The sequence below is a fragment of the Antechinus flavipes genome, chromosome 5, assembly GCF_016432865.1.
Source record: "Antechinus flavipes isolate AdamAnt ecotype Samford, QLD, Australia chromosome 5, AdamAnt_v2, whole genome shotgun sequence".
Lineage (NCBI taxonomy): Eukaryota > Metazoa > Chordata > Mammalia > Dasyuromorphia > Dasyuridae > Antechinus > Antechinus flavipes.
In genome coordinates, this window is record NC_067402.1 from 142,213,103 (window position 1) to 142,432,117 (window position 219,015).

The 219,015-nt window shown below is 34.2% G+C and overlaps 1 protein-coding gene across 1 annotated transcript; it reads right to left on the bottom strand.

Moving 5' to 3' along the window:
• Window positions 1–661: 661 nt before the first annotated feature.
• PRKAR2B (protein kinase cAMP-dependent type II regulatory subunit beta) lies at window positions 662–135,496 on the bottom strand. The gene is made up of 11 exons (XM_051962644.1): window positions 135,023–135,496; window positions 98,734–98,769; window positions 46,705–46,757; window positions 40,516–40,599; window positions 19,052–19,158; window positions 15,630–15,783; window positions 10,831–10,932; window positions 7,433–7,507; window positions 5,543–5,608; window positions 5,275–5,413; window positions 662–3,288 (listed from the first exon to the last, which is right to left on the bottom strand). Exons 1-11 carry the CDS (start codon window positions 135,315–135,317, stop codon window positions 3,155–3,157), a joined length of 1,245 nt encoding a protein of 414 aa, XP_051818604.1. The 5' UTR covers window positions 135,318–135,496; the 3' UTR covers window positions 662–3,154.
• Window positions 135,497–219,015: the final 83,519 nt, after the last annotated feature.

The following is a 219,015-nucleotide window of genomic DNA, read 5'->3' on the forward strand; positions in this document are numbered from 1 at the left end:
AAGGTTTGCTGAATAGTAATTGAATGAGAATGTGACGTCTACCAATCCAAACTACAGGGAGGGATGTGTGTGTGTGTGTGTGTGTGTATGTAACTTTTCACATATACTAGTCAGGTCAGTTAAACCTCCTTCTGAGCATTCTTAATGGCCAAGTTGCATCTGCCAAAAATATAAGATTATTTCTCATGAGCGATAGTAACATAAGAAAGTGCAACCCAGCCATACCTTGTGCTTCATCATATGCAGTACTTTGATTCTTTCTTTAAAAAGACTGGATTGCTCCATCTTGCTCAGGCTGGAAGTGCAAGAGCTACTTAAGTACCCCATCCCAATATTGATCAACATGGGGATTCTGGTCTGCTCCATTTCTCTCCTGGATCAAATTGCCTTTCTTTAGGCAATTTGTTGAACTCTTACTCTCAAGGACCCATTTTACTGACACCAAACTTAATACCAACACCTGATCTGGTGTTGCTATAACTCCTAGCTCAAGAGGTCTCCTAGATTTAGCTTCGTTGGTAGCTAAGATTTTAGGCACACCCCCTCACTGCCAATAATGTGACCTTTTAATAAAACTCTCCAACTCTGTTCTGCTTCATGAATCATATTCAAGGACAATGATGGGAAAAATCATCGCTGTAAATTAAAAGCAACAATTAAATAATTTATTATAAAAGTGATTTATTATAAGGAAACTTTAAATATAACCAACAATACTGAAAATATTGTGACTGGCATTTACAACCTTGATCAGAATTCTTTGTTGTACATGTATTTTTAAAATTATTCTATGAATAATTAACAATAAACTAGTGCAAGAGAACTGATAACTTATTTGGAAGTAAGCATACAGAATGAGGAACTGAAAATTCTGGTTAATTAGTGTTTTTTTCCTTATATAAGACACAGCATTTTAAAATAAAATCTGAAATACAAAGGCTAACAAATTGTCATCATGTAACATTTTTTTCCCCTACAAGGTAGCATGTATAAAAAAAGTTAATACATTTAAAATTTGGCTGAAGTTATACTTTAATTATGTTTTATATACAACTTCAGATAGGTACATTGTTTTCTAACCAGTTTCATATTCAAATGGGGATGAAAAAATTTTCCAAACAGAACATGGCAAATAAAGAATATTTAACCTCATCTACATCGAAGTTAAAAACTTGTTTCCAGGAAAAAAAAAAAAAACATTCATTTATTTTTAATCTTAGTGCAAACACATGGCTTGTTAAGATGAATATTGTTAATGAATGATACGACAAAGACATTTCTTACTAAAGTGAAGAGGGCACATTTTGTGAAGTAGATCAAGTTCTGGTCAAAGAATCTGAATTTTTTTTTTTTTTTTTTTTTTTGGCTGAGGCAGTTGGAGTCAAATAACTTGCCCAGGGTCACACTGCTAGGAAGTATTAAGCCTCTGATGCTGGATATGAACTCAGGTCCTCCTGACTTCAGAGTCAGCACTCTATCCACTGCACTCTCTAGCTGCTCCAAAGAATCTGAATTTGAATGCTACCTTTGTCAGTTAACAACTTATGAGACTTTGGCAAATCACTTGACCTCTCTAAGGCTTACTTTCCCTCTTTGTGTGATCTTTAAATCCCTTTCAACTCTAAACCTAATATCCTACAAACTAACTTCTTTCCAAATTAGAACAGTAGAAACATTAAACAAGAATAATATTCCTTTACTTTTGGTAATAAATTAATGATTTATATTTAGCTCATTGTTTAAGTAAGTGCCCTTACCAAAACAAAATAAAGTGGTGGCATAATGATATATATGGAGAGCTGGGGCTAAGCTTACAAACCAGTTTCACACATTTAATGTTTTTGTTCTCATTCTTACTCCTTTGTTGTTGTTTTTCATAATTTTAATTCTGCCATCCTGATGTTAGTTTTTTCTGACAAGAACCTTGTGACTAGCTATTAATTGATAAAGTTCTTCTCTGTCATATTACATTATAGACAGAAACCATAGTTAATCTAAGAGAAGAAAGAATCATTTTGGTTTATATGTTGGAAAGATTCATCTTAGGTAAACCTAGCCTAAGGATATAGAAATAATAATTCTTTATTAGAGTAGACTGACCTCAGATTAATTTTGCTATAGGAAATATTTTACAGTGACTAAAAGATTACTGGGATCTAGAACACAAAATGTTACTTTTAATATATAAGTTTAAAGTTCAAGAGAGTTTTCTTCTCTTTTACCAATAGGTCTCAAACTGTGACTTTATTTAGTATTTATTTATTACTATGGATCATACCAATAGTTATTTTGTGATCTAGAAATTTGGAATTATTTGATTAGAAATTTGATAGAAATAAAAAATGACCAAAATCTGCTGTGAAAAGCTGGACATTAAAGTCTAAAACAAGACTTAAATTTTTTTAAAAAGTGAAAAATAGTAGGAATTGTAAATTATAAAACAAAAAGGAAGGAAGAAAAAGATTGCTTAGAAAAAATGTGACAATTACTTGTCATCTAAAAAAGGCTTTTTTTTTCCTTACTAAAAAATGTTTGGATTACCAGTTCTTAAACCAGTGGAATGTTATTGACACTATGCCAAATTAGGCAAAATGTAATTTATTGCAAAAATATATTAGGCCTTAACACTGCATGTGAAGTTTTATGCTGCATCAAGCCAGAAAATAAAAAGGATGAAAACAGACACATCATACATAGGCTTTTTAAAAAGAATGTAATGTCATGCTTTATAAGTATTTCAGCTTCCAAGTTTCTTTTTGACTTAGGCATAATAATTTGAATCCACCAGAATGAACCCATTTTTATATCCCCAGAACTATGAATATTTTACTAACTTTGTATGCACTAATATTTCTAAGATGCCACTATCATTATAACAAACTTTTCAGCAAATCTTAATAATTTTGTAGAAACTAATTTAACCAACATAATGATTTCTTAAAATCCATTCTTTCTGAATTGTAGATAAAATCTATTATCTATGAAATCACTATTTTGTTTACTGATACATTATAGTGTTATGTAAAAAAAGCAAAATAAAATTTGAAATCATAGGAAATGCTCGGCATCTACAACAAATATAGACATGTTTTCAGTGGACAACCACTACTGTGCTGTTCTGTGATATTAGCTCTTGTCAAATGATATTTATCCTTCATGCTGTGGAATCAACAATGTCCATATTTGTTCCAAATAAAGCAACTAACTGTTCTTCATAGTTTGCAATGTTCCTTTTCATAATTTCCATGCAGGGTCCCAAAAGCCTTTCAAATGCTTGTACGTCCATGGCTAGGATTGATCAGGGCAAGAGGAAGAAGAAGAAAAAAAGGAAACTATTATTTGCAAATTTGTAATACTAGCAGAAAATTCATGACTGCATAGCCAACATATACAAAAACATACATTATACAATCATTTATGTAATATGATAAACCAGTTAACAACTATTTATTACAGTAAGGAAGAATTTAAGTGTATTCCTAAATTCACTTATGTAAATATAAGTAACCAATTTTGGACATAAAAATAAAAAAAAATAAAATCTTTGTTCAAAATGGTATTTGCTGAGTTACTAATTGATACAGGAAATTAAAAAGAAGATAATAAAGTCAATAATTAATGCCTAAGAATATGCAAATATAACATATATATATACACACACGTATATGTATATATATTACATATACATTTTGACAAATCTAAAACTTTTCTTTCTGACACTGTAGTCATAATTCTTAGATTTATGCTTTCATCACTAATGACCAAATCTTGCTACTTTTAGCTCCACATTTTCCATATCTAATCCTTGCTCTCTACTCTCATAGTTACCCCTTTAGTTTGGGTCTCATCACCTCTCCCAGAGATTATTTGCAGTGGCCTCCTAATTGGTCTCACTGACTTAAGTCTCCTCACTCCAGTCTATTCTCTACATAGCTGCCAAAGTGATTTTTCTTAAGCAGAGATCTGACTGTGTCATATACTCTCTTTCCTGTCAATAAATGCCAGTAATGGCACTTTAGGATTATATTTAATCCTTTCATTTTTAAAGCCTCTTCACAGCCTGCCCCAATCTATCTTTCCAGATTCATGGGACTTACCCTCCTGCACTCTGTGATTCTGCCAAACTGGCATCTCTATGAGCCTCCCACATGGCACTCCATCTCCTGTTTCAAACCTTTGTACTGGCTGTCCTCTGCAACACATTCCCTCCTCATCTTTGTCTTGCTGAAAGCCTCTCCTCCATAAGCACTTTTTACATGCAGCTTTTACTGATCTAACTGCTAGTGTATTTACTCACCAATCACTCCTGTTTATATTTAATCTATCTCTAAGATATCTATTTGCTATTTCCTCATTAGAATATAAGTTCTTTGTGAGAAGTTTTTCATTTTTTATTCCCATCACTTAGTATATGTGCTTGGCATATAATAGGTACTTAACATGAATTGCTGATGCAGAAGAGGAGCTTCAGTTATTAAAGATACAGAAAAAAAAGTTCTGCATCAGAAAATTGATCCCCCTTTTTATCAGGGGAAAGGACATTAAAAGTGAGACATATGTTGCTGCTCTCAAAGAACTCTAGGATTTTTCCATCTGACTTCTACTTGAAACATGCCAGATGTAATGAAATCATTAGAATGGGAGCTCCTGGAAAGCAGGGGAGATCTTCCTTTTCTGTTTGTATCCCTAGTGATAACACCCAGTAAGCACCCAATAAGTGATTCATTAATTCATAAATGATTATTCTTTGGTCACAGAATCTCAAAGCAATTTACAAGTAATGATTTAGTTCCCTTTACAATTCTATAAGATCTGGAGTAGATATCCATAAAAAAAATGAACTGTTGATTAAAGACCAAAAATGGAATTCTATGCTATACTGATATTCTAATCACTAAAATATATTCATTTCTTCATGCTTTAGAGCAAGTCCTTTTTTAGATTTTTCCACTTGAGATCCCTTTTTACCCAGCAAATTTTTATGAGATTCCAGGTATTAGGTATGCAAATAAAACATTTGTTGATTACAGATCATAATTTTGTGATTCCTATATTCAGTTATGATACTCTACATGGGGTTGCAAATCATAGTTTAAGAAGCTGGGCTTTAGACTATGTAATGCAGAAAAGGTCAAGTTGATATAACTTATTTGAATAAAAAAGAAACTAGAGCTTTCAATGGCAAACATACAACTTATGAGTATAACAAAATTATCTGTAGCAAACGATAGATATGATCATTTGAACCAATTGAATTATATTCTAATTAAATACCTAAACATTTGACAGTTCCAATGGCATGAGCTGAAGCTGCTCGGGGCTTGTTTGTTACCAGGGCGAGCTCTCCAAAATACTGCCCTCTGGAATATCGGGCAATTTCAATGGCACCATTCTCTTCGACTTCCTGTTTATTCTGGAAATGCATTAAATATTTATTTAATTGCTTTAAAATAATTTAAACTCTAACATAAATATGAAAAGAAATTCTAGACCAGTGTTCTGTATGTTGTTATATTGATTTCAGTAGATTAAGGAATCTTACCTTCCTTTTCATAGATATTTTCACTTCTCCAGATTCTATAATGAAAAAAGAATCAGCTGAATCTCCCTATTGGGGAAAAAAAACCCAGAAAAAATTCAAGCTCTGTTCTAACCAATTGCCTGTTTTAGCCTTTAAACAATCTATGAATATGAAATCACCTTCCTGAAAAAGAAGAAGAAGAAGAAGAAACAACAATAAAAGAGCAACCTTTTTTTCTTGGCAAGAGAAGCAATGTCAAGTACATTCTAAAATATTGGCATAATTTTTTGAACTGTTCTATGTTTTGTCCCCAACATATTACACTAATATACCTCTATCTCTTTCTATATGTATATCTATGTACATATTTTCTCCATTTACATTCATTAACTTATTTATTCTATTCTACATATATATGTGCATATGAATGTGCATACATGTGTGTATGTGTATTATAGATCATGACTTCACTGTTGTAGGAAATTTCTGGTATGGAATCTCTCTCCATTGATGAAGCTCAGCAACCCAGCCTTCCTTTATAGTTCTAGAGCACAGCCTGGGCCACTGAATGACTAAATGTCATGACTAAAGTCATGAAATCAGTACATGCCTCAAAAATAAGATTTGCACTCTAGCCATTCTTGGCTCCAAGGTAGATCCTTATTCACTATATGTCAAGCCTCTGAATATATGTGGTGCAATAATTTTGTCTAAATTTTAGCCTGGGCAAAACCTATTTGAAATTTAAAACCTGGCAATATTACTTTGGGTCGTAAGCAGAAGTGTTCTGGAATCAGCTCAAACTGGCTCAGAAGCAGCAATTGTTAAATTTTGAATGTAAGCATTTAACACCTCAGAAATGAGCAAATGCTATAAATCAGGGCTTTGATTACTATTACGTTGTTTGCCTAGATCTAAGAAAACAATCGAGAAAATGTTAATAGGCTTTTTTCAGATTTTTCCATTTTATTTTAATGTAAATAAATAGCTATCATAGGTATTCCTATTTGCTTTACAATAAAGTTAATAATAAATCATGTCACAAAATAACCTAAACACTTTGGTTTAAAATTTATATGAAATAAAACTTACAAACATGTCGTATGACCAAGAAATCAAACACCTGTCTAAAGACAAGCCAGAAACAGAAGTAGAACCTCTTATTTTTATTATGTAGGAGATAAGGTTTGCATGGGAATTTCTATGTTGAAGTTTCAAGTGTTGGAGGAAAAAAGAAAGAAGTTTAACCCATAGCCATGTAAATCACTGGTTTCTTAAACTCTTCTCTAATTTATCAGTTTCGTGGGAATAAACCAGCCATCATCTCTACTCCCTCAAACAAATATGACATTCCTTCTAGTCAATTTCAAGTACCCATATACAAACAAAATCTGGAAATTTGCATCTTTAAAGGTCACTTAAAACAATTAGACCACCTGATATATGGATGCCGTCAGGAAGATGAGACAATTTGGTATGCCCTTAAACAATTTATGAGATTCAAAACAGTATCTTCTTTTCTCTTAATCCAGTGGAAAATAGTTTTAAAAGTTTGAATAGCTAAATGTAATTTAGAATGACTCCTTAAAGGTAAAAAAAAGTTCACCAAAAGTGCTAAAAGTTGTTAATAATTTTGGAGGAATTTTTCAATTCATTCAATGATATTTATAAAAAATATTTTAAAAATGATATTTATTAAAAAAAATATAGAACTATTATTGTTTGTTTTGGTAAGGCAATTTGGGGTTAAATGACTTGCTCATGGTCACATAGCTGATAAGTGTCTGAGGCTGGATTTGAACAGATCCTCCTGTCTACAGGGCCAGTGCTCTATCCGCTGCTCCATTTAGCTTCCCCAACTATTGTTGTTTGAATGTCATATATGATTAAAATACATGATAAATGCTATACCTGAGCAATAATCTGTTCTCCATCTTTGTATACTTTGGTGCCTATCACATCAACCACTTTCAGACGTTCTGCGACCTGCATGAATGAAAAAGGTGTTATTAATTATTAGGAATACTCAATCTGCACATTATATTTTTGATGTATCCATTTTTACTGAAAAACATAGTAATGGTTATTTCAATTACTATACTTATCATAAAAAATAAATTGGTCTGTATGAATGTACTTTACTTTGTAATAAAAAATTATTAAAAATCCTGCATAACTTGAAAAGGGAGAAGCATTAAAACCTAGTATTATTAGCTTTACTAGAATATAATATACACAAAGATGTCCTTCTAGCTTACAGCCAGTTGACCATGTGCATATGACTCAGCACCAAAACTCTGAGATAAGAAGATAATCAATCCCCCAAATGGCTGAAGTTGATAATCCAGTGGACTTTAAAGGTATTTGCCTTGTCCTCTAAAATATCAACACACACACACACACACACACACACACACACACACACGGAGTCAGTAATAATGATTATACTTTGATTTCCTTCCAAGTTCATAATAAATAAAAAAGCAGTTGTCAAAGCCTAATTATATAATAGTCAATGTTATAAGTACTGGAGATATAAAAAGAAATAAGCAAGACAATCCTTGTTCTTAAGGGGATTATGCTCTAATAGGAAAAGACAATATATAAAAAGAAACCAGAGTTGGAAGGAAAAAGGAAGAGACAAGGGTTTGGAAATGACTGGGAAATTTCATAGTAGCCTTGTTTTGAGGTTCATTTATCAAAACCCAAGATACCAGGGGCCAAGTTTGAGTTCCGGTGGGAAGAAAAGGAGGGCCAGAATAACAGTTTTAACAATGGAAAATGGGAAATAAAATATTTGTGGGTGAGGGTGGAAAGAGGAGAGAGAATTATTATATAGCAACTTACTTGATCTTCTTCAATGCCTCTGCTACTGGCTTTCATTGATCAGAACCATATTAAGTACATTAAGATATCCATTTAGCTCATTTACATGGCATCATGAGTTCCATCAATAGCTAAGGGGTATTATCCTTTTTTTAAAATAGTTTTTTATTTTTCCAAATACATGCAAAAATAGTTTTCAACCATTCACCTTTGCAAAACCTCATGTTCCAAATTTTTCTCTCTCCCCATCTCCCTTTCCCCAAGAAAACAAGCAATCTGATACAGGTTAAATATGTGCAATTCTTCTAAACATATTTCCATATTCATCATGCTGTATAAGAAAAATCAGATCAAGAAGGGAAAAAATAACTCAAGAAAAGAAAAAAAAACACAATCAAGCAAATAATAGCAACAAAAAGATGAAAACACTATGCTTTGATCCATATTCAGTCTCCATAGTTCTCTCTCTGGATGCAGATGGCACTTTCCACCCCAAGTCTATTAGAATTGCAGTGAATCACCTAGTGGAAAAGAGCGAAGTCCAACACAGTTGATCATCACAAATAAGTTGTTTCTGTATACATTGTTCTCTTGATTCTGCTCACTTAAATTAACATAAGTTCATGTAAGTCTTTCTAGGCTTTTCTGAAATTAGCTTGCTCACCATTTCTTATAAAATAATATTCCATTACATTCATATGCTAATAGTTTATTCAGCCATTCCCCAATTGATGGACATCCATTCAATTTCCAATTCCTAGTCACTATAAAAAGGTTGCCACAAATATTTTTGTACTTGTGGGACTCTTTCCCTTCTTTAGTATCTCTTTGGGGTATAAGCCCAATAGAAGCACTGCTTGGATCAAAGAAAGGGTATGCACAGTTTTAGAGCCCTTTAGGCATAGTTCCAAATTGCTCTCCAGAATGGTTGGATCATTAGTGTCCCAGTTTTCCCATATCCTCCCCAACATTTATCATTATCTTTTTGGTTTGTTTTGTTTTTGCTGAGGTAATTGGGGTTAAGTGACTTGCCCAGGGTCACATAGCTAGGAAGTGTTAAGTGTCTGAGGCCAGATTTGAACTCAAGTCCTACTGACTTCAGGGCTGATGTATCATTATCTTTAAAAAGTCTTTAAAAAAAATTTCAGCTAGACCATAATGTGAATAAAGCCAAAGTTTGTCAAGACCAATCCTTTGCTCTTTGCTAATTTCAGAAAAGCCTAGAAAGACTTACATGAACTGATGCTTTAAGTGAAGTGAGCAGAACCAAGAGAACACTGTACATAATAACAACTAGACTATATGATGATCAACTGTGATGGACTTGGTTCTTTTCAACTAGGTTCAATGCAATTTTAAGGTTCAAGGTATAATTTATATCTTTTACATATCACGGATCCTAAAAGAATCCAAAGAAAAAGAATCAATACAGTCCTAATAGCAATCTAAAAAAAAAAAAAACAACCCAACTCAAATTTCATACAGTACTTACTCATTTTTTTTTTTTTATACAAAGGACAGTATATGATGAAGCATCCATTGAGTTACAAGAAGCACTTATATTATTGGGATAGAAGGAGTTTCTGTGAGAAATTCTAAATTCCTATAAGACAGAGACTGTTTCTTTCACCCCTTTGTATCTTCAGGATTTAGTATAGTACTTGCACAAAAGTAGATGTTGATGGCTATTTATCAAATTCAACTAAACTAGACCAAGAAAAAATCACCCTGTAAGGATTGGGAAGAAGTGAGAATAAGGCTATTCAAAAGTTGAAGAAAACAAAACTTTAGCTGGGACAAAAATGGGTCTTCCCAAAATACCGTATGGAGAAGAAATCATTAAGATCACACATTTTTAAGGGTAAACATTTTTATGTGGAAAACAGAGAGATCTGTATAGCAAGGTCAAGTCCCTTGAATAACAAAACTATACTACAGAACAATTACAGTCATTATGGCATGTATTTTAGGTCATTTGCTTATAGTTTGAGAAAGAAAATGGTATCCTTTTACATTATACTTCTGCAGAAATAGAAATTCTAAAGGGATACTTTAAGGGACCCCAGAACACCTGGGCTTCTACCCCAGGTGACAATGCTTTATTTACATGAAGCTCTGTAAACAGCAACCTGAGAACTCTGTATTTTTGTAACTTTTAGTGTAATTTTTTGTTTGTTTTCTTTTAGATAATGAATTTCCTGAAAGAACAGTTCAATTAAAAATTTATTATAGATCTGCTCCAAGATTTTGTGGGCATTTAAAATAACAACAAATAATTGTAGACAATAATGGCAATTGTAAGTAAGTTTAAGAATAAAGTCATCAGTGTAATTTATACTTAGAGTTCTGATCCTTTGGAATTAAAAATGTTACAAGCATTGGTCGTCTTCTACAAGAAATCTTAAGCACACATAGGTCCAATTTCTATATTAAACAAGTTAAAAATAAATCTTAAAATACTATTAATAGAAACAAACACTTACTTCTAGAGATTTAAGAAATGGGAGTGACTCGATAAAACTTTCATACATTTTTCTTTTTTTGGCATTGTTTTTTACAATTATCCTCCGGAAGGTTACCCTGTCCTAAAAGCAAATTATGAGACAGAACAATGGAAAAGGTGAGTGACAAAAGACAAAAATAGATAGTTTAATCTACTTAAATATATAACATTAGTTTCTTTCCAATATACAGCAGATCACACTCTAAAATGAACCCAGTTTCTCTGAGTTATAAGACAAAGATATTATGTATCTAGATAATGTAATACAACTAATTCAGTTTGTTATCTTATATTGAAATGAATAATACATAGCAAATTCATAGATAAAACATTCTGATGTTCTGAAGAGCATACTTTACTGATAAAAAGAAAAATGCCAATTAGCTTTTATTTCTAGACGCACATAGGTACATTAGAATTTTATTGAAAATATTAATTTACCACTAGAGGGCGTTGTCAAACTTCAAATAAAATTTACATTGGCCACAGACAGCTGGAGTTGGATTCATAAGGCATTTAGAAGTCTTCTGTTCCAGTTCCCTGCCTTTATTCGAAGTAAAGCCTAAGACAAATGGTTATTTTCTTTTCTTTAAGACTTATAGGGCACAGAAACTACAGCCTTTCAGGACAGGGCCTTCCAGTATTTCACCACAAGATCACAGCTCTCAGAGGTAGAAGAGCCAGAGTTCTTTCTTATTTACCTCATAAAATCCTCAAACTGTAGAACCAAACATAAAATAAATGTTGGGGGAAAACCAACAATAATTAAAAACAACTCTTCAAAAATATTTTGCTATGAATTTTACTTGCTATGAACAAATTTCTCAAAGTGTTACTTAAATTTTAAAATAAAACGAAGTATTTGTTAGTTATTTAAATAAGCAATGAATTTGAAGTTGGGTTCTGAATGTTTGTGACTCATAGAAGCTGGGTCCAAGAACTTAACCCTCCTTGGGTCTCACTGCTCATTTATGAAAGAAAGCAGGGAGTTGGACAAAATGGCTTCCATGAATGCTTTACTACCTTAGATATGCATTAATTCAACTAATAAATAAATTATTGTTATGGCACAAAAACTATACCAAAGATGTATCTGGCTCCTTTGAATCTCAGGAGATACTTGATACCAGTGACCCACAGCTTGCAGAAAATATTCATCATATTTCCCCAAAAATCCTTAGCTAGATGCTGTGGATTCTAGTCATTTACAAATTAACTCTCTCTATAAAATAGTATATTAGCATTTGGGATCAGTTAATGAATTGCCTCGAATAATAATAATGAACTGCTGTGTTTATTGCACAGGGCATTTTTTTTCTACGCAGGTTCTCCTTGATGGAATTGCCATAATTTCTGTTCTAGTCTGACTCTCAATTTTAAATGAAAAATTCTACTTTTTAAATATGAATTTCTTGAGAAAATAGCATCCAATACTTGTAATCCCTCACTTTCCCTGAATTATTATGCCCTGAATAAAATTATTATAGCCCCCACTCCTTTATTCCTTGCCATTAGGACTAGAGGCCCTGAAATACCATAGAGTCATAAAACTGCAGGATTATTTCAAATGCCTGCTAGGATGATTCCCCTTCCTTTTGGGTACTGCCTCTCGCCTTGCTGTCTCCTGCCCTCGACCTTCTTATCTTGACCACACATCCTGTCAAGACTAAGTTATGATCCTTCCCTGGAATTCCACCCAGTATCCTTGCCCTCGCCTTATATGCCTTACTCGGGCCATATATCCTGTGTAACTAGGGGTTGAACATCTTTTGGACACCTATTTGATCAGCTAGCCCAAATTCTCTACTATTAAAATATTAAAAACTAATTTCTGCCTTGCCTCAGTTTCTCCAGCATTACATACTGATTACTTTTGGTTATTTAAAAAGATTTAATGCTTTGTACACTGCACACTGAGGTAGTTATTATAAATGGTTTATAACTGACATAAAAATACATGTCTATACCCATAAAAGCACATATTTTACATATATGGCTATGAGTTGCCTAAATGATATTGTAGGGGCTGGAAAAAGTGCTTCTCTGGAAATGCCTAGCACATAGAACAGGAAATGATTAGCCTTAATAGTCAAAGTTTCCTTTAAAAAATTCCTTTAAAAAGGAGCACAGATGACACAGTAGAACACCAGTGCAGAAGTCAGGAGAACCTGAGTTCAAATTTGATCTCAGACACTTATTAACACTTCCTAGCTGTGTGACCCTGGGCAAATCACTTAACCCCAACTGCCTCCCTTCCCCCCCCAAAAAAAAGCCCTTTAAAAATTGAGTTCTAAATTCTGTTTCTCCAGCCTCTCCCCCAAATTGGGAAAGTAAGCAATATGATATCCATTATACATGTGTAGATATGCAAAAATATTTATAAATTTGCTATTCAATTAAAGTTTCCAATAGAGTTGAAAATTTTCCCCTGAGGAGAAAACTTAGCTTCAAAACAAATCTGGTCTCATTGATTAAATGAAAGAGGTTTCCTTGTCTCTGTTTTCATATTTGACCCAATGATTAGACTTCTTAGACTATTAGCATTATTTTCTCCAGATTATTTTACCAGCTTGAAAACAAATGAAAACTATCTGCCTCAATTTTCTTTTAAAATCTATTTAATATTTAAAGCAGGTTTGAGATTATAATGTCCTTCCTCCCATTAAGTAGGCTCAATTTTTCTTCTATAATTTAAAATAAAGGTTCTAATTTCAAGAAATCATTTAAGAATTGTGATCAATTGTGTCCTAGTAGGGATAGAACATATACATTCCTCAAAAATAAGAATTTTTAGAAATTACCAGAGAAGTATTCCTTTATAACTTCATCTAAATTTCAAGAAACATGTAAATATTGCCTTCAAAATATATACTGTTCAGAAGCAGGCCTGAAATGCAGGGAGAACTGCCTTCCAGGTAGGATTTGAAAAGCATAGATGAGGGATCTTTCCCTAGAAATATTTCCTTAACCCAGTGTTCCACAACCTAAATTGCCATTCAAAAGTCTTCTCTAAGACCTATTTCTTTTCAGATATTAACACTTTGAACAGCATTTTGAATTCTTTTGACCAACTTTCTTATATCATTAAGGGATGGAGGAAATGGGAAGCATTGGGTGGGGGAAGGACATGAAGGTTAGAGGGAAGCAGTTATTTTGGAGCATGGAATGTTGTCCAAAGAGGGTGTGTCCAGATGGATCCCAATTGTAAATGTGGGGATAAGTAAGGAGAATATAAAGAAAGGGGAGAGGTTAAAGTCAATAATTTATCTTACCAACATAGGTAGATAGATTTAGAGTTGAGAGAAGACCCCCCCTGCACACTCAGAAGAAATCAGAGACAGAAAGGCTAAATGCCCTTGCTGTGGCTCACACAATTAATAAATTTCTATGAAAGGGTTTCTACTTAATAGTACATATCTACTGCATTACCTAGCCTGATATCTAATGATGCTATAGCTTATTGATCAGGTGATCAATAAGTATTATTAAGTGATTAATATATAGATTCAAAATAAAGGGGCAATTAGCACATTGTGTGATAGAATCAGAATCCCAAGGTTTGTAAAGGCTAGACTATTATACCACATTTACTGAAATGACACTGAAAAGTAATACATGTAAAGTAGTTTTTTTGTGTCCAAAAAAGCTTTCAAGTACCAGATCAGATTTAGAGATATATAAGAATATAGATTTAGAGTTGGAAAAGACTTGAAAGATAATCTGGTCCAACTCCCTTAAAGGTGAGAAACCTAGATCTACAACAGCAAGTGACTCAGGTAGCAGAGCTGATGAGGCAAGGAAAGTTAGAAATTAATGATAAAGACCTAAGGATTTTAGTGGATTGGAAACTCAGTATGAATTGATAGCATGATGAGCCAATCAAAAATGTTAATACATTCTTAAACTTCATTAATCACGGAATCCTGTGAAGAATGATGGTGGGAAGTTTTGCTGAATTTGAACTCTGGTCAGACCCTATCTGGAATTCTCAGTTGAGTTCAGGGTACTACATTTTAGGAAGGACATTAATAAAGTCCACAGATGGACAAGGAAGGTGATGAGGGGCTTAGAATTCATGGGCCATGAGAGTACTAAAAATATTTAGGCGAAACCAAATAAGATTTGACAGAAGTGAATTTGTATATTAGGGTGCTTTGTGCAGTCTACAATCTATATTTATATAAAATACATTTTGTGTGTGTGTATGTCTTCCCACACATCCGTATTCTATTGGAGAATACGCTGTTTTAGGACCTACTTGAGCATATGTAAATGAAAGTATGAGAGGATTTCTTTTGCTAAAATCTATCTGCTTCCTAAAGAAAATAAAGATCCCAGAGATACCTGAAAAATAAAAGCCAGGAAAAATGGATGAGAAAAAGGGAAGTTGGAAAGAAAAGTGAATAATATTTGTTTTCATAACTTATTGGCAACTGAGCTTTTCAGTTAAAACTGAATAATTATTCATACTATCCCCTGCCCCACCAAACTGCCCAAATAATATTTATCTGATAAGTTGAGGCAGGAGAAAACTATAACTTTGTTATTGTCAGTTATGTCTGATTTATTGTGACCCCATTTAGGGTTACCTGGAGTGATTTGCTATTTCCTTCTCCCCCTCATTTTATAGATGAGGAAATAGGCAAACAAGTCCTCCTGACTCCAAGCCCTGAGTATTATCCATTGTACCACCTAAACTACCCTAAAATTTATCTATTATTCATGGATAATGATGATTAAACACATTTTCAAATAATAGCCACAATAAATATCACTCACCAAACCCCAAAGAGCACCAGGAGAGGTAGCAGTGATTGTAGCTGCTCTGGGTGTATTGTACATTAAGGCCAATTCACCAAAGCTTCCACGATTATCATAGTTACCAACACATCTTCCAACACCATCACATTTTACATAAATATCATAGGTGCCCCTGTTAGATAAAAATTAAAGTTAAAGTGATATAAGCAAAATCTCATCACAATAAATAAGAATTTGCTCTGTTGAACAAATTTTCATCTTTCTAAAATTAAATGCTGTTTATAACTGGCTAACGGGGTACCAAGTGAATAGAGATTATTCTGCATGTAAACATTTACCCATTATGGACTAGACAGTGCAAGGGTATTTCCTCACACTTTTTAGAAGATGCACAAATTGACTAACCAAAGATGATAGGGATATCTGGTGGGCACAATGAGCCAGATATTGAATACTATTTTTAGGGAACAAAATTAACAACAAAAAGAAGCCAAATCTGATCATGGACATAACTGTAACCTTATGGCTAGAAGATGTCACAAAAGTATGAGTTGTTGGAGAGGCTACTTATCATCCAAGGTTCCTTAAAGTAAAAAGGGCTAGAAATGAAGATTAAGCTTGAATTAAAAAAAAAAAAAAAAAACTTGCTTAATCTATTGTAAGATTTATGATGTTGTTTATGTTATAGGTCTTCTGTTTGTGCCTGTCTTCTAATTTGTCTTCCTTTTCTATACAAATAAGATTCAACAGAAGTGAATTTGCATCTTAGGGTACTGTGTGCAGTCTACAATCTGTATTTATATAAATAACATTTTGTGTGTGTGAGAGTCTTCCCACACATCCGTATTCTATTGGAGAGTACACTGTTTCAGGACCTACTCGAGCATATGTAAATGCAGGTGTGAGAGGATTTCTTTTGCTAAAATGTATCTATTCCCTAAAGAATATAAAAATCTCAGGGATAGCTGAAAAATAAAAGGCAGGGAAATGTGGATTAGAGCTGAGAAAGGATTAGAAAGAGAAGGGAACATGTAAGAAGCAAAAGGGTGGTAGGAAAGAGAACCGAATAATATTTATTTTTATAATTTATTGGCATAGATATTAGAAAACTGAATAATTATTCCTACTACCTGATTTGTTTAAATCTAATCACATTCTTCTCTTTTGAAGTAAAACAAAGTTTTTTGTATTTTGAGTAGAGTAGCATATACCAATGTAATGACTACCAGAAGACAAGTAATTGAGTTAAAACATCTGGAACAATATTATACTCTGATACTGGTGATCCATAAAGCATAGTGTCATCAAAATAACTAGAATAAGAACTCCAGAGAATTGATTCTCATCTCAGCTGTGAATCATTAATAGGCAATGTGAATGTAACAAAATGAATCTCTCTACTTCAGTTTTTTTTTAATTGTCAAAATGAACACTTCCTTAATAAGATGTTTTGAAGATCAAAAAGAAATTAAAAACACACTGGAAAGTAAACAGTGTTATATAAATAAAAGGCTGTTCTTGTTATTATTACTTACTCCATAAAAATAGTCATATACTATTTGCCCATTGCTACCACCATAAATCTCAGACGTTGCCTGAGGCCGAGTATATTAGTGCATGTTACTAATGAGTGTAAGATCATTGGGTTGATCCAAAAATGGATCAGACAGCTTGGAAATATATACTACTGGTCAAATGAATAAACGTGTGTGTGTGTGTGTGTGTGTGTGTGTGTGTGTGTGTGAAACCATGCAAATTCTTGATTTTTACAGGAGCTGTAAACTAAAGGGTATATAATATCAGATGATGATCATTTGTTTATATGACTTACTACCCTTACCTACATATTATATCAATATATAAATCATATATATATCAAGAAACAAAATTACCGGAAACATGGACATGAGGTGTAATAGGCACATTTCTGCATAGTTATTGTTATTGTTTGTCTTTCTTTCTCAAAGAGGACCATGACATCATGGAGGTGATACCTTAATATGCAAATGAATTGGATTAATTGAAGGAGGATTGTGCAAAGTCACCAGCTTCATTTTCTCTTCCAGAGACATCTGGTTCCAGTGTTATGACACAGATCAGGAAGACTAGAGATGGCCCTGGATAAAGTGGGACATCTTGGGCTTTTTAAGCTTAGGTCTTTAGCAGTTCTCAATTGGACTGAGATAATCCGATCAGTGATTAAGGCTAGGTAAAAAATGAGGCAGAGTACCAAAAAAAATCAATCTGGGAGGGGAAGACCCTGAGGGTTTCTGACCAAAAGAGAAATAATTGCTTCAATTCACTTGGAGACAATCAGGGCCCAAATAATGACCAATTGGGACTTGACCTGGAACCTAAAGTCAATGAGAGTGATTTGGTCCTTAAGAAAGAAAAAAAAAAGAAAGGGGGGAGAGGGAGGAAGTGAGGAAGAAGGGAAGGGAGGGAAGGAGTTGAGAATAATGAGTAAGTCAGAAGCTCACAGCTTCACTGCCAGCTTTGTTATTAACTTAGCTGGGTTACCTTAAGCACATCACAACTTTATGGACACCTCACTTCCTCACCACTAGGAAAGTGTAATACTTAAAAGATCTATTTCACAGAAATATCTGAAAGGAAAAAATATGATAATGTATGTTAAGCATATGACAAACTAGAAAGTGCAATGAAAATGTAAATTGCCAGTTAAATAATAAATTTAAAATGTACCACTACAATAATCATAAAGCACAGGATTGACTATGGCACTGAACAATTCCCGTGGTTCTCTACTGTTCTAGAACAACAAAAAAAAATTCTTATGGTTGGTAGAATTCTAGGTTTATTGCATATCATTTTACTTTACATATTTTATGTTCCATTCAGGCTGGCCTATATGCAATTCCCTGTACACAATAGTCTAGCTTTTGCTTCACTCCTGCTTAGAATGCATTCTCTCCTCAGACTTCTGAGTTTCTTTCAAAACTCAGTTTAAGGTGCACTTCCCATATGGTTCATTCCTCATTTTCAAATCTACTAAGGCCCTTTGGAATTTCTTTGTATTTGCCTATATATTTTGTTTTCATACACACACATACACTTTTTTGACCCAATATAACATATTTCTTGAGTGGAAGGATTTATGTTTATAGATATAGATACCTAGATAGATCTATATCTATATGTAAATAGATAGATAGATAGACTTGTGGGTTGACTGATAATTGAGAGTTTTTTGATAACCTGCAAATAAATATATAATAAATTGATTCTATCTCAAAAGTATATTTTATATATTTATGTAGAATAAGTATGATTTTCTTTAATGACTGTTTGCTTGTACCATAAGGTAATAAAGAAGTATTAGCAACTACTACAGACCAGCTCACCAATGACCTTTAAAAATGAGATTTCACACAGAGGATTTAAAAAAAAATAATGGTAATGCCAGAGCTATAACTTACCTGTCAATTACATAAAAGTTGTCACCATCATCCCCTTGATCAATTACATGCTCTCCTTCTTTTACCAGCTTTTCAAACATGGCATCTAGTACTTGAGACATCTGCTCCTGTTTTTTTTAAATGTAAAAATTTACAATATATAATCTTTATAAAATTACTTTGCATATATATGTAAACTTGTGAAATTACAGGTTTGGCAAAACCCATTACAAAATAAGCCATTGAAAGATTTATATTTATATATCAGGAGTGTACAAAACAAAGAAAAATAGCAAGAGAGCATTATTGTTATTTTTTGCAGTATTAGATAAAAAATACGTTAAATCCTAAAAGTAGCTAGTAAAATAATTTTTTTTACAATTTATTTACTGTCTTTGGACAGTTAATATCAAAATAAACATAAAAATATAGGCTTATATTCAGAATGATCATCATACACAGGTCTGACTGTGCCATTCTCTTGCTGAAGAAACTTTAGTGGCTCTTTAACCCTACTTCCTCTACCATCAATTATGAGCTCATTTATTTAGGACTTTTAATGCTTTACCGTCTGGCCCTATCTTGTCTTCTAAGGCTGACTACACATTACTCTTTACATAATCTTTACATTCTAGTCAAAAGGCCCACTTTCTATAATCTCTATGGGTCACTACATTTCCTAATACCTAAAATCTTTTAATCTTGAAGATACCTTGAAAATTTTGCTTCTCTGCCACTAATTTTTCTTGATCTTTCCTGGTGTTGGTTCTCCCTTCTTCAAAAATGATTTTGTATTTTGAATATATCATTTATTTATTTATAGTGTATATGTTGTTCCCTTCCATAGAACATAAGCTTTTTGAGAGAAAAGACAATGCCTGGCACATAGTTAAGTGCTTAATAAATTCTTGTTAAATTGAATGCTTCCCCCTTTCTTATTTTAAATATAATAAGATACCAATTCCAAAACTATCACATACTTTATAGAATGACAATTAACACCTAAATGTATGAGCCCATGTAACAAGAAATTACCTGCTTATTTACAAAATAATATTCCTATTTGCCAATATGGGAGACCATTAAAAAATTTTCCTGTTATACTTAGAAATTTACCTAGGAAGTTGCATGTTTGCTTAATGAATTCATTTATTGATCTTAAACAATATCATTTCTGTATGTGTATGTACACAAGGTTTCCTAGCCCCAACTTATATAGACATATATACATATCCACCATGATAGATGTAATTCAAATACTGGTTATTATATCTATCCATCCATCTATAATCACATATATATATACACAAACATGTTTGTGCATGTATAAAATCTCTTTAACTAATAACTCTCCCTATCTAAAGCAGATTTATTATGACTAGAAGCTAGAAACATTCTTCCTTGCATACTTAAAATATGAAATTATTTCTCCAGTACTAATTGTTAATAAGGCTTGGAGATAAGTACTAATACTTTACTAATCTTTCTTTTTAAATTAAAAAATATTAGCTTGATCTGCTTCAGACACACAATTTTTACTATACAAGGAGCAAACAAATACACATTTCTAGCAGATGATGCTATCTGGAAAGTTTTGGAGATTTAGGATAGAAAACAAAAATGAAAAAAAGAGATACTTCCATAAAAAATACAAAAGCCATAAGAATGGCCCCTTCTTCCCATCTAGATAAATTAGAAGATGAAATTCTTTGCAGATCATACTTTTCTCTTACCACTAGTCTGGCCAGGAAAAATAACCATTTATTGGTTTACTCCTCGATTCCAACTTTTGATAAGAAGACTGCCATTTCTAAACCAGCTATATCTGGCTCACCCATGACTCCACAGACGAGGTATCATTGGCCCCCAGTCAAGTGGTTTGTCTATCTTTACTATTTAGGACTTGTAAAGATATTAATAAAACAAAACAAATAAAACAACAACAAAAAAACAAAACAACAAAATAAAACAAAACAAAAGATCTTCTCTCAGTTGATTCATCCCTCAGTGGGGAATGGGAGGAGTAGTGAAATAGAAAGGAGGAAAGAATGTCTTTCCTTGCTTCTCTCCCCTTCACAGACATAAGGTTGATCTATGATATTACAAGCCCTTTAATAGCTTCCTCCAATGCAATATCTATGAACAGTGGTATCACAAAGGGAAGTCATTACACTTCATATAAGGCCCCTAGAGACTTCATATTAATTTAGTTTTAAACATGATGTTATGTATGTTGTGCTGTATTTTTATTTATCTAAAAACTTTTCCCAATTATGTTTTAATCTGATTTGAGAGTGCTGGGAACCATATGTACCAGCTGTGTATTTGACACCTCTGATGTATAACACAATTAACAGACATGAAAGACAAAAGATATCATAACTTATCATAGTTTTAAATGAAATAAGTCAAGAATTAGAATAAGCTTAAAGAAATAGAAGAAAAATCATTTATAAAGTGTTTACCCTTAACAGGCATCAAGGAAAGTCAAGAATTAAATTAAAACTTCAAGGTCATTTTCATGATTTTAAAGTAATGTCAAGTCAGTCAACAAGCATTTGTTTAAAATTTTTGGTGAGTTTTATAAGTGTGTATTGTAAAAGAAGATAAATTTCTATGTGGCCATGTTTTAAAAAAGATCTAATTCTGCTGAGTCTTTCAGCTATCAGCTATGGGTAGCACGTTTCATGATCAGTCCTCTGGAATCATAGTTGGGTATTATGCTGATCAGAGTTCCCAAGACTTTCAAAGTTGTTTGTCTTCACAATTTTGCTGCAATTGTATAAATCGTTTCCCTAGTTCTGTTAATTTTCCTCTGTATCAATTTATACAAGTCTTCCTAGCTTTCTCTGAAATCATTTCTTCATTTCTTACCACACAATGCCTTACCATCACATTTTATACCATAATTTGTACTTTATTGCCCAGTTTATGGGCATTCCTTCATATTCCCATTCTTCACCATCTCTTTCAAAAAACTATAAATATTTTTGTACATCCTAAATTAGGTTTTTGTTTTCTTGTTTCTTTGCTCAGGACTAATTCTTTACTTAATCTATCCTCTCTCTCATTTCCCATTCTTCTTTTTCCTCTTTTTCTACTATTTCCCTGTTGAGTGAAATCTCAATCTCCCTCCTTCTTTCTCTCTGTTTCTGTCTCTGTCTCTCTTTTTCTTTTCTCTGCTCCCCTCCTTCCATCTCTTTTCTGCTTTGGACCAGGTTAGATGAGACTAATGTTCAGATATCAGCTTCTCCTTCTCCTCACCCTTTCTTTTTGTATAGTTTCCCCTAAATTTCCTTTCACTACCACTTTCTCTCTGCCTCCAGTGTATCCCTTTCCATTCTTCTCTTAAGATCATCAAGATATAACAGCACCACTCCCAGGCTTTGTCTAATTACCCTGATCACAATATGGTCTAAAGAGGACATAAATAGTATCTTCCCATATCTAATTAAGTAGCTGGTGGTGTGTGTGGAGTCCAATCCAGGGGTTTTATTCAGCTTTGCCTGTGCCATTTACGTTTCTTCTATGTACACATATGAGTTTATCATACTATAATCTAAATGTGGTGGCTCTGGTTGCTTTTAAGGTAAAAAGTTCATTACCAAAATGTTTGCAGATCTTTTCTGTTCATTTTCCTCCTAGTCTGAAGGAATACAAAAAAAAAAAAGTTAAGGAATACAAAAAAAAAAGTTCCAGACATCAAGCTAAACAGTGAGAAACCAAAATAGTCCTAGCACTCAACACACCCACACCCATGCACTCAATACAACACACACACACAACACACACACACACACACACACACACACACACACACACACACAAAGGTGATGATCATAGAGGAATGATCTGGATGAAGAAGTAAGAGAGAATGGCAACTTTAGCTCATGAAGTCTTTTAGCTATGTAAGCTCCATTCTTTAAAGAACTAGGAAGCCTTTCTTAGGGCCATTAATTTTGTACTTTAGAAATGTCTAAAGATTCTATCTTATGGTAAATGTAGTGCAATGATGTCAGTTTTTAAATAGCAAATACATAAACTGTTTTGAAATAATGATTCAAGATGTTCCAACTCAGATTTCTTTTTCAGATATATGAAGTTTTAGAATGTACTGTAAATGCCAATGTTTTAAATCAAAGACATCTGAAATATTTAGTGACAGTAAACAAAAGTTACTTTTAAAAGAATGATGAAAACCTCAGCTACAAAAAATTAGAGGAACTCTAAGCCTTATTTATTTTTACTGTGATTTGGAAAAAATATCAAGCATATGTAATATCTTTTACTAATGTAATAACAGTTTCAACAAATAACTTTTCTTATATAATACAGATACAGTTGTGTTTTTAAGAGGCTTTTGAATCTTGAACATTGACAATTTAACAGTCATTACTAGAGGATTCTGGGAAGAAATGGAGAGTTTTAGCTATCATCTGTAAGGAGAATAATCCTTAACTGTCATCTGTAAAGAAAATGAATTTTAATTGTATCGGTGAAGAGATACTTTGATTGTCATTCTATGTAGTCTGTGGATACACTTGAACTTAAATGTTGTTTGGGAAAACTGCTCATGGATCAAGAAAAGCTATCAGAGAACACAATAAAAGAACTTATTCCCTGAGAGAATTAAATTATATTGAACACATAAGAAGAGAACTTTTGGCTGCTATCTTGAATGCTGAAAAATGGGATTATATTCCAGAACTGAGAAGTCAAAAGGGAGCTGTGATGATTAGGGATAATTCTGGCTGTTATCTTTCAAAGCTGAAACTTTGTTTTATTGCTTTTCATTCTGATAATGCTTCAACAGTAAAATTTATACTGATTTAAAAAGAAATGGAGAAAAAGGAGAGGGAAAAGAAAGGAAGAATGAAAGGAAAGGAGAGAGAGAAAAAAGGAGAAAGGATGGGTAGGAGAAAGGGAATGAGAGACACAGAAATTAGAGTACAGCTGCTTATGGAAAAAATATTTCCTTAAATTATTAAATGATGGATTTATTAAAATTAAAATTAAAAATTGGCTTTATTTTAAATAAGTAAAATTTAATAAATTGGGGTGGGGGAATCAGATCTTGATCAATTAATGAAAGATTGTAATTTTGGTAATAAAGAAATAATCAATATACCACATGACTGCCTTCTAATTCAGGATGACAAAATTAATATGGTAACAAGTAGCAGGCTGATAGGTGACCATCTTTAGGCTACATATAAATGTGATGAATTGAAATCTTCCTATTCATGGAGCTCCATTAAGGTTCATAGAAATTCATGTACCTTTGACAAGACAACATTTCAAAGGGTATAAGCTGGATATAAAAATAGAAGGCTGCCTATATAGGGTGGTTTGAGGAGTGTTAAAATTAATTATGCACAAAAGTATATCTTTCTACTTCTTCCATTTATTGAGATGCTTGCCACATTATCTGAAATGATAAGATCACTGGATTTATAGCTATGGGGGACCTTAGAGATAACTCTAGACTAACTTCTTCATTTATAAGACATGGCAAGTGAGATTCAAAGAAAATAAATAAGTTGTCTAAGAATTTTCAATTTTCAATTAATAGTGTTCTTTCTACTATATAACCTGCTTCCTACCTAGAAACATATTAGGTTTATTATTAGACTATATTAGATTATGTTCCTTATTGGGAAATCATAACTAGTGATTTAGCAACAAGACATATAAACAGGGAACCAAATGGAGTAAAAAAAAAAGATACTAAAGATAAACTTATGCTACTTAATATTTTTGTCCTCTGTGGGCCCAGTTTAAGGGATAATCTCATATTAGAGTCATTAAGGGATCCCCATATTAGTTCCATCTAAGGAGTTAGGATGATATTTAGTCTTTAAATTGAGCAGTTTAGACATTGAAATAAATTCCTAAGTATATCCTAAAAGCTTTCCATTCTGTGTTATGATCTTCCTTGCCCTTAGCTTAATTCATGCAAAATAATTTTCATCTCTTTTGTCTTCATGATCACAAGATACAATAATATCATTTCCTTTTGGTCAAAACTTTCTCAGTTATACTGAAGTTGTGTTACTAACTTAAACAACATTATGAGTAATCACTAACAGAGACAGAAAAAGAATCAGTTTTCTTAACTCCCAAATATAGAATTTTATAAAAAAAGTTTACTTATCTATTAAATTACCCATTCCATAAATACATTGTTTATGTCATGATCACTTTTTATCCATCACAATGTCTTTTTGATTTCATAAACAGTGAAACAGAGAAACAGAGAGAAATAGAGTTGAAACACATTGCCTCTGGTAGTTTAAACACACATAATCTTTTTAAAAAAGCAATAAACAAGATAGGTATGGCTTGACTAAAATTTTATATCTCCTCTCAATAAAAGCTCTCTTACTAATGAAACAGCAAGCTAGCAGTTATATAACCAAATTCAGGAGGAGAGGGAAAATACAAAAGGGGTATAACAATCCTTTACTGAAGAAAAAGTTTACTTTAACAATGGGCTATTATTTTTAAGTTTTTTTCTTTGCATAGTATTCATTAACATAAGCCTAATCATGATATTTACTTCTTTTTCTAACAAGGGAAATAGATTTATGTCAAGCCATTGTCATTCTCACTTTATTCCTCATCTAAGCAGGGCACATATCTGTAAAAATGGTTTATTTTAGCTATGGATGTTGTCTATGTGGCTATCAAACATTTTTCTCCTCTTTTATGAAGCTAATTTGGCCCATAGCCATGTTTTAACCACGTGAGCTAATTAACTCGGACATTAAATTAACATCATCTTCATTATCACCATCTCAGTCTTCTCTTGCTTGACAGAGTTTAGATATAAAAAGTGCTGGAATTAGTTACTATTTTGTATATTCTTTTATATAGTTAATTAAAAAACCCTGTTTTTTTGTAATTGAATAAAAGTAATAGGTTATAAACTCATATTCTGTAGGCTCAGCAAAAGTATCCTTGGTAAACTTGAGCAGCAGACAAAATAACAGAGATAATTTCCCCACATGATTTTGGTTAAATCTGGTTTTTCATAAGTGCTAATTATTTTAAATGTGTTCTTTACTATCAGCTTTGATTTCAAGATACCATTAAGTTTCTTAATGTATTTAGCTATAGCCTTCATAGTGATAGCTTTAGGCTTAACGTGTCTTGCTTCGTGGAACACATTAGTCTATGTTACCTTCATCTGTTGGCTCAATGTGACTTTCAGATTCAAGTCTAAAGCTTTAACTCATTATCTTTCCTTTGTATTCATTGAGAGCTTATGCTTTTTAGATCCAAATGACATAGCAATATTATTGAAGAAAAATTCCAAGATGAAGAGCTATTCAATGATTTTTTTTTAGTTTTCATGTGTTTTTCATATAATTTGATATTGTATAGGTACATCAAGTAACTTAAGATGTTTTGATTTGATTCCTTTTTTAAATCTGGAAACTACTTAATTCTGTTTAGGACAGATAATAAGGAAACTATGATAAATTGAAAGAGAACATGATGTAATTAACAGAATTTTGAAGTGTAGTCAGAACTTAGACTTTAGTAGACTTTAGTCTTTAGTGCTTTAAACACTTAGTAGCTGTATGATCTTAATTAAGTTATTTAACCTCTGTGAGCCTCAGTTTTCTCTTCTGTAAAATGAGCAGCTAGAACTATGTATCTCTATTATGCCTTTCACTTTAAATCTATGATTATGGTTTGTAATATATATATATATATATAATTAGAATTATACTTGGATTTTGTTTTATATATTTGCAGTATATAAGTCTTGTGTGCAGAACCGAGTTTAAGGTTTTGTGATAATCAACCAAGGCAATATTAATGTCATGATGCTTTTTAATGGCTTATTCAATTGTCACCAAATAGTAAGTCACCTTTTATCACCTGGGGACTTGTTGCCTTTCACCCAATATATTGTTTTCTAATCGGTGTTCACAGATTTTGTTAGTGATATATCTTTGTATTCTTTATATATATAAAGTGCATCAAGATGTGTATATTCAGTGAAGTCACTAGCAATCCCAGCTACTAATACTACATATGAAATATGTTCTGTTCGAGGTGGGATCAGGCTTTTGATTTCTGTATCATTGTGTAAGAGTATTGGATCTTATGCCACTAATTCTTTCAGATTGCAGAGAAACTAGAATTTCAGGCTCTCAGATTGCCTATTCTTCTGGTCATTATGGTACAGTACAAGCTTTCTGTTTCTTGTTGATCCAAAGTTCTTTTTCATCATCTTGGACTTCTTGCAAATACATAAATAACCTGAAATTTCCCACATCTTCCTTCTATGGGTTTACTTATCTCTCTCTCTCTTTTTTTTTTTTTTTACTTTTAAAGTGTTTATAGTAAAGATTTTTAACATTGAATTGTTCATTTTCTTATTAATGCTTCTTCAAGTCCTTATACTTTAACCTTCTGATTTTTGTTTTTAATTGTTGAGCGAAGAAATCTTCCCAATGCCTTCAATTATAAAGGGCAGAAACTGAAATCTCAGCTCATTCCATTTTTCATCTGATGCCCTGCCTGGTTTTGACCCCCAAGAATAACATGGCCCTCCTGGGGGAAGCTCATCCCTTCTAATTTCATCACCATATTGCTATTTCATGTCTTGAATGACATCACTTCCCTTAGGCTCCTCTCCCTTCTAATTGGAGGGGATGGAAGGTAGAGTACAAATTTCCTCCCTTTCATGATGGTTGTAACAGATACTATGGATGTAACAGATAGCTTTTTTGAATTATTCTTTGTTGGGATAGTCAATCAGATTGATTTGTGCCATCAAACACAAAGTAGGTTTTCCAGGTTTCTAGTCTTAAGTGTATCCATATCCTTTTCTGAATCATTTGAAATACTATTTTTGATATACAGTTCATTATTAAGCAATTACGGAATTTGCAATAAGTAATAGTTTTTAAAGAGTTTTCTCTCTTCAGGTTTTAGTAGTTTAAAATTTTTATTTCTTATTTTGTCTAATTTAGTATTAAGAATGAAGTATTTTTATATGATTGCCTGATGACCAAAAGGATTATGAAGTTCTTGATTGATAACATCAGTTTCCAGTTTTGTTAGGATATAGTACTGCCAAATAATGAAAGTATTTACATTTTCAGTTCTTTCCATGCACATTCAGAGTTAGCTTTCTTTTCTTAGTGCATTCTGCACTGAAGCAATTCTAGGGGGTAGGATATTGGCATTTTTGTTTTGTTCCAACCTATCTTTCTTTCTTTCAGTATCAGAACATAAAGGAATACTGATGGTTCCAAGCCCTCTATGTAAGACTGATCAGATTGAGATGAAATAAGTATAGCTTTTTGCAACTTTAAGTGTACTATAAATGCAAGTTATTATTATTATGATTATTATAATAATCATAGTAGGGACAGGCTGTAATCTTATATCAGCCTTGTTTATTTCTTAGATTCATTACACTAGCTTGGATGTGATTTCAGAATCAGCAAAATTCAAATGGCCAGCATTTCTGGGTTCTTGCCAGGCCTTCAAAAGAATCATAGCAATTTCAGGTCATACAGAGTTTCTATTGTATATCACCCTAGCCCAATGGTTCTCAAACTTTTGTTTTCAGTATCTTTATCCTATTAAAAATTATTGAGGATCTCTCTAACGCGTTTGTGTTTATCTGGATTATATTTATAGACATTTACCATATTGGAAATAAAAACTATTTTTGAATTTGTAGACCTTCTAAAAGGGTTTCAGAGATCTCCAGGATTCTCTAGAACATACTTTGAGAACCACTGCCCTAGCCTTTATTCCCTCAGTTTATCATTGTTTCTTTCAACACACTGATGATGAGTTGGGCTTTTTGTTATAATTAGTCTAGATATTCTGATTTCACTGGAATGGTCAAAACTCTCAGGGTCAAAACTCCTTTCGAGGCAGATCTCTAATTTGTAGTTGTACAGATTTGTATGGGGCACAGAGATTAAATGGCTTAGTCACAGTCTGAGTATATAGACTTGTTAGAATGTATTAGAGGGAGGACGTGAACCTAGTTGTGTCTTTTTGACTCCAAGACTGGTCTTGACTCACTTATTACATAGATTCTCAATTTAAATTAGATGAGAGGAAAAACATTTTTTGTGGATCAATATATTCTTCCTCTTTATCCCTTCTTTAAAGTTGGTGTGAAATCAGTTATTTGTGTTAATTAGCACTGCCTGTAAATGTCAGTATTAGAAGTGGTCCAATCTGTGGATCTTAAGGTATTTGTGGATTTACTTAGTTACAACATGTCTCTTAGCTGTATCTGTTAAGCTGAATACAATAATCTGGAGAGTTCATGCTTGGTACCTGAAAAAGCAATTCCAGAAAAGTAAAATGCTAAACAATCATTTCTTTCCTAGTGTTTCTCTTTAGTTTCTTAATATATGACATATGTCTTTACAGTCAATCAAAATCTAATTTCCCCATAATTATGAATATAGTACAGAGAACTTAGGAAACATCTAATATACTGGGGTTTATCATAATGACTGACAACTACTTTAGGAAATTCACAGTGTCTTCTTAGTTCCTTGTTCCCACAGTATGCAAATTGAACAGAACTAAGTAAAAGGGTTCTTTGACTCATCTGAAAACAATTTACTCTACTTTTAACACAAAGAATCTATCTTATGTAGTATAGAAAAATTATTTCAGTATGCCTCAAATTTAAAATGTTTCAAAAAGAAAAATTGCCTACTGCGTCCAGCAATGAAATATTCATGAGAAAAAAAATCTTCAAAGAGATTAATTTCAGAATGCTGTGCTCTAATATATGAATGCACAGCACTCTAAGGAAATAATGTTTTGAAGCATAGTCTGACAAGGGTTTTTAAAATGAAGAATTACTTCAGAAAGTCCAATGAAATCATAAATACAAATGAGTAGCATTCTTTTTTTCTAATTAGTAAGGACAATAAGAAAAACCAAGCATATAAATTGAAGAAACTTTATAAAATGCACTCCATAATATTCAGTGGGAGGAGAGAAGAGCTATGTCCTAATAAGAAGATAATCAAAGTATTAAAAACTATTTATTGTCTTAATGCATGATTAAACTGCAGGGCAACACTGCTTTAAAAAAGGTTAGCATAAAACCTTCACTTCCTTGGTTTGGGGATGAATTATTTTAGTTAAGAAAAAAAGGTGTTTTTCCTTTGAATTTGGGGGGAATCAGTTGATTCTCTTTCCTGACACAAAGATTAAAAAATAAAAGGATGTTCTCAAAAATTCTTTTTCTTTGAAAGGATTCATAAAAATAACTAAAAATCTAATTTCTATGCTTGTGGTGGAAGACAGTATTCAGGAAGACTTTTGTAGTTCCATGAAAGCTTCTCAATTTCATGATGAAAGAGACCTTAAATATCTTTTTTGTATTACTTCAAATGTTCGAAAACCTTTCCCTTTTAAAACATATAAAATAGTTAAAATTATAATGGCAAGGAAGATTCAATTAATTTAACAGCTGGAACAGAACAAGCTGCATATCAGAAAAGTCACACCGACATTCAACTCTGCCTGATGTTGCTGATGGGGACAATACCACAGCATTTATAATGGGTACAGTATCTGATTGTACCATAGATTAGTTACTAAAAAAAGATTTTAATTAACAATTTCAATCGAGTGGGAATCAAAGGAAATTATAAAAATGAAGTTCAACATGCCATCAAAATATTAAATAAGAAAGAATACTTTAAACATCTGGATCCAATAAAGCATTCTCTCTTGCTGTGCTCTTCCTGAACTTTTGGACTTTTTTTCCTGGGAAAAGTTCCACTGATTTACTGAGTATAATAATTTAGTATACTATATTACTCCATAAGACCCAAGAGAGAATACTTATGAGATGACTGCCTTATTACTGCATTTGTAACTAACTATATAACCATACTCATCATTTAAAAGGATGAAAATTATCATGTTAATCAAAATTACTATTATTATTTTTGATTAAAATGATTTATTATCTTTACACTTTAAGTAGGTCTTTGGAATTCCTAGGAGTAGGAGGAAATCTTTAATACTTTTTAGTCAAACTCAGCTCCCCCATTCTTTCATGTAGTCTCATTCATCCTTTAAGCAAAATCGTTACTACCATGCTAAAAAAATGAGATTTTATCCTATTTTTCTGTCAATGTGAGGTAACTGTACAACTCTTCTATAATGAATTTTTCCATTTTTTCTTAATGTAACAAAAGAAAGTCTTTTTTATATAATTTGGATTTCTTCATTCTCCAATATAAACTTATTTCTTATAGTTCTAAACTTGGAAGAAATGCAGAATAGCCAATTATTATTCTTTTTATTTTCTCTTCTGACTGGCTTTGGTATTATTTGGGGGCAAGAAAGGAGAAATAAAAATAGAAATAATATACATCTCCATTCAAAGTTGTAGCATCAGTCTAATAACTGAAAGTTCTTCCATGCCAAGGATAACTATACCCACTCCCAACACAATCAATCCAGTCTTTTACTTCCTAGAACTAAGATGGCTTTAGGGTTTTGGTTATACAGTATTCACATGAGTCTTTTAGAAATGTAAGTAAGCTTTTTTGTACCTTGAGATTAAAAAAAGGAAACTTTTCTTTCAGAAGAAACATCATTTAATTAAAAATAAATAGTAAAACATATGGATAATGCAAGATATTCTTTAATTTAGCTTTATTCTTGACTCATTTTAGAAAGGTTATAAGGATGATTATCCATCACTAAGTTAAGCCTTAGTTCCTTACAACTCTGTCATTCATTCATTAAGCCAATCATTCATTCAACAGGCAAAGATATACAACATAGTCCCTGCACGCAGAAACTTACAATTGTGGTAACTGCTAGTTTGAATCAGAAACCTGGGATTGAGTTTTGGCTCTGTTACAAAATTTGGGGCCTCTGGCAAATAAAATTTTGGGGCCTTGGTTTTATCATTTGTAAAAGGACTTTTAAGGTTCCTTTCAGCATTAAATCTGTGATTCTGGAATCTAATAAGTATTATGGAAATCTGGATTTTTTCTTCATCTAGATCTTGTTCCCTCAAGTTCCATTACTCTCCTCCATCCCTGTGATGCTAATTAACAGAACAACAAAGCCTCTTTCCATCTCCACTGCCTATTTTCTCATCTCTCTCCATATTAAGTCTATGGCCCCTTCATATCTTCCTTTTTCTTCTACTCTATCCTATATAATTGCAAACTTCCATTAATTTTAGATTTCTTCCTCTCATATTCCCTGTCATGGCTTTCTATGAAATTAGGTAACATCCTTGGCCTTTTTTCTAGAGTTATTTGTACCTTCTCTCTCATCCTCTGACTTGTAAGGCCCAGAGATGCTCCCACTATCAGATTCTCTATGGCCTTCACTCAGAAATATCTTCTTCACTGCAATTCACTCTACCCGGCATTTTCACCCATCCTGATTCTGATGGCCATCATCTATTGACACTCCATGACATTCTCCATTCTTTCTCAATAACATCTGTGCCTACTTCACAGTCTCCCTCTCCACAACAATTCCTGTCCTTGTCCTAGAAAACATAAATATATGTATTGATACTCCCTCATCTACATTATGTTAATGATTCTCAGAAACCCTAACTTGTTATGAATTCAAATGTTGGAGTTCTTGTTCTTCTCAAAGCACAGCCGGTTTAGAGGCTTAGAGCCCTTCGGATGTCTCCAAATCCAAAGGTTCTGTCCTTCAGCCTCTGCCTTTGCGTTCTTCAGCCTCCAACCAACACAGAGATGGAATGTCCAACCCTTCGTCTGCCACCAGAGTCGCTCCTCTCGAGTCCAGCTGAGCTCTCTTCTGGGACCAGCCAGCCAAGAGGAAAAAATGTATTCTGCCATAGATCCCTCATCGCTGGCCTTTTATCTGACTCTTCTGAGAGAATGGGATTATGGGTTTTCTCCCATAGTGCTCTCTGGCCCAACGAGCTTTAAGGGAGGTGTGGACTCCCTTGAAGTTAGAAAGTGTACTTTGTGAAGCTAGCATACTTGTGGACTCCAATGAGTAAAGGTGTGAACACAAGCCTTGTATTAATTAGTTCTACTTAGTACCTTGTTTCAGGTTCTGGCCAAAATCTTCTTGTAAGATTAGATCAACTCTAATTAGTTAGCAGTTAGTAAGGATTCCAACACTAACTGACCAGTTTTTTAATCTATTCAAATGACTCCTCAATTTTTCCTCAGATATTCATAGGATGGTCAAAAACTTTGACCCAGTCAAAACCTATGTTTTCCACTTTCATGATCAAGAACATGGAATTTTATCTAATTACAATCACCTTTCATTTTATTTTCTCCTATATATTATTCCTTTCCCCCTCCCCCAAAACTGTTCTTTGTTCCCTTCTTGAACTAAAATCTCTTACTATTTTGCTACTCTGGCTACTCTCTCCTTTCTTCCCAAGGAATTGAAGGAATTCATGCAATTCACTAACTGAATCCACTAAAAATTTAAATTATCTAATGTCAACTGGGCTCCTACTTCAACAAAGCCATCCTTTGATGTATTTCTAAGTGATTACTGACACCACTCTATGGCTGTTCTAACTTCTTTCTTTGCTTTTTCAGGTTAGGACCTTGCTTCATTCTTTGCTGGAAAGCAAAACACTTTAGGCTAACTCTTTAGAACTCCCTATTCTCCTTTCTAATCCATATGACATATGACCCATATAACAGTCATTCCCCTTATGTCACTATCCCTTTACATCATCACCTATTATTTCCTCTTTTCCTGAAGTGTCTGATGAAGAAGCAGTTCTCTTCACCAAGTTCAATGGCAAATCCATGAACTTTTCATCCTTTACTCTCCCATCTTCTCTATCAGATTGCTCCCGCTTTAATCTTCAGCACCTTCTCTAAGTTTTGGTTGTCTTCTGCCTACAAACATATCTAAGTTTTCTTTATCTTAAAGCAATCGTCACTACCTTCCACCATTCCTGCTGGCTATATCTTGCCTTCTTTTCAGGGCTAAATTATTTGAGAAGGTCATCTACAACTGGTGCTTCTTCTTTTCTTCTCAATCTCTTTATTTTTTGGAGTTCTGGCTTCGGATCTCAACATTCATCTGAAAGTGCTCTCTCTCCAAAGTTACCAATGGTCTTTTCAATGTCTATCTAATGGTTTTTTCCTCAGTCATCGGTACTCATAATCTGCAGCTTTTCACACTATTGACCACCCTCTCCTACTAAATTGTCACTTCCAAGCTTCACTATTATTGTCAGGATTCTATTCCTAGTTACTAGCTTCACAAATCTCAATATTATCCCTGGCTCACTTCACATTCACTTCATATGCTGTCAAATCTAATTGTTACTATCTTCACAACATCTTTAGAATATGTCCCTGTAGAGGGCCACAGACAGTGGGGGAACTGTGGATTACATATAAGACTCTTCAGCCCTAGAGAACATAAATATATGTATTGATATTCCCTCATCTACATTATGTTGATGATTCTCATAAACCCTAACCAACCAGTTTTTCAATCTATTCAAATGACGTGATTTACTCTGACAATGTCTGGTTCGGTTCCCCATCTCCCTTATGGGCTCTCGGCCTTCCTGAGGAGTCAGGGGGTGGTGACAACCTGTGTTGAGATCGAAGCAGAGTGATATCAGGTAGAAGAGTGATACCAGGTGGCAACAGACATAGTAAGTTGCTTATGCGGTCCTACGTGCTCAGAGTTGTTTTTGTTACATTATAAAAAGAGGAAATCCCTTGAATTAAAGGGACTCTATTTTCCCACCATCCTCGGGAGTCCCGCCTCATCATCATCAATAGTATGTTTTGTCACTCCAGTTGGAGGGCTCTAGAAAGCAGGACACAACATTTGGTGCCCAAACATGGAGCTCTAGGTGAGGTCCTACACAAGTCAGCTCTACTGACGTGATCGGCCGAGTTCAGTGGAGAAGTCCCCGTGACCTGGAAGGGGAAGTACAGAAACCGGCAAGGGGGAGGAATTGGTAAGGGCTAGTCTAGTCACTTTTGTTTTTCAACAGAAATGAGGCAAATACTAAGAAATGACCTAGGGAAGTAAGAAGCAGGCTTAGTTAGATTAGAAGAAGCAAGATTTGGTGGTAACTCGGAAGCAGATCACTGAGTTCTCAGATGCTCTGGAGTGCATGTCTCTGTGACTTTGTAATTAGAGTTTGGAGCCAGAGACCTAGAAGTTAATGGGAGAACAACTAACTGAATATAATGGAGTAAAATTGGTTTTAATGAATCCTACAAGTTTTAAAAAAGGAAGATTTTAACTTGGATGGTCAAATCAAGAAGTATGAGGAGAAAAACAAGCAGTGGATTGGTGCCTGTTGCTGTGGAAGGTGGGACAGAGGTAAGGAAGTCTTTTTTTTTTTTTTTTTAAATCATTTTACTGATTCATATTGCTTGTTACTGCTCTAGGAGATTTGCAGGGCTGGGCCATTTGGAGGAAAAGAAAGTTAAGTATCTTAAGTACCATTGCCTGTTGGGCAGAAAGGGAATTAAATACCTTAAGTACCTTGCTGAGGCACTTGCTTTTTACCTTCAAAGCTCATTTTCAATTCTGCCTATACCTGAGCATGCTCCTCTTCCCTCAATTCCACCTTCATGGAAGGGAGGAGGAGTGGGAGGGGCAATGACACCATAAGCACCAGCCCTTGAACTTGGTGCTGCCCATTTGGGGTGGAGGTTTGGGGATGGAGCAGGGGATTTGCTCCTTTTTTTGGTGTATTAAAAAAAAGTTCCCCAGCGATCTGTGGCGAAGAGACATCTTGCCAACAGTTAGGAAACAATTAAGTACTTAAGCTTTTTAGGCAGTGCTGCTGTAGAAGGCCTGCCAGCACTCACCTGTTCCCATTCAATGTAAAATTAATACACCAGCATGGATGGAACAGTGTTGTCTAATCAGTGAAAAAATTCAGGCCTACAGATATACCCCTTAAATGAAATTTAGTGATATCTATCCAGATTTTGACTGCCAACAACAGAATTCAGGATCAAGATGCTCCCCCCCAAAAAAAAATAAGAGGGGGAGCCACAGATAACCCTAGAGAACTTAAAAATTTAACTTTATGTATTAAAATTTTGGTTTTTGATGGAGAAGCAATGGCTCCGGCAGACAGGCTTTATAATCTGCTGGAGGGGAAATGTTCAATATGAGCAGCTCCCCCATCTTTAAATAATCACCAAGTGAAGTGGAAAGATGTGGAAAGTGGTGAATGGAAGGGACCAAATAGGTTTAACTGCTTGGGGGATAGGGTTTGCTTGTATCTCAACAGATGGAGAAGGAACACGAAAGATGCCGTATTTGCCTTCTGTGAGAGAGAGTGAGAGAGAGATTATGATATGTATGATATTACAACTTGCCTGTGTGATCCTCCCATCGTAATGGATTTAACCACAGGTATATATCTGTTTCAATTAAAACAAAAGAAAGGGTGAGATGAAGAGGTTACAGTCAGTGGGGAAACTCTGGATGAGGTATAAGACCCTTAGGTCAGAAGGAACCTGCTAATAATGTCTGGTTCAGCTCCCCATCTCCCCTAAGGGCTCTCAGCCTTCCTGAGAAGTCCGAGGTAGTGACAATCTGTGTTGAGATTGAAGCAGAGTGACACCAGGTGGCAAACTACATAGCAAGTTGTTTATGTGGTCGTCCGTGCTTGGTTGTTTTTGTTACATTATAAAAAGGGGAAAGCCCTTGAAATAAAGGGACTTTATTTTCCCACCCATCCTCAGGAGTCCTGCCTCATCTCTTCTCCACTAGGAAGGTATATTTTAATCACCCGATGTAGGGGTTCTAGAAAGCAATGATACGTTTTGTCACCCCAACTTGGAGCTCTAGAAAACAGGACACAACATGTCCCCTTTTCTCTGTCTACTCAGCAACTACCCTCATTCAATCCACATTATCTTTTTTTTTTTGAAATAATAACAGCTAACATTTATATAGCACTTATTGTATACTTAATAATAGCTAACATTTATATAGCACTTATTGTATACTTAACAAATAATCTCATATTGTCCTCACAACAACCCTGGAAAGTAGTTATTTTTTTTGATTCCAGTTTTATAGCTGAGGAAACTGAGGCAAACAGAGGTGAAAGGACTTGCCTAAGTTCATACAGCTAGTAAATATTTCAGGTCTTTCTGACTCCAGAGTGTTGAGCCTGACTACCTAATGAGTGGAATTATTCCAACAGATCTCCTTCAATCCTCTCTGCAATCTATTCTCTACAAGCTGACAGTGATTTTTTTTTTCTGAATCAAATGCCAATCAATCTATAAGCCAATAACTGCAACTTGTCATGAATGCACTGTGCTGGGCACTGAAGAGTTAAAGTAAATTATGAAACAATTCCCACTCAATAGGCTTACTTTGTAACAAGGGAGACAATAGTTACGTAAACATTCACAGAACAAATCTAAAGAAAATAAATTCAAAGCAATATGAAATGGTTAGAGAAAGAAGGTACTAATAATGGAAGGTCTCAGCAAAGACTTCAAGTAGCATTTGATGCTTGGGCTACATTTAAAGGGAAATAGGGATTCTCTGGGGAGGCAGTGAATTCCAAGTACGGAGCTAATGTAAGAGTAACAAAAGTGTTATGGTGAGAAACAGAAGGACAATTTAGCTGGACCATAGAGAGTGTGATGAGAGTAATATATAAACGAGGGTGGAAAGACTGATTGGGAGCAAGTTTTTAAGGACTCTTCTCAATAGGCACCAGTGGCTCTCTATTTCCTCTATACTCAAATAGATACACCTTTGCTTGATAGAAAGGTATCCACAAATTAGACCCTTCTGACCTTTCTTTCTCTTATTTATTTTTTAATCTTTTATTATTTTATTCTGAACTTAAACACTAAAAAAAAAAATTCCATTTTGAAGAACATAAAAATGAGGATTATGTATGGTACCCTGAATCTCCATTTCATATGTAAACTTTTCCCAAAAAATATATAATCCAGCAAATTATTTTTTAAAATGTCCTTGCTTTTCCATCCTTCCTTTTGAACCCCTCTCTATCTTTCTAACTTACTTACCTATTATTCCCTGGCATTATCTTTTCAGATCTGTTCATATTGGACTACTTGCTGTTTCAAGTAGCCTCAATAGCCCATCTCCCAATGTCTATGACTTTGCACAGGCTGTTCCCTGCATCACCTTATTTCCACCTCTCAGAATCCCTGGTTATATCAAGACTCACCACAAGTACCAGGTTCTTCCTAACTCCTTTTTTAACTTCCTCCAATTGCTAGTGCAATTCCTCTCAAAATTATTCTGTATTTTCTCTTCCATCAGAATATAACATTCCAGAAGCCAGGACTATTTCCATTTTATTTTTGTATGTGTAGCACTTAGCACATTGCTCCTGGGTCTAATCATAATGTTTACGTTACCCCCTTATGAATCTACAAATTCTACCTGTTTTAAACTGAAATCTAGCTCAGGAGTCACTTCCATCATAAGCAGTCTATAAAGTAGATCAGAGACAGAGAGTTGGACAGGACCTTATAGGTTGTCTAGCACTACCATCTCAGTCACCCAGGCTTGAAATATTGATATTTTTATTCAACCTCTCAACTTGCAGTTACCCCATATAAAGCTTCTCTTATCCTTATTAATTTTATATCTTTCTCTCTGTTAATTATTTTCTATGTATTCTGTATATATCTTGCTATGTATTTGTTTTCATGTTATCTTCCTCATTAGACTGTAAACTCTTGAAGATAGAGATTATCTTTGGCTTCTTTCTGTAACCCCAAGCACTTAGCACAGTGCCTGGCACAGAACAGGTGTTTAAGAAATGTTTATTGATTAACTGATATTGAATCTGTTTTCAAGTTCTCATTTCTACTTTCATAACAGCTGTCATATATTTTCCCCTCTCTCCATTCAAAAAGATGCCAGCCTGGTGACCTCCTCATCTCAGACCAGGATTATCTCAGCAGTCTTCTAGTTGATCCCTTATTCAGATAGCTCTCTATTCCAATCCATCCTCCAATAATTTTCCTAAAGTGCAAGTCTGACTATGATACCCCTCCCCTTCAATATCTCATGTGGCCCTCTATTATTGCCTGGTTCAAATATAAAAAATATTTCTGTTAGGCATTTACAACCTGGGCCCTACCTCTCTTAGCAGTTTTCTAATACTTTAACTTCCCTTTACAATCTAGTAACACTGATCTCCCTATTACTACTTAAACATGACCTTCAGTTTTTGACTTGGAACTTAGTCACTGGCCAAGAATGTTCACTCTTTTGACTTCCTTGACGTCTTGCAAGAATCAGATCAAATCCCAGCAGGAAGCCTTTCCCAATCTTTCCCTCTGAGAACAACTTCCATTAATACAGTACCTTTCTGGTATGTACACATTGTTTCTTCCTTTGTTAAGTGAGCTCCTTGTGGGCAGGGACTATTTTTTTTGCCTTTCTATCTCCAGTGTTTAACATATTTCCTGGCACATGGTAATTACTTAATGTCATGGACCAATAACAAGCCTGAGGCAAACATTATGATAAGCTGAAAATATTTTTTTGGTTCTTCTATGATCATGGCATATAATCAAACAACGTTAAAAAAAGAAAATAAACAGAGACAAACAAAACCCCCAACTAAACAGCAAGAGTAAAGATGAGAGTATTAATTCAACATAATTCAGTATTGAATGGCAGAAGACACTTTTGTGCTCCTTAATGCCTCTGTAATGTATTTATTGTAATCAATATTTAAGTATGGTTATCTGTCCTTTGGTCATATCTACTTACTAAGCTCTAAGCTCCTTTGGAAAAGGACTACATTTTTCTAAATTTTGTGTTCCTCTCTGTTATTCAGACAGTGTATTACACAGGAAATATCTTAGAAATAAATTAAATTGTAATAGCAAAGGGGATGGTAAAAGTAAAAACAAAGGGAACATTAAAATGAAGACAAACTAAAACTTGATCCAACATAGAGTGGTTTCTCTTCTGTCCATACAATCAATCTGATCAATGTTCACAAGATACTTAGTGTCATAACCTTTGCCATTCATATTACAGGACACACAGGTCTGAAACAAATATCTGGATAAGCAATTCTAAGGACTTTATTAAGTCCCACATTTAAAAAATGCATATTTATATCAATAAAGAGCAATTCTTTCCTTCTGAAAATGTATGTCTGCTCCTGTTGTAGGCAAAGTTTATGACTTAGGAAGTTGAAATAATCTAATCAAATTCTAGGTCTAAAGAGACTTTTTCATATACCCACATGTTTCTTACATTTAATAATTTTTTAGTACATAAGGCCAAATAGTTGGTACTTAATGCATAGTGTGAGTGTTAAGAAAATCCTCTATAAGTAAACAATTGATCCTCATATTTAAAGTCAATTACCCCATTATTTTTGCAGATGGCTATCTTTTGCAAAGCAGCAATGTATAATTATGACATAATTATTGTTATCAGCATTAAAAAATCATGTTGATTATGAAGATTTCTCCTACCGGATCTAGGTTCTTAAAAAGAAGGATGTCTTTGCAAGCCTCCTGCAACCTATTTCTTTGATCATCTGTCTTCGGGTGTATAATCTAAAAAAACAACAAAAATATCAAATATGTAAAAGATTTTTTTCTTATTGACCTCTAAAAATAGAATTGTGTCAAAAATATGGAAAATTTGAAAGATTTAATGGACTGCAAAGTTTGTATAGATGATTCAATTCTTCACCTTGTTCACACTTTCTGATGCCACTATTAGGCTCAAATTGCCTATCAGAAAATCAACAATGCTGAGTGTTGTGCAGGAACAGAGAATTAGAAACATTTTAAGGTATATATTCAGATAAAAACCAAATTATTAAATAAAGCCTTCTCTTTCAGATGATTAATAAGTAAAAAGTAACAGTAAGGTTAACTTTATATTGCTAAATAAAAGAACAATTTCCATTTTTATTTCTACATTGAGCTTGGTAAATTCATTATAATTTAAATCTGCTTCATTTAGAGATCTTGGTAAAGTAGAAAAACACGGAAGAGAAGATCTATTTTTGACAACAATATTGTACTTCTAGAGAATGTATGCTTACATTCCTCCAAGGAGCTTACCTTCTCAAGAATTTGTTTTTTGACAAATTTTTTCCAATTAAAAACTAAGATAATTCTTTTTCTTTGGAGTTAAACAAATTTTCTAGAGAAAATGCTAGCCAGGTTATGCTTCAAGATTGATTATATTTTTTAATGATATAAATTTAAACTATTCCTTAAATAGGAGAAGCCCACGCCAGTAACATTCCTACAATGAAATAGAATCCTGAATATTTCTCACTCCCCACTTAGCCAACAGAACTCAGCTCAATGGAAAAAAAAAATTAAACTCTCCTTGTGGAACTAAAGACTTGATTGAATACCTTAATTTCAGAATAATACAAGGAAAAGCAGGGAACCAACAACTATTGAGATTTTTTTTTTCATTTGACAGGTGGTTAAGGAAAGGCAGAGTGTCCATCATGTATGCTGACTCATGTCAACTAGTAACCCATATGTCAATCACAAGTTTCCAATGATTCAGACCAAAGGATTTCAGTCTTCTCCCCATTCTGATAAAGTATAAAACTATAGGATATATTGGCAAACAACATTCAGTGCAATCACATTTACAGGTCAATTTTTTTTAAATAACTTTTTATTGATAGAACCCATACCAGAATAATTTTTTACAGCATTATCCCTTGCATTCACTTCTGTTCCGATTTTTCCCCTCCCTCCCTCCACCCCCTCCCCCAAATGGCAAGCAGTCCTTTACATGTTGAATAGGTTACAGTATATCCTAGATACAATATATGTGTGCAGAACTGAACAGTTCTCTTGTTGCACAGGGAGAATTGAATTCAGAAGGTATAAATAACCTGGGAAGAAAAACAAAAATGCAAGCAGTTTATATTCATTTCCCAGTGTTCTTTCTTGGCGTGTAGCTGCTTCTGTCCATCTTTGATCAATTAAAGCTCTCTTTATTGAAGAGATCCACTTCCATTAGAATACATCCTCAAACAGTATCGTTGTTGAGGTATATAATGACCTCCTGGTTCTGCTCATTTCACTTAGCATCAGTTCATGTAAGTCTCGCCAGTCCTCTCTGTATTCATCCCACTGGTCATTCCTTACAGAACAATAATATTCCATAACATTCATATTACAGGTCAATTTTTTGAGTGACATAGAAACACTATCTTTTCTTATCCAATCATTAACTCACAGATTAAGAAAAATCCCCAAACTGTAAATAAAGGTAATGATGGGTTTTTTTTTTTGACTTCATTTAACATGCCATATATTCTAAACAATCAAAAACAGGCTATATAAAATTACATATTAATAAGGATTACTTAATGATATACATATAGACAAATTAATTAATCAGATTTATAACTCTGCATAGATTCTACTTCCTGAGAGTTAAAACAAGTCCTTATCTTAACTGGTAAAACTGACCAACATCATAAGCAGTGATGATGTTGAATCATCTAGGATATTTTAGGATATAGATATAGCTTTTAAATACTGTATTTGAGAGAATATCAGGCATTGAAAGTTTAATGTGACTCTATTTTTGAAATGATTTAAGTATTTGTGATCTTTCCCCCTCTTATTTGGAAAAATTAAACTGCCTTTTACCTAATATTTTTCTTCTTAGTCAAACTATATACTGAATATTCAAGACCATTAGTGTAAGTATATAGTAAAATGTATTTTCAATTAGTTACTCATTGATTAAAACATCCTATATAGTTTGAGAAGTAATAACTAAACTATGTAAATTAAAATTCACTTCTATTCCAAATTCAATAAAAAAGGGCTCCTCACTTAAATTTCTCTTCCTCTTCTTCCTCCTCCTTCTCCCTTCTTCTCCCCTTTCCCTTCTCCCTTCTTCTCCCTTTTCCCTTCTCCCTTCTTCTCCCTTTTCCCTTCTCCCTTCTTCTCCCTTTTACCTTCTCCCTCCTTCTCCCTTCTTCTCCCTTTTCCCTTCTCCCTTCTCCCTTCTTCTCCCTTTTCCCTTCTCCCTCCTTTTTCCTTCTCCTCCTCTTTCTTCTTCCTTTTTTTTTTTTCTTTTCCTCCTCCTTTTCCTCCTCTTTCTTATTCTACCATATCAAACATGATTACTTTGGACCAGTGTTAGTGCCTTTTTAACTTTGTTAAATGACTAAACTCTATATAAACTATATAAACTCAGTTTATATATATAAGAAACGTTATCACTGACTCCAGATACCCATTTTTATGTATTAATAGCTCTTAATGAGGCCACCGGACTTCAGATAAAACATGAAACTAAATAGCTGAAATAAGTTTAAAAGAAGCATGATTTATTTGCTAATCATCATCAGTTATTTCTGTTGGTCTGACAATGGTTATCCTAGTTCTAGAAAGCTACATATATCTCAGCAGACAGAATCGTTCATAGGAAGCTTAGGATAAAACATTGTTGGTTCCACTTATTTTTGTACAATTAAAACACAATGAGTATATACTCTTAAATGGGAAAAGAATTTATAATACATGAGGTTAACAATTGAAATGCTAAAGCTATAGGGAAAATAAATACCATATTTTATGTATGTTAGATTTATTCTGAGTATACTATTATTATTCATGCATGATCAGAAATGTATTATTTTTCTTTAAATGCAATAAAACCTTAATTATCTGATATCACTGAAAATTCTAAATAACTAATTTTCTAGAAAACTAAATGTAATCTGATTTTTGTTCTAAGGTTATTCTATTAAAAAAAACTAAAATCTTCATGAAATGACTTCTAAAAATGAAAAAAAATGAACATTTCTTGATGATTCTGAAACATTAGAATTGTAGTGCAGATGAAGATGAAATAAGGTTGATGGTATTAACCTCAAAAATTACCTTAGAAGGTGTTTTCTTTGAAGGATATTTTGATTTAATTATATATTGGGGTTATTTGCTGTATTTATAAGAAAATAGGCACAGAGGATATACAATTACATAGACATCCTGAGCAGTAAGACAGAGGCACTTTTTGAAAAATTAACTATTGAAGACCAAAACAGTTTCTCTCAAATGATTATTTTTTGATTTGAGAAAACTTCTTTGTTTGTGCTAGGAGTACTTTTTTCTTAACATCAGTTTTCAAAACACATCTAACTACATTACTGGTGGAGTAGGTCATAGACAGATACTTCCTTGTCAGGTTGTAGGACTATTTATTGATAGAGTTTATTAGCATTTCAGAAATTCATGCTAGAGCATTTTGTATGATCTTACAAATATTTCATTATCCCTGCAGACATAAATCATTAGGTCACAATTTTCCCCAAGTCCCCTTTAAAAGTTAACAATATCTCACATAACAAAATTATAAGCACATATCAATCAACATATAACATTTAATGTTTAAAGGGTAATAACTTTACTTTCATGATATATTAATTTCTCTCATAAACTCTATTGTAATAACATAACAAGTTTCTGCCTTCTCAGCTATTTTTTCTTAATCACTGATTCAGGGACTACTTCTTTCCTTTCAGAACAGTGGCTTTGATGAGGACTTTTTCACAGTTTGGGGCTGATTCAGTGTTATTGCAGATTTCTGCAATTACCAGATGTCTGACCTCTAAGTAAATTAACTTTATTTTTAGTTGTGAATCTATTATAGTCAGAGGCTAATTATCTATTAAATGCTTTTCTGATTTCATATTTTAAATTGATGGAAAATTGTTGTGATCAATAGAAATTTGCTTTAAAAAAACTTTACAATGATTCTATTAACAAGAAAATGACTGCTAAAGATTGTTGCACGTGATATCATTTTTTTATTGTCACATAGACTCCACTCTTAATTTTACCAGTTCTTCCATATTGCATTGTTATGAATTAGAGATGTTTAGCCTTTAAAAACTGAATTTTAGAGGGACTACACTTTTGAATATATGTCATGTCAGGATAGCTCAGAAATACTTTGGGTTTAAAAGGGGAAAAAAAAAAACACCTTGATATCTCTGAGAGGAAGCTAGTGGTTAAATGAGCTTTCCAAAGATAAAATGAAAAAAGGAAATACAATTTAATCTAAGTAATGTAATATCTAGAAAGAATGCCCAAATGAAGTATTTTAGTTTGTCAAAATAGACACATTACTTTTTCTTCACACAGTACTTTCTACTAGTACAAAAAAATCATTTCCTCATGTGGTATTTTTTTTTTTTTCTTCTTTAAAATAATGGTGGATGATGGTTCTCTCTAGGGGAGAGAGCAGGTTTCTCAGGGGAGGTTTTCTTGGAGGCAGCCTTAGTATCAGTTCAGATCAATAATTACCCCAAAACGCAGCCAGGTGATAAAAGTTCAAATCTTTTATTGTCTCCAATATAGCCCAGTTAGCTGAGAGGCCTCTCTCTCTGCTTGGTTCCAAGAGCTCCCTCCAAATGTCTCCAAATCCAAAGGTTTTGTCCTTCAGCCTCTGCCTCTGCTTTCTTCAGCCTCCAGCCAGCACAAAGATGGAATGAATCTCTTGTCTCCTTCACTTGGGGCTCGGCTAGCTTTCTGGCGAGTCTTTCAGACCAGCTTGGTCTCAGTCGGGGAAGTGCAGGAGTCCAGCCACCACAGAGAGCCTTCTCAATCTTCCGTTGAGCTCTCGATGCATAGCTTCTTCCTCTGCAAACTCTTCTTCTGCCACCAGCCAGCCAAGTGGAAAATAGTCTCGAATGAATCACTCTTCACTGACTTACATATGACTCTTCTGAGAGAATGGGATTATGTGTTTTCTCCCATAGTGCTCTCTGGCCCTAAGAGCTTCAAGGGAGGTGTGAATTCAGATATCTCATACTAAACCCTTAAATTTCCCAAATGTGTGAATTCCAATGAGTAAAGGTGCAAACATAAGCATTGTATTAATTAGTTCTACTTAGTACCTTGTTTCAGGTTCTGGCCCAAAACATCTTCTTGCAAGATCAGATCAATAATCTATCAACTCTAATGAGTTAGCAGTTTGTAAAGATTCCAACATCCTCAGATAATACTAATTTGGAATTTATAAGATTTATGAGTATTTGGGCTAAAATATACTTGTAATCTATTTTTGAAAAAAATGTTTGCCAAACAAATATAATTTATTTTGGCTAGAATATATGAAGAACATAAGATGAAGTACTTGATCACTATTACTTGCATATAATTATTACATTATAAAAACAAGTAATCTATGAACTAAAACAGCTCTATCAGAGTCTTTGAGAACAACACTGTTATCAGTCAGAGTTCGCGGAAAACAGTTCATATGAAGGAAAGGAGGACTTTTAAAAAACAGCCTTTCATACTTTTCACTAATTCAGAGTAGATTTTCCCCAATGAAGGTTAGTAACTAGTCGATATTGACAAGGTGTTAAAATATGAGTCTATGCATTGTGCCAGATGACCCTTAAATGGGGCCTTTTAATTTTATACTAGATCCATAATCTAAAAGAATTAAGACGAGCCTAAATATTTTAATTATACTTAACTAAAATTCTCTACTAAATACATTTTAGTAAAATTACCAGACTAGAAAAGAAAGTTGCTTGGAGAAAAAAGTCAGAATTGTCCATTATACATTCTCTTCTACCTATTCTTTATTTGTACTGCTATTATTATTATTATCTTCAAATTTATAAAAGGTTTAAGTAAATTACATACCCTGGATTCTGCATCATCTTCTTCTTCATCTGGATTGTAAGCTTCTGCACATACTAGGAACAGAAAAAAAGAACCCAAAATACAATAAATATAAAGAGATTTAACAAAAAGCAATCTTTTAGTAACTCAAGCCAGAGCAAAGTACTATACTTCTTAAAACCAAAATGTTCTCCAATGTGAAAAGAAATTATTTTAAAAGTTGCATTAAAAATCAGTGTAATAAGAAAAGTAGTATATCAAGTTAGAATTTTTGCAGTCAATTTTTTTTCCTAGTGACTTAAATTAATTTAAGAAGCTCATCAATTAGGAAATGACTGAATAAGTTGTGGCATAATAATGGAACATTATTTTTCTTAAGAAGTAATGGGCATTATTTCAGAATTATAATTTCAGGCTTATTTCAGGAAATCCTGGAAAGATTTATATGAATTGATGCTGAGTAAAGTGAGCAGAACCAGGAGAACATTGTACACATTGTGTGTTTTCACACACAAATTGTGTGTGGTGATCAACTATGATAAGCTTAACTCTTCTCAGCAATACAGTGATCCAAGACAGTGATCTAAGACAATAGACTTGGGATAGAAAATGTCATTTGCATACAGAGAAAGAATTATGGAGACTGATGCAGATTGAAGCATATTATTTGCACTCTTTTTTTCTTTTTCTCATGGTTTTTGCCTTTTGATTTTTCTTTCATAACATGACTAACATGGAAATAGGTTTTAAATGACTGTAAATATATAACCTGTATCAGATTGCTTGCTGTCATGAAGAAGTAGAAGGTAATGGGGGTGGGGGGGAGAGAAAAAAATTGAAACTGAAAATTTTACAAAAGTGAAGGCTGAAAACTTTATTTACATGTAATTGGAAAAACAAAATACTCTTAAGTGGAAAAGAAGAAATATTCTTGAAAAATATTGGTCACAATACTGGTTGGATTTGTAAATAACAGCTATATATATTCCCTTAATTACACAAGGTAAATCTAGATGAAGAATGAAAGAATAATCAGACAAGGACTTTGACTACTGAAGATTCTTCTGAAAGTTCAAAAGTTTACACAGTGAGATTTTCAGAGAGGTGTGTATACATGTGTATACATGTAAATCTTTCATAGATCCAAGATATTTTGGGATGCATGCAGGGGAAATAGTTGCCTATCAGTGCTTTCTCAGTATCCCAAGTTCAGATTTTCATATAAGGTGGCTCCTGTTCAATCATTTTAGTCATGTCTTTATGATCCTACTTGGGGTTTTCATGCCAAAAATGCTGGAAAGGCTTGCCATTTCCTTCTGCAGTTCATTTTACAGATGAGGAAACTGAGGCAAACATGGTTAAATGATTTGCCTGGAGTCACACAACTAGTATGTGTCTGAGGCCAGATTTGAATTCAGGTCTTCCTAACTCCAGAACTAGTTTGTATTTTACCTATGATAGGAGCTTAATAATGTTTATTGAATTATGGAAAATGGGAGAGGAAATATGGGACTAAAGAAAGGAATATACCACTCTGACTTTCCAAAAAAGAAAAGACCACAGAGTTTGCTAAATATAAGCCAGAATGTTCCTGGCAAAATTCTAGAAGAGAATGTGTTAGGCAGAGTTAAGGAGAACTACATGTATTATTTTATTTCTCATGATTGTTGTGGTCTAGAAAGGTCTACTATATATGCTGTGCTAAACCAAGGGAAGAGCTAGAAATGAAGGTGTGTAAATAAGAAAAAGACAGTTCCTGTCTTCAGGAAGTTTACAATCTAATGGAGGAAGGCAATACAAAAAAGCATTAAGCATTCCATTATGTATAGGAAATCAATAGCTGTCCTATAACTGATTCTACACTTCACATAGAATACTTTCTATTTCTTCCTTTAGGGGAACCCTAGATTAAATCTAAAATTTAACTAATTGATTCCAGGGCACATTGGTAGAGGTATAAAGGGCTGAAGTATGTGAAAAACAGCATAACTTTCTTATTTGAAGTTGAGATAGTTAAGAACTAAATTTGGTTCCTGTATATGAATCCAGCGCCGAGAGAATCCTCTTTTTGAAGAGGGAGAGGGCATAACACTCTATCCTCTTAGTTCTATACAGCCTTTTGGGAAATGTAGTTCAAGCACTAGGGTTCTCTGAGCTCTAAGTATTGGGGGAAGTGTTTTTCATCCATATTCATAATATCAACATATAAAAAAGGAAATGGTAAGGAGTAACAACAAATATGTTTTCATCAAGAATAGGCTACAACAAATTAATTTAATTTCATTTAAAAAAATTTGGGTAACTAGGTGGATAGTTGAAGAGAACATTATACATATTGTTTGCCGAGATTTTAGGAAAAAATGAACAGTATGTCTTATATCATCCTTGTGGATGATACAAGCTACAGAAGCTGTTAATGTAGATTCAAAACTGGCTGAAAGCCAGTAAAGTAATCATTAATACATCCATCTCAACATTAAAAAAGATTGCTAGGGGAGATTTCCACAGGTTCTAGATATTGCTATTAGATTGGATATCAAATCTGAAACTGTTTTCCCACAAAGCTAGAAAAGACAGCTAATACTAATTTTCATTATCCTGGTTAGCCTTCTCTAGACATTTCAGTATCTCTCTTAAAATCTGGTAGCTTTCCTTAAAGCTTGCTAAAAGCATTTCTAAAATCCACAAAACCGAGAAAGTCAACTCATATCCTGGATGACAGAATGAGATCTAACAAAGATCTCAAAATATTCAAGCATTGGGTCAAGTGTAAAGTCTCACAATTGAGTTAAAAAATAAAAAAAATCTAGTAAAAGATTAAGGAGAAATAGAGAACAATTCTGAAAGGAAAAATAATCTGATAATTTTAGTGAGTTGTTCAATTATGAGACAATAATATGACCCAACAGTCTCAACAACTAATAAAGTCTGAGGCAAAATGAAAAAAAAAATTTCAGAAAAAAAGGGAAATCATAGGTCTGTTGTATTCTTCTATTCTGATTACATTTAGAGAGGACTTTGGAGAGTTTTGGATACTTTAGAAAGATATTGAAATATCTAGAAAAGGATGACAAGGATAATAAAGACCATGCAATAGATCTTTATTAGGAGAACTGAAAATATTTAGAAGGAAGAGTAAAAAGTAGAAGTCACACAGGATTGCTGTCTTCAAACTTATGAAAGCCTGTTATGAGGAAAGGGAGAAGACTTTCTTTTTGGCTGTAGCAAGCATCCAGGAGAAATAGTAGAGAGACAGATTTCATTCAATGCAAGGATAACTTTTCTTACAATTTGAGTTATTTAAAAAATGGAATGAGTAGCCATAGCAGTTGGTTTCCCTTTCATAAGAAGTCTTTAAATACAAGTTAGGTGACTACTTGTTAACACAATGTTATAGAAGTTTTTTTTTTTTTTTAAATTCATATATGGTTAGTCTCTGAGGTCTTTTCCAACTTTAAAATTCTGTGATTCTTTATGGGTCTTCCTAAAGATTAGTGGTGTTTTTGATTAGAATAGAGTCCAAAAGAATGCCAGATCTGTCTGCTGCCTGTATTAACACTGCCTAGTGAAACTCTCTACAAAAGTGGTAGTCTATGCATGTGGTAATGCATATGCATTATGCCCATATAGTATGATGCTGTTATAAACAAATATATTTGGATGTCAAAGTTTCCTCCATGTCTCCAATGCCATTACTGCCCCTTATAAATTATAGTAAATATTTTAAAATAGGGGTAGTTTTACATTCTTTGAGATCAGGAATTATTATTGGTTGGCTCTTCTTTGTATCATTCAGCACTTAGCAGAGTGTCTGGCACATAGCTTAAATGCTTGTTGACATGATCAATAAGCATTAAACCGGAATAAATCATGGTAATGTGATTAACCCATAATCAAACCTCAAAATTCCTTACTGAGTAACAAACCTACATTTCTTTTCTTAAAATTACTGAACCAGAGCAATAAAAATATTACTAACATTGGATTAATTTTATTTCAGTTTATATTTAACAAATGCCTAAAGTCTTAGATTTTCAGGAAACTTAATTATAAAAATCTTAAAGTATAATTTGCAAAACTAAGATAACAAAATTTAATAAAGGAAAAGATTTCTGCATGCAAACAAAATTTTTTATATTCCTTTCCTTCATTAAACTAAAAGCCTGAATTTCATAAGCAGATTTCATTCTTTTAAGAAATAACTTTATATAAAAAGAAACTTGTTTTTGTTACTCTTTCTAAAGAAAATGCAGATATGTTCCAATATAAATACTGCAGTCACAGAAAAAAAAATTACACATTTTAGATAACAACCTGTAGAAATTATTTGAAACAAGTAAAATAGGTCCAACAATCTAATGTTTTCTGGCAATAAACAAAATTTCGCACAAAAACATTTTGGCCTCAATCTTTGATTTCATTGGTATTGGTAACTCGAAGGAAAGAATTTCCCCTACCCATACAAATTAGTTCTGCAATCTGCTTTTAAACTTAAATGTTAGAACAAAACTCTAATTGGAGGAATTCTGTAAAATGAGACAAAGAAGAACATCTATCTCATTGGGTGGTTATGAGGACAAATGAGTTAATTTGAAGAGTGCTTTGCAAATTTTAAAGCACTAAATAAATAGTGGTTATTATGGTAATAAAATTATTAGATTATACAAAGAACATAAAGAGAAAAGAGTAACATTTGCTAAACACCAGCAACGAACCATACATTCTCCTAAACTAATCTTCTTAAAGTATATTTATACTGTAGATTATAATCTAAATAAAGTAATGGCAAGTGAGACTCTTATTATTAGATATACAAGTGTTTATCTATTTCCACATATTAGCTGAAGAGCTTTTACAAAGTCAAGTGGACATTTAGTAATTAACAGGTCTATAGGGTTGCATCATTATTTCAATTTCCATTGATTGCAACCAAGTTAAGTATAACTGAAGTGTTTGAAAATAATTTGATATTTATTTTTAAGATTTCTAGGTACTTTTACATGTTATCTTTAAATATAAATTTCAATAACTCTGATCTCAGCAGTCTTTGGGTAACGTTTCATAAAAAAAGTGAATTGTGAAAAAGTCTTTTAAAAGGAAAAAAAACACCAATACATATCTCCCATACCCTCAAAATTCTTGAATTCATGGAAATATTCACATTTTCTTAGAATCTAATAGTTTTTCAAGCTAATAATTCTTTTTTTTATAGTATTACAAAATACAACTCTTTACAATGTGCTTTCTTGCCACATATCACTCTATCTGATCTGATTCCTTTTGTTGTTTGGTCATGTTCAACTCCTTGTTACCCCATTTGGGTTTTTCTTGGCAAAGATACTGAACTGATTTACCATTTTCTTTTCCAGCTCATTTTATAGTTAAAGAAATTGAGGCAAACAGGATTAAATGATATGCCCAAGGTCACACAACTCGTATCTAAAGTCAGATTTGAACTCAAAAAGAAAAGTCTTCTTGACTCCAGGCTCAACATTCTATCTCCTGCACCATCTAGCTGCCCTGACCTGATATTTAACATTAAATAAAGTCATCTCAATCAAGTCCACAGTCCCCAACACTATATGCAGCTAACTCAGCCTAGTCTTAATGTGGTTTAAAAGTTGGGGATAGAGGATAATCAGTTGCTCAGGGACTGCTGTTCTGAAGACACATTTAGCTCTAAGCTCTGATTATTTTTGCTATATATAGTAGGTCTTCAAGAGCATGCTAAACTTTGTGGTGACTTTCAATTGTAGTAGTAATAGAAATGAGATGATTTCTTTTTTGGGGGAAAGGACAAAAGTGGGATAGTCTTTTACTTTTAAACTGCTATTATCCTTCTCTATTCAAGTCCACTAAACAGTGAAACTCAAGACTTCATTTATTTAAACAATATCCTTGTAGTCACCATTACCAAAGATTCTCTCTCCTTCTAATCAACTGAAGGAATCCCCATTTGAAAGACCACTGATGCAGATATTTTTAATTCAAAATTCAATTTGGAGGCCAATTCACTGCATAAGCTTCTAAGTACTTGTAGTGCTTGGTACTTTCCCCTTACCATGGCTAGCAAATTCCAATCTTCTGTGTCATCCAGGCTTGTCCAATTTAGTCTACATAAAACTAAGTACACATTAGAATATTAACAAATCTAAGTGCCAAAAAATCACTTTGTCCTCTGGAATTATATTCTATTATTTCACTTCATTCTAAGATCTCTTCCTGTTATACTCTCTAACTTCTGACATTTAAATTTTCTTCTAAAGATGTTTTATCCCTTTCCTTCCATGTTAGAGACTCCTTTTCTCATGTTCCTCTAAGACAGGGGGCAGGAAGAAGAACTGGGATATTCTATTTATTCTCTCTCTCTTTGTCGCATGTTTCTCATCCTGCCCAAATCTTTGTTTCTGCCATCTACTAACCTCCAGGTTACTTTCTTTTCCTTCTCTTTCTCCAGGATAGCTGGGAGTAAGTGACTTGCTCAGGCTCACATAGCTAGTTAAGTATTTTAGGCCAGATTTGAACTCAGGGCCTCCTTCCTCTGGAACCACTGTTCTATTTTACTGTGCTATCTATCTTCCTTGTCTCCTTCCGTTCTCAACAAATTAAATGTCTGGCTTATAGTATTATCATTCCATTCCTCACCCTTATCCTTGGTGACTTTAATTTCATTTTGATACCTCTTTGAAAATGTTAGTCCCTCAATTCATTAACTTTCTAAACTATCATGTACTATTCTATTCTAGGAATGGCCCCAATTCAGAACTCACCATTACCCCAAATTATCCTTCTTCCATGATCTTAAAAACTGACAGTCTATCTTCAATCTTGTTCCTTCTACCCCAACTTCTTCTACTATGCCATTCCTCCTTATTTCATTCTTTCTTCTCAACTTAGCCTTTTCAGATCTTTGTCTGTTGTCTGAACATTGTCTGTTCAGATCCTTTGATTAATCTTTTGGGAACTCTTGTCTTCATGTATCTGTACCCATGCCTTATCTTTCTGTGTTTCTTTTGATCAATCTTAGAAAGCAGATATTTATCAGAGAAATTTCCTGCAATAACTGTTTTCCAGTTAACTTTTCCCCTCTAATTTTATCTGCTTTGCTTCTGCATAAAACCTTTATAATTTTATGTAATCATAACTGTTTTATGAATGAATGAATGAATGAATAAAGCTTTTATTAAGTGTTTACCACATCCAATGCACTGTGCTAAATGTTGGTATTACAAACCAAAAAGTAATGTAGTCCTGCTTTCAAAGCATTCACATTCTAATAGGAGAGATAACACCTGTGGAAAGTTTCAGTCAGAATTCAGATGGAAAGATCTCATGGCTTTTAAGGTTCAGTGACAAAGCAGGTGTCTCTTCTTTAATGTCAATTCCACTGGGTAATATTATTTTTGGTGTTGAGCCATTTGCCAATATCAAGGATTTGATGATAAGAACTTTCTTTTAGGGTTTTTTAATAGATATGATTGTGGCACTTATATAACTGCAATAACCAAGTTGCATCTCTACAGAGATTGCTTCCCAGCATAGTGGTTGTGGAAACTGACTGGAAGCATTGCTATTATCAAGTATTCTGGATTCAGTCTTGGGCTGCCTCCTCATTTTATTTCCAGGGATCTTCTTTATCCCTTGTTTGTTCAGATTCCTCCCCTGTTCACAGTTATGAAAGACATCTCCTTTCACTTCTCCTCTAATTTGTTTATATGACCTTTTGGTCAAAGTTACATATCAATTTGTTGATTTAAACCTAGTTTCTCCCAGAGTTTCTATTTTTTTTTTTCCTGCGAGTCTGTGTTGAATCATGAATTCTTTGGTTCATTGAACATTGTGTTACTATATTCAATTGCTTCTGGATTCTATATACCTAATCTGCACCACTGATTGATTCTTCTATTTTTTTTAAATTAACACCAAAATAATTTTTATGATTAATGTTTTATAATATAGTTTGAAATGTGGTACCATTGAATCTAACCTTTCCTTGCCTCTTTTCTCCACCATTTTCCCTAGGATTATTGACTTTTTGTTTCTATAGATGAATTGTCTAATTCGATCTGGTACCATGAGCTTGAATGACATAGCAGTTAATCTATTATTTAATGTATGTAACTGTCATTTTAGAACCCAACTATGAGTAATTAATATCTCTTTCATTATTTAGGTCTTCTTTTATTTTTATAAAGAATGCTTTGTTTTTGTGTTTATAGAACTGTATTGGTATGTAGACTTATAGATTGTCTTTCTATTGTATTTTCTACTTATCTTGAACTTAAGCACCAAATAAAAGAAGCATTTGCATATATAAAATATAAAGAAAGGATGAATATGATAGAAATCAATAAAATAATTTAAATATGAAAAACCAACAAGGTATATGGTGAATATCTATCATGAAGAAATTTGCTTTTCTTTTCAAATGTAAAATAAATTAAAAATGAAACTTTCAAAATGATGTTGCTGATCTTTATCCTTTCTGGCCTTAGTTCAAGCTTTTTCTCATGGGAATTGGAGATCTTATTCCTAATCCCGTTTTCCACATCTTCCCACTCTCCTTTGAAAAAAAAGAAAGACAAAACTCTTATAATGGATGTGTACAGTTAAACAAATTTTCATATTGACCATATCCAAAAATGAATGTTGCATTCTATATCTAGATTCCTTCAAATTTTTTGTCCCCAAAAAGGTGAACAGAACTTCAACATCAGTGTTCTGAGATTGTGGTTCTTCATTGCATTGATTAGAATTCTTATGCTCTTAAGATTTTACAAGCTGTTGTATTATGTAACTTATTTGCCTGGAACTGCCTACTCCATTCTGTATCTGGTTATATGTCTCTCCATGTTTCTTGGAAAACTTCTTTTTTACAATTTCTTTTGGCATATTAATATTGTATTATATTCATAAACAATAATTTGTTTAGCCATTCTCCAAATGAAAGACACTTTGTTTCCAATTCTTTGATACTACAAAAAGAGCTGTTATAAATACTTTTGTACATGCATGTCCTTTACCTTTTTCCTGATGTCTTTGGGGTACAAGCCTACAGTGGTAATGCTGGATCAAAGAGTATGCTACACATCTTATGATTTTTTTTTGGTGGGGGATAGATTTGCACTGTTTTCCAGATTAATTGATCCAATTCACACATCCAACAGCACAGCATTAGTGTGTTTGTTTTCCCTGCAGCTCTTTTAACATAGGCCATTTTCCTTTTGTCAGTCTGCCAATTTAATGGGCCTGAAGCAAAATTTCAAAGTTGCTTTAATTTGACTTTCTGTAAATATTAGAGATTGGGAGCATTTTTTTTATAGTTTTGTTGAAAGTTTGTATTTCTTCCTTTGAAAAGTGCTTGTTTATATTCTCTGACTATCATTTAGAGAATAGGTCTTCTTGGGAATTTGACTCAGAAACCTGCACAAAGATTTTTCCCCAGTTAACTGTTTCTCTTCTAATTTCAACTATGTTTGTTTTGTTTGTAGAAAACTTTAAATTTTATGTAAATAAAATTATTTGTTTTTCTTCCATGATTTTTTCTTGTTGAGTCCTGATCCCTTCTTCTGTACAAAAGTCTGGAAGGAAATTTCTTCCCTATTCTTCTAATTTTTTTTTTAATGTTGTGACTTTTAATCTCTAAGTTTTATATCCCTTTGAAGCTTATACTTGGAATGAGACATTGGTCTGTTAAACCTAATCTTTCCCAATTGCTTTTCAGCTTTCTCAGAAGTTTCTAGAAAATAGTATATTCTTATTCCAGTAGCGGGATTTTATCAAACATCATGCCTCTGTGCTCATTTCTTTCTATACGTTGAATACCTAAACCATTTCATTGACTGACCTCAATCAGTCAATAAAGATTTATTAAATACTCACTATGTACCAGGCATGGTGTTAAGCATCTCTACAAAGTGTTATGAAAACAAAGCACTTAGGAAATATGCTTGTTTTCTGTCATGGATTAAGAATTTATGGGTCAGGTAGGATTTCAAAAATATACTTTCTCTAGGGCTGAAGTGAGGCACTTATTACAGATAGTAGGGGTGGAAAGAGAGGGAGTTTTTCTGATCCTGTCTTCTCTGCAGCCTGGTCCAATCATCATTGTAAATGCAACACAAAAAATGAAATCCTTTGATGAGCAGTGAGTAGAGAGGGTCTAGGACTGTTTGCTAGAAGTACTATGTATCAAATTATTGATGCATTTATATAAATATTCAAAACAATTCTGCATTAATTAAATTAATCATGCGTACATTGCTATTTTTGGTATAGAAGAATTAGAAAAGGAGTATGACAAGACTATATATTGTTACCTTATTTATTTTGCTTATATGCAGGGTAGGTCTTGAGAACTACAAGGCTGGATGAATCAAAAGTCAAAGGCTGACAGGAGAAATATAAAAATCTCAGATACTATAGAGCAGTACTTAAACTTTTTTCTACTCACGATCCCTTTTCTTCTGATAAATTTTCATTTGATTGTGGGTATAATTGGTATATGAAATAGATATACAAATCAAATATTTGCTGATAATAAATCATAACTTGCAACAATCCCCCTATTTAGTTATGAGACATCCTATAAGATCATGACCCACAGTTTAGGAAGCTGGGCTGTAGATTATACCACTTTGATGGCAGAAAGTAAAGAGGTTTAAGAAGCCTTTTGATAAAAGTAGGAGTGTATAAAAGCTGGCTTAATATAAAAAAAAATTAAAGTCTTGGCAACTGACACCATAACTTCTTGGCAAATAGAGGGAGAAAAAAATGAAAGCTGTGTGTCAGATTTTAGATTCTTGAGCTCAAAGACCACTATAGACAGTGACTGCACCCATAAAATTAAAAGATATTTGTTTTTTTGTAAGGAACTAACAAGCAGAAACATCATCTTATTCACTAAGTTCTATATAGTCAAAGCTATGGTTTTTCCAAGAGTAATGTATGGCTGTGAGAATTGGACTATAAGGAAAACTGAGCATCACAGAATCAATGCTTTCAAATTGTGGTGCTGAAGACTTTTGAGCGTCCCTTGGAGAGCAAGGACATCAAATCAGTGAATATTTAAGGAAAATAACTCAGATTGTACTCTGGAAATTCAAATACTGAATGAGAAAATGAGACTCACTGGAAAAGACCTGATGTTGTGAAAGACTGAAGGCAAAAAGGGATAGCAGAGTATGTGATAAATAGATGGATAAATGAGATGGAAATAATGAACATGAATTTGGATCGATTTCAGAAGTTAATGAAGGACCAAAAGGCCTGGAATGCTATGGTTTATGGGGCCACAAAGTCAGACACAACTAGAAACTGAACAACAACAGCAACACTGAAGGATTAGTTTCAAAAATGAGAACTATGTCATACTGTGTAGTTGTGTTAACCTCAATACAGAAACAATGCTTTTTATATATTAGAACAGACCCTTAGTTTTCCAATGTTTTAATTATTAACATTTTTAGCTTATTCATTTAAATAATAATAAGCTTTAAAACAGAGCTTGTTACAAAAGCACAGGTGTATCTGACAGCAGCTTTCATTATATCACTGAGATTAAATTTAGAGCAACATGAAAATGAAATGTCACCCACATTAATGAAAAAAATTATCTATTTTAGCTAAAGTAAATTATTTTATAGTTTAATGAGATAATATCTGTTATTAGTTATGTGTAGCAAAGGAGAGGTATGTAGCTAGTGGTTGAGTTTTTCCTATATACAAATTTCGAGTATTTAATGAAAGCCCTTCGCTCAAACAAGAGAGGAGCTATTCCACTCATGAATAAGGAGCTAGAAAAACAGACTTGTCCTTATTTCTAGTTCAATGTAACTGATTTATGCCTCTTTTCCCCTTTCTGTGCAGAAGAAAGCATTGAAAATAATAGAATTATCAAGTATATAATGAAAATTGGAATATTAAAAGCAGAGATTGAATGAAATCTATAGAATAATTGTATTTCATAAACCCAGTAGTACTATTATATTCAATTAGAGAGTCTCTTTCCAGTTTCATTTCTTCATTTTGTCAAGATACTCTCTATTATTAAAACTACTATCATGTTTGACCCTGTACTAATTATATTTCTGAGACAGAAAAAAAGTTACATAAAGGTATCCTTTATGTGGCAGAGCTTTGTTTGTATAAAGAACTTTCTACTGAACATACTCCCTCCACCAATGTGAAGTAATTGTCCAGCTAATAGATGAGCAGCTGCTCTGATAAGTTACAGTGTTAGAAAGCTGCCTAGGGCACTGAAAGGTTAAATGACTTGCCCAGAGTCTCACAGCCAAGTATGTATGGTAGGATTTGAAACTAGGTCTTCCTGATTTATAAACTGGATCTTTATCCATAGGGCAGTTGCCTTTATTCATATTGCAGAAATTGTAGAATGATTTATTAGTAAATACTAAAATGAATATTCAAGTCTAGGATGTATCTTCTAAAAATTAAAAACTTACCTTCTTAGTTTAAATAAGTTTTTATTGAAAAGATATAAGATTTGAGTGCATATTACTGTACCACTGAAGAGATATAAAACTGCCTTTTAATCTACGTGGGATGTTTTTCCTTTGCTGAGTGCTGGCAAAAAAATATTGGGGACTGCCCAGTTCATTAATGACTGGCATTCAACTCTCCCCTTTTTTTCTTTCATATTTATCTTTGTAGAATTAAAGACAGGGTCTTGGGCCTTCAAAAAGTTGGTTGCTAAAACATCCTAAGTACATGATTAGTTATCCTTTCCTTAAAAAAACTCTAACAGTAGAAAATTTCATAGTTTCCACTATAAAAATAAGAAAGTGATTAATAGCCCATATCAAAAGCAAGTTATTTTTACCTAAACTAGATTTCTCTGCTATAACCTGTGCCTATTTTTTCCCCATTCTTCATATCCCCCAAATGGAACTACTACCATATCACTCTGATAATGCCAAATTTCAGATGTTTCTACATTAACAATAAAGAAGCTGTATACACATCAGTATAGGATTGATAATGATGACAGTCAGCAGGTCATAGCAAAAAAAAAAATCTACTAGATATGGAGTTAGGAAGACTCTTATTCTCCTCCACTTACATGCTGGATAACAATGGGCGGTCACTTAGCCTTTCTGAACCCCAATTTCCACATTTCTAAAACAAGTCAATAACATCTAATAGTACTTGTAGTACTATAGTATGTAGTACATTATGGTACAATAATCTCTAAGTAATGTCACACAGTTGTAAGGCTCTGTAATGGGCTAAGGCTTGAGATGATGCACTGAGGTCCCAAAGCACATGAGGCTAAATAGTAATTGGACCATACTCTATTAATATATAAGCTTGGAGAAAGCATGGCCCCCACCCACTCTTTGTGCAAGTATGTATAGGAAATGACGATTTTGGTGAGTGGAGGCAGGGGAGTGGAAAAGGAAGGGGAGGAGAGACTGCTTGCTTTTGCCATGAGCACCAGCCCTGAAGTCAGGAGGACCTGAGTTCAAATCCAGCCTCAGACACTTAACAATTCCTGGTTGTGTGACCATGGGCAAGTCACTTAACCCCAACTGCCTCAGCAAAAAGCAAAAAGAAGAAGAGAAACAAACAGAAAGGTCGTCGCAATGGCAAAAGCAAGCAGTCTCTCCTCCCCTTCCTTTTCCATTCCCCTGCCTCCATCCACCAAAATCGTCATTTCCTATACAATACATCAGGACTTGCATAAGGCCATTCTTTCTCCAAGCTTATATATTAATAGAGTATGGTCCAATTACTATTTAGCCTCATGTGCTTTGGACCTCAGTGCATCATCTCAAGCCTCAGCCCATTACATCTCCCGCTTTCTTTTGTTTTAGAACACAGGAGATCATGCCATCCCTGACTCCTCAGGGAGGTCAGAGCCCCCACGGGGAGGTGATCACACCCTCCCTGACTTCTCAGGAAAGGAGGTGAAAGCACCGAAAAGGAGGTGATCATGACCCCCCTGACTTCTCAGGAAGGGAGGTGAAAGCACTAAAAAGGAGATAATCACGCCCTCCCTGACATCTCAGGAAGGGAGATAAAAAGCACCAAAGGGAAGTGGGGGCTGCTAGCGGGTTTCTGGACTGAAGAGTCTTATTATGCACAAACCCCTCAGCATAGGAGGTATTATACAAGCACATAGCAATAATGCAGAGGCTATTAGTGATGACTCTCCCCACAGTCAGTGCAAGCTTGATGTGGTGTAACAAACATGAATTATAACCCCAAGTAACTGTATAACAAACAATATAAATCAACATTGTGTTGTAAAGGATTGCCAGAAGTCCTAGAAGGAGAGTATGTAAACAGCAGTCACACATACACCTTCTTCAGCAGCCAAGAGATAGTCCAAAACCAATCTATTGTCCATTGCTTCACATATCAGGGAATCCAATGATCCCCCCAAGTTTTTGAAGTCCAGCAAACAGAAAGGTCGTCGCAATGGCAAAAGCAAGCAGTCTCTCCTCCCCTTCCTTTTCCACTCCCCTGCCTCCACTCACCAAAATCGTCATTTCCTATACAACACATCAGGACTTGCACAAAGAGTGGGCGGGGGCCATTCTTTCTCCAAGCTTATATATTAATAGAGTATGGTCCAATTACTACTTAGCCTCATGTACTTGGGACCTCAGTGCATCATCTCAAGCCTCAGCCCATTACAAGACTCAAAGGAGATAATGTGAATACCTCACACACATTAGAGTACTACATATATGTCCAGTCTTATGTTGATGATTATGCTGCTGCTGCTGATATTAGATCAAAATCATAAAACAAATAGTCAAGAGATTGCAACACAGGAAGGTTAAATGTCCAAATCATTAAGAATTATAGATGCTCTAGCTTAAAACCTAGAATTGCTTCCTATATAAGAAATGATTTACAACTCTTGATACTAATTCAAGCTACAAACACAAAAGCTTAGTAAAATCACAAAATTAGCACAAAGAAGGCGATACTCCCTAAAGTATTTTGCCAAGTATCAATATAATTTGACTTTGAACATTTAGTTTTTTAAAAAATTTAAATCTATTTGCACCTCCTTATAAAGGTTCAAAAAGAGATGAAATGATATAAAGCTTTATAAATTATATAAGATTGCTAGCAATAAATTAAGCTTAGTCATTTTGAAGAAAATATATTGATATTTGAACTCTAGTTTGCTGCCTATAACTTCTTTATCATTTACAGTAAGGAATATACAAAAAACAAATAATTTGTCAACCACAATCGGACAAATGTTGGATGTTAATTCTTACTTACCTTGTCACTTTTATGTCTTGGGAATTGTAGTTATCAAATATACAATAATAACAAGAAAAACTCACAGAATAAAAAGGCATTAACATTCTAAAAATGGTTGTAGCTTAAATTATCAATAATTTCAATGTCATAATATTCTTCTTTAGTTATGACTAATGTTGACACTAAAAGGAGTGGAAGCTAACAGATAATTCTAGCAAGGGAGGTTGTTAATGTTCAAATTATAAAAACTTCAATATTATTATATGTCTAACTCCTTTCACATAAATATTATGATTCCTCTTCCCTTTAGCAATGCTAAGGATTTGCTTAGAAATAGATTATTAGGACACAAGTTAGAAAATTACATGGAAATGTCAACAGAACAGATTGTTTTCCATTTCACAATACATAAATTTATTCAGGTTTCTCAAAAGACAAGTATGCTTGCTCTTTCTATCTCTCATTCATATACTAGCAAATTTTCAATATTGTCAATACTGAGATTATACGAAAACTTTTTAAAAGAATTTTAAGGAGACTATAAACTGTTTCAAAAAATTTTAATCCTTAAAAAAAATCTTTCACTTAATTGTTGAACCTTAAACATGAATTGTATTCAACATGACAAATATGAATATTGAATGTAAAGTGAATAGTAAAATCACATCACTGGGTTCCCTGTAACAGCCATTACATTTAAAATATTTTTTAAAGCATTCTATTTTCTCTGGCAAAGACAGTATCTAGCTCATAAATAGGTGCTTAACAAATGCTTACTTGATTGCCTGATTAAGCATCTTCAGGAAAGATGATAGAAATATGGTTATAAAGTTCCCCAGTTTTATCAGAAGATTCCTGCCTCCTATCTAATATACCACTGAATACTATTTATTTAATTATTTAACCATGGCAACAATAAAACAGAGAATAATACAAAATGTTCCTCAGGCTTGTAGCCCCTCCCATACTGTCAGCAATAGTATAAGAAGATAGGGTAGACAGTATTAGGAATTTCAGTTTTTAAGCAATTTAGAAAACCTCAACTTAGCTGTGACTTTACTAAAATTAATATACTGGTCAAAAACTATTAAAGGGGATATATTACTGAAGAAATGCAATCATATGAAACTCGACATTCTTAGAGTAAATTAAATTAGAGGACAATTGGCACTAAATGGAAGAATGACTCATGGGTTCTCCTTGAAAAGGCAAAGAATGGAATTGGAACAAAAAATTCATGTGTTTATCTTGTATTTAGCATTCATAATAGGTATATTCAAAAAGACCATTATGATCAATAAATTATATTCACACATTTTAAAGATCACTATGAAAATCTATTTCATTTTATGCTCCAACATCTGTTGTAGAAGATAAGTAAGTAAAAAAATTCTATGACGAATTCAAGAAAACCTTCCAAAGTAAAGCAACATATAATTTAATTTTGTCATCAACACAAAAGTGTAAACAGGTAAAGTTAGGTGAAATATGCTGGAAATTATGAATCAAAAATAAAGAATGAGAGGTCAAAGACTTGGAGACTTCACAGGAACTTCATGCCTGTGTAAATATTTTCTTCAAGAAAAGAATCTGAAGGTTCAAGACATGGAAGATTAGTTTCTAATAGCCTCAAAAAGTGAAACACATTATAACTTAAAAGGCATGAAATGACTTGCTGCTGATGAGAAATTCATTCCCAGATCACCAACTTTTTAGAATAAAGATTAAAATTAATTTGAAAATAGAATAATTAAAATGTGAAAAGTATATGGAGTATAATTAAAACAAATCTACCCTAATCTATTTTTAAAAAGAGAGATGAAAAAGGCTGGTGAGAGACTTAGCTAAGAAAATAATCCTGAAGACACTTAAAGATGAAACTGGAAGAACAACAAAAAGAAAAAAAAATTAGAAATGGCTAACACTGATTCTTTTTAATTTCAAACTTTGTTTTCACCATTAAAGACAATGAATACTAAAACTAGCTGTGTGTCCCTGAGCAGTCACTTAACCAGGTGTAAAGAATGTCATCAAAGAACCATAAAATGGAAGGTGTATTGTCACAGAAAGAGAACTAGAGGTTTCCAATGGACAGATTGCATATTACAATATTAAGAGAAAAGGAAAAAAGGCTCCTGGCACATTGGGTAGGACCTCCCATGGAATACCATGTCAAATAATATGGATAAGTGCCACAAAGGACAGATAAGATGTGGAGTTGGGTTCCACATCATTTGAAGGAATACTCACATCAATGAAAACATAAATGAGTGTGAGTATTTTAGTTTTAGCTTCTTTTCCTCAATGAAGAAAGACAGTAGCTGGTTAGCTTCTTCCATATAAAAACCTATCAGAGATTTTAAAAATGTTTATCCTTTAGTGTGTTCTTTTCCAAGTAACACGAATTTCAGCAACCTTTTCTATATATATATATGTAAAGATATATTATGAAGTTTTATATATATATATATATATATATATATATATATATATACACATACATATCTTCTAATTTTCCTTTTTTATATCCTTCTTTTGAATGCTAAATTCTCCATATTTTTTCTGCCTCCTCTTTAATTGAGGTTTCCCAAATTTCTTTATACTATAGTTTGTTTCTTTTCCTACTCACCCCACTAGCTTTTCCAAACCCCTTCCTTCATCCACAAACCTCCTATAGCTTCATCTTTCTTCAGTCTTACAGATGAGGCTTTTTATTTCACTTAAAAAAATGAGGCACATTGGGCCTGGATAGGAAGACCTACTAGCTGTATGATGCTGGGCATGTCACTTAAATCTGTCTCATCTGTAATAAGAGCTGGAGAAGAAATCTGCAAAACTCTCCTTTGTCAGGAAAAGTCCAAATGGGGTCATGAAGAGTCAGACATACTTAAAATGACTAAATGACAACAACTCAATTTGTTGAGAGAGCCCTCTTCTCCCTTCTTCACCATACCTCATTGAGATACCTTTCATCATCTCTTCTTTCAGTCCTGTATCATATGCAAAGGCAGACCTTGTCGCCAAGGTAAGTTGCTCTACATGCACAAGTAATCTCATTCTCTCCCATCTTCTTTAGCAAATTATTCCCTCTATATTATATACTTTAACTTATCTTCGGTTTTTCTCTGCCTACTGGCTGCTTTTTTAATTGCAAAAAACAGACCTGTGTCTCCCCATCCTTAAAAACCCCTCATTTGATCCATTCATCCTTACTTTCTATTCCTCCATCTCTCTTCTCATACTCTACTATTTTCACTGAAAAAGGCTTCTTTTATGAATCCTCTCCTAGCTTTTCAGTCTCCTATCTCATTCCTTCCACATATTTATTCTATAATCCTTTCCAGAGCTCCTTGCTAAACAGCAACTGACTCCACTTCCTAATTCCAGGCATTTGCTCTAGCTGTCTCCCATCTCCCGAAGGAGAAATGATCTCTTTATGTTTCTCCCAGTTTCCCTTGCTTTCTTAACATTTTAGCTACTGTCCCACTTTCGGCAGGAATGTTTTTTTGACCCCTATCCCCACCAGGGCTAGTGTCTTCCTTCTGAGGGTATCTTCAATTTATCCAGTATAGATCTTGCTTTCATCTGTTTGCTCTCCCCCATTAAGATTATGTGAACTCCTTATTTTTTCTCTTTCCACCTTTGAGAAGCAGCATGATGTGGTAAATAGTGTGCTAGACTTGGAATCAAGAAGATCTAAGTTGAAGTTCTTCCTCAGACACTAGCTGTGTGTCCCCGAGCAGTCACTTAACCTGTGGACTTCAGTTTCTTCATCTTTGGAGAGGATTGAATCTGATAATCTCTCAGGGTGCTTCTAGTTCTTAATCCACAATTCTAAAATCTTATTTTGCCTTTTCTACTACTTTAAAAAATAAATACGCAATTACAAAATTCAGAGATTTCATTTATTCCAATACAACTATTAACTGGATTGAATATGTCTTTGACCTGTGATTGGCTGGTCCAAATGGGGGAGTCCAGGAGAGTCAGCAATCAAAACAAAAGTTTAATTTCAAAGTGAGGGGAAATGGCTTGTAAGCAAGAACACATGTGCTGGAGTCCCATTTCTCATAGGGAGGGGAGGGACTGAAGCAGTGTGTGGGGAAATCTCAATATTTATACCCCCAACAAGGAGGGGTGACAGCAATAATATGACAAGTTTGATTCACAGCAGGGCTTTATGACCAGAAACAATTCTGGGGTTTTGTTGTGGCTGAGATCATCCAGAAGTGCAAAGTATTGTTATGTCAAGCTTAGAGCACAGCCTGCTCACTGAGCCTTAGCTCTGTAAAACAGAAGTCTCATAATATCTTGACATACTATTAAAACAAATTTTCTCAAATTGGTGGCGTAAGGAGGAAAGAGAAAACACATTTATATAGCATCTACCATGTGTCATGCCCTATGGTCCTCTATTTTAAAATTGAGAGAACTGAGACAAACAGCAATTAATAAACTTGCCTAGGATCACACAACTAGGAAGTATCTGAGATTGGATTGGAACTGTGGTCTTCCTGACTCCAGGCCCAGCATTCTATCCATTGTGCTATACTTTAAAAAAATAATGCTGCTGAATGGAGAAAGAGAAAATTCCATCCCAATCCAACAAACATTTAGTGAGAGGCTATGCTTGGAATACAAAAACAAAATGAAAAATGTCTCAAGTCACCAAACTGACAAGTCTCATTGCCAGTAGGGTGACTTGAGACATTTCCACCTCCTTCTCCTTCCCCATCCCTCCCCCCGCCCCGACTCTTCTGCCAGAAGTATGTTTATCCATTTTTAAAGCTACGTAGGAAATTCTCCAAGGATGCTGTATTTCAATTATAATTACTGGCCATGACAACAGAAAAATTAGCTCAATGGTTAACTTAAAAAAAGTATCATTCTGAACAAAATTTTAGAAAACATGAACAAAGTAAGATAATTTGGTAGCCATAAAATCAGAGCAGTTTAGTCATTTAACAGGAAATGCATTGACCATAAATACAGACAAAATTGTTTTAAAACAGATTTTGGACCTAGGATTCCAAAGTTATCTAAAAACAAGATATTAGTCATTTTGAATAAAGTGATTAATTATCTTGGATGACATCAATAAATCTGCTTTTCTTAGAACATAATTAAATACAAAATATGGCTTGGGTTTACAGAATAAAATTTGAGAGACAAGCAAGCACTGATATTCACATGATTTCTATTACTCCAATAATTCTTAATTTTTAAAAAATCTATGGAACATTTTCATGGACAAAAACCATTCAGACTATGTACTTCATTTCTTTCTACTTGCCACGAAAAGGAAAAAAAAATCCTTAAGTTGTACTATTATTGTAAGAATGAAATTTTTTTGATTAATAAGTCTTGTTAGTGGTATTTAAATATTATTCATTTCAGAATCACATTTCGAAGATCACTGTTTTGATCTGCACAAGGTTAAGATTTAATGTACAAAAAGATTGGTTCCCAATCTGTCACCTGTGAGTATCCAGTGTAATACAACAATATAATAAGACTTTGGAAACATTATAATGGCCCCTAAAGTCCTAGTTCCTATCTCTTAATAGCTCCAATTAGTTAAATTCTTAACATTTGGGCAAAAATTGGGCTTGCTGCCTAATTTTGCATATATAATCTCTAGTTAGCATCTAGCCTCTTTCTGGTTGAAGCAAAGTTTACTTTGTTGAAATTGTTTGGGTAATGGAACAGGAAGTTTAAGAAATAATTATCTTTTCCTGGGACTTTATTCAGCCTAGACTTGCTCTGAAATGCCTATAAAGCTGATAATTTTCCTTGCATCTTTCTTATTTTCCATAGATGAGTCTTTGGATCCTAATAGGTATACTGGGATTCATGCATACTCATAATCTCTTCACTTTTAGACCCTCAGAATTTCTTTCTATTTCAGAGATAGAGCCTCTGCTTTAGGCAAATTTCTTAGGAGGACCAAGTCTCTTACACAATGGCTTTGACTGATTCAAAAAAGGTGTACAGTCCCTGTTCACAATAAGTTCTGATTTAATTATAAGTATTACCAAAAAAGATAATTTCTTTTAAGTAGAGGGGATAATCACTGGAGTCCCATCTTTTCACTAAGAAATGTACATACATGCACCAAACATCTTCATTCTGCTCTTAATCTAGTTCCAACAAAATATACAGTATTTTTTTGTGTTGATTTTAAAATGATTTATATTCATTTGTGCATAATGGGAAGAGAGGCTTTAAAACTAATTTTCATTCAAATATTTGTGACTGATTTGCAACTACGTGTTTATTCTGGATACCCAGGACCACCTGAAAAAATTCTGAATGGATTTTCTGCCACTTTTTACACTGAAATCTAAATATCTCAATAAATCATGTTTGAACTCTGATGTCATTAGACTTTAGGTTTCTTGAAAGCTTCATGATACCAGCCAAGTCATTAAATGACATAGAAAAATAAAGTATATCTTTTACAAACTATAGTCTTAAAATTATTTTTAAATGTTAATAATTTTGTGATTAATGAAATACAAGTTCATCTAATAGCATTACTAAATTCATAGTGACTGTCATCATGCATTTGCTTCCATTAAAAGGTAGTTTATATGGGATCCATTAATTCTTTTGACACTAAAAAAATCTCTCAACAAATTTAGATTAACATTTAACTAAAGCATCAAGTGTTAGAAGCTTTATTTAATAATTACTTTCAGGAATGTGCCTCTGCGAGACTTACATGAACTGATGCTAAGTGAAATGAGCAGAATCAGGAGATCATTATATACCTCAACAATGATACTGTTTGAGGATGTATTCAGATGGAAGTGGATCTCTTCGATAAAGAGAGCTAATTCAGTTTCAATTGATCAAAGATGGGCAGAAGCAGCTACACCTAAAGAAAGAACACTGGGAGATGAATATAAACTGCTTGCATTCTTGTTTTTCTTCCCGGATTATTTATACCTTCTGAATTCAATTCTCCCTGTGCAACAAGAAAACTGTTCGGTTCTGCACATATTGTATCCAGGATATACTGTAACCTATTCAACATGTAAAGGATTGCTTGCCATCTGGGGGAGGGGGTGGAGGGAGGGAGGGAAAAAATTGGAACAGAAGTGAATGCAAGGGATAATGTTGTAAAAAATTACCCTGGTATGAGTTCTATCAATAATAAAAAAAAAAGGAATGTGCCTCTGCTAAAAAACAAAAAAATAACAAAACAACTTTAGTGTTTTCTTATTGCTTACTAAACAATATTCCAACTCTTTGGCCTGATATTCAAGATCCTTTGTACTAGAGCCCTAGCTACATTTCATCTCGTTTACCTGAACATAAGGTATTATTTTCTGCCTTTGAAACTTTACTTAAGTTTTTCCTAAGGTGGAATTCCCTTTTTTTGTCTTTATTTGCTTGATAACTTCCTATCCATCTCTTAGAACTTAAATGCCACTGCCTCCATTGCACCTTTTCTGATTTCTGTTCCCCGACATCAACAAAGAATTTCCCCAATCATCTCCCTTCTATTCCTTATGTCACACAGACTTTCATGTTGGTCCACTTAAATGGTTAATTCTTTTACAGCTTATCTAACTTTCGCAAACTTAGAAAAGCACACTTCTCATGAGAAGTACACTTTCAATGTGCTTTCTCTATTGAGATAGCAACTATTTTCTATGTGGTAGATGCCTACCTCTTCCAGTTTGGCTCAATGTGCCCACTTCTGTCAGCAACAGTAGAACTATGTGTCTTCACATAAGAGTTTTTATATTAACAGAGCAGGTTTTTTTTTTTTTTATCAACTACCACAGCATTCATAGGAGATGTCCAAAAATCCTAACACAATTTTATAAATGAATAAATTAAGAATATAAAATCTGACCATTCATTCAAGACTCTTGGCATCCATTTCAATTCTCCCCTGCCAGACCAATGATAGACCAAACAATGTACTGATATATACCAATAATTAAAGAAGACATAACTATTAAATAAAGATTTTACTTCAGATCAGGCTCTCTCTCTGCACAAACTGGCACTCTTATCAGTGTGTCCTTACTTCCTTTTCACTTAAACTGAAACACTGTTCAACACTGTTTTAAGAACAAGTAGTTTGGACAACTAATCTCAAATCCTTTCTGGCAGCTAAAGGTCCAATTTTGCTCTTCTGCATTCAATTTTTTAGTCAGATTCTTTTAGAGACTTATCGCAAGGGCCTCTATCCTTTCTTCTGATTTTCATCATGTTTAATGGTATGTCAACCCCAAAAATGATTAATTAATTAATTAGCTTCCCATGAAATGAAAAGGGTATTGAGCATCATTCTGGTTTAATTTTTGAAATATCATCTTTTTAATTGGAACTCAAGAATAACAAAGACTATTTCTCCAATTACTTTGCTCTGTTACAATCTTCCTGTATGAATGAAATTTTCTTCCTTATGGTCATGAACTGTAATTCCTTGGTTACAGAACTCCTCAAAAGAAAACTCTTTCTATCAGATTCAGGTTAGGGCCTGGGACCCTAAGAAGTTAAGTGACCTGGGCAGAATCATACTGTTGATATTTGTGGCAAGTAGCAAGGCTTAAACCCAGATCTTTCTTATTCTGAAGCCAGGCTCTCTATCCCCTATGCCACATTACTTTTCTTCCTCATGATAGCTTTTTCTTGTAACACAAACACATTCTTTATTTGTACCTTCCACAGTGAAAACAGCCACAGATCTACTGATGGAAATAGATTTGACCTGCCTTCATTTTTTATTTTCTCAATATCAATGTCACTGTGGTTTTTAAAAAATGAAATAAATTTAAATTTTACAATTCTAAGAAATTTGATCATTGAATTCTTATTCTAATCTGGGTTATCAAACCAGATATTTCGGAACTTTGTAGTTATAAGGATTTCCCCCTAATACCAATGAATATCATGCTGTCCTAACCATTCTCAGTCCTTAATTTTTTTCATAAAATTTTAAAGTATGGCAAAATTAAGACTTTAAAAAAGATTAAACAGGTGTATGCAATTAATTCACATTCTCAAATTGAGAATTTTTTTGGGTTCCAGAAATTGGGGAGATACACTATATACAGAGCCTCCATTCCCTCACAGAAGTGCATTTGTCCCCCAGAGTTCCCAGACATTTTCTCAAATCTGAAAGGATATGATATAAAATGGGTAATATGCAAGATCCAAGAGAGAATTGATGCATGTAGTTGGAGAGTCTTTTCCTAAACACTCGCAAAATACTCTGATCTTCAGCTCACCACTATGTAAACTAGAACCAAATAAAATTTTTCCTTTAAGAGAAAGTACAAACCAATAGAATACCAGTTTTAAAAAGAAGAGAAATACAAAGAAGTAGCCAAAAGAATGTTTGTGATGGGAATGTCAGAATACAAAAATTCAAACTCTTTTATGTTCTAGGAAGTTAGTATTGGTCTTCATAATCCTTCAGTGATTTTCCTTCTGAGTTAAAGGGAAGGCAATTAATACTTCAATTTTTGTTTTATTGGGTGGCATTATGTAGTACTATTTTATTATAAATGCTTCTATTATCAGATGGAGATTTTAAAGAAGCACATGAAAACTAATAAAGGTTCTGAGAAACTAGAACTAAAAAGGAAAAGTAAATTAGAGTACTTATCAAGAAACAACTCTGATTTTAGGATAAAAAAACCCTGAACATTGTTTCACTATGAGACCAAAGGTTTAAGAGATACAATTCTTTTTTGATACCTTTTTAAATTTCTAATTTAATTTTTCAGACAAATTTGAGCCCCAGTTGGATTTTTATTTACAACTGTTGTGACTTTGTAACTCAGTGAGATGATATGATAAGATAAAAAATGTTAAAGGTTACAGACATCAGGAAAATCAAAATTTTCCTTGATTAAGCATTGTCTCTTCTCAAAGGGTGAATATATTTCAGATTATAATTCTCAGAAGGTTTTCATAAACAGAATTAATATTACATCATCCTTCTTTTCCTCTTGAGTCAATATTTTTTGCAGTTCTTGCTATCCACAATTCACATATAAAATCTTAGAGATATAGGTATTGTATGGGTTTCTACAACTTTCATATTTGATATGAATCTTGTATGACAATTATAATTAAAAGAAATAGCAATCTCTTTAAATAACAAACCAACTGTGGTTCAAATTTGTCTGAAAAATTAAATTATTTTTATTTAAATAACTTAGGAATAATATAACTTCTGCTTCAAGTGCCTATCTTCTTTTGTAGGCTAATCATGCTCTAGTTATCTGAATAAATGGCATTACAATAAAAGTGCTAATAAAAGTATTTTTTGCTTGCCTGTACAAATAAATGTATAATTAAAATGGAGTTCTGAAACAGGTTCTGAAAAGCATGTGATAACAAAGGTACTTATTTTAAAACAAAGTACAGTAATAGAGTACTTTTTTTACAGCCCAAAGTAACTAAATAATTAGATGAAATAGTTTCATTTCACAGATTCAAAAGCAGTAACAGAGATTTTATGTAAAGCAAAGACTAAGAAAAATCCCTTATATTTGACTAGGCAGTCACTCAAAAATTATCTAATAGTATTTATGCTTTGGGATGGAAACATGAATTAAAAAGACTTTCATTTTAAGGTTCTTTTCAGTTCTAAGCATCTCTACTACACTGTGTAATACAAAATATTCATAAGTATCTAAATATTAAATTTGGAGGAAAAATGCACCTCTCAATGGTGTGTGTGTGTGTGTGTGTGTGTGTGTGTGTGTGTAAAATGTTAAAGCAGCATTTAAACCTAGGTTCTCTGACTCTTCTTTCTATTGACTCTTTTCAGTACTGGTTATGTAGCTTTTAAAATACCATTTATTTGACCTCTTTGGGCTTGTTTCTTCAACTAGTTCTATGACTATATTTGACTATGTCGTAACTATACTCCTTATACAGTGCCTTCTCTTAGCTAACTAAACTGTTAGGTTACTCAGAAAAGTGACATTTTTTCATTCTAATACCTATATTTCTATATATTCTCTGTGATTCAGTAGTACAAAAAATAGCTTATTAACCTTTCCTTTAGAGAAATCACCTACAAAACACAAAAATAAAACTTTTACAAGCATAGAATTTTTATAACTGCCTTATTTATTTTACAAATACAGTACAAACCACCCAAATATATCACAATTATCTTTTTGCTTCTATACAGCATACTGATTTTAATGGTCTGGTTAATAGATATTTAGAGAAAACTAAGAATTTAGTTGACATTTCAAATGAAATAAAAATTTATGTATTCAAGAAAAAATGCAAGTTTTTTCCTTTCAGAGAAACCTTAAACAGTATTGGAATCTGCCTAAATCCAATGCATTTCATTTCTAAATATATAGTTATTGATTCCACTAATATAGTAAGAGCATGTAATTTACTAACATTTCTGGGTATTCTATTAATATCATTTAAAATATGCTATTATTCAAGATTCTTAGCTTTAAAATAACATGCTCATTTTATTTAAACCTCAAAATTAAAATTACATTTAGATAAATGAATGCTAAAAAATTGAAGTATAAATTATTTTGCATCAAAGCACATATATTTGGATGATGAATTAATTAAAATTATGAAGAATGTTAGTAACATAAACAAGAACACATTTTGATGCTTTCTTTAGAACAATGAATCTAGAATAATAATACAAATCCTGGGAATCATTTTCAAAGATAATTTCTCTATTTTTTCCAGAATGGAATTTGAAAAGAATTCACAAAATTATTGAATTCATGAAGAAGGTTAGAACAATGAAAACAAACAACTACATGTAACTGTTTTTTGTATCCAAGGCACATCTTTTTTGTTAAGAGAAGCATTTTGACTTTGGCATAAGGACTTGTATGAGTTGGTTTCATATAGGTCTTTATGCCAAAATCAAAATACTTTTCAATAGTCAGAAGGCCTTAAACATTTCCCCCCTCTTTTTTTATGAACTTAACAATGACAGCAACAAGAACTTAACAACCATTTTAACAAAAAGAGGATTGTATATGAAGCCATGACTCTGATTCTGAGACTATTTATTTTTCAAACACAGGGATACATTAAACTTCCCCAGGTAGAAACAAAATTGTCTTGTGTCTCTTCTCTTCAATCTTTTTCCTTCTGTTTATTTTTTATTTTTAAATTTCCATCAGTAACCATTAAACTCACCCTCAAAAAGAAAACGTTTCCTTTCAAGTGTAATCTAGTATGCTAATATTCCATTATCTGGTGTGTAAATTGTCAAAAATTTCCTATTTTCATTAATTCACAACTTCTAATTAAGAAAACAATGAAATGAAAGTTAAAATTACAACATCCAACTTAACTTTGTGATACCTAATTGTATAAACTAGATTTTGTACTGCTTAGACTGAAGAGAAAGATAAATTATAAGTTACCAAGCCACTACTTTTAGAAATGAGTGCAAAGTGCTGTAGGCAGAACAATAAACTTTAGTTCAAATAGTCACTCTAGTCTTCAACTGAAAGTGCCTTCTTTAAGGAAAAAAACAACAACAAAATATAAAAGAGCTAAGTGATCAGAGAGGTAGCATCGAGGATTCAGATCAGTTCTAAACCCCATAATAAATTTTGTCTCACAAAGGTACAATGTATTGTACCTATATTAATAAGTACAAGTGAGCTATACAAAAATACCAAAAATACCCCATGTATTGAGAAATCCTTAAAAAAAGGTAATCAATTTCCAGATATATTACCATACCAATCAAGGTATCAAGGGGCAGAAGATAAACAAAAACAATGATAAAATCCTTTTGCAGAAACAAAAGATCTAGAATCTTAACAAAAATTATGAAGAGGGTAAAAATGAATAGAAAAGAATACTTTCAGACCTCAAATTATGTTATAAAGCAATGCTCATCAAAAACTATGTGGTGTTTATTAAAAAAAACCAGAAAAGTGGATAAATAGGACAAATTAGATAAGGAAGAAATAGAAACAATTCAAATATTCAGCAGGTAACAAACCCACAAACAAATTATTCAAGGAGAAATTCCCTATTTGTTTGACAGTTGCTGGGAAAATTGAAAAGCAATTTGGTAGATTAGTGATAAAACAACACTTTAAAACATATATTACAATAATCTCCAAATGAATAAATAACCTGAATTTAAAGATTATACTATTAAAAAAAATGAGAACAGTTAGGTCAGCCATTTTCCATAGTTATAATTAAGGGAAAATTACTAATCAACACAAGAGATAAAAATAACCACAAAAGGGAAGACTTCATTCTAATTACTAAAAATGGAAAAGTTTTTGCCCTAACAAAAATAATATGAGAATAAGAAGGGGAGTTGTGAAATAGGATAAATTTGACATCAAGTAATCATCTGTGAAAATGGGACTAATATGCAAGATGTAAAAGGAATTAACACAACCTATATAAAACCTATAATTAAGTGGTTAAAGGATATGAATTAATTTTTTTTATATGCTTTATTTTTTAATCTTTATTTTAAAATTTTATTTTATTTGAAAAAAAAACAAGAAAAACAGAAAAGGAATACAAAACAAACTATAGCAAAATAAAAGAGTGCACAGCAGAACATCAGAGAGGATTCAAAATATGTAATAACAAATTACCAGATCAAGAAAGTATATATATATATATGAATATATTAGTAGAAGAAATTATATTCATGAATGCCCATTTTTTCTTTACTCCTTATAAATTGTTCTTTGGTTCTTTGTTGTGCACCTTACTTAATTTTTTTCCCTTTCATCCCAACCCCTACTCCCAAACAAGCTACAGTTAAGAAAATACATTTATGTGTATATATATATATATATATACACACACACACACACACATATATATGTGTGTGTGTGTGCGTGTGTGTGTGTGTTTGTGTATGTATGTGTGTGATACACACATTCATACACATACACATACCATACATACATACACACTCATACACATACACACACCACACACACACATCTTTCCTATTCCTACTACCTCTTTAATTAAATTTTGCTCCATAACTTATATTGCCATTATTTAATCTTCCCCCACCCACTGATCCATCCCTTATCTTCTCTCACCCATTACTTCCCCATCTGACCATCCCTCTTCCCTTATTTTTTATAGATTTTGGAGGGTGCTATACCCTTCATGGTATATATTTAATGTTGCCTCCTGAACCCATTCCATGTGAGTAGGTTTTCAGAAATCCAATCCCTCCTCCCTCCTCTAACAACTCTGTGTTTATTCTTTCTCTTCACCTCATTCATATAACCTGATTACTACTTTTTACCTTGACTAGGCCAATCTTTCTTTTGAGCTACCCTATTGCTGAAATGAATTTTATGCATCTAGTATACATTTTCCTATGTAAAAAATTAAATAATTGTCCATGTTTAAACAGTTTGTCCAATGTCGAGTTCCTCAAAACTGACCTTTCATATTGACTCGTATATGTTAAATTTTTTCTTAAGTTCAGGTTTGGTTGATAGAAAGTACTGAAAATCTCCAAGTTCCCTTTCCCAGTAAGATCTGGAGTGAAGCAAGGTTGCCCACTATCACCATTATTATTCAATATTGTATTAGAAACACTAGCCTCTGCAATAAGAGTCAAGAAAGAGATTAAAGGAATTAGAGTAGGCAATGAGGAAACCAAACTATCACTCTTTGCAGATGATATGATGGTATACCTAGAGAACCCCAGAGATTCTACTAAAAAGCTATTAAAATAATTCATAACTTTAGCAAAGTAGCAGGATACAAAATAAATCCCCATAAATCCTCAGCATTTTTATACATCACCAACAAAATCCAACAGCAAGAGATACAAAGAGAAATTCCATTCAAAATAACTGTTGACAGCATAAAATATTTGGGAATCTATCTACCAAAGGAAAGTCAGGAATTATATGAGCAAAATTACAAAAAAACTTTCCACACAAATAAAATCAGACTTAAATAATTGGAAAAATATTAAGTGCTCTTGGATCGGCAGAGCGAACATAATAAAGATGACAATACTCCTTAAACTAATCTATTTATTTAGTGCTATACCAATCAGACTTCCAAGAAAATATTTTAATGATCTAGAAAAAATAACAACAAAATTCATATGGAACAATAAAAAGTCGAGAATCTCAAGGGAATTAATGAAAAAAAAATCAAATGAAGGTGGCCTAGCTGTACCTGATCTAAAATTATATTATAAAGCAGCAGTCACCAAAACCATTTGGTATTGGCTAAGAAATAGATTAGTTGATCAGTGGAACAGGTTAGGTTCACAAGACAGAATAGTCAACTATAGCAATCTAGTGTTTGACAAACCCAAAGCCCCTAACTTCTGGGAAAAGAATTCATTATTTGATAAAAAACTGCTGGGATAATTGGAAATTAGTATGGCAGAAATTAGGCATGGACCCACACTTAACACCATATACCAAGATAAGATCAAAATGGGTCCATGACCTAGGCATAAAGAACGAGATTATAAATAATTTAGAGGAACATAGAATAGTTTATCTCTCAGACTTGTGGAGGAGAAAGAAATTTGTGACCAAAGATGAACTAGAGACCATTACTGATCACAAAATAGAAAATTTTGATTACATCAAATTAAAAAGCCTTTGTACAAACAAAACAAATGCAAACAAGATTAGAAGGGAAGCAACAAACTGGGAAAACATCTTCACAGTTAAAGGTTCTGATAAAGGCCTCATTTCTAAAATATATAGAGAACTGACTCAAATTTATAAGAAATCAAGCCATTCTCCAATTGATAAATGGTCAAAGGATATGAACAGACAATTTTCAGAGGATGAAATTGAAACTATTACCACTCATATGAAAGAGTGTTCCAAATCATTATTGATCAGAGAAATGCAAATTAAGACAACTCTGAGATACCACTACACACCTGTCAGATTGGCTAAGATGACAGGAAAAAATAATGATGAATGTTGGAGGGGATGCGGGAAAACTGGGACACTAATGCATTGTTGGTGGAGTTGTGAACGAATCCAACCATTCTGGAGAGCAATCTGGAATTATGCCCAAAAAATTATCAAACTGTGCATACCCTTTGATCCAGCAGTGTTTCTATTGGGCTTATATCCCAAAGAAATACTAAAGAAGGGAAAGGGACCTGTATGTGCCAAAATGTTTGTAGCAGCCCTATTTGTAGTGGCTAGAAACTGGAAAATGAATGGATGCCCATCAATTGGAGAATGGCTGGGTAAATTGTGGTATATGAATGTTATGGAATATTATTGTTCTGTAAGAAATGACCAGCAGGATGAATACAGAGAGGACTGGCGAGACTTACATGAACTGATGCTAAGTGAAATGAGCAGAACCAGGAGATCATTATACACTTCGACAACGATATTGTATGAGGACATATTTTGATGGAAGTGGATTTCTTTGACAAAGAGACCTAACTAAGTTTCAATTGATAAATGACAGACAAAAGCAGCTACACCCAAAGAAAGAACGCTGGGAAACGAATGTGAACTATCTGCATTTTTGTTTTTCTTCCCGGGTTATTTATACCTTCTGAATCCAATTCTCCCTATGCAACAAGAGAACTGTTTGGTTCTGCAAACATATATTGTATCTAGGATATACTGCAACATATTTAACATATATAGGACTACTTGCCATCTAGGGGAGGGGGAGGAGGGAGGAAGGGGAAAAATAGGAACAGAAGCGAGTGCAAGGGATAATGTAAAAAAAATTATCCTGGCATGGGTTCTGTCAATAAAAAGTTATTATAAAATAAATTTTTTTTAAAAAGGCAAAAAACAAACAAACAAAATCTGCAAGTTCCTTAAATGTCCATTTTTTCTCATTAAAAAATTATAGATAATTTTGCTGGAAATGATATTTTTGGCTGCAACTCTAGTTCTTTTGGCTTGTCTCTAGATATGCTTCCAGGATCTGTGATCTTTTATGGTAGCTGTTAATAAGTCTTATATTATATATAAGTTAGCTTATATAGAGCTAACTGTAGCTCTAGCATATTTGAATTTTTTTCTTGTTTCTTACAAAATTTTCTCTTTAATCTGGGGGTTTTGAAATTTGGCAATAATATTCCTATGTATTTTCCACAAAGGATTTCTTTGAGGTGTGATGGGTAGATTTTCCCATATTTTTACTTTCACCTCATGTTCTATCACTACCAGACAATTTTCTTGGATTATTTCCTACATTATTGTACCAAGGTTCTCTTTTTGGTCACAACTTTTTGGCAATCCAATTATACTTATGTTTTCACTTCTTAATGTCACTTTTCTTGTAATATGTTTCACATTCTGTTCTATTTTCTCATTCTTTATAATGTTTTCTTATTTTGTGGTCTCTCATAGCTTCATTGGCTTCCCTTTGCCCAATCATAATTTTCAAAGAATTATTTTCATCTTTGAGTCTCTGTACCTTTTTTCTAATTATGTGTATAACTTTTTTTCTTGTTTTTCTTAGTTTTTGTTTTTTAGTTTTTCCTCATTGTCTCTCATTTGATTTTTCAATTCTTTTTTGAATTCTATAAATTCTCTTTGGGCAGGGAGTTACTCTTGTAGTAAAAGCTTTTTTTTTTTTTTTTTTTTTTAAACTAAAGTGTCTTCCTCTGAAGATGAACTCTGGTCTTCCCTGTTCCCATAATATGTTTCAATAGTGAGGTTCTTTCTTCTTTGCTGGTTCATTTTTTTTAAGTAAGATCAAGTAGTGTTAAGCACCTTTAATCATGAGGTGAGAGGATGGTATAGATGGTGCCTCAAGCTTCCCTTCAGCTCTCCACTCTGACCAGGAACCCCAAACCAAGAACTTCACCCTTCTGAAAGTGCCCACAGCCAACACTGTCCCTGCCCCACTGCTTCTGCATTCACCAGGTGCTGGGTTCTTTTTCACCCAGGGGGGAGTCTCAGCAACATAGCTGCAACTGACAGTTCCCAATAAGCCAAGGTTCACTTAGTCTTCCCTGACTCAAACCCCAACTCAACAAACAAGCCAGGCAGTAAAAGTTTCTGTTATTCCAGCTGAGGCTCCAGTCATACCCCACTCACTGGAGTTCCTTGATGTTTCTACAGAGCTAGTCCAGAGGTGTTTGAACTTTATACAAGGAGAGAGAAAGGGAGGGAGGAAAGGAAAGAGAGACTAATAAACACCAGCTTTCTAGAAAAAAAGTAATTAATGAACAAATTCGCAGCGCAAATTTGATTTAGTTCAATTTCTGATGCTGTTCAGAACAGCCTGTAAGCTTATCTGTATTTAAATTTTTTTTCAATAATATTTTATTTTTCCAAATACATGTAAAGATAGTTTTCAACATTCCTTTTTTGTAAGACTTGTGCTCTAAATTTTTCTCCCTCTCTCTTTTACCTCCCTCTCCCAAGAAAACAAGCAATTTGATATAGATTAAATATGTGTAATTCTTTTAAATATGTTTCCTTATTTGTCATGCTGTGCTAAAAAAAAAAACAGACCAAAAGGGAGAAAAAATTAGAAAAACAAATAAATAAAAAAAGGTGAAAATACTATGGTTTGATCCACATTGTCTTCACAATTCTCTCTCTTGGATGCAGATGACATTTTCCATCTCAAGTCTATTGGAATTGGTAAGTTATTTTTAATCAATACATCTATCAGTTCTAGAATGTGAATTGTTTTGCTATTCTATTTGCAAAAATAGATATATGCTGTAATAAACAAAATTGCATTACAAGTTCTTAAATACTTTAAGAACAGCAACAAAAAAACCAACAGACACTTTAAAAAGTATTTATTAAACTCCTGCTACTGATAAGCAAGAATTAGAGATATGAAGATATTATACACATCCTGCTCTTGAGGAATGTGCAATCTAAGAAAGGGAAATGTAATGTATAAATAACTATCATTTTTGAAAAAGTATGAAGAGTACAAAGGAGACATTCAGATAAAGTTTACACTAAAAATTTAGGATCATTTTAGTTGGAACAGTTTAGAGAGAAAATCCTCTGAAGCATTAAGAATGAAATGGAATTTCAGTAGAAAGATGGAAACAAGTTATTCTGGATACAGGGCAGATCACATGAAGCCAGGAAGAGAAACAAGGGCTCTTCCTGTCTTCAAGATGAAGATGAAGTCTAAACATTGGTTCAGTGAAGAGGGACAAAACCAACTCAAAGATGAAAAAGTAGTTTGAAGTCAGATTGCAAAGGGACTTAAATTCCATAAACTTTACAATTTATTCAGCATTTGAGAGCTGCTGAAGCTTTTTAAGTGGAAGAGTGACATGATCAGAGCAGTATAACAGTAATATTACTTAGAAGTATAAAGCTATATTGTTAGCTAAGCTTATATTTGACTTAGTCCAACAAGTTTAAAGATTTTTTCTGTCTGTAAAATACAACAGGCACTCATGAACCATATAATTCAATTATAACTTAAATAATTGAAGATTAAAAGCATATATTGCAAGGATTAAAAAGGATAAAAAAATAAATCTCTCACAGTCACTGAATCAGGAACTAAAGGAAGTGACTTGCTATAGTTGGAGCTTGGGAAAAAATTTTTTTTTACAATCTTTTCTACTCTCATGGCTAACCCTTCAAAAAAGATGCTTTTTTATTGTTAAATTTGTATTTTTACATTGCTTATATTTTCCCAATAATCTTTCCAACTCTCACTTCTCACTTACTTGTCTTATTAGAAAAATGTTTATAGAGGAAGGAAATAAACATTTCTTAAGCCAGGTACTGCCATTACCTAAGCAGTATACAAATATTATATTAATTTAATCCTCATAACAGCCCTGAGATGTAGATTCTAATTAATATTCCCATTTTCATAATTGACTTAACTCTCCAGGGTTGCATAGCTAGGAAGTATTTGGAGTCAAGTGTTTCTAACTCCAAGCCTGGCACTCTGTCCACTGTGCTACCTATTTTACCTCTAGCCAAGGATCAGTTTAACATCTTTTCATAAAATTAAATTCACATAATATTGAGAATTAAGTTCCTTTTAAAATAACTGAGTTAACTTTAGTCTTTCACCTAAAGATTTTTGTTTTCCTGTTTTCTGTTTTGCTAGAATTTAAAAATAAAATATTACCATTAATCAAAATTCTTTGGTTCAGCTTTTTCATATTCTCTATCATATATGCTTAAATATAAACTGTTCTAATAATCCAGAAATAAAAGACTAGAAAAAAGAAAAGGGGAATGTCCCCTCATTTCCCCCTAATTTAACTGAGAAAATAAAAGATATAGGAATGTTTTGTTTATCATCTTATTAAGGATAAGAATGTTACCTTCTGCATAAATTCTGTGGAAACGATTTATAAGGCCCCAATCAATAAGCCTTTATTAATTACCTATTATATTCCAGGTACTGTTTTTTAAAATTAAAGTTATTTACTGCATTAGTCATTCCTCCCTTCCTAGCCTAGTCTAAAGAAGGCCACCATTTATCACAAATATACACATGTATGTGTGTGTGTGTGTGTGTGTGTGTGTATATATATATATATATATATATATATATATATATACACACACACACACACATATATATGTTCACAAACATAAATATGCATATATGGATTATGGAAAACTATACCATGTATACTTCTATTTCTCGGTTCTTTGTCTACAGGTGCTATTTAAACTGCTGAAGATACAATGACAAAAATGTAATGCCATTTTCCCTCAAGTAGTTTACATTCTAAAAAAAGTTACACACAAGTAACTACAAATTATTTGTAAAATAAACACAAGATATTTTGTTTATTTTTGTAGGAAGGGAAATCACTGGTGGTTTAAGGTTCATCAGAAAAGATTTCAAGTAGTAGTAGATGGAGCATGAGTTGAGAAGGAATTCCAAGGAACTGAGGGCACAGTTAACAAGGGAGTGCATTCCAGGCACTGGGAACAACTAATGCACACACACTGTAACAGGATCTGGAGTACCAAGTATGAGAATCAACAAGTCCATCAGTATGGTGTGACTATAGCCTGTGAAGGGGAATGATGAATCAAGCAAAAAAGCATTTATTAAAATTCAATGTAACAGACCCTGTACTAGACTCCAGAGATATAAAGATAGATGCAAAAAATATTTTCACTTCTCAAGGAATTTACAATCTAGCCAAGGGAAACAAGATATAGATCTATATAGGCTTACAAATGGATACAAAGTAATTTTGAGGAGACACACAGTAGCAGTGGGAGCTACCAGGAAAACACTCATGGAGAAAGAGAGACTTGCTGTGGAATCTTTTCTGAAGGAAGGCAGATTTTCTGAGAAACTGTAGGCGAAGATGGAATACATTCTAGGAAGAGGGGATAGCCTATAAAGGTACACAGATATGAGAACAAATGTCACAACTGAGAAGGAAGGTCAGCTTGGCTAGACCATGATGTAGATGAAGAAAAGGGATGTAAGGACATTTGGGCTAAGGTTGGGTTGTGAATGCCTTTAAATGCCAGAGGAGTTTAAATATCATCTTAGAAGAACTAAGAAGCCACTGGAATTTATTGAGCAGGATTCGTCTCTGCTCTTTCAAATTACATTGCATCTATAAAAGCCAGCAGGGGAGGGCTGACCTCCGAGTCAGTAATTGTTGTTCAGTCTTTGTCGTGCCCAACTCTTTCTGACCCTGTGGACCATAGCATGCTAATACAGTCCAGGGGGTTTTCTTAGCTAAGACCTTGGAGTGATTTGCCATTTCTTTCTCTGGTGGATTAAGATTATATACAGATTAAGTGACTTGTCCAGGTAGTAAGTGTCTGAAGTTGGCTTTGAACTCAGATCTTCCTGACTTCAGGTCCATCACTCTATCTACTGGACCAACTAGCTGTCCTTGCCTAGGAAACTCTAAGACTTCAAATTACAAGAAAAAAAGGCTCTGTCCTGCGTTGGTAGAGAGAATGTCCTCATCTGTAAAGACTTATTCCAAGGAAATCACAGAGCCAGGTCTTCTCTTTATTTATGTTTATGTTTGTATATATTATACAACCTCAGTAGATAATGATGCTCTATGAGAGCAGGTCTAAAGTCTAGCACATGGTCAGAAATTTTACACTTTAGGACAATTGGTTGGCAGATGTGTAAAAGGAAGAACTAAAAAAAGGAAACTGGAGGACCAATTAGGAGAACAGTTCAGATGAGTGATAAATTTGTGTAGTGGCTTTAAAAGTAAAGAAAATAACTTTGAAAAGAAATTAAAAGAAGAAATGGTTCTGGGTTAGAAATCTCCATCATGGTTTATTCTTCCCTGTCTCTCATACCTCAAGTACAAGTCTGCCAAATTCTGTCATCTTAACCTCTATAATTTTCCAAGCATTTATAATTCCTTTTCATTCCCAGGTTAGGCCCTCAGCAGCTTCTGCTTGGATTCTGCTATCTCTGTCTCCAGTTTTTCTTCTCTCTAATACATCTTTCACACCACTGCTGAAGTAATCTTCCTAATGCATAAATTTAATCACATTACTTCCCTGCTTTAAAAAAAAAGTCTTCAGTGGCTTCACATTGCTGATTAAATAAAATGCAAACCTCTTAACATGGCATTCAAAGGCCTTCACAAATGTGGCTCCAATCTACTTTAAAAGCTATTTTTCACACTCTTCCCCTTTCACTTGCCCTTTGTTACAAACTGAATGACTTACATTTTCTGATTTTATCCTGTCCCTTTTCACATGGCTGTGCCCGCTATCTTTTATGCCAAGAAGGAAGTCCCTCTTTATGTCCACACATACTCATTATTATTTTTTAAAAGAATTTCTCTGTAACATGTGGCACTGTCAATCATTTTCTCCCTCTGGATTCTTTTTCTTGCTTGCATTTTTATGTTCCTGCTCTCTCTTGGTTTTCTTCCAGAAAACTTCCAGTTTGGTTGAAGTACCTCAGCAACTCTACAAGATAACCAGCTATGTTATCAAGTCTTGTTAAGTTTAACTCCCTAGTATCTCCCAAATCTATCTCCTTCTCTCCATCTAAACCTCAAAATTCTGGTTCAAATTCTCATTACCTTTTATTGGAACTATTATGATAGTTTCTTACAAGGCCAGACATCCTCAAAATTCTCCTCTCTCCAATCCACCCTCCACATAACTGTTAAATTAATCAAATTTCTTAGGCACACATGTGGCCATGATGTACTGATCATGACAAGATCATGCTGACTATGATCAGGAAATTTCATTGGTTCTCTATTGTCTGTACGATAAAATAAACCCATCTGCTTGATATCAAAACCCTTTCCAGGATGACTCTAGTCTCTCTTTTTAGGCTAATTATATATTATTCCTCCTCAAACATCCTATGTTCCTGCCAAACTGGCCTATTTGTACCCTGTATACAATAGTCTATCTCCTGTCTCCATTCTTTTTTGGGGGGAAGGGGAAGGAATAGAATGGCCTCATGCCTGGAATGTTCTTTTTTCTTTAGAATTCCAAATCTTGGAAAGCCCTAGCTCCCTCCAAGGCTGAACTAATATATTGCTTCATATAAGAGACCTTATCTGATTTTTCCTGTTGTTAAGATACCGCAATCTTTCTATATTTATTTTGTATGTATCTTGCATTTATTTATCTGTAAACAAGCATATTCTTGCAACAGAATAGAAACGCCTTAAAAGTGAGGTCAGCTCAATTTTTATATTTGTATTATATTTTATATTTGTATTTTATATTTGTATCCTTGCACAATGTCTGACTAACAATATGTGCCAAATAAATGTCTGCTGGATGAGAAGAGCTGCAATCAAGCTTGGAAAGATGGTAAAATCAAACACTTTTTAATACTGGAGAGTGATATGATTATGTTTTCAGGTAAAAGGTGAAAGATCAATAGAAAATGAGAGATTAAAAATGAGAAAGAAAATGTTAAACCCCCAGATGATAGAAAAAGGGAAAGAGAAAGAACAAAGACATAAAGAGAGGCTGATGTTAGTATAATGAAAAGAACATAATATCAGAAGTGAGCGGACCTGGATTCCAATATCACCCATTAGGTTTCCTGTCTGTGTGACCTTGAACATATCACTTAACGTTTAAAAAAAGGTTGCCTTATCTGCGAAGTAAGGGCTTAGATTCTATGGCCTCTGAGGTCCCTTCCAGACTAGGATCCTATGGGAAAGACTATCTATTCCTCCTAAATCAAACAAAACAGAATAAGAGATGACAGATCAAAATATCTGAGGCAATGAACTGGAGAAGAAAAAAAAATCCAGGGAAACAGGCCACAAATACTTCTTGGAGGTGAGATCATCTGATAGAGGTAAAAAAAAAAGGTAGTATAAAGCAGAGGGGCTTGAAAGAACAGTTTTGGAAGAATGGCTATGGGTAGTGGTGGGATCTGAGAGAAATGTAATCAGGAAGAATAAAATGATTACCATGAGAAGTGAGGGCCTAATTGAAGTTGGATAAATAAATTTATAGTAAGTAGTAAGGTTTCTTCTAGAGGTATTCAGTAATTTAAAAAAAATATGAAAAGGTAGGTGCCATGATATGCAACTGGACAGGAAAACTCACTGAATTAGTTCATAAATATGTATGTATTAGACAAGAGCTTTAGATGAATTATGAGTAGCATCTAGAAGTGAGATTAATTGGATTATATTTTGGAAACTGCAATGTTTTTAATATTCTCAAAGTGTTAACTACCAAAAAAGTCCATGTTTCATATATCTATATACCTATCTATCTATATACAATTAATTAAATTTTATTTTTAAAAATTATCATGAAAACCACCAAAAATATCTTTACACAAAGAACAATTATGTGTAGCCTGATTTTTGATAAAGTATGATGTATCCCGTTTAGCTGTGTCACCTTCTGAGCTTACTACTTCACTTGTGCATTTTAAAAAAAAGTTTTAAATACTCTGCTTTAATTTTTTATCCTTTTTTGTATAATTAATTCCCTTTCAAAACAGGCACTTATTTAATTCACAGTCTCTTTGTCTTAAATTATTATTGTATAGTTATAAAAAGGTAAAATAATATCCCTTTGTCACGGTTAATCACATAATACATATGAAGAAAAAAATACACTGGAACAATTAAGAATAGTATTAAGAAAACATAACTGAGAGAGTTTAATTAACCAATAACTTTATCTAGTGCTTACTGTATGCCAGGCTCTGTGTATCAGAAGTACAGAAACACAAAGTAAAATGCCTAAATACAGATAATATGACTACTGTATTTATTGCTGGGATTCATTAGTCATAAATGTAGAGGAAATAATCCTTGGATTATTGTATATGGATATACTTAAATTGCAGAAAACATAAAAAATCCAATAAACTAAACCATTTTGAAAATATCTATACAGACTATTTTGGCAGGACAAGCTGATTTTTCTAAAGAAAATTTAAATCTCTTAATAAGCAAAATAAATCCCTTCCTCCCAAAGCCATCTCAGTGACATCAAAAGGATTGTTTACATTTTAGGTTGCTTATGAAATTGGTTAGTGTCAATCATGTGATAAATCTTGATGCTACCAGTAGTCTCTTGATATGACTGAAATAATGCTTGATCACTCATATGTATACCAGCTTTAAATGGTTCCATATATATGTAATAAAGTGGGAAGGAGAACTATCTGCCTGTTTAAAGACAACAATCAGTTAATTGAGAAATTAAAATTTTCCTACTTTGCATTGTAAATGAATGAAGCAAAAGAAGTGTAAAGATATCCATATGATTAGATAGATTGTTGAAAATGAAGTTAGAGAAGAGATTGCTTTGAAAAGCCTACTGATGGCAATGTAACATAATAAAAAAAATTTCAATATACCAGCAGATTTTAAGTGAAAATAATATTGTGTAAGAAACCTGTATTTGACAGATCTGGCACTGAATAAGCTCAAATAATGTCAAGATAAAATGTGGCTCTAAAAGTACTAGCCCTTTGTACAATCTGGAAATAATGCATCCTTCACAGACTGTCATTTTTACTGACAGATATGTGAGGGTAGATTCGGAGTTCCTAGAGTAGTTACAGTAATAATCACTTGGAAACATCAATTCTACTCCAGCCTAGGTTCTAATAGCTAAACTTTTAATTTATCTTGTCAAGTTCTGCTCCTCACTTTCAAGTTTCTTTTTATGTTATTGCCCCCATTAAAATGTAAGCTCCTTGAAGACAGAGACTGTCATGTTTGTGTGTTTATATCTTTAGAATTTGGCACAGTGCTTGACAAACAATAAGCATTTAATCAAAGCTTTATTATTCACAAGAAAATCCACTACAAGGAAGGCTGTGTGTGATAACATGTGGGCAAAGTACTCTGAAATGTATGGGATTTTTTAATGTAAAAGACTTCAAAATATATTTGAAAAATTAGTGCCATTTTTCTTAGTGAAAAAACGTGAAGTAAATTAATCATATAACAAAAAATCCCAAATGAAACATAAATTTGGAGCAATCTTTTTTAAAAACAGAGACTTCTAAATTAATACAAAAGTCTTTAAATTCATACTCTAATAACGTGACTACATTTATGAACAAGGAGAGCTGTAGATAATAAATTTACAGAATAATATTTTTGATATATTTCCCTTTAAAAAACTATTTTGCAAATTAAAGGGATGGAAATCAAGATCTGCTTATTAATCAGTCACTAGACTAGTAATTGTGGCACAGTGGTAATCCACTGTTTTTTTCTTTTTTCTTTTAATGAACGACACTAGTGTTCCAGGGCAGGGTGTGTATTAATTAGATGGCCAAATGAACTCGCATTTAATGTTAGCATCCATCAATTCTCACAGTGCTCAAGTCTCAAGCCTGAGGTAAATAGATTTGATCTGCAGGGAGTAGGGGCCCTGGGACTAGCTTGATTACCCAACCATTAATGCAATGGAGAGTTGGGGCATTAGCTTTGGCAGACTTCCTGACACTCATGATATTTCCAAGGTAGAAAAGAATCAGCATGGCTACCCATGTCAATAGCAAAGTGTGTGGAGTAGTCTGAAGTCCTGGAACAATATAGGGAATGGAAGGAGATTTGCTTCAACTGCCAATGGATGTAGAAATGATGTCGGGTTAGCCAGGAAGTCCTGAGAACCATTAGGAACTAATGGCAATGAGATAGAGGCTCTGAATGTGAAGAATTCATGAACCTGTAGTGAATTAGTTTTATGAATGAAAGATTTTTGAGACTGTCACTGTGTAGTAAAGGAGCATACGGATATAGAGATAGTGAATCAGAGCTCAAATCCCTGTTCTATTACTTACTACTACCTTTGTAACCTTATCTATCTGGATAGTTCACCTAATTGCTACATGGATCTGATATCTCCTTTATGACTTTAGTTATTTTCAGTCATTTTTCACTTATGTATAATTCTTCATGACTCTATTTGGGGCTTTCTTGCAAAGAAACTGGAGCTCATTTTATAGATAAGGAAACCGAGGCAAACAGAGTAAAGGGCTTAGCCTAGAGTCACCTAGTTTCCCCATCTATGACTATGTTGAATTAAAAGAGTCAGCAACATAATAAAGATCAACATTATATAACTTATGAAGTTTGCTTTATTAATTGCTTTAATTATTAATTTATTATTAATTAATTATTTATTACTTAAACCATTATTTATTTAATTATTATTTATTAATTAATTATTAATTGCTACCAACTAAGCAATTAATGAATGCGTGTTCTTTTCCAAAATTTTCTGCTGTCAGTCAATTCATCTTAATTTAGCCCCAGATTTGCAATCTTATTTTCATAGCCACAAAATTGGTCAGTCATCCTTTAGAATCTTATGGATTTTTTTTATGTTTTATGGTCTAGAGAATTTTGGATCTAAGAAAGAGCTTCTAGAGAAGTTGGCAATATAGAAGTAATGGGGACAACTTTATTCAGTTTTAAAAAGCAGAGGAAATAAGATGTGGGGCACAGACAAGTAGCCTAGGCTTGAAGAAAAAAGATTTTTAAAAGGAAAAAACTTTGAGATAAGTTAGGTTTGACTCTTTGCTATTCTAAAGGGGAATGTGATTATAGAAGAGGAGTTCTTAACTTTTTTTTGTGACATGGACCCCTTTGGCAATCTGATGAAGCCTATAGATTCCTTCTCAGAGTGTTCTTAAGTGCATAAAATAAAATCCATAGGATTACAAAGGAAACCAATTCCATTAACATATTTTAAATCTTATTATTTAATATTTTACATAAAATATTTTTTAAAAACTCATGGACCCCATGTTAAGAATTCCTACAATAGAGGTGAAGAATAAGAAAAATAAAAATCTGAATTTAATCTGTAAATAATTCTAAAGAAAAGAAAACAATTCACTGAAAAGCCAATGTATACTAAATAGAGAATTCTCTGACATGATCTGAATGTAAAAGGGAATATTCAAAAGCTAAAAGAAGGACAACATATTTTAAGATAAATACCATAAAAAATTTCAAGGAATACTTAAACCCAAATGATTTAGGGCTAATAATTTAAAAAGGAGTTTCTTTTAATTGTTAGGGGACTGACAAAAATAGTTAGGACTTTGGAGGAGATGTGTCATGTTTAAAAATGATAGAATGAAATCAAAACAGTACAACACTAGATTTGCTTCCATCTTATTGTTTAAAAGAAATTATCTCACTGTAACCTATTTAACATGTATAGGACTGCTTGCCACCTGGGGGAAGGGGTGGAGGGAGGAAGGGGAAAAATCGGAACAGAAGTGAGTGCAAGGAATAATGTTGTAAAAAATTACCCAGGCATGGGCTCTGTCAATAAAAAAGTTATTTAAAAATAAAAAATAAAATTAAAAAAAGAAATGATCTCCAAACTAAGAAAGATTAAAAAAATAGTATTAAGAGGGAACTGAAGCCCAAGACAGGTAACAATAAAGTAAATTTGACTGGTTAAAATCCAAGGCCAAAATTAATTACATCCCAAAGTACCATACAGGGTTGGTTGGCTTGATATCATTATGTCAGGGTCAAGGTACAGTATGTATAATTGTGGTTGTATCAGACCAATACAAGCTTGGGAGATTCTACCACAGGTTAGATACAAATAGTCCATATGAACATTTGGAGTGGAGATGTCTCTAAATGTGCAAATCTCATCTTTCTTTTGAGTTACTGCAATTTTGCTTCAATAATAATGAAGAAAGCATAATGCTTTCTTTGATGTGGGCATTCTATGCTGAGCAATCCTTTATCAGTGTCTTCCATGACATACAACTGATTACAAAGTTCTTCAGAAAGACCTTGAGAATGTCCTTGTATTGATGTGAACCCTCAACTAGCTTATTATCAGTAATTGTTAAAATGAGAATCATAATCAGATTAATTCTCCCAGAATATCCTGTTTAGTTTAAACTCTTCTCACTCAGCCTCTATTGTCTCAATTAATGTGAGGCCCAAACTGTTTTTAAAAAATCATCCATGCTGAGCCTGTCTAGTTAACATCTTTAAACAAACTTTTGGGAACTTCCCAGACTATTTTGTTAAGTTCTGATGGGAACAAAGGCTTCCCAGACTATTTTTAAAGACAGTCTCGACATCTCAATATACATCCTTGTTCCCATCTTTATTTCTCCTCCTCTTCTGAGACTTTACTAGTTATGGTGTAAAACCCTCACAGTTACATTTCCCCTATGAAAAATGTTGTCATCAGTTTGGAACTATGCCTGAAAGGATATAAAATTGTACATACCCTTTCATCCAACAGTGTCACTCCTGGGTTTGTGTCTCAAAGAGATCATAAAAGAAGGGAATGGACCCACATATGCATGGATGTTTGTAGAAGCCCTGTATGTAGTGAGGGGGAATTGGAAATTGAGTGGGTGCCCATCAACTGAGGAATAGTTGAGTAAGTTATGGTATATAAATGTAATGGGATGTTATTGTTGTATAAGAAATGACAAGCAGACTGATTTTAGAAAAGTCTGGAAAGACTTACATGGACTGACGCTAAGTGAGCAGAACCAAGAGAACATTATACACAATAACAAGATTATGTGATGATCAATTGTGTGGACTTGTCTCTTCTCAACAATGTGTTGATTCCAATAGACTTGGGATAAAAAATGTCATTTACATCCAGAGAGAACTATGGAGAATGAATGTGCATTGAAGCATAATATTTTGACCTTTTTGTTGCTGTTGTTTGCTTGCTTGTGTGTTTTTTTTTCTTATTTTTTCCCCTTTGATCTGATTTTTCTTGTACAGCATGATGAATATGGAAATATGTTTAGAAGAATTGCACATTGCACTCTTTGCAATAGAGTTGAATGCTTGGCAGTTTAGCTTGATAAAGGACCTCAGTATCTGGTATCTAATCTTGCCAGTTGATATTCAGAATCTTCCCAAGACATTTTCTACTAAAGAGTTTTTCCAACCTCCTTTGTGACTTCGCTTCACCATCTAACATTCTGATATGTAAGAAGAAATTGAAACTGAATTGCCTCCATTTGAAAATGTCTTGGCATTAGTAGGCATTAAAAATAGATTTAATTTCCATTTGGGGATCAATGGGAAAGAGCTAGATTAGATCTAAAGAGATGGTATATCTATGTATAATACAGATTAAGCATGCCTTACTTTGTCCATAAACTAGAGGATACTTTCTAGCCTTTTGATTAAATTATTGAAAAAAATGATTATTTCTCTGTGTATTAATAACTAATAATTGAATGAGGACCAAGGTTTTTTCTCTTTTCTACTTTCTCATTCAGAAATAAACAAGTGGCTCTTCCGGTTAAGATGGCGGAGAGGAGGCTCACAGCTGCATAAGCTCCACGCTTTCTCTCACTATCCATTTCATTACAAGCCTCTGAATTAATGCTTGACTGAAAAAAAAACCCACAAATAGTTACCAAGAGAAGCCATCCTTGAGATTCGCCAAGAAAGGTTTGTCTTTACTGGAGGGCTGGAACGGTTTTAGATCGGGCGCAGGCGGCGGGCAGCGGCAGTGAGAGCACGGGAGCAGACTGGAGAGGGGGTGGGGAGTGATCGCAGCCGTCTCTGTGGGGAGAGCTTCGCTTCAGGTTTGGATACTTTGCTCCGGCAGCAAGTCAGCAGCCCAGCAGAGAAGCTAAAAACAACGGGGCTGAAGAATACCCAAACAGCTGGAGTCTCCCGGGACCTGGCCGCCTCCCCCTTCCCCCCCCCCCCCCACAGTGACTCAGCACGCTCTGGGATCTCAGAGCGCAGGCGCACACAGTCCTGCTAGTGCCTCACTGCTGCCCCCTGCAGTCTGTAGAGGAAGCTCGATAACATACCCAGCCCCTCCCCCAAAGAAAGACTCCAGTTTTTTCTGTTTTCCTTTGGTAGTTTGTCTTTGATTATTAGACAGAATGAGCAAGAAGCTGAAGAGGACTTTAACCCTTGACAGCTTCTATACAGATAGAGAGCAGACTCTAAATCCTGAGGAGACTAAAAACAGACTGTCTCCAGGTGAATCCCCAAAGGAGGAGATCATCTGTTCCTCAGCACAGATGAACCTCATAGAAGTAATTAAAAAGGCTCTCACAAGGGAGCTAGAAGAAAAATGGGGAAAGCAGAGTGAGGCTTGGCAAAAGGAGAGGGAAGCTTGGGAAAAGGAGAGGGAGGCTTGGCAAAAGAGCCTGGAGAAAGTTAAAGAGAGAGTGGATAAAGAAGTAAAATCCTTGAAAAATAGGATTAATGAACTGGAAACAGAAAACAGCTCTCTAAAAAACAAAATTGGCGAAATGGAAAAAAATTCCACAGAACAAAAGAACTCAATTGGACAATTAGAAAAAGATTTTAAAAAAGTGAGTGAAGAAAATACTTCACTGAAAATCAGAATTGAACAAGTGGAATTGAATGACTCGAGGAGACAAGAAGAATCAGTCATGCAAATCCAAAAAAAATCAAACAATGGAGAAAAATGTGAAATACCTTCTGGGGAAGACAACAGACCTGGAAAACAGATCCAGGAGAGACAATCTGAGAATCATTGGACTTCCAGAAAAACATGATGAAAAAAAGAGCCTGGACACTATTTTCCAGGAAATTATCAAAGAGAACTGCCCAGAAGTCATAGGAACAGAGGAAAAAATAAACATTGAAAGGATTCATCGATCACCCACTGAAAGGGATCCTAAAATCAAAACACCAAGGAATATAATGGCCAAATGTCAGAACCCTCAGATGAAGGAAAAAATACTGCAAGCGACTAGAAAAACCCCATTCAAGTATCAAGGAGCCACAATAAGGATCACCCAGGATCTGGCAGCATCCATATTAAAATATCGAAGGGCCTGGAATATGATATTCCGAAAGGCTAAGGAACTTGGTATGCAACCAAAAATAACTTACCCAGCGAGAATGAGCATCTTTTTCCAGGGAAGAAGATGGACATTCAACGAAGTAAGTGAATTTCATCTATTTCTGATGAAAAAACCAGAACTTAACAAAAAGTTTGATCTACAAATATAGAACTCAAGAGAAATCTAAAAAGGTAAAGATTAATCTTGGGAACTATATTTTGACTATATAGATGTATAAAGAATACATGTATACCTTGTTCTAGAAATTGATGTGGAAAGGACATTGTATCAGAAAAAGGGTAAAGTAGGGGTAGTACATCTCATGAAGAGGCATAGGAAACCTATTATATCTGAGAGAAAGAATGGAGGGGGATGAATATAGTGGGTATCTTACTGCCTTCAGAATTGGCTTTAAGTGAAAAATCTTAAGACATATTCAATCTATGGTGAAACTTCTCCCACCTCATTGAAAAGTGAGAAGAGAAAAGTGAAAAGGGAAGGAATAAGCTAAGCGGAAGGGAATACGGGAACTGGGAGGGAAAGGGGTAAGATAGGGGGAGGAACTCTAAGGCGGGGGGAGGGATACTAAAAAGGGAGGGCTGTGAGAAGCAAGTGGTGCTCACAAGCTTAATACTGGGAAGGGGGGGAAAGGGGAAAGAAGGGAGAAAAGCATAAACCGGGGTTAACAAGATGGCAAGTAATACAGAATTGGTCATTCTAACCATAAACGTGAACGGGGTAAACTCCCCCATAAAGAGGAAGCGGTTAGCAGAATGGATTAAAAGCCAGAATCCTACAATATGTTGTTTACAGGAAACACACCTGAAGCGGGGAGATACATGCAGGTTAAAGGTAAAAGGTTGGAGCAAAATCTACTATGCTTCAGGTGAAGTCAAAAAAGCAGGGGTAGCCATCCTGATCTCAGATCAAGCTAAAGCAAAAATTGATCTAATTAAAAGAGATAAGGAAGGGCACTATATCTTGCTAAAGGGTAGCATGGATAATGAAGCACTATCTATATTAAACATATATGCACCAAGTGGGGCAGCATCTAAATTCTTAAAAGAGAAACTAAGAGAGCTGCAAGAAGAAATAGACAGTAAAACTATAATAGTGGGAGATCTTAACCTTGCACTCTCAGAATTAGATAAATCAAACCACAAAATAAATAAGAAAGAAGTCAAAGAGGTAAATAGAATACTAGAAAAGTTAGATATGATAGATCTCTGGAGAAAATGTAATGGAAACAGAAAGGAATACACTTTCTTTTCAGCAGTTCATGGAACCTATACAAAAATTGACCATATATTAGGACATAAAAACCTCAAACTCAAATGCAGTAAGGCAGAAATAGTAAATGCATCCTTTTCAGACCACGATGCAATGAAAATTACATTCAACAAAAAACCAGGGGGAAGTAGACCAAAAATAATTGGAAACTAAATAATCTCATACTAAAGAATGATTGGGTGAAACAGCAAATCATAGACATAATTAATAACTTCACCCAAGAAAACGATAATAATGAGACATCATACCAAAATGTATGGGATGCAGCCAAAGCGGTAATAAGGGGAAATTTCATATCTCTAGAGGCCTATTTGTATAAAATAGAGAAAGAGAAGGTCAATGAATTGGGTTTGCAACTAAAAATGCTAGAAAAGGAACAAATTAAAAACCCCCAGTCAAACACTAAACTTGAAATTCTAAAAATAAAAGGTGAGATCAATAAAATTGAAAGTAAAAAAACTATTGAATTGATTAATAAAACTAAGAGTTGGTTCTATGAAAAAACCAACAAAATAGACAAACCCTTAGTAAATCTGATTAAAAAAAGGAAAGAGGAAAATCAAATTGTTAGTCTTAAAAATGAAAAGGGAGAACTCGCCACTAACGAAGAGGAAATTAGAGCAATAATTAGGAGTTACTTTGCCCAACTTTATGCCAATAAATTCAACAACTTAAATGAAATAGAAAAATACCTCCAAAAATATAGCTTGCCCACACTAACAGAGGAAGAAGTAAATATCCTAAACAGTCCCATCTCAGAAAAAGAAATAGAACAAACTATCAATCAACTCCCTAAGAAAAAATCCCCAGGACCAGATGGATTTACATGTGAATTCTACCAAACATTTAAAGAACAATTAACTCCAATGTTATATAAACTATTTGAAAAAATAGGGATTGAAGGAGTCCTACCAAACTCCTTTTATGACACAGACATGGTACTGATACCTAAACCAGGTAGGCTGAAAACAGAGAAAGAAAATTATAGACCAATCTCCCTAATGAATATTGATGCTAAAATCTTAAATAAAAATATTAGCAGAAATAAACAAGTGTAGGAAATCTTGGGCAAAGACTTACCCAGACTAAGATTTATTCAGGCAGTAAAAGAAAATTTAAGTTTAAAATAATGAATGTTTTCCTGCTCATTGTATTTACTTAGATCTAAGAAAATGTGGATTCTCCTTTTTGTCAGACAGGTGATTGGGAAATTGATAAGTTTCTTTGACAAAATCTTGTATGATCCAAGTTATTTAAAACTTTCAGTAGAATGAACCTACATTTTATTGTTAAACAATCAGTGTTGATTACTAGCCTCAGGAACACTGTATCTTCCAAGGGCATATAAACTATGAACCCACTGTCATGAATGGTCTTTGGCATGCATTAGTGCCATAGACCTTTTTTCATTAATATACATGCTAGTTTTATTAATAAAATGATTAAATTACCAGAAATCATATGTCTTGAACTTTTTAAACATCATAGTTTTATTTCATGGACATCTTTAAAAAGTAAAAAAGTATATAGTCAAATCTCCTGGATACTACATTGATCTCACTCTTTCTTCCAATGATGATTATTTATGAAGATGACCTTTGAATTAATCAGTGTGGGAACTTTTACCAGCTAAAAATACTGCAATCTTATGCAGTTTTAACGATGTCTAAGGTTCTCAGAGCTTAAATGCCTGGATAATGGTCAAAGCTAGTATAAGAGGCAAGATGAAAAACCCAAGTCTTCCTGATTTCACTGTATTCATTATATTACATGAACTCTCACAATTTTATTTATTATGTTTAAAAGAAAAACTAGATCAAAAATATAATAACCAATTAGGCTTAGGCATACTGTGTTACCTGAATAATAGCAATTATCACTATCTACAAGACCTCTCTATTATCACATAATTTTATTAGCTTAATGTTTATTATATTTTGCTTCCTCTATGTATAGCTAATTTCCAAATTATATCTCCTAGATCTGTTTTTCTTATGATATCTTTGCAGAACTGAAATGTTCAATTTTGCTATTTCTTTTTTGCTTTAACATTCTATTGCCTTCCATCATCATTATAGTCACAGCTAAGTTCTTTTGAAATATAATTAATATAGCTTTGCTTCCCATGGACTATGGGTCAAGGTATGTCAAACCACATCTTCACTTTGGCGTTTCCAATCTACCAATTAATATTACATTATTTTTAATAAAAAACTCTTAGTTATTGCTGGTAAGGTTCTTGCCAGAGTCCTCCTTTATAGGCTGTTCCATCACCTAAAAGACCTATCTGAGAGCTGATGTGGCTTCAGAAAGAGTTGAAGACTGGGTCGATATGGTGTTTATTGGCAAACAATTCCAGGAGAAATGTCAGGAGTACAACTGAAGTCTGGCCTCAGGAATAATTGTTATTAATCAAACTTGTCCAAAAGCAAAATATTTTAATGGACACTAGACCTCAATTCTCATGTCAATACAGTTATTGATAGAAATAGAAATTATTTACTCTAGGAATTCTAACAATCAAATTAGTATATTATTTGCCCATCTTTTGGGCAAATAACAGATGATCTTAGAACTAGTTTTCTGTAATTTTTTCCTTTATCTACACATACACACACAAATACATACAAACATACATATGTATATAGTTACAATTATTACAATTTTGTAGATTTTTGCTTGGACCTATGATTGTTACCTGTTTGACATCAGATATCAGAAATAGCCAGCCAGCTGACAAAATATACTGTCACTTCATTTTCAGCAGTTATGATGAAAAAAAAAACTCCTCAAGATTATAACAATTTCAAGAGAACATAAATGCTCCCATCATAATCAGGCGTATATTCTTAAAGATTATATTTTGTTGCATACATTCATAGTTAACTCTATAAGCCATCAACTATCAGCAGATTTAGAAATCAATTTTAATGTATCAAACATTATTGTAAAAATGGAAACAAAATAAGCCTTCCAGAACTAATTATTCCTTTTATAGCTCAGGAAAAAAGGCAGCTTGAAATTTATCCCTCCAACATGCCAAAAATTATTTTATTTGAAGTTAGAAAATTTTCCTTGTTTGAAATTATTTTTAAAATTCTGGATCTTGAGGGAATAAGCTTTCATTAACTAAAAAAACTCACTTCATTCTTAATAATTTTAAATAAATTAGGCACTGTTTTATTTGTCTGAAAATTGCTGGAAAATATGAATTTTAAAAAAAATATTATAAACACTATCTTTAACATATTATCATCATGCAGATCAATGCAAGCACAAAGATAGTAGACTTACCTGATGCACGTCTAGTAAACCGGTTTATCACAGGAGCTATATGGAAAAAAGGAATGAATTTGTGATTAAAAATTTATGTAAAACATGAAAGTGCACAAATCAAATATTAAAGTAAAATGACATTTTTTTCAATTCTGTTGATAAAAGAAACTAAATTTTTTATTACTTAAATATTAAAACCACAGTTTAATCAGTCTTTGTTGTAATGAGTTAAATTACCAAAAGATTACACACATATACATACAATGGATATCAATGTATTCATGTCTTCCCTCCTCTTTGTGAGAGAACATTCCAGGCACGTGGAATAAAGTAAGGAAAGGCAGCAAAGAAGAAGAGGTCTTTAGGGCAAGGTGACCATTTTAATTAGGTTTAAGATTAGGTTAGAAATACAGGCAGAAACCAGATTATATAAAATTCTGAATACCAAGATAAGGAGTTCAAACTTTATCTGGTAAGCAGTGAGAGATCTGAACCAAAAAGTGATTTGATGAGACACATGCATTAAAGAACTTCATGTAAGGTAGAACAGAAGAGCTAAGTAAAAGTAGGAAGTCTAGCTAAGGAAATGTTAGCACAATTCGAGAGGAATGACCAAGTAGATTGCAATGGGAATGGAGAAAGATCATGTGTAGGATTTATAGTCAGATCCTAGGCTTGAATCCCAGTTCAGTCACATCAGATCATGGAAAAATTTCCTAACTTCTCTGGTTCTTCATGTGTAAATAGGACAGGGAGACATGGTGAATTAATTAACCTCTGATATTCTTTCTAGCACTAAATCTATGATCTCTTATTCTTTGGTAATGATCTTACTTATTCTTTAATGTCTAACTCAATATTCACCTCCTATATGAAAAGCTTTCTGTGATCTCAGTGATAAAATTCCCTGGATTTCTCATAATCAACTTTGTTTTGCATATAATTAACTCCTCATGTAATGTTTTACTTTGTAGTTTCCTATATTTATGTCTCATTTGTCATGAGCTATAAAAGCCAGAAAGGTAGGAGTCATGTCTTTTTATCTAAATTTTACATTTTCCACAGAACCTATTAGAACATTTGGCAAATATGAGATGTTTAACAAATATTTATTGAATAACTGTACATTTCATTCAATAAACAAGAAATATGCTAAGTATTTATTATGTATGGACCATGTTGCTAATAGTCATGGATAGCTGGGTAGGAAAGGAAAATTAAAGATGGAGAATACATAAGAGAATGAAAATCTTAGAATTCCTTAGAACCACTTATAAATCACTGTGCCAACAAGTACAAAAATATACCCAAATGTAGAAGCCATGTCAAATACGTGGTATAGAAGGAAAAGTGTTGGATCTTGAGTAAGCAGAAGCACATGGTACAAAAGCCAACTGTTATATCTTATTACTTGTATGACTGGGAAAGTCAATTCAACTTCACTTCTCTGGACTACTGTTTCCTTTGGAAACAGAAGGAAATGACCTAGATAATCCCCAGGGTTTCTCTTCCAACTCAGTCCAAGATATTAAGTGCCTATTTGCACAAAAAATGCTAGGATTCAAAATAAACTTACATTTCCAATCTCAGGCATGCATAAATGAGCAATGAACTGGATCTAGAATTTAAATGGAATTGTGCTAGTTTACTTGGCAGATAAATTCTTTTAATGATCTCAAGCTTCTAATGAAATAGAGATTCTTATTTCTTAAAATCAGTTTTCTCTGTGATGTTGTAGGGCTAAACGTTATAGAACATTACAGCTTCCAAAGAAGTGAAGTTAAGGATTACCCAAAGAGCAATAGAGAGACAGTGGATAGAGAAGAGCATTCTGTGACACATTATAAACATGGAATGATTAAGAATAAACATATAAGAGATGTGAATAAAAAAATACTTCAGAAGCAATGATATGGTCACAGGCTTTCCAGTAAGAGAGAGCATGAGTGAGGCATAAGAAATAGCCCCACATCCTTCCCTAGCATCACAGAATTGTCAAAAGAATATGAAGAAAATCTCTAGCAGGTTGGGTGGACTTTTGCAAACTTATGGGAGAATATAGATGAATGAAACAGTATCAATAAGCATGGATGAGCTGATATCTGTATCCCTGGAGAGAACAGCCACATAGATGAGGTCAGATTATAGGTTGCATTTACATCTCTGTTATCTTCTTCCCTCCCATCCTCTAGTAGAATATGAATTCATAGCAAAAAGAAAAATTAATTTAGGAAGCTGAAAATACTATTCAAGTTTGAGAAATGAAAGAAGTTAAAGGCTTATGGACCTCTACGAAGTCATATAACTATGTATCATGAATATTTTCTTCCAGAAATCAAGTAAGAAAACATAAGACATTGAGCATCAAACATCACAAAAACAATTTGATGATATCTCAGTAGACAGGAAATTATATTTTTTGGGAGACATAGAAGTTCAGTCAGACCAATGATTAGTTAAAAAACAAAATCAGAGTTAACACCAAATGATAAAAAGGATAAAACATTGAAAGCAAGAGCTTTGATATGACCCACTCAAATGATGCTGAAAGATGTTCAATGGAAAAAGGCAAAGATGTTGATCTTCACTTTCAACATTTCCTGAAAAAGTTTAATTGCCAAGCCCAGAAATTACCTTAGGAAGAAAATACTTAATGTTACCAATTAGAGAGATGAACTGCCACTGAAACACTGGTTTAGAACATAAACTCACTTGCAAAACCCTATGAGAGACACCAGAAGACTGCCAAGCTCTATCAGTATCACATCATACAATAGGAGAAGCAAGATCCAGCATATCATCTGAAGACAATTTATAGATTAAATTAGCAGAAAGAAAAATAATTCAATAAATTTGGCTACCTTTATAATCTATTTTCTTTATCAATGATAATGGACCTACTAATTTTGAACACTTGAAATCTCTAATATATTAAATGATAAAAGTAAAATAATATTAACTATGGACTTATACTGCTAGACATAATAAATGAATGAATAAATAAACATATTTTGCTTGTATTTTACATCTTCTGAAGAAAACTGAGGACATTAAAGAATTGTTGACTGGACACAATTCTTAACCTTTGGGCTTATTTACAATACCCTAATCCTAGACTTTTTGCTTATGCCTTCCACTCATTCATCATTTATGATGGTATTCAGGGTGGCTTGCTAAGGGACATGATCAAGATAGCAACTCCTGATTAGTTCCTTAGGCTCACTGACTGTGGGATTGTGTCAAAAATGACTGATGTCTGCTTTGAGAGGTAAGCATTTTGTGGGCTCTAAAAAAACAGAAACGGTTTAATTTCTTTTGGGACCACATGTAGCATTTTCTTTATCTTGGGCTTCCAGCAAAATAGGGTAGGTAGGCAGATGATGGAATTTATCTCTCCTAAATTGGTGGCAAGAGCAATTACAACCATATGGCAGAAAATATGTTTGCCTATGTAAAGCTTAGTCCTTACCCTCTTACCATTTCCAATAGTTAGGTGGCACAGCGGATAGGATGTTGGCCCTAAAATCAAGGAGATCTGAGTTCAAATTCTCCCTTGGATACTTCCTGACTATGTAACAGATGGCAAGTCATTTAGTTTGTTAGCCTCAGTTTCCTCATCTGTAAAATGAGGATCAAAGATAACAACTATGAGGATCAATTGAGGTAACACTTATGCCTGGCACATAGAGGTGCTTAAAAAATGTTTCTTTCCACTTCTGCTAGTAATTTATTTAAGTATAAAATGTCATCTTTTTCTAGGAAGCTCAAAATACTTAATAAATAATTTATCAAATCACCTTAGTGCTTAAATAACACTTTATTTTAGAGATGATAATAAAAAAAAAGTTATAAGATTTGACTAAAGCTACAATGAAAGCCTGAAAATCAATGTAGTTTTTTGGTTTTAGGGTTCTATACTATTTAGTCTGGCATTTAGGGCATTCTACTATCTGTCTTCAAACTCTCTTTCTGTTGTGTGCTTTCTAGCACCCCCAAGTAGGGGTGCCAAAATGTACTATGCTTTCTAGAGCCCCTATGCTGGGGTACCAAAATATACTGTCTGAACTAGCTCTCTGGAGCTGGTCAAAAGACCAGCCCGAGTCCTTGGTCTTAGTGGAGGAGTGATGAGGCAAGACTCACTGGATGGTCAAAACATGGAGTCCATTTATTCCAAATTCTCTCACCCTTATAAACCCTTATATACCCTTATATAACAACACTGCACATTTGCTAACTATAGACTGTGCATGTGGGACCACATAAACAATTTGCTATCATATGTATATGTCTTTTTGCCACCTGGTATCACTCTACTTTAATTACAACACAGGTTGTCACCACCCCCTGACTTCTCAGGAAGGCTGAGAGCCCTTAGAGGAGATGAGGAGCCGAACCAGACATTGTTAGCAGGTTCCCTCTGGGCTGAAGAGTCTTATACCTCACCCAGAGTTCCCCCACTATTTGTGGCCCTCTACACCTTTCTAGGCTTATTTCACATCACAAACTCCATGGAATATATGATTCTCAAGAGAAAGAACTGTTTTCTTTTTTCTCTTTGTATAACTAGTGCCTAGCATAGTATTAAGGTGACTTTGAGAATTTTAGGATTACTCAGTCAGCTGGAATAATAGGAAAGATTTTAGGTATCCAAATCTTTAAGAATCAATATTAAATCAAGATGTGATATCAATCAAATTTAATTTTAGTAATAATTATTTTTTATAATTATAATACTAATTAATAATAAAAAATTCAAAGTTAATCAATCAAAATTAAAGATTAAATCAAAAAGTGTTGGAAAATGTGATACAACGTTAAGAAATGAAAGGTCAAGTCTCATAATTAGGGAAGAGAAGCCAACATAGCTGAAGCACCCTGAGAGAAAGAAAGAAGGCAGCTGGTTCTGGCAACATAAAGAACTGCCAGCACCTTAACTACCATAAATTTAAAGATTTAATGGACATAGCTTAGGACTATAAGCTTAAGAGTTCTGGAAATGGACAGCTATCCTTTCTATCACAGACCTTGCTTCAGCTCTGACTCTGCAGGCATCATTGAATTTCTTGCCATAATCAATGCTACCAACTGCAACTGTAAGCCCAAACACCTTCCCCAAATAAGTCTTGCTTCCAGCCCATTTCCTAGAACCAATATCCAAAAAGTTGCTCATATGGAAATGAGATCTAGCAATTGTTTGTGCAAACCTGGCAACTGTTTTCCTCTGCTTACTCAGCAGCCATAGTTAACTGAAAATTCAAGAAAGTAAGTTCTTACCACTAAAGTCCTCTATATTGTCAAACTGTCCAAGTTTAGAAATGGGAAATGGTTTCATCACTAAAAATGGCATTGTTTTGCCACTGTATCCTGACTTTTCCCCCCTAATGTGTGACTCATTTTCTAATTTTTCTAATGTACATGTATGTGTATTCTCTCCCCCCCATAGAATATAAACTACTTGAAAGCAGGGGCTATCTTGCTTTTGTATCTATACCCTAAGCACTGAGAGTAATGCTTTACACATATCAAGCCCTTATTAAATGTCTTCATTCATTTGTTCACTCATTTACTCTAGGCTAGCCAGAAATCTTCTGTCTGTATATCTTCTTTTCTTTAAGAAGAAAATCAAAGGTAAACCAAACATGATACAAAAACTGATATTTATCTTAGGAAATCAAACTAATTATATCACTTATTTTGCTTGAAAAGAACACAATAAACCTTTAGAGCAAATCCAACACTTTTTTAAAAGATAAACTGCTTAGCTTGAAAAAGAGGAAATGGACAAAAAGAAAGACATCATTAACATTTCTTTGAGAGCCTTTTAATCAGTATTAAACATTCAATAGAAAAAGATGGTTAAAAGAAACCAATCCTTAGTCTTCAGTCTCCATATTAAACAATTTTGCATATACAGAACTTATGTATGTCCATACTGTCTTTTATGAAAAGAGGATGTTATGCCACAGTTCTCTTTTATGGTCCTGACTAGTTTCCTTAATTGTTCTGCTACAATTTATAATTGTTCTGCTCAATCCTGCAAAACCTCCTCTCCCTCATTATCCGAATACTTGATAAGGATAAAAGATCTTATGTTTTAGAATATCCCCATCCCAAGCTATCAGAATATAAGATACCTTGATACATTGTTTGCTGGATTCTTGGAGACGATAGTCTCATTCAGCCCTGGGACCAAACCATGGATCCATCTGGTCCAAGTAAATCTCTCCCTTTCAAATAAATTATTAAATATTCTCTAATCTCTATCTTGCCTCAGTTTTTCCGGCATTACAAAACTTCTTGAGAGCAGAGACTGATTTTTAAAAATGTTTGTACTCTTGTAACTCCATAGTAATTTAAAATAAGTTCTTAAAAAATGCTTTCTGATTGAGAGAAATGGAAATACAGAGCAACACTTGTTTAGAGCAACTGTGGATTGCGACTCCTTATAGAATTGGGTAACTGAATGGGGAAGATAATAAAATTATAATTTATTCTTTTTCTTTTTTCCTTTTTTTTTTGTGTGAGGTAGTTGGGGTTAAGTGACTTTCCCAGGATCACACAATTAGTAAGTGTTAAGTGTCTGAGGCTGAATTTAAACTCAGGTCTTCCTTACTTCTGAGCCAGGTCTCTGTTCACTGCACTATCTAGCTGCCCCCCACCTTTTTAAAGGTAAAGTAACTTTTTTTTTTGGCAAGGCAATTAGGGTTATTTTGCCCAGGGTATACAATTAGTAAGTGTTAAGTGTCTGAAGCCACATTTGAACCTGAGTTCAAATGAGTCCTCCATATCTCAGGGCCAGGACTCTATTCATTGCAAAATTATGATTTATTGTCAGTAAATATTTGATTTGTATAGCTATTTTATATACCTATTATACTTGGGGTATTGTAAAAAATTTCTTAGTTGAAAAGGGGTGAAGTGGAAAAGATTTAAAAAGAGCTGGACTTTAGAGTATGAGCTCATTCATAAAAGATGGAAGAGGAAGAAGAGGAAGAGGAAGAGGAGGAAAAGGAGAGCAAAAGACTAAAAAAAAGTCAGATCAATTACCAAATAAGGAGAAGCAGGTGATAGGAAAATTTACAGAGAGGTTGGCATAAGCCTCAGCTAAGACATAAAAAACACTTAAAGAATAACTTAACTGGAAGAAGAGCAGTGTACATAAAACAAAGTGGAATTATTTACCAGTATTCCTATTATAAACTATTCTTATCAGTTACTGGAATATTTAGTACTTGAAACACTATGTGAACAAGTGGTCAGAGTGACAGAGCACAGACAGCTAAGTGTAAATTTCCTCTCTCTATAACCTTCTCCCCACTATTAAAAGAATCACAGGAAAGACTCCAACACTTGCTCCCTATGAAAAGTTTATGGAAAAAGGATTGAACACCAAGAGCCTGGAGAGGTTGCAAATTTCATTGGAAGAAAGAGAGCCTTAACTTCCATGAGGTTACAAGTTTCTAGATTCCAGTGTAAATTCTCAGTGGTCCTACAGTTTTCTGAAAGTCTTCTTTTCCAAAGTACCTGTCTTCAAGTAATCAAAAAGCTACTTATTAGCAGAATTAGGTCAAAAAAATTCAAGGAAAAAAACAAACCAACCCAGGAAAACTTAAGGTAATCTATGAAAACTTAACATGTGCACAAACAATGCCTGGACAGCTCCATCTATTCAATGAGGGACTTGGGCACACTCTAAGGCTTGTATGAAATGAAGAACTATCTCAGAACTAAAGTAAGATTTCAAGTTTGGCATCAGAGAGAAAGGAATGGACCAAAGAATCAGCTAAACAGAAGAAATTGATAACCAGGGCTGTGACAGAGAAAAAGAGGTTGAAAAAAACGCCAGCCCTATGGACAATTCAGAGAAAGAGACTAGGTCACTTATTGTACTGCCTTCCTCAGATACTTGGGAAATTCCAAGAAAAGTCACCCAACCTCTCCTCTCAAAGCCCATTAATTTTCTAAAATTAAATTTTATTTAAAAAAAAAAACAGAAATCTACTTTCTCCCTTATCTTCTGTTTCCAAAAATCAGGGGGTAGGAGGAAAGATTTTAAATCAAAGCAAATCTGTCATTGCCCATGTTCAAAAAATATATATCTTACTCTGCATCCTGAATCTTTTACTTCTCAGGAGATGGATAGCACGAAAGTTATGAGGGGCAATTAGATTCTATAGTAGACAGACTGCCAGGACTGGAATCAAGAATACCTGAAATCAAATCTAGCCTCAGTCACTCAATGGCTGTATAATCTGGTCAAATCATTCCCCTAGTTTCCTTATATGTAAATTGGAGGTACCAACACTTAACTCACAGGGTTGTTGGGAGAATCAAATAAGATAATATTTGTAGAGGGACTAGTACAGAGCCTGGCACATAGTAGGCATAAATATTAGCTATTATGATTGTTGTTCTTGTTTTTACAATGTCATTATTATCTAACTTTCCTGGTTCTGCTTATTTCACTCTGTATCAGTTTGTACAATTCTATGTCTCTTTGAAATCAAAACAATATTCCATTACATTTTTATAATAGACATTTCTTTAGCCATTCCCCAAATGAACATCCCCTTAATTTCCATTTTTTGCCACCACAAAAAGAGATGCTTTAATATTTTTGTATATATAGGACATTTTTCTCTTTTCGTGATTTCTTCTGGATAAAGGCCTAACAGTAGTTTAGTGAACTGGGTCAAAGGGCATACATTATTTAGTAATCTTTTGTTCAGAATTCCCAACTGCTTTCCAGAACAGCTGAACACATTCAGAGTGCAATCAAAAGTGCATCAATGTGCCTGTTTTCCTACAGACCTCCAACATTTACTTTTTTCTTTGTCATCTTCGCTAATCCAAGGTCAAACCTCAGAACTGGTTTAAGACTATTTTTCTAATATTCACTGACTTGCAGTATTTTTTCCATATGGTCCAAGTTTCTTCCCTTGAGAACTAATTGTTCACATTCTTAGACTGTTTATAAATTAATATATGAGAATGGCTCTTATTCTTATAAATTTGAATCTATTAAAAGACACTGTAATATACTTTGCTACTTTTTTACCCAAATGCATTATGTAACCCTAATTTTGCCTCTACTACAAAGATGCTGAGAAATAAATATAAGTGAAAATTAAAATAGATAGGCAGAACTATGCCTAAATATTAGGACTTTTTTGAACTGGACAATTGTGATTGTAATCTTAACTTTTCAATTAAAACAAACTCCCAAAACAACCTTATTTGTGTAATGTGCCTCTTAGGTAATCTGGCTAAATCTACAGATGTCTTAGAATGCTTTAAATTCATCAAATAAAAAGAAGAGTAAAAGACAGCCTTTGCACTCGGGATATACTTGAAGGAGAAAGAACAAGCAAATAGTAATGTACAAACAGACATATAAATAAAATACATACGAGATATATTGGAACTCTTCTAAAAGGAAGGAAATTAGATTTTTAAAAATCCTTAAAAATTTAAGGAGAATTGGAAACACAAACACACACACTAAACTATCACCAACAAAAGCCAAGTCAATGAATTCCAATTTAAGAACAATGACCCTAAATCACAAAAGGAAACCATGTGATATGAGGGACAATTATATTGTGATTAGGTTTAAAACAAACATAATTGTAACAAAGATATTAGAAATACACTTATGCATAAGAATACATATATTTATACATCAAAAAGAAGTTCCTAGTAAGTGCAATACATACTCTGAGCTAGGATTTATGATGCTTTAGTCTCATTTTAGAATTGAACTAAATGATCTAGGTTAATTAAATGTGCTTTTTTGGGAAACAGTTCTATTTGGGTTGAGGTGACATATACATAACAATCTTCCTGGACTCAGTTGAATAATTAGCACTCTTAACATTTCATTTGCCATTTTTCTAGCAAATAATGCTTTCTGATTCTGTAAAAGAACTAAATAAAAATCCAAAAGAATGTTAATTGAAACAAATACTGATTATTTGTAACATGTGTTTAGTTTAATATGCATCGATTCTTCACAGAATCTTGAAAGTTACTTCATCCAATATTCACCCCATTCCAATCCCCCTCCAATCCATGTTGTAGTTATTCAATCCTCTGCCTAAACAACTTCAGAAGTTCCACTGATGAGTAATTTATTACCCCACAAGTCAAATTATTCCATTTAGAAAAAGACAAGTTTAATAATAACTAATAATTCATGTTACTTTTTAAGTTTTCCAAGTATTCTTCAAGCATTATTTTCTTTGAGTATCACAATAGCCTTGTGATGTCAGTACTAGAAGTATTAAGATTTCCAATCTGTACATGGGAAAACTGAGCCTAAGGGAGGGAGATTAAGTGACATGGCCCTGTTAAAACCCTGATTTGATCTCAAGCTCTGTCTCTAAATATTATATAGCATTTTCTTCTCTGGAGTCATGTTTAATCTCATCCTTAGATTAAATCAAAATCTGCTTCCCTATAAATTTTTTCCCCTGAGGCAACTGGGATTAAGTGATTTGCCCAGGATCACACAGCTAGGGAGTGTTAAGTGTCTGAGGTCACATTTGAACGCAGGTCCTCCTGACTTCAGGGTTAGTGCTCTATCGACTGCACCACTAGCTGTCCCTCACTATAAATTTTAACCATCGTTCCTGAGTCCTTCACTAAAGCCTTATAGAACAGTAAATCCCTCAACCATATCACAATTCTACAAATTTATGAAAATGTTTAACCTGCTTTTATCTTTTCTGCAAGCTAAAATATTTCTAATTTCCTTAAATTTTCAAATAATAAGTGACACTATTTCATGTTTCCAGCATCCTTATCATACAATGTGACTCCTATTGTCTAGTATGCAGAACTGTACATAGTATCCAAGCCAGAGTATGAACAGTCAGATTGGCAAAAAGTGGTAGGGAACTATAGTCTCTCTCTTTCTGGACACTCCTATTCTTTTAATCCTAAGTGGTGGGGTATATCTAATGACCTGTACTCAAATTCTATCTCTGATATACACCAACTAGGACTATGGGCAGATCACTTAAATTCCCTACACAAGTGGAATTATAGGGCACCACCACCTCCCCTCAAAAAACAAACAAAACCACAACTTCATAACCACTAAGATTTTCAAATAAGCTGTTTCAAATAGTAGGTCCTTATTTCTTCACTTAAAAACTGATTTTGTGAGGTGCAGAATTTCTTCTATCTCCTCTTTCCCCTCTCATACTTTCCCTCTTTTCCTCTTTTCTTTCTCCTTTCTCCCTCCTTTCCTTTCTCTTCTAGCTACTTCCTAGAATAAGACTGAAGACTTTTCCTATTGGCAAAAGCCCTATTTCCCTTTCTTTATTTTAAACCTTTATTTTGTCTTTTTTGAGACTGTTTACCACAAGCTTTACTAGTTAATTATCCTGAGAATAAAGTTGGATGGAGGGAAATGAAAAGAAACCTCTCTAGGGAAGAAATGTAGATCAAACATCAGGTTATTTTTTTTTTTGCCAAAGCCCTGTCTCTGCTTGGAGATTTAGAAGATAACAAAAAGATAAAAAAGAATATCATAATCTTCCATACCACTTCTTAAAACAGAGAATTTAGCAGTCATTGATAGAAAGAGCAAAAATGATTAAACTCATTCATTAGGACTTCAACCCTTACCACTACTGTTTGTGCATTTTATGAAAGGAAGGGACAGTACTTGTGACTTAATCTTCCACTTAGCTGCAATTTCCTATAGTATCAGTACTATTATTAGTGATACTGAATGATTTAAGATGAACTGAATTATGGCTTCCATATAAAGAAATGTAGACAAAAATTTATAAAAGGATTCATTGTCTCTTGCTAAAATTCTGTTGGTGTTTTCTGAGGGGTTGAAAAATTGCAAGTCCATGGATCTCCTACCTAAAACTGAATACTAATAAAAGTAAACCAGGGGTGATATAGATTTGTTATATCACATATTTACTTTTTAAAACAATTTTGATGCTAGATGATAGCAATAATTTGCCAATTTCATTCAGTCACAAATTTTACTTTGAATACTTCATCTTTGATATTTCTTATAGTGGAATAAAATAACATTATCTTAATAAACTATAATTTGCCCAGTTTTTCCTGGCATTAGGATATATAAATCTGCAAGGAATTTTTCCATTTACATAGGACTCTTCTGTCAATAACACCTTCATAAATGTTTTCACTGGAAACATCTGCTTTGTTTAAATCAAGTAGCTATCTACTTGTTACTTTTATAATATTTGCCTAATATTTCAAATGTGTATACAGAAAATTTTATAAGATAAGGACAATCTCAAGACGATACCCAGGGATTATCTCATGAACTCATAGATTTTTATGTATAAACGTATCAAGTAAAAAGCAAAGTGGTATGGTAGACAGGAAAGCTGTTACATCAAAGTCAGGATCAAATCTAATCTCTGAATATAATGATTAAATGACATTGAGATAGTCATTTATTTAAAGTCTCACTTCTTCTAGACAACTCTCCAAAATAGTAAGTTACAGAGACCTTTTCTTTATCTACTCTGCTGGAAAGTATACTCTTACTGGGAGTTGCCTACATGAATGAAATCATAGGTACAAACTAAAAAGACAGAGTATTAAACTCATTACAATTGGAATATAATAACAAGATTTGAACAAATATGACCACCAAAACTTCAGAAGCTATTAAAAGCTAGAAGCATATGAAAGTCTTAGCCATTAAAAGGTAGACAAAAATGATCTGTCCAAGTCTTTAAATAAAGAAAAAAAATTAATTTCAAAGACCTAAGCAGGAGTGGGGAATCTACTGTCTTGAATCCCTACCAGGAAATAAAATAAAAGAAAAAAAAACAGAATTATTTGTAGGGAGGAGGATAAACCAAAAGAAATAAACACATTTAATTCTTCATTTACAAATCTTCCCCCCCTCCACATGTGAAACTTCATGCTTTTTATTTTTAAACTTTTTTTTAAAGTACTCCAATAATTCTTATAGTGGAATATTTTAATATTTTTTAAATATTTTAATAAACAAGTTTATCCAGTCTTTTCTGGTATTAGGATATATAAATACAAATAATTCTGCAAGGATTTTTCCATTTAGATAATACTCTTCTGGCAATAACTTCTCTAGGTTATAGCTCCAGGAGTGGAAGCACTGGATCAAAGGGTAGTCATATTTTATAGCTCACTATACAGTTCTATTTCATTTTCCACTTCCCATCTTCTCCAGTGATACAAAAAGGACATACTAGCATTTAATTTTGACTTTACTATCCTTACCCACTATCTGGGTGCTAAGTGGAGTATTTGCTTATCTGAGCTTTATAGGTTTTGAACATTTTTCCCCCCAAGGGAAGTAAGAGGTAGCTCCTGGCCTAGATTCAGAAAGATCGAGTTCAGATTCAATTTCTAACATTTATTAATTATGTGACCCTCAGCAAGTCACCTAACTTCTGTCTGCTGCAATTTTTTTCAACTGTAAAATGGAGAAAATAACAATATCTATCTCCCAGAGTTGTGAGGATCCAATAAGATAGTACTTGCAAATTCCTTGGCAATAATGGTGTTAAGTCTTGAAGGAAGCCAAAGATTAGATGAAGAAGTTGAAAATTCAGATATAGGAATAACTGTGAAAATCACAATAGGGTATTGCATATGACAAAATATGGCTGGATCACAGAATATGTTGAGAGAAGTAAGGTGTGAGAGGACTTGAAAGGTAGAATAGGGTCAGGTTATCAAGAGCTTTAGATGTCTAGGAAAGGAGCTGCTATTTGATCATATATATACAAGAGAATCACTGAAATGTTTTGAGTGACATGGGCAGACCTGTACTTTAAGAAAATCACTCTGGCCTCTACTGTGTGGAGGATGGATTGGATTAGAGAAAGACTAGGCAAGTAAAACAAGTAATAGTCTGTTACAACAATTAAGCTCAAAGGTAAGGAGCTGAGCTACAATGGTAAATATATGGGACACGAGACAGTCATAATCTGAGAACATGTACAGAACACTAACATTTTCTAGGTTGATTCACTTATCTCTGAAGTAGTTTTTGGTTTTGGTTTTAATGTGCCTTCCCCTTCTCCTTCTATCTCTTTTTATTAGCTAATAATTTTACCTCCCAACACCAACTTGCCTATTCCAAATCTGTGATGTGGTATTTGACTCTTTATGACCCCATAGATTAAAGCATTTCAGACCTTTCTATTCTCTACTATCTCTCAAAGTCCATTCAAGATCATGTACAGTGGTTCCACAATACTGTATTTGTTTCGTCCTCTGACATCCCTTTTTACTTCTGTCTTCCTACATTATGGTATTCTTCAACGAGTCCTATCTTCTCATCTTGTGGCCAAAATATTTAAGCTTCAGCTTCAGTATTTGACCTTTTAATAAATAGTCTGAATAAATATCATTAAATATTTACTGATTTGATCTTCTTGCTGTCCAAGGAACTCTCAAAAGTCTTCTACAGAGCCACAATAGGAAAGCATTGATTCTGCTGCACTCAGTTTTCTTTAGCTTTGCATTTTCTTCTATTTTTTCATTTTTTAAATTTTGTTTGACTGATTCTTGATATCTCATTGAGTTATTTACTTCCATTTGTTCAATTCTAATTTTTAGTGAATTATTTTCTTCAGTTAGCTTTTTTTATCCCTTTTTTGCATTTGGCCAATTGAACTTTTAAATGAATTGTTTTGTTCCTTGAATTTTTTTTTCATTTTACCAATTGTGTTTTTCAAGTTGTTTTCTTTTTCCATTCCCCAAATCTATTTTTAAGGAGTTGTATTATTTTTTTAAAAATTGCTGAATGTATTTTTAAAGAATTTTCTTCAAATAATTTCTGTATTTCCTATTTCCAACTCTCCTGCAAAACTCTCATTTCCTTTCTCCATTTTTCTTCTAACTCTCTTTTAATATCCCTTTTGAATTCTTCTAAGAGAGCGTTTTGGGTTGGAAACCAACTTATAGCACCCTTTGAGGTTTTATCCAGAGGCATTTTGCCTTTACTGTCCTCAGGATTTGAGATCTGTTCTTCCATTCTCCATAATAGTTATCTATGGTCATAGCTCTTTTTGCTTTTTTTGCTCATTTTTAAAGATTGAGGTCTGCTCTTGGGACAAAGGAGTGATTGCCCCAAACTTCCTCTACAAGCAACAGTGGCTTCATGATGCCCTAGGGCCGGTGCTGCTGGCTTCCTTCCCATGCTGGGTAAGCATGGACAAGTCCTGCTTGTTATGCTTTAATTCAGGATCTCCCTATTTGTCTTCTGTAGTTGCTTTGGAGGTCTCACATCTAGTCTACTGATCCACTGGCTTGTGAACCAAGACAGAGTAGCCAATTCTTCTATATTTTGGCTAAGAGCCTCCCACTAGATTTCCCGATGGAGGCCTCTCTGCCCCGGAGTTTCCCTATACCATGTTCCCCTCCCTCCTGCCCGATTGAGACAGACCTTTCCTGAAGTTCTTCCAAAAAATCTTCTGCTAGGAATTTGTTCCAATCCAAATATTTGTGACTTCTGTCACTCTAAAACCTGTTCAGAGGCTTGACCTGGTATTGATTCTAAGGGAAGCCAAGAAGAGCTCAGCTCTACTCTGCCATCTTGACTCCCTTCCCCCAAAACCATAGCTTTGGTAATACACACTTTTGTCAGCAAGATGATCTCTCTGTTTTTTAGTAAGTTGTCCAGATTTGTCATAGTTTTTCTTCCAAGCAGCAAGTGTCTTTTAAATTTCATGTCTAGAGTCACCATCTGTAGTAGTCTTTGAACTTCAAAATATGAAATCTGACTTCTTCCATTTCTTTCCTCTCAACATTCCAGAATGATGGGGCAGAAGATAAAAAGATAATTTTTTCTAAATGTTAAGCTTCAAGCCATCTTTCACCCTTTTCAAGAGGCCTCTTAATTCCTCATTTCCAACAGAGTATTGTCTGCATTTTGGAGATTGTTGTTATTTTTTCTGATATACTTAATCCCAATTTCTTATTTGTCCAGTCTCACATTTCACATGATGTACTCTGCATGTAAGTTAAGAAATAAGGAGACAACATAAAGCCTTGATGTATTTCTCTCCCAATCTTAAACCAACCAGTTATTCCATGTTGAGTTCTAACTATTGCTTCTTGACTTGTATGAGGTATGAGAGAAAATTCTCATTTCTTTAAGTACTTGCCATGTACATTTTATTGTGTTTAACACAGTCAAAAGCTTCAGTGAAACAAAAGTAGAAGTTTTTTTCTGAACCTCTGTTAGTTTCTTCACAATCAAGCAAATGTTGATAATTTGATCTGTAGTTCTTCTGTCCCTCTGCACATCAGCCTGTACTTTTAGTAATTCTTGGTTCATATATTGTTGAAGCCTACTTTGCAGAATCTTAAGAATAACCTTGATGGTATGTGAAATTGGCACATTTTTTTTCAATAATTTGAATATGCCCTGCAATTCTTTAGGACACTATTGAGTTTTCCAAATTTGCAAACATATTGAGTTCAGCACTTTAACAGCATCTTCTTTTAGGATTTTAAATATCTCAGTGGGAATTCCATCACCTCCACCAGGCTTATTGTCAGCAATGTTTCCAAAAGCCCACTTGACTTCATGTAGATTATTGTCCAGTATATATGGTTCTAGATCAGTAAGCACACCATTGTTATTAGTAATGTTAAAATCTTTTTTGTATAGTTCTTTTGTATATTCTTGCCACTTCTTCTCAACATCTTCTGCTTCTATTACATCCTTACTATTTTTGTCTTTTATCATGCTCCTTTTTGCATGAATTTTCCCCTGGATATCTCAAATTTCTTGAAGAGATCTCTTGTCTTTCCCATTCTATTATTTTCTTCTATTTCTTTTCATTGCTCATTTAAGAAAACCTTCCAACTCTTTGATGTTCTCTAGAATTCTAAATTCACTTGGGTATATCTTTCTCTTTTGCTTTGTAAAGCCTCATCAGACAGATATTTTGCTTTCTTACTCTTGTTTTTCTTTGGAATTTTAAACTGCTCCTCCTATACAATATTGTGCAACTCTGCCCATAGTTTTAATTCCTTTAATCTATTTATCAGCTCCATTTCATAAGAAATGTTATTTAGTTCATACCAATATGGTCTGATGGTTTCCCCTATATTCTTCAACTTAAATAAAAATTTTGCAATAAGAAGTTCATGATCTGACTCAGTCAGCTCTAGGTATAATTTAACAGATTCTATACAGACTTTCCAGTTTTGGATGTAAAATATATAATCCATCTGATTTTAATATTGACCATTGATGACGCCCATGCCTTTTGAGTTGTTGAAAAAGTTTAATATGAGTAGTGAGTTATCTTGATGAAACTCTATTAGTCTCTGACCCACTTCATTTTATACTCTAAGGTTAAATTTGCTTGTTATTCCAGTTATCTTTAGATTTCCTACTTTAGCATTCTAATACCCAATGTATTTTCCAAAGTTACTGGGGGTCTCTTAATTGATAAATCTGATGATCTTTTCTCAGTCTAAAGCCTTGTAAACATTTATGCTGCATTTTACATTATTGAGCATTCTCTTCTCTAGAATCCTCTTTTCTTTCTGAGTTTCATAAGATTTTCTCCTGCTTTGCTTCCTACCTGCTCAACTACTATTCCTTTGCTTTGCATCATTTATTTACATCATAATCCCAAATTATGGATATCCTCCAAAGTTCTGCCCTGGACCCTCTTCTCATTTCTCTCTATATATTCTTTTGGTAATTTCATCACATTCCAAGGATTTAACTATTATCACCATGTAGATAATTCTTAGACCTATATTTCCAGTCCTGGTTCCTCTGCTGAAATTTAGTTCCACATCATCAATTGCCTTTTAGATACTTCAAACTGAATGTTCCAGACACCTTAAATTCAAAAATGTTTAAAACTTATCATCTTCTCCTTTAAATTGCCCTTTCTTCCAAACTTCCCTATTTCTGTCTTTTAAAAGCATCACAATCCTTTCAATTTCCCACATTTGTAATCCTGACATTATTCTAGACTCCGCATTTGTCCTCACCCCTAAATTTTACCATTTCTATCTTTACAACAAATCTCCCATGTGGCTCCTTCTTTCTATTCACCCAAATTTACCACCTTATTTTATTACCTCGTCTCCATCATTGCAACAAATGCTAAACTATTGCTATCTCTTATTAAAGCAGGTCTCCATACGATTCATCTCTAACTAAAAGTTTAATTTTACTACCTAATTATTTTTTCTGAGGCAATTGGGTTAAGTGACTTGCCCAGGATCATACATATAGAAAATGTTGTGTCTGAGACCAGATTTGAAGTCAGGTTCTCTTGACTTCAGGGCTGGTGCTCTATCCACTGAACCACCTAGCTGTCCCTCCCCCCCCCCGCCCCCCGGCCCAAATCTTCATATTGCCTTTGTTGTTTCTCTAATCTGTGAAATGTGGATATATCTTCCAATGATGCAGTTTACCTTAGCTATTACCAACACTTGCTTCCTTCCTTCATTCTTTCCTTTTTCATTTGTAGTAAAAATTCAAGAATATAACAGTTTATCTTCTCTAGCAATATAGCTATTCATTTGTCAATGGTAAAGATTCTCATATTTAGAGTTCCAATTGTCAGTTATTGCCAATCTAAAAACTATTTCTTGAGACCCTTCCCAGACACTCTGCTACAATTAATGCAGAGCAGTAAGGGTCAATATAGAAATGAGAATCACTTAAAATTTTTCTTTGTTCCATATGGTTGAACAATTGCTACATACCTTTAAAAATTTTTATATTCTCTTGTTTTTGCCCTTTTAGTTATAGGATGATATATAGAATATTAGAGAATGACTAAAGGAAAGAAATCACTATAAAAACTTCCTAATAACAGCCAATCACTAATTCTCCCCTTTTTTTGTAAAGGGGTAAGGGTGAGATGGGAGTTTTGGGGGGGGCATACTGAGTAAAATCTATTTATGTAACCTAGTAATTTAAAGTGACTCAAACTGTTTCTACTATAAGTATTTTGTAGAAAGAATCTTGAGATAAAAAATTTCAGGTCAGGGCTTATATGAAAACAAGCTAGTTAAAAAAAATCAAACACATAAACACAATTGGTCTAACATTTACAAATATTTTAGCAATAGACTGTGCCATGTATACTTTAAAAGTTTGGCACCTCTCCCCCCCAAGAAATTAGTCTGCTTACTGCTGTGTAAAAACATTATTTTATTTTAAAAAGAGACAAAAGGTCAAAATATAAACACATGTTCTACATAAAAGTGAAGCCAAAAAGACTTAGTGTATGCAATTATCCCAGAAACTGTATTTTATCCTTCTTGCTAGGAACTGACGTTGTTTAATTTACATTAGATGTTCCAGAATTAGAACATGGAAGTACCATAGAGATTTATTTTTTAAGAAACTGGAGTGGGGTAGGCAGAGAGAAAAAGCTTTATTTTACTTGAATAAATTTCATATTAAAAAAACTTTTAAAAAGGCCTTTTTGGGATAATATGACTTGTTTTTATTTCAAATTTCTAGAATTATCATGTTTGGCATTTTAATTTTCTTAGTATTTGTAAGTACAATTTTGTAAGTACAATTTATTTTTTAAAAAATCTAATAAAAATGATAGCAATTTCAAAAGAGCAGTATCTCAAAATAAATTTTTGTTCCTTTCCCCAAACATACAAGAAGTGACTTCTTCCTAATTTCTTTTACATTCATTGTGTATCTTACAGTATATTACAATTAGCATTGCTTTCAATATCCCATTTTCTAATTTTCTCTATAATATTCCACTGAAGATAACAAAACTTAGACCTGGAAGATACTTAGAGGCAATCTGCCTTTACAGATGAGGAGCATGAAGCTCATGGAGATTAAATCACTTGGCCAAAGTTACACAGGTGGCAGTGGAGGAAGGATTTTAACTTGGGCTCTTTGACTCAGAAACAGTTCTCTTACTGTATCCTGTTACCTTTTGTTGCTAGAAGATGCTATCTTATTCACTGATTGTTTCATATAAATAAATATCTGCATATCTAGACATCTATATCTATATATCTTCTCTCCCTCTTTAAATTGCAAGTTCCTTGTGTATAAAAACTTTCCTTTTTTGTAGCCTACTAGTACCTAGTAACATATCAAAGTACAGAGGCATATAAAAAAATCTTACTGATTGATTCAACAATAATATAGGACTTTTAATGGAAAATTATGACCTATAAAAACAAATGAAGTATTATACTTGAATGTTAAATTTTTTTTTGGAATTTATCTATACTTTTAAAATTATAAACTCTTATTTTATCTAGCAGGATGGCATAGTAGATAGAATATGAGCCTGGAATCAGGAGGACCTTAGTTGAAAAACCACCTCACATTTAACAAGGTGACCTTGGGTATCATTGTGAAGAAAGCATCTGTAAAAAGAACACTGCCCTGGGTAGCCAGAGACATGGCTGCTACTCTAGGTTCAAATACGAACTATTCGTGTGACTTTGGGACTCTGGAACTCAGTTTCTTCAGCTGTGACACAACATATTTCTCAAATATCTTTCAGCTCAAAATTTCTATGATCAAAACAATTTTGTGTCCAGCTTATTATTTATACCTTCCTTCCTTCCTTAAAGACAGCTGGAGACCAGCCTTCTTTTTGGGTGAAGCCTTTTCTGATCCTCCAAACTGCCAATACCATTCTGTTAGAGTTCAAATGTTGGAGTTTGTTCTTCTCAAAGCAAAGCCAGTTTAGAGGCTTGGAGCCCTTCGGATGTCTCCAAATCCAAAGGTTCTGTCCTTCAGCCTCTGCCTCTGCTTTCTTCTGCCTCCAACCAAGACAGAGATGGAAGGTCTCTCTTATCTCCTTCTGGGGAGCCCAGCCACCAACTTGCCGCGGAGAGAGGGCTTCTGGCGTAGCTCCACTGAAGTCCGTCAAAGTGTTCTCTGCACCAGAGTCGTTCCTCTCGAGTCCAGCGCGATCAGCCAGCCAAGAGGAAAAAATGTATTCTGCCATAGATCCCTCATCGCTGGCCTTTTATCTGCCTTTGACTAATTTTACTAATTTTATTTATTTATTTTCATCATATTTATTCCATCTATACTCTTCTGTACATAAGCATCTGCTTACCAAGAGAATGAGATAATGTGAGAGAGGAAACGTAGCATTCCATACTGAAGAAGGATTCCTATAGATGGTGAGATCTTCCAGACACTACATTTGTAGATGACATTATATTGGTTACATCAAACCCCCAAATATTGTAGAGCTTCCTGAATCTGTAATCAGTCAAAGAAGTTTAACCTGTCCATTGACATGATAGAACAAATTTTTAAAAAACCTATTGTCTAGATTTCAACAAGTATTTGCATGGAAAAACCTATAGAGTTCGTCCAATGATATATGTGAAATAAGACAGGACAGATGGACAATGAGCTTGGCCAAAAGTTTAAAAAGAGGATGACAGTAGGTCCAGTGTCTTGGGGAAATTTCAAAGCACCTTTACTGATCCCAAGTTTTCCATGATGGCAAAGGTATTTTTAAATATAAATGTTTTGTCAATGTTGCCTACATGTCAGAGATATGGAATACCACTGCTTCTGAAGAACTAAAGAAAAGCATCTCCAAGAGAGTAGTGGAAAGGCATACAGTGGGTGTGAACAAACTGCAATGTAGAGCCAAAGGCGAATTCTAAAGAACAGAACTAAAAGATAGCATTGAGAAATTGTATTAAGAAATTGTATGATAGAGAGGAGATGGATAGATGAGAAGATAAGCGTGAAGGATGAACCTTCTAGCATAATGAATAGGGCCTCTGTGGCAAAATCTGGGGAGGACATAAACAAAAGTAGAATAGGACTATCAGAAATAGGTGGTTTGGAAGCTAACTTTTAAATATCAGTGAGATCACACAGATCCATCAGAGGAATCTGAGTATTACAAAAGATTAATAAGATCATTTATTGAGCCACAGTCAGCTTCTTTACAATTTCCCTGTTATGCCAAGTTTCTAGAACTAACTCTAATACTGATTCTGGAAAACACATCTTCAAATATTTGAAAACAGCTATTTTTGAATCTTCAACATCCATTCCTTATTTTTAGATTAGATGACCTGAGGTCTGTCATTCTACTTACCATCCTCTAGTTTAACAGCTTCCTTGAATTGTGTTCTACAGGAATTAACATAGTAATGACAAGTGACAGATTAGAGATCTTTACAGTTTTAGAAACTACACTTCTATTAATGCAACCTACACACATTTGATTTTTTGGTGGGTATAATACACTGGTGAGTCATTATGAGTTTGCAAAGAATTATCTAAATTTAAATAAATCTAAATCTTTTTTTTTTACATGAACTAAGTAAGCAAGCCAATTCTGTATTTGTGCAACTGATTTTCTAAACCTCTGAAAAGATATTTACATTTAGCCCCATTCAACATCATCAGAAAGCTTTTATCCTAGCCTATTAAGGGCTTTTTAAATGTAGATTATGTCACATAATGAATATAATATAATACAAATTTGTTAAGAATTTGATTGTGTATCTTCTTATCCATCTCTTTCTCCCTGTCTTGGTGTGTGTGTGTGTGTGTCCCTGCCTCTCTCATTTTCCTCATTTACTGGCTATTCCCCTAATCAACTATAAATATAAGCTGATTTTGTAGTTTATAAACTTCAATCGACCCTGCCACCCCTCAAGATCCTGTCCTATGCATCTTTTTCTTTTTACAACCAAATTCTTAGAAAAGTCATCTGTGCTCACTTTCTTACGTTTCATGATTCTATTAAAACTGTATTCTTCAAAGTTACCCATGAGCTAGATCTAAATCTCCTGGTCTTTTCTTAGTATTCTTCTCATTTGACCTCTACAACTTTCAACAATATTAACCTCAACATTACTCTAGGATACATATGCCAAACCTCCAGAGTTGTGTAGTGGTTTTTTTTTTTTTTAATTTAATTTTATTTAATAATAACTTTGTATTGACAGAATCCATGCCAGGATAATTTTTACACAACATTATCCCTTGCAATCACTTATGTTTCGTTTTTTCCCCTCCCTCCCTTCTCCCCCCCCAAGATGGCAAGCAGTCCTATATATGTTAAATATGTTGCAGTATATCCTAGATACAATACATATTTGCAGAACCGAACAGTTCTCCCGCTGCACAGGGAGAATTGGATTCAGAAGGTAAAAATACAGAGCAGTGTAGTGTTACAGAGTACTGAACTTGAAGTCTGGAAAACTTATCTTCAAATCCTGTCTCATAATCTGTAATACTAATCCTACATCTATGACAGACAGGTTGCTGGACATATGCACCTGGATATCTTATCTGTTATTCCAAGCTTAAAATAGAAATTATCTTCCCTTCCCTCCAAACTACTTTTCCTCCACATTTCCCCATTTATTTTGAGGATATCATTATCTTCCCTAGATCATAAGCCTGGGGTCATCTTAATATTTTTTCTCTCCTTTATTCTTATATAGTCAATCAGTTACCAGCTGTTAACTATATTCAATTACATTCCTACAGTACATCTTATACCCTTCTCTTCTTTTATTGTTCAGTCATTTTCCCCAGGGTTAGGTTCTTATCGCCTTTTTTCTGGATTAGCTGATTTTCTTGTTTCTATTCTTTTCTATCACTAATTCATATTCCACACATCCAGGAAATAATCTTCTTATGTGCATCTCACTCTCCTCTGGTCAAAAATTTGGTTTCCAAACAATTTTTCTTATTTTAAAGTATATTAATATTTTTTGTTTCTTCAAGTACCCACCCAGGTTCCACCTCCTGCGCTAAGCCTTCTTTGATGTCTCCAATTGAGAGTACTTTCTCTTCTGAAATTATTTTCCTTTTACTTATTTGTCTATAAGTTGGATTCCCACCTCCCTCCAAAAATGTAAGGCTCTTGAGCACATTTATTTTATTTTAGATCTATTTTAGATCTACCTTTGTAATTCATCAGGCATTTCAATTATTAACAGGTACTTCCCTTTTTTGCATAACTTGCTAAGTGCCTTTTCTCTAGATACCCTGCCTCTAACAAAAGCTTCACAATGTGATCTGCTGAACAGGTCTTCATTTTTCATATGATCCTGGAAGAGGGATGTTGTATGTTATTCTTCTGATGACTTAATGACTAACTTCAGGCCTTTGCTTTTTAAGTTTTGGTGTGCATCAATATTATAGCACACACATGTATAACCTATATCAGACTGCTTACTGTCTCAGGGAAGGGAAAGGAAAAGAAAGGAGGAAGGGAGAAATAGAATTTAAAAGTCAAAACTTTTTCAAAAATATTAAAAATTATTTTAATATGTAACTGAAGAAAATAAAATGTTCTTTTAAAAATGCATTGGTCTTCTCAGTACATTAGGCTAGCCTCTGCATACCAAGATGAGACTTTAAAAGAAGAGAAAGCAGAGCTATCAGGAACAGATGGCTGTTGACATTACAGAAGTATCTCACACATGAGCCTAAAGCACATTCCTATTTCATGAGGAATAAAATATCTTGGAAAAAAGAAAAAAACATTATAGTGTATCTCTCTTTCTCTGGAGCTCAGTGAAGTTAAACAGCATATCCTGATCTTTATGAGCACCTCTTTATTGATCACAGTTGTATGAATGTAACTGAAAATGATTTAAAAAGCTTTGCATCTTTTGATGTATTCTCTTCAAATACTGCTAAGTTAGAGACTTAGTTCAACTCTTTGCTGGACTCTGAGATGAGAAATGCCCTCCTCCTGTTGTGTGTGTTAAGTTTGGGCAATAGATAATAGCTCAGTGTAGTTAAACCTAAGAAGGGTCTACACATGAAGGGAGCTACATGAAATATGTCTGGAAAGGTACATTTTGGAAGGCTTTAAATACCAAGCTGAAATTTTTCTATTATGTTTTAGAGGTAAGAGGGAATCATTAAATGTTTTTCAGGAAGAGATTGATAAGGTGTGGGACCAGTATTTTAGGAATGTTGTTTAGCAATTATAAGGAAGACAGATTTAAAAGGGAAGACTTTGAAAGTGGAGGGACTGATTTGGAAGCTATTAAAATTATAAGATGGGGAGGGAATAAGCATTTATATAAGTGCACACTCTGTGCCAGGGACTATGCTAAGCTCTATTTATAAATATTTCATTTGAGCATCCAGGCAAGACAAGATGAAGTCCTGAACTAGAGCAGTAATTGAGTACTGATGTGTAAGATTTTCCCATTTATCCAGGATAAAATACAAATACCTCTTTTAAATCTTTATTTTTAACTTTTAAACCCCTCACAACCTAGTCCTACCTATCTTTCTAGTCATATTGAAAATGACTCTCCTTCCTACATTACATTTCAGCTGAAGTGACTTTTTCTCTGTTCCTCACATACAATATTCCTTCTCTCCTCTCCATGCCTTGGCGCTGCTTGTTCCCAAAACCTCAGATACACTTTCATCTTTACCTCACCGAATCTCTCTCCCTTCGATATGCTGCTCAAAAACCACTTTTTAATTTAATTTGTATTCAGACACAATCTATTTCTTCTCTGGGTATGAATAGGATTATTTCATCCTTAGTCCTTCAGAGTAGTTATGGTCACTGTACTGCTGAGAATAGCAAAATCATTTATAGCTGATCATCCCAGAATATTGCTATTATTTAGTTTATATTTCACTTTGCTTGAGTTCAGGGAAGACTTTCCAGGTTTTTTTTTTTCTGAAAACATGCTTCTCATCATCAAAAACCACTTTCTACATGAAGTTTTTCCTGATGCCCAATGACTACTGCCCTCTCTCCCAAATTATTTTGTATTTAATGACATTGTATTTACCTGTTTTTATTCTCTTCACATTTATTCTGTAAATATAAGTATATGTAGTTGTCTTCCACACTAAAATGTAATCTTCTTGGAAGTAGAAGCTGTTTCATTTCCTGTGTTTTTATCTAAGAATTTAGAACAGTGCCAGTTACAAAGTAGGCATTTAATAAATGCTTGTTGATTGATTGTATAAGTAGAATCAATAAATTAGGCAACTAGTTGGATTCATTCATTCACTTAATTCTACATCTATGATAAGTTTCTCTACATCCACTCTCTCTTTTCTCACATCAACCTTGCATATTATTGCCAGAGTGTTAGCTCTAAAACAAATCTGAATATGTAATTTCCTTTTGCCAAGAAAATCCAATGCCTCCCTCTTGCTTGTAGGTTTTTAAACACTTTCACTTTGCTTGCTTTTTTTTTTTCTTTCTCTTTTTTTTTCCTATTTGGTCTGATTTTTTTGTGTGTGTTCAGTATGATAAATATGGAAATGCATTCGAAATATTGTATATGTTTAACTTATATTGAATTACTGGCTGTCTAGGAAAGGGGGAGTGAAGGGAAGGGAGGGAGAAAAATTTGAAACACAAAGATAACTATTGAAAACTACCTTTGCATGTATTTTGAACAATAAAAAAACTATTAGTAAAAAATTTTAAAAGACTTTCACAACTGGCTCCAGACTACTTTTACTAGTTTTTTATACATTTATCTTCTTTTCATAATCTATCTTCCATCTGAGTGCTATCTCTAATGGCTAGGATGGGATTGTTTCTCACCTCAGTTTCAAGATTTTCTTCAAGGCTTAGCTCAGATTATACCTTCCTGTGAAAAGCCTATGCTGACTCCCCCTTTCCCAATTTCTAATTTCTTCTCTCAGAATTTATTTTATATCTCTAATTTATGAGAGACAATATAGTGTGACTAATACGGGGCCACTCTTCAGGCCAGGAAGACCTAGGTATAGGTACTGTCTTGGTACTTTGATCTTAGGCAAGTCACAATCTTTAAAGTTCTAGACAACTTTCTTAAACAGACAGTTGTAGAGAAGGTGCCAAACTGCATTACCTGAGAGGTCTTTGTACCAATGAAATTCTATCCCCTTCTCCCCACTTTATACATTCTATAAACAATAAAACTATCAAGCTACTAAAGCTTAAAAATGTGCTAAGATCTTTTGGATACCTTGTATATTATATTTAATCTTCCGTGTATATATAGTATTTCCAACAAAATATAAGTTTCTTAAGGGAAACATCTGTTTGTTTTTTGGTCTTTATATCCCTAAGCACCTGGAAGAGTGCTTGCAATATAGTGGGTCCTTAACATAAATACTTCTTGAATGAAGTACAAATAAATTATCAGTAGATTACTCATATTTATGAATGTAAATTACTCATATTTGTGTATATTAAATTCTTAATTAATATCTATAGTCTGAATTTCATGATATTTATTGCTTTGCTGAGATTATAAACCTTTTTATATGAAAAAACAAACACTGAAGGAAAACATTTTTGAATACATATGATTTACGGTTCTAATGTAATAATACAGAGAGTGACAGTTTCATCTGACTGGAGCACAAGTCTGTTCAAAGTTCTAAAAGAAGCTATTACATACTAAGATAGTAATTGCTCATTTTTAAAGTGAGAAGCTGTAGTATATAGGAGCATATGAATCTCAAAACTGCTCTCTGATTATGGGGCAGGTATAAATTATCTGATTATAAACCAAAATGATAATTCATATAACTTTAAGCCTTGTTAAAATAAAAGCAGGGCATATACCTACTTTCATAAAACAGAACCAATGTTGTCCAATATTGATACCAATTTATGAGTTCTATTACTTCTAAAGTAAAATTCCATTATTTAGCTGTTACTTTTTAAAAGTAACTTTTCAATTATTTTCTTTTTTTCTTTTCAATTATTTTCATCTCCTTAAAGGTTCAACCACTAGTTTTATTTTCTAAAAATATAAAAAGAATACTGTTTTACAAAAAATATAATTTTCAGTTTATACTTTACCTTTTCATGTTTATTCAGGTTAGGGAACCTTAAAAAAAAACCCAACAAACCCTGTCCATGATCATAAGCAAAACACTGTCAAGTTCAATTCATCTAAATCTAATAAAAATACTGGTCTAAGTAGAATAAAGAAGATATTTCAATAGCATAATGCCTTCAGTACTTAGCATAGTGCTTGGCACATAGTAGGTGCTTCATAAATGTTTGATGACTTACTGACTTCCATAAGAATTCTACAATCACTTCAAACAACAAGAACAGCAACAAAAATCCCTTTCAACATTTTTTTCAATCTTCTAGTCTATGTAGTATATACTACATATAATATTTATCCAAAGCAATATAAAGGCTGCTATAACCACTACCTAAGGCAGAACTGATAAATAGTTTTGTCTTCTAAAAACCCTTATCAGCCATAGAAAGAGAACAGGATTTTAGCTGTGAGTGAATGGGTATTTGCCTGAAATAAAATCTGCAACTATTCTTTGCTATCCTTGAATTGATGATTACTTCTTGCAACTTCCTGCTGGGTAGATAGTTTAACTGTGAGTGGCAGAGGAAAATAGTATTTTATATTTCTGGCATTTCACTGGAGTAGTATTCTTAGTCACTCTTAGTAATGGGAGAGATATTGAGAAGTTGCCTTGGTCTATTTTCCTTATTGCTCTTCTTAACTCATTTCAAGAACTAAAAAAAAATCTAAGCAAACAAAAATATGACCTGCTTTTAAAAATTCCAGAGAAGAACATGCTGCCTTCCTTGTTAACAAGGCTAAACAATCCTTACACCGTCCTTCGGTTTCGTCTAAAGTACTGAGGAGTGAAAGGCTTTCCTGGTACAGTTCAGAGAGACTTTTGAGCACCTCATTATCATACTGCCACTGTCACCAAGCCTGACTACATCTCCTGAGGCATTTAGACACAGTGATATCCAGACTACTCCAAGGGAAAATGACATTTTTAAACCTTATTGCAGTGTCTCAGTGATTGTCTATTTGGCCATCTTTCTATCCAAACAACTCCTCAAGAGCTTTGAGCAGGAAGCACAGGTGGGGCTTGTTTGAATACCAAGTGTATGTGCGCACGCACACGCACACACACACACACACACACACACACACACACAGAATTAGGACAATAGTCTCTGCTCAGACTTACTACTACCCCTCTGGCTAAATTATATCTCTCTAATAAAGCATTAAATGTGAAAGCTATAAACAAATAAACAAAAATCAGTGCTCAAATGATCTTATGGAATTCCTTTGTCCACCTTTGGTGGTCATATATTTCTTTGCTTAATGTCTAATTTGATATTAATAAACAATGAGTCAGATAATTAGCTGGACTCAGAATTGGACAAGAGAAGAGAGAGTGAATTAAAATGCTCTGGGAAATGACTAGGCAATGATTTTACTTGTTTTCACCTGAAACAAAGGTTTCACTATAACATTGATATTATTATAATATTGAATTATTGATATTATTATGGCTTCAAGCCACAGGACACTCCTGCTTCTGAAAGAATTCAAGTTGTGTGTCACCCAAAGGACAATGGAGAAGTGCTTGGTAAATATATTGCCAAGAAAAAATTTCACATAAGTGGTGGGTTTAAGTAGTGTAAAGGTTATTATCAGACTAGATGACTAGAAAAGCTGAATCTGATATGTAGGGCGGACATCTCACTGATAGAGTTGACTAATATTCACACAAGAAAAGAGGATCAAAGGAAAGCTTCTAGCATCTGTGGAAGACTCAAGACTAAAATTGTTTTATACAGGAAAAGAAGGTATAAAGGCCTGCAAATTGCACTTCTGGAGGAAGAATATGGAGCAAAAGAACAGGTTCATTTCTTTAATTTGTATTTTCAGCACCTAGGACAGTACTTGGCACAAAACAAGTGTTTAATAAAAGCTTCTTGATTGGACCTTAGAGATTATCTAGTTCAATTATGAATTTTACAAATTTCCATGCTGGCTACAGATATATCTACATCTCTTCTTTCCTTCAGAACAGAACAAAACAGAACAAAAACCTTAACCAGACCATAGTATCTTCCAACATTGTCTTTATCTCTTTCTTTTTCCGCCAAACTTCTACAAATAGCCATATGGCTACATTCATGATTCAGTTCTTTCCCTTGAGCTCTCTTCTTCTATACTTTCTGCAATCTAGCTTTCAACAATATTTCTTTATTGAAACATCTCTTTCTGTAGAGAATCAGAACTCTGGAGAAGTATACTTGAAACAAGGTGTTAATTCAGAAGAATTGATGAGACAATGGTTATCTAGTTTACATATATACTTAGTACTTAGTCTGGTGATGTAATGGTTCTCTGAGTTTACACATAATCAGTATGCTGCAATGATGTAATTACAATAAGGCATATAAGAGCCAACAAGGACTGGAAGAGAGACATTCCATTTCTCGCCATCCTGGTGGCTCTCCTGTCTCCTGCATTCCTCCACTGAGACCAAGGCCCATGTAAAGGTCCTTCAGAAAGCTAGCCCAGCCCCAGGTGAAGGAGACAGACTGTGATGGAGATAATAAAGACTTTGGACTTTATTTCTGACTATTCTTGTGGTGATTATTCTGCTGAAAACAAGGCCCATTTGGAGGACCTCCAGAAAACTAACTAGAACCTTACAAATTTCCAAACTTACCATTGACTTTCTATGTGTTAGATCTGATGATCTTTTCTCTATCTTTCTTTTTAATCTCTTTACATCATTTGACATTGTAAGTCTCCTTCTAAAGATTTTCTCCTTTTTTCCTATTCCTCAACTTTGGGTGGATCATCATTATTAATATGCCCAAAACTGTGGAAGAAGACTCCAACTTTATTCTCTTTCTATTCTCTCTAGTTGACCTCATTCACTAATATGACTTCAATTATTATTTCAATGAGGGTGACTCCCAAATCAGTATTGTAAATCAGTATTTACTCCAGTAAATCAGTATCAGTCTCTCTCCTGAGGTCCATTCCAGAATTACCCAACTGACTACTGGATTCTTAAAAATTACATATGCTACAGTCATTTCAAACTCAAAATATGCCAAACTGATTAACTTTTTCCCTCCTGAAATACTACCTTTTGAACTTCTTTATTTTAGTCAAGGTCCTAGGTTCAAATCTTTGGCATTATATTCCAGTGCTTATCTCTTCACTCACCCTATATACATCATCAAATCTTGTCATTTTATATTCCTTATCTCTTATCCATTACCTTCTCTCTATTCACACAATTACCACCCTAGTTCAGGTCCTTACAGATATAATCACAATGGTCTTCTAATTGGTCTCCCTGTTTCAGATCTCTTCTTTCTCTAATATATGCATCACATAGCTGGCAAACTGATGTTCCTGAAGCACAAATTTGCCCAAATCATTCTTTACTAAAAGGCAATGTCTAGTACTCTTTTTCTGAAACTGAAGCCAGATTGTGAAGAGTCTTGAATAGTAGGACGAAAAATTTATATTTATTCAGTAAACAAGAAATTTACCAGGGGTTTTTGACTGCATGAATGACATCAAGACAATGATCTACACAACCAGCCATATAAATTATGGTTTAGAAAAGGGAGAGGCCTGAAGCAGGATGAATGATAGGAGGCTTTTATTATATTCTGTGTAAGAAGCAATGAGTTATGAATGACAGTGAACAAAATGGCAGAATCAAAGGACTGCTGACAGCTGATTAGATGTGGTTGGCAGTGGTAAAGAAAGAATCAAAGATGACTTTGAGAAATCCATGTGGGGCATAAAAAGATAATGGTATCATCATCCAAAGTACAAAAGTTAGAGATAAAATCATGTTTCTGATGGACAATGTATTTTGGTCATGTTGAGTTTCGAATGCCAGAGGAATGATGATGATATGAAAATGTACTGAAAACATGGGAATTTGGGGAGATTTAGAGAAAAAGCTTTGGTAGTCACCTGCAGAGTTAGTAATTGAAGTTATCCAAATTGATAAATCTGCCAAGAGAATGAAAAAATAAGAGAGCCAAAGAAAGAAATTTGGAGGACAACCATGTTTAAGGGCTGGAGGGAGGGTGAAGTGTGAGGTAGAATGAGCAGTCAGAGGTCAGACAAGAGCATACAATATCAAAGAAGAGTGTATTGCGAAGGAAATATGATCAACAGAAAATGCTACAGTTCTTTCCTATTCTACATGTATAGTTTATTTTTTCTTCTTAGACATATCACCTCACATTCGTCCTTATGATTTGTTGTAATTTCTGAATATGTCTCCAAGCTACAAAGGTCATTTTAAATTTCAGTCCTATCTCCCCAGATACCACTCACCACTGATTCCATTATCCTTTGGTAGCATGTGCAAAGTTGATGAAAATATAACCTCTATCTGTAATATCAAAGAAGATTTCTATCCCAATATCAGAACTTACTAACAAATATCAAACCCAATACATGTGTAACAAAATATTGCACTTGGTAGTTATATGCAAATATTGTTTTTTAAAATGCTTTCAAATTGTTATCTCATTCTATATTCACAATAGCCCCATTTATAAATTATAGTTATCCCTATTTAATAATTGAGAAAACTATAGCACAGATAGAAATAAATAATTATCCTAATTCATGCAAATAATTAGTAGTAAAGTGAAGACTTTCTGTCATGTTACATTGTTGTTTAGTTTACCCACTAGGCAAATGATGAAAATATTAAATAGCAGAACTCACATGACTAATTTAACATTTCCATTCCAAGTCGGGTACTAATCCAACTTTCCATCCAATTATACATCCTAAAGAAGTCAGTCCAGACCAGAGATTATCAGCCTTTTAGAGGCAGTATGCCAAGTCTTCCATTTTTCACTATCCTGAGAGAAGTCACACTTCAAATCATTATCAGCTAACATCCGAATTATGATTTATCACATTATCAAGAATTAGTTGATAATCAGCTGAACCCAAGGAGAGGAGGGAAGGAGGACAGAGGCAAGTATACAGAAAAAAGAATATGGAACTAGGGAAAAAGTGAAGGCCCAAATGGAGAAGTTGGCTTTAATAATGGCAAGTTTTATAATGCCAGAGAGAAAACTCATCCACTTCTAATTTTCTAGGTTTGATTTTGGATATGCTACTCAAAATTATTTCAACTACCACCTTTACTCATACATAGGAATATGGGTAGGACACAGATTTCAAAGTTGAATGATGATATGAAAACTTGTGAAAAAAAGTGAAAACCAAAGAGAAAAGAAATTGTCAAATTTCCTGTCCTGATTTTGGGTTCAAAGAAATTATAAACACTACATTTGGAGTTTGAGAGTCTGACTTGCATGCAGATTTTGCTTATTTCATGTTCTACCTTTGTAACCTTATAATCTCTGTGGGCTTTAGTTTCTTCATCTATAAAAAAACAGATATACTAGATGGTCTCTAAGATTTCTTTTACTTCTAAATCTATGATCCTGTGGTCACAATTACCTTAAACATCTAAGCTCAAGTCTAGACTATACTTCTCCAATTTATTATCTGGGCCACTTGACTTATTTGGTCAAAAACTCAGTACTACTGTGGTCAGGTTACACACTTGTCCTCAACTAAAAGCAGTTAGTTCCATGGCTACATATTATGCTCAACATTTCAAATCATGGAAATAAGAAAGAGTATAGATGGATGAACAAAAATTCTTAACCCTTATTAGAAAAACAATTAAAAGGAAATGCTTCCACTGAAGGTCAGTAGTGTCATTTTCATGTGCTGAACAGCACATTTTGCATGTCCTCTGAGAAAGACTTAAATGCTAAAGTCAAGCCAGATTACATCTAACATTATGCTTTGATCTCACAGACCTTCTGCTCTGCCATAATAAATTATATTAGATGGATAGAGCTTATTTTTCATTCTGTCTTGCTACCTTTATTCAACACTCACTTATTTTCAAGGTGATTTACAGATTTACATTATGATTTCTTTTTCTGGATTTTTTCTTGATACAAGAGTCAAATATATAGGACCATTTTTAAGATTCCTTTCTTTGACTTTTTTTTTAATGGCATTATCTTAAATTCATTTTACAGTCTCTTGACATTTCCCTATTCATGATTTTGTTCTCAAAATGGGTAGTCCTTCAAAAACTCTTGCCTTTTTTAGTATGTTGTAATCAGTACAGTGAATTTTGGATGGGTAAGTAATTTAATTTTTGGAAGGGCTGTGTTACTTTGGGCAAGCTACTTAACCCCTTAGAGTTTTGGGCACCTCAGTAATTAATCTAAGTATAAATTACAAAGCACATCCTGATTAGTATTGACAGAGGGAGTTTTTCATACCAATAAAATCATAGGTTTTATTCAAATACTTTAATTAATACTTATTAAATTCTTACTATGTGCTGACATCCAATGATACTAAAATATCTGCCTTCAAGGAATTTACAACTCTCTAAAACATGGATATCTTTCATTGTCAACAAGTTGATTTGTTTTTGCAAAGATAAAAATGAAATAATATGCATTCAGTGCAATAAACAGTAATAAAAAGTTTTCTTTTTCTTTCAAAACTTGTTATCATCTGTATAAAAACTCCCTTGACCTTGAAAACCAATGATTTTTAAAAATAATTTGCTGCTTTAGAGGTTAGGCTGGGTTTGCTTAAAGGTTAAGAAGTGAGGTGCCCATGGTCACTCATTTGATAGGTATGAGAAGCAGGATTTTAAACCAGGTAAAGGATTCCTTTCTCCAGTATTAAGTTCTCTGTTCACTTAATTACACTCTCAAGAAAGCACCATGCAACTCTAAAAAACATTGTTTAATATTAGAATACATTTAGAAAATGTTTATTATAGTCATCTACTAAGTCTTTCCTCTCCCGTTTGTTTTCGAGTTTCATAGTCTGAGGATCTAATTCCTTTTTCTAATTTCCTCCAAGGAAAGAATAATAGAAACATTAGTTGCCTCTGCCTTTTTGATTTTATCTATTATTTGTTATTCTTTCCCATAAAATAAAAGCACAACATTTTCTTTTACTTTTTTTGTTCCTGCTAGGAAAACTCAATTTCAGTGGTGGAAAAAGACACCAAAAGATTAATTGCTCTGAGCTAACAGACGTTAAAAGGATCACAACAGCTCCTCCACAAAAAAACAATGCTAATTGCTCTGAGCTAACAGACATTAAAAGGGTCACAACTGTCCACCGAAAAAGAGTGAGGAGAAAATACTTGCTTCTCTTTCATCCAGCACTATTTCGGCATATTATGAATAAGCTTGAAATGATGGACTTTTCGTAACCTTAGGATACCTTTCTACATATAATTCCACAAAGAAAAGAAATGTCTTTCTGGAAACATGCAAGAAATTCAAAAGACCTATATTTAAATGCATCCACTGCAGATTTATATTACAATCCCAATATTATAGCAGAGAAAATAAAATCCAGTATAATGCTGTTTGTATATGTGCCACATAATACCAAGAAAATACATGTCTGAGAAGTAAAAGAGATGGAATTCAGTCATATTGTGAAAAGAAAAGAGGATGAGTGTATGGTAGAGCTGGAAGAGTGTAAGCAGAAGGGGTGGGACTTGCCAGGAGCAGCTATTTGCAAAAATGCCTTTTTCTTTTCCATTCATTCTCTTCCTAGTTTTGGTGTCTGGCACAGTCCCTTACAATTACTCACCAGCTTTCCATTCTAAAGATTTAGAAGGTACCTACACTGGTTTTTCCTTCACACATAAAGTAGAAAATAACACTACATTCAATGTATGATTTAAATTTTAGAAGCTGTTGTCTCTTTTCTTCATGATAAGGGCCTCAAGGGTTTCAGGGTAAGAAAAGTCCTTATCTTTTTGTACCAAGCTTAAAAATCGAACAGAATGGCTAAGTCGGAAGTAATGAATTGTTATTTCAAAGACAGTTGTGGTTTTTCACAATGTTCCTCATTCATTTCTCCTTCCTAAGAGTCTTTGATATTAACAGCAGTAACAAAGGATTGGATGTTAATCCTATTTTTCATCTCTGGACATTCCAGATGCCTAGAAAAAGGGGATAACGGGGAGCCAGCAAGTTCCTCAGTTCGCTCCATGCATAACACGAGGCTTTTTATCTTTTATCATCCATTTTTCCATCCCATTAAAAGTTATTTCTAGGGCCCTCTTTGGCTGCCCCCCCTCCAAGCCCTCTCTAAACTCAGGAAATTAAAGGCTGAAGGACAAGGGAGAGGCTTCTTTCTTTCATGTCTTCAAAATCCAGAGATGAAGAGGGGAAAGAGGAGGTAGTGACACGGGAGGAGCAGAAATGGCAGGTGGGCGAAGAGAAGTGACAGAAATGGGTGATGAGGAGGTAGGAGAAGGAAAGGTAGGAGAATGGGGGAAAGATGTGGGCGCCAGAAGTGGAGAATGAAAGGAAAAGGAAAGATAGCAAGAAGAGAACGGGGTAAAGAAGGAGACAGGAGAGAGGGGGGAGACCACACAGAGGCGGGGGAGTCTGGTCCATCCTCGGCACTGTGAGAGAAGGGAAATGCTCACCATTGAATGCTCCTGCGTCCCCGGATTCCTCCTCTTCGTCCTCCTCCTCCCCGTTCTCGGGCTCGGTTTGCACTGGCTCTTCTGCAAAGTTAACCCCTCGGCTGGGGGTGCCGCCCCCAGTAGCTCCAGCTAGGTCACCAGCGCCAGGGCCTCCCTTATGCCGGTTCTCCTGCTGAAGGCGGGTGAAGTGCTGCAGGGCGAACTCCAGCAGGTCCCCGGGCTGGTGCCTCAGCACCTCTACCGTGAAGCTCTGCAGCAGCTCCGTGAGCCCCGCGGGGATCTCGATGCTGCTCATTGCGCTGGCCGCCTTGGCCCCCGCCGCTGGGGGCAGCGGGACTCCACGGGCACCGCGTCCTTCCCCGGGGCGACTATGGCAGCTGGCAGCCTCGGACTGAGGCCAGGCGCCGGCTGCGCGCCCAGAGCCGAGGCAACAGAGCTAGCCGCAGGCAGGTGAGGGCCGACCACTGAGCACCTACGGTTCCCCTGCCCGCGCTCTGGCTTCTCGAGAAAAGCAGTCAGGGAACTACGGCCCCGGAGGGGCGGCAGCATCTCCAGCTCCTCCCGCGCCCGCCCTGTCTCTCCTCTACCCCCTCGTGAGCCCAGCCCAGCCCAGCCCACGCCCCGCCCGCTCTCGCTGGAGGGAGGGGGCGCAGCGCCCATCCATGTGACCCTGGAAACCATGACAACCATCGCCCAGCAAGGGCGTTGCGCCTCCGCCCCATCGGGGAACACTCAGCTCCCCAACCTCGCAGCCGGGAGGAGAGCGTTTGCAGAGCGGTGCTGGGGCGCTCTCGCATCCACCCTTTCTTACTTTCCTCCAGGTCCTCCTGGGCGGCCTTGACGCCTGTTCCAAACTCAGCACGCCTAAAGTTGTGCCTGTTCCTTTTGCTTTCTCACTGGTCTTCCTTTACCTCAGCGCTCAAACACTTAAAGGCACGTGTAGTTCTTGGTCTACCTAGTTCCCCACTCACAGACTAATTCCTATTTTAGCCGCCTTGATCCTTGGGCATTTCTACACTAGCAACTCCTGTTGTTACTGTTGTAGCATTGCCATAGTCCTTAACCCTAAGATTTTACAATTTATCCACATTCATCAGTCTATATGATTGGGCAAATCTGCGTAGTTTTCTTGTCAGCATATTACCCCGTTGGGTCTACAAATAATAATTAGAACTGCTAACATGAAGTATTCAGTAGTTGTGTTTCATACTGTTCTCTTTTATCCAGTGTAATGACTCTTACCTTGACAGCTTTATAACTTTTATATTCCATTTTTCACTTTTTTCTTGCCTTTCCTTATTCTTCCCATTTTCGTATGTCATCACATTATAATGACTTTCATATTTCCTTTAATCAATTTCATGTTTTGCAGCCTCTATTTTCATATTTTTTCATACTCCAGTGAATCTACAAAACTGATAAAAGCAGCTAAATTAATAATAGCACTTATAGACTACTTTAAAATTTTCAAATTACTTCAAAACTATAATTTCATTTTATCCTCATAACAACTCTGGGCTTTAGATGCTATTATAATTATCATTTTTTCCTGATAAGAAAACTAAGGTACTTAGAGTTTAAGTGCTTGCCAAGGGTTACACAGTGACTAAGGTCATATTTGAACACACCTTGACTTCACAACCAGTGTTCCATACTCTGCCACTTTCAACTAAACTCAGCATGAACCATTAATTTTGAGATAATTACCAAAGTGAGCTAGCACCCAATTATCCCTCTCTGTGGTTTAGGAGGCAGGATTTTAAAAGTTAACAGTGGTGAGCAAGGTATACCTAGGTGGCAGAGTGGATAGAGTGCTGGGTTTGGAGTCAGGAAGACATCTTCCTGAGTTCAAATCTGTTTTTAGACACTAGCTGTGTGACACTGGCCAAGTTACTTAACCTGTTTGCCTCAGTTTCCTCAGCTTTAAAATGAATTGGAGAAGAAAATAGCAAACCACTCCAGTATCTTGGGCCAAGAAAATCCTAAATGGGATCATGAAGATTTAGAACTGAAAAATGACTCAAACACAACAGAAATGTTTGAAACAAAACAATTTGCCTGCTTAATTTGAACTTAAAATGTAGTCAGTTATATATTTTGACTTGTATGGCATTGTTATCAAATGATAATAATATGAAACTATACAAAAATAACAGTTATATGGTGAAACAAGCACTGGACTTATGAATTGGAAGGAATTTGGCTTTAGATCCACTAGAATTTAAGCTTTTAGAAGGGATTAATGTCTTTATTTCCAGCACTATGTGTATGGTAGGCACTTAATACATGTTTGTTTAATTAAATTGAAATCCTGACTTGGACACTTACTGGATCTATAACCACTGGATAAATCTTTTAGGCTCTAATCCTGAAATGGAGACTATCCTATTTGCACTGCCAATCTGATTGTGACATTGTGAGGAAACCCCTTTTAAATCTCAAAGCACTACTGTAACAATATTATTATTATTACAGAAATAGTACTTCGAGGTGGTTTTTCTTTTAGCTGTTTCCATTTGAATGGGACTCACACTTTGAGTTCTGTGTCAAAGAAAATTTTATTTAGTGCATAAAATGTTTTTACAACACTAATACTGCAATATTTTATTTTACTCTCCCTCACCAGCATGTCTTTGTAAATAAGTAGTTGAAGATGGCTTATTCATCCTGCTTCATATATGTGTCCACCCCCACAAAAAAGGAAATAGTTCCCTTCTGGTGTTCAAAGATTTCTGACTGCTAGAACATCACTGAATGGGATCATGGATTTAGAATTGGCAGAGATCTTAGTCCTACTAGTCTTATCTAGTATGGCTCCCTCATTTTCTTCATAAGGAAACTGAGGCAGAGAACAATTATATATCATTGCTCAACATCTCTCAGATAGTGACAAAGGGAGTAGAACTTGTGCCCTAAATATAGTAACTCCAACATTCTTTCCCCTACACCACTTATGTGTAAATCAATCCAAGTAATAGCCTTACCCTTATTCATGATCTTACCTAATTCTTTCTTATACTTTCTATTCTTCTAGATCATCTAGCTATTTCCATTTTGTTTCAACTTCATAATAATGCTATTTTAAAATGCTGTTCAGCATGAAAGAACATTAGGTTCAAAATTAGAATGCATCAGTTTGATTTCAGGGTTTGCCACTCATTTGTATTAGCTCAGTTGAGTAACAGCTTCTTTGACCTGTAGATTCTTCATTTGTAAGTTGGGGATAATAATAAATCTATGACCCACCTTACAGGATTTTTTTACGGATGGAATATAATAATGTCTGTAAGATACTAGAAAACTTTAAAGATTTGGAAGGCTTAAAAACTTTGAAATATCTGTCTGTCTGTCTAGTATAATGGAAAGCCCAATAGTTCTAGAAAGATATGTTTCTATTAATTTTATAAGGTGAACACCAAAGGTAAAATTGATTTCTTCAGGATGGGAATCAAGAATGTATTTCATTGTGTCTTCAACACAAGCACACCTTTGTTTTCCAATACTCACCGACTAACTCCTTCAATAAGTTCTACATTCTCCCATATTCATTTTGAGTAGTAAAGAATCACATAAGATGGGATGGATGGGTTGTAATCTCCACTCAAGATCTTATTACATTATCTTTCTTCCCAACTCTGCATGTTTTGAATTTTCCAATTTCATTTGAGTGCCCCATCATTCTTTTTGATGTTAATTCTCCATTCCTCACTTTCACTCACTTCACATATGCAATTAACTCCCAAATCTTGATTTTTCTATCTCCATAACTTTTCTTGCATCCTTCCCTACTCACCCTAGTTCAGGCTCTCATTACCTCTTGATTAAATATTGCAGTGGCCTCCTAATTTGTTTTCTTGCCTCAAGTCTCTCTGTACTTTGATACATTCTCCACACAGTGGCCAAAGTGAATTTTCTAAAATGTAGATCTGGCCATGTCACTCCAATATTCAATAAACTCTCTTGGCTCTAGGATCAAATATTAACTCTATTTGACATTTAAAACTCATCACAATCTATATGGAACCCATCTTTCCAGGCTCCTTGTATTTACTTTATAACAATCAATCAACAGTTTCTTACCATGGGCCAGATACTATACTAGATATCTCAGGATACAAAGACAGAAATGAAAAAGTCTCTGCACTCAAGAAATTTACATTGAATCAAGAGGAATTCTTTGTCTCTCTCTGTCTCTGTCTCTCACTCTCTCTGTCCATGTATGTATGTATGTATATAAAATAAATAAATGGCAGGGGAGGTTCCAAAAAACTTCAAATAGAAGGTGAAAGGAGCTAAGTTTTAAAGGAAATAGGATTATAAGAAGCAAAAGTGGGAAGGAAATCCATTCTAGCTAGTCCAAAAGGTTGGAGATCAGGGGCTAAAATTATGAATAAAAAATAGCAAGAAAGGCAACATATGTACTCATCTGTCTTCACCTTGTTTCTCCTAGAGAATGGAAACTCCTTTGTTTTAGCATTGAATCCACAACCTTCTGTAGATACAGAAACTTCTGATACATAGCAGGCTTGTGATAAATGTTTGTTAATTCACTGAGAAAAAAATGCAAGTCAGCCAAAAGCACATATTTTATGCAAGTATTCATTAAATAAAATTATTGCCATTTTTGGAAGCAAAACTACATTAACAGAGGAATCAGTTCTTCAGATAAGCAATTTACAACTGCTAAATTCACCATTATTTTTAATTAAATGCAAAACAAAAATGAAAATCCATGAAAAGAAGCATGGCTATGTTTAAGATAGTTCTTGATTCTTAGCATAAAGTGATCATTAAGACAATATTTATATCATTTGAATGCCATAATATTTATATCTCTCTAGCTATTACTTTGTATACAGTAAATGGCAAGTATTAAAAAAAAATGAAGATTATTAGATTTGTCACATGAGATTGCCCTTGCAGATCTAATTATTTGTGATATAATTTTATAAGTATGGGATTTAAGAAGATTTTAAGAAGAAATACTAAGTAAACCAGTGAACTCTATCTGTATCTGGCTTATATTTCTGACAATGTCAAACTCTTCTCCCTCCCACCATCCCAGCTCAGGAATAACAGAAAAGCAAAAGAAAAATGAAATGTGTAACTTTTTCTCATACTTACAATTAATATTTTAAACTGTGAGAGAGATAACATATTTGAGCAGTTGGACAGCAATTTTAAACAATTTTTTAAAAGACCTCATTATAAAAACAATATATAGTGCTAACTCTGTATAAGGCATTGTGCTTAATTCTTTACAATTATTATCTTATTTAATACTCACAGCAACCCTAGGAGGCAGATAATACTATTATCCCCATTTTACATATAAGAAAAAGGGAGGCCGACAGAAGTTAAGTGACTTACTTGAGATCATGGAGCTAATAAGGGCTTGAGATTGGATTTGAATTTAAATCTTCCTTTTCATGGAAACGAGAATGGTATAATGGAAAGACCACTAGGATGCTCAAATTCTGTTTTTGGTAATAATTAACTGTGTGACTTTGGATAAGTCATGTAAACTTTCTGTACCTCAGTTTCCTTATAGGTAAAGTAAGGAAATTAAATTATTTGACTTTCTTAAGTTTCTTTTATTGTTAATGTTTGTGATTCTAAGGAGCTATGATGAGCTTGGGGAGGAAGAGAATTATTGCTATCACATGAAATTATGATCATGACTAATGTTATGACTTAATTCTTTATACTAAGTGCACTCTGATGAAAGCAATGTAGAATTAAACTATAGCTATGATGTACAAAATGAGGGGACAATTATTGGGGTGTTGGAGAGGATTGTGATTAAGCAAATTGATGATATGTAAGCATTTTTTAAAACAAAGTTAAATCAATATTTAAAATTTAAATTAATAGGCTCTTAGTGTTCTAACTTCAAAACATTCTTACCACTTGATATGGGTCTCCTTTAATACTTCAAAGCTTTTATGACCTCAGTGGTGTGGATATTCTCTTGATTTATGCAGATCACAAATCATACATAGGCAGGAACTGTTCCAGGGATAATCTGCTTGAGAGAACAACCAAATCCTTATAGCTATGTGGAAAGTTTGGTTTGAGTCAATAAACTTTGATGTCTTCACACACATTTGTATGTCCTGACACAATTTGCTTAAAGTGATTAAGGTTCCTGCTATGATTTTTATAAAGTACAAATTATGATTATATCCCCAAAATTTCAGTTATCCTAAACTGTGCATTTTATTGTTGTTCAGATGTGTTTGATTATTCATGATTCCATTTGGGGTTTTCTTGGCTATGATACTGGAATAGTTTGCCATGTCTTCCAGCTCATTTTAGAGAGGAGAAAACTGAGGCAACCAGACTTAAATGACTTAGCCAGTGTTGAACAGTTAGTGTCAGAAGCTGAATTTGAACTCATGAAGATGAGTCTTCTTGACTTCAAATCCAGTGTTCTATTCATTACACTACCCAGTTGACTCTTGCTATAAAGTACCCAGTTCTAGATCAATGTTCTTATTATCCTTTGAATAAATGATGTACTTTAACTAATTTCCAGTTAGCAGGGAGTGGATGGGGTTTTGCCCTAAGGAGCCAGTATCTAGAAGGATATGTTTTCACCCCATAATAACCACTGGCCTTGGACCTGTCTTCATTTTGCTTCCTTAGCCATACCTGAGATGGAATATCTCTCTAGCAGTGGTTCTCAAACTTTTGTTTTCAGTATCTTTATCCTATTAAAAATTATTGAGGATCTCTCCATAAGGTTTTTGTTTATCTGGATTATATTTATAGACATTTACCATATTGGAAATCAAAACTATTTTTGAATTTGTAGACTCTCTAAAAGGATTTCAGAGATCCCCAGGATTCTCTAGAACATACTTTGAGAACCACTGCTAAGGATTCATCTTCTGCTTTAGCCCCTTTAAGTGTGAAAATTGGACTCTAAAGGAAATAGTCTATCCCCTTTGTCCACACAATTGCATCCCACCCAAGTTCCTCAAACTAAATTTGTTCTAGACAAAAGAATTCACAACTATTTCTCTGGTTCAGAATCTTCTTTGTAAGTACTCATCTGGTAGCAAGTTATCCTTACCTTTTCTTTCAAATGAAATAAACATGATGTAGAGAACTTTGTCTTTTCCCCGGTAATCCACCTAGTTAATACTATTTTCAGAATTCATTAATTTCTAGTCTAGTTTGTTTTTTTAAATTTTCATTTTGTTCTCTGGAATATTTATTTCTAGAACCTGAGAGTACTTCAAACATAATTTACAAAAAACTATACATTCTGAATTATATTTATTCACTTGAGTGAATTGTTAAAGAATCTTCCACTTTTTAATGATTCCTTTCCTATTTGTATAGATTCCCTTTTTAGATTTTTTTTCTCCCAAACCTAGTAACTTAGTTATCAAATCAACTTTCCAGGATGTCCATGAATCTAAATTTCCAATAGAATAATGAATTTGCTAATCAACAATCTAAGCAGGAAAAATATTTTACTTCTATTATAATCTTTTAAAAGTTAACTTTTTGTCTTGGAAGAAGAAGAGATTCTTATTTTCTATGCTTAAGGGTTATATTATCTGGTCAAAGGATATGAACAGATAATTCTCAGACAAAGAAATTAAAACTATTTATAGACTTATGAAAATATGGTCCAAATCATTATTAATCAGAGAAATGCAAATTAAGACAACTCTGAGATACCACTACACACCTGTCAGATTGGCTAAAATGACAGGGAAAGATAATGCGGAAGGTTCGAGGGGATGTGGGAAAAGAGGGACACTGATACATTTTTGGTGGAATTGTGAACACATTCAGCCATTCTGGAGAGCAATTTGGAACTATGCTCAAAAAGTTATCAAACTGTATATATCCTTTGACCCAGCAGTGTTTCTACTGGGCTTATACTCCAAAGAGATACTAAAGAAGAGAAAGGGACTTGTATGTGCCAAAATGTTTGTGGCAGCCCTGTTTGAAGTGACTAGAAGCTGGAAAATAAATGGATGCCCATCAATTGGAGAATGGTTGAGTAAATTGTGGTATATGAATGTTATGGAATATTATTGTTCTGTAAGGAATGACCAGCAGGATGAATACAGAGAGGACTGGTGAGACTTACATGAACTGATGCTAAGTGAAATGAGCAGAACCAGGAGATCATTATATACCTCAACAACGATACTGTATGAGGATATATTCTGGTGGAAGTGGATCTCTTCGATAAAGAGATCTAATTCAGTTTCAATTGATCAAGGATGGACAGAAGCAGCTATACCCAAAGAAAGGACACTGGGAAATGACTATAAACTGCTTGCATTTTTGTTTTTCTTCTCGGGTTATTTATGCCTTCTGAATCCAATTCTCCCTGTGCAACAAAAGAACTGTTTGGTTCTGCACACATATATTGTATCTAGGATATACTGTAACCTATTTAACATGTAAAGGACTGCTTGCCATCTGGGGGAGGGGGTGGAGGGAAAGAGGGGAAAAATCGGAACAGAAGTGAGTGCACGGGATAATGTTGTAAAAAATTACCCTGGCATGGGTTCTGTCAATAAAAAGTTATTAAAAAAATAAAAAAGCTTAAAAAAAGGGTTATATTATCTCTTGTTTATTTTGTTCCTCCCCCCAAAAAAACCCAAATGACACATGTACTGAAAAACACAAACAAGATTAAATCGTGTTTTATTAACTCTTTTAAAAGAAAAGTTTTTGTATTTTCATTAGAATAGCAGTGATGTATCTTAACTAGCACAAATACTAGCATAACATTATCTCAATATAAAGAACTCCACTGGCTTTCAGAGTTGAAATGGATCTTAGCAGCCTTCTCATCCAAAGCATACCTGAATAAGAATTTCATCTTCAACATACCTATGAGATATCACCCTAGCTTTGCTTGAAGACTTCTAGTGAGAAGGATTTCACAAGGCAGCCATTTCACATTTTTTAGCTTTTACAAAAAAAGACATTTATTATAAAACTGATTTTACCCTTTTATCCCACTGTGTTATTACAGGGTCTGTATCCTAAAGAGATCATAAAAGAGGGGAAAATGTGCAAAAATATTGGTAGTAGCCCTTTTTTGTAGTGGCAAGGAACTAGAAATTGAGTGATGCCTATCAACTGGGGAATGCTTGAGTAAGTTATGGTATATAAATGTAATGGGATATTTTTCTATAAGAAATGATGAACAGACAGATTTCAGAAAATTCTGGAAAGACATGAACTGATGCTGAGTGAAGGGAGTAGAATCAAGAGGAACATTATACAAAATAAAAACAAGACTATGTGATGATCAACTGTGATAGACTTGGTTTTTCTCAACAAACTTTTCTCAAGGCAGTTCCAATAGATTTGGGATGGAAAATTCTATCTGCATCCAGAAGAGATTTATAGAGATTGAATGTGGTTTGAAGCATAGTATTTTCACCTTTTTTTTCCTCTCATGAATTTTTCCAATTTAGTCTGATTTTTCTTGTACAATATGAAAAATATTGAAATATGTTGTTAAAATTATACATATTTAACCTGTTAGATTACTTGCTACCTTGGGGAGGGTTAAGGGAGGTAGGAAGAAAAATTTGGAACACAAAATCTTATAAAAAATGAATGCTGGAAACTATCTTTGTATGTATTTGGAAAAATAAAATACTATTGAAAAATTTAGAAAAAAGTTGTTTATTGAAAGGTTACAAAAAAGGAGGGAGCCAAGATGGTGGAGTAAAGGTAGGAACTCACTCAACCTCTTCCCCAAAATACTATAAAGTCCTTCAGATAATGACTCTAAACAAACTTTAGAACTCCAGAACACCCTAAAAGATGATCTGTAACATTTTCTAGCAGAAAAGAATTTAAGAGGTTGGTAAAAAGGTCTGTGACACCTCGGTGGGAGTCCATTATGCAGTCCCAGTGTAAGCTACATTGGTCCAGCCCTGACCCCAGCCCTGGTTCCAGCTCGACCTCTGAATCAGTGGGAATGCTGGTAGCTTTGAGACCTCTCAGTACAGAGACATCAAAGAGGACCTGGAACGTCAGCAGAAAAGGTCTGTGGAACCAGGGTGGGGGCCTAAAATGTAATACTAACACAGGCTGAACCAGCACAACCCTAGCATCAGCCTCAGCCCAGACTCTGACCCTGACCCGACCTGGCCCTGGGCCCCAGCTTCAGCTGAAACCCAGCATGAGTGAGGCAAGACCTCTGCATCAGCACAAGTCCTATGAACACTAGGGAGAATTGGAAAGGTCAGTGGAGAGGGTCTGGGCAAAACGGGGGGAGTCTAGTTGCAGTCCCAGTGGGGCTGTGCCAGCAAAGCTATGGCCCCAGTTCCAGGGCCTGAGCATCAGCTAAGTAGAACTCTTGTTGATTCAGCACACTAGATCTTACAGCTAGAGTGGGGCAAGAACATGCCTAACAATTAAGAGTAGGAGAGGGACACTTCAAACAGCTCCAGGACAGAAAAGAGTGCTTGTGATCAGATTCCTCCAAGGGTCTCTGTGTATCCTCCATCTTTGAAACACAGTCCTACTTTAATAAAGAATTTAAAGCCAAGTAATAGGCTAGGAAAATGAGCAAACAACAAAAAATGTTTCTGACCACTAAAAGTTATTATGGTGACAAAAAAGATCAAAACACACATTCAGAAGATGATAACAAAATCAAAGTCCCTACATTCAAAACCTCCAAAAAAAAAAAAAAGAATTGGGCTGAGGTCATGGAAAAGCTCAAAGTGGGTTTTGATAATCAAATAAGAGAGAAAATTAGGAAAATGAAGAGTGGTGCAAAAGAAAATGTAAAAAGCTAATGAGAAGAATTCCTTAAAAAGTAACAATGACCAATTGGATCAATTTCCAGTTGGGAAAGGAGGTACAAAAGCTTACTGAAGAAAATAATTCCTTAAAAATAGAATGGAGCAAATGGAAGTTAGTGACTTTGTGAGAAAATCAAGATACAATAAAGCAAAATCAAAAAAATGAAAAAATAGAAGAAATGTGAAATATCTCATTGGAAAAACAACTGACATGGAAAGTAGGTCCAGAAGAGATAATTTAAAAATTATTATTGGACATCATCTTTCAAGAAATTATCAAAGAAAACTGTCCTAATATTCTAGAACCAGAGAATAAAATAGAAATTGAAAAACTCCACTAATCACCATCTGAAAGAGATCCTAAAATGAAAACTCCCAGGAATATTATAGCCAAATTCAGGTCAAGAAGAAAATATTACAAGCATCCAAAAAGAAACAATTCAAGCACAGTGGAGTCAGTCAGTCACAGGAGTTTAACGTAGCAGTTTCTACATTAAAAGACCAGAAGACTTGGAATATGGTCTTCCAGAGAGCAGTGGAGCTAGGATTACAACCCAGAATCATCTACCCAGCAAAACTGAGTATAATTCTTCAGACAAAAAGGTGGTCATTCAGTGAAATAGAGGATTTTCAAACATTTGTGATGAAAAGACCAAAACTGAATGGAAAATTTGATTTTCAATTACAGGACTCTGGAGAAGCATAAGGATAGTGATATCATAAGGAACTTAATAAAGTTTATCTGTTTACATCCCTGCTTGGGAGGATGATACTTGTAACTCATTAGAATTTTTTATTATTATGGCAATTAGAAGGAGTACATATAGAGGGCACAGGTGTGAGTTGAATAATATTCTGGGGTAAAGGGAAAGGGAGAAATAGAATGGTACAAATTACCATAAAAAAGAGGCAAGAAAAAGTCGGGGGGAGGAGAGGGTGAGAAAGTGAACTTTATTCTCCGAATTGGGTCAAAGAGGAAATAACATATATACTCAATAGGGTTATAGAAATATATCTTACCCTGCAGGAATATAGGAGGAGAATAGGCTATGGAAGGGGGAAGGGTGATAAAAGAGAGGGCATATTGGGGGAGGGAGTAGTCAATAACAAAACACTTTTGAGGATGGACAGAATGAAAAGGGATTATAAAGGAGGGGGGAGGAAATACAGTTAACAATAGTAATTGTTAAAAAAAAATTTCTAAGCAAGTTTCTTTGATAAAGGCTCCTTCTCAAACATGGAACTGAGTCAAATTTATAAAAATTAAGACCTATGCCCCAATTGATAAATGATCAAATGATATGGCATGTGCCCAATAGGGTTATAAATTCATGCATATCCTTTGACCTAACAACAGCACTACTTGGCATGAATACCAAAAGAGATTTTTTGGGAAAAAGAGAAATGACTTCTATGTACAAAAATTATTTATAGTAGCTCTTTTGGCAAAATTTTGGAAATTTAGGGGATGTCCATTAATTGAAGAATGGCTCAATAATATATGTCTTTATGTAGTGTGTTTATGGTTGAATATTATACTATGGAAAATGATGAACAGGATGCTCTCAGGAAGAAAAAAACTTGGAAAGTTTTCCCTAAACTCAAGCAAAGTGAAATGTGTTGTATACAAAGAAATAGCAATGTTCCAGGACGACCAGCTGTGAATAACTCTGCTATTCTCAGCAGTACAACCATCCAGGACTACTCCAAAGGACTTATATGATGAAAAATTCTATCCATACCTAGAGAAGGAATTGATTATGTCTGAATACGGACTGAAGCCTTCCCTTTATCTTTATCTCTTATTTTAACCTATTTTTTTGACAGTTTTTTTTTTGGTTGTTGTTATTTTTATTAGGGTGAGAGATCTATGCTTTTTTCCCATAAATTGACTTTTATGGAAATACTTTATATAACTTCACAAGTTGTTTCTTAATTGTGTGTAGAGGTAAGGGAAGGAATCTAGAACTCATTTTTTTTTGTTTTGAAAGCAATTATTAAAAAAATCAAAAAGTAAAGATAAAGTAAGAACAGAAATTAGAAAGCATTTTTCCCTTCCCATTTATCACAGTCCTTGGGAAGAGTGGGTTTCTACTTAAAGCATTTGCTACAGAACATTAATCCCACTAAAGTCTCATCCAGAAGAATAATATATATGGATGAATTCTTGTCTCTGGGCTAGAGTTGAGCAAGTCACTTTTCATGGTTCCAGCTGTCCCTTTCATCCATTCTTAGTTTCTAGAATATCCTGGAATGGACTCCAGCTTTCTAGCACCTGGTGCTCACTGTTCCTTCCTTTTTAATCTCCCCAAAGCAACAGCTGTTTCAATTTCTTTTTTCACAAAGAGTCACAATGGAGATTGCAATGGGCCAAGTGCCATGAAGCATCCTATTTGCAGAGTTAAATTGCTTAAGACTTCTTTACTCTTTCCAGAGGGATTACTGTAATCCTTTCTTCCTCATTTGAACACAGTCATCAGAAAAGAAAAGGGAAAATAAGTTCCATTTTTTGGTAGTTTCTGGACATTTTTCATTACTTTTATTCACAGTTTCAAGTTCTCTTCTTTGGAACTGAAAGACCAGAACAAATCCCTTCCCAGATGTCAAGTCCTTCCAATACATGAAGTTATCATCTTTATAATATATTTAAAACAAGGATTTTCTTTTTGTCAAGTTGTCTCCAAGACCCAGTGAAATACCTGGCACACAATAGGTGCTTAATAAATATTTTTACAATAAATACAAAGTCTCTTCTCTATACTGAGCATTGCCAGTTCTTTTACTTGTGACATGAGCAAGAAAGAGGTCATTCACCATCCTGATTTTCCTCCTCTGTATATGCTCTAATTTATCAGTGTTTTTCCTAAAATGTAGGCTTTCGAGCTAAACTCAATACTTCACATATGGTCCAAGAAAGGCAGAGGAGAAGAGAATGACAGTACCTCTCCTCTTTATTATTGGAGTCTGTGTCTCTCTTAATGCAATCTCAAATTGTATGAATTTTCTTGGTAGATGATGGCTACTAACACTTCCAGATCTTTTTCCAGGCAAACTAATGTTTATTTATCTTTCCTCTTTCTTGTCCTTGTGAAATTGATGTTATTTGAACCATGTAACAGTTGATAGTTACTCTTAACAAAATTTTAATCTTAAGTTTGGCAAGTCATTTATCTTTTTGAATCTTGTCATCTAATGTGTTAGCTATTCCTCCTAGTTTAGTGCTATTTGAAAATTTGGTAAGCCTTCTATATCCATGCTTTTATTCAAATTATTGATAAAAATATTAAACAATACAAATCCAAGCATAGGTCCCTTGAGAATCCCCCTGGAGTCTTTCAAAAACTCTTTCAGAATTCATCTAATTGTACTAACCTATACTTGGATCTTTCCAAAAGAATTGTATGAAGGATTTTATCAACAGCTATTAAAATCTAGATAAGCAATATTTATAAAATTTTCCTGATCTACCTACCAGTTTAGTAACCTTGTTACTAATAACATTAGTCTGGCCTGACTTTGTATCATGTTGGCTCTTTGTAGTAACCATTTGCTTTTCTAACCTCCCTTCCAGATTTGAAGTACAGCTCACTATCCATAAGGATAACCAAATCCATTCTTTCTCGCTTTTTGAATATTAATACACTTTCCCTTTACTAATTAGTGGAGTATTTCTTCCATGCGCCATAATCTTTCATGTTGGTTCAGCAGTTACATAGGTCAATTCTTTCAATACTTGAGAGAGTAGTTCTTCTGGGTTGGGTGCCTTTAAATTAATCAAGTCCACATATTATCTCTCTTAATATTTTGGGTATTAACTCTCTGTTAATCATATCACAGTAGGCAAAAGAGTATTCTTGTTGCCAGAGAAAAGAGAAACAAAATAAAAATGTAATCTTTATTATTACTTATTATTATCCTGCCCACATCAAGCTTCATTCCTCTTTTTTGCTTCTCCCTCTCCCCACAATATAGCTAAAAACAAAGACAAAGAACCTATTTTTGTTGTTTTTAGTTTAATTTACCATCCTCAGATAATTTTGAGACCTTGTTCTTCATACTATCCTTACACTAGTACCTGAGTTATAGTCTTTCTTTCCACTTGTTTTCCACTCCATTTCTTGCCACTATTCCAGTAGACTCAGTATTCAAGTTGACAATCATTTTATAAGCTGATTGCATGATTTCTCAATCCTGTCAGCTCCAAAGATTCACTCCTTCATGCCATTTAACCATTTACCAGCATGATAATTCCTTAGGCATCATCTACACTCAGAATTATACCATTTCCAAAATTCTTGATGCTGAAATTCTTACCTAAGATGATAAATTTCTCTCCTTCCACTTTTTTTATTCTCACAAAAAGCTTTGCCCATCCCCTTTTGCCATTTACCTTATCTTTCTGACTCTGGCTTCACTTTTCTACCTATCCAGTTTCAATATCATGGTCTATATTTTTTAATGTTTCACAATTATTATGGGGTAAAATAATAAAACTGAGTTAACTTCACCCACTGCACATTTTCCATATGTAATTTGAGATAGTATATAGTGCTGCTTTTGTGTTTATTCTTTCTACTATATTCTCACTGGTGACATATCTCATTCCAGATACATTCCTTATTAACTGACTCAACTCTTACTATCCTCTTCAAAAATCAAGATACAATTGTGCCTGATAATTATTAAGCTTCCTAATTAATTTAGGATAACAAAGATGTCCAAAATACTTTTTTCTTCAGCTTCTTTTCTTTATTTCACAAACATCTGCAATGTTTGCAAAATAGGATCATAGATTTAGAACTTGAGGGAACCTTAGGGACCATCAAGTCCATCACCCTCATTTTTGTAGACAAGTTACCTTAGGTTCAGAGAGGTAAAATGATTTGCCAGTTAGTAAATGTCTGAGAGGGAATTTGAACCCAAGGCACCTTGACTCCAATGTCAGTGCCCTAACCATAGTACCATGTTTTCTTTATCAGGTATTTCTGAAGAAGCAATTATCTTGTTATTCTCTTGATTATATTCCAGCCTGCTAGTACATACACCCTTTTTCTTTCTCACATGCATCTTAAAACCTGCCCTTTCAACTGGTTCTTCCATTTTTTTGCTGAGGCATTTAGGTTTAAGTGACTTGCCCCGTGTCACCCTGGTTCTTCCCTTTCTGTTCAGAAATAAATTTAGATTTCCCCATTTCTAAAAAATCCTTTCCTTGACCAGTCTAGCCCATCCATAAAGCCATTAACTTTATTTCTTTACTCCTTTTTAGTACTATTTTTAAAAATTGCTACCATTCTTATTTCCACATTCCCATTTTCTTCTTTTCCATCTCCATTGTGACTTTTGTCTCATCAAAGATCACTAATGACCTCCTTATTTTCTTTAGGCCCCATCCTCTGACTTTTCTGCAACATTTGACGCTGCTACCCTCTCTTATCTGTTAAGTATTCTGTCCTTCCTTGGCTACAAAAACATACATTCCCTATTTTTTTCTTCTACATAATTGCTTATTCTGACTTCTTCACCAGCATTTCATTCTCTTGTTCACCTCAAAAGATAAGGATTCCCCTGATTCCTTGGACCCCCTCTCATCTCTCTCTCTCTCTCTCTCTCTCTCTCTTCTCTCTCTCTCTCTCTCTCTTTTTCTCTCTCTCTCTCTCTCATTCTCTCTTTTTCCTCTTCTTTGTCAATTAATATCCACTGCTTCCATTATTTTACCTACACACAGCTTTCAGATCTTTATATCTATCTTTAGTCTTAAGCTCTCTTTTTCTGAGCCCCCTCTCTATATTTCTAATTGTTTATAACAGGGCTACTTAAATTTTTTGCACTCACAGTTGCTTTTCACTTGAGGAAAATTTTTAAACACCTGGGGTATGTAAGTATTTGAAATAGATATACAAATCAAACATTTACTGATTTATAAATCAAACACATGATTTATAAATCATAATTTTGCAACTCCCACATTCAGTTCTGAGATCTATATGGGATTGCAAACCATAATTTAAGAAGCTGGAGTTTATAAGACATTATAAGATAATGGATCTACTATTTCCACCCCAAACTCAACTTATTCAAAATGGAACTTATTTTCTCTTTCCTAAATTTGTTTCCTCTTTGGAATCCATTATTTCTGATAGTAGATCATCTATGTAATCCCTCCTGTTTGAAACTTTGGTGTTATGTTTACACAATCAATTCTTTTAGATCTTGTTGTTAAGTCATTTTTCACTTGTGTCCAATTCTTTGTGACCCCATTTGGAGTTTTCTTGGCAAAGATATTGGAATGGTTTGCCATTTCTTTCTCCAGCTCATTTTAAAGGTAAGGAAACTGAGGCAAGCAGGGCTAAATGACTTGCCCAGGGTCACATTGCTAGTAAGTATCTGAGGATGGATTTGAACTCATCTTCCTGGTTCTAGGCCCAGCACACTATTCACTGTGTCATTTGGCAGTCCCCTTACCTGGAGATCCATAGGTTAATCTAAACTTTATAATACCATTGCTCTGCAGGTGACTACTTCAGGGTCCTTGCATCCAATAAATGTTTGTAGTCTGAATGAATTAATGAATGCTATAGTGTGGTGGGAATAGTAGTGGATTTTAAAACTTTAAAATTATTTTTATTTTCATGTAATTTTATTTTCACTCCATCTCTAATCTGCATACCTTTCTAAAAGTCCCTCCCTCATCTTTTTCCCTTGCCCTTCTATTTCTCTATATATTAAGAAATCTTTTATATCCTACTAAACATGCATGTTAATCCTTCTTTAAACCAGTTCTGATGAGAATAAGGTTTCCCACAGTATATCCACCCTTCACCTTATTCTCCCTTCCACTGTAAGTTCTTCCATTCATGCCTCTTTTGTTTGAGATAATTTGCTCTATTTTAACTCTTTCTACCCACTTTTATTTTTTAGGATCCTTGCATCATAATCAACTCAATCCCAAGCTATATATATTTTTTTATTTTAAAAAAATAGATACCTATATATACTTTACAACTATATATAATTCTTTCTACATATCTGTATGTATATATATATATGTATATATTCTTACAAACTACTCTAGTAATGGTAACATTCTAAAGAGTTACAAATATTTTTCCATATAAGAAGTATATAGCTTATCTTATTAAATACCTTATATTTAGTCTTTCATGTTTATTTTACTTTTTATGTTTCTCTTGATTCTTATAAATCAAATCTTGTGTTCAGTTCTAGTCTTTTCCTCAAGAATACTAGAAAGTGATTTAGGATATATATGTATTTATATATATATATATATATATATATATATATATATATATATATATTTATATATATATATATATATTTTTTTTTCCTTGCAAGATTCTTTCATTACTCTTTTTTCCAATTTTCCTTCAACCTTATTTAATTTTTAAAGTTCTTCCAATAATTTTTTTTTGCACTTGAAGCTATTTTATATTTTCCCTTGAAGTTTTACCAGAAGCTGTTTTGTTTTCTTCTAAGGTTGAATCCTGATCTTCTCAATTCCCATAGTTGCTATTTGCTGAATCTTTCTCTATTTTTATACATTTTTTTGGAAAAAAATTCTATTTCTTGGATGTTAAGAGCTTGGGGTATGGGAGATAATGTCTCAAGCTTCAGGTTTTTTGTGCTGTTGTTTTCTGAGCTCTAAGTGGAGATCTTTGATTTCCTGGTTCCTCCAATGTTCTACAATCAAAAGCCAGGTATAGTCACTAATCTTCTGGTTCACATCTTGAACTATAAGTGACATCTTCGTCCCTGGGCCTTGACCAGGACCCCTAATACTATTGCTACCATGAACATTCTTGCTTCCTATGATCCCTCAGGCAGCTACAAGCTTTAACTCACTCCTCGCCTTGGAACCAAAATTCAGGGTTTCTATTATTTTGCTAGAGTTCTCAACTAGTTGAGCTGTCTCTCTGTGACTACACTCCTCAGCATGTGTACTTAAGCCTCCTCTCCTGTACTTATAGCCCAGAAAACCCATGTGGTCAGAACATCTGGGCCCCATGAACAGGATCAGGAAAGGTCCCCTTCTCTCTCCATCCTCCCCTGGTCAGCTGCTGGAGCTCTACCCTGCATGTGGAGTGAAAGGTTCTGAAGTCAAGGTTGATGCTTACACAGCTGTACTTAGAACTTGTGCATGTCTAGATAACTAGTTAGCTTAATTTATTACTATTATTATTATTTCAAATATTCAAATATTTCAAATAATTTTTCTATTCCATATTATCCACCTACTGAGATTCATTATGTATTCTATACCAATAACATCAAGGAGGAAAATCATACAAAAGCAAAGGGAGAGGTGAAGATAGCATAAGACATCTAAGAAATTGCTGGGATATTATGGTCCCCAAGCCACATTTTGGAGAAAAATCATCTCAGAATATAAACTCCTAAAAAACAAAGCTTTGTTGTTTAGTACTATATATAAGCATAAAATCACAAGAAAATTGTTATGCAGAAAAATATCTGTTTTCTAGTGACTTATAAAGAACATGACTTAGAGTGATTTTCTCCATGTATAGAGATATGCCCTCTGAAAGACAGTACAGTGTAATGAAAATAACATTAGATGGAAGACCTAGATTCAAATCCTTGACTAGATAATGCTAGGCAATTAACTTCTCTGACACTATTTCCCTATATGTAAAATGGGAGCTAGAATGAATTCTGGTGATTCTTCTTGTCAAAAAAAAAATAGTAGAGCATCATAGATTTAGAAAAGACTGAAGAAATCAAGGTAAATATGCTGTGACATAACAATCTCACTTCTATAGTTTTAATTACTTTTCCTACACACAACTCTAAAATCTTTATCTTTTGTCCAGATCTCTCTTCTAAGCTCTCCATCAATAGCTCTAATTGCATTTTGGACATCTCTAAAATGCCTCACATTTATCAGATTGGTTAATATGACAGAACAGAAAATGACAACTGCAGGATGGAATTGTAGAAATTGGAACACAAATATACTATGATGGCATTATGAGCTGATCCAAATATATTGTAGAACAATTTGGAATTATACTCAAAGGGTTATAAAACTATGCATATATATGAAAGCAATGGAATATTATTATTCTATAAGAAATGATCAGCAAGATGATTTTAGAAAAGCTAGAAAGATTTATATGAACTGATGTTAAGTGAAATGAGTAGAACCAAAAGAACCTTTTACACAGCAACAACAAAATTATGTGATGATAAACTGATTCACTTGACTCTTTTTAACAATGAGGTGATTCAGACCAGTTGCAATAGACCTGTGATAGTGAGATTCATTTGCATCTAGAGAGAGGATTATGGGTGTTGAATGTGAATCACAACTTTTGTAATTATTGTTTGCTTGTTTCTTTTTTCTCTCATTTTTTTCCCTTTTTGAGCTAATTTTTCTTGCTTAACATGATACATGTGGAATTGCACATGTTTAATCTATAATGGATTACATGTTGTCTAGGAAAAGGTAGATGATGGGAGGGAGGGAAAATATGGAACATAAGATTTTGCAAGGTTGAATGTTAAATACTATCTTTGCATGTATTTTGAAAAATAAAAAGTAAAACTATATTCTATTTGACCTATCAATACTATTCGTAGATCTGGATCCCAAAGAGATAAAATAAAAAGGGAAATGATCTATAGATACAAAAATAGGTGTAGCAACACTTTTTGTGGTAACAAAAAATTGGAACTTGAGGGGATGTCCATCAATTGGGGAATGGCTGAACAAGTTGTGGTGTAGAATTCTGGTCAAGTCAGCATGATATAACATAGATCTTCTTAACATTTTTGGATCATGAACCAATTTGGTAGTCTTGTGAAGCTCATGGATCCCTTCTCAGAATAATGTTTTTAAATGCATAAAATAAAATGTCTAAGAAATGCTAAATTTCAGTTAGAGTTTGGTGAGAATCAAGATGTCATCTCCCCTCCCCCCGTTCACATTCAGAGACTCTTTGAAATCTATCTATGGACTTTTGGGGTTGTCTGTACATGAGGGTAAGGATTCCTAAAATCATTTCATAAAGTATTGAGTTTGGGGTCAGGAAGCAATGATTTCAAATTTCTATTGCAGAAATTTATTAGCTGTGTGATCCTGGGCAGGTAACTTGATTTCTTTATGCCTCTGGGAACCCTATGTGATTTATTTTCCAAGTCTTAGATAGTTCTACCAGGAAGTTGATATATTTACATAATATGGAAACAATAGTACTTTTACTACCTACTTCACAGTTTTTGTGAAAGTCAAATAAAATAGAAAATAAAAATAAAAAGTTAAATCAATTAGTATCTTTGGTATCTTTATTCCCTTATACAGATTTCAGTGCAAGTCACCAGTATCTGAAAGTATTTAATCATCTTTAATCCCTTATAGCATTCCTGACCACAGTGCAAAAAACATGAATGTCATTTTTGAGGGAATTTGACATCCTCCAATGCAACTTAGAATTTTTTTTTCATGGGAATCATGTCATAAATGGCAGTTAGATATAACTGAAAGAATACTTGAGAACTCTAGGAGAGATACCTTATGGAGCACATAGGCTTTGAGGAGCTGTCATTGCTATTTTCACAGTTTTGGTTTGAGCTGTGATCCAGATGGGAACCCATCATTTTATTTTATTCCATTCTATTAAGGCCCTACATTTGCAAGACATTGTGCTAGGGATGCAAAGATAAAAGTGAAACAATTCCTACCTTCAAAAATCTTTCTACTAGGGATAAAATAACAAGTACATAGATAAATACAAAATCATGGATGTACTGAGGCTAAGCAATGTCTAAGGGGCTGATTGAAGCTGTCCATCAAGTATGTTATGATAGAAAAACACTACATCAGGAATCAGAGCATTTGTATAAGTCCTTGCAAACTCTTCTCAATCTCTAGTTAGACATAGGAAGGGTAGAGTAATGGGCTATAGGTTATATTTCACATCTGCAACCAATGGTCACCTACAAAGAACAAGATGCTGGTGACATTGACCCATGTTACTGGGAATCTCCCCCTCCCCATTCTTTTGGTGAATGAGGAGATGGAGTAGAATTAATAAAAAGGAATGGAACACAGGATAATTGGAAGATGGATAAGCATAAGGATCATTTTTCTTTTGGAAGAATTCATGACAAGCCATCACCTTCCAATTTTCAAATAATCTAAGTATGAAAGGTAGCAATATTATTAACAGTAACTCACATATATTAGCAGTACAACCTGATATGACTTATGTTTTTAAATAGTTCCTCACACTTAAGAACCTAAGTGCTTTGTCAAGTATGCCATTTGGGATATGAAATAATTGAGAGAAGCAAGGAAGTATTAGGGTAATGGAAGCTGAGTTTATTATAGTCAAAAAAATAATCATATGATTAGAGAATTTCTTCTTATGGAAATGTATGCATTTAAACTAGACTTTCTAATATAAGAGTACTTACCCATGGGTCAGACCCAGAATCAAATATGTTCATGTCAAAAAAGTCCACAAAATGAAATAATATGTCCATCCAAATATAGTGAATTCTCAGAACTAAAAATGTGGGAAGTTTTACCTTACATAGCTCACTTAGAGGAAATATCACTTTCTCCATTGTCCTTATTGCCCTGCCATCTTTTCCTACTTAATGATATCCTGGTATTGAAAGGGTCCATTTACAGCAGAGTGCTGTTACCAGAGCAGCTGCTTCCTTTTGGCGGATTACTGGCTCTGTGCCAAAGCCTGAGAGGCAGCAGTTGGTGACGACAGAGCCTTTTCCCATAGGGCTCCCTTCCCTAAAAGACAATGCACATCCCATCACAGCATGCAAGGTCTGACAGTCTGGCTTTTCCCAGCTGACTTAATTGCATAATCATATAAGCCTTTGCTGCTAGTGGGACCCAGAATAAGGGAATAGCAGTGATGAAAAAGACTTGGCCCTTTGAAAGCACTTTTTCATGGAGAGCTCCAAATACTTTATTCACGAATCCTCAAAGATTCTATTTTATTACTAACATATATATGGATGCTTAAACTATTTTAAAATGTATGTCATTCATTCTATTTTCTAGTTATTTTCTTTTATCCATCAAAATCTATTTATTTGAGAGACCATATTTTAAGTATTGCTAACATGATATCTGATTCTGGATTTAAAGCCCTGATACATTAGTATAATAATAGATTTTTTTCTCTCTTTTTAAAGAAACTTACTTATCTTTACAAGTATTTATAATTCTGTTTCCTATCAATGTCTCTTTCCAATGAGCTATATTTCCCTTCCCCTATTAAAAGACAAAGAAAATCCAAATAATAAATAGATATAATTAAGTAAAATGAATTCTCACAATAGTCATATCCAAAAATGTATGTCTCATTTTACGTTCATCATGTCTCTGGCCAAAGGTGGCTCATGTGTTTTATCTTCATTCTCTACCTATGGTTTATCACTTTGCTGATTAGAGTTCTGAAGTTTTTCAGTTTTTTAAAATAATGTGATTGTCATTGCATGAATTGTTCTCCTAATTCTTTACCTTGCATCAGTACATTGAGGTCTTCCTAGTTTCCTCTGAGATTCCATTTCATAACTTCTTATGGCATTAATTACATTCCATCACTTTGATTCATATATAATTATCTATTCTTCAATAGGTGGGCATTCTTTCATCTTCTAGTTTTGGCTATTATGGAAAAAGTTTAGTAATCTTTTGGTCCTAGTCCTAGATTGCTTTCCAATATGTCTACATCAACTCAGCTTCACAAATAGCATGTCAATGAACCTGTTGTCTAGTAGCCCTTCCAATATTTATTATTTTTCTCATATTTGCCAACCTAGCAGATATGAGGTAGAATCTCAGAATTGCTTTAATTTGATTTATCTATTTATTAGTGATTTAGAACCTTCACACCCTATAGTTAAATATTTCTAGCCTACTAGACTGCTTGTAAATAAATGGGTACATATATGATATAGACAAAATGGAAAATAGCAATAGCTAACATTTAAATAGTGCCTGTTATGTGCTAGACACTGTGCTAAGCACTTTATAAATATGATCTCATTTTATTTTCACAACAACCTTGGGAGGTGGGTACTATTATTACTTCCATTTTACAGATGAGGAAACTGAGGCAAACATATATAACTTACTCAGAGTTGACCGGGTAGTCAGTTGTTCAAGACCAGATTTAAACTATGGTCTATCTAACTCTAGACCCTGAACTCTATTTAGTATACCAGCTAGTTGCCCCCATGGAAGGTATTTTCAGAGGAGAAGGTGCTATTAGCTGGATAGATTAAGAAATGTCTCCTGCAGAAGATGTGACTTAGGCTGAGTTTTGAAGGGAGCAAAGGAAATCAAGAGGTAAAGATTAGGGGGCATAGCATTCTAGGTATGGGAGACATCCTGTGAATAGTTATGGAGTCAAGAGGTTGAGTGTCATTTTCAAGGAAGAGCAAGCACATAAATCATTGTAGCTATTAATAGAGTATACAGGAAAGAGTACAGTGTGAAAAGACTAAGTATATATATATATTTGATCTTAGAGGTGTTACTTCCACACCATCATTATAGCAGATATAGCAAATTATAGAAGATATTCTACAATCAATATCTTCTCTTTTGATAGTAATTCCATATGTCTATGACACCACGCTTCAGTCTTGGTTGCCAAAATCTATTGCTTATTTATCAGGTGTGTTATTCTTTAATGTGCTGAATTATAAAGGAATTCAGTATGTGGCTCAAATTTTTTTTTCTTCACCTCTGTCTCTGTCCTCATACTTAGAGACTTCATTATATATTTTAGTGTGATGTTCCCTCAAACATATGTGATCTCCCAAATCATCAGCTTAGCTCTCATAGACTGTTTTATTTTTGCTGTCTATAATGGTAGTTCTTGCTTTTAGAAATATGCTATTTTTTATTCCTATGATATCGAGAGGTTTTTTCAATTTTTGATTTAATTCAGGAACTCTGCCTTTTCGCATAAATTTCACACATAAGCATAAAATGTAAAGCAACTTCTTACATTGAATACAATATTTCTCACATCAACAAACATTGGACTGCCAAATAAAAACAACAGAAAAGGTTCATAATCCAATGTTAATTGAAAAAATAATAAATTCTTCTTTTCTCTTTGAAAGGAAGGCATAAATCATTTGGAAAGGAATACTTCTATCTCCTTAATTTTTCTTCTTTATTCAATGCACATTTTTTCCTAAATAATCTTCAGAAAACTCTGTTAATATTTCTATTTTTAAAAAAAATTGATCTTGAAAATTGTTGTCTTTCTATTTTTAAAACAGTCATCTTTTTTTTCCCCACTAAATCATGAAATTTTCTAATACATTTGTAAGTAACACTTTTACTTGTAGCTTAAAAACAATTCAATAAACATTTATTAAAATGCCTATTGACTGACTGACTAGACTATATGCAAATTACTGTGTGAAGGGACAGGGATACATAGATTTTTTTTTTTTAATGACTCACTTAATCTCAAGGAGTTTACTGCCTTGGTCATGAGTATCAAAGATGTGGAAATCAGACAAATACAAAAATAAAATAATAGGTAGATTATCATGAGAACCAAGAGTACAACTAGACCACGTGCTACAAGGAAGTTTGAAGAAAAAAGAGATAATTTTTAGGTTCAGATATCAGAAAAGCTGGTGACCCTTGAAGCTGTACCTGAGGGAGACTATATTTGAGCAGATAGATTTTTTCATAAATGGGGACAGACTAAGTGAATACATAGAAGCAGGAGCAAAATGGCAAGATGACAGATCAGCTAGTCATTCAGTTTGGCTAGAATACAGAATTTGTGAAGAAGAAAAATGTGAAATAAAGCTAGAATTATGGTTCTAGGTTGAAATTGTTGTGAAGTCCAACAATTAAAGAAGAAAGAGTCAGAAAGTGAGCAATATAGGAATATAAGAAAAAAGGACTGATATTGCCAAATATATCAAGGAGGAAGAAAGCTCAGTTTAAGATCTTGAACATAAACAGATGAACCAATAGAAAAGATATTAATAACATTGAGAAATAAAAGGGTCTCAAGATCAGCTAGCCAAAACTGGATGTCTGTTAGTAAATATTATGAAACAAAGGAAAGTGAATCTGCATCTTATAAGTGAGAGAACCCTGTGAAATCACAGTAGTACATATTCCTGAGTAGTTTAAAAGATAAATAAGAATTATGAAATCAGAATTTATAGCTGTACAGGCAAAATAATTAGCAGAATTAAAAAAAAAACTTGAATTCACAGTGGCAAGTCTGATCAAAGAAACAAAAGAGAGTATAACTGATTAAGAATGTAAATACACAGAAATGAAGAAAAATCTAGAAGAGAAGCAAAACCAAAACCCATTTTAAAAAATCACTATCTCTACATAAGAAAAATATATTCATTTCAAAGACAGGATGTGTAGAGATGACTTTCCCAATCATGATAAGTTAAAACATTTTAACACTATAATGCAAGAAATAAATACAAGAAAAATGTCCAGAATTTCTGGATATAGAAAATGAAGTGCTTATCAAATGAATCCACAGATCACCTCCAGAAATCTTTGCTACCATCAGACTTGAAGTAGGTAGACCAATTCGGAGGCTATTAGAAGTATCTAAGTGAGAGATGCTAAAGACCTGAACTAGGGTAAACTCCTTAATCTTTTGGGAGTTTGGGACTTTAAGATGATCTCTAGTACCCTTTCCAGTTTTTAAAGAAATCTGTAGGTGAAGATATTGCAATGATTTTCATTAAAAGAGTAAGTCACTGGGAAGATGTGGGATTTTTGTTGCTCAGTCATTTCAGTTATGTCCCACGCTATATAGTCTCTGAAATATAAACAAGAGAAAATACTCTGATACATAGAGGATAAAATAAGTTATTGCCTGAATCAAAGGGCTTGAGTGATAGTTCTATTCATGTTTTTTTTTTAAACCACCTCCATAACTTTGAGCAAGAAATTTAACTTCTCAGGACCTGATTCAAATAGCCATTCGAATTCTTGTTTTAGGCAATCCATGGAGGATGCCATAAAATGCAAGGATGAGGGCATAAAAACAAGTTTATTTAAGTTTTGAAACAGGCTTCCAGATCAATAAGCAATTGCTCTTGAATAAAGTTTAGACTGGACCATATGTTAGTAATATCCTACACTTTGTTGTTTTAACATGAGCTAGTCACAGAAGTATGTGGGAGCAATGCTGTTTAGGGGAGGAAGAAAGGTGGGAGAGAAAGAGAAAATTTTGAAAAATAAAGTTTTGCTAAGTTGAATGTTGAAAACTATTTTTGTAAATGGTCAAAAGATATGAACAGACAATTTTTAGATGAAGCAATTAAAGCCACTTTTAGTCATATGAAAAAATGCTCTAAATCATTATTGATCAGAGAAATGCAGATTAAGATAACTCTGAGGTACCCCTATACACCTCTCAGGTTGGCTAAGATGACAGGAAAAGATAATGATAAAAATGTTGGAGGATACGTGAGAAAACTGGAGCACTAATACATTGTTGGTGGAGTTATGAACTGATTCAATTATTTCAGAGAATAATTTGAAGTTATGTCCATAGGGTTATTAAACTGTGCATATTCTTTCATCTAGCAGTATCTCTATTTGGTCTATATCCTGAAGAGATCATAAAAAAGGGAAATGGACCCACATGTACAAAAATGTTTGTAGTAGCCCTTTTTGTAGTAGCAAGATTTGGAAACTGAGTTAATACCATCAGTTGGAAAATGGCTGAATAAGTTATGATATATGAATGTTATGGAATGTTATTGTACTATAAGAAACAATCAGCAGGAAGATTTCAGAGAGACCTGGAGAGACTTTAATAAATGGATGCTAAGTGAAATGAGTAGAACCAAGGAAACATTGTACACAGCAACAACAAGAGTATATAATGATCAACTGTGATGGACATGGCTCTTTTCAACATTGAGGTGATTTGGGCTAATTCTAATAGATTTGTGATGGAGAGAACCATCTGCATCCAGGAAAAGGACTATGGGGACTAAAATGTGGAACATTAGTATTTTCACTTTTTTTCTTGCTCTTTTTTCTTTCCCATTTTTTCCCTTTTTGATCTGATTTTTCTTGTGCAGGATGATAACTATGAAACTATGTATAGAAGAATTGCACATTTAATATATATTTAATATATACTTATTATATATTAATAGGGGAGTGTCTAGGGGAGTTGGTGAGGAGAAGGGAGGGAGAAAATTCAAACCACAAAGTTTTGCAAGGGCAAATGTTGAAAATTATCTTTGTTAGAAGGGAAGCAATAAACTGGGAAAATATTTTTACAGTCAAAGGTTCTGATAAAGGCCTCATTTCTAAAATATATAGAGAACTGGCTCTAATTTATAAGAAAGCAAGCCATTCTCCAGTTGATAAATGGTCAAAGGATATGAACAGACAATTTTTGGATGAAGAAATGGAAACTATTTCTAACCATATGAAAAGATGCTCCAAATCATTATTGATTAGAGAAATCCAAATTAAGACCATTCTGAGATACCACTACATACCCCTCAGATTGGCTAGGATGACAGGAAAAGATAATGAGGAATATTGGAGGGGATGTGGGAAAACTGGGACACTGATACATTGTTGGTGGAACTGTGAATGCATCCAACCATTCTGGAGAGCAATTTGGAACTATGCTCAAAAGGTTATCAAATTGTGCACACCCTTTGATCCAGCAATATTACTACGGGGCTTATATCCCAAAGAGATATTTAAGAAAGGAAAGGGACCCATATGTGCAAAGATGTTTGTGGCAGCCCTTTATGTAGTGGCCAGAAACTGGAAATTGAATGGATGCTCATCAATTGGAGAATGGTTGAATAAGTTGTGGAATATGAATGTTATGGAATATTATTGTTCTTTAAGAAATGACCAACAGGATGATTTCAGCGAGGCCTGGAGAGACTTATATAAACTGATGCTGAGTGAAATGAGCAAGACCAGGAGATCATTATATACTGCAACAACAATACTATATGATAATAAATTCTTATGGTCATGGCTCTCTTCAACAATGAGATGAACCAAATCAGTTCCAATTGTTCAATAATGAAGAGAACCAGCTACACCCAGTGAAAGAATTATAGGAAATGAGTATGGATCACAACATAGCATTTTCATTCCTTCTGTTTTTGTCCGCTTGCATTTTTGTTTTCTTTCTCAGATTATTTTTTACCTTATTTCTAAATACAATTTTTCAGTTGCAGCAAGATAACTGTATAAATATGTATACATATATTGTATTTAACATATATTTTAACATATTTAACATGTATTGGTCTACCTTCCATCTGGGGGAGAGAATGGGGGGAAGGAGGGGAAAAGTTTGAACAGAAGGTTTTGCAAGGGTCAATGCTGAAAAATTACCCATGCATATGTCTCGCAAATAAAAAGATATAATAATAATTTTAAAAGAAAACTATCTTTGCATGTATGTTGAAAATAAAAAAAAAAACTATTTTAAAAAATAATGAGATTAGACACAAAAAAAGAAAATTGAAAACTGTCCTTGTATGTACCCAAATCTTTGGTAGACATATAATTTAGTAAAGAAGTAAAAATGAAAGCAAATTTTCATAATAATAAAAAAGTAAGACATATGGAAAGTGAAAAATAGTACATCTTAATCTTCACTCAGAGTTCAACCATTCTTTCTCATGGAAACAGCCAGCATTGCTCATGAATCCTTTGGAATTGTCATGGGCCATAGTATTGATCATAGCAGCTAAGTCTTTCACAGTTGATCATCATTGTAACATTGCTGTTATTGTGTACAATGTTTTCCAGATTCTGCTAATTTGATTTCGTTTTCCTAGATTTTTCTGAAACCATCATGATCATATTCCACAACTTGTTCAGATATTCTCCAATTGATAGGCATTCCTGAAATTTTCAATTCTTTGCCACCCCCAAAAGAGCATAAATAATTTTGTATACAACTCCTTTCCTTTTTCTTTCATCCCTTTGAAATATATATCTAATAGTGGCTTTGCTGTGTTAAAGGGTATGAACAGTTTAATTGATCTTTAGGCATAGATCCAAATTGTTCTCCAGAATGGTTCACAATTTCACTAATAATGCATTAGTGTATATATTTTTTCACATGCATCAATTATTTTCCTTTTCTGTCATGTTAGTCAATATGATAGATTTAAAGTGGCATCTCAGAGTTGTTTTAATTTAGGGCATTTATCTTATGCCTATTGATAATTTTTTTTGAAAACTGCCTGTTAATATCCTTTGTTTATTGGGAAATGGCTCTTATTTTTATAATTTTTTTCTCAGTTCCCTAAATATTTGAGAAATGAGGCCTTTATCAGGTCAACTTTGCTGTACATTTCTTTCTTCCTTCCCCAGTTTCCTGCTTTCCTTCTAATTATATAGGCAAATATAGGCAAAAGACTATTTGTTGAATTTTCAGTGTAGTCATTTATATCTCAGAATTACCAAAAGCTACCAATTCAGGCATAATTTACTGATCTGTTCATTGTTCTTAAGAAAACGATGTGAGCAATTTAGATATTTAAAAGTATGTCATACTCACTTTTTTAGTGAGGGAAAGCCAGTTATTAAACATTTTCCAAAGTACCCCTAGCTAGTCATTTAAGTTTTGATTGCTTCATTTTCTCCAACTGCAAATTTGGATGATATCTTTGTGTGTAACTTAGATCAAGCTGAGTGATTGCTTGATCATCAAAGGTCATATAGCCAATATTTTGACAGAACTGGAGCTGGCACTCAGGTCTCCTGATTTCAGTGTTCTTTTCATTAGACCACACTGTGTGCATACAATACTCAATGTTGAATCTAGTAACCATTCCATTCTTAAATAATATATAAATTATTTTAATCTTTGGCTGGCATAATGCTCTGGCAGTTCTTAATATTTTTCGCCAATTGTTTTCTACAAAACAAATGCCAAATTGCCCCATGCCTGAAGTTTCTGTGCTGCTCTTTCACCCTTGGCATCTAAATCAGTGCAATCATTTCTTTTGGAGACTTCCCTAGTGATTTTATAGTCTAGTTTCCCAGAAAATAAATCTGTAAGTAGGCACTTAGCAACAACATTTCATCCTATTTCAATGACAAGTAATTCTTTGGATTCCTTCCCTTCAGAGACTGCACAATTCTCTCTCCCCCTCCCCCATTGACTTTCTTTTGAGTACTTTTGGTTAACTCAAAAATACCTTCCTTTCTGAATTATCCAGTGTAATTATAGGAACTAGGTTTCATAGACAGTTGAAGCTAGAAGGGACTTTAGATATAATCTGATCCCATTCCTTCATATTACAAGTGAGAAAACTAAAGTCCAGAGAGTTTTTAATTTAGTTTAGTTTAGTTTTTTAGCTTAGCTAGCAGAATTGGGATCTCTTCTAATTCTTAGAATACACTGTCACCTTCTACTGGCCTCTGTTTATACTTCCTATTCTACACCTATTCTATCACATGCTTAAGTTGAGAAAATAGCACAAGATCTGTCTTTTAATGTATATGGATAGTATGTTTGGGAAAAGTCATAATTTAATAGTATATCTAAAGTTTTATAATTACTATAATGACATTATACCATTCCAGACTTTTTTCCTATCTTTAGGATATATAATGTTCCATTGTCCTTCATTTTTTGTATTAGTATCCATTCTACTTTCCTTTCTACCCTCTCCATTTCATATAGTACTTACTATTATTATCTTATTGTCATCCTTCCCTATAGTCATTTTTGGATAGTCAAAATTTTTGAATGTTCAATAAAATTCAAAATCAATAAATAATTTTTGAGCTGTTATTATATCCTTGGCACTATGATTCACATTACCCAGTTTGTTGCTGTTGTTTAGTTATTTTCCCCTCATATCCAATTCTTTTTGACCCCATTTGGAGTTTTCTTGGCAAAGTTTTCCAGAGTGGTTTGTCATTTCTTTCCCTAGCTTATTTTACATATGAGGAAACTGAAGAAAACAGGGTTAAGTGACATTGTCCAAACAATGAGTAAGGGTCTAAAGCTACATTTAAACTCAGGTCTTCATGACTTCAGGCCTGGTACTCTATTTATTGCAACACTTAGTTGTCTAAGAGAAAATTTTCCATAGAAGTAATTTGGTAAGACTTTTAAAATTCTTTGCAGCATTTAATGGAATATTTATATTCAATGGCTCTTGGCACTTTTAAGATGTTATTTCTTTTGTTTTTTTTTACATTTATTATTTATTTATTTTTAGAATTAAAAATTTTTTTGAGTTCCAAAAAGTTTTTTTGAGTTCTTTCCTTTCAGCCTATCCCACATCCATTGAGAAGGCAAACAACATATCAATTATATGTGTGAAATCATGTAAAATATTTCCATATTATCAAAAATATTGCAAAAAGCTAGAAAAATAAAATTAAATAATTATACTTTAGAATTTATCAATTCTCTCTCTGGAAGTGGATAGTATTGGAATTGATAAGATTATATTTTGTAGAATTTGCAGCAGAACACAGAACTAGAGAACATTCTACACAATTATTATGATACTTTTAATGAGTGTAATACTAAAAGGGAATTAAACTCAGGTTAAATTCCGTGAATGACAAATCTTAGTTCCAGTGGACAGATGATGAAAGATGGGGACATAGGGTGTCAGATGCAATTACTTTGTTGACTGGTTTTGCTTAAGTGTTTTTCTTTGTTATTATAGGGGCACTGAATATCAGGTAGTGACTTTGGCATAAATGATGAAGCTCTTCAATAAAAAAGGAGTTGCAATGAGATGAACAGGTGTACTTAAAACTTTTGTGAAGCACAAAAATAATACATTTATCTAATGGATAATTGAATTGATCTAGCCATAATCCTTCTAATTAATTTAATTTTTTCGAACTGCTCGGTGATTTTATAATTGTTCTGAAGGACAACAGGAAAAAAGAAAAACTGGCAGTAGCATTGGAGGAAAAAGTGGGAAGCTTCACTTGACCTTGCTTTCTCATAATCCTCCTCAGCAGGTTTTAGCCTTACATACAAATCCTTCAAATTGCAACAATTTATATTTAAAACTTTTCCCTTCCAAAGCAAATCTACCCACTATGTTTTCCCTCAGCATAATGAATATGTCTCCTTAGCATTTTCCCCCTCATGTACAGGGTATTCCAAAAGTCTTAGCTTAAATCTGCACTAAGAATTTGAGGACATCTAGAATAGTAGTTTACATTTCAAGAATCATAGAACCACTGAATTTGAAGAATTGGAAGGGACCTTAACAATCAACTTTGAGGATCTTCCCATCACAGATGAATTCTCTTCAGGAGGCAAACTGGGGCATTTTTCACTTCCATTCTTACATAGTCTTCAATTGTTGAATAGGTATTTTCTTATACAAACTACACCCCAGAAAAGACCTTAGCTAATAAAGTCCAAGGTCTCCTACCTCGTCTGGGGCCATTGCCTGTCTTCTTGACCTAAGTCTTGTTATTGGACTCTGATGAGTCTAGAGGAGAGAGTGAGGTTTGAATTTTGAACAGCTTTACCTCATTCAAATCTAATTCACTACAAATCAAGACATTGATCTCCTGATGTCATTGGTCCTCTTTAAGAAAAAAAAAGACAAACAAATAACAATAATCAATCAATATCATTTGGATAAATCCCTATTATAACATACTAGGAAAGTAGTCATCCAGTTTCTGCTTGAAGATCTAGAAAGTTTTCAAGTATTTGTGTAGTTAAATTTTACACTTCAGAAAGTATTTTTTCCACAAAAAAATCCTGTGAAGTAGATAGGACACATATTATTGTCTTCACTTTATACACAAAGAAACTGAAGCATTTAAAAATTAATCCCACATTATACACGGCAACAACAAGATTATATGATGATCAATTCTGATTAACGTGGCTCCCTCAACAGTGAGATGTTTCAAATCAGTTCCAATTGTTCAGTGATGAAGAAAGCCATGTACACCCAGAGAAAGACTGTGGGAACTGAATATGGTTCACAACATAGCATTTTCACTCTTTTAATTGTTGCTTGCTTGCATTTTATTCTGATGCTTCTTTTTTTTTTTACTGGTTTGATTTGATTTTTCTTGTGCAGCATAATAACTGTATAAATATATATGCATATATTGGATTTAACATATATTTCTACCATGTTTAACATATATTGGACTACTTGTCATATAGGGGAGGGAATGAGGAAGGGGAGGGAAATTGGAACACAAAGTTTTGCAAAGGCTAATGTTAAATAATTGTCCATGTATATGCCTTGAAAAATAAAAAGATTTAACAAAAAAATTAATCCCACAAATAGTTAACAGCAAGTCTAGGATGCCATACTAGGTCTCCTGATACCAAGCCCTGTAATCCTGATACATTTTATCTTTTATGCCTCTTTATCATATGCATCTTTATCATCCATTTCCATCTCAGTTGTTTGCAAGTCGTTTTCCACATTACAGATATCCCTTCCACATCATGACATTCCCCATTACAATTTTAATATATAGTGGGTCGGCAAAGGAAATTAAATGAGAATTTTGGGAGAGTTTTATGGAAGCTGCCTACAACATGTGAAGGGCAACAGATGACAGAGAAAAAGCTTAGAAACTCAGAAATACATAAAATATATGTATAGTATAATATCAACATTTTTGTCTTTTAATACCTATATATGTATATATACATATACAATTTCTTTTTTAAGTTAAAATATGACAAAAAATAACCCAAATTTTATAATAAGTTACATAAAAGAAAAATAAAAAATTCAGACTTCTTTTCTGGTATGAATGGAGGGTCAAATAACAACACTGATTCCCCCAATTTCGAAGGGATAGCTATAGATTGTGAATTCCTTGAAAGAAGAAATTATCTGTTTCTGTCTTTATATCTCCAATGTTTGGCACAATACCTGGCACATAGATACTTAACTTTTTGTTAACTGATTACACAGCTTCTGAGCCTTCTTCAACTTAAACAAAATGCTGGAAGTTAACTGCAGATGAACTGATTCTTGTATGCTTGCCCACTAAACTCTGCTGCTATTGCCTACTCTGAAAAGAATGGTCAATAGGGTAGTCGTGTGTTCTTTCTATAACTACCTAGAGATAACAGAGTATAGTTGCTTAAACTATTGGCTATAGATTATTCCCAAAGAATTCTATTCTCAAGGATTAGGACAGAGAAACAAGATTATAAAAAGATTTGGGGGGAAAATTTTAAAATTTATTTCAAATTTAAATATAAAATGAGAAAAGAAAGAAAAAGTTGCCACTTATTTAACAGAACATGAAGGATTTATTATAGAACAGTAAATTTCTATTTCAAGAAAACCTATATACTAAATACTACACATTCTTTTTTCAAAGGTTCCCATCTTTGCTTCATTATAGATTTTCTTTTGTTCTCTTTTTCCCCCTCCCTATATTCTCTCTAATGCTAGAAAAGCTATAATTAAGTATATTTGTGTATGTGTGTATGTATATATGTATATATGGTATCTATAAACACACACATATGTACATATGTAGTCTTACACACACACACACACACACACACACACACACAACTATACTATTGTATAACCTTATGGTTAGATCCCTAAGTCTACCCCCTCTTTAACTATTCTTCACTTAGTAGCCAAAGTAATTTTCCTAAAGTGAAAGTCTGATCCTCCCAGACTTTGTAAACAACAGTGACTCCCCATTACTCCAATTATCAAATGTAAAAGTTTCTGTTTATCCTTTTAAGCTCTTTAAAATCTGGGTCTTTCCAATTTTTCATTTCATATTGGCTAAAAAATAGAGTAGTCAATCAAGGGAATTAGATTCACAAGACCTAATAATTAATGACTTTAATAATCTAGATTCTGGCCATATAAAAAATCTGCTCTATATCACTATTAATTAAAGAATTGCAAATAAAGACAGCTCTGAGGTACCACTTTACATGCCGCAGATTGGCTAAAATGACAGGAAAAGATAATGCTAATTGTTAGAGAGAATGGGGGAAAACTGGAACATTAATATATTGTTGGTAGTTATAAGTTTATCCAATCATTTTGAGAACAGTTTGGGCTATCAAATTCTACATAATCTTCTATATAACCTTTGGTATAGCAATGTCTCTACTGGATCTGTATCCGTAGGAGATCATAAAAAAGGGAAAAGGACCCACATGTACATAAATGTTTGTAGCAGGTCTTTTTGTAGTAGCAAGGAACTGGACATTGAGTGGGTGCCCATCAATTGGGGAATGGTCAAATAAATTATGGAATATGAATGTAATGGAATATTGTTATTTTATAAGAAATTATGAACAATCTGATTTCAGAAAAGCCAGGAAAGACTTACATGAACTGATGTTAAGATAAGTGAGTAGAACCAAGAGAAAAACAAAATTATGTGATGATCAATTATGATGGAATTGGCTCTTTGCAATAATGAGATTATTCAAAGCAATTCCAATAGACTTGAATTGGAAAGAGCCATCTGCATCCAGAGAGAGAACTATGGAGACTGAAAGTGGATTACAGCATAGTATTTTCATCTTTTTGTTGTTGTTTATTGGCTTGTTTTTTTTTCTTTTTTCTTTTTCCCCTTTTGATCTGATTTTTCTTATGCAGCATGATAATTATGGAAATATGTTGAGAAGAATTGCACGTGTTTAACCTACATTAGATTACTTGCTATAGTGGGAAAGTGGGAAAAGAGGGAGAAAATTTTGGAATACAAGTTTATGCAAGGATGAATGTTGAAAACTATCTTTGCATGTGTTTTGGGCAAAAAAAAAACTTATTACAAAATAATAAAAAGAATATGAGGTTCTTGAAGGCAAAGTCTATGGTTTTGTTTGTTTTTTGTTTGTTTTTGCCTTTCTTTGTATTTTAGTGCTCAGCACTGCCAATGTCTAGAATATAGTAAATGCTTAATAAATGCTTTTTGAAGACATTGGTAGCTTCCCTGTCATTTATAGGTTTAGCGGGCTGCTTGAAACACAGAGATTAACTAACTCACCTAAAGTTCTCCAGCCATACAGCTAGTATGTATTAGAAATAGGACTTGAACCCAGTTCTTCTTGATTCTCAGGCGAACTCTTCTCTAATACATTGATTCTCTCTTTTCAGGATGGTTTGTTTTAGTTAGTTTAGATTAATGTATATTTTACTCAAAACTTCTATATGTTTATAAAATACTTTCAACTTCCAGGACTCTATAGATTTCACCTGTGTAAGTAAGCCCTGCCATAGGAGCAGAATCCAACCTCTTCATGCCATAGTAAATGTGTTCTTGAGTTTCTGTGACCAAAACAATTCAACATCTGCTGATCAGACCTCTGAGAATGAGCACTGTATATTTAGATCAGTAGTTTTCTAGATAGAAGACACACAATCCAAACTCAATCCCCATTCTTGAAAGCTTGATAGAACCTTGAATAGCATGCCTTTGAGGAATCCAGGGCTACTTCCTCATTACAATGAGACACTGGAGAACCCTAATGGGAGGAGTTAGTAAGTTAAAATAAATTCCACACCCTAGGATGAATATATATTCAAAGCCAATATTCAGGGCCGTTATGATCTATGGATTGGTTGGTAGCTCCCTAGCACTATCTTTCCAAATCAGAGAAGGTTTTGAGGACATGGTATATTTGTGGAGAACAGAATCAAAAGAGACACTTTCTGTAAGAGAACAGAAATGTCATACAATGATAGCCAAATTTCCATTTTAATTAGCATAAACTCATTTGTTTTCTTGATAACTTATTTCAATTCACTAGAGCAGACGAACCATCCCTATTCTCCATGCCAGATTTTTATTCCTTAAAAAAAGATCAATTGTAAAAATCTGACATTTACTACCATCAAAAGTGTTCCAAAAAGAGAATTCTGGGAAATTTCTTTCAGATCTATTGCCTGATTGTCTTGCTTTTTTTTTTTTTTTTTTTTTTTTTGGTAAATGGATATATTAATTTATGATATTACCTTGATCTATATATTTGATTTTCTCTCTTGTTCTTGTCAACATTACTTTTCCTCCTTCTTTCAATCTTCTTTCTCCTTTTCACTATAACACTGCTTTCTACATTCAAATAATTGTCTCATTACAACCAATTCTCTTTTAATTAACTGGGTTGTCTATCACTTTCCCTTTCAGATTTTCTTCCTTTTCTCTGTCTTTGATTTCCTGAACATTCTTAGGAAAATCATTTACATTTTCTCTGCTTCAATTCCCTACCTGCAAAACATAAGATAAATAATGTTGATTACCTGACAATTAGTAAATCCCCCAGGACAATGTAAAGTTCTTGGGCACAGGAACGATTGTCTGTATTCCCAGCACCTGGCACAGCACCTCCTACATAGTGGGCATTTAAGAAATGTTTGTTCAGTTGAATTGATAATGCTTCTAATTTCTCCTGAAAAATCTGATGAGATTATTAAACCTGTTCACTATGTAGATAAATATTGCTTGAATAATGTACTGTTACACATATGTAAGATCTACAGTTTGATGTTAGTCATGGTTACAATAAACAGTGTTTTATTTCTACAGTTTTTTTTTTTTTTTGGTCTTCCTGTGTTGCTACAACAACTCCCAGCTGTTGAGAATTTTTCAAACGAAGTGATGGATTGCTCCTTTATGTGTCATATCTCCCTCTCCCACATCATCTATTGGATACCTAAGTCACATGGTAACTATGGGAGAAGACTTTAGAAGAGGGTAAGAGAGGATGCTTAATTTCTGCTCTTTCCTGACTCTTCTAAATAGGGTCATCTCTAGCCCTAGTTCTTGGAAGTAGAACAAGTATTCAAGTTTAAGTAATACTGCTCAAAACACCTTTTTCAGGGGCAAGGTGTCTTTCATCTAAGAATCACCAACAACTAATATAATACTTGGCAAATTCTAGATATTTGTTAAATGCTTGAAGGATGGATTACCCAGACCGATTTGGGGCACTTCGTTGGGGATTCAGGGAATCAAGACCTTAGAGTCATCTAGTTCAGGACCTAAGCCACCTTTGTCCCAAGGTCTTGCAAAGTACAAGACCTCCCCCTGGTCTGAAGAATAGTTTGCATTTGCTGTTGGCAGGCCGGAGAGAAAAGGACTCAGTCAGAGTTCCTGCTACTGATTATGTTAATCTCCCATCAAGGCTCTGACAACACCATTTGTTGATTGAATTGACACTGGCAGCAGAGCTTGAGGGTAGAAGTTTGAGGTTTTTTTTTTTTTTTTCTCCTTTTAGTCTTAAATGAGAAGTACATCTGGTTCCATTTTTTTTTTCTGAGCAGGTTATAGTGTCTTGACTCCTTTGTGCAAAAATGAATATATGATTGCTCAAAAAAGTTGTTTTTATTTTTTGGAAGTGTATTATGCCTCTTTAATATTCAAAGTAGTTAATAAAATCACTGAAAACAGTTTTTTTAAAGTACACATTGAATGCTCTAGGGTGGGTAACACTTAGAAATACTTTTAATATCCACTATTAATTTTTTTTCAATTAAAGATAAGCAAACAGAGTGAAAATTACAATTAAATTGAGAAACCAGTTCTTGAGGGAAATCCTAGCTTCTTTGTATTTAACTATATTTCAGCTGCTCTCCTTAAAAAGGTCACCTAAAATTGGAAAAGACAATTGATTCCAATTACAACAATACAACATTTGTTGAATTTTCTCTAATGATTATATTCTCACATTTGCTCAGATTCAGGCAGCAGATCAGTGAATAGATTGAAATCTAGGTCCCTTAAGAAACCAGGCAATCATAGGAAGCAATTAGATTTCACTTCTGGTTTCAGACTCACTACCAATGTGATGGATATAAATTGCTATACTACTGTATAGATTTTACATCTTTATAAAGATGACTTGAAATCAAAAGATCTAGGCTGAGTCTTAAGTCACTTGGTAACTGGCTGTGTTATCACCTCCAGCAAGGAATTAAAACATTCACCAGCTGGAAGTCCAAAATATATATTCATTTTATAGGAAGGAGAGTGAAGGAGATAGAGGCTGATCAAATCAGGTACATTAGTGAGCTGCCCTGGGAAAGGAGTCCAATCTCAGAACCGGGAATGGAATTATGTGGTCTAAAGACAAGGCTGAAGTTGCAGTTAGAAGGGGTGTGTGTCTTTGTGTGTGTGTAAAGCGGGGAGGGTTGCTATGCCAACAGAGGTAGTTCAAAGAATGTCAGATTCTAGGCCTGTCCAGTGATTGGTATTGCCCAATGGCCAAAGACTTTTTAAAGATATAGGACTGTTAGATATTGGGATCAGATCATGTGTCTTTTTACGCAAAGTTAGTTAATTTGTAAAATGGAGCTAGCAATGCTTCCAATTCCTAACACACGAGTTTCCTTTAAAGTATAGTCAACTTTTGACTCAAATTTATAATAGTTCAAGCCATTCTTTAATTGATAAATGGTCAAAGCTTATCAACAATTTTCAGTTTCAAGAAATTGAAACTATTTGTAGTCACATGAGAAGGTGTTCCAAATCACTATTGATCAGAGAAATGCAAATTAAGACAATTGTGAGATACCACTACACACCTGTCAGATTGGTTAAGATGACAGGAAAAGATAATGATGAATGTTGGAGGGGATGTGGGAAAACTGGGACACTGATACATTGTTGGTGGAACTATGAGTGGACCCAACCATTCCGGAGAGCAATTTGGAACTATGCCCACAAAGTTATCAAACTGTGCATACCCTTTGATCCAGCAGTGTAACTACTGGGCTTATATCCCAAAGAGATCTTAAAAGAGGGAAAGAGACCTGTATGTGCAAAAATTAAGTGTGGCAGTATTTTTTGTAGTGGCCAGAAACTGGAAATTGAATGGATGCCCATCAATTGGGCAATGGTTGAATAAATTATGGTATATGAATATTATGGAATATTATTGTTCTGTAAGAAATGATGAGCAAGATGATTTCTGAGAAGCTTGGAGAGACTTACATGAACTGATTCTAAGTGAAATGAGTAGAACCAGGAGGCAATGATACATGGCAATAACAAGGTTATATGATGATCAATTCTGATGGACGTAGCTCTCTTCAACAATGAGATGATTCAAACCAGTTCCAATTATTCAATGATGAAGAGAGTCATCTACACCAGAGAGAGGATAGTGGGAGCTGAGTGTGAACCACAACATAGCATTCTTATTCTTTCTGTTGTTATTTGCTTGCATTTTGTTTTCTTTCTCATTTTTTCTTTTTCTTCTTTCTTGATCTGATTTTTTTTTTGTGCAGGAAGATAACTGTATAAATATGCATATATATATATATATATATATATGGGATTTAACATGTATTTCAATATATTTAACATGTATTGGACTACCTACCAGCTAGGGGAACAGGTAGGGAGAAGGAGGGGGAAATTTGGGGAAAAAAAGGTTTTGCAAAGGTCAATGTTGGAAAAATTACCCATGCATATGCTTTGTAAATAAAAAGCTTTAATAAAAAATAAATAAAAATAAAGTATAGTCAATTTTAAAAGCTTCATGAAAAATTAAATTGAAATTAACATATTAAAATTTTCATATAAAAATCCTATTGTAAAGTATTATTATTATTTCTCCAGAGAGGCATTGTATGGAATTGCTTAGAGAACTGATCTCTGAGCCATGAATGCCTTGGGTCAAGTCCACTGTATTAAAGTCACTACTAACTATGACATTGAATTAAGTTTATACTCTGACAGTGGATAATTGGAAGAGATACTGAAAATAATTCATACACAAATGGAATCTGCACTATCAAGTATCATCCAACTTTTGCTTGAAGACCTACAAGAAGGAGGATCTTACCACCTCCAAAGGCAGCCCATTTAACTTTTGGACAACTTTAATCAATGGGATGAGCCAGCTATGTGGTAGAATGGATAGCTCAATGGATCTGGAATCAGAATTCAAATCTGATTTTAGACACTAGCATTGTGACCTTGGACCTGCATAAAAGTGGAGAAAGAAATGTCAAATTACTCCAGTAACTTTTCCAAGAAATCCATGGAGTCAAAGAGTTGGACATGATTGAAATAATTGATCAACATAACTCATTAAGAAGTTTTTTCAACAGCAAGCTTAAATTTGCCAATTTCTGCCAGTTGCTCTTGGTTTTGTCCTCTAGGAAGATAGAATAAGTCTAATCTTGTACCAAGAGATATTTCTTCAAGAAAACTCTTGTTCAAACTCCCCACCCAGTCACTTCTCTATATTTAATATTCCCAGTTCCTTAAATTGATCCTCATGAATGAACTCAGGTTCTTCAAGAATCAAGAATCTGGCTGTTCTCCCTTTGGCTCTCTTCACTTTGTCAATCGACAAAGTTTAAGAAGGACTGCAAGATCCAGAATTGAACAAAGGTGAATATCACCATTTTGTTCTTAGAAACGTTTCAGTGTAAGCCAAAATTCCAAATCCAGGATGACTTCTATCACATGCCACATTATATCTACAGTGATGGATTGTCATAAGAATGAGTATAGGCCCTTAAAAGCCATGCCCAAAGAGTACCAAAAACACTATTAGGTCTTATTAAGGTAAAAAAGGCTCTCAGTATGATACAACAATGGAGCCACATGTTTATTTTCCAAGGACTAACCTAGTTAAGTTCAAAGAGACATCAGGAGAAAGTTGGCAGAAGGGTGATGGATTTTTTCAGCCTTAGCAATTCTCAGGGATTGTCTATTCAGAAAATGGAAAGGAGCAATGAAATCAGACCCTTGAAATATAATAAGCATCTATTCCACTAATTTCTAGAATTTTATCAAGAGAATTGTGATGATAAATAATAAGGTAGGGTCTATAAAATGTCTCTTCATTTGAAGGTTCTCAGAGAGAGCTGAGTGATAAGATCAAAATAGCCATCTTTCCCACTAGCCAGTAGAAAATGGGAAGTGTAGCTGGAGAAATGTAGCAGCATGGCATTTAAAGTGGGATGGTGGTTGGTGTAAGGACATTTAGGAATATGTTCTGTACCTTTCCTTGACCTTATGCTCTTGTACCTATGAAACAATTAAATTATATTTTTCCCTAGGTCCTTTGATATACTAAAGAGTAGAGTCTTCTAAGCACCATGACTGAATTGTAGACAAACTGAAGCACTTCAATGACTTTAAATTATGCTGTTGAGTTAAATTAATAGGAAAAAATGCAAAAAAGCCAAACAAGAAACCTGTTAAGCCAAAAGCTATGATGTGATTAGAAAATCTCAGATACAATCTAAGTGATAGCTTAACTCAGTACAGTGCTTTGAACATAGTGGGTCCTTAATAAATATTTATTTGAATTTTGTTTGAATTAAATTTAATTGACTTACATTAGTGTAAAAATAGCCACGGATCTAAAAAGGTAGTTGAAAAACAATTATCTCATAACCTCTCTCAAACCTCCTTCCATTCCCTCTAAAATTAATTGAATCATAGTGGTACCTCTAGCTGCAGATTTAGCCATTTTGCTGTTTTTGGAAATTTGAGCAAATTAATTTGATATCACAGCTTAGTCAGTGCCTAAGTTGTTATGTTCTCAGAGCTGGCCTCTGAAAGGGAAAGGGTAGCTGCATTTAAGTTTAGAAATATAGAGATAGGAAGGGTACCAAAGTGGCTATTATTTCTAATGGTGCTTTTCTAGCCTTGATAAGGACAGAAGGAAGGAAACCAGTCTGCCTTGAAGAACTAGGTCCGTGCACACATTAGCCCTTAAGAGTTTATCTGCAAACAGCTTCCAAAGCAGTTGTGGACAATTATTAATAATAGGATAACCCAGTTTCAGCAGGAAGAGTCTACTACTCTTCAAAGCTAATCAGCTTTATATGCCTGACAGTTTGTTCTCTGGAATCATGGGACCTTTACCAGCAACAGAGGAAAGAAAATCCTATTAGGATTTAATTTCAGAGCTTGCCATATTTGAGCCATTATATGAAAATCCTGAGAGCAGTATGTATGTAACCCAAATACAGGAGTCATTTGTAACAGGCCATTTCATTTATAATTTCCCAGTTCTTCTCAAAAGACCATTTCCAGAATCCTTTGTTAAAATAGAAAATATGAATGGCCTAAAAGGGATAACAAGGGTATCAAGGTCAGACCTCAAGGTAAGGAAGTTGATCTTTGGTTGCCTTAGCCACTTCTTTTCATCTGTGAGTTTTCTTCTCACATGACAATTTTCTCCTCCCCCCAACCCTTTGTTCCCTTTCCTTTATTCAACTTATTTCTCTTCTGTCTTATAGCAAGACTGTCTACTTATATACATCTGGTCAAGTCCCTTAACCACTCTGAGTCTCAGGGATTGGAATTGATATGGGGTTCTTCACCTTTTATAGGTCATAAATCCTTTGGGCTGTCAGATAACACCAAGGACCTTTTTTCAGAATGTTTGTTGTTTATATTTACAATGGAAAAATGCTAAATTTTAGTTAGAGATTGGTGGAAAAATGTATCTTTTTTTAAGAAAATTCAAGTTCATAGATCAATCCTTCTGAAATCTACCCATAAATCCATACGGGACCTGGGATTAAGAATCACTGGTTAGTAAAAAGAATCTCAGGTCCCTTCTAGCTCTAAATCTTATTCTTATCTAACCACCTCAAGTTATAAAAAATTATAAATTAAATGATAAATTTTAATATATTACCTTTCCTGGAGCTATTCTTATTTCGTGAATGAATTTTTCAAAATTGGTATTTCAGGCACCACAAATACAGTTATGATTGTATTTCCATGAAATAAAATCATAAAATCTCAGAGTTGCAAGTCCCCAAGGAGACCATCTGGGGTCTCCTTACTTGAATAAAAATCATCTTTATGTCATTTCTGACATTTTATTCTTGTGAACCTCTAAAGATGAATAAACTTTTATTACCTCCTGAAGTACTCCACTCCATTTTTGGACAGCTTTGATTATTAGGGAACTTTAAAAAAACTTTAAAAAAATGTTGACCCAAATCCATCTTTTTTAACTTCTACCCATAGATTTGTCCTCTGGAACAAAATAAAACAATTATAATTCTTCTTCCACATGATATACTTATAGATGTTATCTTGTCCTTTTTTTTTTCTTCATGAGAAAGTGAAGCTGATGACCTTGCACAACCCGCAATCACTTAAATCCAGTTCACTTACATATCATAGTATCATCTCCTTGATGTCATGGTCTTTAAGAATGAAGGACAAACAACAAGTTTTGCTTGATGGTGATCTTTAATCTCTACTGTTTAAGTATAGTCTACCAGTTTTGAATCTAGCTAGAGTTATCCTCCAGCCCACTCCATGTTTTGTCCACAAGTCTATCATTTCAACACCTTGTCGAAATCCAAATGTATAATTTCTCTGAAATGATGCTTATCAAACAGTCTAGTCTCCTGTCAAAGAAAGACACTAGGATAGTTTGGCATATTTTTGGTAAACCTATGCTGGTTTTTAATGTTCACTATTAAGTTTTAAGGTCCTCTTTGATATTCTAACCCACTCAAGATATCCATTAGGGAAGAAGCACATCTAATTTTAATCCAGAGTCACTCATTTGTGATTTCTCCTGTTTTGGGGACCAATTAGCATCTGAGGCCTACTTCAAGCCTACTTCATTTGAATCTGCCTCTTTGAGGGATAAAAGGGGGTAAAAAGGGAAGGGCAAGAAGTTTAGAGATACTTTCCTTCAAGAACTGAGTAGTCTGGGATATTTTGTAGTTTAGGAACATTGCTTAGTATAAGCATCATGACCTATAAAAGTTCATCTAATTACAAGTAAAATAAAACCTATGATATTATTAAAATTCAAAGCAAATTCACCAAATCCATAAATGTAAAGGATCTCAATAGCAATATGGTTTCCCTGAACATTATATACCTATTTGCCTTAACTTGAACTTCTGCTTTAGTGACAACCTAAGTGTCTAATGCTTAATGACAGATTCAGAGGGAGACTAGAACAAGATGGAAAATTCTCCCATTTCTTACCTGCTAATATAAGCAGATCATTAATAATTTCAGTGAGGGACAAAGTGATCTTTCAAGCTATATTGAAAAATTATACCTTTAGTAGCTGTAGTTTTGAATATAAAACACAACATTGATTGGTAGACTTACCTAATTTAATCAAACATACTCAGTAACTTTATTTCAAATACATCATGGTCTCCCCTAGTAGACAGAGCACTCTAGAAGACATCTGTTCTGTTCTCAGCTTTATTACCAAGTGACCTTAGGTGAGACATTTCTTTATTTCTCTTGCCTCATCTCCTCCATCTGTGCCATTATATTTGTCCCTTACATATCTTGCAGGAACACTGTGTATGAGAACAAAGTCTGCAAAGCACTTTGAGTTCTTCTGAAAAAAAAAAAGTTAAAAAAAACTGTGAGATATTATCATACTTGTTGACATGGCCATTATGTTTGTTTTCAGTTCCATAGGTTAGCATGGATTTTGTGAGCTCATGTAGAGGTACATTTAGACTATTTGAAGTATATAGCACATTTTCAATAATCTCAATGTAAGGAGGACAGTGACCTGGCTATAACTAGAAGAACATAAAGCAAAAGTTACAAATTCTAGTATTGCTCAGGGTCTTTGAGCAATGTCCAATCTAGTTCAAATTGCTAGCTAGTTAGGGAATAGTGGGAAGTGAAAGGAAATTAATTTAGCAAAAAGTGAAAGGAATTTCAATCTAAATAGCAATTAACCCTAGAGAAGGAGGAAAGGGTATGATTTTTGCTAAGAGGAAGTGAGGTTGATGGAAAAAATAGATCTTATTTCTTATTTCGGTTTGATCTATCATAGAGATTTACTGATGGGTCTTGGAGCTATTCATTCTAAATACTAACAAAGTCCCCCTAACCTGCTAAATGGTGAGGAGATCCATTCTACGTCAAGAAGAAAAGTTTCACATAAACTTTTTAAAAAAGCTTTTAGCTTGGAATTGGAGAAATGACCTCTGAGGTCCCCTACATCTGTAGATTCTGTGATTCTTTATATTTTATAATCCCATCCTCCAACATCTGGGGACAAAACATGTTCCACATATTCTTTGATAATAAGTATTTTAAACTAAATTATCTGGATAATAGACTCAATACTCCATTTTGCTTATTTGCATGTTTAGAATGTCTTTTCTGTTTCATTAATTTAAGCAATAGGTATCAAGTCACTTTTATATTTTATTACCTTGGAAGAACCATCAACATATACGGTTTGGATTAAAATAGTTTAATCCCAAACTTTAAGCATTTACTTAAATTTAGAATAGAAAACAGTTTATATTTGAGACAAGCTCACCAAAAACTCATGGTGCTCCATTTTGCAGTCTTTATACTGGGAGAAGGAAGGGAACAAATATTTATTAGATACATATGTGCTAGACTGAGTAGTTAGGTAGCACAGTGGGTAGAACAGTGGGCTTGAAATTGAAAAAAACTCATCTCTCTGAGTTCAAATTCAGCCTCAGACATTTAGCAACTATATGACTCTGAGCAGGTCACTTAACCCTATTGCCTTGGATTTCTCATCTCTAAAATAAATTGGATAAGGAAATGGCAAACCATTCCAGTATCTTTGCCAAGAAAACCCAAATAGGATCACAACGGAACAACAATACATATGCTCTGTTATTATCCCCACTTTATAGATGAAGAAACTGAGGCAAATGGAGGTTAAATTATTTTCCCAAGGTCATACAGTTAGTAAATTACCAAGACTGCACTTCTGACTCCAGGTCCATTGCTGTAAACACTGTATCCCTAGTTCCATCAAAAATAAAAGGTATCATTTACCTCGTTTTATAGATGAGGGTACTGTGACAGGTATGGCTAGTAAGTAAGTGTGTGAGGTCTGGTGTGAAGTCTTCCTGATTCCAAGTCCTATGCACTATGGTATCACCTAAGGGCCTCAGAACCAATAAAAATGTTCTATCGATTCTGAGAGATGTTGGACACTGGCACAGGTCACATCCTTTTGTAACTTAGCAAATGGTCTCTGAAGGTTGCTGACTCTGAAAATTCTTCATCCTGTCCCTAATCTCGTGGTCAATCTCTCTCTATTTAGCTAAACTGGGTCCTAGACTATAAACAAACAAAGTCTATGGACTTCTCCATAAATTAACCTAACAAAACCTCTTTAGAGAGATAAGTATCTAAATCTCTCTCTCTCTCTCTCTCTCTCTCTCTCTCTCTCTCTCTCTCTCTCTCTCTCTCTCTGTATATATATGTTGATATATATTTATACCTGAATAAATCTTTGCAGATATCTATACCTAGATGTACCTAGATATATATTTTATCTAGACATAGATATTTATTGATATCAATATATTGATATTGATATAGATATTGATAATAATATATTTTGTTATACATAATATACAATATATATTATATAATATACACATAAGTATAAATATCTGTTAAGATTGTCTAGGTATAATTATATTATCTTTGTTATTATTACATTGCTGGGTTCATCTTGCTTGATACAACTGCCAGAGCTCTAGTTTCAATGGCATAGTCTTCAAATACCCAGTATACCTCTCTACCATAATGAGGAAAAGATATTAATGGAGGAGGTAGGAATAATTTCCACTAAAATTTATGGTTCTTTTGTCAAGCAAACAACTCTAATATTATTGGATTGGAACCAAGGAAGTTAGGAATGATTTATCTGAATGAAAATCTGTATCTGTATATGTATAAAACTTTAAAGTGAATGATAGAGTCATTTAAATTAAAATGTGGTATTACACAAAATGTCGATGGGCCCAAGGAAAATGCTTTAGCAAATAAACTATTTTATATTAACAAGGCTTAAGTGGTTCAAGTCAGAAGTAAGGGAGAAAAATAATTAAGAATTACCTACAGACTACTTTAAAGAACTCTACTTAACTCTCAGTTCTATGAACCTTAAAAAATCTGCTAAAAACTTAAAAACCAGTGTTTGTTCCAATTTGGGCTTAATGGCCATAGACTGGTTAGATCTTTGGACCTAACTTAGTTGTTAAAGTAGCTCTAGTCAAAGCTTTGGTCATTTAATCCAAACTCTTCATTTTATGTTAAGGAAACTAAAAGCTTGTCCAGTGCCATAGAGGTATGATCAGCTCTTTTGACTCCAAACTCATCACTCTTCCCATTATTACAGGTTGTCAGGGATGTCTTTATTTTAATAGGGATTTCTGAGGGAAACTCTATATATGAATTCACTTTTATCTTGCTCCTTGCCAAATCCATCATTATCCTGTTTTATATTTTAGCCTTATCTGGATCTGTCTTCAGGGATGAAGAGATAAGACAGAATTTGCTAGCTATTTAGCTCTAAGATTTTCATGTGAATGAGCTATATTCTCCAACTGCAGCTATTAGAGTATGAACTGAGGGATACTGCTCATATGTGAGACTCTTCAAGATGGTTTAAATATTTATTTAATAATGGTGTCCATATTTTTCTTTTTTAAAAGAATATGATATTTAATAATAACATCAAAAATTTAAAAAAACCAATCCCAAGTCAAAACTGACAAAATTGACAAGTACTTGAGGTACTTGCAAAAGTAGCATCATTCTTCCCAGTAATTACTATAGTGTCAAGAACAAATGGGGTGGGTGATCTGTGGAAACTTTTGCCTCAATCAAGTGATTTATAGATTGACAATTTGAAGAATACTTCTCTAGACTATGAGCTGAGATCCTGTGAATCAATTATATACTTTTTAGAGTAAAGTTAACATTTGATTACTCTGAATTTGTGATACTTGAGAATCTAAGGACAAAGGCAAATGCAACTAATATAGAGTAGCTTAAGTACTTGGGAGAATTTGATTCAAAGATTATGAAATTTCAAAATAAGTAATGCAATTTTTTTCCATTTGGTCTCCCAGTATTGAGTTTGTCTAGTAATACAAATTATATTGATAAAACTTTCCACCAATCAAAAACAACAGTACTTTGTAACTACAATTTCTAAACAATACTCTGGGCTATTAGTAATTTAGAAACTCAGAATGATCAGTTTCCTCATCTGTAAGATAGAGGGATTGGACTAGCTCAAAATGTATGGGTCTGTGATTTCTGTGATTTCTAAGTGCTAACAAGTGTTTTACTAAGACACATCTAGCAGCTCAGCAATTACCCAAAAGATACAACCTTCTTAAAGGATTGCAAATTCTGCATTTCCAAGTGATTAGGGTTTTAGAAATTAAGTTGAGGTCTAATACATATGGATTTGCCAATTTTTTTCAGATAAACACCAACAAAGGTTTGTTTCACTACCATTTAGGCCAGGGATAGAAGAATCTTTCCAAGCATAAACACATTTAAATTAAAGACAAATTAACCGAATTAAAAGGATAGATTTTACACACACACACAGACACACACACGCACACACACACACACACACACACACACACACACCTTACTGAGATATACTTTCAATACTTTCCAATTTTGAAAATGTTGATTTCTTTATTTTTATTTTTTTGGATTAAATTCTTTATTATAAAGTTTGAATCTTTAGAAAAAGGAAGGGGGGAGGATAAAAGGGGAAATATGGGCGATATAAAACCAAAATATATTAATAAAAATTTATTCTTAAAAATTACTGTTTTCTTTAAAATCTTAGGAAACTTCCTCAAAAATGAGAGAGAAACTTTTCCTTGTAAAGTTCTACTATTTTTAATAAAAGTTTTAGTATTCAGTGCCATAATATGATGATCTTCACTCTTGGGACAACACAGAGGTTAAAAAAAAAGGCATACATACCACATATTCTGCCCAAATCATTCTCATTTTTGATTTTGAAACCATTTTGGAAATTTATGAACACATGTAAAAAGGAAGTTGTATCTAGACAGTGATTCTTATTTTGAATGGAAACTAGCAGTTTGGTGTCCATTGTTGGTGTTTAAAAAATGGTGAAATTGCAGTAGAAGTAGAGACAGTTTGTAACCATAGTGTTATTTCCTGCTGTGGTCAATGGACTGGATTCTTCTCCAGGGTATTTCTCTGGGACAGTTCCAAAATGATTTTTATAGTCCCATAGGTTGACTTTAAAAATTAAAAAAAAACAAACAACTTTTAATCTGGCCCTTGTAAAGAAATCTAAACCAGACAAATCCCGTGAGATTCTTATTGTTGCTTTGAACAAGATCTATTTTTATTTTAATTCTATGAGAACGACACATAGTTCATATATTTGTCACCTTCCAATGCCATTTACTCATTTCCAAGTAAATACATTCTTTAGATCAGGGCTTCTTAAACTTTTTCCTCCTGTGACTTATTTTTTTTTTTTGCTTGAGAAATTTTTATGCCACCGTGAGTAGGAAGATATGTAAAGGAAGCATGTAAATCAAACATTCACTGACAGTAAATCATAATTTCATGACCCCTACATTCAGTCATGAGACCCCATATGGGGGTTGCAACCTACAGTTTAATAAGCTGGGCTTTAGATTGTGGTAACTTAAAAGTAAGAAGACTGTCAAAGAACTTCAATGATTCTAACATTCTGAAATTTGAAAAATGAACACAGGTAAGCTCATTATTTACTTCCTATTTGCATCTATACATTTCAGGCAAATGAATGTATTTTAAATACATACCTGCAAGAAAAGGTATTTTTGTTACCCTAATATGGTCTAGAAAATGAAGGTATTAGACCAGGTGACATGACAGTCCAGCTCCTGGGTTGTAGAATGGAAGAAATACAAGCTTTGACATGGTCAGGTCTTCCAAACCATAAGGGGCTTCAGATGTATATTATTATCAACAGAATAAGAGTTTTGAAACAGGAAGCCACGGTTTTAGGTCCTATCCCAGTTACATGCTAGCTAAGTGATCACAGGTAAACCACAATCTCAATTTTCTCATCATCAATGAGTCTATTGGCCTCTAAGAACCTTTTAGAGACTCAGCATCCCATAGGATTCCTTAGGGCCCTAAATCTGTGATCCTATGAGAGGATCTTAAAAGGCAAGAATCTAAGCAAAACCTATAGTCAGGTGAGTCATTAATTTAATTCTGAAAATTAAGGGGGAAAAAAGAACTTCAATGGGAAAGAAATTCAGAGTTGTCCACAAATAATTGTGGCACCAGGAAAAAAACACAGGGGACACGTGGGTTTAGAAAAAATGAATTGCCTGCATTTAATAAATTTCTGTGTCTGGCTCATACTGGCACAATTTGCCCCTGGACAAATGACCTAAGCTCTCAGTTTTCTAGGCTACTTTCTGGGACTATAAATTACAGAAAATGTGCTGACCTATCCCTTGATAGAGTAAGTATTTTATCTAGGAATTCCCTCTGTCAACAGACATAGTCTTAGTTTTATGTTGTAGTTATGTATGTGTAACTTTTTATTGATAGAATGCATGCCAGGGTAATTTTTTACAGCATTATCCCTTGCATTCACTTCTGTTCCGATTTTTCCCCTCCCTCCCTCCACCCCTTCCCCCAGATGGCAAGCAGTCCTTTACATGTTGAATGGGTTGCAGTATATCCTAGATACAATATATGTGTGCAGAACCAAACAGTTTTCTTGTTGCACAGGGAGAATTGAATTCAGAAGGTATAAATAACCCAGGAAGAAAAACAAAAATGCAAGCAGTTTATATTCATTTCCCAGTGTTCTTTCCCTGGGTGTAGCTGCTTCTGTCCATCTTTGATCAATTAAGGCTCTTTTTATTGAAGAGATCCACTTCCATCAGAATACATCCTCAAACAGTATTGTTGTTGAGGTATATAATAATCTCCTGGTTCTGCTCATTTCACTTAGCATCAGTTCATGTAAGTCTTGCCAGTCCTCTCTGTATTCATCCTGCTGGTCATTCCTTACAGAACAATAATATTCCAGAACATTCATATACCACAATTTACTCAACCATTCTCCAATTGATGAACATCCTTTCATTTTCCAGCTTCTAGCCACTACAAACAGGGCTGCCACAAACATTTTGGCACATACAGGTCCCTTTCCCTTCTTTAGTATCTCTTTGGGGTATAAGCCCAGTAGAAACACTGCTGGATCAAAGGGTATGCACATTTGATAACTTTTTGAGCATAGTTCCAAATTGCTCTCCAGAATGGCTGGATGTGTTCACAATTCCACCAACAATGTATCAGTGTCCCTGTTTTCCCACACCCCCTTCATTATCTTTCCCTGTCATTCTAGCCAATCTGACAGGTGTGTAGTGGTATCTCAGAGTTGTCTTAATTTGCATTTCTCTGATTAATAATTATTTGGAGCATATTTTCATATGTCTATAAATAGTTTCAATTTCTTCGTCTGAGAATTGTCTGTTCATATCCTTTGACCATTTATCAATTGGAGAATGGTTTGATTTCTTATAATTAGAGTCAGTTCTCTATATATTTTGGAAATGAGGCCTTTATCAGAACCTTTGATTGTAAAAATGTTTTCCCAGTTTATTGTTTCCCTTCTAATCTTGTCTGCATTTGTTTTGTTTGTACAAAAACTTTTCAATTTGATATAATCAAAATTTTCTATGTTGTGGTCAATAGTGATCTCTAGTTCTTCTTTGGTCATAAATTCCTCCCGGAAGAGGTGATTCTTAATGCTTCTAAAACAGAATGATTGACTAACAATTTTTGAGGGAGGGAAAATGCAAAATAAGAATTGCATTGTTCAGTCTAACTGTGATCCATCTTTGTCACATGCTTATCTGAACTAGGAAGTTCTAAACCTTCTGTTGGTAAAAAGAGTAATGGTTTTAAAGTGAGGAAGCTTGGATTCAAATTCAGATCTTGAAGCTTACTAATTAAATAAGCTTGAGCAATTCACTATCTCTCTGGGCCTCAATTGTCATCTGTAAAATGGGAATAATAATATATATACTATCTACCTCACATGGTGGCTGTGAGGAAGAGCTATGTATTTTGACTGTTTCTGCTGTTAGTATTCTATTTCCAACAGAGATGAACAAAAAATCTTTTTGGTATTCTTAACATTCATTTTCAGTCTCAACTCAATTTTTTTTAGGGCTTTTGCGCTCCTGATACTGCTGTTATAGAACCACTTATTCTTTTGTATATATCTTTAGTTATTTGGTCTTGATTATATCTTTTTACAATTTATCTTGATAAATTTTTCATCTATCTCTTTCTTCCTCATAATAATCATTTAAGAATATTAGCAATAAATCTGAATGAGTGAATAAATTTAATAGAAAATTATACTTAATCTATAATTGCTCCATTATAGGCCTATTTCCTTTCATCTCTTCAGTGGATATTGAGAACAGTACATTGTCATCTTTAAATATTCTTCAAAGTAACTGAATATATTTATTAAATATCCTTACCATCAGCCTTCTCTTTTTAAATCTAAATAGCCTCCATTCTTCTGACAAACTGCACTTATAGCTCAATGGTAAGCACTTTTATCACTGACTTCTGGAGTCTTTCTAAGTTATAGGACCCTCAAATGACCATATAATTTAATAAAATCTTGACTAAAATGAGTTAAGTGGGAAGCAGAGTGGGAAAATTACTTTAGCTACAGACTATATTCTTACTAATATATCCTGGAATCATAATTGCTTTTAACAAACAAACAAAAATCTATCAGAACTATATGTGAGTCATATCTAACTTGTGACTTATTATGTAAAATCTTTAATTTGTTTCTGTTATATGTACACAAAGCTACTTTTTTCATGGTTGTATTAGGGAAATATATTTTTCATCAAAATTTTTGCTTCTATCAAACTTTGTTTTATTTAAACTTGTTCATTTTTCCTACTTGGCAAAGTCTAATTTATTTAAAAAATAAGTACTTAAGGTTCCAGGCTACCTTCACTCAGTGGCATCATTGGTAAAGGAACATATCCTTTATTTCATCATCCCATTCATAATTGAATAATTATAATGTCCCAGTAATGTATCCTTATATGACCTCATTTAGTATATTCCCCGATATTATATAGAATCATACAAAACTAACTCAAGTCACTAGAGTTCACTACAATCACATATTTAATGGGTACTCAACACAGACTGGCGTGATGCCATTGAAAATAATTTTGAGTTTATATAAATAAAGTCTTCTAACAAATCACTCAAAGACATAATGAGGAAAAACAAGAGTTCAAATGGGTGCTGTATCAACTCTGAGAGCACACTCAACAAATAGCAATGATGATGAATCTCAAGATGAGCTGGAGGCAGGGGTCAAGTCTGGGCAAAAGAGTGGAAGAGCCCAAGCAGATGTCAAAAGCAAAAAACAGTAAAGTCTAAATGTATGGTATGGAATTAAGGAGATTCAAAAGCCAGTGATTATAGATGGAGTAGAAAGCCTAATTCAAGGATATGACCAAAATGCAAAGATTCTACAGGTGCTAGAATTCTGAGATAGGACTAAAAAATTGCTGATCCTGGTATTAGAAATAAACAAAAAGAAAACTTCAGTTCATTTGTATTTTATTTCTGTAGAACTACTCTGGAAGACAGAGCAACATCAACTATTACACAAGCCACTTAAATACTTTGTGAGGAATAGCAGTATTACAATATCCATGATATTCACAAATCGTTTCTCACTTCTCATTTAGCTATCATTTTTCATCGAGGCAGGGATATAGCTATCTGTGACAACACTATTATATACCAACGTTCTCTCTGTCTTCCACCTGCAGCAGAAATTCATTTTCCTTAAAAGCTGACCCACAGATCTCCGCCTGACTCCTTTGAGGCAGCTAGCTTCCTGCTCAGGTAAGGGTAAAAAATCTATCCATAGGGACTTGGGGTCCCTCCAAATTGATGGTTCTCTGAAGACCTCTTAAACCAGCATACTTTCCCTGCAGGGCCAACAAATTTCCCTATGGAGAAGAGTTGGGGATCTGTATCAACTCTGATTGGTACATACCATGTATCTTTGTTGCCTATCTTTGCTTCGTTAGGCCTAAATAAACCTCTTTTTGTTGAGTTTGATGACTTACCGTGTTTCCCCGATAATAAGACCTATGCCGAAAATAAGCCCTCCCCTTACTGTGTAAGATTCCTCTAAAATAAGCCCTCCCCCCAAAATAAGCCCTTTTGAGATTGCTACTGTAGTGAAGGTGATCCTCTGCACTACATGCACCGTCACCTCCCCCTCCCCCCTCCACCTCCGGGTGAAATGCACGCTGTGCTCCAAGCTGCATCCAATCAGAGCTGCAGCAGTGAGTGCATCATCCTGTTCTTCCCCAGTGATTTGCTTGCTGGCGCCGTTGAGAGCAGTGCCATGGAGGAGAGCTGAGGCAGGACAACATAAAAACCCGGTATGTAAGTGGGAGTGAGGGGGCATGATGGAGGATAAAAGGGGCATGATGGAGGATAAAAGGGGCATGATGGAGGATAAAAGAACTCAGGGGGCATGATGGAGGATAAAAGAAGAACTCAGCCAGCACTCACCGTGCTAAAGAAATGAAGAACACCCTTGCAGAAAGAAGAATAGATCAAGTAATGATTCCTGCAGGAATGACTGCATATCTCCAGACCCTTGATATTGTAATAAACAAGCCATTCAAGGACCATTTGCACATGGAAGTCAATGACTACATTGAAAATAGAATGGAAAGAAATCAGCATGGAAACTTTGTGAAGCCCTGTCTGCAAAAAGTCGTGACTTGGGTGAAGAAGTCATGGGATAAAATTACTGACAGCTGTGTTGCCAAGGCACTACGAGCAGGTTACCTGGACAAGATGTGTTCATTTAAAGAGAGCTATATTGCTGGACATGACAGATTGGGTCCACTTCTTCAGAAGGAAATAGAGGCGCAAGACATCCAGGATGGAATTCAGGGTATGGACACTTAGGACGATGTTGTTGAAGAAGATGACAAGATCATTATTGAATAAAGGTACTTAAATTTTTCACATTTACCTGATTATTAAAATTGCTGTCAATGTTCATTAAAATAAGCCCTCCCCTGAAAGTAAACCCTCTGGTGTTTTTCTGTCCAAAAAAATTTAATAAGACAGTGTCTTATTATCGGGGAAACACGGTATGAGCATCCTATTTAATTCCAAAAAAGAACTTGAGTTAATAGTCTAGTAGGACCAGTAATAATATCTGTTTCTATCACATGATTCTGGGTAAAAACTGACAGGTGATTTCACTTCACTTTGGTATACAGAGAAGGATTTTTATTTACTTCTTTTTTGCTCCTTCCCTCAATCATATATCCATTCAGTTGCATCTTATTTCTCCTAATCTTCTTTCATGTAAGAATTTAGTCCATTGATGAAAAAAATTAGAAACTGAAGATAGGTTCATCAATTGGGAAATGGCTACACAAGTTGTGGTATATGATTGTGGTATATGATGTGGTATGTGGTGTAATATTGTTGTACTCTAAGAAATGATAAGCAGTGCATTTTATTTTCTTTCTCATTTTTTCTGGTTTGATTTGATTTTTCTTGTGCAGCAAGATAATTGTATAAACATGTATGCATGTATTGGATTTAACATGTATTTCTACAATATTTAGCATATATTGGACTACTTGCCATCTAGGGAAAAGGGTAGGGGGAAGGGGCAAAATTGGAACACGAGGTTTTGCAAGAGTTAATATTGAAGAATTATCCATGCATATGTTTGGAAAAATAAATAATAATTTTCCCTTTAATAAAGGGAAAAAAAGAATTCCAAGCCACAATCAAGGTTTGGCTTCAAAGACAAAGTCTCTCTGATCATCCCAGATACTAGTCTGTTATCCCCTGTCAAAATAAACTATGTGTTGACTTTGTAAAAAAAAGAAAGAAAGAAAGAAATGATAAGCAGAATGTTTTCAGAAAAACTTACAATGCAAACCAAAGTAAGCAGAACCAAAAGATCATACACAGTAACAGTACTTCTTTACAATGGTCAATTGTGAATGACTTAGCTATTCCCAGTAATGCAAAGATTCAAGACAATTCTGAAGAACCTTTGGTAAAAAATGTCAGAGAAAGAACTGATGGAATATGAATGCATGATTGATGAAGTCAAATCTAGTCTTAGACACTGATTAGCTGTGCAGGTCACTTGACCACTCTCTACCTCAGTTTCCTTAACTGTAAAATGGGAATAATGATAGAGCCTATGTCATTGAAAAGTTTTGACTCAGAGACGCAGGTCTTCTTGACTTCAGGTCACCTAATATTTGGGGAATCTACTGAGTTGATGTGAGATTCATGAGAGATCATGTGTATAAAGCTTTCTTCAAATGTTGAAATTCTATATCAATATCAATTATTTTCTAAGAAATCTTCCAAATTGCAGTATTGAGAAAGATGATGCCATTTTAATATATAAACTACAATGACTTCATCAGGCTATTGATTCCATTTGTAAAGTTCAAATCTGGTGCTGAAGGGGCTGGTGAGAAGAATGCATCAAGTTCATCAAATATTCTAGTCTAAGATGATGTGGAAGCTGCCAGGGATCTCACTGTGTGTGATACATTTAGGGGCCCCACAAAGTGCAAGAAGAATAGCTTTCATTTCTTCAGGGGCTTCCATCTTGTTTGCTTCTTAATTGGATGTGTTCTGCCTAAGAATCCCAGCAAGCCCAGGGAGGTCACGGCGTCAAGCTCTTCAATCTGTTCCCAAATGAAATAGTCTGTGCAAGCTCTATGCAGGCTCCAGAGATGGGAACTATATTTACATTTCTTATCGGATACTTGGAAATGGAATTAGCTGTTTGTGGTCCCTGAGCTTTCATCAGAACCCTTCTTTGTCAGGTTATTAGATATAGGAAAGGGTCAAGCAAGCTCTCTACATGAGAGAACCCCACTCTTGTGGTTATCACTTCAACCCCAGCATAGGATGCTCAAACCACACAAAACCACTAAGGAACTCAAGGGAACAATGGCAACAAGCTGTGTCACAGTGCCCCCTAGCATAAATGTATGCATTACAATCAAGTGGACTAGACTTGGGATTATACAGAAACCAAGCAAATAGTAAGACAAAAACACCAGCCATCTAATACTCTTCATTTTATTCCTCCCCAAGATGCCATTCTGCCTCCCCTTTCTACTTTAATTACCACGCAAAATCCAAAGTCATCATCAGAATCACATGAGATAAGTTTAGTAAAACTCTTGGCATATAGTAGGTGTTTAATGAATGCTTATTCCTTCCCTTCTTCCAGCTTTCTTTTATGTGTTGTCTTCTTCCATTAGAGCAGGAACTGGCTTTCTTGAAACTTATATTTGCATTTTCAGTATTTAGTACACTGCCTGGTGCTTTTGTTGGCTGACTGATTGCCTAGAGGAGACCTTAGAGATCATTTAGTCCAACCTCCTATTTTGCAACCGAGGAAACTGGGGCACAGATAGATGATTTGCCCAAAATCACAGAGATAGTAAGTAGCAGAACCAAGACTTTGACTTCAAGTCAAGCTGATGTGGATGTGGTGCCTTTAAGATTCCTATCTTTCTGATTCCCAACACACCTTCCCCCCTCAGTTAATGTAATTACCTTTTGATTCACAAATCCTGGTCCCTTTGAATTCCAATAGAAGATCTGGACCTGTCCCAGCCCCGATCTGGATCTGAGCCAACTCGGAGCTATACTCACAGGCCCCTCGAGCTAAATCTCCCATTATAAAAGGGCCATGCTGGGACCCCCTCTTTTCAGAGGTCCCAAACATGGCAGCCTTATGCCTGGCATGTCAGGACTTTCTGTCCACTGGACCCTCTGTCTGGTGCCCTTCTTATCTCTACCTTCACCTCTTTTCTTACTTCTAAACCCCATAATAAACCTCTTTTATCAATCTAGCCTTTTGGGCCAATAAATGCTTTTATTGGGGACTTGCACTGCTACTAGACCTCATTTAATGCCATATCCTTGTGCCGAATCCAAGGAGGTTTCAGGGGAGCTCTGTTTGACTCCCTGTACCCCAAACCTGCCACTAGACCTCAACTACCCTAATTTCATTTTGTACCCCATATCTAGACCTCATCAAAGCCAATAAGCACGTATTAAGTACCTACTGTATGCCATGCAAATCTTGCTGTACCATGTAAGGAATAGAGAGAAGGGAAAAAAAATAAACTGATACAATGCACCAGGAAGAAAAATACTGAAACTGAGAAGAAGTCAGTTTCTGGAAGGAAAGTTTACTTTTATGCTCTAATTGTAACTACTGACTGACTCTGTAAGATGTGAACAAGCCCAAGACCTGGATACCATAACTCATACACATATCTAAATCCAATATCTATGTATTATATATATACACATACACATATATAAACACATGTATATGTATAGGCATACCATATATACACATATATTTATACATACAGCCATATGTGGTAGACCCCAATATCCTGGAAGTTTGAGAGTAGAGTCTATGTCTAAAGACATTCTGTCCCAGGACAGAATGGAGTCAATTCAGCTTCTCCTTAATCCTCACCATCCACTAAATTGAGGTTAAGTGTCAGAAATTTAAATTTGGAGGTCCCAAGTAAGCTAAAGAGGTCATTCTCTAGCCTCTTAATCCCAGATGCTCATTTGCTTGGTGCCATGTTGTGAACCTGTCTTTCTATCCTTTCCATTCCCCCAATTCTCCTTCTCCCAAGCCAAAACCATATTTAAGGACTAAGGGAAAACTTCCAGGGATAGCATTTATAGCCCAATATTTTCCCAAAGACTTCCAGAAAAATTTTCCAGACCCACATATTTCTCCTGTTCAGATCTGAAGAATTTACTCCAGCTTGCTTTTTAGGCATTAAAATATGCCCTAATTGAAGTGAAGCCAATAAATAAAAACCCAGATTTAATGAACAGTTAAATTAGAAGGTAATGATTCATGGTACTGGGAACTATTCCTTTTCCAAAAGGATTTGCCACAGTTTTGCTTTAAATAGTGGTTTCTCTTGGTGACCTTAAAACATGATCCACACCTAACCAACTGGAAAAATATTAAATGATCTTAGATTGGGCAAGCAAATGGGTGAGGAATTTATGACCAAAGAAGAACTAGAGATCACTATTGACCACAAAATAGAAAATTTTGATTATATCAAATTGAAAAGTTTTTGTACAAACAAAACAAATGCAGACAAGATTAGAAGGGAAACAATAAACTGGGAAAACATTTTTATAGTCAAAGGTTCTGATAAAGGCCTCAGTTCCAAAATGTATAGAGAATTGACTCTAATTTATAAGAAATCAAGCCATTCTCCAATTGATAAATGGTCAAAGGATATGAACAGACAATTCTCAGATGAAGAAATTAAAACTATTTATAGACATATGAAAATATGCTCCAAATCATTATTAATCAGAGAAATGCAAATTAAGACAACTCTGAGATACCACTACACACCTGTCAGATTGGCTAGAGTGACAGGGAAAGATAATGCGGAATGTTGGGGGGGATGTGGGAAAACAGGGACACTGATACATTGTTGGTGGAATTGTGAAGACATCCAGCCATTCTGGAGAGCAATTTGGAACTATGCTCAAAAAGTTATCAAACTGTGCATACCCTTTGATCCAGCAGTGTTTCTATTGGGCTTATACCTCAAAGAGATACTAAAGAAGGGAAAGGGATCTGTATGTGCCAAAATGTTTATGGCAGCCCTGTTTGTAGTAGCTAGAAGTTGGAAAATGAATGGATGCCCATCAATTGGAGAATGGTTGAGTAAATTGTGGTAAATGAACGTTATGGAATATTATTGTTCTGTAAAAAATGACCAGCAGGATGAATACAGAGAGGACTGGCAAGATTTACATGAACTGATGCTGAGTGAAATGAGCAGAACCAGGAGATCATTATATACCTCAACAACGATACTGTATGAGAATGTATTCTGATGGAAGTGGTTCTCTTTGATAAAGAAAGCTAATTCAATTTCAATTGATCAAGGATGGACAGAAGCAGCTACACCCAAAGAAAGGACACTGAGAAATGAATATAAATTGCCTGCATTTTTGTTTTTCTTCCCGGGTTATTTATACCTTCTGAATCCAATTCTCCCTGTGCAACAAGAGAATATGTGCACACATATATTGTATCCAGGATATACTATAACCTATTTAACATATATAGGACTGCTTGCCATCTGGGGGAGGAGGTGGAGGGAGGGAGAGGAAAAATCGGAACAGAAGTGAGTGCAAGGGATAATGTTGTAAAAAATTACCCTGGCATGGATTCTGTCAATAAAAAGTTATTAAAAAAAAAAAAACATGATCCACTTTACAAGAATGCTTTCCTCATAACTTTTCAGAAGCACATTTGCTGGTGGAAATTGAAGTACACCTGTTCCATGGAGAAAACTGGACCATGGCTGGTTTAATACAGGAGCTGCCATGTGATAAAAGAAATGGGTAAAGGCAAAATGAGACAATGGTTAAATTGACCCATTCCAATGAAGTCCCAGTTACACAACAGCAAGTTATTTCTGTTAGACAAAAAGAAAGTTACAAAAGCCTTTTTTATTGCAGTCTCATGAATCAATAACAGCCTTAAATGAGCAAATGTTTTTAAATACTTTTAAAGCCAGAAAGTTAAACATTTGGTGACAGACCGTTGAATTGAATGTCATTGTGGAGTATAAGGAACTGGGAGGGAAAGAACTTCTATGAACATCAACTTTTTGGGGAGAAATATAGTATAGCATAAAGGGGCCTAGATTTGGCTTTTAAATTTACATTTCAGCTTGATCATGATCTATGTGATCCCAGACAAATCATTTAACCTCTCTGAGCCTTTGCTGTCCTATAAAATGAGTGAGGATAGAATGAATGACCCCTAAGGTCCCTTCCCAGTTTTAAATCTGTGGTCTTATAAATCAAAGGAACTATTAGAATCATAAAATATTAAAAATTGTAAGAGTTGCCTTGTACAACCTTCTCACAATATAGAAAAAACAGGCATAGGAAAATTAAACACATGCACTTTATTAGGGCAGGTAGATGGCTCAGTGAATAGAATACCAGGCTTGGAAGCAGAAAGACTCATCTTCCTGAGTTCAAATTCATCCTTAGACACTTTCTAGCTGTATGGCCCTGGACAACTCACTTAATCCTATTGCCTTAATTTACTTAATCTATAAAACGAGTTGGAGAAGGAAATGGCAAACCACTCCATTATCTTTACTAAGAAAACCCCTAAGAGGTTCATGGAGAGTCTGATATAACTGAACAAAAAGAAATGTTTCACTGCGATTAAAAATACCATTGTAAATGTGGGTTGTTATTATTTCTTTAGGTAACCTCAAGAATCAGAATTAGAGTCAATGCCTCATGATGACTAAGTTTCTTTTTACCAACAGTATTTTTGCCATTTTCATTTTATCATGAAAATTAGGAGCAATGATCATCAATTAATACTTAAACAAAAAATCTATGTGGAAATCCATTACTGGTGTGGCATGTTAGAAAGCCTTTTGGAGAGAAGAAAAAATCGATATGATGGTAGGAGCTTTTTAATAAGCTGCCAAGCTAGCTGGAGGAATTGGATAAAGGATTCAGTTCTGTCTCTGGATGAGAATGGCATTTTCAAATACAACTCTATTTGAATTGCCTTGAATCACATGATGTTGAAAAGAATTAAATCTATCACAAATGATCATTACATAATCTTGTTATTACTGTGTACAATGTTCTCTTGGTTTAGTTCACTTCATTTAGCATTGGTTCGTGTAAAACTTCCCAGTCTTTTCTGAAGTAAGTCTGCTCATCATTTCTTATGGAACAATAATATTCGTTACATTTACATACCATAACTTATTCAGCCATTTCCCAACTGATTGGCATCCACTTGCCACTATAAGGAAGGTTGCTACAAACATTTTTGTTTTCCCTCTTTTATTGATCTCTTTGGAATACAGACCCAGTAGAAGCCCTGCTAGATCAAAGGATAGACATAGTTTTATTGCCCTTTAGACATAGTGTGAATAACATTTTTAAAATTCATAACTCCTTTGGGATTGTCTTGAATCATTGTATTACTCAGAATAGCTAAGTCATTCACACTTTATGGTCATATAATATTTTTGTTATTATGTACAATGTTCTCCTTGTTCTACTTGCTTTGCTTTACATCAGTTCATATATGTATTTCAGGTTTTTTTCAAAACCATCCTGCTTGTCATTTCTCATAGATAATAGGTTCTCAATATTAATTGCAACTCTGGAAAAGAAGGATATAACTGTGATATTACCTGCCCAGTTGTTAAACTGGTAAAAGCTAGCAGCAAAATTATTAAATTCTCAGTTTGCCAGCCTGATAATTCTACCTTTTAGAAGTAGAAAGAAGAAACAAAAATAATAGCTAGAATTTATATAGCTAATCTGTACAATTCTTTACAATTATAATCATTGATTCTCCTGGCAATCTGGAAAGATAGATAGTATTATTATCCCCATTTTACAGAAAGGAAATTGAGGCAGACAGAAGTTAAATGATTTGTCATGGGTCATATAGGTAGTAAGAATCTGAGATTGACTTTGAACTCAGATTGTTCTTATTCCAAGGATAGTGCTAATTCATTATATCACTTAGCTGCTTCAACATGGGATACCACTGTTCTAAAATTCAATATGGAAGAAATAGTTGATGAAATAGAAATGAAAGAAACATTGAGAGGTGGCAAGGAGGGAATTTAGAGTTTGCAAGAGAAAATGGAAGGAATTAGTTTGATGAATGCTTTTAGGAGAAGGGATTTCACAGTTCAAATAAAGTATAACTGGGATCTTATTTATAGCCTGAGATTCTAAAATGGAAATTGTCAGGGAATAATTTCAAGAACAAAATTCTTGTGAGACTGTTGTAGCTAATTTCAGTGAGGGAAGGGGATTTCCTTAAAAAAAAAAACTTCACACAAAAAACCCATCAACACCCTGATGTGGCAGCATAGAGAAAATAAGTAGTGCCTTTGGATTTTAAAAGGACATTTAAAAAAGGTGCCAAGTTCCAGGAAAGCTAAAAGCTCAGGATGAGGCAGAAAAGATTTGTAATATCTTTTTTTTTCCCTGAACCTGTAATTTCATCAGGGTAAAGAGTTCCTCAGTTAATGGAACTCTCTTCATCAATGCAGATGGCAACCACTCTGCAACCTATAATCTTATAGGATTGGTTGATTCAAGGTTACACAACTGGTGTGTTTTAGACAAGAACTTTGAATACAGATCTTTGTGACTCTCTAGTCTCATTGTCTTGCTGTTACAAACAATAAAGCAATACTTTTATAAAGCTGTTTTGGTAGCTAGAAGGGACCTTAGATGCTCTCTAGTCTAATCCACTCATTTTGCACATGATGCTGAGATCAGACTGTTTAAATATCTCACCTAAGGTTGTGTGGCAAGTTATACAGGTTTTTACCAAAGTCCAAAGCCTTGGAGGCTCTCCCCATTGCCTCTCAAAGTTAAAACTTCAATTTTTAAAAACAAAAGTGTATATATATATATATATATATATTTAGGGACAAGAGGAAGCAAGAGTAGAATCCCTGCTTGATGGCAAGATGCTTATTTAAATAACAAGTATTTAGAAACTCCTATGTATCAGAAGATGGACTAAGGATACAACTATAAATAATAAAATAATCCCTAATCATAAGGATCTTCTATTTAAATGGGGAAGACAAGTACACACAAAATGTATTCAATGTGAATATAAAGTTAATAAATGCAAATATGCACAATAAATACATCTTAGTTTGGAGGGGAGAGAACCAGCACTGGAGAAATTGGGAAGGCTCCATGTAGAAGATGGGTTTTAAATTGTATTTTAAAGGAAGAGAAGGACTTGAGAGGGGATGAGCAGAAACTGAATTCCAGGTAAGTGGAACTAACAGTGCAAGAGATCGGGAACAGATTATTTTGTGTGATGATAATAGATAATGGTGGCAAGGTAGAATTTTTTTTTGTCATGTCTTACTCTTCATAAGTTTTCTTTTTGAAGTTTTCTTGACAAAGATACTGGATAGTTTGCCATTTCTTTTTCCAGCTCATTTTACAGATGAAGAAACTGAGGCAACAGAGTTAAGTGACTTGAACAAAGTCACATAGCTAGTGTCTGAGACCAAATTTGAACTTGGGAAAATGAGTCTTCCTGACTTCAGGATCAGTACTGAATCACCTAGATAGGTAGTGGAATTATTAATTTCCTATTCTCCATTATTTTTTCTAGTAGAAAGTGTGAAATATGAATGATTTTACTATCATCAGAGAAGCAAAGTAATTGATCTGTTCCAGGAAGGAAGGCAGCAGTTGGCTGCCAGCAAATCTAAGGAAGACATAAATTTCTTCCCTTTCTGAAGTTGCTTTGCAGATAGCTTGTAAAACTTAGGAGAGCCAGATCACAACTTCTGAGTTATTGTTAAGCTGACTCATTATAGAATTGTAGGTGTTGGAAGGAGGGAAACTAATCTGGCCAAAGATCTCTCTTTATTGCAGAGCAGTGTAATTCTGAGAGACTGGGGTCCCCTGAGTGTGTTTTTAATGTACATATTGTATTTGTGTTTGCATTTCTCTATGTTGTTTGTGATTCTGGAGAAGTCTCAGGTCACAGTTTCCAGTGATAGTTAGATCATTGACAGCAGATGTTGAGACTTTCCTACTTCTTTTAAGTGTTCCTGTCTAGAACCAGCAGGACTGTGGCTGGCAGAAGTCACAGAAGCTTAACAGATAGGACAAAAACTGTTAACAGGGAAACGAAACCCAGGAAATCAGATGTGGTGAGGGAACTAATGTTCCTATCTCATAGTTAGACAAAGTCAACAGATCAGGTAACTCTGCCCCAGAGTACTTTTTTTTTTAATTGACAGAACCCATGCCAGGGTAATTTTTTACAGCATTATCCCTTGCACTCATTTCTGTTCCGATTTTTCCCCTCCCTCCCTCCACCCCTTCCCCCAAATGGCAAGCAGTCCTTTACATGTTAAGTAGGTTACAGTATATCCTAGATACAATATATGTGTGCAGAACCGAACAGTTCTCTTGTTGTACAGGGAGAATTGGATTCAGAAGGTATAAATAACCCGGGAAGAAAAACAAAAATGCAAGCGGTTTATATTCATTTCCCAGTGTTCTTTCTTTGGGTGTAGCTGCTTCTGTCCATCCTTGATCAATTGAAACTGAATTAGCTCTCTTTATCGAAGAGATTCACTTCCATCAAAATACATCCTCAAACAATATCATTATTGAGGTATATAATGATCTTCTGGTTCTGCTCATTTCACTTAGTATCAGTTCATGTAAATCTCTCTGCCCCTACTAAAGAATGTAGAGATATCATTGCTGAATCACTCTCATGAATTGTTCTTTAGGACACGGACAGTCTACTATTATCTTCATTGTCACCTCTATAGTCCTCTCTACCAACTAAGGTATCTAAGGAGGCCTTTCATTTGAGGGGGAAGACAAAGAGGCAATTGAGATTAAGAGGCTTTCCCAGCCTCACACAGTTCGTAAGTTGCTGAGGCCATATTTGAATTCAGATTTTCCTGACTCCAGGGTCAGTGCTCTATATACTGAACCAACTCACTGCTTCTTGCCTTCATTTTTTTTAAAAGGGAATATAATAGATACTTATAGGCTAGTGATGCTTGGTAATAATAACTCATGGAATTGTATACCATGTTATTAAAGGGATGATTTATGAGCACTTGGGAAATGATCATTAAATGACAGCTTGAGTTCATTAAAAACAAGAAATGTCAGACTAATTTCATTTCTGCTTTTGACATGACTCCCAAAGAACCAATCAGGGCAGTAACATGGATAGGGCATACTGGAATTTCATCTGACATAATTTACAAAATTCTGTGACCATTATGGTGATATAGATCCTAGATGGGGTTTGTACTAAGAATATTTCTCAGTCTGAAGAATGATATCTAGTGGAGTTCCATTTGGTTTTGCCCTATTCTATTCAATATTTTTTAATATTACCTTGAATAAAGACATAGATGGTCATGCATACAAAATTTGAAGAGGATAGAAAAGTTTTGGGTTACAGCTAATGTGTTGGAAGAGGGAAATTGGTTCCCAAAAGTTCTCAATAAGCTAGACTTTTGCTAGACAATTAAATAAATCTAACAGTGTGAGATCTCTTAGAGCTAAAGTGGTAGCTAAGTGTTCTATTAGGTAAAGTGTTGAAATTGGAGGTGATTTGATATATGTTAGTTATGCAGCCTCCTAATTCTAATTTTGACAACTTTAATTTGGGGACAACAATAGAACATCTCTCACAGTTGTGAGCATCAAATGAGAGTATATTTAAAACACTTTGGAAATTTTGAAGCTCCATGAATCATCTACTATTGTAATTGTAAAGTCCACCATGTCAGTTAAAAAGTAAAATATAAAATGTACAAGCAAATGTGAAGGATGGAGAAGAAAACATTTAATATGATAAAAAGATTCATGCATTCTAATAACCAAAAGCTCAACATGAATCAGTCATGACAGTCAAAAAAATTAAAATGATTTTTCTTGACTGTAGTTGAGGTATAGTGTTCAGCTCTGGGTGCTACAGTTTTGGGGAGAAATACTGACAAGACACAACATGTTCCAAACGAGACTTTCAAGATAGTGAGAAGACTTGTTACATACCATGAAACTCCTAGGACCTAGCATTGTCCTCAGAGCATAGGAAGCACTTAATACATGTCTGTGAACTTTTACTGAGTCACTTGAAGAAACAGGACATACTTCTCCTGGAGAAAAAACTTGGGGGAACATGAGAACAATGATTAACTTGAATATTTTTTCCAAAAAATAGTATTTTATTTTTCCAAATACATGCAAAGATAGTTTTCAACATTCACTTTTGCCAAATCTTGTGTTCCAATTTTATCTCTCTTTTCCCCTCTCTCCCTTCTCCCAGAAGAGACAATAAGCAATCCAAAATAGATTAAATATGTACAATTTTTCTAAACATATTTCCCTATTTATCATGCTGTGCAAGAAAAGATGGCACAAAAGGGATAAAAACATAGGAAAAAAACAAGCAAGCAAACAACAAGAGCAAAAAGGTGAAAATATTATGTTTGCATCCATATTCAATCTCCATAGTTCTCACTTCCAGAGCCATGCACTTCTAGAGAGAGAACTATGGAGACCAAATGTAGATGCTAGCAGTTTTTTGACTTTTTTTGGTGGAGGGGGGTGTTTGGTTTTTTCCTTCCTCTTTTTCTCATTTTTTCCCTTTTGATCTGGTTTTTCTCATGAAACATAATGAATATGGAAATATATTTAAAAGAATTACACATGTTTAACTTATTTTGGATCGCTTGCTCTCTTGGGAAGGGGGAAAGGAGGGAGAAAAATTTGGAACACAAGGTTTTATAAAGGTGAATGTTGAAAACTACCTTTGTATATATTTGGAAAGATATAAAACTATTATTAAAAAAACACAAATTTTTTTAAAAAACAAGAGCCAAGTCTATCACAGTTGATCTTGTTGTTACTGTGTATAATGTTCTCTTCAATTTGTATATTCTTGTTTATACAAAGTTATTTTCATATTTTCTTTCTCATTATATTATGAACTCTTTGAGATCTTTTGTATCCTCATAACTTATCCTACTATGTGTACAGTAGGCACTTAATAAATGTCTGCTGACTAATTTCTCTAAAAGAATTAGTCCTCATTGTGTTAGTTCTAGAAAGCAGAGGGTAGAAGTGATTAAGAGGCAAATAAGGAAACATTTCCTAATAACTGTCTACAATTGAGTTAGCTGTGGTGGTAAAGATTTTCCTGTCTCTGAAGACTTTAAAGTGGAAGTAGGATGGCCATTTATCGAGGATATTTTAGAAGGGATTTATGTCTTGGAGACTATCATAAGATCAAAGAATTTAGAGTATTCATAGAATTTGGGACTTTAGCCACCATCTATCTGGTCTAATCTCCAAATTTTATATAAAAGGAAGTTGAAGTTTAAAAAGTTTAGTTCACACAATAAGTAGCCAGGGGGGAAATCTGGATCCAGGTTCTTTTACTCCAAATCCTCATAGGTCCCTTCAACTCTTGTGATTTTGTGACTGATTGCACATAAAGAACGTAAAGAAAGTTCTGTTAATTACTCAGTCATATTCATTATTTCAGAGCCATTCCTCTTTTATCCAGAGCTAGGCATTGTAGTTGCATATGCACTATGATTTGAGGGGCACCTAGAAGCTGTCCTCACAAAATAATTGTTGAGGATGCCTGAAATTTATTTAATTACAGATTCGTTTCTTTAGTTTGAGACTTCACTGTCTATCAAGATGAAAATAGCCTTGGGTAAAATATCATTATACTTTATAAATCATTTGTATCTTATTATGTGAATGAGCTAATTAGATCTTCGCTTGCAAGCAAATTGTTAACGAGGATGGAGGAAAGAGCATGAAATCCTTCAAAGTCTATAGGGAGGGACATGATCTCAAGAGAAGGAGAAGTTGAAATTGCAAAAGAAAAATGTGCTGATTTGACAGTTTTGCTATATTTGAGCTCTAGCTTGCCCTAATTTACCATTCATTATAGTCCAGTGTCAAAGGATGATGTTAATTCTTTGCCTCTTTCCCCGCTCCCACTTTTAACTAAGGAGAGAAATTGAAGATCTGGGCTCAATGGCAAAGCTAGGATTAGAATCCAGAGCTGAAGGCTTAGATTTTAATTAAAAATTAGAAAAAAGAGGCAAATTTGTATTAATTTTTGCTGTAGGCTAACTTAACTAGATCAAAGATAATTAATGTTAGTTACTAGATAATTATTACAAGAAATTAATCTTTTGTCTAATGAGTTCCCTGAAAGATTTAAATAAAACTAAAAGCCAAATATCCCAATTGGGCTGGTGGAATGTTGAAATATTTCTTTCTACAATGTGCCAAGAAGTTTAACAAAATTTTTTTTCAGTTGTCAGGTTTCTTTCTTTCTTTCTTTCTTTTTTTAAGGAAACATAATGTTTTCTGTTGATGGCTATTTAGTAATGGGCTGATGAGCTAAAAATAACAAATCAAGGACATAGAAATTTTGAAGCCAAAACTACAATTAAAATAATCTACCATGTTTTGAATCAAGCAAGACTGTCTAACTGGTTTCAGAGTAGTATATAGAGGATATGGGAAGAACCTTGGGGTAAATTAGTCCATTTGTCTTCCCAAACTCCTAATTTGTTCTTGTTCAGTTGTATCTAACTCTTCTTGGCAGAGATACTGGAGTAGTTTGCTATTTCCTTCTCCACTTCATTTCACAGATGAGAAAACTGAAGCAAACAGGGTTAAGTGACTTTCCCAGAGGTCACATAGTAAGTGTCTAAGGGCAGATTTGAACTCAGAACTTTCTGACTCTAGAATCTGTGTTTTATTCATAGTCTCTAGGTAATTCTTTAAGCCTATAAATTGCAGTGAAGGAGCTGGTAGAAGGAGTTTCCTATTCTGGGAGTTGCTTCGACCCATGAAATTACAGATTCAGCTTCTATCCCTATATATGACCCTGTAAAAAAAGGTATATACAATTACAAAAAAAAAAACAAAACACCCACTTAAAATAAAGGGAGTTGTGTAGGGTGAGAGTCAAAGCAGAGATACAGACAGTAAATGCTAGAGAGTAGTTCACAGGAGGAAATAGGTTTTTAAAAACTTAATATATATTAGGTATTCTCCTAAACAATGGGACTACAATATAAACTAGTAGGACAGTCTTTTCCCTAAAGGAGCTTATATTCTAATAAGGAAACAAAACATATCTAGATGAATGGTGATCAGGGAAGAGTATTTAGGTAGTATTTGTTTTATTTATATTTTTAAGAGTTAGGGGGTATGAGGAGGCACAGCATAAGAAACAGAAAGGTAGGGAAGGAATCAGGCTACAAATGGTGGATATGATCACCAGTTATAAACCAAAGGCTCAAGAGCTTAAATGGGAAGTAGAGGCAGTATAGCAACATAAAGAAGTCCAAAATTCCAGGGCAGGAGAGGGTACAGGGAACTGTGGTGGCTATGGAAATCTTCATGGAAGATATAAGCTGCATTTTGAAGGAGGTCAAGTATACTCTGTCCCTTGCTTATTCCTCTTTTGAATCCAAATCTAATAAGTAATATATTGTAAGTACCTTCAACTTTTAGGGGAACATGAGTATCCTATGCAGGGCCAATTTAAATTAAGCAGGGTTATTCCAGGGGAGACCAGGGAGCAGGCTGAAGAGAAGTTACAGTTCAATATGTCTAGCTATCATTCTTAGAAAGAAGTGGAATAGATTAGAACCATAAAGATTTAAAAGCTAGATGTTATCTGAATGGTTAGCTATTAGGAAACTTAAAATCTCTCTTTTCTCCTCCTCATTCTGCACCCCCACTTTACCTCATTATCTTACTCTATGTCTATCCATATATACATATATGCATTCATTTATATATATATACATATATATGTGTGTGTGTATATATTTCTTTATACACATACATGTATTATATATATATCTTTATACACACATGTATATATATATATGTATATATATATATCTTTATGCACACACATGTATATATATATGCATATTTAGTAGAGGTAGAACAGTATAGGGCAAAAAATACAGAACTTGCAACCATAGGGCCTGAGTTCTAATTCTGACCCTACTATTTTCTATCTGTGTGATCCTGGATAAGTCAACTTCTGACCCTTGATTCCCTCAAAATAAGGTTCCTTTCAGTTCTATAATTACCATCTTATGATCTGTCCACAAAATATATGTGTATATATGTATATGAAATATAAACACATATATTACTTTAAGTAAAGCATTAGAGAAATGTGAGTTGTCATTAATGATATAAAATACTAAGCCTTGAGAATATTTCCAGATCATTCCATAACTAAACATTCATTGAAGGCATTCTATATAAGCAAGGCAACATTCTAGGTATCAAAGTAGGGTCCATTAGAGGACAAAAAAGAATAAGATACTGTCTGTGCTTTCACCTAGCTTATAGCAGTGTTTGACTACTGGTATGGAAAACACATCAAATAATTCATTGCAACTAAATCTGTAAAGATGGTCTCAGGTACAAGAGCTGGAGTATCCAAAAGTAGAGACAGTAAGGGAGCATGAAGTAGTCCAAGATTCTAGGGCAGGATAGGATAGTGAAAATTAGAATGGCCATGGAGAAGAGGAAAAACTTTATGGATTCTCTTCATGATTAATGTTCACTCTTCACGAAGTATATTATGTTCAGTTATCTGCGCAAATGTTGTCTTTTCTCCAACTAGAATTTAAGCTCTTTGAGAGCAGAAGATTTTTTCTTCAATGATCTTTTTATCTCCAGTGTCTAGCACAGTTCTTGGTACCTGAATAGGCAATTAATAATACTTGATTTGAACTCATCCCTCTTTTTCTAAAACATCTAGCTTTCAAGTGTAAAATATTCCTTAGATGTAGCCATATTTATCAGGACTTTCGGATAAATGGTATAGACTTATTGTTGCTAATGGGTAAAAGAGTGTCAGCATTCCTATCCCAGACATAGCAGGATTCTGGCAATCAGAAATCCTTGAATCAGACAGGATCAGCAATGAATCTCAAGAAAACAGATGAAATGGAGATAAACCAAATATTCCTGAAATTCTTAATTCTTTTAACAAGTAACAGCTTGTGACAGTGAATCTATAGATTTACTTGTACTTGTCTTCAAAACTGGAGTGCCTAAGTATTGAATTTGGTGTGAACTTTGAATCTATGTCAAACAAAATAAATTGATGGTAGGGTTGTGAAGACAATCTGGGAGATGATAGAGTCTTAAGAAGAGATACAAACATGGGAATGATGGAGTTTATATATGTGGAGGGAGTGTGATTCCTACTATGAGAGCTTAGCCACAGGAATTTAGAGTTTGACTGTGTAAAACATCAACAACAAATAGTAACTCAGAGAATAAAAACCCAATTTAAAACATTTAGGCAAATAATCCATTCAAATTAAAATATTCCAGAGCAAGAAGTTCTTAGGGTGCACTAAAAACGCTTTTCTGATATGGAAAATATTATGGAATTTCTTATTTAATATTTCTAAATATTACTGCTCTTGATCCTCTTCCAACATGACTACTACTTTTCAGTTTCATTTGCTTATTCTTCATCTAGATTATGTCCATTAATCATTAGTGTCTCCTGAGACCGTATCCTAAGCTTTCTTCTCTTTTTCTCATTTGCTGATCTCGTTAACTACTGTGAGTTCAATTATCTCCATACTCTCTTATGCTAGATAAATAATCTTAGAGCTGTTTATCCAATTATAACCTCTCTCAAATTCCATGTTCATATCACACACACATACATACACACATATATTTAGAGAGAGATAGAGAAAGGAAGAAAGAGATATTTTAAACTCAGCATATCAGAAACAATTTATCATCTTTCTCCCCAAACCCATCATTTTCCTGAGCCTACTAATTACCATTGGGGTCACAATCATACTCCAAAGCACCCAGATTTAGAGCTGGGATGGAGTACCATGTGGAACAGCAGCAAGGAGACCAGTGTCATTGTACCACAGATATATGGAGGGGAGAAAAGGACTGGGAAATAGGAAAAAGTCTGGTTATGAAGGACTTATAAGGGTTAAAGGATTTTATATTTGAGCCCAGAGATAATAAGATTTCTTTTTTTTTTAATATATAAATTTTATTTTATTTAATAATAACTTCACATTGACAGAATCCATGCCAGGATAATTTCTACACGACATTATCCCTTGCAATCACTTATGTTTCGTTTTTTCCCCTCCCTCTCTCCTCCCCCCCCCCCAGGATGGCAAGCAGTCCTATATATGCTAAACATGTTGCAGTATATCCTAGATACAATACATATTTGCAGAACCGAACAGTTCTCTTGTTGCACAGGGAGAATTGGATTCAGAAGGTAAAAATAACTCGGGAAGAAAATCAAAAATGCAAATAGTTCACATTCATTTCCCAGTATTCCTTCTTTGGGTGTAGCTGTTTCTGTCCATCATTTCTCCAATGAAACTCAGTTAAGTCTCTTTGTCAGAGAAATCCACTTCCATCAGAATACATCCTCATACAATATCGTTGTCAAAGTGTATAATGATCTCCTGGTTCTGCTCATGGTTCTGCTCATCTCACTTAGCATCAGTCCATGTAGGTCTCTCCAAGCCTCTCTGTATTCATCCTGCTGGTCATTCCTTACAGAGCAATAATATTCCATAACATTCATATACCACAATTTACCCAGCCATTCTCCAATTGATGGGCATCCATTCATTTTCCAGTTTCTAGCCACTACAAACAGGGCTGCTACAAACATTTTGGCACATACAGGTCCCCTTCCCTTTTTAGTATCTCTTTGGGGTATAAGCCCAATAGAAACACTGCTGGATCAAAGGGTATGCACAGTTTGATAACTTTTTGGGCATAATTCCAGATCGCTCTCCAGAATGGCTGGATTCGTTCACAACTCCACCAACAATGCATCAGTGTCCCCGTTTTCCCGCATCCCCTCCAACATTCATCATTATTTTTTCCTGTCATCTTAGCCAATCTGACAGGTGTGTAGTGATATCTCAGAGTTGTCTTAATTTGCATTTCTCTGATCAATAGTGATTTGGAACACTCTTTCATGTGAGTGGTAATAGTTTCAATTTCTTCATCTGAAAATTGTCTGTTCATATCCTTTGACCATTTATCAATTGGAGAATGGCTTGATTTTTTATAAATTTGAGTCAGTTCTCTATATATTTTGAAATGAGGCCTTTATCAGAACCTTTAATTGTAAAGATGTTTTCCCAGTTTGTTACTTCCCTACTAATCTTGTTTGCATTCGTTCTGTTTGTACAAAGGCTTTTTAATTTGATATAATCAAAATTTTCTATTTTGTGATTGGTAATGGTCTCTAGTTCATCTTTGGTCACAAATTTCTTTCTCCTCCACAAATCTGAGAGATAAACTATCCTATGTTCCTCTAATTTATTTATAATCTCGTTCTTTATGCCTAGGTCATGATAATAAGATTTCTTGAATGGGGTGGGGGGAAGGGTGACATGGTCATCCCTGCTTTTTATGGAGTTCCCTGGGTCAGCAGGTTACTTGACCAAGATATAGCCAGTTGTTTGGTAATGAAAAATTTCTTTTGCTCCCCCCCACCCCCTGCCTTAAACTGAGGACCATAATCTCTTGTAGAGTCTGATCCCTCAATTTCCTCCCTTCATTGCCATTCTTGTTCTACCTCCCAACCCCATAATTGTGACTGGGATGGGTGCAGAGTTTAGGATTTTTTTTTCCTTTAGTATACTAGCGATAAGTATGCAGTATAGTGAGAAGAAAGATAGCCTGGAAATCAGGAAGACCTCAGCATAAGTCTTGCCTTTGACATATACTGTTTCTGGATTGTGGTCTACATTTCCCCTTTCAATGGCCTGGATAATTTTCTAGACCTATAATTTGCAAAGCAGCTGTCAATCTGCATTGGTAGAAGAATTTTCTTCACTGGGAGTTTCTTATGCTATTGAAATCATAGGCTAGGTCTAAAAAAGAAACATGATAATAAACATATTTAAAAAGCTGGTAATACTATTAATTACTTGGTTACATTGTGATGAGAGATATGTCAGCTCCTAAAGAAAAGAGATTCATTTTTTTACTTTTGTATCCACAGAACCTGACACATAGCAACTTCTTTTTCTGATATATTGATATATCTCAGACACATTTTAAATATACTAGCTATGAGTCAGCTGGATAAATATGTGTACAGCAATTGATAGAATTTACTTGGCATAATTGCAGAGTCAGGATTTCGATGGGGCAATTTGAAGGGTACGAATAGTGATTGCCATTCTTCTGCAGATAATAGTAAATTCCTGTATCTTGTCCTGCCCTTCCCCTAAGCATCCAAAGCACTTGTCAAGTTCATTCATTCCATAAACCAGTTACTGGGAATACAAGGGCCTAAATGAATTAAACTCTTCCCTCAGGGAGCTTTCATTCTATAGAAAGATGTGTACACATAGAAATGTATACATAATATGGGCAAAATAACTATAAGGTCATTTAGCTGGGAGGAGGGGTTGTAATATTGAAATGGTTGTATGGAGGGAAAGGGATCAGGGATCAGGGAAGGTCTCCTTGTAAGAGAGTTTTGAAGAGCCAGGGAGGATCAGTTCTTTCCTATAATGACAAAAAAGTACATCAAAAAAGTAGCTTATATATTGCTTCATTCCCAAGATTAAATTGTCACTTGTATCTTCTATGGTCCTCTTTTAGTCAGACTTCAAAGATGCTCAAGTTGCATCCTGGACCACAGCAGCTTATCTTGGCTTTTATATTATCATTGGAAGAGAGATGATGACTGGGTACAACACTGCCTCACTTAAATCCAATCATGCAGGAATAAAGATATCACTCCATGATGATGATGAATGCATATCCTACTGGTACTTTTAGAAAATGAAGAATGAACTTCAACAAAACTCCACAATACAGTAGCACTGTGGGAGGGACATGAACCCTTATCCTAGGTAAGAAGACCTGAGATAGCATCTCAGCACTGAACCCCAGAATGGAACTTCTGTCCTCCACCATATCTGTGCCCATTTTGTGCAGAGCTTTTTTTTTTCCTTAGAAAAGTGGACAATTGGGATATGACAAATCTAATGTGACTTTAGCATATATCTTGATTCTGTCTTTCACAATAAATTATTCATCAGAAAGTTTGAATAAGGTGTTTCAGATCCAAAGAATAGTTATTGATAAATCAGTGTTAACCTTGGGCAAGAGCTGGTTTCAGGCTCAGGATTATTGTACATTTTCATCAGTATCTTGTAGGATGGAATGGAGAACTTGTTCACTAATTTTACAGATGACACAAAAAAGGAGAAAGCTTTCAGTATGTTGAAAAATAAGACTCAAGTTAAACACAACTTAAAGTTGAAGGTGTCTGAAGGTAACAAGGAGGTAGTAGAAATTAGTGGAAAGAACAGAGGAAAGCTATAACCTTTTAAAACCTTGAATGCCTTATCAGTGAAGGAGAGACCAGACTAAATGAACTCTAAGGTCACTCTAAGCTATAAAATTCTAGATAGTATAGAAAGATCAAACCTGTGATTTCAAGTGTGTTGGAGTTCAAATGTGGGGTTCTTGTTCTTCTATAAAATATTATAAAAGTTCTCTCTGGGTGCCTTCCCTGGAATCAGGATTTTGTCTGTCCCTGTTCAGGCGCCAAAATGTTGTGAGCTTTTTCTTCTCAAAAAGCAGCCAGGTGATCATTCCGGTGAAATCTCGACTTGTAGCTTCTTCACTCTGAAGAACTTCTTTGACTGGCCCATTGAAGCTCTATTTATGCTCCTTCAAGAGAGGGATTGTGGGTTTTCTCCCATAGTGCTCTCTGGCCCAAAGAGCTTCAAGGAAGGTGTGAACTCATTGAACTCCAATGAGTAAAGGTGTGAACACAAGCCTTGTATTAATTAGTTCTACTTAATACCTTGTTTCAGATTCTGCCCAAAACATCTTCTTGTAAGATTAGATCAACTCTAATTAGCTAGCAGTTAGTAAGGATTCCAACACAATTGGTGTAGAGAAATTCCAGATGAGAATTTTTTTTTTCACTAATGCAGACAGTTACCTTCTCTGAAATGTATAGACTTAGTGAGTTGCCTTGTACACCAAGAGATTGGTGATATGTCCAGCAGTATGTCTAAGAAGCAGGATTTGAATAAACTCTTTTTTTTGGCTTTTAACTTAGCTAGCTATCCACTTTGTAACACTACCCCTGTGTAGGTAACAATGTTCACAAGGAGGGAAAGTAAATACAATATCAGCAAAGTTTGGAAAACTAGAGATTATAAACTGATCACAAAACAATGGTGCAATCCTTTAGTTAAAAAGGGAAAAAAATGAACACAGAAAGTGGAGGGGGGGTGAGGGGAATGGTATTGCCTTAGGCCTAGGGGACCTCAGAACCTCTATAGCAGTTAGCCAACAAGTAGGGGGATGGAACAGTTTGGTGTTCTTCCTGCCCCATCCGGGGATCTAGAGCTGGAAGATTTTAGATTGCCTCATCCAGTAGTTCTTAACCTTGTTTTTTAATATCATGGCAGACTAGAAAAGTCTGAGGGGAAGGACCTCCCCTCAGAATCATATTTTGAAGGCATGAAATAAAAAAGCGTAGACTTGCAAAGAAAAAAGAGAGGTTAATGAAAATGAAGATATAATTATTTTCCAATCCAAGCTCAGAGTTCTCCCATAGATCCAGGGTTAAGGACCTTTTACCTAGTTTAACTGTTCTTTTTTTAGATAGGAGGAAATCAAGTCCCTAAGAACCTCAATGTTTTGCTCAGACACATAGGTGTGTGAAGAATTGGGATTTGACTCATATTTTCTGACTCCAAATTCAGCACTTTCCCTTTTTCTCTTTCTTCATCCTTCTCTCCCTCTCCTACTTCTCTTCTTTTCTCCTTTCTTTTCCATTCTCTCCTTTAACCTCTTTCTTCCTTTCCCTCTAATCTCCCCTCTTTCCTACTCTTTCTCTCTCCTTCCTCTTTTCTCTCCATTTCTCTTCCTCTATTCCCCCCTCCCCCGTCTCTCTATCTTTGTCTCTATCTCTCTCTGGGTGTCTCTGTTTCTCTCTCTCTCTTTTTCCTTTCTTCTTCTTCTTCTTCTTCTTCTTCTTCTTCTTCTTCCTTCTTCTTCTTCTTCTTTTTTCTTCTTCTTCTTCTTCTTCTTCTTTTTCTTCTTCTTCTTCTTTTTTCTTCTTCTTCTTCCTTCTTCTTCTTCTTCTTCTTTTTCTTCTTCTTCTTCTTCTTCTTCCTTCTTCTTCTTCTTCTTCTTCTTCTTCTTCTTCTTCTTCTTCTTCTTCTTTTTCTTCCTCCTCCTCCTCCTCCTCCTCCTCCTCCTCCTCCTCCTTCTTTTTCTCTGTTCCCTTTTCCATTACCCTCTTTCTTAACAAAAGTTCCCCATTTGAATAGCTAAAATGAATTAGAGTTTGCTCAGAGCTAACCTAGGAAGAAAGCATTTAGGCTAGGAGAGCTAGTCTTGTATCAAGTCCAGTATAGGTCTAGTCTACTTCTAGGGCATACAAGGAAAGAAAAGTGTATTTAGAGGAGAGCCACAAACATTTAGGAATACAGAAATCTTTAAGGAAAGAAGGAAATAATCATAATTTTTCAGTCAAAAGCCTACGAAGGGATCTTAAAACCAAGGATGGTCATTTTAAGACCCAGAGAGTCAGATTTAAACTTCCCTAGAAGAAACTTGGGTGAGATAGATATTAAGTTTTGGGTGGTTAAATCTGTTTTAGTATCAGATTACTTCAGGAGGTTAGAATCTCTCCAGAGACTTTAAAAAATAGGACAGTTTCCCATGTGTGAGGTAGTTTAAATGCCATCTTAGTTCCTGCCAACCCTATCAACCTCTGATTCTATACAGAAATGACAGAGGGCAGCAGGCGGGAACTCCATGGAAGTTTGAAAGTTTTTCTCAGAGCCTATTAAGGCCACAACTGTGCATTTGTCAGCATTTAGAGTCTGACATCCTCCTCCTCTGGGTTTCTCAGTGGAAATGCAATGGCCCAAAAGGAGGTCAGAGAGAACCTGGGGCCAGAGTGGGCAGAAAAAATGCTAATATAAATTTCAAGATAAGGAACAAAAGGGTAAGTTAGGTACAAGGTCAAATCTGTGGAAATAGAGTGGAAAGAAGAAAGCCGTATGCATGCCCAAATTATCTTGCAACATGCTACGAGGGGCAAAGGGCAAAGAAATTCAACAGCTTTTCCTTTTCTCTTCTGCAGAGTATGGAAAGCAGGTGGTGCTCTCAAAATAGGATGAACCTCCATCATTGTGTCCTATGATGACTTGTGTCTGGCTTTTCTAGAGATTTTTCTCATAAGCAGAGTTTGAGGACCTTACTTAAAGGAATGAAAGTAATACTATATATTTTCATAGGACTTAACTAATTTTCAAAGAGTTAAACATTATATGATCCTAATTTGCAACTAAAAAGAAATTTATGTTATCTATGTAGATATATGAGATAAACATCAAGGCTGGTAGATGGATTGAGATTAATCTTGGGGATTCTTTGTGGTATAGTAGAAAGATTGCCAGTTTTTAAGTCAAAAACTCTGAGTTCAAATCTTAGCTCTCCAATGGTATCTGAATTAATTGGGAAAAGCAATAATTTCTAATGTAGTTTCATTTTGTGACAGTAAGTGCTATTCATGTGTCTTTCAGCTAATACGAGGCTGACTTAGAATATATGAACCTGACCAGGAGAAATTAGATAGAATTGATTAATCTATTTTTACTTAGTTCTTTCTCACTTGAGTGCTAGATTTCATTTCATACATATGTCCAATTGCTTTCTTTTACTGTTTTTAATTCTGTGGTTTTGGAGAATGGATATTATTCCTTCCAAAAGCTGCAAAAGTTGTAGCTCTTAAAGAGCACACTTCAGTGACTGTTAGAGATATGTCAATGACTTTTGGTTTGGGGAAATCAGATGTTTCAAAAGATCATTCAAGTTCATAATGAAACAGAATTTGTCATACTGAAGCTAGCCCAAAGGGAAGGATTGTTGAAAATGAAAAAAACAAACCATCCCTAACACAATTGTCACAAAACTGCAAAATAAATCCTCAGGAGGCAAGCACAGTCCTTCAGTGGGACCTGACATCTGCAGAAGTTATTTATTCTTTTACAATGGAATAGATTTTTGGAGTTGGAAGAATAAAAGACAACTGTTAACTATTGTTGTGAAGGAAAAAGTCTTGCTATAGACAGACAAGAAACCACAAAGTTTGGGATGCTAAAGTTGTTAAAAAATAATTTTTATTGATGAAACCCCATCTTTCATTAAAAGTTATACCAAAATCCTTACTGGAAGAAGTTCAGGGACACATATGAAACATGGGCATTTTCATCAAACTATAAAACATCCATTACAAAAATATTTTAGGAATTTTCAAATGTTCTGGTGGATTTAGAAATCTTATCTAGTGAACTTAGAATCTATTGAGGCAATGGTAAACTCTAATAAATATATTAATATAATAAAAAGCAAAAGAAGCAAAATTGTTCCAGGTGGCACAGTGGCAAATGGGACCTGGAGTTAGGAAAATCTGAGTTTAAAAAACATCTAAATTCAAATCTAACCTCAGACACAAACTACCTTTGTGACTCTGGGAAAGTTGCTTAATCTCTGTCTCAGTTTTCTCTTCTGTAAGATATGGAAAATAGCACCTACCTCCCATAGTTGTAATGATAAAATATTTGAAAAGCCTTTTGCCGACTTTTAAGTGCTATGTAAAGACTAGTTGACATTTTTGTTATTGTTGTTGTTATTGAAATCCCCCCCAATGGAATATTATAACATGATCTTACATCTTGTCACACTTCATAAATAGCTAAGAAATTTATCAAAAAGACAGAGACAAACATCTTTCAATGACCTGGGAACTCACCAGATATAAATTCCATTGAATGCAATACTATTATTTAATGTCCAATGTGGTTTCATGATGAAAAATTTAAAAATGTATCAAAATCTTGTGAACCCAGTACCAAATTACCTCAAAACAAGTGGTTGAGGCACGAACAAGGAGAAAGGAATAAGCATTAATTAAATACCTACTATGTGCTTTTAATCCATCTGCTAACAATCAAGGTTATCAATAAACATTTATAAAATACATTGATTGCCAGACAGCTATAGACATAAATAGGAATTTCCTCCAAATAAAATATCAAAGGCTGGAGGAAGTCCCTGTAGGCTGTACAGATTTGAATGGAGACTCTCTAAGATGGCAATATCTGTGTTCCCTCTAGTGTCCTTCCTCTTCAGTATGAGCAGTATCTCCTTTCCATATTCAGTGACTGTATTCACCTCATTTCTAGTCCCTCCTTCTTCCACCATGTTATAATCTCTGTTGTTTCCACTCATTGTCATCAGAGACACCTGTGTGCTAAGCACCTGCAGACCTTTTCCCTCCCCAATTGCTTTCCTCCAATCAGCTCTTTTGTGAGTTCCACAGCACCATGGAAAAACTCTTGCTCTCTTCCATCAAAGTTCAAGTCTTGGGTCCATAAGAGCTGTGCCCTTTTTCTATTGGGCATGTCAGCAACATAATTTCTTCTTCTACCCTTCATGTACCCTCATGATGTGTTTGCCTAACTGGAGTTATATGCATATTGCTTATTCACATAGGGGAAAACCTGATTCTTGTAACTAACTTTGGTAGACAAAGAGAAAAGAAATCCCCATTTGACAAATAAAGGGAGGAGCCCTAAAAATTTAAATAATTTATCCAAATTCATATACTTCTCCAGCACTAGACCTGTGAATAAAATCCAGGTCTCTTTATTCCTAATTCAGTTCTTTGATGGATAGCACAGTTATAAAGGCATTAACAATTAGAAAATTCTTCAGTTGCTTGTTCAATCATGTCTAACTCTTTGTGACCCTATGGATCACATCACACCAATAGTGTCCATGGTGTATTGGAGATACAATTGGCAAAGATATTGGAGAAGTTGAATAACCAGAATGCCTCATCTCAAGTCCTGTTTCTGTCTATTGGAATCACAGAGTCTTAGAGTCTAGGTTTTAGAAGGGATCACAGAAATCATCTAATCAAATCTATATCATAGAAAAATGATCTAGAAGCATTTCTGATAAACTTCATCCAAGCCTTTGCTTGAACATTTTTAAGGATAGAAAAGTCCTCACCTCTCTGTTAAGCTGATTTTGACTGCTTGTGTTTTTAGGCAGATGTGTGTGTGTGTTTTAAATTAAGCTGAAATTTTTGCACCTTTCACCCATTGCCCCTATTTCTTCTCTCTGGTGCCAAACAGAATTCCAGTTCCTTTTCCACAGAATTGGAGGAGCTCAGGGCCCAATACCAAAATGACTAAAATAAGACCCTGCCCATGACCACTTGTGGGATACCTCTGCCAAGAGGAGATAGAGAATTCATATAGCTGCAGTAGAAAGCCTGAAGCTTTGGGAATTCAATTGAGTCAGACCAATGATTCATGCCAGGTCTTAATACATTTTGTTCTCCTTGTTTCGTACAGACCTTCCTCTCTCCAAATCCCTGTTACAAAAGCCACCAAGATTCCCACTTGCCCCAACTCCTCAGTTCATTGTGTTTCACAAGTCTGCTGGTACAAAGCCAATCTGACTTTTTAGCTTCTCAGTCTCCTCCTCTCTTAGATTCCAAACCTACCTTGTACTGCACTGCTCAGGAATTTATCTAC

What these genes read in the sequence shown, in the direction of transcription:
- PRKAR2B (XM_051962644.1), bottom strand. Translation starts at nt 135,317, where the DNA reads ATGAGCAGCATCGAGATCCCCGCGGGGCTCACGGAGCTGCTGCAGAGC. An exon ending in AAATATCTATGAAAAGGAAG is followed by an intron (nt 5,414 to 5,542) that starts GTAAGATTCCTT and finishes ATGCATTTCCAG; the next exon opens with AATAAACAGGAAGTCGAAGA. An exon ending in TGGAACTGTCAAATGTTTAG is followed by an intron (nt 3,289 to 5,274) that starts GTATTTAATTAG and finishes GATCAATCCTAG; the next exon opens with CCATGGACGTACAAGCATTT.